Raw genomic sequence first — 288,358 nt, forward strand, 5'->3', positions numbered from 1 at the left:
GGCACCCTCGGCTGAGTCGCCGGGATCTCTGCTAAAACCAGGTGGTGGTTCCCCCTTCTAAAGCTGCGGGGGTCCCCGCTCTGTCCAGGCCTCGTGGTTCTCCCTCTCAGGGCTGCGGGAAGGGGAGAGTCCCCACTCTGCCAAAGCCGCGTGGTTCTCTCTCCTAAAGCAGCACGGTTCTCTTTGGGATGCAGGAGTCTCCACTCCGTCAAAGCCGCATGGTTCTCTTTTTTCAGGGATGCGGGAGTCTCCACTCTGCTGAAGACGCATGGTTCTCCCTCCTAATGGCCGCCAAGTCTGGGTTTTAAATCCCCGCGGCCAATCTTCCTCTGCAGCCTCATTTCCGACTCCTCCCACACTCGGCTTCACATGCCAGAACTCGTATCCTTCCAGCTTTACTGGGCTGCCATCTTGAGTCTGGGCAGGTGTGGCCCCCATGTCCTGGAGCCAATCTCCTCTGAGCGCAGGCGCTGTAGCTTGGGGGGATCTGCCCCCAGTCACGTCTTGGTGGGGAAGTTACTTCCATTCCCCTGGCTCAGAGATGATCACAGCTATTTAACATATCTAAGCGACCAGCCAAAGGCTATAGATATGTTAAATGACCACGCCAGAGGGTAGCTGCAAGGCTGTTGCTATGCAAAACAGATCTCAATGGCCTTGCTCCATTTGTCCCTTCCCCCAACCCACACCCTGGGTGGGGGTATGGAGACATCTTAAAATCTCCTGGACACCTTAAGTTCTGGACCCCATTTCAAATGCCCATTTGGGGTCCCCCCTCTTGGCTGCACCCTGTAACAACCAGGCTGGGATAAGATTATACCATGAAGACACAGGAGGAGGAAGTGTAACAAAAACTGTCAGACTTGTAGTAGAGCAGGTTAAAATGTTGACAGGTTGCTAAACCACTCAACATTGTGTTAAAATGCCTATTACATGCAGTTCCAGTTTTTAAAAATTGCTGAGTGATTAAGAAACTCACACAAACACATTTTCAAGGTGCAGTGGAACTTACTGAAGCATTGCCTCCTGGAGATTTAGCTATAATTGAAACACACTCATTCACTGTCATTCTACTGTGGACCAGCTACATTTTCACCACAAATGATTGAACTGGATTCTTAGAGGATGTGGCGGGCAAGTTGATAATGTGGGTGGATATTTGAAGTTCAAATATGACAAAAGTGCTGGTTCTTATCTGAAATAGGAAGCAAAAACTTAATAGAGGAGTAGCATGGAAGTTTTGAAGACCATGTACAATTTATGGGGAAGTTGGACACTCTGACATCTTTGTAAATGATACATATGGATTCGCAAAGTGTGGAGCAAGCAGGGAGCAGCTTATCTACAAAGGGCAATCTTCTGGAGAGGGCTCCTCAGGGCTGGGGAGCTGAGAGAAGATAGAGTCAGCAATGCTTTGGGGGCTCAGGGAAGCAACTAAGGGCCATGAATGTTAGTACTTACAACATGACCCATGAGATCTGCAGTGCTCTGAAGGGAGGCTGTGGAGAACCGTAGTTTGAACAGGGCTTTGCAGCTGAAGGGGCTCAGGCTCCAAACCTGGCTTCACCACTCACTAGTTGAGTGACCTGAAGCAAAATGGCTCTCACACCACCTAAGACTCAGCTAACTGACTGCCGAATGGAGATAACAAAACCCACCTCATGCTGTTACCATAAGAGTTAGAGGAAAATCTGTGTCAGGTGTTTGCCATACTCCCTGGCATGTTGTGAGACTAAAAAGGCATGAGCTATTTTTTTTCTTATAAATTATAAAGGAGGCAATAAATTCAGTGAGATGATGCAACCTTATGAATGCATTCAATCCTGTTGAAATTTTTTTTTCACATAGAAAAAGGAACTAAGCAGTCAGACTTGTGCCCTAACGTGGGATATGGACTGGGGTGGGGAGCCACACATAAGGCATAAGGTATGGCTTATCTGGAGGAAGGTGTACAAGGCATGCTACACCTATCCAAAGCTTTTGTGGTCCATTATACTTTACTCAGGCTGAGGGAATATATTATGATTTCCCTCCTTTCAGATATCTAAACCTTTTCTGTTCAAGCCACTAAGACAGAAAAGGGAAAATCAGTTTTAAAGTGAAGTCCACAGATCGCCCAAACTGCTTACTAACCCAACCACTTAGTTTAGCCAAACCATTGAGCTCCAGGGGGTGACGATGAAAATGGGCTCCTTAAGTGAGGCCTATATTGCAACCAATCAATCAGGCAGTGAAGTCATAGGCATACGTCCTATGAAAACAGAACACACAGGTTAATTTACACAATAGTCCCAAACCAGTCTCTGTGCCTATGAGACTGTCTTTGGGAAGGCGTTCAGTTGCAAGGTCTTTCCTGCTATGACACTCAGCAATGGTAATTTGACAGGTCCTTTACACCTGTAAATTGTACATTTTGATGATATTACAAAACCGGTTTTAATCTGCAAATGAAAACAAACTTTTAAGACAGTTAGCTGCGTTATTCTGATGTTTAATACTGAGCACAGTGATTTTCCTTGAACCATAATTTTTCTCCTTAAGATCACCCTGTTATTAAAGGGACTACTTTGAGTTCTCTTTTTTATTTTGACTGTTCATTTGCATAAACACACCAAGAGCAGCCTGAATTACTTATGATTCTTGATTCTGCTTTGCTGGAACTCACACAGGGAACCTTCAGATTGACTTCTCGGTCCACCCCTCAGGGCACAGAAGCAGAGCCACACATCCGCCATCTGGCTTTGCCTGTACCAGTTGTTTCACTCAGATCCTTGAGGTTTTCATTGTGCTTACAGGTTCCTTTTTAGCCATCTTTCATGAAAGCAACCTTCGTTCCTTCCCTGGAAAGACTGCCACAAACTGCACAACCAACCAAAGTACCAGGCTTTTCTCGTGGGCTTATGCTAGCTTCACAAGTCAATCCCAGTTCCTCAGGGCTTTCTGGTGACGACCAGAACCCATACATGCCTCCTTCAGACGTGATGTTCCAAAGTCTTGGTTAACAAAACTACTATTAACTACTGGTCTTATTGGTCTTATGCAAAGAAACTTTATGTTTTCACTTACTCCTTCAGAATGCCAAATTCTGGAGGGATCAGGTAGGGAGAAAAATACAAAGCCTGAAGGAGAAACGTTTCCCTTCTGATATTTACCAGGCTTCTTAAAGCCTTTACTGCTACAGACTTATGCAACATTTACAACCCTTTTAGTTTTCATATATTTTCTGATATCCACCAAGAGTGTATTTCCATGCCTTATACCTTTTATTATTAACTAACATCACATAATTCCAAAACTCTTACTTTTCCATTTATCTTTAGTTTCCTACAGACCTTCTTCATTTATATATATATATATATATATATATATATATATATATATATATATATATATGTAAATTATTTACTTTTCTACAGAGTGTGAAGTTTGAACCTAACCTGGAATCCTTCATTTCCTCTTCACAGCAGATGCAGAGCAAAACCCAAAACACAGAGTTTCCAGAACAGTACACAGGTTGGGGCATTCTCTCGCACAGAGACATGCTCCTTCAGGCCTGGTCTTTTGGCAGAGACATGCTGCTTTGCCTCTGACTGAAGCAATTATCAGCCCCAAATGACCTTTCCTGGGTCCCGAGTGGCAAAGGCATCCTCCCCAACCGGTTACAGGCAACCTTAAACAGATTTTAAGTACAGAGGGTTTTTGATCAGAAACAACACTGCTCTTTTCCCACAAAACCAGAAAACAAATAGTTGAGGTTTCCTTTACTCCAGGTTTAAAACTTTACATTCTTTATACATAATTTTACTCATTCAGATTTGACCATTATTCTTTTTAATCCTGGTTCCTTTCCCACTCTGGGAAGGACAGCCGAAAGTCCCTGACACTGCAGGCTGCAGTTTTCTGAAGCTCAGACCCTGCAAACACCCTACAGGCCAGATGTTTTCCTTAACTTCAGTACAGGTCCTTCAGAGCCATCCTTATCAGAACCAATTACACAAAGAACCAGACGGATGCAGTCTGGAGAGAGCCCTTAGCCTGGCACCTTGCCCAGTTCCAAGATGGAGGGGCTCTCACGTGACTCATTATCCAAGATGACGACAACCATGCACCTCCACCCCGGGGTGGGGGGGTACTCACGTGGCTCGTCCTCCATTTTACCCAAAATGGCGGTGCACCCACATACATGCAATATAGTACTGGGGCAGAAACCCCCCCAACCCATGATGAATTCTCCCAACTGACGCAGACAAACAAAGGAAAAAGGGGATCTTTCACACGCCCGCCAAAGGTAGGGGGCCCAATCAGACTCTGTAAGCCTGGCCGGCCCGTAGAGTCACACACACATTCACACAGTCAGTCACCAGTTCTCCCTCGAGTAGGAGTCCGATGGTCTGGGTCTTGGCCCAGACTCCTAAATTTTCCGGTTGGGGGTGATCAACACCCCCTGATACTCGAATCCGGTCCCCGGGGCTCCCCGAAACGTGATTGGTGCCTCCGACAGTTCGTGGTTCCTCTCTCCTCTCCGCCTGGGTGTTGGAGCGGTCGGGGATGTGGCACGGGGAGTCTCTGCCGGGGAAGCCTGGAATCACCAGGGCACATGCTCCTCCCCTGCAGCAGGGCTCCCCCGCCGACTCCCTGGGTCGCCTTCACCGGAGGCAAAATACCTGCTCGCGTGAGGGATTTCCCGGCCAATGCACCAAAATGTTGTGGAAAATCCACTCACACACGCGGAGATATTGCAGCACAAACTTTATTACCCGGGGACCCAGAGGGGGTGGTTAACATCCAAATCCTCTGAGCACCGATCCTCACTCTCCCAGGGTTTAAATAGTCCCGGGCTTCCTACCTACGTGGCAAAGCAAGGTTACAGAAGCTGAATGTGGAAGTTAGGTCTAGCTACCTTATGTGGGAGACAAAGAGAAAATGCAGGAGGAATTTGCAGAAGCTACAGAGCACAGGAGCTTATCATGGGAGTCAGTGTACGACCTTGAGTAACTGGCTGTTGCTTTGGTTACGACTGGTCAGCTTCTACAGTCCTGTGTGAAATTTTGCAAGGGTGCAGCCAAGAGGGGGGACCCCAAATGGGCATTTGAAATGGGGTCCAGAACTTAAGGTGTCCAGGAGATTTTAAGATGTCTCCATCCCCCAACCCAGGGTGTGGGTTGGGGGAAGGGACAAATGGAGCAACGCCATTGAGAGCTGTTTTGCATAGCAACAGCCTTGCAGCTACCCTCTGGCGTGGTCATTTAACATATCTATAGCCTTTGGCTGGTCGCTTAGATATGTTAAATAGCCGTGATCATCTCTGAGCCAGGGGAATGGAAGTAACTTCCCCACCAAGACGTGACTGGGGGCAGATCCCCCAAGCTACAGCGCCTGCGTGGGAGCTCAGAGAAGATTGGCTCCAGGACAGGGGGCCACACCTGCCCAGACTCATGATGGCAGCCCAGTAAAGCTGGAAGGATAAGAGTTCTGGCATGTGAAGCCGAGTGTGGGAGGAGTCGGAAATGAGGCTGCAGAGGAAGATTGGCCGCGGGGATTTAACTTGGCGGCCATGAGAGAGAGAACCGTGGTGCTTTAGGAAGGAGAACCATGCTGCCTTGAGAAGGAGAGCCATGCGCAGCCCTGAGGAGGAGAGAACCATGCGGCTTTAGCAGAATAGGGAGGACTTCAGCCATTGAGGGAGGGAACCATGCGCATCCCAGAGAGAGAGAACCATGCGTCTTTAGCAGAGTGGAGACTCCCGCAGCCCTGAGAGAGAGAACCGTGCTGCTTTAGGAGAGAGAACCACACAGCTTTGACGGAGTGGAGACTCCTGCATCCCAGAGAGAACCGTGCTGCTTTAGGAGAGAGAACCACATGGCTTTGGCAGAGTGGGGACTCTCCCCTTCCCGCAGCCCTGAGAGGGAGAACCACGAGGCCTGGACAGAGTGGGGACCCCCGCAGCTTTAGAAGGGGGAACCACCACCTGGTTTTAGCAGAGATCCCGGCGACTCAGCCGAGGGTGCCGGGAACCCAGGGAGGTCTCCCAGTCGAGATGGAGGACTAACTAAGAACCAGAGGACTGTCTGAGCCATGGACTTCTATTTTCTTTCCTGAGATACGGTACTCTGGACTGGGCAAAGGGGGAAGGAAGGAAGGACTGTGTCTGTTTGTGGGTGTTTTAAGGGACTTTGGGATTTTTGATGAAGACATTAGGTCACTACTTGAAGTTGTATAGCATTAAATAAACATTTCCTTTCCTTTTCACAAATCTCTGGCATTGAGAGACGTCTTTCCTCTGGCGGCGGACATAACGGACCCGGGGCCTTCTTTCAGTAATAGTATATTGTCCCAGGCCCCCCTTGTCTGTTCTGTAACATTACAGTTACAGAGCATAAGAAACTTTTAGAGTTTTCTTTTCCTGCCACACTTTTAATTCTGCCTTTTCCCTCTGCCTGCCTGTAAACAAAAAAGCAGATAGTAAATGAGTGTTTTGGTTTCAACTGGACTCCGAAGATTGCTTTGAGAACTCTGTTAGTTACACAGTTATTTATAAGTGTCTCAGCTTCTTGCTGAAGCACCTAAGAGGCATTCCTTCCTCCGGCTTGAGATCTCAGGCCTTCCTACGTGAGTAGGGGCCTTGTGGAGGTGTCTGAGGTCAATCCCTGAGACATACAGTGGCCTCACAGGGAATTCCAATCACAGTAATTTAACTCTTGGCTAGGTCAGGGATCACAATACAAAGGTTGGTCACCTGGCACTTCGAGCTCCCCCTCACAGTCTTAAACATGTGGGAAAAATCTGAAACCCATAAGCAGGGTTAGGGTACCCTGGATAACAGGCAGCCCTTCTCAACTGTCTCCCACCAGCAGTACATTTTGACCTACTACATTCTTTTCACTAGGAACAAGTAGGATTTAAAGGTGGAGATGGGATGAAAGGGAAACTGGTTTTGTAATCACTGCACTTGCGGTGGGAGGAATTTTAGAAAATGGTTCTTTTATTTGTTAAAATTTTTTTTTAAGTTTCTGAGAATCCTCAACCATGGGGAATGGCTCTCTAAAGAACAAGAGCAATGTTTTATGTTAATTCAGCAGCTTTTTAAGGCTGCTAGATGTTTCCCTGATAAGGGATCTTTAGACTTAGTTATTTAGGAAAAAGTTGGGCAGAAGTTAAAACAGCACCAAGTAGTATGAGATAAAGGCTAGTGTCTCACTCCCTTCTCCTTTAGAGGATTTAATTTGAAAATACTGGTGTGCTTGAATTTTATTTTTATTTCTGTTTTAAAAGTAATGTCTCAGTCTCAAAATGTTTTGGTAAATTGAATGAGATCTCTAATGTTGTTACATCATAAGGATTCTACTCAGAAAAAATTTAAATGAATTATTTAAAAAAAATCTCAGTTCCTTCAGACAGTAAAAAGCACAGGAAGAAAAGCAATGAGAAAATGTGTCTTTTAACCACTCTGAATCCTCTTTCTGAAGGCCCAAGGACTTCTTTGGTCCTGGGAACAAGCTATGCTGAGCTTAGCATCCTCCTTCCCTTCTCTCCAGCCTCCCTAAAGTTGTCAAGGGCACTAGATAATGATACGGCTCACTTTTAAGCACATTCTGGGAATGTAGTAATCACCAAGAATAGAAAAAAAAACAAAACAAAGTAAATGCATTTGCCAGTAGAGAAAAAATATTTCTAAAAAGTATGAATGTGTTCATAAATTTGTCAATCTAAAGTTGGGGGTGTGATGTGTTAAAGAAATATTAAGAATCATTTTTGTTTATGCTGGAGCTGTGATCTTTTATTGTAAACATAAAATATAGGTATACTGTCTCCCAGAAATAACTAGCCCTTCTCCACAGAAGAATAAGTATCATTTTTTAACTCAATACAAGTAAACACTGATCATTTCCTTGGGGAAGAACTGGCTATTCTGTCAGAGGGAACGGGTTAGTCAATCGAGTCACAAAAGGCCCTTGGTGTGTAACCTCTTTTGTCTAAAACATATTTGAGCAGACTCCCCGCAACCTCCTCATTTTTCTTACAAATTCTGAACCTAAAAACTACCAGGTCCTGAGAACAACAAGGCAGTTAATTTGCTGCTCAAACTCATTGCAGCTTTCAAAAACAGCAGGGGGTCTGTCTTTCCAAGGCCACCCTCCCCTCCAAAAATAATAGCTCTTTTAAAACTGAGACTGTTTTTCAGTCACCACTTGGAACCAAATCTCATTCACACTGCTCCCTACCTGTTGCAAACTGGAAAACCAAGGGTTAAGGGCTTAGAGGAGCCCTCCCAGGAGGGCAAGAATCAGACCCCTGGAGCTAAACAAGCAAAGTAATAGAAAAAAGTTAAAGGACTGTTTATCATTCCCAAGCTAAGCAAATTATTAAAGAACACCCTGACTGTCAAGCCCTTACTAAGGCACCTCCATCCACAGGAATTAACCCTCAAGGACTAAGTTCTCAAATGATTTGGCAAACAGATATCACTCATTACTCTCTCTTTGGGAAATTCAAATATATTCATATTTCTATTGATACTTATTCTGGTGCCCTACATGCATCTGCTTTAACAAGAGAATTTGCTAAAAATATACAAGCCCATTGGCTTGAGGCCTTTAGTCATTTAAGATGGCCTCAGCAAATTAAATAACTAATAATGGCCCAGGATATCTTGTCCATTCTACTCAAGCCTTCCCTCAGCGTTGCAATATCCAACATAAAACAGGAATACCTTATAATTCAACTAGTCAGGCAATTGTTGAATGGGTGCATCATACCTTTATAAATATTCTTAAAAAACAAAAAAGGGGAAGTCAAGAGGGCAACCCCCCAAAATTAGATTATGTTAGCTTTGTTCACCTATAATTTTCTAAATTGTAATAAATCAATCTGTACTCTAATTGAGAAACATTTTCAGAAAAAAAGAGCAAAAGTCATCTTATCCTCAGGTTTTATATAGAGATCCACTGGAAGATAACTCTTGAAAAGGCCCTGTAGGACTCTTAACATAAGGAAGAGGGTATGCTTTCCATCCCTACAGGTCCTGTTTGGCTTCCAGCTAAAAGGGCAAAGCCTTATCATGAACAAAACAGATATCAAGCTCTGCTACCTGGAAATGAAAACTAATCAGACAGATAACAGACCAGATACCCCATTCGAAGAAAACAAGCACTGGATGCTGGTGCCAAAAAAATACAGTTTATGTTGCTAAGTATTTACTAATTTGATTTTCTGTTTTTACTGACACTTTGTGCTTTCCTTTAAAGGAGCAACTTTACGCTGCAAGCAAAGAGCAACACAGTGATTACTATCAGCTTTCCATGGTAACTATAGTCAACCTGTGAACCCACAAGGGATTTATCATACTCTCAATCCCCTCCAATTCCTCCTTGTACTTTAGACAGTAGCTGTAAAGACTCAGTCTTTTAGTCTTTGTGCAGAAGTCCGAATGCCACTGTTGCTTTTCTCCCCAAAAGTCCTCTTGTAGTGAAAAACTGGGGAGCTAAGTGGAAGGTACTGGCTAAACTTGGCACAACAATAGTTTTGGCTCTGCCTCAATTCCCATATACTAATATATGGTGGGAAGGGCCTGGTACCAGGGCACCTATTATCAGAATTGTTTCTCCCAACCACACTAGCCCTTGGCATTACAATTCTTGGAAAATGGGCTTGCCTTTTATTGCTAGAAAATGCCTGTATAATTTTTTTTAAATGTCTCTACCAGGATGGCCCTCCAAAACAGGATTGGGTCACAGTTTGTACCTCTCACCCCTACTTGTTTTTGGCAACTCCAGGGACAGCTCAAGTCTTTTATAATGCATCAGCAAAAATGTATTCTCTGCCTATCCCTGCAGGCACCATATATGCCAGCTCTCTTACTCATCTCAATATTATTCAGTTAAGCCTCACTACAGTTTATAGTTAGAAGACAAACTCAAGTATGGGTTCCAGTTAATGTAACCAGAGAATGGGAAGATCCCAATGGCACAGTAGCACTTAACAGTAGCACTGGCCTCCTTAAGAGTCTGACAGTTTGTCAGCACCTTAATTGCATTTATTGTCTCTGCTATAGTTGTCACAGCTACTGCTGCCGTGGCAATCACTGCCCTCATTGAATCAGTTCAAACTGCTCATACTATTGATGTTCTTTTAACCAATTCCACTTTAGAAATGTTTCAACAGGCCCAGATTGATCAAGAAATCCTGACTTGGCTTTCTGCAATTGAATCAGAACCCTCAGCTGGATCAGTGAACACCAGGACATGCTAGTGACTCATTAGCAGCTGACCTGTGATCCTGGTTTCTCCAAACTGTGTGTCACTCCACTATAATGGAACTCCAGCCAATACTCCTGGAGTGATATTCAACATCACCTAAAAGGAGCCTTTTCTACTAATTTAAATGGGCAAATTAATAAATTACAACTGGGGTTACACCAGCAATTGCAAGACATTCAATGCTTAAAACTAAACAGGAGCTTTTTCAAACACTTAATGATAATCTTGGTTGCTAAACCCAAAAAGTTGGTTTGAGGGACTCAACCTGAGATTGTGGGTCACTGGAGCTGCTGGTTGTTTACTGATTTTAATAATGCTTTGTACGTTATGATGCATTTACAAATTATTTGCCCAGGGTCGCAAAAGAGACCAGCAAGTAGCAAGTCTTGTGGGATGCGTCACCACAACAGCTTTAACAAAAAGAAAAAAAAAGGGGGGGAATTGTACAGGATGGGTTTGTTTGGGTCTGACAAATCTGACACAGCTCCGTATAGAAAACCGACAGAAGTGAGGTGATGGGCAGGAGCCAGACCTTCAAACCAAGTTTTCCCATGGGAATCAGGCCTAGAGAATGCATACAGACTGTTATGGCTTGCTCTTGCTAAAATTGCCTCACCCTGGTCTGAAACAGTAAATGTATATCGTCTATCTTCAAGGTAATTTCCAAAGCCTGTGTGAACTTTCTTAAGGACAGAGCTAATCAGCTTGCCGCCTTTCCCTTCTGCATGTGTTATTTTCATTTCCTCAATTGTACCTAAAATGTAGACAATAATATTCTATGTAATAGATAATAAATTCTTCTTTGATATAAGACCCCAGAAAAACAATAAAAGCTTATCTAGGCAAGAGTCAGGGTGCCCTCCTCTTGAGAGAGTGGCTGAGCCCTCCCCTTTTTCTCCACAGAATTGCTGTAGCCTGTGCATTTATTCTCATCTTCAGTCACAACAGGTATACTCTGCTGTCTGGATTCTGCCACAAACTCTTCAAAAATTTTCTCAGCTTTCCCATCCTCTCTACCTGCCATAAATATTTATTAAGTGCAAGCATACCATTTGTACAAAGTTGCTCAAATATATATATATCCACCACTAAATTTTAAAACAAATGTGGGCTTTCCAACTGAATACAGTAAAGATATCAATTTTCTCCAAAGTGATTTAGAGGTCTAATGCAATTCCTATCAAATTCCCAGCAAGGGATTTTATAAACATAGACAAGCTTATTCTGTAATTCATTTTATATGATTTTTTTATATTTTAATATTATTTACATAATCAAAATAAAACAGTATGTTCTGAAATTTATAAGAAAAGGCACAGGGCCTAGAATACTAAAATATCTTAAAAAAGTAGAATAAAGTGAGGGAATCACTGTACCCAATATTAATGCTTACTGTATAACTATCACAATCAAGACATGTAGTACAGGCAAAAGGATACACACATAGATCAATGGACTAGAATGAAAAGCCCAGAAATTGACCTACACAAAGATCCCTGCCAGTCTTGGACAAAGGTGTAGAAGGAATTTAATGGAAAAAAAAATGTCTCTGAAGAAATAGTGTTGGAATGGTTGGATATCTATAGACAAAAAAGAAAGAACATTGACATAAACTTCACACCTTGTACAAAGATAAACTCAAAATGGGATATTGATTTAAAAGTAAATGTAAAATTATAAGACTTTAAAAAAATAGAAAAGCTTTGGGGATTTAGGGTTCCCCAAAGTGTTCTTAGGCTCGACATCAAAACCATGAAACACAACAGGAAAACTTGATAAATTTGTCTTTCTCTCATATCCAACAAAATAACTGTACCTGGAATAGGTAAAGAACTCTCAGAACTAAATAGTTAATAACCAAAATCCACTTACAAAGCAAGCAAAAGCCATTTCACTGAGGATGATATAAGCAGATGGCAAATAAGCACATGAAAGGGTGTTCAATCTCACTAACTATTAGAGAACTGCAAACTAAAACCTTAATTAGATATCTCTTAATATGTATCAAAAGAGTAAAAATAAAAAAGTAGTGACAATACCAAAGGCTGGTGAGGATGTAGCAGTATGAATACAGACATTCTGGAAAACAGTTTGGCAGTTATCAAAAGATCCAGAAGTTGCATATTAGACATTTATTTCAGAGAATTGGAAATACGTTTACACAAAAGCTTGTACATGAAAGTTTATAGCAGCTTTATTTGTAAAAACCAGAAATTGGAAACAATCCAGATGCCCTTCAAAAAGTTGAAGGGTTAAATGAACTATGGTACATCTATACGAAAAGGAATGAACTATTGATACATACTTGGTGGATATATAGAGAATGATGCTGCAAAAAGTCCAGTTCCAAAGGTTTGGACAGTATGATTCCATTTATATCACATTCTTGTTTTTAAAGATTTTATTTATTTATTTTCAGAGAGAGGAGATAGGACAGAGAAACAGAGGGAGAGAAACACCAATGTATTTGCCTCTCATGTGCTCCTTACTGGGTACCTGGCTCACAACCCAGGCATGTGCCCTGACTGGGAATCAAACCAGCAACTCTTTGGTTCACAGGTCCATACTCAATCCACTAAACTACACCAGCCAGGGCTACATCACATTCTTATAAAGACAAAGTTATAAAAATGGAGAGCAGATTTGTGGTTACAAGGTTAAGGACAGAGTAGGAGAGCAGGAAGAGAAATGAATGTGCTTATACAAGGGTGATAGAAGGGATCCTGATAGTGATGCAACTGTTCCATGTCTTGACAGTGATGGTGGACATATGAACCTATCCATACATAAAATTGTATACAACTTAATACACACACACTCAAACACAAATAAGTATAAGCAAGTAAAAACAATATCTGAAAAAGACAGATGGATTATCTCAATGTCAATATACTGTTTATTATAATGTACTATAGTTTTGTTAAATGTTACCATTGGGGAAAACTGGGTAAAGGGTAGGGGAACCATGATATTATTTCTTATAATTGTGTGAGTGTAATTATTTTTAAAAAATTATGATTTAAAAAGTGGTGGAGAGAGGGAAGATGGCAGAGGAGTGAATGGAAGTCATACTGACCTCTTCCAAGGACCAGCCTGGAATTACAGCTTAATTGTGCAGAAACCATCTGGAACAAACAACTGAGCAATAGCCAGAGAGAAGCATATAACTTTGGACAGACAGAAGAACCAGCTTTGGCACAACCTGTCTATAAGGAATGAGGTAGAGAATTGAGAAGGCTGGTTAGGCACCCACAGGCAGCAGCACCTGTGGGAAAATTAAGTGGCAGTTGGATGCCCCAGACAAGATTGGGGTCTAAACCTAAAGCTAGGATTCCCAGACTAGAACACCAGAGCCCAAAAAGTACACAGATAAAAACCAGCGGTGAAAAGAGGCAAGGTTGCTCTCTATCAGAGTCAGATGGATAGAGATGCAAGGGCCATGTAAAGAGCCAACAAACAAATTTTTATTTGCAGCCATTTACCTTGGGCTCTGGCAAAGGTGGGGCCAGAATTGGCTGGAGATGCCTGGGGAGAGATGGGAGACAGAGGCCTTGGGGGAGAAAACTGAGAGAGTAGCCACCTGGATCTCAGTGCTGAGTCATCCCCCCAGACCACAACAGTCTTTGTGCTTAGGCAGACCACACCCCTTCCACAGCTGTAGCCTGAGGGGAAACAATAACCCCAATGCCAGGAGTGTTACTGCCCTGGCCCTTTGGTACTTAAGCCTGACTGATGAGTCCTAGTGACCAGAAAAGCAACCAAAGGAGATAGTCAGAGACAGTAGATAACTGTCAAAGGAGGGGCAGATTAGACTGGAGAGACTTGAGGAGAGACTGGGGATGGAGGCTTTGGGGAGAGAACTGACAAAGTAGCTGCTGGGATCCAGTGCTGAGCCAACCCCCCCTATGCAGCAGCCATTCTGCTCAGGAAGACTACTCCCTTCTGAGCAGCAGCAGCCTGAGGGGAAATAATAGCCCCCACCCAAGAGGGATTCAGCCCCACCTACAGTGCCTAAACCTGAGTGCTGAGTGCGGAGTGAACAGATTAACAATTGAAGGAGACAGCCAGTGACAGCAGATCACTGGGAGTACGGAACAGGCTGCCTAAGGTCTGACAGGGTCAACGTCTGACATTCCCAGAGGCAGATCCGGAAAGAAAAAAAAACAGTGGTAAATACAAGAGGCTACTGAGATGAAATCCTTCTTCATGATTTGCCATATTTTCTTTCCTGCACAGCTTTAAAACATTCATTTCTTGTCCAGCAAATTTGTACATAATATCACTAGATTTTATACTACAGTGTATTTCAACTCACATATTTTGCCCCTCTTTTCACTTAGCACATTTTACCTTCCTCTTTATTTGCAATATTTTCATTTCAAATTTGGTTTTCTCTCTAGCTACAACTCGTTTCCATTTCACATTCTTACTATTTCTACCCCATCCAGACACTCAAAACATATTTTCTTGTGAAGGGTCATTTCACATCCTTTTACCCAGCTATGAAAATACCCATGTTCTCTCTACACCTTTAGCACACTTTGCTAGTTGGGTGTGGGTAGGGTAGTTGTTGCATTATTTTTATTCAAAGTTATCTCTATAGCTTCACTAATTCTGTATTTCAAATAAATTTTATTGGATCCTTCTCCTACTTTTCTTTTCGTCTCAAATTTTAATTTTACCATCTCAGCCTGTTTTTTTTCTCCTTTTTTCTTTGTCTTTTTTGCATTTTTTCTTTCATCCTGCCATTTTATTCTTTTTTATTCTCCTTTTTTCTTTTGCTTTACATCCCAAATTTTAATTTTTCCCTCACTTACTCTGGTTTTTGTTCCTCACTCTTAGTATTCCCTCTCCCTCTATCATTACAAAATCACATCTCATTCCTCTAAACATCTTAGACTTTTCTTTGTTTCTTTTTTCCTCTTATTCCCATACCACCTATATTAATTTTAGCTCATTTCTTGTTGATAGTACTCTGGGGGATCTTTCTCTCCAATTTGGCTCCTATATTTTTATTAATTATTTAATATTTTTTTCCCTTTCTTTCTTTCTTTCTTTCTTTCTTTCTTTCTTTCTTTCTTTCTTTAACTTTATTTTATGTTACTTTAACTTATGTTTAAACCTTATATTATATGTTTCCCTTCTCATACTCATTCCACATTCCTCATTCCCTTTTTTTACTTATGAGATAAGCTTTACGTTCTCTCTTTTCATTGCTCCAACTCCCAACTCTTTTTAGTGCTTTGCACCCTACCGTCTCAAAATCATTTCTCTTTCAGTAATTCATCTCATATCCATCTCCTTTTTATAATAGTCCTAATCTCATTACACCTTTATTAGTAGGAGTCCATTTGCTATTGATAGTGGGATTGTGGGGGGGAATTATAGTTGTGGGTGTGGGTGTGTTGCTTGGGCTCTGTGGTATTGTTCAGGCTGCACCTGCACAATAGCGCACAAGATGAGGTGGACAGTGACCTTCAGTCAACCAGCAGCAGGCATGGACCCATAAAAGAACAACCTGATAACAATCAAAACCCAATTAGGTACAGGATACCAGCAAAAGGCATAAAGGACATGCCAAGAACATCAAGTTAAGGTGATCAAGGACACTACACCATTGATTCTCACAGGCCTCCCACCATAGAAGTTCACACCACAAAGTCAGAAAGTCAAAACAGATCAATTTAAGAAGCAGAAGCAAATAATAAGAGACTCACAAATAATGGGAAGACAAAGAAACAACCCCTAATCAAAAGGAAAGGAGGAATACTCAGAAAAAATGCTAAATGAAATAGAGGCAAGTCAACTATCAGATACTGAGTTCAAAACAATGGTGATAAGGAAGCTTAATGAACTCAGTGTGAATTACCAACATCTAAAGGGAAACTATAAGGAATTTTCTGCCAACTATATTAGCATAAAAACTGACAGAAACAATAAACAGGGGCCAAGAAGAAAGGAAGAATACAATTTCTGTATTAAAGAACATACTAGAAAGAATCAAAAGCAGGCTTTCTGTTGTGTAGTATTCCATTGTGCAGAAAGAAAGAAAGAAAGAAGGAGCTTCTGCTCTTTGCAACAGCTTGGATGGAACTGGAGAGCATTATGCTGAGTGAAATAAGCCAGGTGGTGAAAGACAAATACCGTATGATCTCACCTTTAAGTGGAACCTAGTCAACAAAAGAAACAAGCAAGCAAAATATAACCAGAGACACTGAAATTAAGAACAATCTGACAGTAACCAGAGGAAAGATGGGAGGGAATAATGGGGACAAAAGGGGGAAGTGTTTTCAAAACAACAATAAAGGACTTATGGACAAAACCAAGGGGGGTGGAATCGGGAGGGGAGGCTGGGGTAGGAGGGGTGGTGGGAGTAAATGGGGACAACTGTATTCAAACAACAATAAAACAATTTTAAAAATCATTGAAATTAAACATGAAACAAAAACAAACAAAAAAGCACATTCAATGAAGCACAGGATTGAATCACTGAGCTGGAAGACAAAGTAGAAAAAAACTCCCAGAAAGAGTAAGAAGAGAAAAAAAGACTGAAAAAGAAAGAAGAGGGGTTAAGAGAAAAGCAGGAAAACATGAAATGGAATAATATCCATATAATAGGGATACCAGAAGAAGAAGAAGTAGAGGAGCAAGGGGTAGAGAACCTGTTTGAAAAAGTAATGATGGAAAGCTTTCCTAATTTAATTAGGAAAAACACACAAGTCCAGGAAGCACGGAGGGTCTCAATCAAGTAAAACCCAAAGAGGCCCATTGCAAGAAACATCATAACTAAAATGGAAAAAAAAGTAAAGGTAGAGAAATAATCTTAAAGGCAGCAAGGAAAAATAGTAAGTAACATATAAGGAAGCCCTGATAATGCTAGCAGCTGACTTCTCAACAGAAAAGCTCTAAGCCAGAAGGGAATGGCAAGAAATATTCCAAGTAATGAAAAACAAAGACCTGCAACCAAGACTACTCTACTCAGTGAGGATCTTAATTAAAATGGAGGGCCAAATAGGGAGCTTCATGGACAAAGAAGGCTAAAATATTAAACCTCCACCAAACCAGCATTGCAAGATATACTAAAGGGACTGTTTTAAGAAGAGGAAGAAAAACAGTGAGAGAGAAAGGAACAAATGCACAAAGGGAGTAAAATGGCAATAAATAAATACATATCAATAATGACCTTAAATGTAAATGCATTAAATGCTGCAATCAAAAGACATAGGGTAGGTGAATGGATAACAAAACATGACCCATGCATATGATGCCTATAAAAGTTCCACCTCAGAGCTAAAGACCTACACAGACGAAAGCGAAGGGTTGGAAAAAAATATCCCATGGAAACAGACTGGAAAAAAAAAAGGCAGGATAACAATACTTATATGAGACAAAACAAACTCCAAAACAAAGACCATAAAAAGAGACCCAGAAGGACACTTCATAACACTCAAGGGAAGAATCCTTCAAGAAGACATAAATATCATAGACATATATGCAGCCAACATAAGAGCACCCAAATATATAATCTTGAAAAATCATGGAGGACTTCAAGAAAGGCATAGACAGTAAGACACTTATACTAGGGGATTTTAACACCCCACTGTCAAAAATGGATAGATCTTCCAAACAAAATATCAACAAAGATATTGAAATACTGAGAAATGCCTTAGATCAAATGGACTTAACTGATTATATAACCTTTCATCCCAAAGAAGCAAAATACATATTCTTTTCAAATGCACATGGAACATTTTCAAAGATACAACACATGATAAGACATAAAACAAGACTCAACAAATTCAAGAAAACCAAAATCATATCAAGCATCTTCTCAGACCACAAGGGCCTGAAACTAGAAACCAACTCCAAAGAAAAAATTCAAAAACACACAAATTCATGGAGATTGAATAGCATGCTATTAAACAATGAATGGGTCAAGAATAAGATCAAGGAAGAAATAAAAAAGTTTCTGGAAATGAATGAAAGTCAACTCACAACAATCCAAAACTTATAGGACAGAGCAAAGGCAATTCTGAGAGGGAAGTTCATAGTGATACAGGCCTACCTAAAAATGATAGAAACATTTAAAAAAAAAACAACCTAACCCTACACCTACAAGAACAGGTGGAACAATGCAAAGACAGCCCAGAGCAAGTAGAAGGAAAGAAATAACCAAGATCAGAGCAGAATTAAATGATAGAGACTAAAGAAACAATTCTAAGGGTCAATAAATACAGGAGTTTGTTCTTCGAAAAGATAAACAAAACTGATAAGTCCTTAAGCAGACTCATCAAGAAAAATGATAGAGTACCCAAATAAACACAATCAGATATTAAAGAGGAGAGATTACAACCAATACCACAGAAATACAAAGGATTGTAAGAAATTATTATGAAGAACTATATGCAAGAAATTTGAAAACCTAGGTGAAATGGACAATTTTCTAGAAAAATATAATCTTCCAAAACTGAATGAAGAAGCAGAAAGCCTGAACAGATCAATAACAGCTGATGAAATCAAAGCATTAATCAAAAAGCTCCCAGCCCAAAGAAGCCCTTGACCAGACAGCTTCACAGGAGAATTTTACAAAGCATTTAAGGAAGAGTTAACTCCTATCCTTCACAGACTATTCCAAAAAATTCAAGAAGAGGGAAGACTCCCAAACTCTCTTCATGAAGCCAGCATCATTTTAATCTCAAAAGCAGATGAAGACAGAACAAAGAAAGAAAAGGCCAATATTGCTGATGAACACAGCAATATTGGTTGGAAATTAGGCCAATATTGCTGATGAACACAGACACTAAAGTCCTCAACAAAATATTGGCAAACTGCACCCAACAATACGTTAAAGAGATCATCCACCATGACCAAGTGGGATTCATCCCAGAGATGCAAGGATGGTACAATATTTGCAAATCAATAAACATAATACATTGCATAAACAAAAACAAAGTAAAAAATCACATGTTCATAAACAGATGTGGAAAAGCATTTTTAAATATATTTTATTGATTATGCTATTACAGTTGTCTCATTCCCCTACCTTTATTCCCCTTTACCCTGCACACCCCCTCCCACCCACATTGCCCCTCTTTAGTTCATGTCTATGGATCATAAACATAAGTTCATTGGCTTCTACATTTCCTATACTATTCTTAACTCCCATGTCTATTTTCTATCTACCATTTATGCTACTTTTTCTCTGTACCTCCCTCCCCCGCTCCCCTATTGATAACTATCCATGTGATCTCCATTTCTGTGGTTCTGTTCCTGTTCTAGCTGTTTGCTTAGTTTGCTTTTGTTTTTGCTTTAGGCATGGTTGTTAATAACTGTGAGTTGCTGTCATTTTACTATACAGCAACAAATTGAAAACTTATTTGTTTTTTATCTTCTTTTTCTTAGATAAGTCCTTTCAACATTTCATATAAGGGCTTGGTGATGATGAATTCCTTTAACTTGACCTTATCTGGGAAACACTTTATATGACCTTATCTGGGAAACTCTTTATCTTCCATTCTAAATGATAGCTTTGCTGGATAGAGCGATCTTGGATGTAGGTCCTTGCCTTTCATGACTTGGAATACTTCTTTCCAGCCCCTTCTTGCCTGTAAGGTCTCTTTTGAGAAATCAGCTGACAGTCTTATGGGAACTCCTTTGTAGGTAACTGTCTTCTTTTCTCTTGCTGCTTCTAGGATTTTCTCCTTATCTTTAATCTTGGGTAATGTAATTATGATGTGTCTTGGTGTATTCCTCCTTGGGTCTAACTTCTTTTGGACTCTCTGAGCTTCCTGGACTTCCTAGAAGTCTATTTCCTTTGCCAGATTGGGGAAGTTCTCCTTCATTATTTGTTCAAATAAATTTTCAATTTGTTGCTCTTCCTCTTCTCCTTCTGGCACCCCTATAATTCAGATATTGGAATGTTTAAAGATGTCTTGGAGGTTCCTAAGACTCCCTTCACTTTTCTGAATTCTTGTTTCTTCATTCTTTTCTGGTTGAATGGTTCTTTTTTCCTTCTGGTCCACACCATTTATTGGAGTTCTAGATTCCTTCCCATCACTATTGGTTCCCTGTACATTTTCCTTTATTTTACTTAGCATTGCCTTCATTTTTTTCATCTAATTTCCAACCAAATTCAACCAGTCCTATGAGCATTCTGATTACCAGTGTTTTGAACTGTGCTTTTGATAGGTTGTCTATCTCTTTGTCACTTAGTTGTATTTTTTCTGGAGCTTTGATCTGTTCTTTCATTTGGGCTATTTTTTTTTTGTCTCAGCACACCTGCTATGTATAAGGGGTGGAGCCTTAGGTGTTCACCAGGGTGGGGCAACCCACGTCACTGCTTTGTGACACTGTATGTGGGGAAGGGGTCAAGAGGGACAAATGGCCCTTGCTCCTCACTTTGCCAGCTTTCAGTCATTTCTCCCACTAACCCCCCAAAAAGTGGGCCCTTCTGGTGCTGATTTCTGGGTGGGTTGGCTTGTGGACATTCTGGGACTCTGTAGGTCTCTCCAACAAGCTCTTCTGTGAGGCTGGGAGTTTATTTCACTACCACCTCAACCCCCACAGGCATTTTCAATCAGTGGTTTGAGGCTTTATTGCCCAGCAATGGGACCCCAAGTATGGAGGACTGTCTTGCTCTCCAGGTGTTCCTCCTGGTTTATACACACATGAGTATGGGACTGCCTGCTCCACCAGCTGCTGCCTTGCTGGCCTGCCAGCTGCAGCCTTGCTGGCCAGCTGCAGCCTTGTCTGCCCCACTCTACAATCCATGACTTCACTGAGTCTGCCAGCCACCACCTTGCCCACCTTGGTCCTCCACCGCTGCTTTGCCATGAGTCCTCGCCAACCAGCTGCCTGTCTCCACCCCTCCTACTCATCTGGATGGATGTTTCTTCTTTAACTCCTTGGTTGTTGGTATTCCATACAGTTCGATTTTCTGTCAGTTGTGGTTGTTTTTTGTTTTTAAATTATTGTTGTCCTTCTTTTGGTGGTGTGAGGAGGTACAGTGTATCTACCTACACCTCCATCTTGGCTAGAAGTCCCGGAAAAAGCATTTGATAATGTATAGCACCCATTTATGATAAAAACACTCAGCAAAGTAGGAATAGAGGGAGCATTCCTAATATAATAAAGGCCCTATATGAGAAACCGACAGCCAAAATCATACTCAATGGGCAAAAACTTAGAGCTTTCCTTCATTGTTTGACCCATTCATTGTTCCGAAAGTAATTACAGAAGACACAAACAAATGGAAGTATGTACCATGTTCACAGATCAGAAGAATTATCATCATCAAAATGTCCATACTACCCAAAGTAATTTAATAGGGATTTGATGCAATCCCTATTAAAATACCAATGACATATTTCACAGATATAGAACAAACATTTCAAAAACTTATGTGGAATCATAAACAAGCCTGACTAGGTGTAGCAATTTTGAGAAAGAAGAACAAAGTAGGTGGGATCACCATACCTGACATTACAAGGCCACTCTATTCAAAATGGCCTGGTACTGGCATAAAAACAGGCACATAGACCAATGGAACATAACAGAGAGCCCAGAAATAAACCCAAGTCTCTATGATCAATTAATATTTGACAAAGGGGGCAGAAATATAAAATGGAGTAAAAATAACCTCTTCAACAAATGATGTTGGGAGAGCTGGACAGCTACGTGTAAAAAAAATGAGACTGGACTATCAATGTACATCATATACAAACATAAATTCAGGGTGGATAATGTAGGAGGCCGTTCTGCATGGTGGGGGCCCAGCTCCCACTTGGAGATGCACAGGACCCACGCCCATGGATAGGTTCTCCTGTGGGGAATCAGGCCTGCAATGTTCCTAGGCCGCTATGAGTCTTGCTTTTTGCTAAAAATCGCTCACCCTGAATTGAAGACTTTTACTGCAAAGTAACTTCCTAAAATCCATGTTAAACCTTCCAAGGATGAGTGTAACCAGTTCAACCAGTTTTGCCTTTTCATTTGCAAATATCCCTGTTCTGTGATGTGATTAGCAGCATTGACTCCTTTGTTTTCTGTAAAAGGTAAGCACCTAAAGCGAACCTGTGCGTAGTAAATGAGGATGGTCATGTACATGTAAAGTGATGAGAGATAGAAAAAAAGGCCCATCATGGCGGAGACCACAGCTTTTGCTCCCCTTGAGAGAAAAGCCATGCTGTCCCTTTCCTCCACTAGACTCGGTAGTCCATGTGAATGTCTCATTTCATCCATAATGATGTGGACACTGTAGGCCAGTGTCTGCATCAGAGAAAAGACTTAAATATAAGTCATGATACCTTAAAAGTCCTGCAGGAGAAGATAGGCAAGAAAATCTGAGATACTCCATGCAACAATGTTTTCACCAATATGTTCCCTAGATCAAGGGACATAAAGTTAAGACTAAACGTATCGTCTTCATCATAATAAAATGCTTCTGCATCGCTAAATAAACCATCATCAAAATGAAAAGGGAACAGAATGTATGGGTGAACATATTTGCCAATGATACATTGACAAGGGTTTAATCTCCAAAATACATAAAGAACTCACATAACTCCACTCCAGGAAGACAATAAACCCAATTAAAAATGGGAAAAAGACTTAACCAGACACTTCTCCAAGGAGGACATACAGAAGGTCCAGTGACATATGAAATTGTAACAGGGTGCAGCCAAGAGGGGGGGCCCCAAATAGGGATTTGAATGGGGTCCAGAACTCAAGGTGTTCAGGAAATATTAGGATGTCCTCACTCCTTCCCCTACAGGTGTGGGTTGGGGGAAGGGACACATGGAGCAGGGCCACTGAGAGCTGTTTCGCATAGCAACAGCCTTTCAGCTAACCTCTGATGTGGACATTTAACATATCTATAACCTTTAACTGGTTGCATAGATATGTTAAATAGCTGTGGCCATGTTCAGCCAGGGGAATGGAATTAACTTCCCCACCAAGATGTAACTGGGGGGCAGGTCCCCTGAGTTACAGGGCATGGGTGCTTGGAGAAGATTGGCTCCATGACATGGGGCCACTCTTATGCAGACTCACGATGGCAGCCCAGTAAAGCTGGAAGGATATGAGAGGGCTAGCAAGTGTGGCCCTGTGAGAGAGAATCACCATGCGGCTTTAGCAGAGAACCGCCACTTGGCTTTGGCAGAGTGGCGATTCCCCTCCTTGCAGCCATTGAGGAGGGAAAACCATGAGGTTTTGGCTGAGTGAGGACTCCCATAGCCCTGGGAGAGAGAACTACAAGGCTTTGCTAGAGTGGGGACTCCCGACGCCCTTGTACATAGAGGACCACATGGCTGGGGCAGTGGAGAGAGAACCTCACGGCTTTGCCAGAGTGGGGACCCCCAAAGCTTTAGAAGGGGGAACCACCACCTGGCTTCAGCAGCCAAAGTTCCCATCAGTAAATGAGTGGATCAAAAAACTGGTACATTTATACAATGGAATACTATGCAGAAGAGATAAAGGAGCTCGTATCCTTCATGACAACATGGATGGAACTGGAGGGCATGATGGTAAGTGAGGTAAGCCAGGTAGTGAAAGACAAATACCTTATGATCTCACATATAAGTGGAACCTAATTAACAAAACAACCAAGCAAAATATAACCAGAGACCTTGAAATAAAGAAGAAACTGACAGTAACCAGAGTGGAGGGGGGACGTAAATAATGCAGGGAAGAAAGGAAAGGGTTTTAAATGTACATGTATAAAGGACCCATGGACAAAGCCAAAGAGGGGTAGGATTAAGAGTGGGAGATGGGAGTGGGTAGGGCAGGGGAAAGTGGTGGTAGAAAAATGGAGACACGTGTATTTGAACATCAATTTAAAAAAAAGTGGCCTTCCCAACACTGATGTAAACATGCCATGGCTGTTTCTACATACTGGCAGGGCAGTTTCTACAGAAAGTTACAGATCAAGAGTGAGACCAGAGCAAGAGTGAGAGTGCTCAGCATATACTGTGTGTGAAGTGCACATGGTTCCCCAACTGCCCATGTATATAGTCAGTGACATCATCATGACACTTGTACTATTTTTTAACGATTCTTTTATTTACTTATTTTTAGAGAGGGTAAGGGAGGAAGAAAGAGAGGGAGAGAAACATCAATCTGTGGTTGGCTGTCATGTGGCCCCTACTGGGGAGCTTGCCCACAACCCAGTCATGTGCTCTACACTGGTAATTGAACCAGTGACACTTTGGTTCGCAGGCCAGCACTCAATCCACTGAGTGACACTAGGGTCACTTGTAGTATTTTTTAAAATAAATTATATTTCTTTCCTTCAGCTGCCTGAATCTGTTGCAGAATAAAGAACTCAGCTTTAGAGTCAAGCAGTCCTGGAGAAAAATAAACCAGAAGACTACTGGAACAGCTTTACATGTCTCTGTCCCATTTTTAATTTGACACATTCATTGAGCACTTACTATATGGCAGATTCTAGGCAAGGCTAGGGGTTGGACATGAACATGGATGGTGATTAGCCCCCCACAAGAGCTTGTGTTCTGTGAAGGAGGTAAAATACAAATGCATTACTATAATCAATAGAAAGAATGCTGTAATGATGGTGTAGAAATAAATGTTGTATAGGAAACAGGTAGTTTTTCCCAGAAGAAAGTGTGACTCTTGCCTGAGAGTAGGACCTTGAATAAACAACAACGCATTATTTGAGAGGAGTGGTATAAGCATTGATAGGCTTGGGAGGAGGCAACAAAGATGCAGCATATAGACAGAGGGAGCAGGGCACTGAGAGACAGGAAAGAGCAAAGAGATTGGGTTGGGGACAGTGGTGAACTAAGCTTGGCCTTTCAGCAGGTATTTGCTATAATCAGAACTCTAATCACAAAAATTAGTTTGGTTTGTGGGATGGAGGGAGGATTGGTGTGAGGGAGATGAGAAGTCATTTGACCAGTTGGGAGACCATTGCTGATTTCAGAGTAAAAGGAATGGTGGGTACATCAACTGAAACGGGGACTATCAAGGAATTTGAATTTCCAGTATCTCTGGATACGAGGCATCCCAGAGGGATATTTTCATTAAGGTGGGATCATCTTGAAATCCATTGCAAAGGGTGCAGTTACTGAGGCCTGAAAGCAATGCTATACTGTGGCTTCATCTACAAGAGATTCTGTAGAACAGACCCTAAAATGCCTGTGTTATGAACTCTAACACAGAAAGTGTGCAGCTGAAGGAAAGTTAACAGATGAGTATGAATGGACACATCTCATGGCTGAGAAACAAGGGAGGGATGCAGAGTCCCCTCTGCTTCTCCATTAGACTCTGTTAGCTGATAGGCATGCCGTACCAAGTCATCCCATCTTATGATAAAACCCTGCTAAAGATCAGCAGTTGAAACCTATCTGAATCATTTGCTAAAACCAGGCCTGCTTATTTTCAAGGGTACAGAGTAGATTACTAGTTGTCTATTCAGCATCCTTTCCTTTTTCCTGCTTGTGACTCCTTTTGCTAGTGATGGAACCAGTGATTTAATTTAAGCCAGTGAAATATAAGGAGATATTTTGCAGGGACTGTTAGAGACAGGGACCCCATACATCTTTAGAGAAGGTTTCCAGAAAGTAATTATTTCTCTACCCCAGCAGATAACTTCTGACAAGCTTTCCATGAACTCAAGACAAAGTAGTCTTAAGGTGTACCAGATGAAATCAACATGGTGAATGAAAGTGTAAAAAGATAGAAAGAATCTTGGTACTTCTTGACATAATTGAGCTGCTGAATCAACCAACCTGGAACTCTGCCCTGCAGTGGGACTCGGATTTTTCATGGCAATAAATGTGCTCATGGTTAAGCTAGTCTGACTTGAAGTCAAAATCCTTCCAAATTACACAAGGGATACTCAACTGCCTTTCCCCAAATTCTGTCTTGAAGAGCCCTCTTTGTCTACAACTTGAAGATAGGGACATTTGCCAATCATTAGTATCATGATCATCATCATTACTATTATTATTATTATTTCTGTTCCTCAGCCAGGATTTCCTTCACTGGAATTTTAAAATTTTCTTTCATCATTTTGAAATAGAAGGTTGGATGTTTACCTGTGCAATTGAAAATACAATACTCTTGCTAACATACTTAGTGAGAAGCTGGAAGTCTTCACTACAGCTGTGGGTGAGGCTGCTCTTTATAGAAAAGCTTTGTCAGAACCTGCTTGGTTACTAGCTCTGTATCAAGCACTTTGTGTTTTTAACCACATTTAACTCCCACTATAGCCTTGTGGGGGAGGTATTTTTGGTATCACACAGGGTGCCTTGGTGGTGGAGTGGGGTCATATTACTTGTTCTGACCAAAGACTTGTGAACAAAAGTAATGAATGACACACCCAGTCTGTAACATACAGTGTGTGACCCTCCAGAGCTCTCTTTCCATGAGCCACAGTGATCACAATGTGTGATGATGAGTATTTTATCTGCCTGTGGGTTGAAGTCACAGAGCATGGAACAGTTTCTAGCTGACCTACATTGGATGTATATTGAGAAGAAGACATGTGTCAAACTTCTATTGCTATATGTGGCTAAGGTTTGGAGTTTGTTTATTATAGCAGCATAGTCTGTTGGGTTGGCCAAAAAGTCCATTTAAGTTTTTTCCATTAAATAAAAGACACATTTTTCATTTTCACCAATAACTTTAATGATTTAGATATTTTGAGTATGTCATCTATCTCCCACTATTGCCTTCTTGTGGGCTGAGGCCAGGGGTGCTGCTAAACATCTTCCAATGCATAAGATAGCCCCACAGTAAAGAATTATTTGGGAAAAATGTCAATTGTACCAAGAAACTTCACAAACCACTTTTGACACATTTGACCAGTCACAGCACCTTCTTCATACACTTCACAAACTTTTTGTGTGTTTCAGTTGTGTTTTTACCTTTCTTGAAATAATAAAGCATAATAAGCTAACAATGTCATGCATTTCTACCATCTTTAATATTAAAATGGCTTCACAAAAATTTACCAATTTTGATAAGTTTTTTAAAATGCATGCTAATATAACAGTGTGACGATACAATCTAACAAAATTGTTTTGAATGAAATTGAAGACAACTGAACACTACTAGAGCCACTGTATGGAAAAAACTAAATGAACTTTTTCGTCAACCCAATAGTTTATTCGGAATCATAAATTCTTAGTGTAGTTTCTACATATAAGGAAATTGGGATCTAGAGAGGTTCCATATTTGTCTGAGATCACCAGCAATTAGTGGTCCCAAAATAAAACCCAGGTCACTCTGGAATAAAGCCCATGCCTTTCTCTCTCAATCATGATGCCTTCCTAAGAACTTGGCAAACCAAGGAGATTGAATGGCTTTCAAGACTATTAAAAGACTTCAATAAATAAGAAAAAAGTCATAAATTCTTTTACTCCAATTGAAAGATTCTCTGAATATTGCTTATTAATGTTCTTAGCTCATGTAAAAAAAAGTCTCCACTTTCACCATAACTTTCCATACTGCATTTAAAGAAAGCATGCAAAGAGGAAAGTAAAAACATGTGCTATCTTTTTAAATATCCTTTGATGGTTAATCCTATAGGATAGTATTCAAATTTCTTAGTACAATATGCAAAACACTCCAGGAATCTGGTACAACTCAGTTCTCTATATTTCAGTTACATCTCTTTGGCTAGCCCTGAAACTCTTTCTTGTGCGATCACATGGAGCTCCAAGAGCATGCCATGCTCTCTCATGTCATGTAGCACACTCTCCCTCTTCATTCAGTCAACATCTACTCATGTTTTAAGAGTCACTTCCTCCAGCAAACCAGCAGCACTGGTGATCATCCATTCATAGCCTATGAGGCTTTAGAGAGCTAGGAAGTCAGGAATGAACAATTGCTCTGAAAAGTTGTTGGAACACTATGCCATTTCCCATTTCTCACCTGTTTCTGAGGTAGACTGGTGCTTCTCCTTCATCTCTGCCTTTCTGAGAGGGAATATAAGAGAATAATTTATAAGGCTTAATATGTGTCTCCTGAAATTTGAGGGGACACAAGGGCTTAGTGTCTGACCCATGCCTGAGCAATCCAAAGGTGAAAGGTGATGGCTCAAACAACATGCCCTGTGGGAGAGCAAAGAGAAAGAGGACAGGGCCCAGGAGTGAACTGGCAACATCTTTGGTGGGGGGAGAGTGACATGCAAGCCCTTATTATAACCAAGTGGACCTATAGGCAAGGCACAGCCTGGAGCTGCTGCAAAATGAGCAGGAGTGATATGGTCCCAAACAGAGAGAGAGCCAGACCCTCAGCTCATACAGAGGGCACACTGGTGAGAATCATGAAAAAAGCACCTCTTATGGCTGATGAACTACATGAAGATGGCCTTTACTGCCTTTGAGAATCCCCTCATTTGGAACACAAAACCAAGTCTACATTGGCCTCTACTTACCCATTTGTCCAGCACCTTTATTTATGGCACAAACCATATAAAACACATTCATGCCCCGAGTGAGCCCACAGAAGGCAAGAGTAGAGGGAGGGCATTATACACAGCTGGACAGAGGCAAGATTACCCAGGTAGTGGAGTTGTACTTGGACACATCTTGCAGGGGAATTCTTAGGAATCCACAAGATTAACTCCTAGGACAACTGCCAACACAAAATATCTGCTGAGCCCAAAGGCCTTATCAGTGAATTCTAACTGCAGAGGTATCAGATGCTGCATCTGGAGTGTGTAAAGCTGTGTTAAAAGTGATAGAAACCTTTAATTTCACAAGCCTGTTTCCAACCCAAAGCAGTCCTGGCCTTGGTGGAGAGAGAACCTATCACCTAGATAAGAAGTCAGAGTGAATCTTGCAGTGAAATGAGACTATTCTGGGTGTTCAAAGTTATGGGCCTGTCCAAGATTTTATACACAAGGGCCCAGGGGGTGGGGAATGCATCTGGGCAATGAGTTTGACTGGCATTGGAAAAAAGAAAAGAAGTTGTCTTCTGCATGCACCCTATTCAATCTGGCTAATAAGATGCAATAAGGTGGTGATATTTATATTCTTGCTGTAAAGCACAGGGCTTGGCACAGACCAAATGGTAATGCATGAGAATGGAAAGGCATGTATCCAGCTCTTGTCTTAGAATTTGGCAGTATTTGCAGTTCCCTTTATGCCACATCATTATTTTACTGTCAGTAAGTAGAGTTCAAAGTGAAACACAAGGACATTTATTAGAAGAGTTTGTGGCAGGCTCTCCTGCCAACTTAGCAACTCTCCTATCCAAGCCTAAATATTCTCTCTCCTTGTGGTGTATGCATGCAGAGCTATGGACTGGTTGAAGCTCTGCAAATAGGTGAGAAGCCAACTAATGTGTCACTCAGTTCTTATTTATTGGGTATCTACCATGTGCCAAACTCAGGGACTAGACAGCAGGAATCCATGCCAAAGTAAGTGCATGTCCTGCGCTTTATATAAATTAGTTTTTAGCCTCCACTGGAATTTTTATTGACATTGTAATTTTCATGATTTATGTTTATAGAGTCTTTTATGTGAAGTCTCTCAAAGCTGAGCAGAAAGAAACACGCAGAAAAAGGCTCCACAGCTTCTTCTAAGCTCACAGTCTTCATCAAATGACACTTGGTGGTGTTGGGTGTGAAAAATACCATCTAAAAATAAACTGGCTACAAAGCTGAGGTCTGTACCCTGGTGAATCCTATGAAAGTACAGTGTTGCTGAAATGTTATTTTTTTTCTGTCACTGTTTCTTATCCTTAGTTATCTGCCTTTCTCTGGCCCCAAGCCAGGTTTAGAAAACCCTAAACTTGAACATGGGTCTTAGAGACTGTGAAGAAATGACTTTGGGTCCTGAGGTTCTGGGTGTGAGCTGTCTGAGGTCTGGGAGCCCTTATTGCATGGGTACTCCCTGATTGTGTCTGGATGTCCACAACTTGAGATGAGGGGTCATTTTGGCAGTAAATTCTTATGCTTGAAGGGAACATATGGGCCCCACCTCAGCAGAAAGCAGATATTTGCCTGGTCTTCAGAGTCCATCTCAGAGTGTGTCTAGAAGCCCAGACCAGGGATAGAGATGTAGATAGTGAGAGACCACAATCAGTATTAGCTGTCTGTGCTGGTCACTGTTGCTACACTATTTGAGCTTCCCCAAGAAAGTTCAGTGAGCCTGGGGCCAAGCAAGATGTGTGAGCTCATGAGAGCTATATCTGGGGGCAGCAGAGAGGGGACAACCAAGAGACTCTTTAGCTAGAAAAGGGACCTGGAGGGTTGGACTAGGAGAGGCAGAACTGAGGCCTGGGCTGGAGGACCAGAATGGGACCAGGACTGCACTGTGGATTGTGCAGTAGAAAGTGTTGTGAGATTGAGTCCTAGAGTCAAGAGGAAAGGAAACATTAGCAACCTGATCTTCTGGATTCTGCTTAGGAGCAACTGTCTGATGTGTGAATACATCTGGCCTGATTTGTCAAGGGTATCCAGCCTTACCCACAACAGAACAGAGACCACGACTGTGGCCAGATCCTCCGCTGGGAAACGGACAGTGAAAAATAGGAACAGTGAGCACAGAAACTCTGGGAGAGTCACATCCTTAGGGAAATTTGTGGTTTTAACCTCCTGGGAAAGGGAAGCAGCATTTAAGGCCAGGCATAGTGCTGGATTCTTCCATCGTTTGCCTCATCTTTTGACTCATAACCTCATGTCCTCTTTGAAAAAAAAGAGAGAGGGAGAAACTAAGGCAAAATTTGGGAAGAAACTTGCCCAAGATCAACAGCTATTCAGTAGCAGAGCAGGGACTAAGGCCAGGCTTGCAAGACTCTTGCACTATCAGTAATTATCAAGACACAAGGATTTGAAATGCTCTCCAGAGTAGTAGAAACCAGCAACAAATTCACAACTATCAACAGCTGAATCTAAAAAACAAATTAAGCAAACAGGCAGAACAGGAACAGAATAATAGGTATGGAGATCATTTGGAGGGTTATCAGCTGGGACAGAGAAGTAGGAGAATGGGGTAAAGGTATAGGCATTAAGAAGTACAAATTGGTAGGTACAAAATAGACAGGAGGATGTTAAGAACAGTATAGGAAATGGAATAGCCAAAGAACTTATATGCATGACCCATGGACATGAACTAGGGGTGGGGGGATTGTTGGAGGGAAAGGGGTGCCAGGAGGAGGGAGGCAAAGGGGGGAAATTGGGACAACTGTAAGAGCATAATCAATAAAATATATATTATTTTAAAAGTAGTAGACACCTTAAGAAAGCGTTTAACTTTATAGCTCTTTGAAGATTTCACTAGTAAAAAAAGAAGCAGCCAAAAAAGAATCTTCTGGGTCAGTGGTTTCTGGGAGTATTGTGTGGTTAAGCTGGAAGTTAGGAGGGGTGGGATAAGACTTCAGGGTCCACTCCCAGAAAGTGTTTCATCTCCATTCAGGGATTTCCTGATGCTTTAGTTGGGAAATCTTCCCTCTGTCTGTCCTCAGGACAGCCATCTATGTAGGCATACAGTAATATATATAATGTTTGGATTAAGTCATGCTGCTCATGTTTGTGAAATGGTGACCATGTGCAGTTCTGACATCAGACATTATGAGAAACAAAAGACACATCTAACATGGGGTCCACCTTTATAAGGAATCCTACCCTGGCACTTGTATCACTCACCTGGAGGGTACCTTGACTGCCAGGGAAAGTGAGGCCTCTGATAAAGAGAAAGCATCCACCTTCGATGACTCTTAGAGCAGGAAGCTGATCCCTACAGGTCTGGACAGAGGTGAACTGTTTTCTCTCAGATTCAGTTATTCTCAAGGATATGGTTCTGTCTTTGGACCAACACTGAGGGCTGTGGGCTAAGTAAGGCAAATCTGGTTATGCCTTCAAGGGTAATGGATCTGTCAGAGTGGCTGTGGTCAGGACCAAATGAAGACAGGTGTGCTTACCAAGATAAAAAGATTCTGGCTTCATGTCTTGAGGTATGTTTGCACTCTGAAGTCCCCCTACACTAATCACCCTAGTTGAAACACTCAACTGGCCTAGTAGCCAACTGACCTCACATTCTTGCACAAGTTAGGGACTCTTTCTGACATAATCTATTTTGTCCACAATGTGCACTCTTCATATGCCCCTCTGTGACACTATAAACTGACCCCAAACCCAGCCCCTCTGTGACTCAATATTGGCCTTAGGGCAGTGATGGGACCACCCCTAGAGAACACAATGTTCAGTGGTTCAGGATATAGGCATGGGTCAGAAGAAGTTGCTGGCATTAGGAGCCTGGCTTAGGAGGGGGAGATGTACAGAGTGGTGGACTCCCCGGCCCCTCCCCGCACGCAAAGAATACTGCTGCTCCTCGGCAATCATTGCAGTGCCTGCCGGGGGCAGCAGGGGGCAGCGCTGTAGGCTCTGGCCCAGCCAGCAGAAGGTAAGGTGTCTGTACAGGGCGAGGCTCTTGTGCGCAGGCTCGTGGGCGCTGCCAGGATTGGACTGCACTTATCCCGCGGGCTGGTGGCCTTCTGAGAGAACTCAACTGGCCAGGGCATCTGGGGCAGGTGGGGCGGTTGAGGCCAGGCCTGTCAGTGCAGAGCCTGGTGAGGAAAGTTGACTGGGGGCTAGGTGGGCCGCTGGATAGAGGACGAAGAACGCTGCTCTGCCTCATGAGAGGACCGAGTTGGGCCCATCCAGTGGTCCTGAGACGAAGCTACCACTGATGTGTAGGGGCTGAAGGAGTGAATTGTGCCGCCCCGCCCCCCCCAGACACCAGGAGGCCTTCGTGGGCTGGATTTGAATGGGCTCTGAGCAGAGTAAGGCCAGAGCCCTCCAAAGCCTCAACCTAGGCAGTGTGATGCCTGGCTCTACTGTGATATCTGCTGTGGTCCTGTGTGTGACAAGTGTGGGACAGGAAACACTTTGACTCTGTGGTAAAGGAAGGTACTAAGCCATGGTCTGCTCTGCCTGCGCCAGGGTTTTTGGGATTCAGAAAACTCCATTCTTACCCAGGGCTTGTGAGGGTTGAGGGGCACAGAAATAGAACGTTGATTCATCAACTAATTCAACAGTTATTTTTGAGCACCTGTGTGCCAGGTACTGTTCTTGAAGTTGGGAATATTGATGAACAAGATAGGTAAGGATCCTATTTTTTTTGGAACAGGTAGAATCAAGAATTATGTTTTGAATATGGTAGGTTTCAGATGCCTAGTAGATTTTTTCCCCCAACATATAATATATGAACAGTATGGTTGGGAAGAATTTTCCAGTGAACTGTGTACACCCATCACTTAGATTCCACCATTAACATTTAGCTACACTTGTTTTTCACATGTCAATCACCTGGTAGATTTAGTTTTTATTGTGGTAAAATATATACAAAACATAAATCATCTAATAAATACTTAAGAAGTCAAATTAGAAATTGGAAATTGGCCATTGGAAATTTGAAGTCCTGGGGGTATCTTGGCTAGAGTTGATATTTGGAAACATCACCATATACATGGTATTTAAACTAGAGGACTGGATGAAACCATCTAAGTTGAGAGTGTACACAAAGAAGAGGAGAGGGAGCCAAAAAAGGGAAAGGTGGCAGTCAGCTGGTGAATCCTATTGTGCATGGTGGGCTTGGCAATGAGGAAGATTTTAATTATTATAATTTTTAATTCTCACCTGAGGATATGTTTATTGATTTTGAGAGAGAGACAAAGAAGCAGAAACATCAGTGTGGGTATGAAAGAAACATCAATCAGTTGTCTCCAGTAATGTGCCCTAACTGGGGACTGAACCCACAACCTAGGTATGTGCCCTGACCAGGAGTTAAACCTGCACCCTTTTGGCATAGATGATGATGCTCCAACCAACCGATCCACCCAGCCAAGGCTAGGAGGATTTTAATTATTTTTAACAAGAAAAACATTAGTGGAATAAAGGGCCTTAAGATCAAAGGGAATTTTTTTTAGATAGACATTTTTTTAGAATAAAATAGTATTTTTTAACATACTATTAAGAAAACAGCATGATTTTTTAGATAGACTTTTTTAAAAGAAGAAAATAGTATGTTTATACACCAGTGGGATCAAACCCTTTTTGGGTACATTGCAGGAGGAAGTCCTGAATACCTGAGAAACCATAGAGCAGGTGGATAGTTGGCTTTGAAATGAGCATGAACACATATTTTATGGTAACTGGAGGAGACACTGGCAATGGGTACAGATATAGGTACTGGTAGAGGCAATGTCTGTGAAGGTAGTCATTGGCTGAGAGTAAGGGCAGCAAAGGAGAAGAGAAGACATGTTAGAACTTGGAGGTGAGATATGTGACATAGCCTTTCTGGAGAATGGGAAATTGAACTACATAACTAGGGAAATGAGATTGGATTGTCAGACTGTGTTGAGTATCTGTTTGAGATGTGTAGTCATGAATTTAAAGTGAGGTCAACCACTGGGGATTGTGTGGTTTCCTGTGGGAATGTTCAACCTTGGAAGGGTGTCATAAGGGTTAAATGAAATAATGCCTGGATATCATTTAATACAATGAGAAGTATATTATGAATATTACCTACTTTTGTTTTTCTCATTTTGTTCTTCTTTTTCTTCTATAAATGTGACTGAGGAGCACAAACATTTACCACCTGATGGGATCTTCTCCTGTAGTATGTTCTGCAGTCAAACAACTACAGTTTGCAACTATTTGGAGTCTGACTCCTTGTGTATTTGGATTTATACAGCTTGAAAATTGAAGATGTTTACTAAAAATAAACTATAGTAAATAGAGCTCTCCATTGTCAGACTCCATTGTCAAGACTAATTCATAGTCTTGGACTGGATGGGCTATGCATTTGTCACAGTGACAGCTTATAAATTTTTGTGAAAATCTTTTATTCACTGTATTTCATATTGGATCTGATGTACTGGGAGTATACAGAATCCCCAGCTTTAGATCACCAGGGAAATATTCAGTTTAATAGGTTGTCATTTCTCCCTGACCGCTTGGGCTGTATTATAATACAAATAATAATGACTGACATTGACAGCTCTTAAAAGTGCTACTTTTATAAGCATTTCATATACATAATTCTTGTTTAAACCACACTATGTGAGGCAATTGCTATTATTATATCTATATTTCAGATGCAAAAGTGGGCTCAGAGAAGTTAAAGAACTTCCCCAAGGTACATTTAATTTGACCTCCAGTTTCTACTGCAGACTTTAACTATTTTTTTTGTAGGCTGCTTGGCCATTACTTACCTATATATTAGTGGGGCAAAGGTAATGGAGTGATGCAGATTTTCTAGCTTCAAAAGCTGCCACTTACTAGCTGTGGGCCTTGGAGCAAATCATTTAACCTCTGTGTACCTTTGTCTTTATATCTATGAAATGGGAATAATATTAGTCATCCTTTATGATAGGTTTATTGTGAGGATCACATGAGTTAATACATTTAATAAGCAGTGGCTGGTTATTTAAATACTGCTGTTATTCTCCACCTGGCCCTGCAACCAGCATGGCCTGTGTACTGATCAAAATTCTTATAATCATCCTCTGTTACTGTGTCCAGGTAGAATTTAAATTCACAGGCTTTCTGCTAATGCTCCTAACTCAGGCACTGCCTCTGTTTCCTTTGATTTTATCATCTCTTTGAGGGATGCGAACATAACAAGTTGCTTCTTGGTGCAGAAAACAACTCAGACTTCTTTCAGACATATCTGACCAATGAGGTTCATTTCATTAGTCTTGATATTTGCATGCCACTTACAAATAAGGCTTAATGTGATTCCATTTTGCCTTTCCCAAATGGGAGGGATTTGGTTGAAAAGGCCAATATGCTAAACAGCTATTGCTGAGCATAACATACAGTAAATGTTGTGCTCTAAGGACTGCACACAAAAGTGTTCTGAAAATGTTTGTAAAATTTAGACTTATTTTGATGTGTTGTATCAGTTACTGATTAAAGGAAACTAGACAGGCTTGATATAGGAGACCAGTGTAAGTTTACACACACAAAAAGAGTAATGAATAATATAAAACAGTGGTCCCCAGTGGGTTTACATCAGAATCTTTGCAAAATACAGATTCCATGTGCACAAACTCTAAATTAGTAAATCATGATGTTGTAGATGGAAGTGGGGTCTAAGCTTTTTGTGGTCATGAGCAAAGAACTGAACTGTCCACATGGATATTGTAAAACAAAGCAAGCAGGAAATTCACTAAGGAAGGAATAAATTCCCAAGAAATAGGAGAGTGCCATCTCTGGCCAGGGTATGGCTGTCTTGTATTGAAAGGTTACAGGGTGTATAGGGTTTTTATTTAAGCTTATACACATGTGATTTCCCACAATCCTCCGTGATTGCCCACTCTGAAAAGAAACCACGATGCTAATTATTATTAGGTGTTACAAGGCGATTCTCTGAAATCAGGATGCTGACTGATGACAGCTGCAGTGTCTCAGGGTTTCCTATTCTATCTCCTGCCTCAGCTTCTGCCTGAGAGACATGGTTCTCAAAAATTCTTTTTTGGGGTTACTGAGGAAGGATGGTCAATCTTCTGTATCTACTTCTTGCTGGAATAGGACAATAGACCCTGTCTGCTGAGAATCATGAAACTCTTGCCCTATCTTACCTCATGGTTGTGGAGGAATTCCTGAGACAGGCATGGACACTGGGTGTTGTAAGATGTTGGCATCAGATTCCTTAAGGATGGTTGAAAACCTTAGAGCATCATTATCCTGACGTGGTGAGTCTGGAAGATATAAATTTAACCAACAGGTTAAAGATGCAAGGGCCAAAGATGAACAAGACCCAACAGAGGTAGAAACCAAGTTACTGAGGGAATGTATCCCTTTACTAGTATCCCAGATAGTTTCACTTATCTCAGATACAATCCTTTTAGCCATGTTGCTTGCTGTAATATTTTATCAGCATTCATTTCTATTTGCCCTGATGAGTTTATCAAGAAATATTAGCTAGTCTGCTAGAGCACAAATCCCACCCTCCTAGGCCAATAGGTAATCTACTTAAAAGTCCACTCAGATTTCTGGGAGGGCAAGAGAATTTTGAGACTCGGATTGTGTGTTAGTTCATTTGGCCCAAAGTACTGTTAGGGATATTCCTCATAACACTGCTCAGATTCTGTGTTTTGGCCTGGGTCTGAGTGCTGAAGTTGTCATGACTGACTTGTTTCTCTATCAGTTTGCCCACTGTATTGTGGTTTATGATGGCAATCCCAGCAATTATTAAAAGTACTTCCCCAGAGCAAATCCTGGGTGATTTAGAAAAGAGTTATTGACCCAAGAAGGAGTAGCAAGAGTGCAGATTGTTAGCCATAAGAGGTTTCATATTGACTTATCTTTAAGTTTTCTTCTTTTTGAACAGAAATTTGGGGGTCTTCTAAGGGTTCATAGGCATAAGTAGAGTCCAGTTCTTCTGCTGGCCTGGGGGAAAATCTACTGGTATTATCCTGGAAATGTGAACTCAACTATCTACTCCTAGCAGGTTCATGGACATGGGGGTACTTATATAATCTGGTAGGGTCCCTTCCATTTAGGGATAAGTTGAACTGTTGGCGCACCCTCTTTCCAAGTTTTGAGAAGTACCCAATGCCCTGGAGATACAGTGGTCTGGAATTTTCCCTTGGGAGTGGGTAAGACCTTATTTCCATATTCCTGTAGTGGTTTTTGTACCTGCCCTAAATTTATTATATGTTTAACTGCTCAATGGGTTTCTGAATCAAACATCAGATCTAGAATTAAGATAGGCCTGCCATTTAGCATCTCAAATGAACTGTGTTTAGTGTTGACCTTAGGGGAATCCCTGATTCTCATGAGTGCTACAGCTAGTAATTTACCCCAGTTTTAAGAAGTTTTTGATGGGGCTTTTCCAATGCCCTTTTCAAGGTCTGATTTGCCTGTTCTACTTTCTCAGAGGACTGAGGTCTTCAAGCAGAGTGAAGATAATATTTTATGCCTAGAGACTCATAGATGTAAAGGATGGCCCTTATCACTTTGTAGGTGAGTGTGGGAGACTAATTGGGTTATTATTTCCTTTAGGGGTTTTTTTGCTATTTCTGTGGCTTTCTCCATCCTTGTCAGAAAAGCCTCAGTCTATCCAGTAAGGGTATCTATCAGGATTAATAAGTATCCTCATATGTCCTCTACAGTGAGGTATTTTGAAAAAATCAATTTGCCAATCTTCTCCTGAATAGGTTCCTCTTCACTGAATAGGCTCTGACAATGAGGGAAGGGTTCCCCCGCCCCCCGGGATGTGGTAGGCACAAAGAGTACAGGCTTGACAAATATCCTTTATGGTAGTTGCTAGCTCTTTGCCTACAACTAATTTGTTAACCATTGTTGTTGTGGCATTCCTTCCTATGTGGAAAGTGTCCTGTAAAGCCTTTAAAAATTTCCACCAGGAGGCCTGGGCAAGGAAGAGTTTTGGGCCAATGTTTATCCAAGATCCTTCTTGGATGCCCCCTTGCTCCAAAGTCCAAGATACCTCCCTAGATGTATAGTTGGGCTTGATATCTTAGCCATTCACAGAGAGGAATAAAACCAGTTGTTTGATAGTCCCTAGTACTGCTTTTGTTGTCTCTTGGTCTGCCCTTCTATTTCTCTAGGAGATAGAGGACATATCCTTTTGGTGACCTGTGCAATGCATGACTTCCACTTAGGGAGCTTAACTGCTTTTAATAGATTTAGGATTTATGGTCCTTTTGTAATAGGGGAATTCCTGAAAGTAAGGAGTCCCCTTTCTTTCTACATAGCATCATGAGCATGCAGAAGAGGAATCTGCATAAATATTAATCCATTTTCCTTATCCTAGAGTAAGAGCTGGGTAAGGGCCATAATTTCAGCCTTTTGGGCAAAGGTCGAGAGTGGAAGAGGTTGTGCTTCAATGATATGATATAAACTAACGACTGCATATCCTGCCCCTTGCTGCCCATTCTCTACAAAGCTGCTTCCATCAGTGGAACCAGTCTTCATCAGGGTTTTCTAAGGATTGGTCTAGCAAGTCAGTTCTACTGGAATAGGTGATATTAAAAATCTCTGAGCAGGAATGGGTCAAATCTTGAGATGATTCTATAAGAATTAAGGAGACTGGGTTTAATGTATTATGGGTTTTTACAGTTACTTCAGGATTGTCCAGAAGAAGGGCCTGATACCTGGTCAGTCTGTTTCCTGTTAGCCAGAGGTTCCCTTTCATTTCTAATATTCCTTTTACCTGATGTGGAGTTAAGATCTCTAACTTCTGCCCAAGAGTTCACTTAGCTTTTTCTGTTAGCATGGCTGTGGCTGCAACTGCCCTTAGACATGGAGGCACCTGGTTGCTACATTGTCTAGCTTTTTAGAGAAATACACAACTGGTCAAGATTTGTTTCCTAGTCTTTGGACTTACACCCCTAAGGCTATTCCATGCTTTTCTGATAGGTATAGAGAGAAAGATTTGTTTAAGTTAGGGATGCATAGGGCTAGGGCCTCAACTAGGGCCTACTAGATTTTATTAAAAGCTCAGTCATGTTCCTTTCTCCATATAATGGGTTTGGTGTCTGGCCATGTAGTAGCTTCATATAAAGGTTTTGCAATTAGTCCAAAGCTTGGCATACAAATTCTACAATATCCAGCCAATGCCATTTCTAAGGAAGAAAGAGAGGAGTTGTTATTCAGTATTAGGTGGTATTAAGTCAATGATTGCTTTTATTCTTTCTTGTGACAGTTGTCTAGATCCTGGGGTTAGGATATATCCTAAATAGTTTACTTTCTGTCTGGTAATTTGGACCTTTTTTTCCTTAGGGACTTAATATTTCAGAGGAATATTCAGAGTTTGGATAGTATTATGATCTGAGGCTTCCTTCAAGGGCTGCAGACTAGGGTATCATCTACATAGTATAAGATGTTTCCTTCTTATGATTGTAATTCCCTTAGATCTTTTTCTAATGCTATTGCAAACAGATAAGGGCTATCTCTAAGCTTGTGTGGTAGTACCAACCAGGTATATTGCTGATGGGTTATTGTTTTTGGGTCTGTCCACTCAAATAAAAATAAGTCTTGGGAATCTGGGTGGGCAGGGATGCCAAAGAAGGCATCTTTTAGTCTAAAACTGTATATACCACTGAGTATAGTCTGATACTTGAATGAGTATGGTGTAAGCATTGGTTATAAGAGGATGGAGGAGAACTACAGCCTTGTTAACTAGTCTTAAATCCTGGACCAATCTACACTCCCCTTTTGAGTTAAGAATGGGGAGGATTGGAGAATTGCAGGGGGACTGACAGGGTACTAGCAGCCTGTGTGTTACATATTTCTCTATGATGGGCTGCAGACCCTCTAGGACAGGAGTGTTAAACTCATTTTCACGGGGGGGCACATCAGCCCCATTGTTGCCTTCAAAGGGCCAAATGTAATTTTAGGACTATATAAATGTAACTACTCCTTAACAATTAAGTGAGATCTAGGCACTGCTGCCAGGTAGAAACAAGGTGCTGGGTGAGGCAAAACAAAGTGGAGGGCTGGATTCGGCCTGGGGCCTTGTGTTTGTCACCTGTGCTCTAGGGCCTCCTATTTGACAGGATACTGTTTCCTGTGATAATCAGCTGTCCCAAGGTCTTTAGGCAAATTTGAACAGGTTGGGCAGCCTTGACTTTCAAATTGACAGATGACAGGGGTATGTAAAAACAAGTTTGAGACATTCCTTCAACACCCATAATATTAATTGAACTAGGAGAGAGAGGTCCAGCATAAGAATTGAGGACAGAATAAGTGGCCCAGTATCAACAAGAAAGTTAATTTTCTTATCTGCCACATCAAGGGTTATCCAGGGTTCCTCAGAGATCAAAATGCTGATGTAGACTGGGAACAGTCTGATCCTTGGGCATCCTCAGTCCTCAAGTGCTCCCATGGCCTTAGGTGATGACCCCTTTCCACTCTGAGAATGGGGGGCAGTCTACCTTCCAGTACCAGGGATCAGGGTTTGCACCTTTGCACATGGTGCACGGCCTTGGGGGTGGTCTAGTGCAATCTCTTGCTCTGTGCCAAGGGCATTTACACTTAAAGCATGTTTGATCTTTTTGCCCTTGGCATTTCTGTGGCTTTCCTGGGTTACCTTGAGGTGGCTCTGCATTGCCAATGGTGCTGCTAACAGCAAACACTATTTACTTGGCCTGCCTTTCCACTCCCTTTTTCCTATGCTGGATCTGTTCCTCCCTTTCCTCAAGGTCTCAGTTGTTTAAAACCAAGGCGGCTATATCAATTAGTTGGGCCATTGGAGTTTGTGGACCCATTTGCAATTTCTGAAGCTTTCTACAGATATCTGGTGCTGACTGGCTAATGAAATGCTGCTTCATTAATACTTGACCTTCTGGAGAATATGGGTCTAGGTTAGTATATTTCCTGAATGCCTCAACAATCCTGTTATGGAAGAGAGCAGGCTTCTCTTCATTTCTTTGTGTTATTTTTAATGCTACTTGCCAAAAAGAATATTCTTGTTTTTCATTAAATTGGCACTGCTCCTTTGTCAAAGATGGTGGACTGAATCTGTGTGGGTCTATGTCTGGGCACTTTATTCTGTTCCATTGATCTATTTGTTTATTCTTTCACAAGTACCATGCTGTCTTAATTACTGTAGCTTATAGTACACCTTGACATTCTTTGTGTTAATGTTCTGACTTTGTTTTTCAGTAGTGTGTTGGATTTTCTGGACTTTTTGCTTTTCCAGATATACTTTAGAATAAATTTGTTGATAACTATGAATACAAAATAACTTTCTGGGATTTTGAAAGGGATCGTATTGACTGTAAGTCACATCAGGAAAAATTGAGATCTTAACAGTATTGAATTTTTCTATCCAGGTACATGGAATACTTCTACATTTACTTAGATTTTTGCTTTCTGTCTTCAGTTTTGTAGAGTTCCTCATATAGATTCTGTACATATTTTGTTAGACTTATGACTATGCATTTATTTTGGGAGATAATTAATGATAATGTGATTTTTATTTCCAATTCTAATTATTCATTGCTGATATATTGAAAAGGTATTTGTATATCAACTTTGTATCCTGTAACCTTACTATAATTAATTATTAGTTCCAGGAGTTCTTTGTAGTTACTGATTCTTTGGGATTTTCCTCATAGGCAATCATGTCATCTAAGGAGAAATATCAGTTTTATTTCTTTCTTCTTATTTGTATACTCTTTACTTCCTTTTCTTGTCTTATTGCATTAGCTATGACTTCTAATATGATCTTGAATAGGAGTGGTGAGAGACAATATTGTTGACTTGTTCCCTATCATGGAGGTATCTAGATTCTCACCACTGAGTTACCTCTAGTTTTTTTTTTATAGGTGTTCTTTATCAAGTTGACAAAGAAGTTATCCTTTAGTCATAGTTTTCTGAGTTTTTATTATTATTTTTTAAGATTTTATTTATTTATTTTTAGAGAGAGGGAAAGGAAGGGAGAAAGAGAGGGAGAGAAACATCAATGTGAGGTTGACTCTCATATGGCCCCTTCTGGGGACCTGGCCCCCAACCCAGACATGTGCCCTGACTGGGAATTGAACCTGCAACTCTTTGGTTTGCAGCCTGCACTCAATCCACTGAGCTACACCAGCCAGGGAAATTTTCTGAGTTTTTAAAAATCATAAATGGAATTTGGATTTTGTCAAAATTTTTGCATATGTTGATATGATTGTATGATTTTTCTTCTTTAGCCTGTTTTGTTGCATTACATTAATTGAATTCCAAATGTTGAACCAATTTTGCCTACCTGTAATAAATTCTGCTGGTCATAGTATATAATTCTTTTTATACATTCATTATTGGATTCAATTAGCTAATATTTTTGTTGAGGAGTTTTATATCTATGTTCATGAATGACGTTGGCCTATAGTTTTTCTTTCTTCTAATGTTTGTATTTGGATTTTGATGTTAGGGCAATGCTGGCTTCATAGAATGAATGAGGAAGCGTTTCCTCTGGTTCTATATTTCAGAAGAGATTTGAGAGAATTGATGTAGTTTTTATTTTTTTCTTACATGTTAGATAAAATTCACTGGTGAAAACATCTGAGTCTGGTACTTTTCACATTAGAATGTCATTAGTTATTGATTCAATTTATTTTTAAGTGTTTTTTATTGATTATGCTATTACAGTTGTCCCAATTTTTTCTCCCTTCTATTCTCCTCCACCCTGCACATCCCCACCCTCTAGCATGCTCCCCAACCTTAGTTCATGTCCATGGGCTGTACATATAAGTTCTTTGGCTTCTCCATAGACAGGAGGAAGTTGAGAATAGTATAGGAAATTATTCAATTTCTTTAATAGCCAATGATGATCTATTTTTCCTTCTGTGAGTATTGGTCAGTTTTCATTTTACAAGGGACTGGTTTCTTTAAGTTGCCAAATTTGGGGGCATTATAAAATTCATTTTTTATCCTTTTAATACCCATATAATAAGTAGTGATGACCCCCCTTTCATTTTTGTTATTAATGATTTGTAACCTCTCACTTTTTTCTTGGTTACCCTGGCTATATGTTTATCAATTTTATTTATTTTTTTACAAAGAACCAGCTTTTGGTTTTATTGATTTTCCCTATTGGTTTTCTATTATCAATTTCATTTATTTCTTTTTTTAATTTTTTTTTATTGTTGTTGAAGTACATTATGCTAAGTGAAACAAGCCAGGTGGTGAAAGAGAAATACCATATGATTTCACCAGTTTCATTTATTTCTGCTCTAATTTTTATTATTGATTTATTTTTTGCTTGTTTTATGTTTACTTTGTTCTTTTTTCTTTAATTTCCTGAGGTAGAAACTTAGTTGTTAATTTTATCTTTTTTCTTAATATTTGCATTCAATGCTACAAATTTCTTCCTAAGTACTGCTTTTGCTGTCTCTCATGAATTTTGATAAGCTGCACTTTCACTTTTATTTAGTTTAAAATATTTAAGAATGTCTCTTGAGGCTTTCTTGACCTATGCGTTATTTAATCACATGTTTAATATCCAGCTCTCCATCTCTTATTTATTTCTAGTTTAATTTCACTGTGGTCTGAGAACACACTTTGTATGTGTTCTACTCTTTTAGATTTGTTAAAGTTTCCTTAAAGGGCAAAAATGTAGCCTCAAAACTCTTCTAGCCACTATGCACTACCCAGTTACTTCTGCATTAAGTATTTTTTACAGCAGCACCCCTATTTCTCAGTACTAATTTCTGCCTTAGTCATTTTGGGTTGCTATAACAAAATACCATAAACTGGGTAGCTTAAACAATAAACATTTATATCCTACTGTTTGGAGGTTGGAAGTCTGAGATCAGGGTGCATGGTTTGGTTTTGGTGAGGGCTCCCTTCTAGGTTGTGTACTGCTACCTCATTATATCCTCACATGGTGAAAAAAGAGCTAGCTAGCTCTCTAGTCTCTTCTTACAAGGACAATAGCCCCATTCATGAGGGTTCCACCCTCATGACCTAATTACTTCCCAAATACTCCACCTACAAATACCATCAGTTTGGAATTAGGGTTTTAATACATGAATTATGGAAGGACACAAACATTCAGTTCTTTGCAGGAGGAAAGCAGATGCAAGCTTCATCTCTTAGTGTAGTCACACAGGAAGCACTTAATTCTCCCCAGAAACAAGTTGTGACAGCTTGTGGGAAGTGCATACCAGGGAAGCTCACTAGAAATTTAAGGTCTTTTTCAGGGGTCGGTCATGGAGGTGTACAGTGTCTGTGTGACTGATGAAAGTTCTGAATTTCCAGACACCCAGAAGGAAAACAGGTGTTAGCATACATGACATCATTTGTACAGTTGAGGCACAATGAATCACTTATCATTTAGGAGTATCATTAAGTTTTACCAGGAAAATTTCTAGATGCCAGTTAAGGCCTAGCCTTGCAAATAGGCCTTTTCAAGCATAACAGGCTTAGGACTGTTTGGGTAACTCTTGTCTTTACACAAATGTAATGTGCTTATGCTCTTGACTGATATCTCAGTTATGGAAATGGTTCAACTGTACCTTATAAATAGTAGTTCTTTAGGTAATGCAAGCCAAAGTCTACTAATTCAAGGTACAGGAACTATATGTTTTGGAGTAAGCACTATCATGTTTACTGGTTTATTTCTGAAAGAGAGAGAGGAAGATAGGAGGGAAAGAAACAAGGAAGAACAAACAGATGGATAGTCAGAAGGACCTGAGGTTCAGGAGAATTGAGGGAATATGCCAAAGCAATTTATGCCACCAATAATACAAACCAGAGAAGATTGTAACAAAAAATATTACATTAGTTTCAGATGTACAACATAGCAATTAGACATTTACATAAATTACCCTAATTACTCTAGTACCCATCGACCCCATAAATAATTATTACAATATTATTGGCTAAATTCCCTATGCTGTATTTTATATCACTGTGACTGTTTTTTATAACTGGTAATTTATACTTTATAATCCCTTCCTCTTTTTCATCCAGCTCCCCAACACTCTTCCTCTCTGGCAACCATCAGTTTATTCTCTGTATTTATGAATCTGTTTCTGTTTTATTTACTTTGTGTTTTTAGATCCTACATATAAGCAAAATAATATGGTCTTTTTCTATTTGACTTCACTTAGCATAATATCATCCAGGTCCATCCATGTTGTTGCAAATGGCAAGAGTTCCTTCCTTTTTATGGCTGAATAACATTCCATTGTATATATGTACCACAACTTTTTTATCCATTTGTCTAATGACAGATAATTGGGTTGCTTCCATTTTGGCCATTGTAAATAATTCTGCAATGAACATAGGGGTGTATATATCTTTTAGAATTAGTGTTTTATGTTTTCTTGTATAAATATCCAGAAGTAGAACTGCTGGATCTAAGTAGTTCTATTAATAGTGTTTTGAGGAACCTCCATACTATTTTCTATAGCAGCTGTACCGATTTTCAGTCCCACCAACAATGCACAAGTCTTCCGTTTTCTCCACATCCTTACCAACACGTGTTTGTTGATTTATTGATGATAGACATTCTGACATGTGTAAAGGTGATATCTCATTGTGGCTTTAGTTTACATTTCTCTAATGATTAGTGAGTTTGATCTTCTTTTCATATGTTTATTGACTATCTGTATGTCTGCTTTGGAGAAATGTCTATTTGGGACCTCAGCCCATTTTTTAATTGGATTGTTTGTTTTCTTGGTGTTAAATTGTATGCATTCCTTACAAATTTTCAATATTAACCCTTTATAGGATGTATCACTGATGAGTAGCTTCTCCCAATGTGTAACTTGTCTTTTCATTTTGTTGATGTTTTCCTTTCTGTGCAAAATTTTGTTTATTTCGATGTAGTCCCATTTGTTTATTCTTACATATGTTTCCCTTGCCTGAGGAAATATATTAAAAAATATTACTAAGGGAAATGTCAGAGAGTTCAGTGTCTAAGTTTTCTTCTAGGAGTTTTATGGCTTTAAGCCTTATATTAGGTGTTTAATACACTTTGAGTTTATAGTGTAAAAAGGTGGCCTAGTTTCACTTTTTTTGCATGCATCTGTCTAGTTTTCCCAACACCATTTATTGATTAGACTATCTAGCTCATTATATATTCTTGCCTTCTTTTTCCTAGATTAATTGATCATGTAGGTATGGATTTATTTCTGGGCTGTCTATTCTCTTCCATTCATCTATGTGTTTGTTTTTATGTCAGTGCCATGCCATGTTGGTTACTGTAGGCTTGTAGTATTGTGTGGTAATAAGTAGCAATATACCTCTAACTTTTTTCTGTTCTGGGTATTTGTTGTTCCATATAAGTATTAGAATTATTTGTTCAAGTTCTATGAAAAATGGCATAGTATTTTGGTAGGGATTGTGTTGAAACTATATGTTGCTTTGGGTAGTATGAACATTTTAACAATGTTAATTCTTTTTTTCAAAGACCCAAACTTATATTTGATGTTTCAAAACAACTCTTTTTAAAAACTTTTTCTTTACCATTGTTCAAGTATATTTGTCTTCATTTTCCAAACACCACTTTCCCCCCACCCACCTGCCACTGTCAATCCTACCCTCCTTTGGCTTTGTCCATGAGTCCTTTATACATGTTCCTTGATGACCCTTCTCCTTCTTTCCCCCATTGTCACACTCTCCCTCCTCCCATCTTGTTACTGTCAGTTTGTTCTTTATTTCAGTGCCTATCTATGAGCATGATATATACTTCTATTTATTTGTATCTTTTTCAATATCTTATAATTTTCTTGAATACAGGCCTTTGTACTCAAAGAACCATTGGCTAAATTCAAGGCTTTTAATTTTTTTGATGCTATTGTAAATGGGATTATTTTCTTAATTTGTCTTTCTGATAGTTCATTATTGATGTATAAAAATACAGCCAATTTCTGAATATTAATTTTTATCCTGCTTTACTGAATTCATTTATCAATTCTAATAGTTTTTTTGTGGAATTTTTAGGGTTCTCTGTGTATAGTATCACTCCATCTGTGTGTAATGAATTACTTCTCCTTTTTCAATTTGGATGCATTTATTTCCTTATTTTTTTATCTGATTGCTGTAGCTAGGACTTCCAATACTGTGGTGAAGGTGGACAAACATGTCTTACTTGTGATTTTAAAGAAAAAAAGCTTTTGGCTTCTTACTGTTGAGTAATATGTTAGCTGTCTGTTTCTTGTATATATGGCTTTTACTATGTTGAGGTACATTTCCTTTATTCTCACTTTGCTGATGTTATTTTTATTTTTATCACAAATTGGTGGTATATTTTGCCAAATGTTTATTCTGTACCTATTAATATGATCACATGATTATATGTATTTTGTCTTTTATTTTGTTTAATTGATTTATGGATGTAGAACCGACTTTGCTCCCCAAGAATATATCCCACTTTGATCATGGTATGTGACCTTTATAATGTATTGCTTCATTGGTTTGTTAATATTTCGTTGAAGATTTTTGCATCTATGTTCATCAGGGATATTGGCCAATAACTGTTGTTTTGTAATGTCTTAGTTTTGGTATCAGGGTACTGCTAGTCTCACAAAAATAAGTTTGGGAGCCTTCCCTCCTCTTCAGTTTTTTTTTTTAATAGTTTGAGAAGGTAGGTGTTAATTCTTTGACTAGTTTGTAAAATTTACCTGTGATGTCATTTGGTTTGTGTCTTTTGTTGGTTGGGAGTTTGTTTATCTGTTTATTTATTTATTTAATTGTATTGTATTTATCAGGGTGACATTGGTTAATAAAATTATATAGGTTTCATGTGTACAAGTCTATAATACTTCATCTGTATACTGAATGTGTGTTTCCCACCCCAAGTCAAGCCTCTTTCCATCACCATTTAATCCCCCTTTACCCTCTTCTACCTTCCACATGCCCCATTTTTTCTGGTAATCACCATACTTTTGTCTGTGTCTATGAGGCTTTTTTTCTTTCTTTTGCTTAACCCCTTCACCTTATTCACTCAAGCTCCCAACACCTTCCCTTCTGGCAGCTCTTAGTCTGTTCTCAGTATCTATGAGTGTGTTTCTAATTTGTTTGTAAGTATATTTTATTAACTAGATTCCACATGAGTGAAATCATATGGTACTTATCTTTCTCTGATTGGTTTATTTCACTTAGATAACACTTTCTACGTCCATCCATGCTGTCACAAAAGGTAAGATTTCCTTCATTTTTATGGCAGAGTAGTATTCCACTTTGTAAATGTACCACAAGTTTTTTTATCCACTCATCTACTGATGGTGGATTTGGGCTGCTTCCATAGTTTGGCTATTGTTAATAAGGATGCAGTGAGCATAGGGGTTCATATATCCTTTCAAATTAGTATTTTGGTTTTCATCAGATAAATTCCTAGAACTGGGATCACTGGGTCATAAGATAGTTCCATTATCAATTTTTGAGGAAACACCATACTGCTTTCCACAGTGGCTGCACCAATCTGCATCCCCAGCAACAGTGTATGAGGGTTCTCTTGGTGTTTGTTGATTTATTGATTATAGCCTTTCTGACAGGTGTGAGGTGACATCTCATTGTGGTTTTAATTTGTGTTTCTCTGATGATTAGTGCCATTCAGCATCTTTTCATATGTCTATTGGCCATCTATATGTACTCTTTGCAGATGGTCCTTTGCCCATTTTTAAATTGTATTGTTTGGGGGGTTTTTTTTGGTGTTAGGTTTTATATGTGTTTATATAAATTTTGGATATTAACCCCTTTAAGATGTATCATCAATAAATATGTTCCCCCGTTCACTGTGTTGTCTTTTTATTTTGTTAATGAGTTCCATTGCTGTGTAAAAAACTTTTTTTTTTAAAGATTTTATTTATTTATTTTTAGGGAGGGAAGGGGGGGGAGAGAGAGAGAGAGAGAGAGAGAGAGAGAGAGAGAGAGAGAGACATCAATGTGTGGTTGCTGGGGGTTATGGCCTGCAACCCAGGAATGTACCCTGGCTGGGAATCGAACCTGGGACACTTTGGTTCCCAGCCCGCGCTCAATCCACTGAGCTACGCCAGCCAGGGCTGTAAAAAACTTTTTTAGTTTGATGTAATCCCATTTATTTTTTCTTTCACTTACTTTGCTTGAGGCAATATTTCAGAAAAAATATTGCTATGAGAAATGTCTGAGATTTTACTGCCTATGTTTTTCACTAGAATTTTATGGTTTAGAGTATAATGTTTAGATTTTTTTAGATTGTTATATTTTTTTTATTTTTAAAATATATTTTATTGATTATGCTATTACAGTTGTCCCATTTCCCCCCTTTCACTCCCCTCTGCCCTGTTCACCCCCTCCCACCCACATTCCCCCCCTTTAGTTCATGTCCATGGGTTGTACATATAAGTTCTTTGGCTTCTACATGTCCTATACTGTTTTTAACTTCTCCCTGTCTATTTTCTACCTACCATCTATGCTACTTATTCTCTGTACCTTTTCCCCCTCTTCCCCCCTCCCACTCACTATTGATAACCCTCCATGTGATCTCCATTTCTGTGGTTCTGTTCCTGTTCTAGTTGTTTGCTTAATTTGCTTTTGTTTTTGTTTTAGGTGTGGTTGTTAATAATTGTGAGTTTGCTGTCATTTTACTGTACAAATTTTTATCTTCTTTTTCTTAGATAAATGCCTTTAACATTTTATATAATAAGGGCTTGGTGATGATGAACTCCTTTAACTTGACCTTATGTGGGAAGCACTTTATCTGCCCTTCCATTCTAAATGAAAGCTTTGCTGGATAAAGCAATCTTGGATGTAGGTCCTTGCCTTTCATGACTTGGAATACTTCTTTCCATCCCTTTCTGCCTGCAAGGTTTCTTTTGAGAAATCAGCTGACAGTCTGATGGGAACCCCTTTGTAAGTAACTGTCTCCTTTTCTCTTGCTGCTTCTAGGATTCTCTCCTTATTTTTAATCTTGGGTAATGTAATTGTGATGTGCCTTGGTGTGTTCCTCCATGGGTCTAACTTCTTTGGGACTCTCTTAGCTTCTTGGACTTCCTGGAAGTCTATTTCCTTTGCCAGAATGGGGAAGTTCTCCTTTATTATTTGTTCAGATAACTTTTCCTCTTGTTGCTCTTCCTCTTCTCCTACTGGTACCCCTATGATTCGGATGTTGGAGTGTTTAAAGATATCCTGGATGTTCCTAAGCCTCTCCTCATTTTTTTGAATTCTTGTTTCTTCATTCTTTTCTGGTTGGATTTTTCTATCTTCCTTCTGGTCCTCACCATTGATTTGAGTCCCAGTTTCCTTCCCATCACTATTGGTTCCACGTACATTTTCCTTTATTTCACTTAGCATAGCCTTCATTTTTTCATCTAATTTGTGACCAAATACAACCAATTCTGTGAGCATCCTGATTACCAGTGTTTTGAACTGTGCATCTGATAGGTTGGCTATCTCTTCATTGTTTAGTTGTATTTTTTATGGTGCTTTGATTTGTTCTTTCATTTGGGACATTTTTTTTTGTCTTGACACACCCATTCTGTAGTGAAGGGCAGAGCCTTAGGTGTTCACCTGGGAGGGCTAACCCATGTCACTGCGTTGTGATGCTGTATGTGGGGGAGGGGTCGAGAGGGAACAATGGCACTTGCTCCACTGTCTGCCAGCTTTCAGTCACTTCCCCTGCTTCCCACATGCAAATTGGGCCCTTTTGGTGCTGATTCTTGGGTGGGTTGGCCTGTGTACATTCTGGAACCCTGTGTGTCTTTCCAACTAGCTCTCCTGTGAGGCTGGGAGTTTCTCCTGCTGCCACCTCAATCCCCACATGTGTTTTCAATCAGTGGTTTGAGGCTTTATTTCCCCTCACTGGAGCTCTGAGTTGCATGTTCTGTCTTGCTCCCTAATTGTCCCTCCCAGTTTATCTGTGAGGGAATGCGGGACTGCTCCACCAGCCTCCCATGCAGTCTTGCCATCCAGCTGCAGCTTTGCACACCCTGCTCCACTATCTGGCGCTGGGTCTGACAGCCACTGTCTTGCCTGCCCTAGTCCTCCAGCCACTGCCTAGCTGCAAGTCCTCTACGAGCACCCATCTCCACCCCTCCTACTGGTCTGAATGGGTGTGTCTTCTTTAACTCCTTAGTTGTTGGTCTTCCATACAGTTCAATTTTCTGTCAGTTCTAGTTGTTTTTTTTTTTTTCAAATTGTTGTCCTTCTTTTGGTTGTGCAAGCAGGCACAGCGTGTCTACCTACGCCTCCATCTTGGCCAGAAGTCCTAATGTTTAGATCTTTAATTCATTTTGAGTTTGTTCTTATGTATGGTAAAAGAAAGTGGTCTACTTTTTTATTTTGCACTTATATGTTCAATTTTCCCAACACTATTTATTGAGTAGACCATCTTTATCCTATTTTGTTAATATGTTTTTGCCTCCTTTGTCAACTGTTAATTGACTATAAAGGTGTGGGTTTATTTCTTATTTCTGGGATCTCTTTTCTGTCCCATTGATCTACGCATCTGTTTTTATGCCATTACCATCCTGTTTTGATTACTATGGTCTTGTAGTATAGTTTGATATCAGGTAGCATGATTTCTCCAACTGTATTCTTTTTTCTCAAGGTCTGTGGCTATTTGGGGTATTTTGTGGTTTTATATAAATTTTTAGAATATTTGTTCTAGTTCTCTGAAATATATCATTGGTATCTTGATACAAATTTCATTGACTCTATTGATTGCTTTGGGTAGTATAGACATTTTAATGAAGTTAATTCTTCCTATCCATGAACACAGTATATGCTTCCATTTATTTGTATCTTCTTCAACTTCTTTCTTTAGTTCTTATAATTTTTTGAGTACAGGTTTTAATCCTTGGATAGATTTATTTATAGGTATTTTTTTTGATGCAATTGTAAATGAAATTGTTTTCTTAGTTTCACTTTCTGATAGTTCATTATTGGTATATAAAAATGTCACTGATATTTAGATATATATTTTGTATGCTGCTCATCTACTGAAATCATTTATCATCTCTAGTAGTATTTTGGTGGAATCTTTAGTGTTTTGTATATACAGTACCATGCCATCTGCAAATAATGACAGTTTTACTTCTTGCTTTTCCATTTGTATGCTTTTTATTTCTTTTTCTTGTTTGATGGGAGTGGCTAGGACTTCTAGTTCCACATTGAATGAGAGTGGTAAAAGCCAGGCTGGCCACAGATCTTTAGCTTGTAAACAATCCAATTATCTTCAAGGTGCAGTAAAACAAAGTGTAATAAAATGAGGTATGCCTGTCCCATGTAAAATGTGTATATATCACCAAGCAATCTCCATAATCATGTCAAGAACTCTGGAAAGTTATGGAAGTCAGATTCCTAAATTAAATGTTTCCCTTCAAATCCTAGGGCATGTATAGAAAATCAGTAAATTAACCCTGAGAAGGGGAACCTGAAAAAAAAGTATTATTTGTTTTAGGATACAGCATTAAAGGACTGAGGAATAAAATCTCCAATATGGTGTAAAGTGGTCTCATCTGATCATAGAGGAAGAAAACACTCATGTTTGGTTTGCTCAGTCAACAAAGGCATGACACTTTGCTTCAGGACTTAGAATGAGATAGAAAAAGAGTCAGTGAATTCTGGTCATATTCTCATCTGGGGCGCTATTTTCAGTTTATCTCAAACTCAATTGAAACTAAAGCAGATGCTGGCAAAGATAGTTTTCTCATAATTGACTTTGTGTTGGATACAAGATGCCAACATACATAATTTTAATCTGAGGCCACTGCCAGTTCTTTTTAAAATTCTGTCACATCCCACTCTCAGAGACCTAGGACTGGCCTGGAGAGAAGGGAATAAAAGAAGCCCTAATGCCCAATACTGAGTAATCTTCCTGAATTACTTTTAGTTTAGTTGTTGTTATTGTTTTTTAACAAATAGTGTTGTTTTTTCTAATTATGAAGAAAGCCAGTATTTATGCAGAAAGTAATCATTAGGATGGTTAATATCTTACAGGAAAATAAATTACAATCTTTGAGGTTTTTTCTTAGAAGTTATTTGTATTGCTACTGGACAAAAATCTATAGGGTAAGATATAATTGACAAAGTCTAGGACTTTGAATCAATGGTAAATAATGATTTGAATAAAGTACAATAATACATAAGTTCTTATGTATTATCCATATAATTATATAATTCTTGAGAGAACCTGTTAAACATCATCCTTGTATAACATTGAAAGGACCTGCTGCCTATCTTTTTGCCTTACTTCTATGTTTTAAATAATCTTTTTTAACATCCTATATCTAAAAATGTTAAAATGTATGTTTTAAAACATTAACTTTTAGATTCAGATTATAGTAATCCCATTTCATTTGGAAGAAACTAATTGAAAGGTTGCCAGAGAAAAAAATACTTTAGGTTTTAACCAATGCAGGCAATATAACATGATTTCACAGGCCTCTATGGAAAAGATTAGAAAAGAAAAAATATTTATCCTATGTGAGGATGTTTTATAGATTAAACATGAACTCCTTGAAGAGGTACTTTGTAGTTAATTCTTACCTCCATTCATTGCATTCCTAGCACCTATTTCAGCATAAGTATGGCATTAAAAGTATCAAGTCATTGAGTGACAGTGACTGAATAAATAAGCAATGTATCAAGCTGTGAAAACTTCAATTGTCTAATAGAAAATCCTTTGCATTGTGTGTTTGACCAGGTGAACATCAATTGTGTGCTTGCTCCAGGATACTAGTTAGATCTTCTGCTTGAGTCTCTGGACACAAGAAGCTTTTTACCCATCTCATCTGCACATGGGGAAATGTCTTCACCCAGAAAGGCTGCAGCAGAATCTGGTAGGTTTTCATCCAGCACACACTTTGAGGTGTGCAGGGACCAAAAAGAACTAGAGTAGTATTTCTCAGACTGTAAATATGCATGGAAATCCCATGTAGATTTTTTAACCTGCAGATTCTGATTCACTGTGTCTGTGGTGGGCCACAGGATTCTACTTTCATAAAAAGGTTATATACAGCACTTAGAGTAGCAAGGATTAGACTCTTATGTTTTATTTTCTCTCTACAAGTAACATTTTTTTTCTGATTATAAATATAACATAGTTATTGTGGAGAATATGGGAATGACAAATAAGCACAAAAACACAAAAACGAAAGCTCTTGGTATATAATAATCAATGCGGTGATTTAATAAGATGCCAACTCTTTCCCAGCTGACTCATATTGCCATTACCTTGCCTCAGACATTAGTACCTTGCTTTAATTTTTCAGCCTTTCTTATTGTATCAATATGTATCTTTCCTCATTCTTTGTATATTCACCTCAGTACCTGTTCCATCTTCTACCCTGCTCAATCTATTATCAGTGTTGCTCACTGCAGGTTTAAGCTAGAGTTGCACAGGGCAGTCTATGTGAGGCTGTTTTTCTGGCCTTGCTGTTCTAAGGCCAGAAAATATATGTAAAGATCCAGAAGTCCTTCTGGTCCCATTCACACTCTGAGAAACCCAGAGGCAGCTTTCTTTCTAATTGTGATATTATTTATCCATAGCATGTATATTGTTTCCAGCTTATCCTTCTGATGTTGACATCACTTTTGACAATTAATTAATATAATATTTACAGATTTTATTCTTTTGTTGAATTTTTTAGGATAAATTCTCAGAATTTGGATTCTTGAGCTAGTGAGTCTGAGCTTTGTATTACTTTTACTACTGCTATATTATTTTCCAGAAGAGGTTAATCATGTTATCATTAGTTTACCAGTTATATTGTAACCTCACCACATTTGGTGTTATCACAGCAAGAAGAATTTACTTGTTATGAAATGATGCTTTGAGTTGTTATATTTCTCTGATTACTATCCAGGATTATTTATTTTCTTTTGTGTAACCTGATTTTTTACAAAAATCTGTTTGATACTTTTTGCTTTTTGAACTTACTTGTGATTAACAGTTCTTAGTTAATTATCTTCTGATCATCTGATCTACTCAAGAGTCTAAAGATATTACAAACTTTACTGGAGTCTTTTTAAATGTAATTTTGATTCAACTTCTTTTCTAGTTTACATTCTAAACACTATTCCTTTATTTTAGCTTCTGTTAAAAAGGACAAATGTAGTTGAAGCACCCATTTACTTAAGACATTTGCAAATCAGTAGGCAAGTGGCCACAATGGGTGGGTTTCCTTAAAAGAAATTACAGTGAAAGTAGCAATTCCTGTACTTTATTGGCAAGACATAAGATTCTAAGTACATTTTTCTGTCACAGGTGAGCACAGGTAACCAGGTTCTTGGTGATCAGGACAAAGAATTGAACTCAAAACCCAGAGTTTATAGCAGAGAACATGGGAGCAGGCCAACTCCAAGCAGAGATTGACCTGATGAGCTGGAGGGACTCTATTATTATAGAGCAGATCCTTCCTGGCTAGTTTTGGCAGGATTTTACTGCTCATGTACAAGTAGTTGTATTACTTTAAAGCTACTGCACATGTGGTCTTCCATGATTTTCCCTGATTGGCCACCAAGGAAGAGGGTCCCACAATGTTACCGAATTGACCCCCCTTTTTTCTGGGGTCCCCCCATACTGGGTTCACCTTTCCGTTTGCCAGAGAATTATAGCTCTCCATGTAAGAGATTGGTGAAAAGGAAAGGCATTATTTATTCAAGTTATATAGACTTAAGAGTAATGACTTAATGTCTTCATCAAAATCCCAAAGTCCCTTAAAACACCCACAAACACACACAGTCCTTCCTTCCCCACTTTTCCCAGTCTGGGGTACCGTATCTCAGGAAAAGAAATAGAAGTCCATGGCTCAGGCAGCCCCCAGTTCTTCCCAGTAATCCGTGCTCAGCTGGTAAGCCTCCTGCGGTTCCCAGAACCATTGGCTGTGTCACCAGGATCTCCAACTAAAGCCAAGTGGTGGTTCTCTGCTAAAGCCGTGTGGTGATTCCTCTCATGGCTGCAGGGGGCAGGGAGCAGTCCCCATCCTGGACAAAGCCATGTGGTTCTCCCTCACCAAGGCTGCAGGGGTCCCCATTCTGCCAAAAGTGCGTGGGTCTCCTCTCAATGGCTACCACATCTAGGTTTAAATCCCAATGCTAGTCTTCCTCTGCAGCCCCATTTCCAACTTCTCCCACAGTCGACTACACTTGCCAGCACTCCCGTATCCTTCCCACTTTACTGGGCTGCCATAGTGGGTCTGGGCAGGCATGGTCCCATGGTGTGGAGCCAATCATCTCCAAGTTCTCATGCAGGCTCTGTAACCAGGGGAAGTTGCCTCCCAGTACATCCTGGGTGGAAGTCACTCCCTTCTCCCTGGCTCAAAGCGTGGTCACAGCTATTTAACATATCTATGAAACCAGTTAAATGTTATAGATATGTTAAATGACCACACTAGAGGTTCACTGCAAAGCCTTTGCTATGCAAAACAGATCTCAGTGGCCCTACTCCATGTGTCCCTTCCCCCAACTCGTACCTGTGGGGGTGGGGGTGAGGACATCCTGTATATCTTTCTCATATTTCCTGGACACCTTGAGTTCTGGACCCCATTACAAATCCTTCTTTTGGGGGCCCCCTGGCTGCACCCTCCTACAAATCTATATTCAAAAAGTGTTTTGTATGTTATGATAATTTATAGTTTTGGTCTTTATTGCCACCTAGTGAATGGTTTCTTTTCTCAAGAAAAGATAATACCTTGTAAAATTGAAAAGTTAACATTCAGATGAATTTAAAGTCTAAAATAAGAAAGAAAGAAACAAAAACAGAGAGATAGAAAGTACCAAATTACTTTAAGTGAATTAAAAATCTTCAGTCACAGACACAGTCCCAAAATCACTTATTAAAAGTATTTACAGTTTTCATAGAATTCCAGCTGAAATTGAATTCTCTTTTCTGGGCTCTCTTAAGACTTTATTTATATCTTTATTGGAGTGCTTATTCATTGTCTCATAGAGTTATTTTTATATTTTCTTTTTGAAGTGCAAACTCCTTGAGGATTAAGCTTGTCTTTCTCTTTTTTGCTTAAGCAAGCTCAGTACTTTGTATATTGTAGATGTTTAATAAATGTTTATTGAGTTGAACATTATCTCAGAGCTGTTCTTGGTGGTGGAAGAAAGTAGGGAGCAGAAAGGGAACTACTAATCTGTAGTTTCTACAATGTATTGTCCTTTAGGAAAGGACAGATTAGTAATTTTGATTTATGACAAATTTTTAATTACCAAACAGATGGTTTGTGAACTCTTGGTAAAAAAATGAAGTGATCTTTAAGAAGTGACCAAGTTTCACTCAGAACAAGACAGGTTAAACCACCCTCTAACTAGGTAGTCTAGAGCAGCCCTGGACCTAGGTTCTATAGGAAGCACCTCATTCTGATGGGCAAGCAATTCTTCCTGGCCACCCTAAGATCAGGATGACCCAAATCACCAAACTCCCAAGAAGTTTTTGCTTGGAGCACTAGTGGCCCTAAAATCTTCCTGGAACCCAATTGCAAGGACAAACAAATAGGTATTTGCTGAAATCAGAAACTATCTTTTTTTTATTCTGAAAATGGTAGAATACATGGGAAATTCATTTACTAGGGTAACTAGTTTACTAATCGCTTAGATGTCTTATTAACAAAGTCTATGTGAAAATCTCAGCCTTCTTTATGTTTCAAGCTCCTTTAAAACTTAACCATGATGAACTGAAATTTCTGATGATCTTATTGCATCAGGTCTGATATTCAGATTTATACAGAACCACCTAAGACCTGAGCTAGCTAGCCCAGTATTTATGCTACATGGTTAATTCTCATTATAGTAAACATTAATGCTAAAACAGATTACTTGGTTCTGATTCCTTCTGCTGGTTCATCTTTAGTTTCTCCAGTCAACCCCACTTTTTCTTAAGAGACACACTTCTTTCTGACCTTCCCACCCATGTGTCTGAGAGAGGGCTACCTTTGTGTCTTGTACTTTTTAAGGCTGTCTAAGTTCATGGCCACCTATTAATAAACCAGATGGGGTATTTAAAGGAGTCACTGAAAAGTACTTTTGATATTGTGCATTTATGGGTAAGGTGACAGGCTACATAGTGCCCAAATGCTGTACTAACACACAACAGGTAGTTAAATCAGTCCACACATCTGTCATAATACATCCATCTTCCACTTCTAGTGCTATACTTTATTTATGGCCATCCTAACTCTGGCTTTGGTCAGGAGTCTCAATCCACATGAACGATTTATAGGATCATCAGGGGCTTCAACTAGGACTCAACTGATACACTATTGCTCAATAGTTGAAAGCATTCCATAGGCAACCCAGATTCACTCAACCTCTGTGAAATCTCTAACGCTTAACCTTTCAAGAAACTTGAAGATTGCATTCTGGTTCTTTCTGAGTCACTGCAGTTATAAAGGTTACCATCTTTCTACTACCATCACTTCATCCATTCATAGTCTCCTTGTCTTTCGCCACTCCTTACCATCTTTTTGTGACCATACCCAGCCCATGGGTATTGTCTTGCAGCCAGGACTTGCAGGCTATGCTCCACAAACAACTTCCACCAAAGGCCTGCTCCAGTGCCTGAGCCAAGGAGGAAGGCTGGACATCAGAGGAGCTCATTAGGAACCTGAGGCTCAGAAAGACTTTCTTAGGGAGAGGATTTCAGACTGGGCAAAGAAGAGACATCCTTGCCTTATTTCAAGGCTAGGAATCCAGGAATGAGTAGAATGGGAGAAGCAGGTGTTTAAAAACATGGTGCTTTTAAACTTTCATATCTGTAGCCCCTAAACCACACATGAGCACACATAAAATGAGTATCTAGTGTTATTCATTTGTCATGGACCCAATTATGGCCTTATTCCTTTTGTATGACTTATTCATAATCTAGCCTTCCACTTTATATTTCATTCCTCAAACTGATGCTTAGCGCCCCTTCTCCAGCTTTGACCTCTTACATTCCTCCTTGATTCTGATTTGGACTCTTCTAGCCAAGTAATTATTATGATTTTGAGAAAATATCTTGTTCCTTCTAGTCTACCAATCTAGAATCTATGATGGAATGGCATATACCCACCACAACAGAAAAACTTCCATTACCGAGTACTTAACATTTGTTCAAACCTGGGAAAAGTACTCTTATAGCTAGAGAAACATATAATAAAGTGGATCATACAATGACAATTGATAACAAAATTCATTATGCTATAGACATTTGTCTAGTGAATGTTCTGGCCTGGGCACTGTATTCTGGGTTAGAAATAGAGAATTAGACAGAATATGGTCTCTCTAAGAAGGTTATAATATACTGTGGAAGTCTGTATGCAGGTAAATTGTAATACAAACAGTGATCCTATAATATTAATCATATTGGGGAAATTGCTATAGTAAAGTAATCTCAGCAGGTCTGGAAAAGGAACTAAGCAATGTGAAATATAGTAGGGATAACATTAAAGGTTGTTTGTTTGGTAGAAGGACATGACCAGGATAAATTGTGCTTTAAATACATTCAGGAAATAAGCACCTAAGAGATTCTTGCACTGAAACATAGCAGATTAAGCTTTAGTGCATGCTCCCTCTAGAAGAAATCTCACTGAAGAAATAGTGAAGAGATGAAAAGATGTAACCACAAGAACATCTTATAAGAAGCAATAATAGCAGATGAAAAAGGTTTACCATTTGGGAATATGGAAAGCAGATGGACAAATAAATGCCTTTAGCAGAGCAGAGAAGAAACCCAACTACAAGAATGGTATGGGGGATGGGAAGTTGCCAATAATAAACTACCAGATTTTTGCATTACAACTAGAAACAATCAGAAGTTAAAGGGAATAGAAGCTAAAAACAGGATAACTGGTTTAAAGTCTATATTAGAGTTTTTTTAGACTCTTAAATCACTTCTCTCAGCCTGTGCAGCAAGACAACTGTTTTAACTTCATCTTAACAGTAGGCAGTAGGCTTGCTCTCTTGAGAGGTGAAGGTGAAGGACTTCTTTTGGATTGGAGATTGGCCAAGCTGGGAGTGAGGGTAAGATGCTAAACTGAAAACAGGAGAAATAGTTGAAAGTCTGTATTTAACACAATTTTATGACCCCTCCATCATTTTTCCCCTCAGCTGTCCTGCTTCTTCCACTCATCTCTCAGATTTATACTCATTAGGTAGGAATTCTCCCTAGAGAGATTGGCTTGTCCAAGAGAAAAGATGTACGGATTTTGGGAAGTTCCCAATTAAGGAACAATCTCTCTCTCTGTCTCTGTCTCTCTCTCAATTACTACACTATAAGATTGTAAGGGCTCATATTAGTTAAGGAACCACATACACACAGCTCCTATTCAACTTCTTAATATCTCAATGTGATCCAAATAAATGGGAAAATGAATTTAGAAGGCAGATAAAAACAAACAAATAAATAAATGTAATTAATATTCTCAGAGAACTAAGAAACTATACTGCATCAAGAAGCACAGAATGTGACTGTTGGCCAAGATGGAGGCATAGGTAAATACACTTTGTCTCCTTGAAGAACCAAAAAGTAACCAGAACAGAAAGAAAATCAAACTGTAGAGAAGTCTGACAAACAAGAAGTTAAAGAAGAAACATTCACTCAGATTGGTGGGAAGGGCGGAGGAAGGCAGCTGGGACAGAAAGGATGCATGGCAAGGCAGCAGCTGGAGGACTGGGTAGGCAAGGTAGCAGCTGGAAGACAAGGCTGTCTCACATTTGCCTGCAGGTAAACTGGGAGGAACAACTGGGGAGTGAGACAGATTGCACAACCCAGGGTTCTAGCACAAGGAAAAAAGCCTTAAAACCCTTGGCCATTAAAAACCTATGGGAGTTGCAGCTGTTGGAGAAACTCCCACCCTCACAGGAGAATTTGTTGGAGAGACCCACAGGGTCCTAGAATGTACACAAACTTATGCAGGAATTAGCACCAAAAGGGCCCAAATTGCTTGTGGGTAGCAGGGAAAGTGACTGACAGCTGGAGAGCCGAGCAAGTGGCATTGTTCCCTCTTGGACCCCTTCCCCACATATGGTGCCACAATGCAGGAAGGTTGATTGCCCTGCCCTGGCAAATACCTAAGGCTCTACCTCTTACAACATAACAAGAGAACCAAGACAAAGAAATATGGCCCAAATGAAAGAACAGATCAAAGGTCCAAAAATAGAGCTAAGCAATGAAGAAAGGGATAGCCAACCTATGAAATGCAGAGTTCAAAACACTGGTAATCAGGATGCTCACAGAAATGTTTGAGTATGGTTGCAAAATGGAGGACAAAGTTAAGGCTGTGCAAAGTCAAATAAAGAAAAGTATACAGTGAACCAACAGTGAAGGGAAGGAAACTGGGATTCACATCAACATTTTGGAGCAGAAGGAAGAAAATAAACATCTAACTAGAACAAAATGAAGAAACATAATTCAGAAGAGTGAGGAGAGGTGTGGGAACCTCCAGAACAACTTAAAACATTCAAGCATCCAAATCATAGGGGTGCCAGAAGGAGAAGTGGAAGAGCAAGAAATTGAAAACTTATTTGAAAAAAATGGTGAAGGAAAACTTTTTTGATCTAGTGAAGGAAATGGTCATGCAAGTCCAGGAAGCTCAGAGAGTCCCAAAGAAGCTGGATCCAAGGAAGCACAAACCAAGGCACATCACTATTATATTACCCCAAATTATAGATAAGGAGAGAATCTTAAAAGCAACAAGAGAAAAGGAGACAGTTACCTACAAAGGAGTTCTCAAAAGACTGTCAGCCGATTTCTCATAAGAAACCTTGCAGGCAATTAACTGTTGGAAAGAAGTATTCAGAGTCATGAAAGGCAAACACCTACACCCAAGATTACTCTATCCAGCAAAGCTATCATTTAGCTTCTACCATATAGAGTAGAAGGGCAGGTAAAGTGCTTCCTAGATAAGGTAAAGTTAAAGGAGTTCATCATCACCAAGACCTTATCATATGAAATGTTAAAGGGGCTTGTCTAAGAAAAAGATCAAAACTATGAACAGTGAAATGGCAACAAACTCACAACTATTAACAACTGAATCTAAAACAAAAACAAACTAACCAAACAGAACAGGAACAGAATCACAGAAATGGAGATCACATGGAGAATTATCATTGGGGATGTAGAGGGGATAGAATGGGGGAAAAGGTACAGGGAATAAGAAGCATAAATGGTAGGTACAAAATAGATAGGGGGAGGTTAAGAATAGTATAGGAAATGGTAAAGCCAAAGAACTTATATGTACAACCCATGGACATGAACTAAGAGGGAGGAATGCTGGTTGGGGGAGGGGTGCAAAGAAGAGGGGAATAAAGGGGAGAAAAAAATGGGACAACTATAATAGCATAATCAGTAAAATATACTTAAAAATAAAAAAATAAAGGAAAGGCTACAAAAAAAGAGAAACAATGTTTAAAACAAGATCCATTCAATAAACCAAAAAATGCTCCTATGAATTTTTTAAAAATTCAGAATTGAAAGTAAAGTTGGAGATACTTCTCAGAAAATATAATAAAAAGATAGAGACAGTACATAGAAAAAAGATAGGATTAGGGGATGAGTACAAGACAGTCTGGATTTAACTAATAGGAATTTAGAAAAAAATGAAGTTTGAGGAGCTATTAAAGATGAAAGAATATTAAAGAAGAATTTCCAGACTGAAGAACATGAGTTTTTAGATGGAGATTGAGTTCGAGTACCCAGCAAAAAGGAAGAAAAAAATGGTACTACACGAAATACAGGAGGAAGATCCTAAAAAGCTTCCAATGAGGGAGAATAGAACAGGGTTAATAATGAAATGTGCTCTAGAGTCAGAATGGCATTGGATTATCAGTTTGTCAAATTATCTCACTGGAAGCTAGAATAAAGGGTTTCTCAGAATGCAGTGTCATCACATGTATTTTCAATGTAGATCAAGTAAGGAATCTGAGGAGTTGAATAAGGAACTAGGAATGTTTATTCAAAGAAGAGAGCCTAACAATAGATATTATACCTCTTAGCTCCTCAGAAGAGTTATCATGAAATGATTCATTTTGTGGTGTTCCAGAGTGCAGAAGTAGGATCAAGGATTACAGATTGAGACTCTGGTTTAATTTGTTAGTTATCTGTGCTATTCAATGATGAAAATATGATTGTCTAATACAAACCAATACAACTTTAAGTAGAATTATATGAGACTCTTTGAGGGTGGCCAGACTATTTAATGTAAAATCTATACAGTAAGATGCCATTACAAAAATAAATACCATTTTATTCTTTAAAATAGTAGAGAGAAAGCTGTTTGGCATAGGCAAAGATAAAAATTTGGTGAGGTTAAAATGGAGAAAATTGTACTTGAACAATAATAAAAAAGAGTGTGAGTAGATCTGGCAGGTTTATGTTTTAATTAAAATTTTTTTCTTTTAAATTTATTTTATTTTATTTTATTATTTTATTTTATTTTTATTGTTGTTCAAGTACAATTGTCTCCATTTTCACACTAACACCCACCCCTGCCCCACCCACTCCTGCCTCCCACACCCTTTGGCTTTGCCCATGTGTCCTTCACACATGTTCCTCCATGCCCCCAATTATCTCGTATTATCCCTCTCCCCCCTCCTCTCTAGTTACTGTCAGTGTTATTTATTTCAATGTCTTTGGTTGAAAGAAGGAAAATTAAAAATACACTACAAAAGAGAGAACAAGGAAAACTAGTCAAACAATACAATTAAACAAACAAATAAAATGAAGAAAACTAAACAGAAATAAATACTGATAAAATAAAAAGAATAAAAATTAAAAAATAATAATACAAATAAACAATAACTTGCAAGTTCTCTGGAATAGCAAAGTGAAATTTGTCTCAGTTTCTCAGTTGTTGGGATGACCCCTCTTTGGGTCTAACTCTGGTCCTTTCACAGCTCTGGGTTTTATTGTCTCACTTGTAGGAAAACAAAAAGAGGAAGAGAAAAGAAAGGAAGAAAGAAAGGGAGAAAGAGAAAGAAAGGGAAGGGAAGGGAAGGGAAGGGAAGGGAAGGGAAGGGAAGGGAAGGGAAGGGAAGGGAAGGGAAGGGAAGGGAAGGGAAGGGAAGGGAAGGGAAGGGAAGGGAAGGGAAGGGAAGGGAAGGGAAGGGAAGGGAAGGGAAGGGAAGGGAAGGGAAGGGAAGGGAAGGGAAGGGAAGGAAGGGAAGGGAAGGGAAGGGAAGGGAAGGGAAGGGAAGGGAAGGGAAGGGAAGGGAAGGGAAGGGAAGGGAAGGGAAGGGAAGGAAGGGAAGGGAAGGGAAGGGAAGGGAAGGGAAGGGAAGGGAAGGGAAGGGAAGGGAAGGGAAGGGAAGGGAAGGGAAGGGAAGGGAAGGGAAGGGAAGGGAAGGGAAGGGAAGGGAAGGGAAGGGAAGGGAAGGGAAGGGAAGGGAAGGGAAGGGAAGGGAAGGGAAGGGAAGGGAAGGGAAGGGAAGGGAAGGGAGAAAGAGCCTTCTGCTGGCTTTAAACTGGCCAAGCCACTTTTGCTGGTCTTCGTGGCTGCAGCAGGCTGAGGGGGGTTGGGTTTCACTTTTCTCCCTTCCTGTGGTTTTGTGAGGATGGGGGCCAGGTCTGAGCCACATTCTTCACAGTTGCCCAGCCTCCAGCCCAGTTCCTCAGTTTGCTGCTGGGCCCCCAGTGCCCTTCTGCACAAGGCCTATGCCTTCAGTGCACCAGTTAGGGGCAACTCACACACCGCCTTCTTACTCTTTGCTCTCCTAGGTGCTACAGACTCACAAAGTCTCTTCAGGGCAGTTTGGCTCCCCGACTGAGTTAAGCCTTTCTGGGGACTGCTGACTCCCTGAGCCCTGCTGCTCTCCTCTGGGAAGGAGCGGGGGGGGATGCCTCCATCTTCCTTTTAGCTAGTCAGTCCTGCTAGCAGGGATGTGAGGATATACCTCTGGGGCTGCAGGGTCAAAGGGATGCCACTGGGGCTGCCCAATTTGTACTTCTTAATCCCTTCACTTTTTCACCCAGCCCCTCACCTTCCCTCCTATCTGGCAATCGTAAGTTTGTTCTCTGTATCTATGCGTCTGTTTCTGTTTTGTTTTTAAGATTCCACATATAAGTGAAATCATATATTTGTCTTTCTATGTCTAATTTACTTCACTTAGTATAATATTATCTAGGTCCATTCATGTTGTCACAAATTAAGATTTCACTCTTTTTAAAGGCCAAATAAATGTCCATTGTATTTATGTACCACATTTTTATCCAATTGTCCATTGATGGGCACTTAGGTTGTTCCCTATTTTGGTTACTGTAAATAATGGTGCAGTGAACATAAGAGTGTGGGTATCTTTTTGAATTAGTGTTTTGGGTTTCTTCAGATAAATACCCAGAAGTAGAATTCCTGTGTCATAAGGTAGTTCTATTATTCCTTTTTTGAGGAACCTCCCAATTTTTTTCTTTTGTGGCTGCACCAATTTTCAGTCCTACCAACAATGCACTAGAGTTCCCTTTTCTCCACTTCCTTGCCAATCCTTGATGTTTGTTGATTTAAGGATGATAGCCATTCTTACAGGTGAAAGGTTTTTTCTAATTATGATTTTAATTTGCATTTCTCTAATGATTAGTGACATTGAACATCTTTTCATATGTCTATTGGCCATCTGTATGTCAGCTTTGAAGAAATGTTTATTTGGATCATCTGCCCATTTTAAAATTAGATTTTTTTTGGTGTTAAATTGTATGAGTTCTTTACACATTTTAATATTAACCCCATGTTCAATATATTATTGATTAATACATTCTCCCTGTGGGTAGAATTTTTTGTTGTTTTGTTGATGGTTTTCTTTGCTGTGCAAAATTGTTTTTTAATGTAATCCCATTTGTTTATTCTTATTAAAGAGTTTTAAAATATATTTTTAGCCCTGGCTGGTGTGGCTCAGTGGATTAAGCACTGGCCTGTGAATGAAAGGGTCACAGGTTTAATTTCCAGCCAGGGCACATGCCTGGGTTGCAGGCCAGGTCCCCAGTTGGGGGTGCATGAAACACAACCACACATTGATGTTTCTTCCCCTCTTTCACCCTTCCTCTCTGTCTAAAAATAAATAAATAAAATCTTTAAAATATATATATACTTAGAGACAGGGAAAGGGAAGGAGAAAGAGAGGGAGAGAAATATTGGTGTGAGAGAGAAACATCAATTGGTTGCTTTTCATACACACCAGGACTGGGGACTGAACCTGCAATCTGGGCATGTGCTCTGACTAGGAGTCAAACTGGTGACCTTTCAGTTTACAGGATGATGCCCAACTGACTGAGCCACATGGGTCAAGGCCGTATATTCTTTCTTTTCTTTCCCTTTCCCAAGGATATACATCAGAAAAAATATTACTAAAAGCAATGTCAGAGAGTTTAGGCCCCTGGTTTTTAGGAGTTTTATGGTTTTAGGTCTTACATTTCTTTTAAATATCACTGAGTCTAACATTTAAGTGTTTAATCTATTTTGAGTTTATTCTTGTATATGGTGTAAAAAGATAGTCTAGTTCTTTTTACATGTATCTGTCTAGTTTTTCCAACACCACTTATTGACTAGGTTGTCTTTAACTCATTGTATACTTTTGCCTCCTTTCTCATATATTAATTGACCATATAGGAGTGGGTTTATTTCTGAGCTCTCTATTCTGTTCTCATTGATCTACATGTTTATTTTTATGTCAGTACCATGATGTTTTGATTACTATAGACTTGTAGTACTGTGTGATATCAGGTAGCATTATACCTCCAACTTTGTTCTCTTTTTTTTTTTTCAAGATTGTTTTGGGTAGTCTGGGTTTTGGGGGGGTTCTATATAAATATTAGATGTATTTGTATGTATTTCTCATTCTGTGAAAAATGCCATAGTATTTTGAAAGGGATTGTGTTGACTCTATAGATGCTTTGGGTAGTATAAACATTTTAACAATGTTAACTTTTTCTATCAATGAGCATTGTATATGCTTCCATTTATTTGTATCTTTTTAAATTTCTTTTTTCACTGTCTTATAATTTTGAATACAGGTCTATTACCTTGATTAAATTTATGGTTAAATTTATTTCATGATTATTTTTTTTTATTTTAATCATTGTTCAAGTACAGTTTTCTGTCCTTTATTCCCATCCCAGCCCACCCACTCCTCCCTCCCCACTTCCCTCCCATTTCCACCCTCTCTAGTTTTTGTCCATTTGTCCTTTGTATTTGTTCCTGTAAACCCTTCCCATTCCCCCCGGAAATTCCCCTGAAATTCCACCCACTCTCCCCTATGGTCAAGATTAAATTTTTTGACACCATTGTGAATGGTATTTTTTAAAATTTCCCTTTCTGGTACTTTGTTATTAGTGTGTAAAAATAAAACTTATTTCTGAAAATTAATTTGTATCCTGCTATTTTATAGAATTAATTTATAAGTTCTAATAGAATTTTTAGTGGTATCCTCAAGTTTCTCTATATACATACAGTCTTTTGTCTTTATATATGACAGTTTTACTTCATGTTTTACAATTTGGATGCATTTATTTCTTTTTCTCATCTGATTGCTGGGGTTAGGACTTCCCTAAGTGGTGAAAGTGGCCATTTCTGTCTTGTTTCTGATCTTAAGGAAAATGCTATTTAGCTTTTCTCTGTTGAGTATGATATTAGCTATATCTTTATAATATCTGACCATTACTATGTTGAGGTGTGTTCTCTCTATTCCCACTTTGTTGACAGTTTTTTAATAATAATAAACAGATGCTGGATGTTGTCAAATGCTTTCTCTGAATCTATTGATATAATCATATGATTTTTTTTTGTAGGGTATCACGTTAATTGATTTGCAAGTATTGAACCCATCTTGCTTCCTAGGAATAAACCCCACTTGATCATGGTGTATGCTTTTTTAAAATTATTTTTTTATTTTTTTAATTGTTGTTCAAGTACAGTTGTCTCCATTTTCCCAGCACCACTCCCACCACCCCACCCACCCCCACCTCCCACCCCTAATCCCTTGGTTTTGTCCATGTATCCTTTATATATGCTCCTGAAAACCCTTCCCCCCCTTTTCCCCTATTATCCTTTCTCACCTCCCCTCTGGGTACCATCAGTTTGTTCTTAATTTCAATGTCTCTGGTTATGTTGTGCTTGCTTGTTTGTTTTGTTGAATAGGTTCCACTTAGAGGTGAGATTATGTGGTATTTGTACTTTCACTACCTGGCTTATTTCACTTAGCATAATGCTCTCCAGTTCCATCCATGCTCTCACAAAGGGTAGGAGCCCCTTCTTCCTTTCTGCTGCATAGTATTCCATCATGTAGATGTACCATTGTACTATAGTGGCCTTGTAATATAGTTTGATGTCAGGTATGGTGATTCCTTCTACTTTGTTCTTCTTTCTCAAAATTGCTGCAGCTATTTGGGGTCATTTATAGTTCCATGTAAATTTTTGAAATGTTTGTTCTATATCTGTGAAATACATCATTGGTACTTTAATAGGGATTGCGTTGAATCTATAAATTGCTTTGGGTAGTATGGACATTTATTTTTATTTTTATTTTTTTATTTTTTAACATTTTTTAAAAATTTAATTGTTCAAGTACAGTTGGGCATCTTGATAATCTTAATTCTTCCAAGATTGGAAGAATTTGTGTTTGTGTCTTCCTTAATTTCTTTCTTCAGTGTTGTACAGTTTTCTGAGTACAGGTCTTTTACTTCTTTGCTTAGGTTTATTCCCAGGTATTTAATTTTTCTTGTTGTCATATCTTCTGAAGGATATCTTAGTTACTTCGAAATTTTTGACAATTATGAATAAAACTGCCATAAACATCTGTGTACAGGTTTTTGTGTAGACATGAGTTTTCAATGCCCTTGGATAAATACCAAGGAGTGTTATTGCTTAATTGTATGGTAAGAGTATATTCAGTTTTAAAAGACACTAAAAAACTGTTTTCCAAAGTGGCTATAACCATTTTGCTTTCTCACCAATAATGAATGAGAGTTCCTTTTATTCCACATCCACACCAGCATTTGGTGTCAGTGTTCTGGATTTTGGCTGTTGTAATAAGTGTGTAGTGCTAGTTCATTCTTTTAAAAAATTTTTCTTTTTAATAATTTTTATTAATGTTCAAATACAGTTGTCTCCATTTTCCCACCACCACCCCATCCACCTCCATCTCCCACCCTCAATCCTAGCCCCCTTTGGCTTTGTCCATGGGTTATTTATATATGTTCCTTGATAACCCTTTCCCTTCTTTCCCCATTAATTTCTTCCCCTGTCCCCTCTGGTTACAGTCAGTTTGTTCTTAATTTAAGTGTCTCTGGTTATATTTTGTTTGTTTTGTTGATTAGCTTCCACTTAAAGTTTAGATCATATGGTATTTAACTTTCACTGCCTGGCTTACTTCACTTAACATAATGTTCTCCAGTTCCATCCATGTTGTCGCAAGGGGTAGGAGCTCCTTCTTTCTTTCTGCTGCATAGCATTCCATTGTGTAAATGGACCATAGTTTTTTGATCCACTCAGTTACTGATGGGCACTGAGGTTGCTTCCAGTACTTGGCTATTGTAAATTGTGCTGCTATGAACTTTGGGGGGCATAGGTCCTTTTGAATTAGTGTTTCAGGATTCTTAGAGTATAATCCCAATAGTGGAACTGCTGGATCAAAAGGCAATTCCATTTCTAGTTTGAAATGTCCTTATTTGCCTTTTATTATAGCCTTTGTTTTAAAATCTATTTTGTTTGATATAAATATTGCAACCGTAGCTTTTTTTCCATTTCTATTTCCATGATAGAACTTTTTTTCATTCCTTTACTTTTAGTCTCTGCATGTCTTTTGATCTGATGTTGGTGTCTTGTACACTACATGTGTATGAGATTTGTTTTCTTATCTATTCATCAACCCAATGTTTTTTGATTAGATTATTTGTTTATATTTACAGAGATTATTGATAGGTACATAGTTATTGCCATTTTATTGTTCATATTTATGTTCTTTTTTCTCCCTATTCTTCTTAAAATATCCCTTTGACATTTCTTATAATACTGGTTGGGTGGTCAATAATGAACTAAGTTTCTTTCTTTCTTTCTTTCTTTCTTTCTTTCTTTCTTTCTTTCTTCTTTCCTTCTCTCTTTATTTATTTATTTTGTCTGGAAAGCTTTTTATCTCTCCTTAAATCATAAATAATAGCCTAGTTGGGTTGAATACTCTTGGTTGTAGGTCTTCACCTTCAATCACTTTGAATATTTTTTGCCAATTCCTTTTGTTCTGTAAAGTCTGTTGAGAAATCAGCTGACAGTTTTATGGGAGCTCTCTGTAGATAATTAACTGCCCTTGTCTTCCTGCCTTGAAGATTCTCTTTTTTTTTTTTTAACCTTTACCACTTTAATTATGGTGTGTCTTGGTGTGGGCCCCTTTGGGTTCAATTTGTATCTTCTTTTTTTAAGATTTTTTTTTAATTTTTAGAAAGAGAAAGAGAGGGAGAGAAACTTTGATGTATGGTTGCCACTCACATACCCCCTACTGGGGATCTGGCCTCTGCAACCCATGTGGCCTGACTGTGATCAAACTAACAACCCTCTCTCTGGTTTCCAGGCAGACACTCAACTGGGTTCATTTTGTTTTGACTCTGTGCTTCCTGGATAGGTATGTCTATTTTCTACCCCAGGTTAGGGAACCTTTCACTCCCCTCTTTTTTTTTTTTTTTTACACAAAAACAGGTTCTCAAATCCCTTGTTCTTTTTTTTTTTTTAATTTCTTCTTTTGGTACTCCTATGTGGCAAATGTTGTTACACTTATGTTGTCCCAGAGGCCCCTTAAACTGTCCTCAGTTTTTAATTTAATTTTAGTTTTGCTGTTTTGGAAGGGGATTTTCTGCTACCTTGTCTCCCAAATTGCTGATTTGATCTTCTACTTCAGCTAATTTGCTCTTGATTTGTTTTAGTGTATTCTTCATTTTAGTTATGGTACTCTTCAATTCCGACTTGTTTTTCTATGGTTTCAATTTTATTTATGTTTACTACTTCTTTGTTGAAGTTCTCACTGAGACTGTGTAGTCTTTTTATATTATTAAATTTAAAAATTTTAATTTTAGGTTGTTCCTTTCTAACATGTGGAAATACAATTAAGAGTTTTATACTTCTTCTTTAGCAACCATTTTTTCTTGTTCTTGTTTCACATAATTGACTAAAACTATCTTAGAAAAATGTTGAAAAGGTGTGGTAAGAACAGACATTTTTCACTTGTTCCATATCATTGGGGGAAATAATTTAGTCTTTTACTCTTACATTTGTTAGTCATTGGTTTCATGTAGATGTCCTTTATCTACATGAGAGGATTCCCTTTAATTCACAGCTTGTTGAGTTTTTTTTATTAGATAGGAATTATATTTTGTCAGTTTTTTTGCATCTATTAAAATGATTATATATATGTGTGATTTTAAGTATATTCATATAGTAAATAACACCAATTAGTCTTCAAGTGTTAACTAATTTTACATTCTTGAATGAACCCCACTTGGTCATGATGCACTGTCATTTTTATCTATTTCTGGGTTAGCCAAAAAATTTTTAGTGATTTTTGCATATTTGTTCATGAAAGGTTGTTGATCTGTAGTATCCTAATAATATCTTTGATATTGGTATCAAGATAGTTGTTATGAACTGAAGTATGTTCCCCCAAAATTCATGTGTTTAAGTCCTAATCTCCAATGTGACTATATTTAAAGAGGTTTTTCAGGGTAAATAATATTATAACAGTGGGCCCTAATGCAATAGGACTACTGTCCTTATAAGAAGAAGAAAAGACACCAGAGATACGCACACACAGAGAAAAGGCCATTTGAGAACACAATAAGAAGCAGCTATATAAAAGCCAAGGAGAAATTCCTTAGGAGAAACCTGAACTCCCAGCACCTTGATCTTGGACTTTCAACCTTCAGAACTGTGAGAAAATAAATTGCTGTATTTAAGCCACCCAATCTGTTGTATTTTGTTATGACAGCCATAGCAGACTAATATACTAGTGTTTACCTCATTAAAATAAGCTAGGAAGTGTTTCCTTCCCTTCAGGTTTATAAAAAGTTGGTGTAGAATTGATATTTTTCCTTCAATGTTTTGTAGGATTTGCCAGTGAAGTTACTTGGGCCTGGTATTTTATATGTGGGAAAATTTTACATTTTAAATTCAATTTATTTAATAGATATAGGACTATTCAGACTATGTATTTCTTCTTGGGTGAGTCATGGTAGATTCCATCTTTCAGATATTAATTTCATTTAAGTTGTCAAATTTACTGACAGTTATTTGTAATATTTCTTTAATATACTTTAACTTTCTAGAGAAAATATAGTGAAGTATTTCCTTTCATCCCTGAGGTTGTTCATTTCTTCCCTTTTTTACTTCTCGGTTCATTTGTCAAAGTATTTACCAATTTTATTGGTAAGCCAGGTGTTAGTCCTATTATTATTTATTATTATTATTATTTTCTCCTTATTTTATTAATTTATGTTCTTACCACCATTTTCATTCATTTGCTTCTTTGAATTTAATTTTCTCTCATTTTTAAAATTTCATAAGGTAGAAGTCAAAATTATTGGATTTTAGGCCTTTTTATTTTTCTCATAGATGTATTCAGTGCTATACATTTTCACAAAACTTTACTGTGGCTTCATCCTTAACATTTCAATGTGCTCTCTTATTCAACTTCATGTAGTTTAAGATATTCCCTGGATATCCTTGTGACTTCATTGATTCATTTTTTAAATAAAAATTTGTTGTTTAGTTTCCAGATATTTGTGAATTTCTTATACATCTTATTATTATTGATTTGTAACATAATTTCCATTATGATCTGAGAATATTTATGTCATATACCTATAACTTATATGTATATCTATGTGATTTCATGCCTTGTAAACATACTGAAAATTGTTTTATGGCTCAGTATAACTTTCAGAATGATTAGGGACACTTGAATGGGTATTCTTTTATTTTTGGAGAAGCATTCTATAGTTTAAAAATTTACTTTTTCTGGTAGGTAAGCCACTTATTACAACTCTGTTCATTTTAGTACTTTCCCCAATGATATGCAATTCCTCCATTATGAAATTGTAGAAGGTCTTGTTGACTTTAGTCTTTTTTAAATCCCTATTGTTTTTTATTGATCTATTTTTCTATCCCTTTACCAATTCACACAGTTTTTAATGACTTAAGCTTATAATAAGTACTGATAGTTGATAGGGAAAATACCTCAAATTTGTTCTTTCTAACTGAAATGTCATTCATTTCTTTTCTTTTTTTTGATGATCAAATTGGATTTTATATACTTTTAAAATTTTTAATTGCTGTTCAAATACAGTTTTCTGTCTCTTACTCTCATCCCAGCCCACCCTCCACTCCTCCCCACCTCCCTCCATTTCCATGCCTCCCATAGTTGTTTTCCATGTGTCTTTTATACTTGTTCCTGTAAACCCTTCCCCTTTACCCTTGAAATTCCCTCCCCTCTCCCCTCTGGTCACTGTCAGCCTGATCTCTATTTCAGTGTCTTTGGTTATATTTTGCTTGTTTGTTTGTTTTGTTGTTTAGGTTCCTATTAAAGGTGAGATCATATGGTATTTGTCTTTCACTGCCTGGCTTATTTCATTTAGCATAATGCTTTCCAGTTCCATCCATGCTGTTGCAAAGGGTAGGAGCTCCTTCTTTCTTTCTGCTGCATAGAATTCCACTGTGGAAATGGACCATAGTTTTTTGATCCATTCACCTACTGATGGGCACCTAGGTTGCTTCCAACACTTGGCTATTGTAAATTGTGCTGCTATGAACATTGGGGTGCATAGGTTCTTTGGATTGGTATTTCAGGGTTCTTAGGATATAATCCTAGCAGTGGAATTGCTGGGTCAAAAGGCAGATCCATTTTTAGTTTTCTGAGAAAATTCCATACTGTTTTCCATAGTGGTTGCACCAGTCTGCAGTCCCACCAACAGTGCATAGGGTCCCCTTTTCTCCACAACCACTCCGACACTTGTTGTTCGTTGCTTTGTTTCTGATGGCCATTCTGACTGGTGTGAAGTGGTAGCTCATTGTGGTTTTAATTTGTGTCTCTCTGATAGCTAGCAATACTGAGCATCTTTTCATGTGTCTCTGGATCCTCTGTATGTCCTCCTTGGAGAAGTATCTGTTCAAGTCCTTTGCCCATTTCTTAAATTGGGTTGCTTGTCTTCTTAGAGTGGAGTCGTGTGAGTTCTTTATATATTTTGGAGATTAAACCCTTGTCTGAGGTATCATTGACAAATATGTTTTCCCATACAGTGGGTTCCCTTTTTATTTTAATACTGTTTTCTTTAGCTGTGCAGAGGCTTTTTATTTTGATGAGATCCCATTTGTTTATTCTTTCCTTTATGTCCCTTGCTCTAGGGGACATGTCAGTAAAAATGTTGCTGCGTGAAATAATTGAGATTTTCCTGCCTATGTTCTCCTCTAGAACTTTAATGGTGTCATAGCTTATACTTAAATCTTTTCTCCACCTTGAATTTATTTTTTGTGTATGGTGTAAGTTGATGCTTGAGTTTCACTTTTTTGCACGTAGCTGTCCAGTTCTCCCAACACCATTTGTTGAAGAGGCTACTTTTACTCCATTTTATGTTGCTGCCCCCTTTGTCAAATATTAATTGACCATAGAGACTTGGGTTTATTTGTAGGCTCTCTGTTCTGTTCCACTGGTCCATATGCCTGTTTTTATGCCAGTACCAGGCTGTTTCAATTACAGTGACCTTGTAGTACAGTTTGGTATCAGGTATTGTGGTCCCTCCTACTTTGCTCTTCTTTCTCAAAATTGCAGCAGCTATTCGAGGTCGTTTATGGTTCCATATAAATTTTTTGAAGTGTTTGTTCTATGTCTGTGAAATATGCCATTGGTACTTTAATAGGTTTTGCATTGAATCTGTAAATTGCTTTGGGTAGTATGGACATTTTGATGATGTTAATTCTTCCAATCCATGAACACGGTGTATGTTTCCATTTGTTTTTGTCTTCCTTGATTTCTTTCTTCAGTGTTGTGTAGTTTTCTGCATACAGGTCTCTTACCTCCTTGGTTAGGTTTATTCCTACATACTTTATTTTTCTTGCTGCTATATTGAATGGGATTTTTTTTCTTGGTTTCTGCTTCTGCTGTTTCATTGTTGGTATGCAAAAATGCCTTTGATTTCTGGATATGGACTTTGTATCCTACTGTTTTGTCAAATTCATTTATTAGGGTGAGCATTTTTTTGGTGGAGTCTGTGGGATTTTCTATGTACACTATTATGTCTTCTACAAACAATGACAGTTTTGTTTCCTCCTTTCAGATTTGGATGTCTTTTATTTCTTTTTTTTGTCTAATTGCTGTGGCTAAAAATTCCAGTACTATATTGAATAGAAGTGGTGAAAGTGGACAGTCTTGTCTTCCTCCTGATCTTTGTGTGAAGGTTTTAGTTTTTGACCATTGAGTATGATGCTGTCTGTAGGTCTCTCATATATGGCCTTTATTATGTTGAGGAATGCTCCCTCTAGTCCCACTGTACTGAGTATTTTTATCATAAATGGGTGCTGTACCTTATCAAATGCTTTTTCTTCATCTATTGATATAATCATGTAATTTTTGTCCTTGCTTTTGTATATGGAATGTATTACATTTAGTGACTTGTGAATATTGAGCAATCCTGGCATCCCTGGGATGAATCCCACATGGTCATGGTGTATGATCTTTTTAATGTATTGTTGGTTGTGGTTTGCCAGTATTTTGTTGAGTATCTTAGCATCTATGTTCATCAGCCATATTGCTTTGATGTTTTCTTTCTTTGTTGTTTCTTTATCTGGTTTCGGGATTAGGATGATGCTAGCTTCATAGAAAAAGTTTGGGAATCTTCCATCATTTTGGATTTTTGAAATAGTCTGTGAAGGATAGGGGTTAGCTCTTGCTGAAATGCTTTGTAGAATTCTCCTGTGAAACCATCTGTTCCAGGACTTTTGCGTGTGAGGACTTTTTTTTATTACTGCTTCAATTTCATCTGCTCTTATTGGTCTGTTCAGGCTTTGATTCATCTTCATTGAGTTTTGGAAGATTATATTTTCCTAGAAATTTGTCCATTTCACCTAGATTTTCAAATTTCTTGGTATACAGTTCTTCATAGTAATTTCTTACAATCCTTTGTATTTCTGTGGTATCAGTTCTAATCTCTCCTATTTCATTTCTGATTGTGTTTATGGTGGTCCTCTCTCTTATTTTCTTGATGAACCTGCTTAAAGGTTTGGAATTTTTAGCCACAGCAATTAGACAAAAAAAGAAATAAAAGGCATCCAAATCTGAAAGGAGGAAACAAAACTGTCATTGTTTGTAGAAGACATAATAGTGTACATAGAAAATCCCACAGACTCCACCCAAAAAAATGCTCACCCTAATAAATGAATTTGACAAAACAGTAGGATACAAAGTCCATATCCAGAAATCAAAGGCATTTTTGCATACCAACAATGAAACAGCAGAAGCAGAAACCAAGAAAAAAAAAATCCCATTCAATATAGCAGCAAGAAAAACAAAGTATGTAGGAATAAACCTAACCAAGGAGGTAAGAGACCTGTATGCAGAAAACTACACAACACTGAAGAAAGAAATCAAGGAAGACAAAAAACAAATGGAAACATACACCGTGTTCATGGATTGGAAGAATTAACATCATCAAAATGTCCATACTACCCAAAGCAATTTACAGATTCAATGCAAAACCTATTAAAGTACCAATGGCATATTTCACAGACATAGAACAAACACTTCAAAAATTTATATGGAACCATAAACGACCTCGAATAGCTGCTGCAATTTTGAGAAAGAAGAGCAAAGTAGGAGGGACCACAATACCTGATACCAAACTGTACTACAAGGTCACTGTAATTGAAACAGCCTGGTACTGGCATAAAAACAGGCATATGGACCAGTGGAACAGAACAGAGAGCCTACAAATAAACCCAAGTCTCTATGGTCAATTAATATTTGACAAAGGGGGCAGCAACATAAAATGGAGTAAAAGTAGCCTCTTCAACAAATGGTGTTGGGAGAACTGGACAGCTACGTGCAAAAAAGTGAAACTCAAGCATCAACTTACACCATACACAAAAATAAATTCAAGGTGGAGAAAAGATTTAAGTATAAGCTATGACACCATTAAAGTTCTAGAGGAGAACATAGGCAGGAAAATCTCAATTATTTCACGCAGCAACATTTTTACTGACATGTCCCCTAGAGCAAGGGACATAAAGGAAAGAATAAACAAATGGGATCTCATCAAAATAAAAAGCCTCTGCACAGCTAAAGAAAACAGTATTAAAATAAAAAGGGAACCCACTGTATGGGAAAACATATTTGTCAATGATACCTCAGACAAGGGTTTAATCTCCAAAATATATAAAGAACTCACACGACTCCACTCTAAGAAGACAAGCAACCCAATTTAAGAAATGGGCAAAGGACTTGAACAGATACTTCTCCAAGGAGGACATACAGAGGATCCAGAGACACATGAAAAGATGCTCAGTATTGCTAGCTATCAGAGAGACACAAATTAAAACCACAATGAGCTACCACTTCACACCAGTCAGAATGGCCATCAGAAACAAAGCAACGAACAACAAGTGTCGGAGTGGTTGTGGAGAAAAGGGGACCCTATGCACTGTTGGTGGGACTGCAGACTGGTGCAACCACTATGGAAAACAGTATGGAATTTTCTCAGAAAACTAAAAATGGATCTGCCTTTTGACCCAGCAATTCCACTGCTAGGATTATATCCTAAGAACCCTGAAATACCAATCCAAAGAACCTATGCACCCCAATGTTCATAGCAGCACAATTTACAATAGCCAAGTGTTGGAAGCAACCTAGGTGCCCATCAGTAGGTGAATGGATCAAAAAACTATGGTCCATTTCCACAGTGGAATTCTATGCAGCAGAAAGAAAGAAGGAGCTCCTACCCTTTGCAACAGCATGGATGGAACTGGAAAGCATTATGCTAAATGAAATAAGCCAGGCAGTGAAAGACAAATACCATATGATCTCACCTTTAATAGGAACCTAAACAACAAAACAAACAAACAAGCAAAATATAACCAAAGACACTGAAATAGAGATCAGGCTGACAGTGACCAGAGGGGAGAGGGGAGGGAATTTCAAGGGTAAAGGGGAAGGGTTTACAGGAACAAGTATAAAAGACACATGGAAAATAACTATGGGAGGCATGGTAATGGGAGGGAAGAGGGGAGGGCTGGGGGCTGGCCTTTTTGTTTTTTAATGTTGTTAATTGTGTAGTTAGAGAGGTTTGTATTTTTAAGTCATTTTCGAATACGTTTTTATTTTTCATTATTCTAGTTTTAGCTTATTTCCTATTTTCTGTTTTTATTGTATATTGTATTGATTATGCTATTACAGTTGTTCCATCTTTTTCTCCCCTTACACCCTCTCCTGCTTGTACCCTCCCACCTTCCACCATTCCCCTCTTTCAGTTCATGTCCATGTATTGTACATACAAGTTCTTTGGCTTCTCCATTTCCTGTACTTTCTAAATCTCCTCCTATCTATTTTGTACCTAATTATTATGCTTCCTATTCTCTGTATCTTTTCCTCCCATTGTTCCCTCCCCTTTCCCACTGATAATCCTCCATGTGATCTCCATTTCTGTGATTCTGTTTGTGTTGTAGTTGTTTGCTTAGTTTTTGTTTCTTAAGTTCAATTGTTGATAGTTGTGAGTTTGTTGACATTTTACTGTTCATGGTTTTTTATCTTTTCCAATTTTTGGATAAGTCCCTTAAACATTTCATATAATAAGGGCTTTGTGATGATGAACTCTTTTAACTTGACCTTATCTGGGAAACACTTTATCTGCCCTTCCATTCTAAATGATAGCTTTGCTGGATAGAGTCACCTTGGATGTAGGTCCTTGCCTTTCATGACTTTAAGTACTTCTTTCCAGCCCCTTCTTGCTTGCAAGGTTTCTTTTGAGAAATCAGCTGATAGTTTTATGGGAACTCCTTTGTAGGTAACTGTCTTTTTTTCTTTTGCTGTTTTTGAGATTCTCTCCTTATCTTAAATTTGGGTACCTTAATGGTCACGTGTCTTGGTGTGTTCCTTCTAGGGCCCAGCTTCTTTGGTACTCTGAGCTTCGTAGACTTCCTGGAGGTCTATTTCTTTTGCCAGATGGCAAAGTTTTCCTTCATTATTTGTTCAGTGAATTTTCAATTTCTTGCTCTTCCTCTTTTCCTGGAGCTGCTATGATTCAGTACTTGGAGCATTTAAAGTTGTCCTAGGGGTTCCTCCACCTCTCCTTATTTTTTTGAATTCTTGTTTTTTCATTCTGTTCTGGTTGGCTATTTATTTCTTCCTTTTGTTCCAAATTGTTGATTCGAGTCCCAGTTTTCTTCACTTCACCAGTGGTTCCCTGTATATTTTCCTTTATTTCACTCTGTATAGCCTCTATTTCTTCTTTCATTTTGTGACCAAACTCAGTAAATTCTTTAAGCATTCTGATTACCAGTGTTTTGAACTGTGCATCAGATAGGTTGACTATCTCCTTGCTGCTTAGATTTTTTCTGGGGTTTTAATCTTCTTTCATTTGGGCCATAGATCTTTTTCTCTGTGCACCTGTTATGTTTTAAGGGGAAGAGCCTTAGGTATTTGCCAGGGTGGAGCAACCTTCTTTGCTGTGCTGTGGCGCTGTCTGTGAGGAGGGGTCAGAGAGGGAACAATGCTACTTTCTAGGCTCTCGCCCTCTTTCCCTCACTTCCCCCATTATTCACAAGCAGATTGTGCCCTTTCAGGTGCTGATTCGGAGGTGAGTGGGTTTGTGTATGTTCTAGGACCACATGGACATCTCCAACAGACTCTCCTGTGATACTGGGAGTTTGTCCCACCTCAGCCTCCACAGATTTTTCCAGCCAAAGGTTTTGAGTCTTTAGTTTTTCATGCTGGAACCCAGGGTTGCCTGCTCTGTCTCACTCCCAATTTGTTTCTCCCAGCTTATCCCCATGCAAATGTGGGATGTCCCGGTCAGCTAGCTCCCACCTTGCCACTCTGTCCACCATCTTGCCACTTGTCCACTCTTCCCCACTTTCCCTCTTCACTTCTCCTAGCAGTTTGGGTGAATGTTTCTTTAATTCCTTGGTTGTTGGACTCGCATGCACTTTGCTATTCTGGCATTTCTGGTTGTTTTTTGTATTTAAATTGGTTGTTTTCCTTGTTTTGGTTATGCAAGGAAGCAAAACTTTTCTACTTATGCCTTCATCTTGGCCACTACTCTATTTGCTACTTTTTATTGTTATCTCCCTTTCTACAGATTTGGTCATTTCCTCAGTTATTCTTGGCCTTTGGAATTGAATACAAAACTTGGTTTTGTAACCTTTTTCTTTTTTTATCAATCTATTTAAAAACTATACTTTTCCTCCTTAACACTGCTTTAGCTAATTCATACTAGTTTTGATATGTGGCCCTTTCATTGATATTTTGTACTATATGTTTATAAAAATTTGCTATAATAGTCCATAATTTCTATTTGGTTTCCTTTTTATCACACTCAGCAATGCACTAGTGTTCAGAGTATTTGTTTACTACATATTTATTATGTAGTAATAAGCGGATTGTGCCCTTTCAGGTGCTGATTTGGAGGTGAGTGATATTTATTATGTAGTAAACAAGAAGATTGATTTTGTAACATGCTGTGTCACAAAATTTCTAAATTATAATATGTAAGACTGCCATGATATAGGAAACAGTATTCCAAGTGCTCAATTCTAAGATCAGAGTAAAATATCTCTCTTGGCTTCTGGAAGATTCTGTGCAGTAGAATTAACAGAGTAAGCAACAATCTTGTAATAAAGCCAGCAACATTTTTGTAGGGATTATTTATATTACATTCTTCAATAAAGCCTAAAAGAGCTTTTTATGTGTCTTTACATATTGATAATTTGTTTCTTAGTAATAATATGAGACTTATGTCACATTTTTTTATCTAAGAAGTAGACTCTGAAACACAGAAAATTTTATTCTGTAGATTCCAGTGCATAGCTTCTGTGGGTCATATATTTAGGATTTACCTGAAGAATACTTCCTTGAATAATATAGAAGTAGGAGCAAAGGGACTGCTTGACAATCAGTTTCCTGAGGATACTCACAGAAGAAGAATCATGTTCACTATGTTAGTTTTTCAAAGCAAGGAGAAAAGCAAATGTAACATATGAGATAAAGATGAAATGACTAAAATAGGAAGAGTAGGTGAAAAGTCCCTTCACACAGCTTGACTTTTCTCATTCAGATTCAGTCATTCCTTCTGTGTAACACTTTGTATTTGATTAATTCTTTCTTTTGTTCAGGAAAAGATCAGAAGGGAGATGACTCTAATATGGAAGACCTGAATTTCTGGAAGACTTTGCCTTCATCAAGTCAGAGAAAGACACCTAGATCAGTGACTAATGAGGTAAACCTAGAAAAAGTGGGATCTCTACTGATGATATGCGACTAATACTCAAATCACTGACTAAGCTCTCAAAGAAATAGGTGTCCATTTTGTTTTCCTTACCACATTGATATTTTCATTTCTGTGTTACTCTGATATTGAAGGTGACCAAAAACAGGGATTTGAAAGTGTGGAACTTTATGCAGCTTTAAATAAAACCACTTTTGATGCTATTCTGGAAATCTTACTCATGTTGTCACCTACTTCATTATATGATACTAACAAATACAAAATAAATTTCACATAAACACTGAAGAAATTTTAAATATATTGATAGAATTTTTACTTGATGGAGACAGCTTGGTGCAGTGTCTCCAAACTATGGGAAAGTAGAGGGTTGTAAAAAAATTGGGGGCAAAAATCTCTCACCTTGATACAGTACTTTCCATTTGGAGATACTGATAGGTTTAGTGCACCAAAGGGGCAATGCATTTTCATCTTCTGAGTGCCTTGCATTTTTTTCCTCTTATCTAATCTCCTGGAACTTTGGGACACCCATGATTTTGCTGTCTTCCTGCTTACTTCCTATAAGTTCTAGCTTTAATAGAGATAAAAATCATTATCAAGAATAACCCTGCTTCCCTCACTGTCCAGTTTGACCACCACCCTCACTCAGGGATGACAGTTGTGCTGCTGATTTGAAAAACAACTTTGAAGATTGGTAGATGTGTGTGTGTGTGTGTGTGTGTGTGTGTGTGTGAGTGATATGTAAGCTGGTCTTATCAAGGTCACCACTGCATCTCTGGCTACCAGTCTCTCTTCTGGACTCTCAGACCCACTCTTGATAAGAACGATTTTCTTCTTGAAGGAGAGATGATTTAAAAGTGAACTACTTCATAGAATGTCCTGAGTAGATCCTTTATATAACTCTACTTGACTTTCTTTTAGAATTGAGTACATTTTATGGTTTGTTTTCCTTATATCTTATGGCTTGACATATTTGAATGAATTTTGATATTTTTTAAAGTTTTCTTTTTGAAAAAATTATATTAGTATATTTCTGGATGTTTTTTAAAGTATGTTGGGAAAATCAGCTCTTTTATCAGAATTTGCTTTTCTTATATTTCATGAAGCAATTAAATTGATGTTATAGACACCAGATGCTTTTTCAGGTATGATGCTGTTCCTAGGAATTGTCTAGACTCATAGACTTGTAGATGATTAAATTTGAAAAATAGATCAAGAAACTTTTGTTCATTTTATTTATTTAGAGGTGAAGAAACTAAGGTCCTAGAAAAAGCTGAAATGATTTATCTATGATCATACAGCTCTTCAGTCACAGAGAAAAGGCTAGAAACCAGGGTCCTATCTTCTAGTATTACTTTGTTTTCATAAAATGCTTAGAATATGCAGTGTAGTAAAGCTAATTTAGCCTTGTCAGAAAAATTTACCCATCCTTTTCTTTAATTTGAAATTAATTTGATTCAGTGAGAAATCAACAAAAAGACCTGAAATCTTGATAATTTAGTATATTTCTCCTTGTGCCTTCTTGACATTGTTAGCCAAATCACATTTCATTCAATCAAAGACATATTTAGTCCTAAGTGATACTTTAGCTTGAACTGCAGCCATCTAGAACAGTTTGCTTCTTTGATAAATGTAATCAAGTTGATTGTGAAGCATGATTTGAAATATGTCTCAGGTGAAAATTATGCTAGGACTTCTCACTCAGGTGGTTTAACCTTTTCTTAGTAAATGAGTTGTATGCAAATGGCTTTTACACTGTGTTGTGCTGGAGATTGGAGGGATAGTGTTGATGTAATAGCACCACATCACTTCTTCTCTATCTCATTGCACTCACAATCTCCTCACTTCTATTTTAATTATTCTGAAATTAATTTTTAGGAATTTATTTTACTGATTAATATCAATAAACTAGTTTTCAGGACTAGGTTAACTCTATAGAACTCATTTTATTTAATTTATTGGTAATTTATATAGTTTAATGAGGAGAAATCCTTGGGGAATATTTTTCCTTGATATTTTATTTGTTTTTCTTTAAGATTTTACTTATTTATTTTTAGAGAGAGGGGAAGGGAGGGAGGAAGAGGGGGAGTGAAACATCACTGTGTGGTTGTCTCTTTAGCTCACCCTCTACTGGGGACCTGGCCTGCAACCCAGGCATGTGCCCTGACTGGGAATCAAACCAGTGACACTTTGGTTTGCAGGCCCATGCTCAGTCCACTGAGCCACACTAGCCAGGGCTCCCTTGATATTTTAAAATAAAATAGTTAAAATGCACAAGTTAACACCAAAAAAAGAGAGCCATTGTAGCTATAGTAATATCAGACAAAGAGACAAAAGCAAAAAGCATTAGGTATTAAGAGGTCACTATATAACACTGAAAGGTTTAGTTCACAAGGAAGGTTTAGTTCGCAAGATGCTTAATTTATAAGCATCTAATAGTTTCAGAATATATAAATTAATATTTGACAGGATTATAAGGAGGAATTTATAAGTTCACTATGATAGTACAACATTTAAAACTATCTCCTAAAAATAGATTAGACAGTTAAGAGTATAGATACTACCCCCCCAAAAACAATCAGCAAGCTTGGTATAATAAACATAAATAGAACTTGCATCCAAAAATTAGAGACCACATTCTTTTCAAGCATACATGGATCATTTGCAAAAATTCACCATGTTCCAAATCAAACTACATCTCAAATAATCTTACAGACTGACTGTGGTCTCTGACATAAAGAAATATGGTAGAAGTCAATCACAAAAGGATGAAACATACATTTGGAATGTAAAGATATGTCCTTCCAAACTCATGGGTCATAGAAGACATCGTAAGAAATATAAAGTATTTAGAATAGAATAAATACAAAATTATTATATATGAAAATCCGTGGTTTGTTCAATATGCAGCAGTTAGCAAATATAATGATATAGATTATATCTATATATAGCAGTTAGCAAATATATATATATCTATATGTAGCAGTTAGCAAATATAGTGATATAATTATCATTATATTATTATGATATAATGATATATCATGTATCATTATGATGGATATATAATCTATATCATTATATTTACAATGATACCAGCTAGTAAATATATAGGAGTAAATCTAAGAAAAGGTGTGAATTGCCTTTATTGAGAATATCATAGAATGTTATAATAGCTATATCATATTAATGAATAATAAGATAATATAATAAAGATAACAGTTATCCTTAATGTAAATTACAAAATTAATTTAACTGAATTTCATAGCTCTTGTGCCTGTGTGTTTATGTGTGATTTGATCAGCTGATTCAAAAACTTGGGAAAACAGAAGGCCACAAATAGGCAAGAAAGTATTAGGTAGGGAAGGAAGAGTGTATATGTGGTAGAGGAGGTGACTGGAACTGCAGGTTGTCAAGACTTATTACAAGGCTATAGGAATTAAGTAAATATGTAATCAAGCAAGTGGCAAATAAGGCCAATGAAACTGCATAGAAATTACAGAAAAATATCCATTGATGCATATACAGGAACTGTTCATGTGATAGGTAGCATTGCAGATAGAATGGTCTGCTCAATTAATGGTGCTGGTATAGTTGGTTATTCCCACAGGAACAATAAAACTGCATTTTTACCTATGAGTAAAGGTCATGAGAACCTTTTCTTCTTCGCAGTGAGAAAATAATCTTTTGTTAGCCTTCTGGTATCCTGTTTCTCTGGAAACCTAATAAAGGTGGACTATCATCTGAGTTATCAAGCAGCACATTGATTATGGTAAAAAATGGCTCCTGGATTGGAAGGTTTATGACTAAGACAATACATACCTTATTGATAGTGCAAATGGGGTGAATGTGGGAAGCCCTTTTCTGTGATCTCCAGAAGCCAGGTTCATGGAGTGTTATAAGAGACACTGGTTCCTGTTCTGCTTGAGGCTTCTAAGCCAGGATGACATGGGTGAGACCACCCATGTGGTCTTGCTACCTTCACCTGAGTTGACATGAGAAAGCTGTTAGGACTCCTGATGTGGGCAAATGTAAGATTGTACTGCTGATGTGTTGTGGCTGTTCTTCTATATTCTTTGGCACCAGGTGTGGCCTATTGGGTCTTGTCAATGTCCAGTTGAATGCAAGATCATTGTTGGTGGTTGAGCAGAGAGACAAAAGTACACTTTGTACTGAAATTGATTGTTGGTGAATTAAATCCGTAAATATTAAAAGCAAAGCTTAAAATATTTTAGAAAAATATTGGATAATTAATATTTTTTTTACTTGCATAGGGATTTTTTTAAATTTATGTGTTATATATTATTCAAAACAGCAATTAGCTAATCTACCAGAAGTTAATATGTTCTTTTTTTAAATTTTTTAATTTTTTTAACTTTCATTTATTTATTTTTAGAGAGGGAAGGGAGGGAGAAAGAGAGAGAGAGAGAAACATCAGTGTGTGGTTGCTGGGGGCCATGGCCTGCAACCCAGGCATGTGCCCTGACTGGGAATCGAACCTGTGATGCTTTGGTTCGCAGCCCGCACTCAATCCACTGAGCTACACCAGCCAGGGCAGTATGTTCTAAAATGATAAAGTTATTGCTAAAATATATTAACTTTATATTTCAAGCAATGTTTATTAATGTTATATTAAAAACTCAATAAGCTATATGTTTTAAATTGTTCAGCAAAATGAATATGCTTGATAGGAGTTCTGGGTAGTTTTTTATATCTTTCCACTAATGCGCTTGGTTTTAAAATTGTGTTTGGGTTCATGTTCTGGAATGATGTCTGTATGTATGCCCACAAGAGGTATTTCAGGTCTAGGAAGTTTTATGGAATCAAGCAAAACACATACAACTAGCAAGAGGGGAAAAGATTAATAAGCTTTACAAAATTAAAGTAATCAAAGAACACTTCAAAAAAGACAAAAATGCTGGACATAGGCTGTGCCTGGAGATGCTGCATGAGAAATAGGCAAGAAATAAGGGTGGGAAATTAGGCAGCAGCTAGACCATAAAAGGCTGCCTGGATTGTGGACCTGATCTTTTTGCTCAAGATGCTTCCTTTGCTTAGTCCTTTTTGTTTTTAAGGTACATGGCTATTATGCATCACTATATTCTGTTACTACATTAACACTTATCACCACTGTAATTTTTATATGCTTGCTGTGTATTTCTTCTTTCCCTATGAAACTATGTATGCTCTACAAGGGCAGAACACAAACCTCTTTTGTTCAGTGTTTTATCTGCAGTATTTAGAAGAGTATCTACACATAATAGGCCCCCAGGCCAAAACTGTGAGTGAATAGATTAATTGAAGCAGAAATAAGGGCTAAAATACTGATTACTGAATCTGTATTTTAATGTGTCTTTCCCCCTCTAATTATGTTCAATTTTGTTTACTGGTAGGCTACATACTGTACCAGAGGCTCCAAATGCAACAAAGTAGACTAAAGTCAATTGGGCAGTACTAAATCTCATGGCAGAGAAAAGCTCTAAAAGAAAGATAAATACAATGTTGGGAATGTTCTTTTTTAATTTTTTAATTTGAATTATTTAAGTACAGTTTTCTGTCTTTTACACTCATCCCAGCCCACCCCTCCAGTCCTCCCCACCTTCCTCCCATTTCCACACCCCCCTAGTTTTTGTCCATGTATCCTTTATACCTGTTCCTGTATACTCTTTCCCTTTTCCCCTGAAATTCCCTCCCCTCTCCCCTCTGGTCACCGTCAGCCTGTTCTCTATTTCAGTGTCTTTGGTTATGTTTTGCTTGTTTGTTTGTTTTGTTGTTTAGGTTCCTATTAAAGGTGAGATCATATGGTATTTGTCTTTTAGCACCTGGCTTATTTTGCTTAGCATAATGCTTCAACTTAATAAAGGCCATATATGAGAGACCTGCAGCCAACATCATACTCAATGGGCAAAAATTAAAATCTTTTCCACAAGATCAGGAACAAGTTTGTCCACTTTCACCACTTCTATTCAATATAGTATTGGAAGTTTTAGACACAGTGATCAGACAAGAAAAGGAAATGAAAGGCATTCAAATCAGAAAGGAGGAAACAAAATAGTCATTGTTTGCAGATGACATGATAGTGTGTATAGAAAATCCTATAGACTCCGCCAAAAAACTGCTCGACCTAATAAATGAATTTTTGGCAAAACAGCAGGATACAAAACCAATATCCAGAAATCAAAGGCTTTTTTGTATACCAACAATGAAACAGCAGAAGCAGAAATCAAGAAAAAAATCCCATTTGATATAGCAACAAGAAAAATAAAATACCTAGGAATAAATCTAATCAAGGACATAAAACTACAGAACACTAAAGAAAAAAATTAAGGAAGACACAAACAAATAGAAATATATACTGTGTTCATGGATCGGAAGAATTAACATCATCAAAATGTCCATACTACCCAAAGCAATTTACAGATTCAATGGGAATGTTCTATTTACAATAAACTCAACACTCATGATAAGAATCTTTGTGTTGAAGTCATAATCTTTTTTCTAAGAAAAATGAAACTTATTTTTTAAAATCAACTTTTGGAAAATAATTTGAGTGATTCAATAAAAATCACTTGTATATGAATAGTACTCTAGTCTGTTATGGCAGATTAGAAAATATTTGATAGGGAGATACACATTTCAAGTGATTTTCTAGGAGTAAAAGTCACACTGTGATTATAGTTTTAATTGTTATGGATAACTTATTGTTTATTGAATACCTTATTGTTTTTAATATTATAATTGACATATAATATTATATTAGTTTCAGGTGTGCAACATAATGATTAGATATGTACATGCCTTACAAAGTAATCACCCTGGTAAATCTAGTACCCATCTGACACCATACATAATTATTATAATATTATTGACTGTATTCCCTATGATGACTTTACACTCCTGTGACTGGTTTTATAACTGTCCATTTTTACTTATTGTTTTTTCAGGAAGCTATAGAAATCATGCTTTTAATTTATATATTTATGAAATCTGAGCCATAATGTTCTATTCTTATGCCTGTAGGTTTTTGCAAATGAGGTTAACTCAGAGAAGGGAAAATTCTCTCTTCAGGATCTCCAACATAGTGACTATGAAGATTTTTTTAAAGAGCCTACAAAAAGGTATAACTAACATGCTTATTTAGTTTTCTATTTAGTCATTTTAATAGCTAGCTAGCCTTCTGAGTGGAGACAAATGTTTGATATATCTTTTTAAAAATATAGCTCCTTGTAAGTACAACTTGGTTTGGCTAGAAGTAAGATGTATTTATGATCTCATAAATATGGCATTAACACAAGAAACAGATATTATTTAAAGAATTTAATTTCTTTGCCATCTCATTAATTCCATAGTTCCCAAGCCTTTGTAAATGTGTCCAGAGCTCCTGAGGAGCCACTATACTTAAGGTAAGGTGAAGCTCAATATGCAGTGAGACTTTATTAGAAATTATGTCTGTTTCTAGAAATAAAATAATGTACTAGAAACAAAAGGACTGCTATCATGGTGAATTCCTGGAACTTTGTATGAAAAAAAAATTAAAGAATCAGGAACAAAGTAAATTTCCATGAGAAAAACCAAAGAAACAGGAGGTTTCTTGTTCATAAAATGTTCAGATTTAGGTGTTATATGCAAAAACATATCAAATAAGGAAACATTTTATTAAGTCATATTTTCTTAGATGTTTCTATGTTATATTACCTATAGAGACTGGGATAGTACTGCACAATAGTGTATATAGTATAAATCTTGTATGTACAACTTTCAGAAGTACATTAAATGAACAAACTATATGCTAATAGTATATAATAATTAGCAGATACTAATTTTATACTGAGCACTATTTATAAATGCAAAACACTGCATAGTTCTTGCTCTTTAGTTTGTAGTTTAACTAGGGGAAAATATGAAAGAGACAAATTTAAATGCAATATAGTAACTATTATAAAGTTAAAGTCCAAGGACTTTTGAGCACAGAAGACAGAAAAGTATGGAAGAGGAGCATTATTTACCATTTGCTTGGAGAAAAGATATTTTGGTTGGAATTTAGGGTCAAAATAAATAGAAATCTAGCAGGTGAAAAGAGAGGGAAGAAAATTTCAATCATGCGGCAGAAGTTTGAGCAAAGGTAGCGAGTTGTGAAAATACCTTATTAATGGTGGGAAATGTTATGTGTTAAGAATTGTAGGGTGTGAATTGTGAATTGGAATGCCAGAAAGCTTCAGAAGATGAGAGATGGAGCCAAAAATATAGCATAAGTCAAAGTGTGAAGGAACTAGATATGTGTGAAACCAAGGAGTATACAATTTATTCTATCTGTTAGAATGAAAATAAAGCATAGATACACCCTTGTTTTATTAATCTATCTATCATCTATCTACCTATCTATCTATATGGAGGATTTTTGGTAGCAAGGTAGAAGGTAGCTGGCAGGAAACAAAGAAGGAGAAAGAAAAGAAACCTGAAATTATCCACATAAATAAAAGAAAAAAGCCTTTATTTTGTTAAGGTTAAAGCTTGAAGTGCATGTGGAGATGACAATGAAAAAGTAGGCAAAGACCACATTGCCAAAATCCTAAACTTATGTGTCCACTAGGAGCCTTGGTTTATCCTGAAGTTGGTGCACAGATATAATAACATTTGGATTTTAAGGAGAAATTTCTCTGGACATTAAAGATTAGACCCAGAAGCCAAAGTAAGAGGTTTTTGTTAGGTGGAGTTATAAATGTAAGTGCAACAAGAGCCAAGCAGATTACACAAGTGAGTAACCTGAGTGGTGAGAAACTGGAAAGAAAACAAATTCGTGTGGATTAGCATTTGAAAAATCATTAGAAATAGAGCAGTAGTTAGATGATGATAGAAAGTTTAAAGAGTCTTCTATGTTTAAAGTGAGAGAGAATTGAGTATCTTTATAATGTGGAAGAATCTGCTGATAGGGAGTGATTATATAAAGAAATTTTTGAAAAATGTCTCAGAGGATACAGCATTCATGGTAGTTGAGAACGTGGAAGGATTAATTCTGAACAGGAAGTAAGGAATAATGAAGACCATTGATGCATCTAGGTATACATTTAAAAAGTAAGTTGAAAGAGCTCTTGTTTTCTGGGCTGCATTTTCTAGCAGGGGTTGCATTTTTACTATAACAGAGCATTAAGGTCTGGACTCCATGAAGGTGGTAGTTAGCTGTAGGAGGAATAGTCGAGGAAATGGAACAGAGATATACCAATGTTTTCCAAATGACTGTCTGATGATACAAGAAAGCCCAGCAACCCTAGTACTGTTTTCCCACAACCTAGATAAAAGAAGAAAGTGAATAGGTGGATAGGTCGAAGGTAGCTAGTTTGCAAGCCAGGTAAAAGTGGAAGGAAATGGAGTTGGTGATCAGACATTGGGATTTTAGAATTATCTCTTTGGAAGTGGGTCAGTTCCAGGTGCAGAAAATGAAAGTGTGTGGCTGAATTGAAATGGAAGTTAACGTCAATTTAATAATTACTGTGGATTATCAGATATTTTTTAATGTGCATGTTCTTTGACATGAACACTATATAAATTTATTTTCTAGTGAGAGTGAACGTAGTATATGGACAGCCAGTGGATCCTTCCTAAGAGACAAGTGGAGCAGTGAGGATGAGCTGGCAGGGCCATCCCAGACTGTTTCTCCTCATCTGCATGGTATGACTTCATCCTATTTCTAATAGCAAATTCTTCAAGAGGCTATGTTTCAGAGGTATGCACAAAGAAATTTCTAATATAATGCAGGAAAGAGCTAGGAAAAATTTTTAAAATGAGGGAAAACATGGTTGTCTAGGTTTTTCTTTTAAAAATGAGGAAAATGCCGCACATTCCACATTCAAATGGGCAAATTTCTATTCTTTAAATATTTTAATATATCAAATGTGACATATTGAAGTGAGCTACTTTATATTTTCTTAAACTAGGGATTATAGATTTGTATAGACTTGAATATGACCTCCCTCATTTACCTAATTTTAATTTGTTGCACAGTATGTATTTTGTAAGTAAAATAATAATTTTTTTTGGATTACACATAATCACATATTGTGGGGGGGAGAAGGAAACACAAGTGTGTATAATATAATAAATCATAATACTGAAGAATATTCCAATTATTTTCTGTGCATATATATTTACATTTGTATATAATACAAACATAAATATAACCATAAATGATTATATTCACACAGGTACTTACATAAAAATTTTGTGGATGAGATTGGAGAGAGTCACATACATATCTCAAAAACTATGGTGTTTTAGAGGACTTTAGAGATCACCCATTTCAACCTCCCATCAAGTGCCAGAATATCTTCTCTAATGCTTTCTAAAGCTTTTTTAATTTAAAAAATGTCAAATATTATTAAGGTATTATCACACTATGCAATTATAAAATACAAGTATCACACAAAAGTAGTGTATAAGAAAATACTTTTCAAATATTGAAGTATAATTTACATATGGTAAAATTCACCCTTTTAGCATATAGGTCTATGAGGTTTTGTTTTCTTTCTCTTTTTCTTCTTAAAGCAAGCCCTTTAACATTTGTTGCAGTACTGGTTTGGTGTTAACAAACTCCTTTAGCTTTTTCTTATCTGGGAAGCTCCTTATTTCTCTTTGATTTTACATGATAGCTTTGCTGAGTAAAGTAGCCTTGGTTGTAGCTCTTTGCTTTTCATCACCTTGAATATTTCGCACTACTTCCTTCTGTCCTGAAATGTTTCTGATGAGTAATCAGATGTCAGTCTAATTGGTGCTCCCTTGTAGGTAACTACCTGCTATTCTTTTGTGGCTTTCAGAATTCCCTTCTTGTCTTTAAGCTTTGTCATTTTAATTATGATATGTCTCAATGTAGGTCTCTTTGGGTCCAAATTGTTTGGGACTCGCTGCACACTCTGGACTTGTGTGTCTTTTTTCTTCACCAGATTAGGGAAGTTTGCAGTTATAATTTCTTTTTTAAAAGAATATTTTATTTATTTATTTTTAGAGGGAAGGGAAGGAGAAAGAAAGAGAGAGAAACATCAATGTGTGATTGTCTCTTACACAACCCCTACTGTGGGCCGGATCTGGCCCGCAACCCAGTCATGTGCCCTGAATGAGAATTGAACTGGCGACCCTTTGGTTCGCAGACCAGCATTCAATCCACTGAGCCACACCAGCCAGGGATCAGTCACAGTTTCTTTAAATAGGTTCTCTTGATCACTTGCTTGCTCTCTTCTCATTCCCATGGCACAGGTGTTGTTATGCTTCATGTTTTCCAAAATGTTTCTCAAGCTCTCCTCATTTTTTAAAATTATTTTTTCTTTTTGCTTCTCTGCTTGGGTGTTTTTTTTCAACCTTGTCTTCCAAAACACTGATTCAACCCTCTATTTCATCTAACCTACTGTTTATTCCTTCCAGTGTATTATTTATTTCAGATATTGCATTCTTTATTTCTGACTATTCTTTTTTTATGGTTTCTATGTTTCTTTTTATGCTGTTGAGTATCCTTATAATTATTACTCTAAACTCTTTGTCTGATAAATTGCTTGTCTCCATTTCATCTAGTTCTGGAGAATTCTCTTGTTCTTTCATTTGGGGTTTCTTTATTTCCCATTTTGGCTGCTCCCCTGTATTTTCAACTTTAGTTATTAAGTTAATCAATCATTAAATGGATCAGTTGCTATCTAATGAAGCTGTAATCAGAAACTAGACTTAAGCACCACAGGCAGAGTAATTCCTATGTGCAGGGCTATTGTTTCCCCTCAGGCTGATGCCACTTGGAGAGGAGTGTTTTTCCTGAGAAAGACGGATTCTGCAGTATGGGGAATGATTCAGCATAGGGATCCTGGTAGCTGTTCCTTTAGTTCTCCCTTCAGAGCCACCATTGCCTGGTTCTCCTCAAGTGTCTCTAGTCCATTCTGCCTTCCCTCTGCCAGAGCCCAGGGTAAGTGGCTGCATATGAAATTTTGTCCATTGGCCCTTTAAGGGGCTCTCTGCATCTTCAGCTATCTCTCCCTGGCAGAGAGAAACCCTGCTGCTTTTCACATCTGGAAGTTATCTGGATTTCTTTCTGGCTCTTGTGCTGTATGTTGAGGATCCCAGTTTGGGGTTTTGACCCACACTTCTCAGGGGGAACTCCAAGGCCACTGAAATATTCCTCCAGAACTTCAGTTGCCATCCATGGGAGCACAGCCATCCCTCTTGCACCTCCTATTCACTGCCTACCAGTCTTGTAGTGAAGTAGTTTCTCATGTCTGTCCTTGGTTATAAGGCTTCTCTCTGGCCAGTGTTCATTTGGTTATTCTGGATGATTTCTCTGCAATTTAGTTGTAATTCCAGATTGGTCCTGGGAAGAAGTTAGTGTAGCTTCCACTTCTCCACCATCTTGGATCTGAAAGTCCCTGCTTTCCATGACTTTGAATATTCCTTGCCAATCCCTTCTAGCCTGCAAAGTTTCTTTTGAGAAATTAGCTGACAGTCTTAGGGGCACTCCCTTATAGGTAACTAACTTCTTTTTTCTTGCTGCTTTTAAGATTCTGTCTTTATCTTTAAACCTTGGCATATTAATTACGATGTGCCTTGGAGTAGGCCTCTTTGCATCCATCTTGTTTGGGACTCTCCATGCTTCCTGGACTTGTGTGCCTATTTCCATCATCAAATTAGGGAAGTTTTCTTTCATTTTTTTTCAAATAGATTTCAAATTTCTTGCTCTTTCTCTTCTTTTTCTGGCACCCCTATGATGTTAGTGTTGCACCACTGAAAGTTGTTCCAGCTGCTGCCTACACTGTCTACATCTTTTTTTTTTTATTCTTCTTTCCCCTTGTTCTGATTGGTTATTTTTTGATTGTTTATCTTACAAATCAATTTGACTCTCAGCTTCATTCACTCTACTATTGTTTCCCTATAAATTGTTCTTTATTTCAATTAGTGTATCCTTCATTTCTGACTGGACCTGTTTTATGATGCTGAGGTCCTCACTAAGCTTCTTGAGCATCTTTATTTATTTTTTTAAGAATTTTAAATTTTTATGTTTTTTAAGAATTTTTTTATTGATTATGCTATTACAGTTTTTCCAATTTTCCCTCTTTTATCCCCTCTCCTTCCTCCAGCACCCCCCCTCAGTTCATGTCCATGGGTTGTATATGTAAGTTCTTTGAGTTCTCTGTTTCCTATACCATTTTTTACCTCTCCCCGTCTATTTCATGTCTACTAATTATGCTTCTTTTTCCCTGTACCTTTTCCCCCCATTCCTCCTTCCCCTTCCCCACTGAAATCTCTCCATGTTATGTCCATTTCTCTGATTCTGTTCTTGTTCTAGTTGTTTGCTTAGTTTTTGTTTTCATTGTTTGTCTTTTCTTTTAGGTTCATTTGTTGATAGTTGTGAGTTTGTTGTCATTTTATTGTTCATATTCTTTATCCTCTTTTTCTTAGATAAGTCCCTTCAACATTTCATGTAATAAGGGCTTGGTGATGATGAACTCCTTTAACTTGACTTTATCTGGGAAGCACTTTAACTGACCTTCCATTCTAAATGAAAGCTGGGCTGGATAGAGTAAGCTTGGGTGTAGGTCCTTGCCTTTCATGACTTGGAATACTTCTTTCCAGTCCCTTTCTGCCTGCAAAGTTTCTTTTGAGAAATCAGCTGATAGTCTAATGGGAACTCCTTCATAGGTAATCTTTCCTTTCCTCTTGCTGCTATTAAGATTCTCTCTTTATCTTTAATCTTGGGTAACTTAATGATGATGTGCCTTGATGTGTTCCTTTTTGGGTCCAGCTTCTTTGAGACTCTCTGGGCTTCTTGGACTTCCTGGAAGTTTATTTTCTTTGCTGTATTGGGACATTTTCCTTCATTATTTGTTCAAATCAGTTTTCAATTTCTTGCTGTTGTTGTTCTTCTTCTGGCACCCCTATAATGTGGACATTGGAACATTTCCAGTTGTCCCAGAGGTTCATAAGTCTCTCTTCACTTTTTTGAATTCTTGTTTCTTCATTCTGTTGTGGTTGGATGTTTATTTTTCCCTTTTGTTCCAAATCATTGATTTGAGTCCTGGTTTTCTTCCTGTCACTGTTGGTTCTCTGAATATCTTGCTTTATTTCACTTTGGGTATCTTTCATTTATTTTTTCATTTTTTGACCAAGCTCAGTCAGTTCTGTGAGCAATTTGATTACCAGGGATTTAAATTCTCTATCAGAGAATTCACTCTCTCTTCATTACTTAGCTCTTTTTCTGAAGTTTTGCTCTGTTCTTTTATTTGGCCATATTTCTTTGTCTTGATGTACCTGTTAAGTTGTAAGGGGGCAGAGCTTTAGGTATTCACCAGGGCAGGGCAACCCTCTTTGCTGTGCTGTGGTGCTGCCTGTGGGGCATGGGCCAGAAAGGGAACAATGCAACTTGCCTGCTCATCTCTAGCCCACTTTCTAATGAACCCTGGTGTGACTTTGGGAGTTTCTCCCACCACAGCAACCGCTGTAGTCCACAGTCAACTCTGAGGCTCAGTTTCACCTTCAACCATCCCTACCTGTGCGGTCCATCGTCTTACTGTGGTTTTTCTCAGCTGGTCCTGGTCCATGCAGTCCACCACCTTGCCGTGGGTTCTTATTGGTCTGGTTGTTCTGGTTGCCTTTTTCTTTAATTTCTTGGTTGTTGGAGTTCAATGCAGTTTGATTTTCTGGCACCTCTGGTTGTTTATTGATTTTAGATTTGTTGTTATCCTCCTTTTGGTTGCATGAGGAAGCAAAGGGTTTCTAACCTATATCTCCATCTTGGCCAGATGAGCTTGAACATCTTTATAATCAGTGTTTTGAGCTCTACATATGACAGATTGCTTATCTTCATTTTGTTTTGTTCTTTTCCTGGAGTTTTGATCTGTTCTTTCATTTAGGCCATGTTTCTTTGTCTCCTCATTTTGTTAGCTTCCCTGTGTTTGTTTTTATGAATTAGGTAGAGCTGCTATTACTCTCTGTCTTGGTAGTGTGAACTAATGTAATAGGTGTCCTGTACAGTCCAGTGGCACAGCCTCCCTTATCACCCAACCTGTGTACTTGAAATGCATCCTCCATGTGAGCTGAATATATCCTCCTCTTGTAGTTGAGGCTTGACTGCTGTTGGAAGGTCAATGGGAGGGATTTACCCAGGACAGTCAGCTTCAAGGACTGGCTGTGACCACTTATCACCAACCTCCACCCTCTGTGGAGAATCAGCTATACAGGGGCAGGGTGTTGGTGCTCCAACATGGTCTGTAGTGCTCCACTGGAAATGCAGGCTCTGGAGTTTGTTGTGGGCCAAGGTCATATCCCACTTGTGTTCTGCCCATGGCCACCCTGCTTGAGGTAGAAAACAATCTGAGACGGCTGCTACTTGTGCTGGGCTTGGAGATTCCAAGGTGAAGCCAAGTTGAGAATCTAGGCTGGCTGCTGGTAGTACTGGGCCTGAGGCCACTTAGTAACTGGTATAGGACTGGATACTGAAGACAGCTGTCACTTGTTTGATAGGATTTAGGAAGTTGTGAAGTATGAGCCCAGACTAACCATTTATATGCAAAAGTCATGGTTAACATTTTGAGTGGACCCATAAATTGGGTGGGATAAGATCTTGGGGATCTACAGGGTGGGGCAAACAGTGTTAGCCAAGTTGGTCGAGTCTTAGATATGTCACCTGCCTACTGGCTCTGTGGCTTTGTTGGGAGAGTACTTAGAAAAGGGAAAGTGGCCTCTGCCCACCTTCCTGTGTGGAAGAAAGTTGTCCCACAGCTCCTGCCTTGATGTCAAACACTTGTTCCTCTCTGCATGTCACTGGTGCTTTCCAAGCTGCTACCTCGGTGCTGGAGCTCAGAGGGAGTGAATCTGAGTTAGTACACGTATGTGTTCTTTACGGGGAACTGCTTGGGACCCCAGATGTTTCCTCTACTGGCTAATCCCCACTATGTTTTATAGACAGAAGTTATGGAGACTTATCTTCCTGGCACTGGAACCCTGGGGTGGGGAGCCTCATGTGAGACTGGGACTCTTGCTCTGGAGATATCCTTCCTAAATTTTTATCCACCACATGTGGATATGGGGCCAGCCCATTCCACATGTGAGGAAATTACTCAGGAAATTGTTGAATCATCTGCTTGCATCCTGCCATCTGTTTATAGTAAAATGTGAGAAGAGAGAAATGAATTGAAGATAGAATTGCTAAGCAAAATTGAACCAGAACTTAAATATTTGGAAAACTCATAGCCTATCCATATTAAAAAAAAAGAGAGAGAGAAAGTTTGACAGGGAAAGTAATAAGGGTGTGAATCAGGGACCAAATAAGCCATCTCAACAGGAAGCCAGGCCTTATTTTCAGAGCAAGAAAACAATAACCTTTCAGAAATCATTAGGGCTGCCACTCCCACTACACACCCAGAGTGTGTTAAAAGGGTTGGGAGTGGGGATAGCGAGGAGAGAGCAGATGAAGGAGATAGAATGGTCTTTCTATGTGAGAATGCAGGAAGAAAGCAGCCCTTTGTAAACCAGGAAGAGACTATTCACTAAGAACTCAACCATGCTGGCACCCTGACTTTAGAAGTCTAATATCCAGTACTATGAGAAATGTTTGTTGTCTAAGCTACCCAGTCTAGATAATTTGTTATGGCAGCTGAAGCTGACCAAGACAGAACTGACATCAATGGGCACTTCACTAAAGATGAAATATGAAAAGGTGTTCAACCTAATTTTAAAGCAGGGAAGTGAAAATTAAACCATAGTGAAATAACAATTTATACTGACTCAATAGTTAAAAATTAAAAATTTATGACAGTAGTCAATATTCATGAATATTGGCAAAATAAAAAAAATAGCATTTTTAATGTGCATATATGCTATCCCCTAGCATTTCCTTTCCTAATTATTTTTAACAGCCTATTATCTTTTTATCTTTTAAAATTTTATTTTAATTGTTGCAGTACAATTTTCTATCTTTTACTACCATCCCAGCCCACCCACCCAACCCTCCTCTCCTCCCTCACATTTCCACCCACCCCTAGTTTTAATCCATGTGTCCTTTATACTTGTTCCTGTAAACCCTTAGCCGTTTCCCCTGAAATTCCCTCTCCTCTCCCCTCTGAACACTGTCAGTCTGTTCTCTATATCGGTTTCTTTGGTGATATTTTGTTTGTTTCTTTGTTCTGTTCTTTAGGTTCCTGTTAAAGGTGAGATCATATGGTATTTGTCTTTCACTGCCTGGCTTATTACGTTTAGCATAATGCTTTCCAGTGGCATCCATGCTGTTGCAAAGGGTAGGAGCTCCTTTCTTTCTGCTGCATGGAATTCCATTATGTAAATGTACCGTAGTTTTTTGATCCATTCATTTACTGATGGGCATCTAGGTTGCTTCCAGCACTTGGCTATTGTAAATTGTGCTGCTATGAACATTGCAGTGCATAGGTTCTTTTGGATTGGTGTTTCAGGGTTCTTAGGATATAATCCTAGCAGTGGAATTGCTGGGTCAAAAGGCAGATCCATTTTTAGTTTTCTGAGAAAATTCCATACTGTTTTCCATAGTGGTTGCACCAGTCTGCAGTCCCACCAACAGTGCATAGGGTCCCCTTTTCTCCACAACCACTCCAACACTTGTTGTTCGTTGCTTTTTTTATAATGGCCATTCTGACTGGTGTGAAGTCGCATCACATTGTGGTTTTAATTTGCATCTCTCTGATAGCTAGTGATACTGAGCATCTTTTCATGTGTGTCTCTGGATCCTCTGTGTGTCTTCCTTGGAGAAGTGTCTGTTCAAGTCCTTTCCCAATTTTTAATTGGGTTGTTTGTCTTCCTGGAGTGGAGCCATGTTAGTTCTTTATATATTTTGGAGATCCAATTCTTGTCTGACGTGTCATTGGCAAATATGTTTTCCCATATGGTTGGTTCTTTTTTCATTTTAATGCTGTTTGCTTTAGCCATGCAGAATTACAATTTGATGAAGTCCCATTTGTTTATTCTTTCCTATATGTCTCTTGCTTTAGGGGACACATCAATGAAACTACTGCTGCATGGAATATCTGAGATTTTCCTGCAAATGTTTTCCTCTAGGATTTTTATGGTATTATAACTTATATTTGAGTCTTTTATCCACCTTGAATTTATTTTTGTGTATGGTGTAAGTTGGTAATCGAGTTTCTTTCTTTCTTTCTTTTTTCTTTTTTTTTTTTTTTGGCATGTAGCTGTCCAGGTCTCCCAACATCATTTGTTGAAGAGACTATTTTTACTCCATTTTATGTTGATGCCCCCTTTGTCAAATATTAATTGACCATAGAGACTTGGGTTTATTTGTAGGCTCTCTGTTCTGTTCCACTGGTCCATATGCCTGTTTTTATGCCAGTACCAGGCTGTTTCAATTACAGTGGCCTTGTAGTACAGTTTGGTATCAGGTATTGTGGTCCCTCCTACTTTGCTCTTCTTTCTCAAAAATTGCAGCAGCTATTCGAGGTCGTTTATGGTTCCATATAAATTTTTGAAGTGTTTGTTCTATGTCTGTGAAATATGCCATTGGTACTTTAATAGGTTTTGCATTGAATCTGTAAATTGCTTTGGGTAGTATGGACATTTTGATGATGTTAATTCTTCCAATCCATGAACACGGTGTATGTTTCCATTTGTTTTTGTCTTCCTTGATTTCTTTCTTCAGTGTTGTGTAGTTTTCTGCATACAGGTCTCTTACCTCCTTGGTTAGGTTTATTCCTACATACTTCATTTTTCTTGCTGCTATATTGAATGAGATTTTTTTCTTGATTTCTGCTTCTGCTGTTTCATTGTTGGTATACAAAAAATGCCTTTGATTTCTGGATATTGACTTTGTATCCTGCTGTTTTGTGAAATTCATTTATTAAGTCAAGCAGTTTTTTGGTGGAGTCTATATAATTTTTTTTTAATATTAACACTGGTGGTCTCCAAGTAGAGTGAAATCATGGGTGACATGCTTTTTAAAAAAGATTGTATTTATTTATTTTTTAGAGAGGGAAGGGGGGGAGAAAGAGAGAGAGAGAGAAATATCAATGTGTGGTTGCTGGGGGTCATGGCCTGCAACCCAGGCATGTACCCTGACTGGGAATTGAACCTGCAACACTTTATCTTGCAGCCCACACTCAATACACTGACCTATGCCAGCCAGGTGAGTCTATAGGATTTTATATGTACACTATCATGTCTTCTGCAAACAATGACAGTTTTGTTTCCTCCTTTCAGGTTTGGATGCGTTTTCTTTTCTTTTGTTTTCTTTTCTTTTTTTTTCTTTTCTGTCTGATCACTGTGGCTAAAACTCCCTATACTATATATTGAATAGAAGTGGTGAAAGTGGACAACCTTGTCTTGTTCCTGAACTTAGTGGAAAAGATTTTAGTTTTTGCCCATTGAGTATGATGTTGGCTGTAGGTCTCATATATAGCTTTTATTATCTTGAGGAATGTTCCCTCTATTTCCCTTTGCTGAGTGTTTTTATCATAAATGGGTGCTGTACCTTATCAAATGCTTTTTCCACATGTATTGATATGATCATGTCATTTTTGTCTTTGCTTTTGTATATGGAATGAATTACATTTATTGATTTGCAAATATTTAGCCATTTTTTCATCCCTGGGGTAAATCCCACTTGGTCATGGTGTATGACCTTTTTAATGTATAGTTGGATGCGGTTTGCCAATATATTGTTGAGGATTTTAGCGTCTATGTTCATCAGCAATATTGGCCTGAAGTTTTCTTTCTTTGTTGTATCTTTATTTGGTTTGGGGTTTAGGATGATGCCGGCTTCATAAAGAGTTTGGGAGTCTTCCATCGTTCTGGATTTTTTGGAATAGTCTGTGAAGGGGTTAGCTCTTCCTCAATGCTTTGTAGAATTCCCCTGTGAAATCATCAGGATGCAGACTTTGTGCATGGTGAGTTTTTTAATTAGTGCTTCAATTTCATCTGCTGTTATTGGTCTGTTCAAGCTTTCTGCTTCGTCTTCATTAAGTTTGGAAGATTATACTTTTTATGAAATTTGTCCATTTCACCTAGGTTTTCAAATTTCTTGGCATATACTTCTTAATAGTAATTTCTTACAATCCTTTATATTTCTGTGGTGTCAGTTGTAATCTCATTTCTGATTGTGTTTATTTGGATCCTTTCTCTTTTTCTCTTCATGAGCCTGCTTAAAGGCTTGTCGATTTTATTTATCTTTTTCAAAGAACCAGCTCCTGGATTTATTGATCCTTAGAATTGTTCTTTTAGTCTCTATGTCATTTAATTCTGCTTTGATCTTGGTTATTTCCTTCCTTCTACTTGCTCTGGGCTGTCTTTGTTGTTGTTCCTCGAGTTCTTGTAGATGTGGGGTTAGGTTGTTTGTTCGAAATGTTTCTAGCTGTTTTAGGTAGGCCTGTATCTCTATGAACTTCCCTCTCAGGACTGCCTTGTCTATGTCCCATAAATTTTGGGTTGTTGTGAGTACATTTTCATTTGTTTCCAGAAAGTTTTTGATTTCTTCCCTTATTTCATTCTTGACCCATTCATGGTTTAATAGCATGCTATTTAATCTCCATGATTTTGAGTGTTTTGGGTTTCTTCCCTTGGGGTTGGTTCCTAGTTTCAGTCCCTTGTGGTAAGAGAAAATGCTTCATACAATTTCAATTTTCTTGAATTGAGGCTTGCTTTGTGTCCTATCATGTGATCTATCTTAGAAAATGTTCCATGTGTGTTTTAAAAGAATGTGTATTTTGCTTCTTGGGGATGAAGGGCTCTATATAAATCATGTAAGTCCATTTCATTTAAGGTATTGTTCAATGCCACAATATCTTTGTTGATATTTTGTTTGGAAGATCTGTCCATTTTTGACAGTGGGGTGTTAAAATACCCTACTATAATTCTGTTTCTGTCAATATCTTTCTTGAAGTCCTCTAAGATTTTCTTTATGTATTTGAGTGCTCCTATGTTGGGTGCATATATATTTACAATGTTTATGTCTTCTTGGTGGATTCTTCCCTTGAGTATTATGAAGTGACCTTCTGGGTCTCTTTTTATGGCCCTTTTTTGGAAGTCTATTTTCTCTGATATGAGTATTGCTACCCTGGCTTTTTTTCCTGTTCATTTGCTTGGAAAATTTGTTTCCAGCCCTTCACTTTTAGTCTGGGTAGATCTTTTGTCCTGAGGTGGGTCTCTTGTAGGCAGCATATGTGTGGGTCATGCTGTCTTATCCATTCAGCTATTCTGTGTCTTTAGATTGGAGCATTTAATCCATTTACGTTTAAGGTTATTACTGATAGGTACTTATTCATTCCCATTTTTGTACCTGTGTTTCTCTCTCTCTCTCTCTCTCTCTCTCTCTCTCTCTCCCTTCTTTTTCTTAAAGTAGGCCCTTTAACATCTCTTGCAGCACTGGTTCAGTGGAGGTGTATTTTTTTAGACTTCTTTTGTCTGGGAAGCTTCTTATTTGACCTCCTATCTTGATTGAGAGCCTTGCTGGGTAAAGTAGCCTTGGTTGCAGACCTCTGGTCTTCATTACTTGGAATATTTCTTGCCAATCTCTTCTGGCTTGGAGTGTTTCCATTGAGAAATCAGCTGCTAACCTTACTGGGGCTCCCTTGTATGTTAATTCCTCTTTCTCCCTTGTTGCTTTTAAGATTCTCTCTTTGTCATGGTATTTTGCCATTTTAATTATGATATGTCTTGAAGTGACCCTCTTTGGGTTCCTCTTGATTGGAACTCTCTGTGTTTGCTGGATTTGTGTGACTTTTTCTCTCATCAAATTAGGGAAGTTTTCCTTCATTACTTTTTCAAATAGGTGTTCTATCCCTTGCTCTTCTCCTTCTGGTATCCCTATTATACAGATATTATTACATTTCATATTGTCTTGCATTTCTCTTAATCCTTTTTTATTTTTTCTGAGCCTCTTTTCCTTTTCTTTCTCTTTCTGGGAGTTTTCATCTACTTTGTCCTCTAGCTTGCTGATCTGATCTTCTGCTTCATCAATCCTGCTTTTCATTCCTTCTACTGTGTTCTTCAGTTCAGAAATTGTATTCTTCATTTCTTCTTGACCCTTGTTCATAGTTTCTATTTCGTTTTTCATGTTGATGTAATTTTCAGTGAGTTCATTGTAGCTTCCCTGTAGTTACTGGTAGCTCATTGTGAGCTCATTGAGCTTCCTGGTAATCATTGCTTTTAACTCAATATCTGATAGTTGAGTTGCCTCTATTTAATTTAGCATTCTTTCTGAGGCTTCCTCCTTTCCTTTCACTTGGGGATTGTTCCTTTGTCTTAGCATTGTTTGTGAGACTCTTCTTTTTAGCCTCAACTTCTTAAGTTGATCTGTTCTGGCTCCCTGGGTTTATGGTATGAACTTCTGTAGTAGAATAGTAGTGAGTTTCAGTGGTGCAGTTTCTTTGATCTCCCAAGCTCACTGACCTTGGGCTGTCATTTAAATTGGCTCTGTGTTTGCCTTTGGGTTTTGATTGTTGTTGGGTCTTTCTTTGGTGGTTCCTTCCCACCAGCTGGTTAACTGAGGGTCAGTCTGTCCACCACCTCTTGTATTTTGTTGTGCTAGTGAGGGCAGGTTGTATTGAATCTTGTTCCTCCGTGTGTATAAGGCTTTGAGGATTATCTCTTGTCTTGTTAAGTTGTTTGTACTGGATTCTGTCTCTACTGTTTAGTTGTATTTCCAGATAGGTCCTGGATTGAGGTTTGTGTGTTTTCCACTCCCTCCTTCACCTTCTTCTGTTGTTATCTGTTGCTGGTTCCTTTGTTGTTGGCTTTCCTCTTCCAGTGGGTATCCTGGTGTTCACCACTTCCACCCTACTGTTTTTTTGTGAACCGGTGGAGGGGGAAGGCAAAATGGTTTAAGACAGCAAGAGTGTATTCTATGATATTTACAGCAGCAGCCAGTAGAGAAGAGATAGGAGATCCTTTGGCTATGTGTAATGTTAACTGTGATCTTCCACCCAGCTAGCTGATTTTTAGAAAGGGTGGAAATATGATAAGACTCTTGTTGGGGAAGAAAGGATTGTAAGTTGGAGCTAGAAATCAGTGAGGATGTGGGAGGTCATATTCTGAGGTAAGGTGAGAGTAAAGGATAGTAAATAGATATAGTGTGTGAGGAAATAGAGCTAACCACCACAGTAATAATGTTCAGGAAACTGAAGTGGACTAAAATCTGGGAGGGGTGTTGTGAAGTATTTACAATTGAATGGAACAGCTATTATTTACAATAATATTAGAGCAACAATCATATTGCAGAACCTATGAGATCTAGATAACAAGAATAGGGAGTATAGAACCTTGAGTAGTGTGCTAACAGGACACAGGTGAAGTGAACGACAGTAAATTAGCAATACAGTATGAAAGAGAACAGGGGAAACCTGTCAAGTGTTACAATATAGCCAGCCAAGCAAAGCAGACTATACAGAAAGAAGAGGAATACAAAAATACTATTAAGAAAAAGATGTAAGAATAATGAAAAAATAATAATAATACAAATATGCAATAACTTGCAGGTTCTGTGTAATAGCAGAGTCAAATTTATCTCACTGTCACAGCTGTTGTGATGCCCCTTCTTTGGGTTCAACTCTGGTCTTTTCACAGTTCCAGGTTTTTGTCTTACTTGTAGGTATTAAAAAAAAAGGCAAATGAAGGAAGGAAGAAGAGATAAAATTGGAGGAAAGAAAGGAGGAAGGAATAAAACAAGAAAGCAGAAAAGAGAGGAAAAAGAAATTGAAAGAGAATAAAAATGATAAAAATTAAAAAATTAAGAATTGTTAAAAAATAGAATAAAATTAAAAAACCTCTTGGTTTCAAAGTGGCCAAACCAGTTTTTCTGGTCTTGTTGGCTATGGCAGGCTCAGGGGTGATTGATATGGTTTTTCTTCGTTACCGATTTGCCCTCAGTGTGCCGTGCACACTGTCTGGGGAGCTATTGTGGAACTTCTCACCTGTGCCCTGGGTGTGGGATCCAGGACTTTCCTGAGGGTTAACACTGTGGGCTGGGGTGCAGGATTGCACTCCCGGGCACATGCCCTTGGTCAGACTGCCTCACCCTTCCCAATGCTATGAGGGTGAGTAGGTTCCTCTGCACAAGCACAACCTTTTGTGCAACCACGGGATCCCTACCCAGCTGGGTAGCAGGGAGGCCAGAGTAATACAGAAAGAAGAGGAATACAAAATCTGGCCTGTAGTTAAGTAAAATACCATTAAGGTATAAAACATTAACAATCTATTACCCAATTTAAAATATTAACAATATACTGCTGCATAGGAGGATTCCCCAAACAGTGTCTGTCTTTTCACTCCTTCCTCTTGAGAAATCCTCCTACTCAATCCTGCTGCTCCATACAATGGCCTGGCTTCTCCTGCAGCCCAAGTCGCCAGCCAGACTGGTAACTGTGGGGATCAGGGCCCGTGGCATGACCTAACCCTGCCGGTGTCCACAAACTCCAAGGGTGCTCACAGCCCTTGTGTGTTTGCTAGCAACTGGTTTCCTCCCAGAGCCACTCAGACCTTGTTTGTCTGGGGATCGAGCAGTTGCCCCTGCTCTCTCCCAAGGACTCTGTGGCAAACCCTGCAGTGTGCTGGGCTTAGGGCTGCAGCTCCCCTAGACCCCACACTGGTCCCTGGGACCCTACTGTCTTGCAGTGCTCCTCTCACCATCTGGTTTTCGCTTCCGCCACAATTCTTGGTCCCTTATTTTCATATATGTTGAGGTATGTTGGTTGCCTGCTCTTTTACTTTGTAGATCGGCCAGGATTTTCTCCTGTGTGTAGAGGGAAGTGGAATCTGCTGCCTTCCACCCCAATGCCATCTTCCCTTTCCTAATTATTTAGCTTCGAGAAATTCTTTCCCTTTTGCGCCAGAAGACATATGCATGAGTGTTCATACTGTCCTCATTTGTAGTAACCATAAACATAAAAAAACTCACATGTCCTTCAACATTTAGAATACATGAATTAGTTGTGGTATATTTGAAAATGAACAAACTTATCCAGATGTAGCCTCAGCATAAAAGTCCAGATTTAAAAGAATATATGATTCCATATGTATAAATTTGCAAAATATTCAAAACAGCATATGTGGTAAACAAAACAAACAAAATCAAAGGAATGATGGCATAATCCAGAACAGTGGTTATCCCTGAGGGAGGAGGAAGGTTCATGGGGACATAAGGCAATGATAATGTTCTTTTTTCTTTAAAGATTTTATTTATCTATTTTTAGGAAGTGGGAAAGGGAAAAAGAGAGAGAGATAAACAGCAATGTGTGGTTGCCTCTCATGCTCCCCCTACTGCCTACTGGGAACCTGCCCTGATTGGAAATTGAACTGGCGTTCCTTTGGTTCACAGGACAGCACTCAATCCACTGAGCCACACCAGCCAGGGCGCTAATGTTCTTTTTTAAATTGAGTAGTATATTGTTAATATTTTATACCTTAATTGTATTTTACTTAACTATTAATTTTGCAAATACTCAATACTTTTTAAAATTATTTTATTGATTATGCTATTACAGTTGTCCCATTTCCCCCCTTCACTGCCCTCCACCCTGCACACCCTTTCCCATCCACATTCCTCCCCTTTAGTTCATGACCATGTGTCGTAAGTTCTTTAGCTTCTACATTTCCCATACTATTCTTGCCCTCCCCCTGTCTATTTTCTACCTACCACCTATGCTACTTATTCTCCATAACTTTTCCCCCTCTCTCCTCCTCCCACTCCCCTGTTGCTAACCCTCCATGTGATCTCCCTTTCTGTGGTTCTGTTCCTGTTGTAGTTGTTTGCTTAGTTACTTTTGGTTTTGTTTTAGGTGTGGTTGTTAATAATTGTGAGTTTGCTGTCATTTTACTATACATATTTTTTAATCTTCTTTTTCTTAGATAAGTCCCTTAAACATTTCATATAATAAGGGCTTGGTGATGATGAACTCCTTTAACCTGACCTTATCTGAGAAGCACTTTATCTGCCCTTCCATTCTAAATGAAAGCTTTGCTGGGTTGAGCAATCTCGGATGTAGGTCCTTTCCTGTCATGACTTGGATTACTTATTTCTAGCTCCTTCTTGCCTGTAAGGTCTCTTTTGAGAAATTAGCTGACAGTCTGATGGGAACTCCTTTGTAGGTTACTGTCTCCTTACCTCTTGCTGCTTCTAGGATTCTCTCCTTCATTTTTACCTTGGCTAATGTAATTATGAGGTGCCTTGGTGTGTTCCTTCTTGGGTCCAACTTTTTTGGGACTCTCTGAGCTTCTCGGACTTCCTGGAAGTCCATTTCCTTTCCCAGAATGGGGGAGTTCTCATTTATTGTTTGTTCAAATAATTTTTCCACTGGTTGCTCTTCCTCTTCTCCTTCTGGTACCCCTATAATTTGGATGTTGGAACGTTTCAAGATGTCCCGGAGGTTCCTAAACTTCTTCTCATTTTTTTGAATTCTTATTTCTTCATTCTTTTCTGTTTGGTTGTTTCTTTTTTCCTTCTGGTCCGCTCCAGTAATGTGAGACCCAGCTTTGTTTCCATCACTATTGGTTCCCTGTGTATTTTCTTCATTTCACTAATTGTAGCCTTCATTTTTTCATCTAATTTGTGACCAAAACCAACCAATTCTGTGAGCTTCCTGATCACCAGTGTTTTGAACTGTGCATCTGATAGGTTGGCTATCTCGCGGTCGCTTAAAAGGATGGGTTCTGGGGCTTTCATTTGGTCTTCTGTTTGAGCCTTCTCTCTCTCTCTCTCTCTCTCTCTCTCTCTCTCTCTCTCTCTCTCTCTCTCTCTCTCTTTGGTCTGGTCACACCTGTTGTGGTGAGGGGTGGAGCCTTAGGTGTTCATCAGGGTGGGGCACCCCAGTCTCTGGGTTGTGACATTGTATGTGGGGGTGGGGTCAGAGAGGGAACAATGGTGCTTGCTCAGTTCTCTGTGGGACTTCATTTCCTTCTGCTGCTTCCCCTGAGCAAACTGGGCCCCTCTGGTGCCAATTACCGTGTGGGTGGGCTTGTGCACACCATGGGACCCTCCAAGGACCTCTCCTGGGAGGCTGGGTGTCTCTCCGTGCACCTCAACTCCCACAGGTGTCCTCAATCAGTGTCTCCAGGCTCTCTTTCCCAGCACTAGGATCCTGGGTTGTGCGCACTGCCTTGCTTTACAATCGCTGCCTCACTGGGTCTTCCGGTAGACACCCCTTAGCTGGGGTCTTCCAGCTGCCGCTTGAGCACTCAGGGTCCACCTGCTGTGGTCTTGAGTGTCTGGGATGGCTTATGCACCCCTGGATGCCTTTCATGCCTGGTCCCAACTCTCTGCTCTCCATGCTGCGACTCGTGCCTGGCTGCCCGACTCTGCCTTTCCTACCGGTCTGGATGAATGGATCTATTTCTACTTCTTGGTTGTCCGACTTCCATCCAGATTAGATCAATTTTCAGATCAATTTTTCTGTCAGTTCTGGTTGTTATTCTGTTTCTAAATTTTTGTTGTCCCTATCTTGATTGTGTGAGGAGGCATAGGTGGACAAAGTATAAATAATTTCTTTTCTTCATCTGAAATCCTGACTCAGTGATAACAAATATTAATAGTTTCTCTATAAACACAAATACATAGGCTTTTTGTTTACAGTTTAAATAAATATTGTGCTATAAATTACTCTATAATGTTTTTAAACAAACTGCCCTGACTATATCAATGTATATTCTAAGATGTTAATAGCCACCTAATAGTCCATTATATAGGAATACTATAATTCAACTACTCTCCTTCTGACTTTTTTATTACTAATCTGTAATACATATTTTATACATATTTCCTATGTATTGGTGCATTTATTTTGGTTAGAAGGTTGCTAAGCCAAAGTATATGTTTATTTTATATTTTAGTGAACAATACTAGACTCCTTTCCAAAAGGCTAGAGCAATTTATTCTTGCTTTGTTTGGAAGGGTCCTATTTCCCACATTCTTATCATCCCTAGGTAACACTTTGTTTAACTTTTGCCAGTCTGATGGATGAAAAATAGCACTTCTTTATTCCTGTAATTTACAATGTGCTGATTCCTAGTGAGAAAAAGTATCTTGTTTATGTTTATTAGACTGTCTTTCATTTGCATGTTTACATTCTTTGTCCATTTTTTTCTTATTACAATATTTTGGCATGAATAATACATACTTTTTTGTCCAAATTTTTGAGGGAAAAATAAGGATGTGTATTATACATGGGTCTTATGATTACATACTATGGGTATAAATAGTGGCTATAATAATCCCATGTATAATGCACACAAAAACCTGGGTATGCATTACACATTGAGGCACATTATATATGGCAAAATATGGGGTAATTTGTAGGCCCTCTTCACCTGTAGGAAGTCTTAATGCCTTGTCTGTTTGAGAAATGTATTATAAATTCTTTTCCTACTCCATACTTTAAGAAGTGAGACCTTTATAAGGAGACCTTATGAGACTTTATGAGACTCCATAAACATTTTGGGTTTCTAAAATGTTTAAAAGGTTCTTCTTTACAGGAAGAATATACAAATACTCTCCTAAATTTTTCCCAGAATTTATTCTTCTCTCCTTCCTTCCTTGCCTTGACCTGCATGGCTAGATCAGTCATGTCCTGAGGGAAGGTGAGGCAGGAATTGAGAAATCAAGAAACAGAGTCAAAGAGTCAGGTGGAGTCCCTTCTCTGGGATACAGAAGAGGGAACTGTTTATTGGTGAAGTCAGGCTGTATATATTGAGTAAGCTTTGAAGCAGCATGAAAAAGACAAACCATGAGGCTAGGTACATTTTATTTTCTAAGAACATTTGCTGCTCCTTCTTGGTATAGTGATATAGCAAGCAGCCAAGTCATTCTTTCCTTACAACAATCTGTCAGGCAGTCTTCTGTGGCCTAGGGCAGCTGTGCTGAACCTGAGGCCTGCTTCCAACTCCCTTGGCATGCAATATCTTGCTTGGATCTCCACATTTCCCTTTTTTCTTTTTTCTAATTGCACCTGATGCATCTTTACTCATGTATAGAATAATTGGGTTCACAGTTTTGGGCAGACTAGGGAAAAAGCACAGAACATAATTAGCAAAAACCTACCTAAGCCAATGAGATAGCATAAGGAATGCTTTAACAAATTAAAGGGGTTAAATCCCTGCAATTTTTGTAGCAGTTTATGGGCTATTTGAGCAAGGTCAATTATAGAAAGATACGCATTCTGTATTTGCAGTATTTCAGAATGTAATTGCTTTATATCTAAACTTATGTTTTCATGACTATAAATTCCCATTAGATGGTTTTTCACTTTGTCCCAGTCCCATACAGAAGTATCACAAGGAATGGGAGTTATATAGACATATGTGTATTGAGGGTGGCATTGAAGCTTGGAATGGAGAGTCAAGGCTTCTACCCTATTTTGCCTAAGCCAATGACTACAGCCTCTAAGGCATTAAGTTTGGCCTCTAACTTTAAATCTATATTTTCTTGATCTCCTAATGCTATTGACACATTATGAGCTAAATTATTAACAAAATCAGCATTATGAATACTTTGTGTTAATGCAACCATGGCAGTGCTAGCAGTGTCTATGAGTGTTATTAGAGCAATGATTCCTGTAATGATGAGCCCAATGGCTCATCACATGTGGGTTAAAGCCTTTTGCACTTCTTCTAGGACTTGAAGCCATATATCAGCATACCAAGGGCCAGTCAGATTTACAGGAAGCATAACGAAAGTAGGTTGATACAGAATCAATAAAGCCTTATTTTGATTGTAATGAGATACACAATTAGAAAGATTAAAGCTATGACACTGGACTAAGAAAGTTTAGTCCTGCAAAGTAATATTTAAATTCCCTACTACAATAACATAAAGCAGTTGAACACAGGCCCACAACCCATGTGCCCAATGGATCCCCAAGTCAGATATACTTCCTGCAGACATGTTAATGAACTGTAGGGTCATTCCAAGATGCCAAATGTTCTTTTGGAAAAATTCCTTTGCTGTGGTCAGGATATTGGAGATGAAACTGTCAGGGGTCCAGTACCGAATGTTAGGGTGAACTGGATCCAAGGGGTGGCTCCAATCATAGAGTATGAGTCCAGTTCCAGAAACATTACTCATCATAGGCAGGATGCCAGCACAATCAGTCCATGGAGGGAATCTACTCCATGTAACATGAGAGCCATTAGGGCAATAAGGAAATGGTGGATGAGAAACACTCACAGTTCTAGTTGTGTTAGGAAAACCCCATTTTGACACAGTCATAATATATTTGGCAACATTCCATGGACCTGTTACATTAGCAATGTCTATCCACCTATAAGCCATTTTACATTCCTGTTGTAGGTAAACATACCCTGGTTGTACCTTAGGAGACAAGCAAAGACGGGGCTTGCTAGCTCATCCCTCATATGAATAATTCCCACAGGACTGTGGCACAATATGTTTAGAGTTAGAACCCCCCATGAGACGCATGTCATTTACAAACACCGGGATTGAGGGTCCTTCCCAGGGCTGGGAACAGCAATGGAGGCTCTAGAAGGTAAGCGCAAAAAGGATCAGCAACTCCCATACCCACCTGGGTAGCAATGATAGCTAACATGGCTACAAGGAGGGTAGAAGCATCACAGGGAGCAGATAGCTGGTTGACTAAGCCTTGTGCTTGCTCAGTCAGTTTCTCTAGTTGTTCCTGTGTCGGAGGTTCAGCCAGACCCATGCTATGGGTCAGCAGCCTTGACACCCTCTCCCTGGGTTGTCTGGGGCTTATCCTGAGCTGTTTCACCTTTCTCTCCAGGGTATCCAGGAGTGGAGGCTCATAGGGTTCCATCACAGATGCGGACCAGTCTCGCTGGGACCCAAACAAGTCGGGATTCAGGTAGGGAATACACACACATATCCCTGTCCCCTTGTTAATATAGGGTCAGGATCCTGCCATTGGCCTGTGGCAAGATCCTTTCACTTGGCGGAAACTAGATCCTTGGTAACTGTAAATGACTGGTGTTTTTCGGCAGGAGTAATCCCTTGCTCATCAAAATTTAAAAAATTAAGAGTATAGAAGGCTAGTCCTAGCTGTCTTTGTGGGGTATTAGTATTGTCTCCCCCTTTTTGTTTTTCAATATAGGTTTTAAGGGATTTGTTAACTCGCTCTACAATGGCTTGTCTCTGAGAATTTTAAGGGATGCCTATGACATGAGTGATTTGAAAGTATGTACAAAACTGTTGAAATGCCCTTCTGCAATATGCAGGTGCATTATCAATTTTGAGCTGTGTAGGGCATCCCATAACAGAGAACATCTGGAGACAGTGAGAGATAACATTTTTAATGCTTTCTCCAGTGTGATAGGAAGCCCATGTGAAATGAGAAAAGGTATCAATGGTTATGTGAACGCATGCCAATTGGCCAAATGCAGGGATTCATGTAACATCCATTTGTCATAGATGGTTGGGTCAAAGTCCATGAGGATTGACCCTGACGACAGGTGAGAGGAAGTGCACAATGCAGTGAAGGCACTTTTTGATAATTTGTCAAGCCTGTTCCCTAGTAATAGGGAACAAAGCATTGTGGCATTGACATGAAATTGGGAGTGCATGTCTGTGGCTTGCTGCAAAGGTGTGTATGCACAAGAGCAGAGACTAGCAGATCAGCATTATGATTGCCCTCCACTAATGGTCCAGGTAATTGACTATGAGAGTGAATATGTTCAATAAAAAAATGGAAAGGCTCTCTTGTGGACTAAAGATTGTAATTTAGTAAAGAGGTGGAACAATTCCTCAGAGGACATGTGTCCAAAAATTGCTGACTCAATATGTCATACAGTATGGATGACACAGTGACTGTCACTATAAATATTGACAGGTTCTGCAACAAAATGAGTTAAGGCCATACAGACAACATAGAGTTCAACACTCTGAGCAGATGAATAGGGGGTGGTTTCAACCAAAGTTTGCTGAGGGGTATAAACCCCAGGTTTTCCAGAACTTGACTCATCGGTGAATACTACCGCTGCCCCTGAAATGGGAGTCAAAGTTACAATCCTTGGAAAGATAAAGGGATGTCTCTGAGAAAACCAAAGGAGTTTATCAGCAGGGTAATGATTGTCTATTTGACCAGGATAAGCAGCTAGGGCTATTTGCCAATAATTTGCATTTTCCCACAGCTGTAGTTGTTAGGCAGCAGAATAGGGGCCTACAATTTTATTTGGCTCCAGCCCTAACAATTGTTTGAATCATTGTCCTTTACTGATTAACCAGCAGACAACTTCTGGGTAAGGGAGTAAAGATTTCGTGGGGAGATGGGAGGCATGGAGCCATTCTAGAATGCCCTGGGTTTGCCAAATAGCCCCAGTGGGAAGATAAGGTGTGGGTAAGATAAGGACCCAAACTTCTTGAGTCAGGTCAATCTGGGTGACCTGAGAGTCTTGAATAGCTTGCTCTACTAATTGTAGAGCCTGTAGGGCAGTTTTGTCAAGTTGTAGTAGGGAGGAAGGGTCAGGGCTTTTTTTTTAAGAATATTAAACAGTGGATTGAGTTGTCCTGTAGTTAATTTTAAGGTTGGTCAGATCCAATTAATATCACCTAGTAATTTTTGGAAATTGTTGAAGCTTTTGAGAGAATCTCATCTGATTTGTAGGTTTTGGGGATGAATGTGTCGTCCTTCAATAATATAACCTAAATAGGAAAATGGGTGTTGTTTCTGCACATTTTCCAGGGCTATTTTTAGGCCCCACTTTTCTAGTTGTGGAACTACTTCTTGGAACAAGGAGAGAAGTAACTCCTCACTTTGATGAGATAGTAAAATATCATCCATATAGTGGATAATATAAGCCTTGGGGTATTTGTCACAAATAGGTTGAAGGGCTTGTGCTACAAACTTTTGACAAAGAGGTGGACTGTTGGCCATGCCGTGGGGTAGTACCCTCTGACAGTAATGCTGCACAGGTACCTGCCAATTGGTGGAAGGAATGGAAAAGGCAAACCACTGACAGTCTTCAGGTGAAAGTGGGATAGTAAAAACCATATCCTGCAAATCAATGATTATAAGATGATAGTCCCAAGGGATTGCTGTAGGAGTGGGCAAACCAGGCTGTAAAGGGCCTATAATTTGCATGGTCTCATTGATCTTGCACAAATCCTGCAACAATTACGACTTTCCTGATTTCTTTTTTATGACAAATATAGGAGTATTCCAAAGACTCATAGTAGGCTGAATATGGTGGGCTTTTAGTTGTGCTTCTACTAATTGTTGAGCTGCTATTAATTTCTCCCCTGTGAGGGGCCACTGGTCCACCCACATGGGGGTGTCTGACAAGCAGGCAATAGGGTCAGCTGTGGTTGCCAGAGGGGGAGCTTTTACTAGGGTCCCTACCCTAAATTTGAATGTTGAGTTTGCATCCCTAGTCAGATGTTTTGTGCGAGGGGCTGTCTCAGAAGGCATTGTCCTACCTTGGTTGTTAACTCCAAGCTCTTGATGAGGCATCAATCTTTGATTAAACATGATTTGAGTTACAGTTTTAGAAGGGCTGTATAGAGATATACACCCATTTCAGATAATACATCTTTTCCCCATAAATTCACAGAGATTGAAGGAAGGAAATAGTGTTGGAACCATCTTGAATGCCCTTCAGCATCGTGCCACTTGAGAAATTTTGTGCTTTGCAGAGGGGTCTGAATTTGTCCTACACCCTGTAATTTAGTAGATACCTCTTGAAGAGACCATGCCTGTGGCCAGGGAATTTGAACAATAATGGAAACATCAGCTCTGGTATCTAGGAGACCTTTAAATGACTTTCTTTCTATGGTAAGGTTCATTTGAGGCCCCATCTTTTTAACCACTTGTATCCAAAAGACAGCATCAGAGGAACCAAAGCCTTTGTTCCATCTAGGTTCATCCGTAATAACCTTTCCCATGGCCTTAATAAGGGAGGAGTAGCAATTGTGCTATCCTTGTCTCTGGCAATGTTTGAATAATGACAGAGGCCTGTGCTATTACTTTCAACTCTCCTGTATAGTCTTCATCTACTATTCCAGGAAAAACTTGAAAATCTTTAGCAGTGAGACTGCTTCACCCTAAAATGATTCCTACGGTGCCGGAAGGCAATGGCCCAAAAACCCCTGTGGGGATGACTTGAAGACCCATCTCAGGCATTAGTACTTGTTGGGCAGTGGGATGGAGGTCCAATCTGGCACTCCCTGAGGTGGCTCTGGACAGTTGGGAGATTGAAATTCCTGCATCATGGCCCCTATTCTTTGCCAGGGCCAGGCCAGGTCCTGTGAGGAGTTTCCCAACGGTCCCCTGATGGGCTCATCATTAGTGTCAGTTTTAGAGCAGCACTCGTTAGCCCAATGCTTACCCTGGCAGTAGCAAGGGCAAAGGGCCGGGGCAACAGGGGTTTTACCCTTTTGCCCTGCATTTGCAGTGCTTTTTCCCATTTTTTGAGGACAGTTATGGGCGAAGTGTGTACTCTACTTGCAGTTAAAGCAAGCACTTTTTGTCCCCAAAGTTCCTTTGAGAGTGGCTGCAAGAGTGACTCCTTGGATATAGGAGGGGCCAATATCTGCAGATTCTAATAAAATAGTAAGATTCCCCTTCTTATATGGCCTTAAGGCAGCTTGGCAGACCTTATTTGCATTTTCAAAAGCTAGCTGTTTGACTAATCTATTACCAACCTTGGGATCCCCTATCAATTGTCCAGTAGCCTGGAGGAGATGGGAAACAAAATCCTGATAAGGTTCTTCTGGCCTCTATTGGATTTTGGTGAGGTCTTGAGATTTTTCTCCTTTGGAAGGAAGGCGGCACCAAGCTTTGGTGGTGTATGCTGTAATTTGTTGGTAAGCTTATAAAGTATACCCTAGCTGATTCTGCAAATTCTCATATAATCCAGACCCAGAAAGCATTTCAAATGTAATAGGTATGTTATGATTTTGATTTCTGTCTGCCTGTTGTGAGCTCTTTTCATACTAATCAGACTTCCACATCAGGGAATCCAACCCCCCCACCCCCCCGCCCACCGCGCCACCCATAAGCATGCTTTGGCTAGTACAATCCAGTCTTTTGGTGCCATGACTTCAGAGCCAATGGTATCAAGAAGAGCCAGGGAAAAAGGGGATGTTGGCCCATACATACTGCAAGAAGCTTTTAAGTCTTTTAAAGTTTTAAAGGAGAGGACCTTGTGATATCTTTGTCTGTTGTTAGGATTTTGTGGATCAGGCCTCTTAAACACAGGGAATAGCATAAATCCTTGTATGTCCTCTCCCAGATCCACAGCTTTTAGTAAAGCCCTTTCTTTGTAAGGGAATAGTTTCTGACAGTCCTACTGGACTATGATAAGGAGGAGGAGCTTTGGAACATGAGGGGTTAGTGGGAGAAAGTACTTCAGTGAGCTTAGCTTGGTCTGGAGAGGATAATTGAGACATTTGCTTTACTAATCCTACTACGGAGTCCTCGTCATCAGAATTATTAGGGGGCTCATCCTCTTGCATTCTCTGCTGCTGATCCCCAGCAGCTTCCTGTTCCACTTCTTGTTCAAACTCTAGCGGCAGCGGCTCGCCACTGGGCTGTAGCCGGGGAGCAGTTGCCTTCAAAGTAGTAGATCCCTCTACAGTATTAGCGAGGGTTTCAGCTGCTGGTTTTAGCACCCTACATTCTTCCTTTTCAGGATCTAGAGCTTTTCTAATCAGGGTCCACTAAGTGAAAGCAAAGATTGGAATCTGCTTGGTCCCTTCTGCTGTATATCTTTCTCTATTTTTTAGGCCTACCCGAGCCCACATATATTCATTTACTGTGCTGTCTTCAGGAAACCAAGGCCAAGTTTGCTGTACATAGGTTAAGAATTACTCCAGCTGTGTGGTGGGGACTTACTAGTGGCCTGTGCAGGTAACATGGAGCACAGCATTTGTGTATACAGCCGCTGCTTGGCCAACCCAGAATTCCAATTTTACACCTGCTTGCTATAAATCCTTTTCACTCCCCACTTACTGTACCATGGCCACTCAGGAGTGTCCCCTCGTCTTCTGGCTGGGGAGTTCCCTCATACTTGGGTCCCTGTTCCAGGCACCACCTGCCACAACCCGTGGGGCTAGATTCGTCAGGTCCCGAGGGAAGGCGAGGGGGGATTGAGAAGAGACAGAATCAAAGGGGAGTCAGGTGGAATCCCTTCTCTGGGATGCAGAGAGGGGAACTGTTTATTGATGAAGTCAGGCTGTATATACTGAGTACTCTTTGAAGCGGCATGAGAAAGACAAACCATGAGGCTAGGTACATTTTATTTTTTAAGAACATTTGCTGCTCCTTCTTGGTATAGTGATATAGCAAGCAGCCAAGTCATTCTTTTCTTACAACAATCTATCAGGCACTCTTCCATGGCCCAGGGCAGCTAACTAAACCTGAGGCCTGCTTCCAACTCCCTTGGCATGCATTATCTTGCTTGGATCTCCACATTCCTTCCTTCCTTTCATTCATTCATTCATTCTGCTTAGGTCACTAATCTGCAGTTAATTACTAACTGTGGTAAAGGTATAGAAAACTGACTAGACAATTATACTAGCACCATTCACTAAATAAACAACCTTACCCAACTGAATTTAAATATTAAGTTCCCCAAACTGTTTCCTGTTCTCCAGCCTTTTTTCCACCAGATTAACTAGTTTGTTCCTGTGGACATGATATTTTATTTTGTTTTGTTTTATATTTATTTATTTATAAAATTATTTCACTATTGTTCAATTACAGTTGTATGCATTTATCTCCTACCATTCTCCCCTACCCCACCATCCCCCCTCCCTCCCTTGCTTCCACCCTCCCCCTTGGTTTTGTCCATGTGTCCTTTATAGTTGTTCCTGAAAACCCCTCATTCTAAGTAATATCTAGAAAGGCACATCCTACCCTTAATCTTTTAAAACAAATTTTTGTAACTTATTTGCATGTTTTTGCTACATATGGAATTTAAAATTATTTTGTTCATTCTCTCTAAATCCCTTTGAAATTCATATTAGAGTGACATGTGAAGGATAGAAATTTTTATGATATTAAGTTCTTCCCTCTATTTAAAGAATGAGGTGAGCCAGGAGATTAGCTACAGTGTGTGACTTACAAAATGGCCATTGTTTCAGGTTTGCCTTTCAAATCTCACTCAAGAACTTCCCTTAACCATCTTAACTGGAAACATTCAGGGATTGGAATTCTGGGAAAACTAATTTGGCCTAGCCATATTAACATATTGTGAAGCAGTCCATGCCTTATCAACTTGTCATCTACACACATCTCTTAATCTCCAAGTAAAAACAGAATTATCAAGGGCACAAGATGGCAGAGGAGTGAATGAAAGCCACACTAACCTCCTCACAGGACCAATCTGGAACTACAACTAAATTGTGGAGAAATCACCCAGAATAAACAACTAAATAATAGTGAGAGAAAAGACTTACAACCTTGGATAGACAGAAGAATCAGCTTCAGCAAAACCTGACTGGTAAGGGATGTGATGGAGACTCAAGAAGGCTGGCTAGGCACCCACAGGCAGCAGTGCTGGAGGGATAATTAAGCAACTGGTTGGATCCCCCTGAGAAGTGTGGGGTCTAAACCCTAGGTTGGGACCTGAGCCTAAAGCACCAGAGCCCAAAATGTACACAGACAACAACCAGTGGTGAAAAGCAGCAGGGTTGCTCCCTGCCAGAGTTAGAAGGCTAGAGATGCAAGAGCCATTTAAAGGGCCAACAAAACAAATTTTCATTTGCATCTACTTACCTTGGGCTCTGGCAAAGGTGGGGACAGAGTGGACTGGATATATATGAGGAGAGGCTGGGGACAGAAGCTTTGGGGAGAGAGCAGAAAGAGTAGGTGCCAGGACCCTGGTGATGAGTCATACTCTGCTCAGCAGCAGCCATCCTGCTCAGGCAGACCACTCCCCTATGAGCATGAATAGCCTGAGGGGAAACACTAGCCCTGACCCCAGGAGGGATTATGCGTTGCCCTACTGTGCTTAAATCTGACTGCCAAGTGCAGAGTGACTAGATTAACAATTGAAGGAGAAAGCCGTGAACAGTAGATCCCCAGCCATCTCGGAGCAGGCTGCCTAAGGTCAGACAGGGTCAACATCTGACATCACCAGAGCAGATCCAGAAAGAAAAAACAGTGGTAAATACTAGAGACTATCAAGACAAAATCCACTGTGGTCTTCTCCATGATTTGAGATATTTTGTTTCCTGCATAGCTTTTTAGCATTCATTTATTGCCCATCAAGTTTGTACATATTAAGTCATTAGATTTTATACTATAGTTTATTTCCCTCCTTTCTTATAATAGTCTTAATTTCTTTATACCCTTATTAATACTGGTTCATTTACTGTTGATAGTGAGATTGTGGGTGTAGGGAGTTATTTTTGCAGATGTGGGTTTGTGTCCTGGGCTTTGTGGTTTTGTTCTCACAGCATCTGCAGAACAGCATACAAGACAAGGTGGGCAGAGTGATCTCAGTCAACCAGCTAGATAGAAGGACCCACCAAAGAACTTCCCCACAATAATCAAAATCCAATTATATCCAGAGAACCAACATAAATGGCATAAAGCTCATCCCAAGAGAATCAAGGTCAGGAGATCAAGGAGACTGCACCACTCAGTCTCACAGCTCTTCTACCACAGAGTTCATACCACAAACTCAGGGAGTCAAGACAGTTCAATTTAAGAAGCAAAAGCAAACAAATAAGAGACTCACAAATAATGGGAAGATAAGGAAACAACCCCTAATCAAAAGGGAAAGAGGAATACTCAGAAAGAATGCTAAATGAAATAGAGAAACTCAACTATCAGATATTGAGTTCAACACAATGGTTATGAGGAAGCTCAATGAGCTCAGTGAGAATTATCAAAAACTACAGGGAAACTACAAGGAACTTACTGCAAACTATATCAACATGAAAAAGGACATAGAGACTATCAATGAGAGCCAAGAGGAAATGAAGAATACAGTTTCTGAAATAAGTAACACATAGAAAAAATCAAAACCAGTTTAGATCAGAGAATCAAACTCATTTTCACTGGGGGCCACATAAACCTCATGGTTGCCTTGATAGGGATGAATGTAACTTTAGGATAGTGTAAATATAACTACTCCTTAAAAGTTAAGTGAGCCCTGGCTGGCGTAGCTCAGTGGATTGAGCGTGGGCTGGGAACCAAAGTGTCCCAGGTTCGATTCCCAGCCAGGGTACATTCCTGGGTTGCAGGCCATAATCCCCAGCAATCGCACATTGATGTTTCTCTCTCTCTCTCTCTCTCTCTATCTCCCTCCCTTCCCTTTCTAAAAAAATTAATAAATAAAATATTTAAAAAAAAGTTAAGTGAGAGTTTGGCTCTGCCACTGAAGAGAAACAAGGTACCAAGATAAATAAAACAAGGTGCAAGTCTGGATTTGGCCCACAGAACTTGTGTTCCCCACCTGTGATCTAGATGAAGCAGAGGATCAAATGAGTGGGCTGAAGTACAAGGTAGAAAAAAAAAACATGTGGAAAGAGCAAGAAAAGGAAAAAGGAATCAGAAAGAACAAAGAGGTGTTAAGGGAACTGCAGAACAACATGAAATGGAATAACATCCATATAACATGGATATCAGAAGAAGAAGAAGAGGCTCAATAGATAGAAAACCTGTTTCAAAAGGTAATGATGGAAAACTTCCCTAATTTGAAGAGAGAAAAAGCCATGGAAATCCAGGAAGCATAGAGGGTCCCAATTAGGAGGAACCCAAAGGCCCACTCCAAGACACACCATAATTAAAATGGCAAAATTCTAAGACAAAAAGAGAATCTTAAAGGCAGCAAGGGAGAAATAGGAAGTAATATACAAGGGAGCCCCAATAAGGTTAACAGCTGACTTCTCATTGAAAACACTACAAGACAGAAGGAAATGGCCAGAAATATTCCAAGTAATGAAAACTAGAGGCCTGCAACCAACATTACTCTATCCAGCTAGGCTCTCAATTAAAATGAAAGGCCAAATAAGAAGCTTCCCAGACAAAAAAAATCTAAAAGAATATACCTCCACCAAATCAGCTTTGTAAGAGATGCTAAAAGGTCTTCTTTAAAAAAAAAGGGAAGGAAAAGAGTGAGGAAGAGAAGAACATAGGTATGAAAAAATGGCAATGAATAAATACCTATCAATAATATTAAATGTAAATGTTTTAAATGCTCCAATAAAAAGACATAAGATAGCTGAATGGATAAGAATTCATGACCCACAGATATGCTGTCCACAAGAGACCCACCTCAGAACAAAAGACATAAACAGACTGAAAGTGAAGGGTTGGAAATAATATTCAAAACAAATCACCAGGAAAAAAAATTGGGGTAGTAATACTTATATCAGACAAAATAGACTTCAAAACAAAGGCCATAAGAAGAAACAGAGAAAGTCACTTTATAATACTCAAGGGAAGAATCCATCAAGAAGACATAAACATTATAATCATATATGCACCCAGCATAGAAGCACCCAAATACATAAGAAAGATCTTGGAGGACTTCAAGAAAGATATTGACAGCAATACAATTATAGTATGGAAATTTAATACCCCACCATAAAAAATGGACAGATCTTCCAAACAAAATATCAATAAGAATATTGTGGCATTGAACAATGCCCTAGATCAAACAGACCTAAGTGATATACATAGAACCTTTCATCCAAAAAGAGCAAAATACATATTCTTTTCAAATGCACATGGAACATTTTCAAAGATAGAACACATGACAGGATATAAAACAAGCCTCAACAAATTCAAGAAAATTGAAATCATATCAAACTTTCCCTGATCACAGGGTCCTGCAACTAGAAACCAGCCTCAAGGAAAAAACACAAAAATACTCAAACTCATGGAGATTGAATAGCATGCTATTAAATGATGGATAGGTTAAAAATGCAGTCAGGGAAGAAATAAAAAAGTTTCTGGAAACAAAGGGAAATGAACATACAACAGTCCAAAATGATGGGATGCAGAAAAGGCAATCCTGAGAGGGAAGTCCATAGCAATATAGGCCTACTTTAAAAAGGTAGAAACATTTAGAATAAACAACCTAACTCTACATCTACAAGAACTGGCAGAACGACAACAAAGACAGCCCAGAGCAAGTAGAAAAAAAGAAATAACCAAGATCACAGCAGAATTAAATGACATAGAGACTAAAAGAACAATTCCAAGGACCAATAAATCCAGGAGCTTGTTCTTTGAAAACATAAACAAAATGGACAAGCCTTTAAGCAGATTCAAGAAAAATAGAGCAGCACCAACATAAACACAATCATAGATGAAGAAGGAGAGATTACAACTGATACCATAGAAATACAAAGGATTGTAACACATCACTATGAACAACTATATGCCAAGAAATTTGAAAACCTGGGTGAAATAGACAATTTATTAGAAAAATAGAGTTTCCCATAACTGATTGAAGAAGAAGCAGAAAACTTGAACACAATGATAACAGCTGGTTATTTGAAGGAGTAATAAAAAAAATCCCAACACACAAAGCTCTGGAGCAGATGGTTTCATAGAATTTTACAAAATATTTAAGGAAGAGCTAACCCCTATCCTTCACACACTATTCCAAAAAATTGGAGAAGGGGGGAGACTCCCAAACTCTTTTTTATGAAGTTATCATCCTAACCCCAAAACCAGATAAAGATACAGCAAAAAAAGAAAACAACAGGCCAATATCGCAGATACACATAGATGCTAAAATCTTTAACACAATATTGGTAAACTACATCCAGCCATACATTGAAAAGATCATGCACCATGATCAAATGGGTTTTATTTTGGGGATGCAAGGATAGTACAATATTTGCAAATAAATAAACATAATACATCACATAAACAAAATGAAAGAAAAAAATCACATGATCATGTCAATAGATGAGTAAAGAGCATTTAATAAGGTACAGCATCCATTTATGATAAAAACACTCAGGAAAGTGGGAGTAGGGGGAGCATTCCTCAACATGGTAAAGGTTATATACAAGAAACCTACAGCCAGCATCATACTCAATGAGCAAAAACTAAAAGCTTTCCCATTAACATCAGGAACAAAACAAGAATGTCCACTTTCACCATTTATTTTCAATATAGTATTAGAAGTCCTAGCCACAGTGATCAGACAAGAAAGATAAATAAAAGGCATACAAATTGGAAATGAGTAAGTAAAACTGTCATGGTTTGCAGATGGCATGATAGTGTACATAGAAAACCCTATAGACTCCACCAATTAAGTACTTGACATAATAAGTCAATTTGGCAAAACAGCAGGATACAAAGTCAATATTCAGGAATTGAATGCATTTTTGTACATCAACAATGATATACCAGAAACAGAAATAAGGAAAAAATATCATTTGATATAGCAACAAGACAAATAAAGTACCTAGGAATAAACCTAACCAAGGAGGTAAAAGACCTGTACTCAGAAAACTGCACAACACTGAAGAAAGAAATCAAGGAAGACACAAACAAATGGAAACATATACTGTGTTCATGGATCAGAAAAATTAACATCATCAAAATGTCCATACTATCCAAAACAACTTACAGATTCAATGCAATACCTATTACAGTACCAATGGCATATTTCACAGAATAGAACAAACATTTCAAGAATATACGTGGAACCATAAACAACCCCAAATAGCTGCAGAAATTTTGAGAAAGAACAAAGTAGGAGGGATCACAATACCTGATATCAAACAAGGCCTATATTACAAGGCCACTGTAATCAAAACAGCCCGGTACTGGCATAAGAACAGACACACAAACCAATGGAACAAAATAGAGAGTGAAGAAATAAGCCCAAGTCTCTGTGCTCAATTAATATTTCACAAAGGAGGCAGAAGCATAAAATGGAGCAAAAATAGCCTCTTCAACAAATGGTATTGGGAGAGCTGGACAGCTACATGCAAAAAAATTAAATTCAATCACCAATTTACACCATACAAAAAAAATAAATTCAAGGTGGATAAAAGACTTAAGTATAAGTCATTACACCATAAAAGTCCTAGAGGACAATATAGGCAGGAAAACCTCAGATATTCCACACAGCAATATTTTCACTGATATGTCCCCTAGAGCAAGGGATATAAAGGAAAGAATAAACAAATGGGACCACATCAAACTAAAAAGCTTTTGCATGGCTAAAGAAAATAGCATTAAAATGAAAAGAGAACCAACTGTATGGGAAAATATATTAGCCAATGATACCTTGGACAAGGGTTTGATCTCAAAATATATAAAGAACTCACACGACGCCACTCCAGGAAGACAAACAACCCATTTAAAAAATGGGCAAAAGATCTGAATAGAAACTTCTCCAAGGAGGACATATAGAGGGCCCAGAGACATATGAAAAGGTATTCAGCATCACTAGCCAACAGAGAGATTCAAATGAAAACCACAATGAGATACCACTTCACACCAGTCAGAATGGCCATCAGAAACAAAGCAACAAACAAGTGCTGGAGAGGTTGTGGAGAAAAAGGAGCCCCAGTGCACTGTTGGTGGGATTGCAGACTGGTACAACCACTGTGGAAAATATATGGAATTTCCTCAGAAAACTAAAAATGGAACTGCCTTTTGACCCAGCAATTCCACTGCTTAGATTGTATCCTAAGAACCCTGAAACACCAATTCAAAAGCACCCTTGCACCCCAATGTTCATGGCAGCACAACTTACAATAGCCAAGTGTTGGAAGCAACCTAGGTGCCCATCAGTAAATGAATGGATCCAAAAAGTATGGTACATTTACACAATGGAATACTGCAGAAAGATAGAAGGAGCTTCTACTCTTCAAGATAGTATGGATGGAATGGGGAACATTATGCTAAGTGAAATAATCTGGGCAGTGAAAGACAAATATCATATGATCACCTATAAGTGGAACCTAATCTACAAAACGAGCAAGCAAAATATTTCCAGAGACATTGAAATAAACAACAAACTGAAAGTAACCAGAGCAGAGAAGGAAGAAGATAATGGGCGGGGGGGGACGGTGGAGAGGAAGGGTCATCAAGGCACATGTATAGAGGACACATGGAGAAAGTTAAAGGAGAGTAGGATTGAGGGTGGGAGGTGGGGATAGGTAGATGTGGCAGTGGTGGTGGGAAAATGGATACAACTTACTTCAACAATAAAAAAAATAGAAAAAGAAGGGCAGAGTGAAGGAAAGAAGTAAATAAGAATTACCAATGAGTAACAGATGAACAGTATGATATTTATTTTAAATCTTGCACTGTAAGGTATCTCCATTAATAGGAGTCTTTAAAATATTGTATTTAGATGATTTTAAAAATCCATTTTTAAAAGATTTCATTTATTTATTTTTAGAGAGGGAATGGAGGGAGATAGAGAAAGAGAGAGAAACATCAATGTGCAGTTGCTGGGGGTCATAGTCTGCAACCCAGGCATGTACTCTGACTGGGAATTGAACCTGCGACATTTTGGTTCGCAGCCTGCGCTCAATCCACTGAGCTAAGCCACCCAGGACAAAAATTCCATTTTTCAAAAGAAGACAAAACATAAATAAATGAAGTGCAGGGACTTTCATGGCTTGGGAATACAGTGAAAACAGGAATTTACTCATTGTAAGATCTCCAACATTTAAATATCTGGAAATCATAGGTAACTATTAGATAGGACCACATACATAATTTTTAAATTTGCCATTAAAAATAAATGACTTGTGTCTTTCCAAAAAACCCCCAGAATTATACTGCAATCAATGATGATACACTATCTTGTGTGCAACTAAAAACACACTCTTACCCCCATCTCCAAAATAGGTCACAAAGTCTCTTTCTCTTTTTTTATTTATTGATTTTTTTAGAGAGAGAAACAGATTGATTTGTTGTTCTACTTACTTATGCACTCACTATTTGATTCATGTATGTGCCTTGACCAGGGATTGAACCCATAACCTTGACATATTGAGACAATGCTCTATCTAACTGAGCTAGCCAGGCAGGGACAAAATCCCTTTTTAAATGTTTTAGGGATGTTCTCTTTTCTTCAGCCAATTGACACTCCCCCTTAATGTCCTATAAAAGAAAACAAAAATATATGGTGTATGTGTGTATATATGAATGTATATGAAAACTGAAAAAGGAAGAAATGCTCATAACTAGTATTCCTTGTTTGTGCAGCTGGTCACATGGTTGTATCTGGTGTCTATAACTGCCTCCTTTCCTACCCATTCTATGTTCTCTTTCCTCTCATTAGGCACCTCGGTTGGTTGTAGTTCCTTGTCTGGTAAGTAACATAAACCTTCATTCCTGACAGGTCTGAGTTAGAAGCAGTCATGCCTGAATTACATTTTTGTAGTTTTCCATTGACTTTAATCACTTTAGTGGAACTCTAGAAAATCACCTGCATTCTAGACATACTCCTTCTTACCCTTATTGTTTAGGAAGAGTGCAATTTCCCCTTGATAATTACAGTTAGTCAAATCAAACATAGTAAACTGTCAATTCAGTAGCATGAAGAGCCCAAAATGGCCTGGTGGCAACCTTAGCTTCCAGCTCAATGGGATCATTATGATGTCCCCTGATGGAAGCATTTCTCATTCTGTTTAGGTTTGCATTGATTTCTTTCATCACTAGTAGTGTTTTGTAGTTATAAATATATAGATCTTATACAAATCATTAGATTTTTTGTTTAAGTATTTCATAAGTTTTGGTGCTATTGTGAGATTTTGAAAAAATAATTTCTATTGTTCATTGCTGATATAGAGAACTATGATTGATTTTGGATATTGGGTATGTATTCTTTTACCTTATTAGGTTCACTGTACTTAATATTAATATTGGTTTATTAATTATAACAAATGTACTATCCTAACGTAAGATATTAATAATAGGGAAAACAATAGCATGGGGTACATAGGAACTCTGTACTCTCTACTAATTTTTAAATAAATATAAATCTATTCTACAAAAAAGTATATTTAAAAGACATTTTCTAATTTCTCTTATGACCTTTCCTTTAATCCATGGGTTATTTAGAAGTATGCTTTTTACTTTCCAAGCATTAGAGGATTTTCCAGATGTGTTATTAATTTTCCAGATATGTTATTGAAAATATTGATTTCCAAATATTTGGAAAGTTTAATCTCATTATGGTCCAAGAACATACTTTATATTAATTCCTTTTCATTTATTAAGTTTTGATTTTTGGCCTAGAATATGGTCTATGCAGTGAAGATTCCATGCATAATAGAGAATAATTTTTATTTTGTTTTTGGAAGGAGTGTTTTATAAAGGTCAGTTAGGTCAAGTCCAGTTTTTTAGCTCATTCCATTGATTCCTGACTGAAGAGCACTGAAGTCTTCAATTACAATTGTGAATTTTCCTGCGTATGTTTTCAACACTATCAGTCTTTATGTATTTTGAAATTCTGTTAGGTGTATACACATTTAGCATTGTTGTCTTCTCTGTAAATTGATCATTTATCATTAGTAATGAACTTTTTTAAATATGAATTTTATTTTTAAAGCAGTTTTACATTCAGAGCAAAATTGAGCAGAAGGTACAGAGATTTTCCATATACTCCCTGTCTGCACACATGCACATTCTCCACCGCTATCAATATCCCTTACCAGAGTGGTACATTTGTGATAGTTGATGAACCTGTACTCAGGCACTTCCACCCAGAGCCCACAGTTTACACTAGGGTTCACTCTTGGTGTTGTTCATTCTATGAATTTGGACAAAATCTATAATGACATATATCCACTATTACAGTTGCAAATAGAATAGTTTCACTGCCCTAAAAATACTCTTTGCTCCACTATTCATCCTTTCTGTCTCCCAGTATTGACTTTTTATCGCTGTAATGTTTTTCTTCTGAAGTGTGCTTTGTTGTTAATATATTCTCTGATATTAATATAACCACTCCACATTCACTTTATTGGTGATCCTATCAACATATTTTCCATCTTTTTACTTTTAACTTGCCTATGTTTTTGTATTTAAAGTGTTTTTTTGTAGGCATTGTATGGTTGGGTCTATTTTTTCACCCACTGTCCCAATATCTGTCTTTTAATTGGTGTATTTATTTTTTTAATTTTAATTGTTGTACAAGTACAGTTTTCTACCCTTTACCGCCATCCCAGCCCACCTGCCAGTCCTCTTTTTCTCTCTCCCATCTCCATCACCCTTTATTATTGTCCATGTGTCCTTTATACTAGTTTCTTCAAACCCTTCCTCCCTTCCCATGAAATTCCCTCCCATCTCCCCTCTGGTCACTGTCAGCCTGTCCTCTATTTCAATGTCTTTGGTTTTATTTTAGCTTGTTTGTTTGTTTTGTTTATTAGATTCCTGTTAAAAGTGAAATCATGTGGTATTTGTCTTTCACTGCCTGGCTTATTTCACTTAGCAATCTGCTTTCCAGTTCCATCCATGCTGTTGCAAAGGGTGGGAGCTCCTTCTTTCTTTCTGCTGCATAGAATTCCACTGTGTATATGTACAATAGTTTTTTGATCCATTCATTTACTGATGGGCATCTAGGTTGCTTCCAACATTTGGCTATTGTAAATTGTGCTGCTATGAACATTGCAGTGCATAGATTCTTTTGGATTGGTATTTCAGGGTTCTTAGGATATAATCCTAGCAGTGGAATTACTGGGTCAAAAGGCAGATCCATTTTTAGTTTTCTGAGAAAATTCCATACTGTTTTCCATAGTAGTTGCACCAGTCTGCAATTTCACCAACAATGCATAGGGTCCCCTTTTCTCCACAACCTCTCAGACACTTGTTGTTCATTGCTTTTTTTATAATGGCCATTCTGACTGGTGTGAAGTCGCATCACATTGTGGTTTTAATTTGCATCTCTCTGATAGCTAGCGATACTGAGCATCTTTTCATGTGTCTCTGGATCCTCCGTATATCCTTGGAGAAGTGTCTGTTCTCAATGCCTTTATATATACCTTCTTAGATTTAACTTTATCATTTGCTAATTATTATCAATTTACTACCTTTATTTTTAAATCTTTTTTCCTATTTTTCTGCCTTAGATGATTCTGTGATTTCATTTTATCTTCCTAGTTGTCTTATTTACACTTCTTTTAAATACATTTTCTTGCTTACTCTAGAATTTACAATATACATTTAAAATTTTTCACAATCTATTTTTTCTGTTCTTCAAATAACAGTATATCACTTCAAATGATGTACTGTCTTCCTAATTACAATACTGTCCTAATTTCTCCCTTTCATCTTTTGTGCATTTGTCACAAAATATTTCAATTTCACATAACAATAATCCTAAAATACATATTTAATATTTTTGTGTTAAATAGTCTGTTATTCTCCAGAGAGGTAAAGATTTTTAAAAAATTGCATTTATGGAAGGTTTGGAACTATTCATTTCTTTGTATTCATTTATTTTCCTGTTCTGTAAGATATCCCTTCTGCCTGAAGTTCTTCGCTGAGCATTTCTTACAGTGCAAGTTTGCTGCTAATGACTTCTGTCACTTTTTGTTTGTCTATAAAAGTGTTTGTTTCTCCTTCATTTGTTCAGAAAGATACTTTTGTTGGCTATAGGATTCTGGTTTGTCTTCTGACTTATATTTTTTTTTATTTGAGCTTTGGGATTTGAGACTTGGTATCTTTCATTCATTTTGGAAAATCCCCAACCATTATCATTTCAAATACTCTCTCTCTCTCTTTCTCTGTTTCACTCTCTTGCTTTCCCCCCTCCACCTCCAATTCTCCCAATTTTGGGATTCCAATTACAGAAATATTAGTCTGTTTGATATATACCTGTAGCTCTTGGGTGATCTCTCTGTGCCTTCCCCTCCCACACTCTTTTTCTCTTTCACTTTGGGTAATACCTATTGACCTATTTTTCAGTTTCCTGATTCTTTTCTTTCTGCCATCAAGCCTATTGATGAGCCCATTGGTAGAATTCTTTACTTCTATTACAGTGTTTTTCACTTTTAGCATTTTCCCATATCTCTGATACAATTCCCCATTTGTTCATACATGTAGTCCACTTTTTCCACTAAAGCCTTTAATCATTGATCATATTTTAAATTAAATGTCTGATAATTTTAACACTTATATCATACCTCTTCTGGTTCTGCTGATTGCTTTGTTTCCTACGAGTTTTATTTTGTTTTTTATTGCTTCTTTGTGTTCCATATAATTTTTGTTCTTGTTGTTGAAACCCAGATCTTATGTTCTAGAGACTGAGGTAAATAGGAATGAGTAGGCCTTCAGTGTAAGGAGTTGAATCAAGTTAGTTAGGAGTTGAGCAGGGTTTGGGTTTTTATGGTGCTTTCATAACTCTCAGTGCACCACCATTTTCAGATTCTGGTACTGTTACCTTGTGCTTAGAATGGAATATGGCATGCCAGATGGTTTACTTCAATGTTTTTTCTACCCTTTACTTTAGGTCTCCCCATTGTACCTGCACCTAAGATAAAATTTCTATTCATGGTCTGGTCCTTTCCTTAATAATATAATGCTCTTACTTGTAATTCTGTTGCTTGCTGATTTGGTTGTAGATAGGAGTAGCATGCTCTGTTGTCCTTGATCAACCTTATTTGTGTACATGTCCCTGGGATGGTGCCTCCTCAGTTATTCTGCCCTTTCTTCAAGGGTAGAAGATATGTTATGGTCAGAGCCCAGTATGCTTTTCTACCTTCTCTATCCCCAATGTTGAAGGTCTTAACCTATATTTTGAGGGTAATAGGGTTTGGAAAAAAGGGTAGTTTTCCAACTTATTATGCTTTTGATTCCTAAGGAAGATAGGAGGAAAGCAATTGGCTGGGGCTTCATGCCTTTCCTGCAGAAGCTGCTGTTCCCCTGTTCAAGTTTGCACCACGAAGGAGGGTTTCCTGAGTTCCACACCTTGTCTCTAGTTTTTCTTCTGAGCTTCTGATGAGGTCTTTATATGCATTATCTTTAGTTTTCCCCCCTTTTCTTTTTTTCATTAATTTATACACACATCTTTGTCCTATAAATAAGTTAATTTTTGTCTACTTTATTGATTACAGTATTTAATTTAATTATTAGTTCTATAATCATGTACTTTTGACCTTTAATTTATTTTATTACATGTATAAAATTTTCACCTTATTCTGTTGTTTTTATCTCATTTTGTCTTATTATTCTAAATAATTCATATTCTTATTACTTATTTCTAAGGTGGTGTAGCTACAATTTATGTTTCATTCAGAATGGCTTAAATATGTTGCATGCTGTATTGCATTTCTCATTATTTTCCACACCTCATGTTTTATTTCCATCTTGTTCAGTAACATGTTTAGTTCTACATCTGTTTGATTTTGCTAATTAAGCATGAATGAATTCTTCTTGACTCTCATTCCATTTAACTTGAATTTAAAATCTTTCTTTATGTGAATGACATTTTAACAGCTGGATTTTGCCCAAGGACAATGACATGTGCCAAAGGATGAAGGACAAGGAGCAGAAAACTGAAAGGATGTGGTTGAATTGCTTTGTCACACATGTTGTAGATCAGCTTACTCAGGATTCAATATACCCTCTACCTCATGTACCTGCCTGTATGACTCAGGCAGGAAAACAAAAAAATTGCATTTCTGACATCCTGATAGATATGGTTTGACCAATCATATGCACTTAGCCAAGACTTAAATGTGTAGAGAAGCATCTATGTTGCTGGTGCACACTATAGCAGGCACAGCATTTCTGGTGCTTCATTGCAGCTAAGGTGGCACATTACTAGAGCCAATGGCTGTGGTGGTAAATTTTTAAGTTCTCCATAGTTGCTAAGGTAGTGTCATCCAGGAAACAGGAGTTAGAGCTGTAGTGTCCAGCTTCCTCAGATTCCTCCTCCTGGCAAAGGTAGCACTTTTCATGTCAGACTATTCTATAGTGTTATTTTTGGGTCATAATAGGGGAAACACATGATCTTTAAACCCACCCAGTGATGTTGTCAGCACTAGCTAGCTAGATAACATCTCTCTGTAATGGTTTACATTACCTACAGTGAAGCCTGACCTATACAGATTGTTGGAATACTTCAACCAGGCTGCAATAAAAAGAAAACAAATTCAAAATGATGTTAACAATAAAGAAATATATTTTTTTCTATAATGGAGATCAGAGGTAGGAGCTGTGCCAGGTTCACTATGATTAGTTGCTCAGTGATCTTATCAAGAACATAAATTCTTTATTTTTTTCATATTTGCTATACTCAGCTCATTCTTTTTATGGCCACAATAGGGCTGCCTATGATAATCAGGGCCGTATGTTTCTGTGCTTAAGTCTAGGCAGGGGATGGAAGTGGGACAGAGGCTAGATTCTCTTGCCCATTAGCCCTGAATAAACTTCTCCTTGCTTCTGACTGGCCCGAATCACCTACCTATTCCTGAATTGTTCACTGGCAAATAAATTGTTGTGGAATGATCACAAAAGGCTTTAACTAACCATCAGGGTAGAATCAGTGTTGAGGAGTCAACAACAGTGTCCATTGCAATCATTCTACCTTGTCTTTTCTTTCCTTTCTGCCTTTGCTCAACGTTTTCTTTTCCCCCAGCAAGGCTAGAATACAATGAAAAGCTCTAAGTGTTTTTCTGTTGGGCGTCAAAGATGACAAAGTGGCTTCTGCTCTTGTGGGTATTTTATCTCTCCTTCTGAGCTTCCTAGACCTCATCTCATACTACAGTTAGAGATATCTGTGAAAAATTTTAAGATTTCTGTGAATGTCTCTCTCAATCCAAAATCCCTCACTCCCAACCTTACAGAAAGCTTTTAGGTGTAGTAGTATTCCAAGAAAAGATGAGTTTACCAATACTGTGCAGGTTTTCAGAAATTTCCATATTTTTAAATGCCCATTATTCTGCTTAATTGCTTCTAATATACTTTTTGCTGGTATTAACTTGATTTTATTAGGGTTGGATGAAAAGTTTGTTTAGTTTTTTTCCATAAGATGCTGTAGGAGTACTTAGTTGTCTTTAAATTCATTCAAACAAAAAAAATTTTGTTAGATTTTACTGTGACAGCTGTCAGTGTGCATTAAAAAAACATCAAAATTGGTAAATTTTTTGCAACCATTTTAATATTGAAGATGGGAGAAAATACATAACATTTTGGCATATTATGCTTTATTATTTCAAGAAAGGTTAAAAACACAACTGAAATGCAAAGAAAAAGATTTGTGCAGGAGTAGGTGCTATGATGATCAAGCATGTCAAAAGTGATTTGTGAAGTAAATCTATAAAATCTATAAAATTTCATATATGTGGAATCTAGACTGTCAACATGATCTAAAAGATCGTCATTTAAAAAAGAAATTTCTATGTGTACTATTAAATAGAAACTATTGTATTCTAAGTGTGTAACTATATAATATATATGTAATTATAATATTATATATCTATTTTTAGCTTTATTGATCACATCATATAGATCCTCTTTATTCATTTGTGTTGTACATGTGTACATGTATGTGCACATGTATATATGTGTGCTTGATTTGTTGTAGAAGGAAGAGTGTGTTAGACTCTCCACATCCTTTAACCTCAGACTTGCAAACACTTGGTTCCAGGAAGGAAAAGGTTCTCTCTTTTCCTGTACAGATCTTGTGCATGCTTGCTTTGATGTAATTGTCAGTACATAGGCCCAATTCACATTGCACAACAGAGCACTTACAGTGCAGGTCTAGTGCATCTGTTATGCTTACAGCACTTATAGTTTTCTCCAAGAACCATGGGTTTTATGTAATTGCAAGGTACATAGTTACAATTTTTCCAAAACAAGGATACTTTCTTTCAAAGTAATAGACGCTTCACCCCTGAAAAAATAAACTTCCATTAATCCTTAAGTGACTGTGCCTTTATTTAGGAGAAAACAGCAACAACAACAATAAAATCTCCCTTTACATACATACAAATAAGTTACAAATGTGAATTTTTCTCTCTCTTAGGTATACAAATTGTTTCTGAAAGGGAGTTAGCTCAGTTGGCTCAGGTTCAGCCATTAATATTCAGTTTTCATGAGAAATCAGCTATCAAGGATTGTTTTAAAATGCTTCAGAAAAAAGTAGAAGAACATGAAATCATCCAGGAATTTATGGTAAATATTTTAGTCTTAACAAAAGTCTATATGTTATTTCTTTTTCCACATCTGTATCAGAGGGTTTCTTTTCTTTTTTTTTTAAGATTGAGTACATACATTTTTTTTTAAATTACATTCATTTTATTTTTAAATTTTTTGTTGTTGTTCAATTACAGTTGTCCCCATTTCCCCCATATCTCTCCCCTGCCCTACCTATCCCCCTTCTTCCACATTCAATCTTCTCTGCCCATTGTCCTTGTCCATGGGTTCTTATACATTTTCCTTGATTTGACCCTTCCCCATCTTTCCCCCATTAAATTACATTTATTTTTAAATATTAAGTTTGTTTTAGAATTTATAGGTGTACCTGGTAAAAAAAAAGTCAAATAGCATAAAAGATTATAAAATGGATAAAATCTCCTTCTTCTCCCTTGACTTGTTTTAGGCCCCCTTTCCACTAGTAAGTTTCTCATATAGACTAATAGGAAAATTGTTAGCATATACTTTACTTACTTTTCTACCCTTCCTTTCCTTTTAAAACATTTTCCACATAAGAAATAATTCCCAAATATATTATCAGCACATATAGTTCTAGCTCATTCTTTTTGTGCTGCATGGTTGTTATCTGAATAAAGATCTTTAAATAGTCACCTATGATGGATATTTAGATTATTCTTGTTTTGACTATTCTGAACAACATTCACCCTTCTTCATATGCCTGTGCATATGTGTACATATTCTTTAGAACAAATTCCTAGAAAGAAAGGCAAACAATATTTTGTGTTATCAAATTTTTAGATATTTGCTCATTTCTTAAATGACAAATGATTCCTTATTGACGATATAATTGGCAGTTCTTTATTTGAGAACAAAGGAATAGCTTTCCATGTGCTTTTCATTAAGCCTTTCATGTTTATTTTTAGTGCACTGCTAGTTCCAATTCTCTGCCCAATATTTTACTTATTCTTTTACTCATCCATTAATAAGTCTTTACATGAGTAAATTATCCCTTTTGTATGTGTTATATATGGTAAACTTTTCCAATTTGATGTTTGCATTATACACATGTGTGTGCACATATTTACTAAGAAAAAATAACTAATTTTTAATTGTCACATATGGCAAGGTTTTCTTTCTGGGCTTCAGGGTTTTCTGTGTCTTTTATGAATTCCACTTTCACTTTAGGGTTGTAATAATTTCATGTTTTTTCCTAATATTTTGATGATTTTTAAAATGTAAATCTTTGATCTAGCTAGAATTTAATTCATTATAAGGTATTTGGTAGGGATCCAGCATTATATAGCTACCTAATAGTCCAAGGATTCTCTGGAAACTTCTCTTCAGTGATGTAAAATGCCAGTTTTATCATCTACTGAAGTCCTACATACATTTTAATTTGTTCTCGGTCTTTTTCCATTCATTTGTTTATTCATAGACTGGTACCAAATTGTTTTAATTAGCATAGCTTTATATTATTTTTTACCATCTGTTAATTCTGGTCTTTCCTGATTAATCTTATTTTACAAAATTCTTCCCATCTTCCTACAAATTTTTTTCCTCATTCCCCATTGCAGGAGTTGCCAGTACCTATTTATAGACCAGTGGTGCCAAGTTGGCAGCTAAGAGTTACTGAAGAACTTTTAAAACATGAAGGCTTTAAGGCTTTATCCATCAATATTCTATAGAGTAGGACTAGATATATCACAATTTCTTTTGAAGGCCTTTATGAAACAAGGCCTTCCAGGTAGTTATAGTTTCCTTTGGGCTAGGTCGCGTGCTTGGTGCTCTTGTTACATATTTTTCACTGTTTCCCTGAGAGAACACCTATGCCTCCATGCCTTTATTCCTGTCTTTTAACCTGGAATGATAGCCAGTCACTTCGCTCTTCTTTCCTTACATACACACGCACGTGCAAGCGTGCATGCACGTGCACACACACACACACACACACACACACACACACACACACAGACTTTCTAGGAACTTTCCCATACCTTCAGGTACAATCTGGTGGTGTCATTTATACTGGTATCTTTGTACATTGTTCACATGTCCATCTCTCTAGCTTCTCTTTAACTCCTTTAGGGTGAAGCCATTTTTAGATTGAGATTCATTTCTGTACGTTAATATCTAGAAGACTGCTAAGTACATACTGAACATTCAATAAATGTTTATTGAATTTACATTTGGCAGATAATTTTTTTGAAAGGAAGAATTCTTTAATTGGTGTCCTAGCTGTAATTTCTTTATGGGGTAAGGAATAAACTTTGAGATTATTTATATGTTTTGTTTAAATGTTTATATATTTTTGTTGCTGTTATTCTATTTTTTTTGTCTATAAAATGGTAGATTTATGGAGAGGTCTTAAGAAATAAATATTCTGTATTGGCTATTCTTTTAAGGAAAATTGAAGAGTAATGAAGTTCAAGCAAGAAAAGAATCTATAAGAGTTTAACATTTCTTCATCAAGGAACTAGTTGATTGACATATCAAATTTGAGATCTTTATATAGTACTTTTTAAATGGGGTTTGATTTCTCCACTTATCATACAACATTTAACATAAGGTCATGTCACATAGAGTGTTAAGGATCATGAACACTAAACAAAGGCAGGTGTTTTTTGTTATATTAAATATATGACTTATATTTCTTACCTTTAAAGGCTTTAGAATATAAGAATCTGCCTTGTGAATACAACTCTGGCAATGAACGATGCAACAGAGACAAAAACAGATATCAAGATATTCTTCCATGTAAGCTAAAAATGGTTTTGATTATTTTCTTGTTTACATTTGGGAAAAGGTAAGAAGTGGGTTGTATGGCTTTTAATGTTAGGCATTTTGACCTGTGATCCTGGTGAGGCGCTTTAGTAGTCAGCAACTGGGGCATATTTTTTGGACATGCTACAGGGGTGTCCAACCTGTGGCCTGCAGGCCATATACAATCCAGAATGGCTATGAATGTGGTCCAATACAAATAATAAATTTATTTAAAACATTATGAGGATTCTTTTGTGATTACATGTTACAATGTATTTAATGTGTGGCCCAAGACAACTCTTTATCTTCTGGTGTGGCCCAGAGATGACAAAAGGTTGGACACCCCTGGCAGCTAAAAGGTCAAGTCTCCTATTCTAGGTACTTCTTCCAGAAACTGGCACAGGATTATTTACAGAAGTCCTTCAACTTTGTTTTTATTCATTTGTTGTTACTTCTATGGCCATGGACCATCTAAAATATAGTCTAATACTTTAAGACATCTGTCACTTTTGGTTCAACAAGCCCTGACCACCTTCCCTAGCCATTTCATTCAGACACATGATTAGAATGGGGCTATTTATATTCTTTGTCCTAGACAATAAAACTGTCAATATATTATCCAACAGGAGGCTACACTTTGATTGTCTCCATAGAGTCCTGCACATTGCTTCCCTGTGCTGAGTGATACTAATGCCATTGCCCTCCCCACCTGGTTGATTGCTTACAAGATTTAACTGCCGCAGGCCATCCAAAGGGCAGAAACAAAACACAGCACAGTTCTAATCTTAGGCAATCTCATTCTAGGCCTTACATTCCTTTCAAAGTCAAAAAATTTCCAAATTAATTATAATTTTTCTCTCCAATTTGACCTTCCTCCTTTATTATATATCTTATTTAATGCAACCACCCAGTTGTCCAAACTAGGAAACTGAGTCACCTGGAATATCCAAAAGTAGTCACAATGCTCTTTGATTCTATTTCCTTAATCCCTCTAGAATCCTCTCAAATCTCTCAATTCCCACTGCTGATAACTTAAACATTGAGCCTGTTTCATGTCTCAGCTGGTCTCTGTCTTCTTCACTGCCTCTATCTCATCTACTAACAGCAGCTACTGAAATGATTTTCTTAAAATGCAAATCACAACATTTTACTCTTATGTAAAAAGTTCTTTGCTTCTCTGTTTCTATCATGGTAAAGGTCTTTAGTGTGGCTTAGATTTTACCTCTCCAGCTTCAGCTCTCCCATTAGAAGTCCCATAGGACTTCTTCTGGTTTCTCGAATACATCATTCTTTTTTTTATAGCATTCTTTTTTAAAAATTTAATTTATTTGTTTTTAGAGAGGGAAGGGAGGGGAAAAGAGAGAGAGAGAGAAACATCAATGTGTGGTTGGCTGGGGGTCATGGCCTGCAACCCAGGCATGTGCCCTGACTGGGAATTGAACCTGCGATACTTTGGTTTGCAGTCTGCACTCAATCCACTGAGCTACACCAGCCAGGGCTACATCATTCTTTTTATCTTGTCTCTAAGTCTTTGAACCTGAGGTTCTTGCAAGAACCATCCATCCTCCCTTCTTTGCTAAGGTAATTCCTGCAGTCTCTCAGAAGTAGCTCTGCCAGACCTTCCTTATTTTCCTCAAAGCTAGGTTTGGTGTTTCTCTAATAGTCTGCACCATTTTGTGACTACCCTCTGCCACTTACCAACCTATATTTGAATTATATATTTATGTTCCTGTTTCTTCCACTAGACTTGAAGTGGTTATTATAAAAATCAAAGTAGAACATAGTTATCGCCATCACTGAATAAATATGTCAAAAAACTCTATGATTGTAAAAGTAATGAGTACCTTCACAAGATTATTCTGCTATCTTTGATATAGAGACTGCAGAAATGAATATTTCTGAAATTAGATGAACCATTATTAGACATTTTAAGAGATAATGCCAAAAAGAGGTTAGAGGTCCAGTTGTATAATTTGTATCCCTACATTTGTCATTATCCCTCCAGGAGACTAAATGCAAGCAGGCCTTTAAAATGAGCCTCTTGGGAGTAGAAGAAACTCATCTTAGGATATTGGGTATACTTAACATTTGATCTGGCTTTTTTATTCTGAGTATAAGAAAAGCAACAACTAAAAATATGCAAAGATATGAAAAAGTAAAGTTAAATGATTAAAACTATGGAGAATTATATAAAACTTTGATTTTATCTTAAAAGAATATCAAATATTACTCAACCAAGTTCTATTCTGAAATTCACTGATTTATCTACCTGCCACAGGGTAATTTAATTTAAAATAAGCCTACGTAAGTGGCAATCAAAGAATATTTCTTTGATTTCTTCATCACAGTTATTGGAATTAATAGAGGAGGTTTCTGAAGAAACCAAGAAAGCCAAAGAATTAACTAATTTTCCTTCCTCTTCCAATGCTAAGTACACTAAATGGGAATTTTACGCATTTTGGGACACTGCAAGTACAGGCAGTCCTCACTTTGCATGGCTCCAGTATGCACAAATTTCAGTTACTGTGTTTAGTTAAATATCAACCACCCCTCAACAACGCAATTGAAATTTCAGTAATCATGACATATTAACTACGAGTAATTACATAAAGCATAAATTCATTCCTAACTTTCTGTCCACAAAGCACTATGTAACAGATGTGCATCATGATCAGTAATTAATCATGTCACTTCTTTTCAAATATGTCAGCAGTTGTCACTCTGTGCTGATAATTCAGCTCACATACAGACAGCAAAGTATGCAGCTGTTGTTGCCTCCTTATCTTTCAATGATAAAATGATATAACATTTTACTGGATATGGATAATCAAAAGAAGGAGCCCTGGCTGGTGTAGCTCAGTGGATTGAGTGCAGGCTGCAAACAAAAGGGCCACCAGTTTGATTCTCAGTCAGGGCACATGCCTGGGTTTGGCCAGGTCCCCAGTAAAGGGCATGCAAGAAGCAACAACACATTGATGTTTCTCTCCCTCTCCTTCTCCCTCCCTTCCCCTCTCTCTAAAAATAAATACATAAAATCTTAAAAATAAGTAAATAAAATGTTTTAAAGAATCAAAAGAAGGAATTCACAAAAAAGATGAAATTGCATCAAAAAAGGGAAAAGTGATAACAGTGGAAGTAAAATTCTAAGAGAATGTAAATAGAGTTATAGAAGAAATAGCTGACCAGGAAAATGTTAGCATAGCCACCACTGAAGATACTCCATATATGAAGCCAGAACTTGTTAAAGGGGAATTTATTGGCATAAATGAGGAAAATATTTGTGACAGAAAGGATAAATGTGTCCTAAAGGAAGTAGGGGTGGCAAAACCTTCACAATAAAAGAACTCAAGGTGCTGTTCCACAACAGTGAAAGTGCAAAGGATAAAATGGTGGGAACTGATCCAAACTAGGAAGGAAGTATGATAGTTCAAGACATGGAAATGCTCAGCCTGTGTTGTTAGTCATGTGATGAAAAGAAAAGGCAGACACTGTTCAGACTACTCTTGATAAGTTTTTTTTTTTAACAAAATAATTGCTTTGGTTTCCAATGTTTTAAATTCCAGTGTGCTAAATTAATATTATTCTGCTATATTTACACTTTTCTTAGATTAGCAAACAACAGAGGTTTCTGATGTTTTGAAAACATTTTTTGAAAACATTTTTAAGGATTATGAAGTAATCATAACTTGTACCCTTGTTTAAAAACATTTTTTTGCATCGCTGCAGCTTGCACAGTCATATTTATGGTCCTGTACTATCATGAAAAACATGAATGGGCCCCACTGTGACATCCAGGGATTTTAAGGTGTAAAGAAGTATCGTGCATTTCTTTTCTTTTTTTTCAAGAATCTGCTGCATGATTCAATTTATTTTTTAAAAATTTTATTTAAATTGTTGTTGCAGTACAATTTTCTATCTTTTACTCCCATCGCAACCCACGCACCCAACCCTCCCTTCCTCCCTCCCATTTCCAACCGCCCCTAGTTTTTATCCATGTGTCCTTATACTCATTCCTGTAAACCCTTCCCCCTTTCCCCTGAAATTCCCCTGAAATTCACTCCCCTCTACCGTCTGAACTCTGTCAGACTGTTCTTTATTTCAGTGTCTTTGGTTACATTTTGATTGTCCCTTTGTTTTGTTTAGGTTTGTGTCAAAGGTGCCATCATATGGTATTTGTCTTTCACTGCCTGGCTTATTTCATTTAGCATAATACTTTCCGGTTGCATCCATGCTGTTGAAAAGGGTAGGAGCTCCTTTCTTTCTGCCGCATAGAATTCCACTGTGTAAATGTACCATGGTTTTTGGATCCATTCATTTACTGATGAGCATCTAGGTTTCTTCCAACATTTGGCTATTGTAAATTGTGCTGTTATGAACATTGGGGTGCATAGGTTCTTTTGGATTGGTGGTTCAGGGTTCTTAGGATATAATCCTAGCAGTGGAATTGCTGGGTCAAAAGGCAGATCCATTTTGTTTTCTGAGAAAATTCCATATTGTTTTCCATAGTGGCTGTACCAGTCTGTAATCCCACCAACAGTGTAAGGGTCCCCTTTTCACCACAACCTCTCCAAAACTTGTTTGTTGCTTTGTTTATGATGGCCATTCTGACTGCTGTAAAGTGGTATCTCATTGTAGTTTTAATTTGCATCTCTCTGATAGCTAGTGATATTGAGCATCTTTTCATGTGTTTCTGGATCCTCTGTATGTCCTCCTTGGAGAAGTATCTGTTCAAGTCCTTTGCCCATTTTTCAATTGGGTTGCTTGTCTTCTTAGAGTGGAGTTATGTAAGTTCTTTGTATATTTTGGAGATTAAACCCTTGTCCTAGGTCTCATTGGCAAATATGTTTTCCCATACAGTTCATTCTCTTTTTATTTTAATACTGTTTTTTTTTGGCCGTGCAGAAGCTTTTTATTTTGATGAGATTCCATTAGTTTATTCTTTCCTTTATGTCCCTTGCTCTGGGGGACGTATCAGTAAAAATGTTGCTGCATGAAATATCTGAGATTTTCCTGCCTATGTTTTCCTCTAGGACTTTAATGGTGGCATGGCTTATATTTAAGTCTTTTATCCACCTTGAATTTATTTTTGTGTATGGTATAAGTTGATGCTCGAGTTTCATTTTTTTGTATGTAGCTGTCCAGTTTTCCCAACACCATTTATTGAAGAGACTGTTTTTACTCCGTTTTATGTTGATGCCCCCTTTGTCAAATATTAACTGATCATAGAGACTTGGGCTTATTTCTGGACACTCTGTTATGTTCCATTCGTCAATGTGCCTGCTTTTATGCCAGTACCAGGCTATTTTGATTACAGCACCTTGTAATACAGTTTGGTATCAGGTATTGTGATCCCTCCTACTTTGCTTTTCTTTCTCAAAATTGCAGCAGCTATTTGGGGTAGTTTATGGTTCCATATAAATTTTTGAAGTGTTTATTCTATGTCTGTGAAATATGCCATTGGCACTTTAATAGGTATTGCATTGAATCTGTAAATTGCTTTGGGTAGTATAGACATTTTGATGATATTAATTCTTCCAATCCATGAACATGGTATATGTTTCCATTTGTTTGTGTCTTCCATAATTTCTTTCTTCAGTGTTGTGTAGTTTTCTTTATACAGGTCTTTTACTTCCTTGGTTAGATTTATTCCTAGGTATTTTACATTTCTATTTGCTATGTCAAATGGGATTTTTTTTCCTGATTTCTGTTTCTACTGTTTCATTGTTGGTGTACAAAAATGCCTTTGATTTTTGAATATTGACTTTGTATCCTGCTGTTTTGTGAAGTTCATTTATTAGGTCAAGCAGTTTTTTAGCAGAGTCTATAGAATTTTCTAGGTACACTATCATGTCATCTGCAAACAGTGACAGTTTTGTTTCCTTCTTTCCAATTTGGATGCTTTCATTTCCTTTTCTTGTGCGATCGCTGTGGCTAAAACTTTCAATAGTATATTGAATAGAAGTGGTGAAAGTGGACAACCTTGTCTTGTTCCTGATTTTAGTGGAAAATATTTTAGTTTTTGCCCATTGCTGTTGGCTGTGGGTCTCTCATATACGGTCTTTATTTTCTTGAGGAATGGTCCCTCTATTCCCACTTTGCTGAGTGTTTTTATAAAAAATGCCTTATCAAATGCTTTTTTGCATCTATTGATATGATCATGTGATTTTTGTCTTTGCTTTTGTTTATATGATATATTACATTTACTGATTTCCGAATATTGAACCATCCTTGCATCCCTGGGATGAATCCCACTTGGTCATGGTGTATGATCTTTTTAATGTATTGTTGGATGTGGTTTTCCAATATTTTGTTGAGGATTTTAGCGTCTATGTTCATTAGTGATATTGGCCTGAAGTCTTCTTTCTTTCTTGTGTCTTTATCTCATTTTGGGATGAGGATTATGCTGGCTTCATAAAAAGAGTTTGGGAGTCTTCCATCATTCTGGATTTTTTGGAATAGTCTGTGAGGATAGGGATTAGCTCTTCCTTAAATGCTTTGTAGAATTTACAGGTGAAACCATCTGGACCTGGACTTTTGTGTGTCGGGAATTTTTTTTTTTGGCAGGGGGCAATTTTTTGATTACGGCTTCAATTTCATCTGCTGTTATTGGTCTGTTCAGGCTTTCTGCTTCTTCTTCATTCAGTTTTGGGAGATTATATTTTTCTAAAAATTTGTCCATTTCATCTAGGTTTTCAAATTTTTTGGCATACAGTTCTTCATAGTAATTTCTTACAATCCTTTGTATTTCTGTGGTGTCAGTTGTAATCTCTCCTCTTTCATTTTAGATTGTGTTTATTTGGATTCCTTCTCTTTTTTTCTTGATGAGCCTGTTTAAAGGCTTGTCGATTTTGTTTATGTTGTCAAAGAACCAGCTCCTGGATTCATTGATCCTTAGAATTGTTCTTTTAGTCTCTATGTCATTTAATTCTGGTTTGATCTTGGTTATTTCCTTCCTTCTACTTGCTCTGGGATGTCTTTATTGTTGTTCCTTAAGTTCTTGTAGACGTGGGGTTAGGTTGTTTGTTCTAAATGTTTCTATCTGTTTTAGGTAGGCCTGTATTGCTATGAACTTCCCTCTCAGGACTGCCTTGGCTGTGTCCCATAAATTTTGGGTTGTTGTGAGTTCATTTTCCTTTGTTTCCAGAAAGTTTTTGATTTCTTCCCTTATTTCATTCTTGACCCATTCATTGTTTAATAGCATGCTATTCAATCTCCATGATTTTGAGTGTTTGGGGATTCTCCCCTTGGGGTTGGTTTCTAGTTTCAGTCCCTTGTGGTCAGAGAAAATGCTTGGTATAATTTCAATTTTCTTAAATTTGTTGAGGCTTGCTTTGTGTCCTATCATGTGGTCTATCTTAGAATATATCCCATGTGTGTTTGAAAAAAAATGTGTATTTTGCTTCTTTGGGATGAAGGGCTCTATATAAACCACGTAAGTCCATTTCATTTAAGGTATTGTTCAATGCCACAATATCTTTGTTGATATTTTGTTTGGAAGATCTGTCCATTTTTGACATGGGGTGTTAAAATATACCCTACTATAATTGTGTTTCTGTCAATATCCTTCTTATAGTCCTCTAAGATTTTCTTTATGTGTTTGGGTGCCCCTATGTTGGGTGCGTATATATTTACAATGTTTATGTCTTCTTGGTGGATTCTTCCCTTGAGTATTATGAAGTGACCTTCTGGGTCTCTTTTTATGGCCCTTTTTTGGAAGTCTATTTTCTCTGATATGAGTATTGCTACCCCAGCTTTTTTTCCCTGTCCATTTGCTTGGAAAATTTGTTTCCAGCCCTTCACTTTTAGTCTGAGTAGATCTTTTGTCCTGAGGTGGGTCTCTTGTAGGCAGCATATGTGTGGGTCATGCTGTCTTATCCATTCAGCTATTCTATGTCTTTTGATTGGAGCCTTTAATCCATTTACGTTTAAGGCTATTACTGATAGGTACTTATTCATTCCCATTTTTGTACCTCTCTCTCTCTCTCTCTTTCTCTCTCTGTCTCTTTCTTCCTTCTTTTCCTTAAAGTAGGCCCTTTAACATCTCTTGCAGCACTGGTTCAGTGGAGGTGTATTTTTTTAGACTTCTTTTGTCTGGGAAGCTTCTTATTTGACCTCCTATCTTGATTGAGAGCCTTGCTGGGTAAAGTAGCCTTGGTTGCAGACCTCTGGTCTTCATTACTTGGAATATTTCTTGCCAATCTCTTCTGGCTTGGAGTGTTTCCATTGAGAAATCAGCTGCTAACCTTACTGGGGCTCCCTTGTATGTTAATTCCTCTTTCTCCCTTGTTGCTTTTAAGATTCTCTCTTTGTCATGGTATTTTGCCATTTTAATTATGATATGTCTTGAAGTGACCCTCTTTGGGTTCCTCTTGATTGGAACTCTCTGTGTTTCCTGAATTTGTGTGACTTTTTCTCTCATCAAATTGGGGGAGTTTTCCATCATTACTTTTTCAAATAGGTGTTCTATCCCTTGCTCTTCTCCTTCTGGTATCCCTATTATACAGATATTATTACATTTCATATTGTCTTGCATTTCTCTTAATCCCTTTTTTATTTTTTTCTGAGCCTCTTTTCCTTTTCTTTCTCTTTCTGGGAGTTTTCATCTACTTTGTCCTCTAGCTTGCTGATCTGATCTTCTGCTTCATCAATCCTGCTTTTCATTCCTTCTACTGTGTTCTTCAGTTCAGAAATTGTATTCTTCATTTCTTCTTGACCCTTGTTCATAGTTTCTATTTCGTTTTTCATGTTGATGTAATTTTCAGTGAGTTCATTGTAGCTTCCCTGTAGTTACTGGTAGCTCATTGTGAGCTCATTGAGCTTCCTGGTAATCATTGCTTTTAACTCAATATCTGATAGTTGAGTTGCCTCTATTTAATTTAGCATTCTTTCTGAGGCTTCCTCCTTTCCTTTCACTTGGGGATTGTTCCTTTGTCTTAGCATTGTTTGTGAGACTCTTCTTGTTAGCCTCAACTTCTTAAATTCATCTGTTCTGGCTCCCTGGGTTGTGGTGTGAACCTCTGTAGTAGAATAGTAGTGAGTTTCAGTGGTGCAGTTTCTTTGATCTCCTGAGCTCACTGTTCTTGGGCTGTCATTTAAGTTGGCTCTGTGTTTGCCTTTGGGTTTTGATTGTTGTTGGGTCTTTCTTTGGTGGTTCCTTCCCACCAGCTGGTTAACTGAGGGTCAGTTTGTCCACCACCTCTTGTATTTTGTTGTGCTGTTGTGGGCAGGTTGTGTTGGAGCTGGTTCTTCTGTGTGTATAAGGTTTTAAGAATTCTCTTTAGCTCTTGTTCAGTTGTTTGTATTGGGTACTGTCTCTACTGTTTAGTTGTATTTCCAGATGGGTCCTGAATTGAGGTTTGTGTGGCTACTACTCCCTCCTTCACCTTCTTTTGTTGTTATCTGTTAGTGGTTCCTTTGTTGTTAGGTTTCCTCTTTCAGTGGGTATCCTGGTGTTCACCACTTCCACCCTACTGTTTTTTGTGATCAGTTGGATGGGGAAGGCAAAATAATTTAAGACAGCAAGAGAGTATTCTATGATATTTACAGTAGCAGCAAGTAGAGAAGAGATACAAGATCCTTTGACTTTGTACAGTGTTAACCATGATCTTCCACCCAGCCAGCTGATTTTTAGAAAGGATGGAAAGAAGATAAGACTCTTGTTGGGGAATGAAGGATTGTGAGTTAGATCTATAAAGCAGTGAGGCTGTGGGAGGTGAGATTCTGAGGTAAGGTGAGAGTAAAGGATAATAAATAGGTGTAGTGTGTGAGAGAATATAATTAACTACTACAGTAATAATGTTCAGGAAACTTTGAAATGGGCTAAGATCTGGTAAGGGTGTTGTGAAGTAATTACAATTGCATGGAACAGCTATTATTTACAATAATATTAGGGCAACAATCATATGACAGAATTAATGAGATTTAGGTAACAAGAATAGGGAGTACAGAACCTCAAGTAGTGTGCTAATGGGACACATTTGGGTTAAAAGACAGTATATTAGCAATACACTATGAAAGAGATATCAGGGGAAAGCTGTCAGGTCATAGAATATAGCCAGCCTAGCAAAGCAGACTATACAAAAAGAAGAGGGATACAAAAATATTATTTAAAAAAAGATGTACGAATACTGGAAAAGTAATAATAATACAAATATGCAATAACTTTCAGGTTGTCTGTAATAGCGGAGTGAAATTTGTTTCACTGTCACAGCTGTTGTGATGCCCTGTCTTTGGGTTCAACTTTGGTCTTTTCACAGATCCAGGATTTTACCTCACGTGCAGGTATTTAGAAAAAAAATTAAAAAAATAAAAAAGGCAGTGAAGGAAGGAAGAAGAGATAAAATTGGAGAAAAGGAAGTAGGAAGGAATAAAACAAGAAAGCAGGAAAGAGAGGAAAAAGAAATCAAAGGAGAATAAAAACAATAAAAATTAAAAAATTAAGAATTGTTAAAAAATATAATAAAATTAAAAAGTCTCTTGGTTTCAAAGTGGCCAAACCGGTTTTTGCTGCTCTTGCTGGCTGTGGCAGGCTGAGGGGTGATTGATGTGGCTTTTCTTCCCAGGTCAGTGGCCTGCACACTGGTTCCTGCACTGTCTGGGAAGCTAATATGGCTCCTCAGCCTTGTGCCCTGGGTGTGGGAATCAGGCCTTTCCCCAGGGTTACTGCTGTGGACTGGGGTGCGGGGATGCTCTTCCCGTGTGCCCTAGGCTGGGTGGCAGGGAGGCTGGAGGGATTGATCACTTTAGGAGAATTCCCCAAACAGTGTCTGCCTTTTCACTTCTTTCTTGAGAGATTCCTCCTGTTCGAGCCTGCCACTCCACACAATGGCCTGGCTTCTCCTGCAGCCAAACTCTCCAGCCAGGCCGGTGTCTGTGGGGATCAGGGCCACACTGCTCGACCCAGCCCCTCTGGTGTCCATAGCCTCCAAAGGTGCTCACAGCCCTTGTGTGGTTGCTAGCACCTGGATTCCTCCCAGTGCTGGTCAGACCTTGTTTGGCTGGGGAGGGAGCAGTTGTCCGGCTCTCTCCCAAGGACTCTGTGGCAAACCCAGCAGCGGGCACTGGGCCTGGGACTGAAGCCCCCAGACCCTGCGCTGGTCCCTGGGACCCTACCTTCTTGCAGCACTCTTCTTAGGGTCTGGTTTTTGGTTCTGCCACAATCCTTGGTCCCCTATTTTCATATATGCTGAAGTATGTTGGTTGCTTGCTTCTCTACTCCGTAGATCAGCCAGGACTTTCTTCCCTGAGCAGGGAGAAGCCGAATCTGCTCCTTCCTACTCCGACGCCATCTTGGATAGAGCCATATCTTGCATTTCTATAGCACTTTATAATTTATGAAGCACTTTTAAATGCATAATCCTTACCAACTTCCTCTGAAGTAGACCAGTCAGATATTGCTATTCTTGTTTTACAGATAAAGAAATAAGCTCTGAGATTAAAATATATTTAAGGCTAATAAAAGGGCGCCTGACATACCCTGAACTAATAATAATAGTGCCATATTTCTATGAATTTTCCACTTTTCAGAGCAGGATGGCATATTTTTTTTAAATTATTTTATTGTTGCTCAAATACAGTTGTCTGCATTTATCCCCCAGCACTCCACACCCCAACCCAGCCATCCCCACCTTTCTCTCCTGATTATATCCCCCTTGGTTTTGTCTGTATGTCCTTTATGGTTGTTCCTGAAAATCATTCCCACCTTTTCCCCCAATAGCCCCTCCCACTTCCCCAAGATTACTGTCAGATTATTCTTAATTTCAATGGTTCTGGTTATATTTTACTTGCTTGTTTGTTTTGTTGATTAGGTTCCGCTTAAAGGTGAAATCACATAGTATTTGTCTCCTGCCACCTGGCTTATTTCACTTAGCATAATGCTCTCTTGTGGGGGTGCTTTGTCCACAGAGCCGCCCCACTTGTCACAGATGAGAATAAGTCTACCAAGAAATGATCTGCTTGGGAAGGAAAAGTGGCCAATCTCTCAAAGGATGAGGGCCTATAGCCTGCTCCTCAATGGGGTTTTATTGGGTTTAATTTGCACAGGAATACAGAACTTATATGTAAAGCTCATCAACCATTGTCAGGCAGTAATGATCAAACAATAGATAACATTCAAAGAACTATCAGGGCTTATTAAGAGTCAGGGTCAGATAGCCAAAGGGCCATAAAACTTTGGGAAACAAACTCATTTTATGCTGAGACCCTTATCATTTAACTTGAAGGCATTCTTAACAAAGCAGGTTTCACAGGATTTTATGCATTCTCTTCTTAGGCCTGATTGCCAAAGAACCCGCCCTTTCTAGCACAGCACCACACCCCACATTGTTTCAGGCTTAAGTCAGGCAGGGGAAGTAAGGCAGCCAAGAGATCAGGAGACTTCTTGCAGATAGAATGAGGACTTAGGCTATATCAAAGCTGAGGGGTGAGGGTCCATTACCCCCTTTTTCTATAGCCCCCCCAAGTCCTTCCCCGATGGCCACATCATGCCCATGCCTGTCTTAGGTCATCCCTCCCTTGAGGAATCTTACCATTGGGTAACCTGTCATCCACCAGGGGCCAAGCAGGGTGAAGTAAAGAAGACAGAGGCAGTGCACCTGCCAGGAATATAAGCTTTGTCTTCTTAGTGGCTTATGGTCCCAAGGTCTTTTACTCAGCCTTAGCTATGGCATGTTACAACTTCTGAAACAAGGCAGGGCAGTTCCCAACACTCTGCAGTTCCATCTATGCTGTTGCAAAGGGTATGAGCTCCTTGTTTCTTTCTGCTGCATAGTATTCCATTGTGTAAATGTACCATAGTTTTGGGATCCATTCATTTACTGATGGGCACTTAAGTTGCTTCCAGCACTTGGCTATTGTAAATTGTGCTGCTGTGAACATTGGGGTGTATAGGTTCTTATGAATTGGTGTTTCAAGGTTCCTAGGATATAATGCCAGCAGTGGAATTGCTGGATCAAAAGGCAGTTTCATTTTGAGTTTTCTGAGGAAACTACATATGTTTTCCATAGTGGCTGCACCAGTCTGCATTCCCACCAATAGTGCACTAGGGCTCCCTTTTCTCCACATCCTCTCCAACAGTAGTTGTTTGTTGATTTCTTTATGATGGTCATCCTGACTGGTGTGAAGTGGTATCTCATTGTGGTTTTCATTTGAATCTCTCTGTTGGCTGGTGATGTTGAGTACCTTTTCATATGTCTCTGGGCCCTCTGTCCTCCTTGGAGAAGTTTCTATTCAGGTCTTTTGCCCATTTTTTAAGTGGGTTGTTTGTCTTCCTGGGGTGGAGTCATGTGAGTTCTTTATATATTTTGGAGATCAAACCCTTGTTCAAGGTATCATTGGCTAATATGTTTTCCCATACAGTTGGTTCTCTTTTCATTTTAATGGTATTTTATTTAGCTATGCAGAAGATTTTTAGTTTGATGTGGTCCCATTTGTTATTCTTTCCTTTATGTCCCTTTCTCTAGGGGACATATCAATGAAAATATTGCTGTGTGGAATATCTGAGGTTTTCCTGCCTATATTTTCCTCTAGGACTTTTATGGTATCATCACTTATAGTTAAGTCTTTATCCACCTTGAATTTATTTTTCTGTATGGTGTATGTTGGTGCTCAAATTTATTATTATTATTATTATTATTTTTTGCATGTAGCTGTCCAGCTCCCCCAACACCATTTTTTGAAGAGGCTATTTTTACTCCATATTATGCTTCTGTCCCCTTTGTCAAACATCTGTTGACCATAAAGACTTGGGCTTATTTCTTCACCCTCTATTTTGTTCCATTGTTTTGTGTCAGTACCAGGCTGTTTTGATTACAGTGGCCTTGTAATGTGGTCTGATATCAAGTATTGTGATTCCTCCTACTTTGTTCTTCTTTCTCAAAATTGCTGCAGCTATTCAGGGTCATTTATGGTTCCATATATATTCTTAAAGTATGTTCTATGTTTGTGAAATATGTCATTGATACTGTAATAGGGAATGTGTTGAATCTATAACTTGTTTTGGGTTGTATGGACATTTTGATGATGTTAATTCTTCCAATCCACGAACATGGTACATGCTTCCATTTGTTTGTGTCTTCCTTGATTTCTTTCTCCAGTGTTGTATAGTTTTCTGAGTACCAGTCTTTTACCTCTTTGGTTGGTTTACACATTTTTCATCAAATGTTTTCTACAATCACATAAGGAGAAAAGGATAGATGATTATATCAGATTTTAAAGATGCAAGTCAGAAAGCAAATGATAATCTTTCAATAAATGGTTCTGGACAATTGCATATTCTTATACCAGAAAGAAACTATGACCCTTACTCTCTACAAAGATTCAAAATAGATTATAAGCCTGAATGTAAGCATTAAAGCCATAATACTTCTAAAGAAAACCTAACATAAAAATTTAGTGTCTTTGGGTTTGGCAAAGTTTTCTAAATGGGATTTCTAAATATAGTTTCTGAATAGGGTCTCTAAATAGAGTTTCTAACAGAAACCCTGAAGTATAAAAGGAAAAACAAATGGGACTTCATCAAATTAAAAAAATATATATTGCCCTTCAAACTACACTGTTATAAAATAAGAAGGCATGCAACAGATTTGGAGAAAAATACATTCTAAACATTTATTTGACAAAGGACTTATATTTAGAATACATAAAGAATTCCTACAACTTGATAAGAGGACAAATAAGCCAAGAATAAGTGAGCAAAATATTTGATCAATCACTTCTTTGAAGAAGGTATGCAGGTGACAAATATGGGAAAAGATGTTCAACATCATTATTCATTAAGAAAATGAAAGTGAAAAGTATTGTAATATATTTTTCCCACCCATTACAATGAAGAGCTTAACAATTTCTTGTAAAGTTAGCCATCTACCTACCCTATTGCTCAACAGTTCTACTCTTATATATTTTTTAAGAGAAATAGAATCATATGTCTTTATAAAGATGAACACAAATGCTCATATCAATTTTATTTTCTATAACCAAAACTGACAACAAGCAGAGGTTCATTAATAGAGTACATAAACAAATGTGATATGCTCATACAATGGAATATTGCCCAGCCAAAAAAAAAAAGAAGCAAACTAATGATACATTCAACAACATTAAATAATGTTGTATATAGTCAAAATAATTATGTGGAGTGAAAAAAGCCAATCAAAGGAGTATATACTGCACATTATAGGCTGAATTGAGTTCCTCTAAATTTGTATGTTGAAGTCCTAGCCCCCAGGACCTCAGAATGTGACTGTACTTACAGGGGTGACTAAGTTAAAGTAAGCCACTAGGGTAGACCCTACTCCAACCCAATTGGTGTCCTTATAAGAAAAGGAGATTAGGATACTCAAAAGACTTCAGGGATGCATGAGCACAGAGGAAATAAGAGGATATGAGGGACATGAGAAGATTGTAGTAGTGATGGAAATGTTAAATTACCTTTACTGTAGTGATGCTTTCATGTAGGCCAATTATACCTCAGTAGTTTGTTTAAAAGTGTGGTTTGTGACTGAGTGCAAAAATATACCTTTTATAGTTAGTACAATTTATCATTATAATATGATAGCTGGGAAAATACCAGTTCTCTAAGGGAGAGGCTCAACAAGGATTCATACTGTAGTGATTGTTTAATGTTTGTTTCCATTAATATCACCACCAATAATAGTAGCAATAGTAATAGTGATAATAATATGTCTATATGTGCTCAGCACTGATCTAAGTCCCACATAGGTGGTAACTCATTTAATCCTCACCGCAACTCTATGATATTGGTACTCTCAGTATCTTTGTTTTACAAAATGGCTAAAACAGGCTAATTACTTTCCCTACAGTCATACTGCAAACAGAAGATAGAAATGGAATTTAAACCTACATTTAACCGTTGAGCAATAGTGCTTCCCTATATTAATTATTTTTTAGACTATTAATAAGTTTTCCTGTTTTATGCTTTCAAGAAATCATTTTTAGCACTTAAATTCTCATCCAAAAACTGTTTTGCAAGTCTTGTTTTCTGCCATTTCCCCTTCTTTCCATGTTCCCTTCATTTGAGGTCTTTGTCCTGATTCATTAGTTGTTTGGTTAGAGATGGGCTAAATAGTTGATACAGTCTCAAACTCTCTATGCAGCTCTCTCTAGTTTTTTTTTTTTATCTTTCACTCACTCCTCTACCATTTTGAGTCTCTAAATCAGTATACTTTGAATAAAGCAGATTACCCTTCATATATGGATGAACTTTCTTCAATCAGTTAAAGGCATTGAGAGAAAAAGATTGACACCTCTTAGAGGAAAAAGTCGTTCTGCCTACGAATTGCCTTCCAGACTCAAGGCTGCAACAACTCTTCTCTGAATCTTCAGCCTGACAGCCTGCCCTGCAGATTTCAGACTCGCTAGCCCCACAGTTGTGTGAGCTGATTTCTTAAAATAAATTTTTCACTGTAGACATACAGCCTGTTGATTCTCTGTAGAACACTAGCAAATACAATTTTGGTATCAAGAGTGGTTCTAGAGGATCAGTATCTTAAAGATAAGTTTTATTAATTTATCCCCTAATCTGAAAATATATAAAGGCATTAATGACTATTTTCAGTTTGTGAAGAGAGCACTGGTAATCCATAGTGTGAAATGGCACAAAATCTCACTGCTTTATATTCCTACTCAAATATGTATAAGAAGCAAGGTTCTGTATGACTGTGTATTTGATAAATTAGAACATTTTTGTCAGACTAACAAGTATAATGGGATTAGCTATTTGGTCCTAATTGTGCTAAACAAAGTAGGGAAAGAAAAAATTATTTCAGGGATTTGAATTTCCAGCTCAAGTATCACATAAGTGACCTAAAAGTTTTTATGTCTTCCCTGAAAGAAACCCTTATGTCTTGTAGCCATGGAGGTGGGACTGCTGAAAATCACACCCAGAGACTCATCTTGCAAATAGCTGAATTACAATGCAAAGGGAATTTGTAATCTTATAGGGTGTTTCCTGTTAAAATTATGGTACCAATGGAGAAGGTATGAGATCCTGAAGTTTGGAATAGAAACATATGGGAAGATCCCGATGAAGATGAGCACAGCAAACCTTAAACTCTGGAGAGTCTTCTTTGTCAATGCTGCTGACACTGGCACTAATCTGACACTAATTCCAGGAGACCAAAAACATCACTGTGTCCTACCAATTAGAGTGGTGCTAATGGAGGTCAGAGTATCAATGAAATTTTATCTTAGGTCCATTTTACAGTGGATCCAGTAAGTGCTGGACCATTATAGTTATTTCCCCAGTGGGGAATGGATAATTGGAATAGAAATACTTAGCAGTTTTAAGGATCCCCACTTTAGTTCCTTAACCTGCAGAATGAGGGATATTATAGTGGAAAAGACCAACTGGAAGCTACTATATATGCTTCCAGCAAGGAAAATAGTAAGCTAAAAGAAATACTGCATTCCTAAGAAGAGTGCAGAAAGGTTAGTAACACCATCAAGGACTTAAAGATGCAGGGGTAGTGGTTCCCATGACATTTCTATTCAACTCACCTATTTGACCTGTTTAGAAACCAGGTGGATCTTGGAGAATGATGGCAGATTATTTTAAGCTTAAGCAGACAGCAATTCTAATCACAGCTACTGTACCAGACGTGATTGCATACACATTCCTTGGTACTTGGTATGTACCTATGGACTGGGCAAATGCTTTTTCTCCATCCCAGTTAGTAAATACTACCAGAAGCCTACCTTGGGTATATCAACTTTTCAACTCTATGTCATAGTTCAGAGGAATTTTGATTACCTTTCTCTTACTTAAGACATCACATTGGTCTATTATATTGATGACATTATGCTGACTGAACCTAGAGAGCAAGAATAGCAAGTAACTACAGTCATGTGTTGCTTAATGACAGGGATATGTTCTTAGAAATGTGTTACTAGGAAATTTCATTACTGTGCAAACATCTCAGAGTACACTTACACAATAAATGAGATGATATAGCCTACTACATACCTAGGCTATATGGTATAGCCTATTGCTTCCAGGCTACCAACCTATACTGAATACTGTAGGCAATTGTAACACAATGGTAAATGATAGTGTACCTAAACATTGTAAAGGTACAGTAAAAATATGGTGTGTGGTATTTTATATGTATGGCAGCACAGTAGGTTGGTTAACACCAGCATCATCACAAACATGAGTAACGTGTTATGCTGCAATGTTACCAGGGACTGCTATGATGTTACTGGGTAATAGGAATTTTTTGGCTTCATTATAATCTTATGAGATCTTTGTCAAATATGTGGTTCATTGTTGACTGAAATGTCTTTATGTAGCACATGCATGTACTTTTAGACTAACTGGTAAGACCTTTGTATATCAGAGAGTGGGAAATGAATCCAACAAAAATTCAGTGGCCTTGTACTTTGGTGAAATATCTAGAGATACAAAGGTATGAGGGGCATGCCAAAATAATCTCTTCTAAGGTGAAGGATAAGAAGTTGTCTCTGACCCCTCCTATAGCCAAAAGAGGCACAATTTCTGGTGGACCTCTTTGGACTTTGGAGGCAACATATTCCTCATTTGGGTGTGATATACTGGCTCATATACTAACAGACTCTAAGAGCTACTGTTCTGAGGGGAGCTCAGAATAACAGAAGGCCCTGCAACAGGTCCATGTGCAAGCTTCTCTGCCACATGAGCCATATAATCCAGCAGATGCAATGTGAGTGGAAGGTAGGGATAATGTTTGGAGCCTTTGCCAGCTTCTATATGCAGCCCCTGCAGCTCAGACCCAAGGGATTTTGGAGCAAAGCCCTACCAATATCTGCTTAGAACTACTTTTCTTTTGAAAAACAGCTTTTTACTTACTACTGGGTCTTAGTAAGTACTGAACACTTACCCATGGGCCATCATGCCAGAAAGGTATGCTTGCATAGCAGTAATCCATCCTCTAGTGGAAGTGGTATATAGAAGGTTGGGCTTGAGCAAGCCATGAAGGTACATGGAAGTTACAAAAAGCAGCTGAATGCCCATGGTCCCTCTCTTGCTATATCACCTTCTTTGGCCTAGCCTCTATCTATGGCCTCATGAGGCATTCCTAATGATCATTTAACTGGAGAGAAAACTGGGTCTTCATTCACAGATGATTCTACATGTTATGGAGGCATCACCTGGAAGTAGACAGTAGCGCACAATGGCCCCTTTTGTGGGACATCCCTGAAGGACAGTGATGAAGGGAAATCCTCCAAGTTGGTAGGACTTTAAGCAGTGTACTTGGTATTCTTTTTACTTTGAATAAAGGAGAGATGACCAGAGGTTAAATCTGTAGCAATTCATGGACTCCAGCCAATGGCTTAGCTGGATGGTTAGGGATTTGGAAGGAACGTAATTGAAAAATTGGTTACAAGGAGGTCTGGGGAAGAGGTATGTGGCTAGACCTCTCTGGGCATAAAACAAACAAACAACAAAAAATAACCCAAAACATAAAGATATTTATGTACCATGAGAATATTCACTGAAGGGTGCTTTATATAAAGGATTGTAGTAAGTGATCATAGCCTATTCTGTGGATATCAGTCAGCCTCGTTCCTGGCCATTCCTGCCAGTGCCCAGGGACCCAGGAAAAAAATAGACATGCTAGCAGGAATAGAGGTTATGCATGGGATCAGCAGCATTGACTTTCGCTCACCAAGACTGACCTTGCTGTGGCCGCTGCTGAGTACCCAATCTGCCAGCAGCAAAGACCTACACCGAGGCCCCAGTAGGGCAGCATTTTCTGAGGTCACAGCCAGCATTCTGATGGCAGCTTGGTTACAATGGACTGTTTCTGTCATAGAAGGAACAGTGATTTATTCATACTAGAATACATACTGAATATAGATTTGCCTTCCTTGGATATAATGCTTCCACCAAATCTATCATCCATGGACCTACAGAAGCAGGAACGTAATTGAAAAATTGGTTACAAGGAGGTCTGGGGAAGAGGTACGTGGCTAGACCTCTCTGAATGGGCAAAACAACAACAACAACAACCCCCAAACAACCCCAAAGAATGCTTTATCCACTGTTATGGTATCCCACACAGCACAGGAAACTCACTTTGAGGCAAATGATTTGTGGCAATGGGCTCATGCTCATACAATTCACTAGGATTACCATATTCCTCATCATCCTGAAGCAGCTGGCCTGATATAATGGTTGAATGGCCTTTTGAAGACTCAGTTATAGTGCCAGCTAGGTGGCTGTGCCTCACAGGCCTGAGGAAATGTTCTCTAGGAAGTTGTATATGAGTATACTTCAAATTGGTGTCCAAGATATGGTACAATTTCTGCCACAGCCAGGTTTCAGGAATCCAAGACTGGAAATGTGAGTAGCATAACTCTATTTTACCTCCAGTGATCCACTAGCACAGTTTTTGCTTTCTTTCTCTAACTTTATGCTCTGCTAGTCTCAAGGTTTTAGTGGCTCTCTTCATTAATGTCATCTGACGTTAGGTAAGGCCTTTCCATCTGCAAGTTTGAGTCTTACTTGAAGGGAAGCAAATCATGGAATTATCTGTGGACTGTGGAATCTAGGAGAATTATTGTGTAATATGAAACAAATTACTTAGCCACTTTGAGTGAAAGGCTCCTCATCTGAAAAGCATGAATAATAATATGCCTTCTTCAAAGGATTATATTGAAGTTTTTATTTATGTATTTATTTTAAAGGATTGTATTGAAGTTCATGCGGAGTATATACCATGCTGCTTGGACCTGGTGTGAATTCCTTCTTTTACTATCTATATTACTATTCCTTCTTTTCTCCTATGATCACTTGAGTTACTTCTTTCCTGCTGTGTGTTTTATACTTTTCTTCTGAAATTAATTTTACATATTTCCTTTATATGTTCTGCCTCCTTGCATTTTAGGCATTATTGTTATTTTTTTAATAATTTTATCCAAGTTATGGGAAAATTCCTTATGCTAGTTTTCTAAATCACTAATTTGTTTTTCTGTTCACTTCTCACTTTAAGGGTTTTAACTGAGTTAGACTGTTTTTTAAATTTTATTTTTATTAAATTTATTAGGGTAACATTGATTAATAACATTATATAAATTTCAGTTATACAACTTCATAATATGACATCTGTGTACTCTATGTGTGTTCATTACTGGATGTGTAGTCTTGTTTCATCACCATATATCTGACCCACTTTACACTATTTGCCCTCCTCCCACCACTCTTTCCATCTGCTAACCAACAAATCTCTTCTTTACACCTGAGTTTGCTTTGTTTATTCATTTATTGCTTTTTGTTTTATATCCCACACTAGTGATATTACATGGTTCTTGTCCTTTTACATCTGACTTATTTCACTTAGCATAATACTCTCAAGATTTGTCCATATTGTTGAATATGGTAATATTTCATCCTTTTATGACTGAGTATATACCATTGTATACGAGGTCTGTCCAGAAGGTATCCAGCCATGTACTATGATAGAGACATTTATTGAAGAAGATACAAGACACAAGAAACATTGTGCAAGCAAGGCAAATCACCAGTTGCCTATAGCTGCAGCCTTCTGTATCATCTGAATAGTTCCCGTGGAGGAATGTTCATGCTCAGTGCCAAACTTGATACAGATTTGATGTTCTACTCATTCAGTCATTTTGAATGCCACAGCCACACAGTAAACATGCTCACTCAATGGCATCAACCACCCCCACAGACTAGCACAGTGAAGTGATCATTGCTCATGCATGCACATTCCAGTCCACTGACCTTAGCTGACACTTTGCATTGATGTTGTGCATATCATTCTCATTATATTAACATTAAATTATATAATATTAAAAGCCCAACATTATATTATGGTTGGGCTTTTCCTGGGCAGACCTCATATATGTACCACATCCAGTCATCCGTTGAAAGATACTTCGGTTTTTCCATGTCTTGGCTATTATGAGTAATGCTGCAATGAACATAAGGATATATATATACGCCTTTATAAATAAGTGTTTTCAAAATTTTCAGGTAGTACCCAGAAGAGGGATTGTTGGGTCTTATGATAGTTCTATCATTAATTTTTTTTTAGGAATTTCCATACTGTTTTCTATAGTAGTTGCACCAATTTACATTTACATTCCAACTAGCAGCATGCAAGCGTTCTCTTTTTTCCACATCCTCTCCAACACTTGTTATTCCTTGTCTTAATGGTAATAGACATTCTAATAGGTGCGAGGTGGTATCTCATTACAGTTTTGATGTGCATCTCCCTTATAACTAATGATATTGAGCATCTGTTCCTATGTTTGTTGGCTATCTGTATTTATTCCTGGGAAAAGTAAGTATTCATATCCTCTGCCCATTTTTTAATCAGATTGTTTGCTCTTTTATTGTAGAGTTGTATGAGTTCTTTATGTATTTTCAATATTAGCCCCTTATCAGCTATATCATTTGCAAATATCTCCTCCCATTTGGTTGATTGCCTTTTTGTTTTGATGATGGTTTCTTTTGCTGTGCAGAAGCTTTTTAGTTTAATGTAGTCTCATTCATTTTTCTTTTAATTTCCCTTCCCTTTGGGGTCAAGTTCACAAAAAACCCTCTGAATCCCAGGTGGATAAGTTTAGTGCCTATGTTTTCTTCTATGTATTCTATTGTTTTAGCTCTTTAATCCATTTTGAGTTAATTTTTGTGTGTGGTATCAGATAGCAGTCTAGTTTCATTCTTTTACATGTGGCTTTCCAGTTTTCCCCACATCATTTATTGAAAAGACTTTCCCTATTGTATATTGAAAGTCTGTATATTGTTTTCAGTAATATAGCCATTTAAAAATATTAATTCTTGTAATTCATGGGCATACCTTGTATTTTCCTCATTTTTAAACAATATCTTCTTGTTTTCAGTGTACAGGTTCTTCACCTCCTTTATTAAGTTTATTACTAGGTATTTTATCTTTTGTATTGCAGTTGTAAATGGGATTGTTTTATTTGTTTCTTTTTCTGATATTTTGTTGTTACTATATAGGAATGCAATAGATTTTGTATATTGATTTTGTATCCTACAACTTTACTATATTTTTTTAGTTTCTAATAGTATTTTGGTTTTGTGTTTACCATTAGTCTTATGTAAAAAATGTTTCATACATAAAATAGTCCTTTTTATTTTGATTGCATTTCATTTGTATTCACCTGTGCAAGTTCAGTTATTTTTCTCCTCCCCATTTATAATTTTGTTGTCACAAATTAGCCTTTTCATTGTTGTGTGTTTGTTTCCAAATTTCAAAAATTATAGTTTTTTAAAAAACTTCTTTTTTCCCCTTTAACCTCCATGCTATAGTTAATACCCTATTATGAAAAAAGTTGCATTTTTCTGCTTTGGTCTCTCTGTCATATGAAAGTTTTGTATACTTTTATCTTTTTCTTCTAGAATTTCTTATAATGCAGGTCTTGTAGTGGTAAAATCCCTCACCTCTTATTTTTTAGGGAAAGTCTATTTCTCCTTCATGTCTAAAGGATAATATTACTGGATATATTCTATTTGGCTGGTAGTTTCCCTCTTTCAATTGTTTAAATATTCAGTTCCACTGTCTATTAGCTTGTAAGGTTTTTCCTGAAAAAGCTAATGATAATCTAAGGGGGTTTCCTTTGTAGGTTAAAGTCTTGTTCCCTGCTCCTTGCTGCCTTGAACATTCTTTTTCACTAACTTTTGATAGTTTTAATATAATGTGTCTTGGAGAAGGTCTTTTGCATTGAGATAAGTAGGTTTCCTGTTAGCTTATTGGATTCCAGGATCCAGCTCTTTTCATAGGTTTGGGAAGTTCTCATTGACTTGCATAGCTATTTGCTCTTGTTTCCTACTCCCTCTCTTCTTCTGCTATATCTATTACGTTTATGTTGCTCTTTGTAATGGAGTCAGATAGTCATGGGTCATATAAGTTTCTACCTTTGAGCTAATTCTTTTTTACCTGGTTTGCTGTTTCAAACCAGGTAAAAAAGAATGCATGCTTTCTGATGCATTCCTCATCTTATTTATTGAGTTATTTAGCCCCAGATTTTTTAATTTATTTTCAGTCTCTTTGGTAAAGCACTGCATTTGTTTATTAATTTTCTTCCAGAAATCATTGAACTTTTTTCCTAAGTACTCTTTTATCTCATTGAATGTCTTCATAATTGCAGTCTTAAATTTTGTCATTTAAGTGACAGTCTTCCATAACTTTGAGTCTGGTTTCTGGAGAATTCATTTTCTTTCTGTGCTTCCATGTTAACTTGGTTATTCATGGTATTTGATGGATTGTTTCTCTGCCTGGGCACTTGAGGTAGCAACCTCTTTTTTCTTCTTTCAATACTGTTTTGCTCTCAACAATTCAGCAGGTTAAGATATAGGTTACTTTTTTCTTTTGTTTTTCAGTAGATGGTGTTAGCACAAGTTTGGTTTTCTCTTACCCACACTATTTGCATCTCTGGGACTGAGGTGGAGCTATATCACTTTGGTTAAGAAAAATGCTGTGTATCCACTGAGATGCTGGATGTTCTTTGTGTAACCAGCTCACCTTGTTTATGGGACACTACCACTGTGGTGGAGGTATGTGGTAGGTGGCAGAAAACTGGTTGTATGAGCTCTCAGCACTACGTCCATTTTACTAATGGTCTACCCCTGCTGTGTTTCTGAAAGCATCTCCACTGCCTATACTTGTGGCAGATACCAGACAGCAGTATCCACCTCTGCTGCAGATGCTCATTGAAAACATGAAAATACCATACACAGAGACAACCAGGTCCTGTGGGGAAATAGGGACAGAATGGCCACTCTCTCTAGTGGAGAGTACCCCATATCCATTCCCAAGCAGATTTTTATTGAGAATACAGACTTAGTTTGTGGATTCACAGTCTGGCAGAAAAGATAAAAAGAAGTAGGTGACTTACAAAGGTGCAGACAGAATCCCCGCTGTGATTCTGGGCAGAGGTTTGGGGTTTTAACATATGGCTCAAAGGGCTATTTTTGGTTTCCTGCTTCTGCCTCCCTATTCTAATTTAATAACAGCCTCCAGCAAACAGATCTCACAGGATCTTGCATGTTTTATGTCCCAGGCCTGATTACCCTGGGGGTCCGCTGTTTCTGGTCTTGGCTGTACTGACCCTGCTATTTCCACAGGCCTGAGTCAACAGAGGCAAAGGCAGCCAGGAGACTTGGATTTCTTACTTCTAAGAACAAGGACTCAGGCTTTGACAAAGTCGAGGGGGCAGGGGTTGATGGCCATCACCCCTTCATTTCCACAGCCCTGAGTCTCTTCTTAGAGGCCTCCTCATGATCATGCCTGTCTTAGACAATTCCCTCCATGGGAAATCTTACCTGTCACTGGCTAACTGATCAAGCTTGGGAGGTTAGGCACAGAACAGGCAGCGTTCATGCCAGGGAAATAAGTTTTTGTCTCCTTAGTGGCTCCTGGTCTGGAGGTCTCTCACTCAGCCTAAGTCACGGGGGAGTTACAGCTTCCTGAGACCAGGCAGGGTGGTCCCCAACATCTACTGATCTCTGCCAGGATGAGGAGGGTGGAGGGATGGGGGTAAGTTCATGATTTCACAGCCTCAATGTACAATTTAAGGCATCTCAGTAATCTCTACCTGGCTCTTTTAGGGAAGCAAAGTGAAATTCAGGCAGCCCCACCCTACTGCCAGTAACAGCTGTGGGCACCAGTGCCCTGTAGAAGGCTTCTCAGCTTTATTTACTGGGATCTGTCAGGATGGGTAAAGCTATGGAGGCAAGTGTGTCTCTACCTCTCTTGCATTAATGGCTGTCAGAGTTGCTCTATTGTTTTAAGCTTCCCAGCCATCTCTGGGGTGGGGGTAGGGTGGGGGTTCTGCTGCAATGAGGAGAGGGGAAAGGAGATGCCTTTTCTCAGGAACCACTGTCTTTGCCTCTCTTTCTTTCCAGGCTCAAATGCGAGTACTGCAGCCAGATTCCTCCACTGCTGCCCTCACTGGAGCCTTGGTGAACTGCATCTGCAGTGACTGTCCTAATCCTTCTGCCTGTCAACCTCTGCTGCTCATTTCAATCTGTCCACCTTCAGATATTCTTTTTTTCTTTTTAAAATTGTTTTATTGTTGTTCAAGTACAGTTTTCTACATTTACCCCCCACTCCCTGTCCCCCACTCCAGCCATCCTCACCTCCCTTTCCTGATTCTCCCCCTTGGTTTCATCCATGAGTCCTTTATAGTTGTTCCAGAAAACCCTTCCCACCTTTCCCTCTGGTTACTGTCAGATTGTTCTTAATTTCAATGTCTCTGGTTATATTTTGCTTGCTTGTTTGTTTTGTTGATTAGGTTCCACTTAAAGGTGAGACCATATAGTATTTGTCTTTCACTGCATGGCTTATTTCATGTACCATAAGGCTCTCCAGTTCCATTCTGATGGGTGGATCTTTCAGACATCTTTGTGTATTGAGCAGGGGATCCTTTGTTGAGTTGTAATTGTCTTAGTTGTCATTTTAAGAGGAGAAACAATGGAGTCTTCTTACTCCACCATGATGCTGACATCTCCCACTGAGTAATTGTGCTTTTTATCTGAAAACAAGCTTTTATTATTTTGGATTATTTAATTTTCCCAGATTTAATCTCCATTTTGAAAATTAAAAAATGCTTTTCTATCATGAAGTAGTTCATATTTACTATAAAAAATTAGATAATGAAATAGACACTATTAGCATTTTGATGAATGCTTCTAGGTTTTTGGTTTATTATATTTTTATATTTGATGCATGTGTGTATATGTATATATTTGTGTATATATATCATTTATATATATAATGAAAGGTCTCACTAGAATTCTCTTATTACCTCCTTTACAATTTAATAGTGTAGCATATTTATATAAATAAACAGATATCCTTTTAAATGATAACATAATAGTCTCTTGGATTTCATTTAAAATACAAATAGGAGTTCTTATTTATTTTCACTGAGTTTATTGGGATGACATTGGTTCACAAAACCATATAGATTTTAAGCATAAAACTTTACAAAACATCATCTGCATACTGCATGGTGTACCTATCACCCAAATCAAAGTCTCTTTTCATCCACATTCTTGGTTTGCATGATATCAATGCAATCTGGCAGCCAACAAGAGCAGACTGAAATATGTATGCATGAACAATGATGACTTCACTATACTATTCACTTGGGTTGGTAGACAATGTTGAGTGAGCATGTGTACTGCGTGGCTGTCACATTCAAAATGACTGAACAAGTAGAGCAACCAATCTGCATCAAATTTTGCGTTGAGCTTGAACATTCCTCCATGGAAACTATTTGGATGATTCAGAGGTCTGCAGCTATGGGCAACTGGTGATTGGCAGCTTCATTACAACATCGCACTTGCTCATGCATCACATATTCTGCAGAGTTTTTTGGTAAAACATCAAATCACCCAGTTGACCCAGCCCCACTACAGACCAGATTTGGTGCCCTGAGACTTCTGATTTTTCCCAAAACTAAAATCACCTTTGAAAGGGAAGAGATTTCAGACTTTCAGTGAGATTCAGGATAATACAAAGCAGCAGCTGATGGTGATTAGGAGAGTTGTGTGAGGTCCCAAGGTGCCTACTTTGAAGGGGACTGAGGCATCCTTGTCCTTTCTACAATGTGTTTTTATCTTGTATCTTCTTCAGTAAATGTCTCTATTTTTCATATTACATGGCTGTAAACTTTCTGGAAAAACCTCACTGTATGTTTTGTTTTGTTTTGTTTTTGCTTAATCCCTTCACCTTCTTTCTTCAAGTCCCCCAACTCCCACCCCTCTGACAGCTGTTAGTCTGTTCCATGCCTCTGTTTCTATTTTTTCCATCAGTTTATGTTGTTCATTATTTTCCACATATAAGTGAGATCATGTGGTATTTTTCTTTCTCTGACATGTTTATTTCACTTGGACTCACAATCTTTAGGTCCATCAGTGCTATCATAAAAGGTAAGGTTTTCTTTTTTATGGCAGAGCAGTGTTCCATTGAGTAAATGCATCATAGTTTTTTTATCCACTCATCTACTGATGGGCACTTGGGCTGCTTCCAGATCTTGATTATTGTAAATAATGTGGCATGAACATAGGGGTGCATATATTCTTTTAAATTAGTGTTTTGGGTTTCTTAGGTTATATTTCCAGAAGTGGGATCACTGGGTCAAAAGCTAGTTCCATTAAAAAAAATTCAGAAAACTTCATACTGTTCCCCATGTGGCTCCACAAATCTGCATTTTTACCAACAGTACACTATGGTTCCCTTTTCTTCACATCTTTACCAACACTTGTTTGTTGATTTATTGATGGTAGCCATTCTGACAGGTGTGAGGTGGCATGTCATTGTAATTTTAATTTGTATTTCTCTGATGATTAGTGACATTGAGCACTTTTTCATATACCTCTGGGTCCTCTCTATATCTTCTTTGGAGAAGTGTCTATGCAGGTCCTTTGCCCATTTTTCAATTGAGTTGTTTGGGTTTTTTTGTTGTTGTTTTTCTTTATTTAGTGTTGAATTGTATAAGTTCTTTATATATGAAATATAAATAGGAGTTTTTAAAGCATTATTTCCTTTTATAGAAAGGAAGACATTTGCTATGATTCTGCAGAATGATCTTCTTTTGTGAAGTACCGTATATCTTTATATGTATCTAGTGGTTGTTCTTCCTATTTATTCATATTTACAACAGATGGTTTGTGTTTGCTATGTTGGAATTTGAGAAGGGTTCTGTCATATATTGTGTAAACTCCTTTTCAATTATCTTGGTCATAGCATATTTGATAGGTAAGTGGTCCATGTGTAGTAAGGACAGGCTACTGGTGTGACAGCTACATGGCAGGAAGGTCTCTCTTTTTCTGAGGTCATTTGCTCTCTCTGTGTGGGAACAGTGGTAGACCCAGAGCTCCAGATGTTGCTGTGCTGTGAAGAAAGAGCACCCAGGCCAGTGGAGTTTATTAGTGAGTCAAGTGGGCCAATGGAGTTTATTAGTGAGTCAGGTAACTGGATTTTCCCCCTCTCATATTTGTTGTAACACTTTATGTTTGGTGTGTCTCCTGTTACTTGGAGCAAATCCTCTTTATAGCACCCTTTCCCCATATCTTTGCTTTGGTTAATATGCCACTTCACCAGGTGGAGGCTGAGGATCAACATAACAGATGGCTGCCTTGTATGTGTGTGGCATTGATAGAATTCTGTTAATCCTAGTATATGTATTTGATCGGCTGTCTCAGTTCTTGGTTGTTGGTATTTTTCCTCCCGTCCTCCCAAGGCTTTGGCCTTGATACTCCAGATTTGTAGGAGAATGTTACTCATTTGCTCCTTCAGAGGGCTCCTTCTTTGCTGTGCTTAGCTGCAAACTAGTAGGTGCCTCCTTTGACATAATCCTCCCTGTGCCATTTCTAACAGAAGTCTCTCAAAGTGTTTGGATACTGGTGGAATCCTTCTCTGTTTAGTACAAATTGATTAGAATGAAAACTCTCCTAATTGTTTATTTCTTAGATCATGCCAATAGGTTTTGGTGAGGGAGGAATTTAAATTCATGGACTCAAATAATGCTTTTAGAAAGAAACTCCAATGCCATCCTCTATTGGCCAAAGACACAAATGGATTTATATATAGGAAATGCTTTCAGGAAATCTGGAAGTATGTTTCTGTTTTTGTAACAGATGATTCAACACGTGTTCCTCTTGGAGAAAACAAGGACTACATTAATGCCAGTTATATTAAAATAACCAATTCTGGAGAAGAATATTTTTATATCGCTACCCAAGGACCACTGCCAGATACCACAGATGACTTTTGGCAAATGGTTTTGGAAAATAACTCTAATGTTATTGTCATGATAACCAGAGAGATAGAAGATGGAATTACCAAATGCCACCGTTACTGGCCCATTTCCAATAAGAAGCCTTTGGAATTGAAAAACTGTCAAATCTTCCTGGAGAACTACCAGATACTTCAATATTTCATCATTCGAATACTTAAAGTTGTGAGGAAGTCTGTAAGTTTTGTAAAAGCAGTATGAGATACATATTTCATTATATGAGCACATGTGTCAGGATGATAAATTAGGAGTACGATAAGATATAGATTGGGAATACTTTTTAAATAACTTATTTTTAATTCTCTCTGGTACCAGAAACAAAGACACCACCACTTATACTTGTGCTTAACCAAACTCTGTCTGGAGAGAGGAAAAAATGAAAAGGGGAGATGGGGCAAGGAGGGCAAGTATTGGAAGTTACCTAATCCTAGGGGGTACTTTGGCTGCTTCTGCCTAGTGAGACAGATAGTTTTGAATTCTTAAGTTGTGCTAATCAGTGTGCCAGGCACTGTTACTGCTTACTGAGTGGAGAGTTTGGTATGTTCACCGATCATTCCTTCTAAGGAACTGTGCTTAGTAGTAATATTGAGATCTGTATGGAAGGTTTGGGGGCTTGGAAGGGAAGTACTTAGCATTATTTGGAGTTTTGGGGAAGGTTCGCTGGAGGAGGTAACATCTGAATTAAGAATTTTCCAAATAATAAAGATGGAAAGGGTAAGTAGATGAAGCTAAGAGGTATAAAACTCAGAAGGAAGAGGGAGTTTATTTAAGGAGAAGAAATAGTGCACTGGAAACAGGAGTGGACAGCAAGCAGTAGATAACCCAATCTCTGTGCTCTGTGGTACTTGGGCAAAGGAGAACAGGTAACCTTGATCAAAGAGGCCCTCAGAGAGTAAAGTGCCTATGAGAGACAAGGCAAGGAACTGGAAGAAATATTTAGGGAGGTGACTAGGGTTTCCAAGAGATTACTGTGGGATGGGGAACTTGAGTGCAAAAGGAGAAGTTGAAGAGCTAGAGTAGAAAAGGATGGGAAAAGATAAACTTGAGGAGTATGAGGGGGTCAGAGTCCAGACTGAGGAGCATGTGAGTCAAGAATAATAATGGCTGACATAGATACAGAACTTACTGGCTATGTGCTAGGCACTGTGCTTGCTCTGTGTACCTGGGGATTTGCCTCATTCCACATTTTCCTAATACCTGATGATTCCTTCCTATTAACCAGGTATTATGTCAGGTGCTGAAGATATGAAACAGACACAGTCTCAGCTCTTAGAGTGCCTACAGTCTAGTGTGGAAGGAAGACACCAAGCACATCAATTCCAAATGCCATGTGATACATGCTATGGCAGCAGGACAGTATGCTTGGAGAATATAGGCCAGGTGGGAGGAACAGATGAATGATCTCTCTGCAAAGACCCAAATTCTGGGGTCCATTTATGGAGTATTGGCAAAGGGGTGTAGGACAGCAGCCTTCAGGCTGAGGCCCACAAGTTTCAGAACCATGTGACTCAGGTTTGGAGAATCTGCATCAGGGGTTCTGTCTTCATGGCATAGGGTCAGGAAAGTGGTGAAGTGAGGCCCACCTTTTTGCAGACTCTTAATGTCAACAGTAGCAGGAGAGATTTAATCCCTGAAATATGTGATAGGGTGAGAGTTATCCTAAACTTCATGCCTTCACAGGATTTTCAAGTATTGTTTTCATCACTAAGTTTAATGTACTAATGATTCAGACTTGAGTTTTCTATTTCAAACTTAGGGAAAAAAGATGCATTGAGGGGAGCAGAAGAGTGATAAATCCATCCTCAGTTTTTCCAGAAGGGTCCTCAGTGAAATAAAATAAGGACTTCAAGTGGGAAAAGTGTGATCCCTTTGGAAGGAATGATGGGTAAACTCCAAATGTTTTATCTGTCAACCTTGAGAAGAGTTTTATGACTCTACTTCCAGGGGGCTCAGCATGAGATTGGTGGCCACAGTCCACTCACATGGCCATGAACCACCCTATCCTCATTGCCAGAGAAGATTGGTGCCCCCAGTCAAGCAACTTGATAGAACTTACCTGTTTTAATTATATTTAGCATTATAATACTTAAGCTAAGATAGATGGATTCTTGTTTTTTTTTCTGAAGCCTCATGGTGCAGAAGGAAGATAGTCAATTTGGGTTCAGGAGGCCTGAATGACAATCCCAGCTCTAAACATGTGAGCCTCCTGACCTAGCATACATTTCTCAATCACTCTAATCCTTACCTTTTTAGCTGTAAAATGAGAATGAAATGCACAAAGTGCCACCTCCTAGGATTGACGTGAGAATTAGGAGATAATACATGTGAAGTTCCTAGCACAATACTGAGAACATAAATGTTCGTGTTACCTGTTAGTGTTCATATTTTTTATTGTGTTACCATATAGCCATTATTATCATTATTACTGGTATATTAGAAATTGAAATGAGATTCTAATATAAAAGGTTGATAAATCTCTCTTCTCTCTCCCCCACTTCCTTCTCTCTCACTCTCTTTCCCTCTGTCTTCCTTACTAAACAGACAGGAACGAGTCACTTTGTAAAACAGTTGCAGTTCACCAACTGGCCAGACCATGGCACTCCTGCCTCAGTAGATGGTTTTATCAAATATGTTCGTTTTGTGAGGAAGAGTCACCTTACAGGACCCATCATTGTTCACTGCAGTGCTGGTGTGGGCCGGACGGGGGTGTTCCTATGTGTGGATGTTGTGTTCTGTGCCATTGAAAAGAACTTTTCAGTAAGTGTGTGAATTAAGCAGATAAACCCACGTTAGTAAACACTCTACTTTTAACAGAATTCTTATAGCTGAAGACCAATATTTTTGGCCTTCAAGAGCAACTTAGTATATAGATGTGAGCTTTGGGTACCTGCTTCCTATTTAACTGCTGCAAGTTCCTGGAGATGGATGTGAGGGTTAAGTACATAATGTGAATGAATGGCTTAGTACACAGTAAATGTGAGTTCATTTTCCTTTTTCTGCCCTCCACTCCACAGATATGGTTTTTATAATCCTGTTAGAGAATGTCAATGAAGTGTACATACTTTTAATGAACAGAAATACATGGATGTGAACACACTGAAAAAATGTAGACTTCAGAGTTAATAAGAGGTTCTCTGGGTTGGACTGCCAGTTTTACCACATACTGTAGATTTTTAGTGACTTTGCAAATTGTTCATCCTCTCTGAAACCAAGTTTTCTCATATGTAAAATAAGGATATTAATGTTGTGTTTGAATCCATTTTTAGCAATTCTTTGCTCTCCTCTTAATTTAGAACCAGCTAAGAGATAGACATAAGAATTAGACATATGGTGATTATACTAATACCTTTATTATTGGTTAAACTGAGTAAGGAATATGAATTTAGATCTGTGGTCAAAAAATTGTTTCCTGTGCTGCAGAATAAGGAGGTACTGGGGAAAAAGTGGGTCATGTCATAAATAACTACAAGGAATATGAAAATGCCCAGCTCAGCCATGAGAAAACAGGGGCTATGTGGCATTTTCCCTGGTAGACAAATTCTGCAGACTTCTGTTGTCAGAACAAATGTCAGACTCTCCTAACTGAGACTTTATGTAGTTACACCCACACAGTAACAGGATCTCCCTGTGGCAGCAAATGGCTGCATGGGTTCTATGGAACTCACCATCCTCAGGCCATATTATGTGGGATGGTAGCCAAATGACCTCTCCCAGTAACTTCTGAAGGATAGAGGGAATTTCCTTCTTTTCAGAATCTTGAGCCCAGTGTTTCCTAACATTTCACTGTATTCCACTCAGTTATAGTCCTTCACTGAACTAGTCACTGTGAGAGATTCTGGTCAATGTAGGCCAATGAGGACTACTCCAGGCCATATGGCAAAGAAAATGAGAGAGAATGGTTTTCCAGAGCAAATTTAGGGCTCTATGACAAAGAATAAATATAAAATGTCTGGCCCAAAATAAAGACAAATACTATCAAAAATGCTAAACATTTGAGTCTGATGTTATCTATTCCTATAACAAATTTCATTAGTATAATTTTTATATGTTGTTCATCATAATTTCTTAAGTAGTTTGTTTATATTAATATTTACCTTTATTTTATATCCCTTGTAGGAACTGTATTCATGACCCTAAGGAGCACTGTTTTTTTCCCATGTTATGCTTTCTTTAAACTCTAATGTGTTTTATAGCAAGTCATCTGAGAGTTTGACAGTGGTTTTTTTGGGAGGTGCATAAAAGTATGCATTTTATAATCAAGGATTCTTAGTTTTATGAAATATAGTGGTTCAAAAATAGGCAGCACATCCATCATTTCCTTATTGGCTTTCCAATAGAGTCTTAAACTGTCAAATATTCTTACTAATGTCCCTCTCTAGAAATTTTGTAGAGCTACTAGAGCTACTCAAAATGTGGTCTCAGATCAGCATCAGTCTGTGGATGTTTGTTATCTGCGGCAACATAAGTTTATAGAAATTGAGAGTAAGCATTTGGAAACACTCAAGGCAGTTTGATGCATTGCCATACCATCCAAGAGCAAGCCCAGTGTTTTGGTGGTGTCGAGCAGCCATAGACCAGTGTGCATGATGTTGAACTCACATGGGGAAGTCTCACATGCTGTAAGCTACTCACCAGCCTAATTATGATTCTAAAGGATATGAAAATCTGAAAATATGTAACCACCTATTTCTTTTCATTGTTATTTTTATAGCCATTTTCATTTTTTAACCAAGGCTGCTTAAAAATCCCTGAACCTTTGGAAATGTTAAGATTTCTCATTCTACACAGAACTTTCCCTTCTCACCATCTGCAGCTTACAGTAACAGTTGTTAACTGTCAATTACCATATGATCACATCATGAATTGACTGATCCAAATTCTTACTATACCACTCACTAAGCACACCATTTAGTTTATCAAGCAGGTATGTTTACTTTTTTTAAGTCTCTGTAACTACCTGCAACTGTTTTCCAGTCTTTGAAGCTCTACTACCAGTACATAATTGTACACAAAATTAAAACTTCAAATGACATTTGTTGACAATGCATAGTTAGTGCTTTGCATTTTATACTGTTTAGAATTAGTAGTGTCTGTCAGTAATCAAACTGCAAAAAGGAATTATTCCTTTGTATTTCATCATGTTCAAATCACATATATACTGAAAGAATCACTATGTAAGCAATACCTATGGTTCATTAAGTTTCAATAGTAAATAAATTGCTACTTTTGTTTCATAAATTAGTACCACTCCATTCCATTAAACAGTCCCTGAATTCATCAAGCTGGGGTGTCATTAGAAAATGGTATTTTAGTGCTAGACTTCTGGTCAAGATGGAGGCATAGGTATATACCCATTGCTTCCTCACACAACCAAAAGAAGGACAACAATAAATTTAGAAACAAAATATAACCAGAGCTGCCAGAAAATTGAACTGTATGGCAGTCTGACAAGCAAGGAGTTAAAGAAGAAATATTTATCCAAACTGGTAGGAGGGGCAGAGATGGGCAGCAGGGGTGGGAGAAGATGAACAGCAAGGCACAGCTGGAGGATCCAGGTGGGTGAGGCAGTGGCTGGTGGACTGGGTAGTCCCACATTTGTGTGTGGATAGACTGGGAGGAACAACTGGGGAGTGAGACAGACTGTGCAACCTGGGGTTTCAGTACAGGAAAAGAAAATCTCAAAACCTCTGGCTATAAAAATCTTTCAGGGTTGAAAATTCAGGAGACACTTCCAGCCTCACAGGAGAGTTCATTGGAGAGACCACAGGGTCCTAGAACATACACACACCCACCCACCCAGGAATCAGCACCAGAACAGCCTGATTTGCTTGTGGGTGGTGTGGAAAGTGACTGAAAGTGAGGCAAGAACCAAATAAGTAGCATTGTTCCCTCTGTGAATCCCTTCCCCAAATATAGCACCACAACACAGCAATGTGGGTTGCCCTGCCCTGGTGAATACCTAAGGCTCCACCCGTTATGACAGGAGCTCCAAAGCAAAGAACTATGGCCCAAATGAGAGAACAGATCAAAACTCCTGAAAAACATCTAAGTAATGAAGAGCTAGCCAACATCTCAGATGCAGATTTCAAAGCACTGGTAATCAGGGTGCTCACAGAAATGGTTGAGTATGGTCACAAAGTAGAGGAAAAAGTGAAGGCTATGCAAAGTGAAATAAAAGAAAATGTACAGGGACCCAACAATGAAGGGTAGGAAACAAAGACTCACATAATGATTTGGAGCAGAAGGAAGAAATAAATATTCAATCAGAACAGAATGAAGAAACAAGAATTCAAAAAATTGACAGGCTTAGGAACCTCAGGAAAAACTTTAAATGTTCCAACATCCAAATTATAGGGGTGCCAGGAAGAGAAGAGGAAAAGCAAGAAATTGAAAACTTATTTCAAAAAACAATGAAAGAGAAATTTCCCAATCTGGCAAAGGAAATAGACCTCCAGGAAGTCCACAAAGATCAGGGTCTTAAAGAAGCTGGACTCTAAGAGAAACACACCAAGACACATCATCATGAAGTTACCCAAGATTAAAGATAAGGAGAGAATCCTAAAAGCAGCTAGAGAAAAGGAGACAGTTACCTGTAAAGGAGTTCCCATAAGACTATAAGCTGATTTCTCCAAAGAAACCTTACAGGCAAGAAGGGGCTAGAAAGAAGTATTCAAAGTCATGGAAGGCAAGGACCTACATCCAAGATTGCTCTATCCAGCAAAGCTATCATTTAGAATGAAAGGGCAGATAAAGTGCTCCCCAGATAAGATCAAGTTAAAGTAGTTTATCATTGCCAAGCCCTTATTATGTGAAATGTTAAAGAGACTTACCTAAGAAAAATAAAATGATCAAAACTATGAACAGTAAAATGATAACAAACTCACAACTATTAACAACCAAACCTAAAAAACAAAAACAAAAAAAAAACAGAAATAAGCTAAACAAACAACTAGAACAGGAACAGAATCACAGAAATGGAGATCACATGGAGGGTTGTCAGTGGGGAGGAAGAGGAGCTATAGTGGGACAAAAGGTATAGGGAATAGGAAGCATAAATGGTAGGTACAAAATAGACAGAGGGAGGTTAAGAATAGTATAGGTAATGGAGAAGCAAAAGAACTTGTATGTATGACCCATGGAAATGAACTAAGGGTTGCAGTGGCATGGGGCGTGTGCTGGTGGGAGGGAAGGTTGCAGGGCATAGAGGAATAAAGGAGAGAAAAAAATGGGACAACTGCAATAGCATAATCAATAAATTTACTTTAAAAAAAGAAAATGGTACTTGAACTCTTTTTAGCCACATACAGTGGTGGGAAAAATAAGTTAATAATAATAATACAGTAATCAATAAATAATAATACAGGAACAACTCTATTTTTTAGACTCACAACTGTGAACCTACTTTGCTCATCCCTGTATTTACTCAGCATTTTCAAGAAAACAATACAGTGTTCTACCATTGTCTTGGCAATTGTACATGGGTTTTTAGTCTTAGCAATTCAAAGTGATGTTTTGTAAGTCTCTAGTAGATTAATGCTATTTGAAATATTGAACATCAGTTTCTGTTGGGTTTTTAATTTAGCATTCTTTAAAATAATCCTTTGGTCTTTGAAATTATTTTTTACGTACATGACAAGTAACATTAATGGTTGGTTTCCTTTGTTAGCTAGTACATCTTTGCAGTTCACACAGGTGTGGTTTTAGCAATTCACAGTCAATAATGGCTATACGCTTCAAAAAATGGTATTGGGAGATCTGGACAGCTACATGCAAAAAAATTAAACTCAGCCACCAACTTACACCATACACAAAAATAAATTCAAGGTGGATAAAAGACTTAAATATAAGTCATGACACCATAAAAGTCCTAAAGGAAAATATAGGCAGGAAAATCTCAGATATTCAATGCAGCAATAATTTCACTGATATGTCCCCTAGAGCAAGGGACAAAGAGGAAAGAATAAACAAATGGGACTTCATCAAAATAAAAAGCTTCTGCAAGGCTAAAGCAAACAGCATTAGAATGAAAAGAGAACCAACTGTATGAGAAAACATATTAGCCAATGATACCTTGGACAAGGGTTTAATCTCCAAAATATATAAAAAACTTACAGGACTCCACTCTAAGAAGATAAGCAACCCAATTAAAAAATGGGCAAAGGACTTGAACAGACACTTCTCCAAGGAGGATATACAGAAGATCCAAAGACACATGAAATGATGTTTAATATCGCTAGCTATCAGAGAGATGCAAATTAAAGCCACAATGAGATACCACTTCACACCAGTCAGAATGGCCATAAACAAACAACAAGTTTGGAGAGGTTGTGGAGAAAAGGGGACCCTAGAACACTGTTGGTGGGACTGCAGACTGGTACAACCACTATGGAAAGCAGTATGGAACTTCCTGAGAAAACTAAAAATGGATCTGCCTTTTGACCCTGCAATTCCACTGCTGGGATTATATCCTAAGAACACTAAAACACCAATACAAAATAACCTTTGCACCCTGATGTTCATAGCAGCACAGTTTACAATAGCCAAGTGCTGGAAGCAACCTAGATGCCCATCAGTAAATGAATGGATCAAAAAACTATGGTACATTTACACAGTGGAATGCTATGCAGCAGAAAGAAAGAAGGAGCTCCTACCCTTTGCAACAGGTTGGATGGAGCTGGAAAGCATTATGCTAAGCAAAATAAGCCAGGCAGTGAAAGACAAATACCATATGATCTCACCTTTAACAGGAACCTAAACAACAAAACAAAAAAGCAAGCAAAATATAACAAAGACACTGAAATAGAGGACAGACTGACAGTGACCAGAGGGGAGAGAAGAGGGAATTTCAGGGGAGAATGGGTAGGGTTTACAGGAACAAATTTAAAGGACACATGGACAAAAACTAGGGGGAGGGTGGTAATGGGAGGGAAGTGGGGAGGGTTGGGTGGGTGGGCTGGAATGGGAGTAAAAGGGAGGAAACTGTATTTGAACAATGATTAAAATAAAAAAAATAGAAAAAGAAGAACTCACACGACTCCACTGCAGGAAGACAAACAACTCAATTAAAAAATGGGCAAAGGACTTGAACAGACACTTCTCCAAGGAAGACATACAGAGGATCCAGAGATACATGAAGATGCTCAGTATCACTAGCCAACAGAAAGATGCAAATTAAAATCACAATGAGATACCACTTTATACCAGTCAGAATGCCCACCATAAACAAATCAGCAAACAAGTGTTGGAGAGGATGTGGAGAAAAGGGAGCCCTAGTGCACTGTTGGTGGGAATGCAGACTGGTGCAGCCACTGTGGAAAGCAGTATAGAATTTCCTCAGAAAACTAAAAATGGAACTGCCTTTTGACCCAGCAATTCCACTGCTAGGATTATATCCTAAGAACCCTGAGACACCAATCCATAAGAACCTATGCACCCCAATGTTCATAGCAGTACAATTTGCAATAGCCAAGTGCTGGAAGCAACCTAAGTGCTCATCAGTAAATGAATGGGTTAAAAAATTATGCTACATTTACACAATGGAATACTGTGCAGCAGAAAGAAAGAAGGAGTTGCTACCCTTTGCGAGAGCATGGATGGAAATGGAGAGCATTGTGCAAAGTGAAATAAGCTAGGTGGTGAGGGACAAATACTATATGATCTCACCTTTAAGTGGAACCTAATCAACAAAACAAAGAAGCAAGCAAAATATAACCAGAGACATTGAAATTAAGAACAATCTGACAGTAACCAGAGGGGAAGTGGGAGGGGATAACTGGGGGAAAGATTGGAATGATTTTCAGGAACAACTATAAAGGACACACGGACAAAACCAAGGCTGGGTGGAAGCAGGGGAGGGAGGTGAGGATAGCTGGGTTGGGGGGGCGAATGTTGGGGGGTAAATGCAGACAACTGTACTTGAATAACAAAATAATTTTTTAAAGTTATTTGTTATTTATTTTTCCACTCTGTAGTTTAATTATTCCAATTTTATTTCAAATAATCATAATGAAAGTGGACATTCTTCATTTGTTTTTGATTTTAAAAAGAAAGTTTTCATTGTTTCACAATTGAGTATATAGCTAGTGGCGAGGTTGTCATATATACTCTTTGTCAAGCTGAGATTGTTTCCTTCTATAAGCCTTCTTTGAAATGTTTTTATCAGTAACGCATATAGTATTCTATTTCTTTTCCTGTATCTCTTGAATTCTTGAATATGCATATTTTTATTGATGAATCACATCAATTGTTTCCTGGATGTCGAGCCATTCTTGCATCACTGGTATATTCACACTTGATCAGGGTGTAGAATCATTTTAATATATTATTCAATTTGTTTTGGTACTATTTTGTTGAGAATTTCAGTGTGTACATTTATCAAGAATATCGGCCTATAAGTCTCTCTCTCTCTCTCTCTCTCTCTCTCTCTCTGCAGTCTCTTACATTAGTTTGGGTATCAAAGTAATGCTGGCCTCATAAAATAAATTCATAAGTGAACTTCAATTTATAGATTAGTTGAGATGGATATGTACTAGTCATTTTTAAAATATTTGTTAGAATTCCCCTGTAAATCTATCCAGGCCTAGGCTTTTTATGGAGGTGTTTTAATTACTGATTCAAATGTATTGCTAGTAATTGGTTTGTTCAGATAATGTGATTTGTCATAATCTAACCTTCAAATGGAATATGATTAAAAAGTTTTCCATTTCATTAAATGGTCAAATTTGTTGTAAAAAAATAATGGCTATAAAACTCAATATGTGAGGAATCATAACACCAGGTAAAATTAACATGAACTTTTTGGGTCTTCATTTCTCTTCAGGTACATCTATAATCATCATTTTGTAACAAGATAGTCCAATGAAGCTTGTTTTGCCAATAATAGTAAATTGAGGTTAAATAAATACTAATTTATTTCCATAATTTTTCTAATCTTAAATTATAAATTAAAAAAAACAGGCTTTCAAAGAAGCAATGGTTTTAAAATTCAGTGAGGTTTTATTTTATCAATACTTCCTTTGGTGGACCTTACTTTTGGTGTAAAGTGTCAGTATTCATCAGCCAAAATCTCAAAGAATTTTTCCTCTGCTATTTTCTGAAAGTTCTGTAGTTTTATGTTTTACATTTAAGTCCATAATTTATTTTGGGTTAATTTTTGTAAAAAGTGTGAGGTTTAGGTCAAGGTTGACCTATCTACCTCTCTCCCTCCCTCCCTCCCTTCCTTCCTTCCTTCCTTCCGATGTTCAATTGCTCCAGCACCATTTATTGAAAAGGCTGTTGTTCCTTCATTGAAATGCTTTTGCACATTTGTCAGAAATCATTAGACATGTCTGTATGGGACTAGTTATGGTTCTGTAATCTATTCAATTAATCTGTATGTGTGTTCTTTTGCCAATACTACACTTTGCATTATTGTAATTACATAGTAAGTCCTTATATCAGGTAGAGTGATTCCTCACACATTCTTCTTCTTTTTTTTGAAATTGTTTTAATGATTATAGGGTCTGTGCCTTCCCACATAAATTTTAGAATTAGCTTGTCTCTGTCTACAAAAAGCCTTGCCAAGATTTTTATAGGAATTTATTAAAATCTAGATCAATTTGGTGAGAATTGACATCTTGACTATTTTGAATCTTTTAATCCAGGAATATGGTATGTCTGTCCATTTATTTAGGTCTTTGATTTCTCTCATTAGCATTTTATAATTTTCAGCATATAGATATTATACATGCTTTGTTAAACATTTAATTGTCTTTTTAAAAATTTTTTAGATTTTATTTATTTATTTTTAGAGAGAGGTGAAGGGAGGGAGAAAGAGAGGGAGAGAAACATCAATGTGTGGTTGCTTCTTGCATGCCCTCTACTGGGGACCTGGCCCACAACCCAGGCATGTACCTTGACTGGGAATCAAACCTGCAACCCTTTGTTTTGCAGGCTGGTAGTAAATCCACTGAGCCACACCAGCCAGGGCAAGTTATTTCATTTTCTTCAGAGTGATTGTAAATGGTATTGTGTTTTTACTATCAGTTTCCATATTTCATTGTTACTATGTAGAAGTGCAGTTTTTATGTGCAGATCTTATATCCTTTGATCTTGTTAAACTCAGTTCTAGGAAGATTGTCTGTGCTGTTTTGTTTTTAGATTTCTTGGCATTTTCTACATAGACAATCATTCAATCCAAAAAATAAGGACAGACTTGTGGCTTCCTTTCCAGCCTGTATGCCTCTTATTTCTTTTTCTGACCTTACTGTGCTACCTAGAACTTCAAGTGCTGTGTTGAATACAGGCGGTGAGAGAACACATTTTGCCATCACTGATATTAGGGGGAAAGAAAATGAAAATTATTTGTTCTGTAAAAGACCCTATGAAGAGGATTGAAAATACAAGCTGCAGACTTGGAGAAACTGAAAGCTGTATATCCACAAAGGTCTTACATCTAGAATATGTGAAGAGCCTTTGAAACACAAATCCAAAAAAAAAAAACAATCCAGTTATAAAGTGGGTAAAAGACATGAAGAGAAATTTCAGCATAAAGGATATATAGATGACAAGTAAGCACATGAAAAGATGCTCAGCTTCTTTAGCCTTTAGGAAAATTAAATTAGAACCATGATGAAATGTCACTGGACATCTATCAGAAAGGCTAATATGAAAATAGTGATATAAAAATCTTCAACAAATTCTGGTGAAGATTAAATAAACTGGATTAATCATACATCACTTGTGGGAATGTAAAATGGTATACCCACTCTGGAAAATAGTGCTACAATTTCTTTTAAAAAGATAAGCTAAACTTAACAGTATAAACACAGCAACAGCACTTTTGGGTATTTATCCCAGAGGAACAAAAACTTATATTAACACAAAACCTGTACACAAATGTTCACAGCAAATCTATTCATAACAGCCAAAAACTAGAAACAACCTAGATGTCTTTCAACAAGTTGATGGTTAAAAAATTGGTACATATCCAGACCATAGAGTACTATCTGGCAATATGAAGAAAAGGACTATTAATATATACAACAGTTTTGATATGTCTCAAGCAATTATGCTGAATGAAAAAAGTCAGTTTCAGAAGGTTAGACAGTACCTTATTCCAGCCATGTAATCTTGAAATAAACTATAGAGACAGAGAACATATTACTGTTGCCAAGGGTTAGGGGTTGTGGTGGTTGGGTGCCCTAACAGATAGCATAGGAAGTTTTATGGTATAATAGTTAGGTACCTTCATTATGGTTGCAGTTACATAAATTTTTACATATGATAATATTGCACAGAACCACACAGCCATACAAGTGCACACACTCACAAATGATTGCATATAAAACAGGCAAAATCTGAATAAGCTTTGTGGATTGTACTAGTGTCAATTTCCTGGTTGGGATATTATACTATACTATCCTGGATGGTATAATATGGGGAAACAGGAGAAATACACACAGAATTTCTCTTTAAATTTTATGTTTGCAATTTACTGTGAATAATTCAATATAAAAATTTTAAAACCTAAATTAAAATTTTAAATTATTATAAAATGATAACTTACAAAAATAAAGGAATGCTTACATTTTCTCTGATTTTTTATATACTTTGGGGTTATGGTTGACAAACCTCAAAATTTTCAGATGTCAGCATGGTCTTGTTGGATGTAACTGGTCTTCAGCTTGCACTACATATGACCCTCCAGGCCAGTTCAGCAACACCCTAGCTGGTCTGTGTACTGTTCCACTGATGACACCTCTTGATGCTGCACCAGTGTCAGATTGTAATGAGAGTTTCTAAAACTTACTAGAAACTCTCTTACTGGGCTTACTGCATTGTGGACCAGCAACAGCCTTTTGCAGACCTGCTCAAGCTCAGTGACTACACTGAGTAGAGTAGATCTCTGCAAATGCGCAGAATCTAGTATTGAGCCAAATGTTGTTCAGGGTCTCCATTTGGGTTAAGAGGACTCTTTTTATGAGAAACAGCTGTGTTACTATTATAGCCAGAAAAAGTCTTCCATGCTTCCAGACTTTTCCAGAATTACAATGCTACTTTAAGTTCGCCCTTTGGAGAACAGAAAAGTAAAAAGTATACACAGGGGAAAATTTGTTGTTATTTCTTTTGGAGAACATTTCTTGTTATAAATTATTGCTTCCTGCTTTTTCCTGGAAACCCATTTAAACAAGTCTTCCTCATCCATTACACTAGGTTAAAAATAGTGCATTGTCTTATAACTGAAAATGAGAACTTTCTGATTAAATCTTGACATCTCTTTTACTGGAGAGCAGTATGGAATACTCATTTGGCAATCTGTACATTTGTGTTTTTCCCCTATATGGACAATATAAAATTACTATCATCCTGTTGCAGTTCAACATCAGAAATATAGTGGCCCAAATGAGAGAACAGCGTTATGGCATGATTCAAACAAAGGTAAGCTCTCACCTCATAAATTCTAATTTGAAGAATAATGAATATAAAAGTTAACACTATATATAGCACATTACAATTTATAAATATTTTACCTACATAATTTCACTGATTTTTACCTTTTGCAGTAGACATTGATTTTGCTTTGATATTACTGATGTAGAATTTTAAGTTCAGAGCAATGCAATCTGTTCATAAGTTTATTCAGATAGCAAGTGGAGGAGCCAAAACTAAGACTGAAGTCTCCTGATGTTCAAACACAAGCTTTGCACATAATGCTGTGTTATTTAAGTAATATAATTTATTTTTCATAAATTTTTGAATATAAATTTTGGAATATTTATCTTCCACTGAATTATTAATGTCATTGACATTTCAAAAAATGATATCATTTGTCACAGGTGAACTATTAATCATTTGGGGGTTAAGAGAAAATGGATAATGAAAACAAATAGGTACCCTTAAATCTTTAGCTTGGGTTGTTTTTAGGCCAATGGCAAATAATGTAAAGCATTTTATTTGAACTAGTGGTGTAAAAGACCTGAGGCTATTTCTAAAAAATAAGTTTAAAATTAAATTTGTCCAGGCACAATATAAGAAGATTGAGAGTGAGAGCCAGTTTTCTCTCTATTCAGTTTATCCTTTAGTTCTAGAGCAAGAACTATATTGTGATCATTTATTTTCCTGATATTTAAAAATATATTTATGTAAATAAATTATTAGTTAAATGTTTGCTCTTTTAGGAACTTTCCTTTGTAAAAATTACAAATGTGTTCTCTGAGAGTGGATATGGGTATTCAGTTACTTAATATTCTGTTGTTTTTCATATACATGTATGTAGGAGCAGTATTACTTTTGTTATAAAACTGTACTTGAAGTTCTTCAGAAGCTTGTGACTTTCCATTAAGAAAAACTTCTGTTGACTCACACTTGAAATCACCAAGTGGCTTGGAGCTTCCTCGTAAAGAACATGTTCAAGCTGTGCTGACTGGCCTTGCTTATGCCTATAACGTGCTTTCTTGGTGTATCATTTAATTTTTTTTCTGACAGCTTCCTGAAGGCAGCATCATTTGGTTGGTGGTGAACAGAATTTACCCACTGATTTTACTTAGATAATATCAAAATAACCTCCCACATTTTCCAGCAAAATAAAAAGTTACTTAAAACAACTGCTTGAAGGGATTACAGAGCCCAATAAAGGACTTAAACTATATTCATTAAGATTTTATTTGGAAAGACAGCTAAAGGGGCTGAGGATTTCCAGGACCTTCTAAAGCCTGATTCTGGCAGTATATGGGGCCAATAAACTGCAAGATCATTATGACTTCTTACAGACATTTTCTAGACAGATACTTGTTTATGTGTGCATGTGTTTTTAGCTAGAATCTGTATTTTTAGATGGCTTTTGAGTAACTCAGCTCCATAAAGAGCCCTATTAGGATACTTTATCTTGTTATGCAACTTGAATTTCATTTTTCTATTCTTCCATACTCCCATGGGAGACCTCAGAGGATGAATTGTTTTTATAGAGCCACAGGACAAGGACCTGCTGGTCTGGGAAGCATTTTATGGGTGGGTAGATCTCCTTCTCACCATCACATGAGCACACTGGTGAACAGTCCAAAACTAAAATAGATGTTTATGTAGAAGGTCCAAGGGGAAATTTTTGCTTGGCCCAATTTCTTTCTTATCCCACCCTAACACTGGAACATATTACTCAGTCTGCTTTGTTGAAAGCAAGTATTACATTCTACTTGCCTCTTATTTTTTTTTCCCTTTAGCTAACTGATAAACTTTGATGTAAGCATTATCATGTAACTCTGAATATCTTTTATGCAAGATATATTTTTCAAACTAAGATCTATGATAGTTATTTTTTCCTTCAGAGTTACATTAAATAATTTACTTTCATTACGTCCCACCTCTGTTGTAACATTTAGAAGTTGGCTTTTGGGAACCAAATTTTGGAAAACCAAATTCATAGTTTAGAAAACAAAAAATTCTACATTCTGTTTTTTGAAAAGATTGTGGCCATCACTACATTCATCTTATTTTAGAACTTTGCTTCATACAATTGCAGTGATATTTTTACTAAAGAATTTTTGTGACCAGTTAGACTTGATTATAAGCTATAAAGTAATTGATTCAGGTAATTGCACAGTGTGATTCAGTGCAGATCAGAATATTCTATGTATTATATTGAGAGAATTTCTAATATTAAGCTGTAAATCTTTAATTTTTAAGAGGCGTATATTGTTCCTACGGCTGAATTGGATGAATTAAAATGGATAATTTTCATTTAAAAAATAATTATATGCCAAAAATGTATTTTATGTTAAATAAAATTAATGATTCTACCTATTTACATTGTTCATATAAACAATGGTCTCTGCTAAACATTAATTTAATTTTGGTGACTGGGCTTTAATATTTATATTCTTAATTTCTTCTCTTATGTAAAATAGGTATAATGTACAACAGTGTTCCTGAGGATTTCATGTTATTATTTAAATGAAAATATTTACTACGTATTGCCTGTTTTATTTTTATTATCTAGCCCTTAAAATACTCTTGTAGTGAAAAATTCCACAATTTTTGATGGTAAATATGTCTCTTCTTAATGTGTGCCTCATATTTTTTATAGCTGAACTAATTTTTAGTTGTTTTAGGGAAATTAAGTAAGTAAATATGGAAATAGTGATTGAATTTTTTAAAATGTATTTTTCGAAAGTGAATTTCAAATTGAAAACTTCTGAGTAACTGAAATACAAAGTTCCATACCAACAATAAATCAATTTTTGCCTAGGATATGAATATTAAACTTCCATGACACCTTTGTGAGTATATAAATTATTATTTAAGGGAAAATTTAAAAATATTTAAATATAATTGTATATGCATTTATTAACTTTGAACTTTAAATTCATATTTTAAAAATTGTATGTGCTTATGGATTCACAGGTTGGATCAAAGCTTTTCAGAAATAAACATTGTAAGTTTTATTCTCATTTAAGTCTTAGTAATTTTTTTACTTTTAACCTTCAATTTGTCTAGTACATTATTAAATTTTCAATTAAGTTTACATTTATATTCAAAGGTCATTTCATTGATTTATTTTTATTGAAAAATCTCAAATGAAAGCAACTCTAAAACAAAAATGTTTAATTTCCTACTTAATTTTTCTTAGTCTCTTGGAAGAATTAATTTTCTTCTGTGGTGTCTAGAGGTTCAAGTAATTGAATCAGAAGAGCTGGAAGGTATCCATTAGGTAAAAATAGGTTAATAGTTTTCAGTGGGCTGTGTTGAATTGCTCAGTGGAATACTGAGTACTTAATTTGTTTACAGTTATAACCAAAAATCAGTATGACTTTATAGTGAAACAATTGCAATTAGAAGGGATCTTAGAAGAGATCTAAAGCAGCTATATCTGAAACTTGAATGTGATAAAGAACATTTTTTTAGAAACTCATAGCAACATCATATTTGGAGGGGAAAAATAGTGTTCCAATTAAAAAAAAAAACAGCAATACCTCCTGTGAGCAATTGAGTATTGCTTAGAGTTATGTAGCCAATGCAATGAGACAAATAAAGGAATTGTTGGTATAAATATTGAAAAGTTAGAAAAAATGGTCTTTTGTTTATATATTTGCCTACATAGAAATAATAGACTCAACTAAAATATTGTATTGGGTTGGACAATGAGCCATCTTATGGAAAAAACAAACAAACTTTCTGGCCAACATGATATTAGTAAATTCATTACAAAGTCCAGACATGAGATAACTATGTAAAAATTAATTTTTCTCTATGTAAGGGGTCAGTTAACTATGGCCCATGGGCCAAACCTGATCTGTTGTCTATTTTTGTATATAAATTTTTGTACTCATTTGGTTATGTATTTTCTATGGCTGCTCTTGTGCTACAATGGCAATGACCAAGTTAGCAGTGGTGAAGATCATATGGCCTGTACAGCCTAAAATATTTATCACCTGACCCTTTGAAGAAAAAGTCTGTCAATCCTTGTTCTTTATCTTGAATAGGAAAAATATCTCTGAGCAACAAATAAATATAAAGTATATATTTTATAAAATACAAAAATACCTAAGATGAATCTCAGCAAGAACTTGACCAGTTGATGTTCACATTTTAAATGACAGAAAATGCATGAAAAGAACCAACATATTTTTGAAAAAGAAAAGTTGTGGGGAAGGGAGAGGATTTATCTTAATGATAATCAAAGTATTTTCTAAAGTCTTAGTAATTAAAATAATATGGGGGTATGTAAACAGAGCAATGGAGCAAAATAGTCAAGAAATAGACAACAGATTCATATATATTTGTGAACTTATTACATGTTAAAGCCAGCATTTCAAATCTAGAGCTTCAAAATAAATGAAGCACAAACTGATAGAACTGATAAAACTGGAAAAACAGATCACCATTCCTTTCTTAGTAATCAATAGCACAAGTAGAGAGAAAAATGAACTAGCTTGACCTATTTGACATTTTAGAACACTGTACCCAACTACAGAAGAACACATTCTTTTCAAATGCACATGGAACATTCTTCAAGAAAGTATATATTGGGTCAAAAAATAAATCTCAATGTATTTCCAAGGAAAAGAACTGTATATGTGCTTTTATGGATTAACTACAAACCAATAGCAAAGATAAATTTCAAAAATTCTAAAATACTTGGAAATTAAACAAGGTACTTCCTAATAACCTATGAGTCAAAGAAAGTAATCACAAGAAATCAGAAAATATTTTTAAATAAATGAAAGTGAAAATATACCATATAACTTATGGGATGCAGTGACAAAGTGTAAGGGTAAAATTATTCACTTTGTTTGGGTCATGCTGTATTTGAGTTTGTTATGCTTGCAGGACCTCCAAGTGCTTCAGCATCTTATGTTAAAAAGAATTAGCTGTTCCATGAAGCCTCCTAACACTCATCTTACCTTTCTTTCATTATTGTTCCTCCAACTCTTGTGAAGGACCCATTTTATTTACAAACAGAGGATCTGAAAACAACCAAAATAGCCTATAGGAAGGTTCAGTGAGCTAATTTGAGGACAGCAGTTGAAACTGGAGGAGTAAGTGCCATTGTCCAAAAGTGAATAGATGGAAGGAGCACTATGTAAGGCCTAAAGGGGTTAGAGCAGTCTTGTTCTTAACCCCTCTAAAAGCTGACCCACCAAGACTCCTTCCAGAACAAAATCCCACACTGAAAAGAAACTAGAATGGGAATTCAGCAGAAGACAGTTAGTAGGGGTGAAGAAAAGAGAAGGTCAATATAAAAGTGAGTGAGGGGAACAGAGCCAGGAAACCTCAGAAGGCAAGCTCAGTAAAGTTACAAGAGCCATCTGAAAAAGCCTCTCAAAAATTCAGGAAAACTAAATTTACATAAAAATGAACAATAGAAAAGTATCATGATAAAATCTCTATTACTATAAAGAAGAACTAAAGAACATATAATCTCTACAGACAATAAAGATACACCAGAAAGACATATTCAGAACAGATAAAAACTATAACTTAATAATTCAAAATAAGCTTAAAGACATTAAGAAAATTACATAAGACAAAGGAGAGCAATAAAAACCATAATATAAAAAATTCAAAATTATTTGACAAATCAAGAATTAGACACAAAAAATTTAAGAAATGAAGACTAAACTATTAGAAATACAAATAAATAAACACAATAATGAAAGTGAATAAAGACTATTTCAGACACAGCAAAAACAGTTTGCCTCCAGCAGAGGACCCTTAAGAAAATTCAAAAAGTGAAAATGGCAGAAAATGATCTCAAATGAGTTAAAGATAGAATTAAAAGCAGAGAATAGATTAAATATTTTAGGGGATTTAAAATTCATGTACTGAATTAAAATACATTATATCACTAGCATATTGGTCAGGGGGAATACAGATGGGTTTAAAATGTTCCCTATTAAAATACCAGTGCCATATTTCACAGATATGGAACAAATATTTCAAAAATGTATATGGATTGTAAATGACCTTGAATATCCTTAGCAATTTTGAGAAAGAAGAACAAATTAGGAGGGATCATAATACCTGATATCAAACTATATTGCAACGCCACGATAATCAAAACAGCCTGGTGCTGGCACGAGAATAGACACATAGATCAGTGGAATAGAATAGACAGCCCAGAAATAAACCCAATTCTCTACAGTCAATTAATATTTGACAAAGGGGGCAGAAGCTTAAAATGGAGTAAAAATAGCCTCATCTACAAATCACGTTGGGAGATCTGGATAGCTCCATGCAAAAATGAAACTCAATCACCAACTTACACCATACACAAAAATAAACTCAAAATGGATAAAAGACTTAAATATAAGTCATGAGACCACAAAAATCCTAGAGGAGAACATAGGTAGGAAAATTTCAGATATCCCATGCAGCAATATTTTAACTGATATGTCCCCTAGAGCAAGGGATATACAGGAAAGAAACTAGTGGGACTACATCAAATTAAAAAGCTACTGCACAGCTAAAGAAAACATCAGCAAAATGGAAAGGGAACTGACTGAATGGGAGAACATATTTGCCAATGATACCACAGACAGGGATTTTATCTCCAAAATATGTAAAGAACTCATATGACTCAACACCAGGAAGACAAACAATCCAATTAAAGAATGGGCAAAGGACCTGAACAGACACTCCTCGAAGGAGTACATATACAGAGCCCAGAGACATATGAAAGGATGTTCAGCATCACTAGCCATCAGAGAGGTGCAAATTGAAACCACAATGAGATGATATTTCACACCAGTGAGAGTGGTCATCATAAACAAATCAATAAACAACCAGTGCTGGTGAGGTTGTGGAGAAAAGGGAACACAGCTGCACTGTTGGTGGGAATGCACTGTGGAAAACAGTATGGAATTTCTTCAGAAAACTAAAAATGGAACTACCTTTTGACCCAGAAATTCCACTGCTGGGATTATATTCTAAGAACCCTGAAACACCAATCCAGAAACACCTATGCACCCCAATGTTCATAGCAGCACAACTTACAATAGCCAAGTGCTGGAAGCACCTAGGTGCCCATCAGTAAATGAATGGATAAAAAAAACTATGCTACATTTACACAATGGAATACTACACAGCAGAAAGAAAGAGGGAGCTCCTGCCTTTTGCAACAGCATGGATGGAACTGGAGAGTATTATGCTAAGTGAGATAAGCCAGGCAGTGAAAGACAAATACCATATGATCTCACCTATAAGGGGAGCATAATCAACAAAACAAACTAGAGAGCAAAACAGAACCAGAGACATGAAAATAAAGAACTGACAGTGACCATAAGGGAGAGGGGAGGCAGATAACATGGGGAATGGTCAAGGAACTTGAATAAAAGACACATGGACAAAGACAAGAGGGGGAAGAGGGAGGATTGAATGTGGGAGGTGGGTGTAGGTAGGGCAGGGGAGAGTAATGGGGGGAAAATGGGAACAACTGTAACTGAAAAACAATAAAAAAGAAAAGAAAAAAATTTTCTAAGTGTTACTGAATAAAAGTGGGGTTCAGGCCAGCCACCACCCATACAGGCAAATTCCAGAGGCAGAGATTTGGTGAAAAAAGGAAAGGGGTCTTTTATCCAAAAGCTGAATAATTTGGGAGGATGGCAGGTTCCTGCCTCAAAGCCATTCTCTCTGGAAAACCCAGCCACCCTGTGCCAGACTAATCCAAGGCTACATCAAGAGTTCCTTTTCCCACTTATAAAGACAGTCCTTTGGGAACCACAGATGGCTGCTGCACCATCATCCAAGTGGCTTGGCTTGTTTTAGGTTGCAATTCAACTTTAGGCTCCTTCCTGGGGACCCATGTGTGGGGTTGGCACTGCCACTGGCCACATGGCTTCCAGGCCCCTTTCCCTTCCCTTGGTTTATATAAGCTACTCCTGTGGGCTGGATGCAGTGCCCAAACTTACACTCTCTTTAGGAGGGTCCACCTCCCACCTCCACTAATCCCATCTTTTCCCAGACTAGACTGACAGGTCTTCATCCAACTTGAAAGGATTAGGAGGTCTTTTCCCTTAGCCAACCTCCCTCTCTAGCCTTTCCCATCCTCAGCACAATGACTTCCTCCTGTCACATCTTTTTGGGGACTGGGGATCTGTCCTTGTGCTCCACACCGCACCAGCCTGGTTACCCAGACAATGTGGTGCTGCCCCTGCAGCCCCTTCCCTCTGCTCTGGCTTGCACTCCAGTAACTGACCCAGCTAACAGTATCATAAGGTCCTTGAATTATTTAAGAAAATTAATTATGTTAATTAAGAAAATCAATATTATGTTTTAATAACTTTAAAATACTTTCGAGTTTTTATTATAGCTACTAAAAGCATAGGAAAAAAGTATGTTTTTTCCACACTAAGAGAAGGTAACTATGGGCAAGACAGGAAAGAAGAAAAAGCCGAAGAAAGTGGTACAAATAAAAGCACATAATAGGAGAGAAGACTAAAGCCCCAAAATAATAAATTACAATAAGTGGTAAGTGGATCAAATGCTCAAGGTAGATGATGAAGACTATCCAGAAATGTAAAATAAGGATACCAAAAAGGTTGAAAACGAAAGAGTCTAAATAAGAATGAAACATTAGCCACAAGAAAACAGGCATGATATATTACTTTTAGACAAAATAGAATTCAGGTTAAAAGCATTACTAGAGAGGTTCTCTACAAATATATGACCATTTTAAATTTGTGTATACCTAGTAGGGCCTTCAAATATATAAAGAATATATACAAAGTAAATGAAGCATGTATATGTAAATTGAAAATTATAAAGAGACAGACAAGTACAAAATAATATTTGGGGTTTAACCTATCTTTGTTAGTCATCAACAGAAAACACAGAAAAAAATCAGTGAGACTACAGGGAGAAGACAGCTATCTACAAATCAAGAAGAGACCTCTCAGACTTTTGCCCTCTGGAATTGTGACAAAATAAATGTTTGTTGTTTAAGCACACCCTCAAATTAGTGTGACTGCAGAAGAACATCATGTGCGCAATTGACCAAAGAACATGTATAGAACACTGCAAACAACTATTGCAGATTATAAATATTTTCAAGTTTTCTTGATACATATAACACCCTGCACACACGCACACACACACACACACACAAAATGACCATACTCTGGGCCATAAAGAAAATTTCAAATTATTTCAAAATATCAAAAGCTTAGGCAGTGTGGTTTCCAAATCAAATGCAATTACACTAGAAATTTGTAACAGAGTGATAACTGGAAAAGCCCATATATTTGAAACTTAAAAATGTATTCTAAATAAATAATGGGACAAAGGAAAAATATTGGGTTGGCCAAAAACCTCATTTATTTTTTTTCCCTTAAGATGTGCTAAGTTTGTAATTTCATTCAAAACAATTTTGTTGCCCTGGCTGGCATAGCTCAGTGGATTGAGTGCGGGCTGCGAACCAAAGCATTGCAGGTTTGATTCCCAGTCAGGGCACAGGCCTGGGTTGCAGGCCACGGCCCCCAGCAACCACATGCTGATGTTTCTCTCTCTCTCTCTTTCTCCCTCCCTTCCCTCTCTAAAAATAAATAAATAAAATCTTAAAAAACCAATTTTGTTAGATTTTATTGTGACAGCTGTCATATCAGCGTGCATTTAAAAAAAATCAAAATCAGTGAATTTTTGGTAGTCATTTTAATATTGAAGAGGGAAGAAAATATGCAACATTTTCAGCATATTATGCTTTATTATTTCAAGAAAGGTAAAAATGTACCTGAAATGCAAAAGAAGGTTTGTGCAGTGTGAGGAGAAGTTGCTGTGACTGATCACTTTGTTAAAAGTGGTTTGCAAAGTTTTGTGCTGGAGATTTCTCACTGGACAATGCTTCACAGCAGGGTAGACCAGATGAAGTTGATAGCCATCAAATTGAGATATTAACTGAGAACAGTAATTAATCAACAGTATACCATGTGGGAAATAGCCAACAAACTTAAATATTCAAATCAATTAAAGTTATTAGTGAAAATGAAAAATGTATTTTTTATTTTATGGAAAAAACCATACAGACATCTTGGCCAACCCAAAACAATCAAAATTAAAATGTTTTAAGTTGAAAATGACAGTAGTACATTTAAAACCTTTTTGAAACAGAAAAATCATAGAGAGGGAGGAATTTATAGCCATAAATACATATACTAGGAAAGAAAAGACAAAATTAGTCATCTAAAGAAGCATCAGTCTCAAGAAGTTAAAGAACAGTGAAATTAAACCAAAGTAAAGTAGATGAAGGACATGGTAGAGTTCAGACTACAAATTAATAACATAGACAACAAATATACAATAGGGAGAATCAACATAGCTTGATCAATGCTGGTTCTAATAAGACTGATTCAGATAAAGAGAGCAGTCACAGATAAATAGCAGAAGGAGAAAAAAAGATTATTTGATTACAGAATAAGAAAAATTTAAAAAGGAAAATACAAAAATTGTATAAATAAGTTTATACCTCTAAATTTGAAATGGACTGATTCCTAGAAAAATACTAAAAACTACGCAATAAAAATAACTATAATAGGTCTAAAAGTTCAAAGAAACTGATTCATAATTAACACCATTCCACAATAAACACTTCAAGTTCAGGTGGTTTCATGGGCAAATTCTAAAAAAAATTATTAAATGGAACTACAGCTTTATGTTATTCTTTGAAAGAAATGAAAAGGTTTAGCATAACATTCATACCAAAACCCCAAAAGGAAATTATGAACATGGTGGGTCAGTTTTACTCTTGAACATGTATGTATATTTCCTAAACAAGATATAGCAAATTGAATCCAGAAATAAACTGCTAGAAGATAACTTTTAAAGAAAGTATCATTTATGATTCGTAATATTAAACACAGACACATCAAATGTTTTATTTAATTATCAGTTAATGAGGAAAACAATAGCTGGTTCACAGGAAAACTTTTGAAACCACATGTAAATGCTAAAATTTACAAATAGATGATAAACTATCTTTTAATGTAGGGTGTAGGAATAATTAATTGTCCCTTTACTGGGCAGAATTAACTTGCAAATCTGCAGATAAGAATCATTTGCATGGTTACCAGTTATTTACAGTTTACAGTAGTCGTAAAATAGCTCAAAGACTATGAAAGGCAGAATTTCCATAGAATTAGAAAATCTGGAATTAGAAAATTCCTTGTTTTCCATTAAGAACACCTAGTTAGACTCCCCATCAAAATGGAGGTATAGATAAACACAGCTCACTTCCTCACATGACCACAGCAAAAATTACAAATATCACCCAGAGTCATCAGAAAATTGAGCTGTATGGAAGTCCAACAACTAAGGAATTAAAGAAGCTGCATTCATCCAGATGGGTGGAAGGGGATGAGATGCAGAGAGGGGCAGACAGGTGAGAAGAGGTGCTGAGAGGCATAGAGATCTGAACAGGTAATCCCACACTCACATATGGTGGATAAAAATTTGGAGGGATGCCTTGGGAGTGAGGGACCCCAGCCCCACAGCAGATCACCTAGCGCAGGGTTCTAGTGCCAGGAAAATAATTCCCCATAACTTGTAGCTGTAAAAACCAGTGGGGGTTGTGGTGGTGGAAGAAAGCAGGATTCTCAGGAGTCTCTAAGAGTCTGAAAAGGACTTACACAGACTCACTGGACTTTAGCACCAGGGCAACAGCTGGTAGGGCACCAGTGGCATGTGGGGATAAATTAAAGTGACTGGCATCAGAGCAAGTGCTGGGATACGACTTACTCCTGGACAAAATACCAGAGGCCAGGCAGCAGCATTGGACTCTCTCTGAGCCTTCTCCTACATAGAGCCACAGAGTGGCAACTGGGGTTGCCCCACCCTGGCAATTACCTAAGGCTCCACCCCATCCAACTTACCGGTGCATTTCTCTATAATAAGCCACATTACTAAGGCAGGGAGTCAAGGAAGTTCTACCTAATACATAGAAACAAACACAGGAAGGCTACCAAAATGAGGAGACAAAGAAATATGGCCCAAATGAAAACATAGAACTCCAGAAAAAAAAATAAAGGAAATGGAGAGAGGCAATCTATCAAATGCAGAGTTCAAAACACTGGTTACTAGGATGCTGAAAGAACTCATTGGGTACTTCAATAGCATAAAAAAGACCCAGGCAGAAATGAAGTTTACATTAAGTGAAATAAAGAAAAATTTACAGAGAATCAGCAGTGGAGAAAGTGAAGCTGAGAATCAAATCAATGATTTGGAACATAGGAAAAAAATTCAACCATAACAGGAAGAAGAAAAAAGAGTCCAACAAAATAAGGATAGTCTAAGAAGCCTCTGGGACATCTTCAAAGTACCAACATTCAAATAACAGGGGTATCATAAAGGAAAAATGAGAGCAAGAAATTGAAAACTTATTTGAAAAAATAATGAAAGAAAGCTTCCCTAATTTGGTGAAGGAAATAGACATACAAGTTCAGGAAAATCAGAGTCCCAAACAAGATGGACCCAAAGACGACCACACCAAGACACATCATAATTAAAATGCTAAAGGATAAACATAAAGAGAAAATCTTAAAAGCAGCAAGAGAAAAGCAGATAGTTACTTACAAAGGAGTTCCCATAAGACTGTCAGCTGATTTCTCAAAAGAAATTTGCAGGCTAGGAGGGACTGGCAAGAAGTATTCAAAGTGATGAAAAGCAAGGGTCTACATCCAAAATTACTCTATCCAGCAAAGCTGTCATTTAGAATTCAAGAGCAGGTAAAGTGGTTTGCAGACAAGGTAAAGCTAAAGAAGTTCATCATCACCAAGCCATTATTATATAAAATATGTTAAAGAGATTTAATTAAGAAAAAGAAGATCAAAACTATGGACATTAAAATGGCAATAAATTCACAATTATCAACAACTGAATCTAAAAAATAAACTGAGCAAACAAACAGAATAGAAATGGAACCATAGATGTGGAGATCATTTGCAGAGTTATCAGCTGGGAGGGGGAAAGGGGATAATGGAGGAAAAGGTGCAGGGATTAAGAAGTGTAAATTGGTAGGTACAAAATAGACAGGTGGATGTTAAGAACAGTATAGGAAATGGAGAAGCCAAAGAACTTATACATACATGACACATGGACATAAACTAAAGAGGGGGGTTTCTGGAGGAAATGGGGGAAACTGGTTGAGGAGGGCAAGAGGTAAAATTTGGGACAATTGTGATAACATAATCAATAAAATGTATTTTAAAAAGAATACAAAGTTATCCTTTTGGTCCCTTCAAAGCTTTACACATTTTTTTCTGTTATTTAAGATAATTATGTATCATGATCCAGTTGGCTTTAGTCTAGAAATGTCAAATCAGTTTGCAATTCAATGAATGTATTCATCACACTAATGGATTAAAGAAGAAAAACATGTGGACAACTCAATAGATGCAAAAAAAAGTTCTGGTAAAATTTAATATCCTCTTGTTATAATAGGGAATATTCCCTAGGGAATAGGGAATAGAGGATATTCCCAGTAAACCTGGCTTGGGGGAGGGAGAAGCAGGAGACAGTGATTGAGAGTTACTTTGTATAACTATGGCAACTTGGCTAGCTTCATAGTAATGCTAAAAATCTGTGTCTTGCACACTTGGAGCCAGGGAAATGGGCTTAGAAAGGAAAAGGAGGATTTCTGCCATGTAGGTTGTGCTAAGGACTTAGGCCACGACCTGCTGCTGTAATCATTCCTGCTCTAGCTGACTCCAGAACTGCAAAGGACTTCCTTGCAAGATCCTGATTGGCTGCACTTGTATTTTACCTGGACTTTAAGACTTGTGCCTTTCTTGAGTTTCACCATGACTCAGTGTGTTACAGAACAGACCCAAGGGGGGGGTATGATATAATATTACTGAATGGACCCCCTTTTTTCTCCCGGGGTCCCACCACCTACTAGGTTTGCTATGCCCACTGCCAGAGGAAAGACATCTCTCAATGCCAGAGATTTGTGAAAAGGAAAGGAATGATTTATTTAAAAGCTATACAGACTTAGAGTAGTGACTTAATGTCTTCATTAAAATACTGAAGTCCTTTAGAATACCCACAGATGCACACAGACCTTCCTTCTCCCTCTGCCCTAGTCTGGGGTACCATATCTCAGGAAAAGAAGTAGAAGTCCGTGATTCAGGCTTCCAGCACCATCAGTTGTGTCACCACCATGATCTCCAGTTAATCCAGAAACATGTGACACCTTCTCATGGCCTACCAGCAAGAGTCCTTTTACCCCTTTTCTTCCAGGCAAAGTATCTCCTGTTTCCTAAGCCATGTAGCAAGAGGGAGCATCCCAAAACTGTGTGGTTCTCCCCAGCATGGCTGCCACACCTGGGTTTAAATCCCCATGCCAGTCTTCCTCTATGGCACCATTTCTGACTCCTCCTACAATTGGTTACACCTGCCAGCATTCTTGTATTCTTCCAGCTTTTCTGGGCTGCCCTAGTGAGTCTGGGCAGGTGTGGCCCTGTGGCATGGAGCCAATCATCTCCATGTTCTCACACATGCGCTGTAACCAGGGGGAGTTGCTTCCGTTACATCTTGGGTGGAAGTCACTTCCATCCCCCTGGCTCAAAGCATGGCCACAGCTATTTAACATATCCATGAAACCAGTTAAAGGTTATAGATATGTCAAATGACCATGATAGAGGTTAGCTGCAAAGTTGTTGCTGTACAAAACAACTCTCAATGGCCCTACTCCATGTGTCCCATCCCCCAGCTCAGACTTGTGGGGGTGAGGACATCCTATATATATTTTTCTAATATTTCCTGGACACCTTGAGTTCTGGATACCATTACAAATCCCTATTTGGGGACCCCCTCTTGGCTGCACCCTGTTACAAGAGTAATGTGGAACATGCTTTTCTCAACTATTAAATGGAGGCTGATGAACATGTATCCTGGATCCTGAAGGAGAGAGCTGCTGTGTGAGGATGATGACTTTGGGACTTTCCAGAGGGACCAGAGAACTGTTTACACGGCTAGTTTAAATTAAGAACATGGGAAACTTTGGGGGATGTTTCTGGCTTATAGCCTGGTGGGGAGGGTGGTAAGTGCTGGGTCTCATGGGAAAACTGGGCTCAGAGAAAGAGTGCTCTAGGCTCCCCCGGGGTTGGAATGTTGTAAATAAAGATCTGCTTCTTCTAGCATTAATTGTTGGGTCTTACACCAAGGCAACACATGGACAGGCCCTGCTCTGCCCTATAATATCATGATCTAAAAAAGAAAAGAGAGTTCTTAGCAAACTCGAAATAGAAGGGAATTGCCTTGATCTGCTATCAGATAGGTACAGCAAACTTACATTGGACATCCATTTAATAGTGAAACATTGCTCCCCTTCTACAAATTGTTTTGTCTTCTGAAAATCAGGTGGGAGTGGAACAGGGAAAATGCGTCCATCACACAGCCTGACTTGGATAATAGCTCCAAGGAGATGACTAAGTGTTCCTTTGTGCAAGAGATCACTTCTTTCTCACTGGTGCTGATTCTTGTTTTCTCAGAGGTGGACAGAATGGATTTGGTTCATTATACCCAATAGAGCACATTGAAAATTTTCTGCCGTTATCCTTTCTGCTCAGGAACACCCATTCTCTCTCATGCCATTTTTCAAGAGAAACTAACTAATAATAATGAATGTAAGTTCACCATTTTAACTCCTGTTGCTGTTCATATAAGGTGTTTAGGGAAAGCTCTGTTAAGCTAATCTTTCTTAAATTTGGAATTTCTGTTTGACTTAGCAGTTTCTGCCTATAACAGATAAACCAAATATACTAGTTAAAATAAGTCATAGTGTATGTCAACCCCATAATTCTGCTCTCCATGTGTGTAATTGCTCAAATATTTAAACCTTCACTGTGGACCTAGGGAGCCAGAGATGGGGCTGATGATAAAAGGTGAGTGTGGGACTCAGAGCTTGTTCATCCAGAAACCTGGCCAAGGGACAACTCACTCACTGAGAACCTGAAACAAGGACCAAGGGAACCAGAAGAACAAAGAGAAAAAGTGATAATCTCTGAGTCAAAGTAAGGGCTCACTAGGCCCCCTTCACAGCACCTCTGTTGGGCATGACCCACTGTTCACATTTGCCAACTTGTTTGTCCTAGTCTTGTGCTAGTCCTGTCACATGGTCCTCATCCATGGGTGCAGTTTGCAGCAAACATGTCTCCTCCTCTGATAGAAAGTGGGATCCCAGGCATTCCTTTCAGTGGAAGCAGCTAACATCCTTTCACAGATAGTAAGAATCTGAGACTTACTCAGCACAGTGACTTTCCTGGGGCCAGAGATATTTTAGTGCTTCTCTCTCTCTCTCTTTTTTTTAATCCTCACATGAGGACATTTTTTCATTGCTTTTAGAGAGGAAGAGAGAGAGAGAGAAACATCGATGTGAGAGAGAAACATTGATCAGTTACCTCTCCGAGGTGCCATGACCAGAATCAAACCTATAACCCTCCCATGCGCAGGACAACACTCCAACCAACTGAACCACATTGGCCAGGGCAATTTTAGTACATCTTGTCTACACACCATCCTTGTGTTCCTGGCTGTCGAGAAGGATGGGTGTGGGCACCACACTGGGACCTAACTGCTGGGATTAACTTTTGGTCATCTTGTCTCTTTCTTGGTCATATAATAACTTCTTTCTAACTCACAGTCCCTTTAGAAAAAAGGTCAGTGCCAGGAAAAGCTTAGAACAAGCATACCTCCTCTCAGAACTGTTACTCTCTAATTATCAGGTGAATTTCCTCTTTAAAAAATACACCCCCTCACCTAAGGAAAAAAAATACCACAATTTTAAAAGTTTATTGTTGTGGCAATAACTTCACTATAGGCATACCTCATTTTATTGCACTTCACTGGACTTTTTAGGAATTGAAGCTTTATGCCAACCCTACATGGAGAAAGTCTATTGGCTCCATTTTTCCCATAAGCTCAAGTAATGGTTAGCATTTTTTAGCAATGAAGAAGATTTTTTTCAATGGTGAATTTAATTTATTCAAAAACATTCGGGTATGACACATTAGAAAAATTTTTCATTGAGTTCCAGAATGGAGAAATGATTAATGGAAAACTGATTTTGATATAAAAACAGGTCTTTATAGAGATCATCAAACAATGAATGTAATCAAAGGATAACCCTAGGTAGTGTATGAAAGAGGAATGTTTTTGCTGTATGTTCTGGTTCTATGTTCTTTTTGATATTATACTAGTTATTTCACATTTTTGTTCTGTTCTTCCCAACTCCTATAGACTACATCCAAACAGCTCACTGGCAAACTCAACACTCAGTGTCACTGTGACTGGATTATTAGACCTTGAAATTGTTTGTTTAGACCTTAACTTCCTTTTATTGTGAGTTTTTAAAATTTTTATTTTAATAGTTGTTCAAGTGTAATTTTCTACCCTTTACCCCATCTCATCCCAGCCACCATCCCTCTCCAACTCCCTCCCATTTCCACACTCACCCTTGTTATTATCCATGTGTCCCCTATACTAGTTCCTTCAAACCCTTCCCCAGAAATGTCCTCCCTTCTCTCCTATGGTCACTGTCAGCCTGTTCTCAATTTCAGTGACTTTGGTTATGTTTTGCTTGTTTCTTTGTTTTCTTGATTAGATTCCTGTTAAAGATGAGATAATATGGTTTTGTCTTTCACTGCCTGGCTTATTTCATTTAGTATAATGCTTTCCAGTTCCATCCATGCTGTTGCAAAGGGTGGGAGCTCCTTCTTTCTTTCTGCTGCATAGAATTCCATTGTGTAAATGTATCATAGTTTTTTGATCCATTCATTTACTGATGGGCACCTAGGTTGCTTCCAGCACTTGGCTATTGTAGATTGTGCTGCTATGAACATTGCAGTGCATAGGTTCTTTTGGGTTGGTGTTTCAGGGTTCTTAGGATATAATCCCAGCAGTGGAATTGCTGGGTCAAAAGGTAGTTCCATTTTTAGTTTTCTGAGAAAATTCCATACTGTTTTCCAAAGTGGCTGCACCAGTCTGCAATCCCACCAACAGTGCACTAAGATTCCCTTTTCTCCACAACCTCTCCAAAACTTGTTCTTTGATGGTTTGTTTATGATGGCCATTCTGACTGGTGTGAAGTGGTATCTCATGGTGGTTGTAATTTGCATCTCTCTGATGGCTAGTGATGCTGAGTATCTTTGCATGTCTCTGGGCCTTCTGTATGTCCTCCTTGGAGAAGTGTCTGTTCAAGTCCTTTGCTCATTTATTAATTGGGTTGCTTGTCTTCTTAGAGTGGAGTGGTATGAGTTCTTTATATATTTTGGAGATTAAACCCTTGTCTGAGGTATCATTGACAAATATGTTTTCCCATACGTTGGTTCTCTTTTCATTTTAATGCGTTTTCTTTAGCCATGGAGAGGTTTTTTATTTTGATGAGATCCCATTTGTTTCTTCTTTCCTTTATGTCTCTTGCTCTAGGGGACACATCAGTAAAAATGTTGCTGTGTGAAATATCTGAGATTTTCCTGCCTATGTTCCCCTCTAGAACTTTAATGGTGTCATAGCTTATACTTAAATCTTTTCTCCACCTTGAATTTATTTCTGTGTATTATGGAGCTCCAGTTTCATTTTTTTGCATGTAGCTGTCCATCTCTCCCAACACCATTTGTTGAAGAGGCTAGTTTTACTCCATTTTATGTTGCTGCCCCCTTTGTCAAATATTAATTGACCATATAAACTTGGATTTATTCTGGGCTCTCTGTTCTCTTCCATTGGTCTATGTGCCCGTTTATATGCCAGTACCAGGGTGTTTTGATTTCAGTGGCCTTGTAATACAGTTTGGTATCAAGTATTGTGATCCCTCCTACTTTGCTCTTCTTTCTCAAAATTGTAGCAGCTATTGGAGGTTGTTTATGGTTCCATATAACTTTTTGAAGTGTTTGTTCTATTTCTGTGAAATAGGCCATTGGTACTTTCATAGGTATTGTGTTGAATCTTTAAATTGCTTTGGGTAGTATGGACATTTTGATGATGTTACTTCTTCTCATCCATGAACATGGTGTATGTTTCCATTTGTGTCTTCCTTAATTTCTTTCTTCAGTGTTGTGTAGTTTCCTGCATACAGGTCTTTTACCTCCTTAGGTTTATTACTAGGTATTTCATTTTTCTTGTTGTTATATCAAAGGGGATTTTTCCTTGATTTTTGCTTCTGATGTCTTATTGTTGATATACAAAAATGCCTTTGATTTCTTGATATTGACTTTGTAACCTGCTGTTGTAAAATTCACTTACTAGGTTAGGTAGTTTTTTGGTGGAGTCTATAGGATTTTCTGTATACACTATCATGGCATCTTCATACAATGACAGTTTTGTTTCCTCCTTTCAGATTTGGATGCCTTTTATTTCCTTTTCTTGTCTGATCACTGTGGCTAAAACTTCCAATACTATGTTGAATAGAAGTGGTGAAAGAGGACAATCTTGTCTTGTTCCTGATCTTAATGGAAACAATTTTAGCTTTTGCCCATTGAGTATGATGTTGGCTGTAGGTCTCTCATATATGGCCTTTATTATGTTGAGGAATGCTCCCTCTTTTCACACATTCCTGAGTGTTTTTATGATAAATAGGTGTGGTACCTTATCAAATGCTTTTTCCACATCTATTGATATGGTCATGTCATTTTTGTCTTTGCTTTTGTTTATGTGATGTATTGCATTTATTGATTTGCAAATATCATACCATCCTTGCATCCCTGGGAGGAATCCCATTTGGTCATGGTGTATGATCTTTTTAATGTTTTGCTGGATGTGGTTTGCCAATATTTTTTTGAGGATTTTAGCATCTATGTTCATCAGCGATATTGGCCTGAAGTTTTCTTTCTTTATTGTGTCTTCATCTGGTTTTGGGATTAGGATAATGCCGGCTTCATAAAAAGAGTTTTGGAGTCTCCCATAAGTTTGGATTTTTTGGAATGATCTGTGAAGGATAGGGGTTTTCTCTTCCTTAAATACTTTGTAGATTTCCCCTGTGAAACCATCTGGTCCAGGGCATTTGTGTGTTGTGAGTTTTTTGTTTACTGCTTCAATTTCATTAGCTGCTATTGGTCTGTTCAGGCTTTCTGCTTCTTCTTCATTAAGTTTAGAAGATTATGTTTTTTCTAGAAATTTGTCCATTTCACCTAGGTTTTCAAATTTCTTGGCATGCAGTTCTTTGTAGTAATTTCTTACAATCCTTTGTATTTCTGTGGTCAGTTGCAATCTCTCCTCTTTCATTTCTAATTGTGTTTATTTGGGTCCTCACTCCTTTTTTCTTAATGAGCTTGCTTAAAGGCTTGTTGATTTTGTTTATTTTTTCAAAGAACCAGCTTCTGGATTCTCTGATCCTTAGAATTCTGTTTTTAGCCTCTGTGTTATTTAATTCTACTCTGATCTTGGTTATTTTGTTCCTTCTACTTTCTCTGGTCTGTCTTTGTTGGTATTCCTTCAATTCTTGTAGGGATAGGGTTAGGTTGTTTATTTGAACTGTTTCTATCTTTTTTAGGTAGTCCTGTATCTCTATGAACTTCCTTAATGGGACTGCCTTTGCTGTGTCCCACAAGTTTTGGGTTGTTCTGTGTTTATTTTCCTCTGTTTCCAGAAACTTTTGACTTCTTCCCTAATTTCATTCTTGACCCATTCATTGGTTTATAGCATGCTATTCAATCTCCATGATTTTGAGTGTTTTGAGGTTTTTTTCTTGGGGTTGTTTCTAGTTTCAGTCCCTTGTGGTTGGATAAAATTCTTAATATGATTTGAATTTTCTCGAATTTGCTGAGGCTTGTTTTTTGTTCTACCATGTGGTCTATCTTTGAAAATGTTTCATGTGCATTTGAAAAAAATATGTATTTAGCTTTTTTGGAATGAAAGACTCTGCATATATCAGTTAAGTCCATTTCATCTAGGGCATTGTTCAATGCCACAATATCTTTGTTGATATTTTGTTTGGAAGATCTGTCCATTTTGATAGTGGGGTGTTAAACTCCCATACTATAATTGCATTGCTGTCAATATCTTTATTGAAGTCCTCCAAGATTTTCTTTATGTATTTGGGTACTGCTATGTTGGGTGCATATATATTTACAATGTTTATGTTTTCTTGGTGGATTCTTCCCTTGAGTATTATGAAGTTACTTTCTGGGTCTCTTTTTATGGCCTCTTTTTGGAAGTCTATTTTGTCTGATATGAGTATTGCTACCCTGGCTTTTATTTCCTGTCTGTTTCCTTGGAAAATTTGTTTCCAGCCCTTCACATTCAGTCTGTTTATATCTTTTGTCCTGAGGTGGGTCTCTTGTAGGCAACATATGTGTGGGTCATGCTTTCTTATCCATTCAGCTATTCTATGTCTTTTGATTGGAGCATTTAATCCATTTACATTTAAGGTTATTATTGATAGGCGGTTATTCATTGCCATTTTCATACGTGTGTTCCTCTCTCTCTCGCGCGCGTTTCCTTCCTTTCCTTAAAGCAGTGTGTTTAGCATCTCTTGCAGAGCTGGTTGGTGGAGGTGTATTTTTTTAGACTTCTTTTGTCTGGGAAGCTTCTTATTTGGCCTTCTATTTTGACTGAGAGCCTTGCTGGGTAAAGTAGCCTTGTTTGCAGGCCTTGGGTTCTCATTACTTGGAATATTTCTTGGCATTCTTTTCTGTTGGGGACCACCCTGCCTGGTCTCAGGAAGCTGTAACCCCCCGTGACTTAGGCTGAGTGAAAGACCTCCAGACCAGGAGCCACTAAGGAGACAAATCTTATTTCCCTGGCATGAACGTTGCCTGCTCTAATGCCTGGCTTCCCTTTTGCATGGTCGGCAGTCAATGACAGGTAACAATTCTCTAAGAAAGAGAATGAATTTAAGACAGATGTGATCATGTGGGAATGCCCTAAAGGGAGAGACTCAAGGGGCTGTGGAAATGAAGGGGTTATTGACATCAACCCCTGCACCCTCAGCTTTGTCAAAGCCTGAGTCTTTTTTCTTAAATGTGAGAAATCCAAGTCTTCTGCCTGCCTCTGTCTCCTGCCCTTCTCAGGCCTGCAGGGGCGGTATAGCCCAGACCAGAAACAGTGGGCCCCCAGAGTAATCAGGCCTGAGACATAGAATATGCAAGATCCTGTTAGATCTGTTTACTGGAGGATGTTATTAACTCGGAATTTAAAGTCACAGACAGGAAACCTTTGGAACCTGTAGTCCTTTCATATGATAAAACCTCAAACTTTGCCTAGAATCACAGCAGGAGTTCTGTCTGCACCTTTGTAAGTCACCTACATCTTTTGGTCTTTTCTACCAGACTGTGAATCCACAAATTAAGTCTGTATTCTCAATAAAAATCTGCTTGGGAATAGATACCGGGTGCCTTCTAGGAGAGAGGGTGGCCAATGGCACTCTCCACGAAAGAGAGTGGTCCTTCTGTCCCTATTCCCCAGCAGGAGCTGGTTGTCTCTGTGTATGTCTTTCTCGTGTTTCCATGAGCCATCCACAGCGTTCCACACTCACTGCAGGCAGGTGAGCATGCGTCACTTTTCTGGCTTGGAGCATTTCCATTGAGAAGTCAGCTGCTAACCTTATTGCGGCTCCCTTGTATGTTACTTCCTGTTTCTCCCTTGATGCTTTTAAGATTCTCTCTTTGTCTTGGTATTTTGCCGTTTTAATTATGATATGTCTTGAAGTGGCCCTCTTTGGGTTCCTCTTGATTGGAACTCTCTGTGTTTCCTGGATTTGTGTGACTTTTTCTCTCATCAAATTGGGGGAGTTTTCCATCATTACTTTTTCAAATAGGTTTTCTATCCCTTGCTCTTCTTCTGGTATCCCTATTATACAGATATTATTATATTTCATATTTTCTTGAATTTCTTTTAATTCCTCTTGATTTTTTTTCTGAGCCTCTTTTCCTTTTCTTGCTCTTTCTGTGTGTTTTCTTCTACTTTTTCCTCTAGCTTGATCTGATCTTCTGCTTCATCAATCCTGCTTTTGATTCCTTCTACTGTGTTCTTCAGTTCAGAAATTGTATTCTTCATTTTCTCTTGGCCCTTGTTGATAGTTTCTATTTCCTTTTACATGTTGATATAGTTTTCAGTGAGTTCAATGTAGTTTCCCTGTAGTTTACTGGTAGTTCATTGTGAGCTGGCTGAGCTTCCTGATAACCATTGCTGTGAACTCAATATCCAGTAGTTGAGTTGCCTCTATTTCATCTAGTATTCTTTCTGAGGCTTCCTCCTTTTCTTTCATTTGGGGATTGTTCCTTTGTCTTAGCATCATTTGTGAGACTCTTCTTATTAGCCTCAGCTTCTTAAATTTATATCTTCTGACTCCCTAAGTTTCTGGCATGAACTTCTATGGTAGGAGACTTGTGAGATTTGGTGATGCAGTCTCCTTGATCTCCCAAGCTCACTGGATTTGGGCTGTCATTTAAGTTGGCCATGTGTTTGTCTTTTGGTTTTGATTGTTGTTGGGTCTTTCTTTGGTGGATCCTTCCCACAAGCTGGTTAACTGAGGGTCACTCTGTCCACCAGCTCTTGTACTTTGTAGTGCTGGTGAGGACAGGTTGTGTTGAAGCTGGTTCTTCCATGTGTACAAGGGTTTGAGGATTCTCTCTTGCTCTTGTTCAATTGTTTGTTCTGGATATTTTCTCCACTATTTAGTTGTATTTCCAGATCGGCCCTGGATTGAGGTTAGTGTGGTTTCCTCTCCCTCCTTCACCTTCTTCTGTTGTTATCTGTTGCTGGTTCCTTTGTTGTTGGGTTTCCTCTCCCAACAGGTATCTTGGTGTTCACAGATTCCACCTACTCTTTTCTGTGATCATTTGGAGGGGGAAGGCAAAATGGTTTAAGATAGCAAGAGTGTATTCTATGTTACTTACAGTAGCAGCCAGTAGAGAAGAGATAGGAGATCCTTTGGATATGTATGGTGTTAACTGTGATATTCCACTCAACTAGCCACTTTTTAGAAAGGGTGGAAAGAAGATAAGCCTCTTGCTGGGGAGAGAAGGATTGTCAGTTGGATGTAGAAAGCAGTGAGTGTGTTGGAGGTCAGATTCTGAGGTAAGGTGAGAGTAAAGGATAGTAAAGAGATGTAGTGTGTCATAGAATAAAGTTAACCCCTACAGCAATAGAGTTCAGGAAACCATGAAGTGGGCTAAGATCTAGAAGAAGTGTGTATAGTATTTACAATTGTATGGAACAGCTATTATTTACAATAATAATGGAGCAACTATCATATGTAAATAACAGCTATTATTTGTTGGGAACCGCCCAGCCTGGTATCAGAAGCTGTAACCCCCACCAAGGCCAAGGCTGAGGGAGTGACCTTGGACCATAAGCCACCAAGGAGACAAAAGCTTATCTCCCTGGCAGGATCACCACTTTGCTCCTTTTACTTCACCCTGTCTGGCCCCCAATGCTTGGTCAGTTAGCCAATGACGGGTAAGATTCCCCAAGGGGGGAATGATCTAGGACAGGCACGATCACGTGGGAGGCCCCCAAGGAAGGACTTTGGGGGCTACGGCAAAAGGGGTTGATGGACCCTCGCCCCTTGGCTTTGAATAGCCCGAGTCCTCATTGTCTGTGAGAAAATCTCCTAATCTCTTGACTGCCTTACTTCCTTTGCTCCACCTAAGCCTGAAACAATGACAGAGGGTGGTGCAGCCCTGTGATGGAAAGGGCAGGTTCCCTGGGTGATCAGGTCTAAGAAAGGATATGTAAAATCCTGTGAAACCTGCTTTGTTTAGAATGCTTGCAATTGAATGATAAGAGTCCAAGGAAGAAGTAAGTTTGCTCCTTAAAGTTTTTTACAGCTCTTTAGCTATCTGACCCTAACTCAAAATAGGCCCTCAGAGTTCCTTGTTATTTGATCCTTACTTCCTGGGAATGATTAATGTGCTTTACCTGAATTCCTGTATAAATGAACCCAATAAAAGCCATTGAGGAAAAGGCTCTTGGTCCTTCTCCTGTGAGAGATCGGCCACCTGTCCTCCCCAAGCAGATTATGTCTTGGTAGACTTATTCTCATCCGTGGCAGACAGGGGGCTCTGCAGGCAAAGCTCCCCCACAATTATTTACAATAATAATGGAGCAACTATGTGATCTGGATAACAAGAATAGAAAGTATAGGACCTTGAGTAGTATGCTAATGGAACACAAGTGAAGTGAAGGACAGTAAATTAACAATACACTATGAAAGAGAGAACAAGGGAAACCTGTCAAACAGTACAATTTAACCAGCCAAGCAAAGAAGGCTAAACAGAAAGAAGAGGAATGCAAAAATACTAATAAAATAAAAGATGTAAGAATAATGAAAAAAATAATAATACAAATGTGCAATAATTTGCTGGTTTCGGTAGTAATAAAGTGTAATATGTCTAACTGTCTCAGCTGTTGGGATGACCCCTCTTTGGGTCCAACTCTGGTCTTTTCACAGTTCCAGGTTTTTTTGTCTCAGCTGTGAAAATTAAACAAAAGAAGAAGAAGAAGGAAGGAAGAAGAGCTAAAATTGGAAAGAAAGGAAGAAGAAATAAAGCAAGAAAGAAGGAAAGAGAAGAAAAAGGAGTTGAAAGATAAAAACATAATAATAAAAGTAAAAATAAATAAAGAATTACTTTAAAAAAAAAGCTTCTTGCTGACTTCTATCTGGCCAATCTGGTTTTGCTGGTCTTCCTGGCTGCAGCAGGCTGAGGGGAGATTGGTTTCTCTTTTCTCCCTTCCTGATCCTCAGTCAGCCTCCAGCCTAGGTCTCCACAACCCTGAGGTTCCAAAGTTCGGATGCACACTTTCCTCAGGGCTAGCCAAGTACCTCTCCCTGGGGCCTTGGTGTGGGCTTGGGGCCTTCCACAGAGCATAATCTCCCCAGGTTGTGGGTGTGTGCACTTGGGCAGACTTCTTGCGGTCCCTCAGGTTCAGGTGCGCACCCTTCCCAGGGCTATAGGGGTGCACAGGGCCTCCCTCACCACCTAAGGAGTGCTGCAGGGCTGGGTGGGGAGGAGGCTGGAGCAGCTGCTGCAGGAGAATTCCCCAAACAGTGTCTTTTTTTTTTCTCTTTTTTTTTTTGAGAAATTCCTCCTACTCAAGCCTACCATTTCATATAGAGGCCTGGACTTTCACACAGCCCAACTCTCCAACCAAGTCGGGACTATTGGGGTCAGGGCCCATCAAGGCCCAACTCTCAACTCTCCAGCCAGCATCCACAGACTCCGTGGGTGTTCAAAGCCCCTGTGTGTTTGCCACTTAGTCCTTATTCCCATCTCTGTGACTTCAAGCAACCAGGTCTCTCCCGGTGCTGTTCAAACCTTGTTTGGCTGGGGAGGGAGTCGTTGACTTGGTTCTCTCCCAAGAACCCTGTGGCATATCTGGCAGGCGCTGGGTCTGGGGCTGCTGCTGCCCTGGTCCAAGAACAGGTGTCAGGGACCTTATTGTCCTGTAGCCCTCTCCTTACCATCTGGTTTTGCAAAGTCCTCTATAATTTTTGGCCTCCTATCTTCATATATGCTGGGGTACTGTTGGCTGTTTGCTCTGTTTCTCCATAGATCAACTAGGCTTTTTTCCCATGTGTAGGGAGAAGTGGAATCTGCCCCCTTCTACCTCGCCACCATCTTCTCCCTCTTATTGTCGAAATAAAGAATTTTTTAAAATTAAGTTTTGTACATTATTTTTTTTAGAGATAATGTAACTGGGTACAGAGCATGTTCCCCCACAGCTCATGGTTGAGGATAGGGGAGATTGGGTGACATGACTAAGATACTTTTCATAACAAAGTTTAGTTTAATAGCTGTGCTGCCACTAGAGCCAGGGAGATGTGCTTGACTTTGATTCTCAATGTAGCCAGGGGGCTCACAGTAACTGCATGAAAAGCAGGGAGGCAGTTCTTCTGTGTCATGGAGGCACACCTGCCCTGATGAAGGATGGAAGCCAAGAGAATGTAAGCTGTATTGAGGACTGGAAGAATGTAGCCTACTGTGGGAGGAGTCAGAAATGGGGTCACATACGAGGCTCTGGGTCAGGATTTAAATGAAGATGGGCAGCCATGGGTGGGAATTCGACCATGCAGCTTGGAAGGGAGTAGGAGAGCCATGAGAAAGGCATGAGGTAGCAGCCATGTGAGAGGGAGAAGTAAGCAAGCAACTATGTAGTTTGTAGTCAGGGTCTGGCCATGCAGCCTGGTGTAGTAAGGAAGGAGACATGTTGCTGCTTTGATTGTGCCTGCTTTAGCTGACTCAGAAGCTGCCAAGGACCCTTCTTTGCAAGATTCCTTGCAAACCCTAACTTTATCTGGACTTTTGTGAATTGTGTCTTCCCTGGATTTCTCCATAATCCAATATAATATGGCACATGCTTTCCTGGACTATTATATAGAGGCTGATGACAATGTACCCCAGATCCTGAAGGAGAGAGCTGCTGCATGAGGATGGCAACTTTGGTACCTTCCAGAGGGACTGGAGAACTATTGCACAGCTGGCTTAAGATAATATGGGGAACTATTGGGTTTGCTTTTGGTTTATAGCTTTCTGGGGAACAAAGGAAGTACTGGTTTTCATGGAAAGGAAAGGCTCTGAGTAAAGTGCACTGAGTCCCCCCAAGGTTGGAATATTGTAAATAAAGACCTGTTCTTTCCACCATTAATTGTTAAGTCACTAGCCAAGGCATCGTGTGGATGGACCACTGTCTGTTTGGTTACAATAACTTTATTACACACTTTATAGACTAAGTATAGTATAAATATAACTTTTATATGCACTTAGGAAAAATTAATGTGACTCAGTTTAGTGAGATATTTACTTTATTGTGGTGATCTAGAACCTAACTGCAATTTCTCTGAGGTCTGCTTGTACTTACCTCTGGATTAATCTTGGTAAAACATATTTCCAACTCTGCCACATTCATTTTGCATTGTCAGTGCTTACTATATTGTCTGGCATCCAGAAAAATTGGTTAAATAAGTGAATAAATAAATGTTATAAAAATGGTCAGCAGAGCAAGTTAATCCTGACACTAAATACTTCTTGGATGTCTGTGCTTTTTATGATCTGTCAGAGAGTGATGCCATCCACATGGGTATAATGTCTGGCTTCCCATCAGAACAAGATCACTGCAGAACACAGACATTCTGGCCCATCACCTCACCTGAAGCTCACAGTAACCCCAGAGAATGAGAGCACCTTATTAGTTCTTGTTTGGAGATGAAAACTCTAAGTTATGCTCAATCACAGTCAGGTCCAGTGCTGTGGTTCTCTTCCCTCCACCTGATGCTCAGCCCTTGGCTCCCCTGGTGGGGCTCAGTGTTCCCTTGTGGACAAGGGTGGGAAAGGGTGAGGGCAATGTGTGTGGTGTGCATGGGAATTCAAGTTTTCCTATTGAATTATTTTCTGCTTGCATTTGGAGATGAAAGTGAGCCTTCCATTGAGCAGAAACAGGCTATTGCTGCATCTCCTGAGTGCACATGTTCACAGTGCTGGCCCCACAAATCACCACTGAGGCCAGTACCTACCATTTGGCTCAGGTGGCTTCTATGGCCCTATCAGAGGAAGTGGGACTGCAAGCCCCAGTTCTCACCCCTTTAGGCTGTTCACCCTGTCTCCAGTCAAGACTCACCCACAGCTACAGGAAGCTTCTAAGGAAAAAGGAATATGCAGTTGAGCTTGGAAAGGGTGGAACATGCACTAGCAAAACAGGGAAGGTGGAAGACCATTGGATCAGGTCTGGCATAGATCCTTTAAAACCACTTATAAATGCTTTCTTTCCAGTAAGCCCTGCCCCAGCCTCCCACTGCATCCTACTCACATGTAAGTCTGGAACAGGCAGGCCCTTCGCACGCTAGGCCCAGGCCTAAGATGGGTAAATTGACAGGGGTCTGGGGCCAGGAAAACCTTCCCACAGAGCTTCCTGCTTGGGAGGCCATGGCTCAAGCCAAAGAATGTCCAGGCAATGAGGCCATGCTCTGGGGCATTCTAATGACCATTAACCTCTCATGGTGACTGCAGCAGCAGACCAATAGCTTAAAGGACTTGAAGGCAGACCCAGCCCATAGGAGCCATGAACCCACAAGGGAGGCACCTTGCCTTAGAGGGTGTTGATGATGTGGGGTGCAGTGCCCTGGGCCTTCCCTCCACAGGCCTTTCCTGCAGCTGAGAATGCCATTGTCACTCAGCAAATGATAAATCACCATTGCAGTCTGTCAGCTGGGATAACTCCATAGCTGTAGGAATTTTCTTTTTCATTTCAAACATAACACATCATAAAACACAGCCTCTTAGGGAAAGAGAACAACCAGGAGGTACCTGCACCTCCAAGGCTCTGTTCTGGGAGCTTGGAAGGTGAGGTTTAGAGTCTAGTATGTCCTCATACCCAGTCAACCTCACCAGCATGCTCCAAAACCTACCATTTCTGAAGGTCCCCAGGCTCTACCTGTGGCCCAATGCTAGCCAGACCTAGAGCATAAAAGAGCCACAGTTTCTTCTCCAGGGCACTTTGGATCTATGGCATGTGGACAGGCTGTAAGCAAGTATAAGTTTGTCTTGGAGTTCAGTACTGAATCTTCTTATCCCTTTCAGAGTGTTTCAGCATCTGTACATGGCTCAGGTACATAGTATAATGCATTTCCTGTACATGATTGCATGGGTATCTGATACCTGTTTCTAGATTTAGTGAGAGGAACACTTACTATGAAGAGCTCCTTTCCAAGGCAGAACTTCCAGACTCAGAGTGAACAATAAGTGGTCTCTGAAGACAGTAACCATCTACTCCTCTCCTCCCTCTATACTGCTCCTACTTTCAGAGTATTGTCAACCCTCAGAACCTTGACTCAGGGATGGATCTTTGACTTGCCTTGACCAATAAAATATAGGTAAAGTGACAGTTCTATGCCAGTTCCGTGTCTGGTCCTTAAAAAGACAGGCAGTGTCTGCTTCTTCTGGGGAAGCCAATGTAGGGTCTGAAGGAGCTTGGGTTGGACAAATTAGTGCTAAGAGGCCATGTGGAGAGAGTGACCACATGAATGAGCATCCAGCTATGAAACAGTGATAACACATAAGTCAGGGTTGAAGAGTGCTTAGCGTAGAGCCAGGCACTTCCAGTAGTGGCTGTGCCAGTGGTCACTCCCTTCTCCCCAGTTCCCTTGCCTGTCCAATTTTAGAGAAGACAACTTTGATTCTGGTACCCCAAGGGCCAAGAGGATGAATTCAGATTAGTAAGACTTGGCTGCTGCAGGCTGTGTGGGCCCAGCCAGTTCCTGTGTCATTCACATGGAAAGAGACAGCATTCATTCACACAGAAGTGCTGATATACTACTTTAAATCTGGGTGACTTGGCTGGCATGCATCTCCGATGCGGACCCTGGCCTATGAGGTCCATGTGTTGTGGCTGCAAATAACAAATTCACATGGACTGCAGAAGTCCTGTGGAGAAAAATGGATGGCATGGCCACTCTCTGTGTGAGACAGAGGGCCCCAACCCCTGCCTGGACAGGCTTTTATTGCTTTTCTGGGCACATTACATTGGAGATGGTTCTCATTTACTATGCACAGGTTCATTTTAGGTGGTTACCTTTTACAGAAAACAAAGGAAAGGATGTTGCTAATTATATCAAAGAAGAAGGATGTTTTCAAATGCAAAGGGAAAAGTGGTTGAACTGGTTGCACTCATCCTTGGGAGGTTTAGCATAGATTTTAGGAAGTTACTTTAAAGATATGCAGTAAACATTTGCTGCCTCAATCAGCGTGAGGAAATTTTATCAAAAAGCAAGCCTCAAAGCAGCCTAGGTACAATGCAGGCCTGATTCCCCACAGGAAAACCTCTCAGTGGGCATGGATCCTGTGTGCTGACCTCACTCCCCATCAGTTTTCCAAATCAGGTGCTGGGCTATATTCCCCATGTCATGAGAAATGGTTCCCCGGTACATCTCATTGTGGCAGTCACCTTCTGACCCTTCATGGAAACCCTTGCTTGAATATCTGAGTGAATAGCATGTCCACTTTACAAATATGAAGATGATAACCTGGAATGCTTACAACTTGTCCCAAGGCAGCTAAGGGAAACCCATAGGATTTAGGTGTGCTTACTTCCAGCCTGTCAAAAAGAAATTGCACTGACGTTTGTTCAAAACAGCTAGCCAGATTTTATTTGAGTGACTCAGTCAGGGAGAGACTTCATTATAGAATTGATCTCAACTCCCAACAGAACACAGACACTTGGTGATTTATACTTAAAGGGCACCATGAAGAGTCAGTGGACAGAAAATTAGTGAGGAAAACTTTTTTAGATATTGGGGAATAAAGATGGGAACTTGACTAAATATAAGTTTCAGGGGGAGGAAGAGTCTCATTAAAGTTGGCTCATCAAGCCAAAGGCAAAGCCTAGTCAAGAAGAGAGCTCAGGACTTCTGGCCAAGATGGAGGTGTAGGTAGACACACTTTGTCTCCTTGCACAACCAAAATAAGGACAATAAAAATTTAGAAATAAAAAAAAACAACCAGTACTGACCAAAAATTGGAACTATATGGAAGTCTGACAACCAAGGAGTTAAAGAAGAAATATTCATCCAGATCGGTAGGGTGGCCGAGTGGAGAGGACTTGTGGCAAAGTGGCAGCTGGTGGACCCAGTGAGACGGTACATTGTGGAGGGCCTTGGCACACAAGGCAGCTGGTGGACTGGGTGGTCCCACATTCATGTACAGATAAACCAGGCAAAACTGGGGGGCAAGACAGATTGCACAACTCAGGGTCACAGTGTGAGGAAATAAAGCCTCAAAATACTGATTGAAAACATGTGTGGGGGTTGAGGTGCTTGGAGATACTCCCAGTCTCACAGGAGGGTTCATTGAGAGACCCACAGAGTCCTAGAATGTACACAAACCCACCCACCCAGGAATCAACATGAGAAGGGCCCAGTTTGCTTGGGGGAAGTGGCAGTTGTGACTGAAATCCAGCAGAGAGTGGAGCAAGAACCACTATTTCCCCTGGGACCCCTGCCCCATATACAACATCAGAGCCCAGTGACTGGGTTGCCCCGCCCTGCAGAACACCTAAGGCTCTGCCCCTTCACTATGTAATGGGCAAGTCAAGAAAAAAAAAATGGCCCAAATGAAAGAACAGATCAAAGCTCCAGAAATAATACAGCTAAGTGATGAAGAGATAGACAACCTATGAGATGCACAGTTCAAAACACTGGTGATCAGGATGCTCACAGAATTGGTTGAATTTGGTCACAAATTAAATGAAAAAAATGAAGCCTACGCTAAGTGAAATAAAGGAAAATGTACAGGGAACCAATAGTGATGGGAAGGAAAATGGGACTCAGATCAACAGTGTGGACCAGAAGGAAGATAGAAACAACCAAACAGAAAAGAAGGAAGAAGTAAGAATTCAAAAAAAAAAATGAGGAGGGGCTTAGGAACCTCCGGGACATCTTTAAATGTTCCAACATCTGAATTATAAGGATGCCAGAAGAAGAGGAAGAGCAACAAGTGGAAAAGTTATTTGAACAAATAATAAAGAAGAACTTCTTCAATCTGGCAAAGGAAATAGATTTCCAGGAAGTCCAGGAAGCCCAAAGAGTTCCAAAGAAGTTGGACCCAAGAAGGAACACACCAAGGCACATCATAATTACATTAGCCAAGATAAAAATGAAGGAGATAATCCTAAAAGCAGCAAGAGATAAGGAGACAGTAACCTCCAAAGGAGTTCCCATCAGACTGTCAGCTGATTTCTCAAAAGAGACCTTACAGGCAAGAAGGGGCTGGAAAGAAGTATTCCAAGTCATGACAGGCAAGGACCTACATCCAAGATTGCTTTATCCAGCAAAGCTTTCATTTCGAATGGAAGGGCAGATAAAGTGCTTCCCACATAAGCTCAAGTTAAAGTAGTTTATCATCATAAAGCCCTTATTATATGAAATGTTAAAGGGACTTACATAAGAAAAAGAAGATAAAAACATGTACAGTAAAATGACAGCAAACTCACAATTATTAACAAACCCACCTAAAACAAAAACAAAAGAAACTAAGCAAACAACTAGAACAGGAACAGAACCACAGCAATGGAGATTACATGGAGGCTTAGAAACAGAAGAGTGGGAGGAGGGGAGAGGGGGAAAAGATAAAGAGAATAAGTAGCATAGATGGTAGGTAGAAAATAGACAGTGGGAGGGTAAGAATAGTATGGGAAATGTAGGAGCTAAAGAACTTATAAGTATAACACATGGCCATGAACTAAGGGGGGGGGGGATGTGGGTGGGAGAGGATGTGCAGGATCAAGTTAATGGGACAAATATAATAGCTTAATCAATAAACTATATTAAAAATAATAATATAACAAAAGAAGAGAGCTCAGAGGAGCCTGTTAATGTTTGATCAGGGAGGGATTCTTTGTCAAGCCCTAACTCCTATTTCTTGTCAATCAAGTTTTCCCAATATGAGATTTATAAACTTTACTTTCATCCATCCACCCATTCATTCATTCACTTTCCCTTTCCCCTTTTTTCCTTTCATTTAGTAAATATTATTGAACATTTCCTAAATATCAAGGGTAATCTAACAAGTAGAAGTAGATATGGTGCTTGTTCACATGGTGCTTCGAACTCATCAAGAAGATTAAAATGTACACCAATATACCTAAAAGTCTCATAATGACTATTTAAAAAGATGAGAGCTATGCAAGGCAGAGGGTGCCAGGAGAACATATGGTAGAGGGGCTGGACCTATTCTCAGGGTTCAGGATGCTATGAGTGCAGTGATGTTGGAGCTGACATTTGCAGAGTTGAAGCCCTAACACTGCTGAGGGTGAAGCCAGGCTGCCAAACAAAAGAGACTGAGCAGCCTGAAGCAGGCTGGTGCATGGGGGGCATGCTGTATCTGAGGACTGGAAAGGAGGCTAGGTGGCTGGATGAGTGAAGGTGGATGGCAAGGACTGGGGTTGAGCAAGACTGAGCTCATGGGTTTGAGCAAAGACTTTATACAATGATGACAGTTCCTCCTGGAAAATAAGGGCAAGGTCATCTGCTTGAAGTGAAGATAATGGGAGATTTTAGGAGACTGGAGGTTAGAAATAGTCATTTTGGAGAGCAAGAGAGCAAGATGACAGGACAAAGCTTGTACGTTTGGAAGGTAGGACATCCGAGATATTGGAAAATAGATTCATAGTGAAATTCATATACCCTGTTATGTCTACTTTGTTCACTTTGTAACTCTGTTCTATATATCTCTTAATACACATGGATTTCAAACTTCATATATATGATTATATGCATATATAAGGTCTGTCCAGAAGGTATCCAGCCACATATTTTTTGGGAACCGCCCTGACTGGTATCAGAGGCTGAAACTCCCGCCTAGCTAAGGCTAAGGGAACGCCCTTGGAACCGTAAGCCGGCAAGGAGATAAAAGCTTATCTCCCTGGCAGGAATGCTGCTTCTGCTGCTGAACCCCAAAAAGCTTGGTCGGTTAGCCAAAGACGGGTAAGATTCCCCACGGGGGGAACGACCTAAGCCAGGCACGATCACTTTGGGAGGCCCCCCAAAAGAAGGACTTGAGGGGCTGCAGCAAAAGGGGGTGATGGACCCTCGCTCCTTGGCTTTGACATAGCCTGAGTTCTCAGCGTCTGGAAGAAAATCTCCTTATCTCTCGGTTGCCTTAGTTCCCTTGCTCCACCTAAGCCTGAAACAATGACAGGGTGGTGCAGCTCGGTACTGACAAGTGCGGATTCCTCAGGGTGATCAGGCCTAAGAAAGAATATGTAAATTACTGTGAAACCTTCTTTGTTTAGAATGCTCTCAGTTGAATGAGAAGGGTCTTAGGAGGAAGTTAGTTTGTTCCTCAGTCTTACAGCTCTTTGACCCCAACTCAATAGACCGGCAGAGTTCTTTGTTTTCTAGAGTTCCTTACTTCCCCCTAATGAGTACTGTACTTTACCTGAATTATTATGCAAAATGAGCCTAATAAAAGCAGGTATGGACGGTAAATCAGCGCGCTCCCCACTAGGGGGGGTGGCCATTTCGTCCCTACTTTCCCCACAGAAACTAGTTTGTCTCTGTGCATGTTGTTATTTCTTGCGTGTTTATGGTCGAGCCATCCACAGCGTTCCGTGGTCACTGCTGGCCGGTGACCCACGCGCAACACATATTATGAAAAATAGTGACATTTATTAAGGAATATACAAGATACAAGAAACATTGTACAAAGGACAATGACGCCTCAGTCCCCTTCAAAGTAGGCACCTTGGGACCTCACACAGTTCTCCCAGTTGCTATCATCTGTCCCATTGTATTTTCCTGAATCTCATTAAAGGTCTAAAATCTCTTCCCTTTCAAAGGTGATTTTAGTTTTGGAAAAATCCAAAAGTCACAGGGAACCAAATCTGGGCTGTAGGGAGGTTGAGTCACCTGGGTGATTTGATGTTTTGCCAAAAAACTCTGCAGGAAATGTGGCGCATGAGCGACATGTTGTTGTGATGAAGCTGCCAATCACCAGTTGCCCATAGCCACAGACTTCTGAATCATCCAAAGAGTTTCTGCAGAGGAATGTTCAAGCATATAACACAAAATTTGATGCATATTCATTGCTCTGCTCACTCAGTCATTTTGAATGTGATGGCCATACAGTACACATGCTCACTCAATGTCATCTACCACTTCCCCTGACTAATACAGTGAAGCCATCATTATTCACAAATGTGCAGTCCAGTCCACTCTTCTTGGCTGCCAGATTATTGATCTTGCACAAACTGTTCTCATTCTATTAACAATAGCTGGACTTTTTCTGGACAGGCCTTGTATGTTTGTGTGTGTACACACACACACACAAACACACACACACGGTTATATATATTAGGTATTATGATATATTTGTTATGTTTTATATATTTAAGTATATATATTTCTTTCAGATATATATATACTTAAGTATATATATATTTCTTTCAAATGAAGCAAGTAGTGTAAGAAAAGGAACCAAGGCAAGAAACAGCATGTTGCATTCAGGAAGCTGCAAGCTGTTTAGCTTGACTGGAGGGAGGGTGAGGTGGAGGACTGGCTGAACTTATGTCCCTGAGGATGAGAGAGGAGCAGATGGGATACATTAGCTTCTTTGGACATAGGTTACCTGATTGCATGATGCAATATGCAGGACACTGAGTGGCCTACCCTCTTATGCATGGCTCCACACCCTCCTGACAGCATTTCTCTTAGACTAAAGTAGTGTCCTTTTTAAAGTAGTTTAAAACCACCAGACCCAAGAGTATGAGGGGAAAAAAAGGCCAAACAAGCTGAAAGCAAAACAAAAACCAGCCCTCCAAACTCTTTTCTCCCAGAAGCTTGTCTTTATTAAAGTTTCCTTAGTACCTAAAGCTGTGAGAAGTGTTGAAGTTTGGCAAAACTGTAACTTTATTTAATCCAGAGTCACCTTGTCTCTTCTGCATGAAGTTTATGACTGCCCCAGTAAGCCTGTGTTCCCTGTAATACATTGTGGGAAACACTAGCTAAGACATCATGTTTCCCAAAGCCTTCTGTTCTCATTTAAATATGTTTGCCAGGGAGTACCACACTGGCACACTGAAATACATACATTACTCTGAGGGGATGCAGCAAAATTTGATCAAAGAACATCTGTGTTCTGCAGAGTCTCTGCTCCCACTCTTCCCTCTCCCAAGATGAACCAGATAGGAAGCTCACATAGTAACAGGAGAGGTGTATTTGGCTGAAGGCTGGCTAAAGACGTATTGGGAGAGGCTGTTAATTGCTGCCAGGCACAGTCTGGGAGAGAAAGAGTGAGATGAGGTCCCAAGAAACAGCATTTTAACAGCACCTTGGATAAGCTGGGTCTTTGGTGGGTGGAATTGTCAGAGAAATGCTTCCAGGTAAAGGAAAGGATAAGAGTAAATGCAGTAACAGTGAGAGGGTAAACTCCAGTTTGGGACTACAGGGAAGACCGAAGTAAGGGATACAGAATAGAAGTATGCCACCATAAGCAGTGGGGGTCAGGGCCGATTGCATGCAAAGCACTGGTTCTCACACACTGAGGGTTAGGGCATCTGCATTAGCAGCTCTGGCTCACTACAGCAGCCATTCTTACCTGGGAGGTAAGAGGAGGGCTGAGAGTGGAGCATTTAGTTTTTAGAAAAGTCTCTTAAGTGACTTTGATAGACCCCTGTATTATGTCTTTTATCTTCTGTGTTTTGATGCTTTGACATCTTGGGGCCTTGCTGCCTCTATCAGGACTAGTCAATTCCTGAAGATCATAAACAATTCACCAAAGAGTGTGCTTTTCAAGTGAAAACCAACCACTCCAGGGCCCACACCTCAACCACCTCCTTTATGGGCTGTTACAATTTGAGTCACTATTCACCTGCCTTAATTATGCCAAGGCCAAGTACTAGACAATTAGGGATCTCCCTGTGCTCCAGAGCCTGTTAAAATTATTCAAACTGGTCAGTCCTAAGCTTGCCCACCCTTCATCACCCAGTATTTCCCATGGAAACCACAATAAAGGCTCTTGCCCACATTTTTCCCTCTCCCTCTACCTCCTGACTGAGCCTAGTGCTTCCCCATGTGACCCTGTGTGGTGGGCTGTGCCTTCTGTTTCTAGGGATCTGTGAGTATAACAATCTTCTTCCTTCGTGATAGCCATTTTCATGTCTTACATTAAAACAAATCCCAGGTACTTACAATAGCCCCTGTGGGTAGGATGACCAGGACACTCATGCTTGACACCTATTGCCCTATCTGGTAATTAATGGCACTTCTTTCACTCTCAAAATTGCCCCAGTTGTAAAGGGTTGTTCCTCCCCATTGAGAATTACAGGTGAAATGTAGCAAGTGAGGTGGGGCAAGGGCAGAATTCTAGAGATCTCTAGGAGGAAAACTGAGGACTTATATGAGGAGGCAGGAGAGCATGCACTGTCACATCAGAGAAAATGAGATGTGGGAAGTCATCGCATAACACGTTGTGGAGAAGGTGAAAATAATGAGAACATGAAGGAGCCATCACACCTACTCTTCAATGGGTGCGGAGGCCTGGGACACAGCACCTGTGTCTGAGGGTGGATGGAAGGTGAGATGGGAAACAGTGATCACATAGGTCACTACTCAGCTTTATAGTCATGAAGGGAAGCAGAGAAGGAGATGGGACAGGCATCTGAAAGGCAACAAGGCAGAGGACAGGTTTTAAGTAGGTAAACTCAATTTTCATGAGTTTTGAGGAAGAAGAGACATTACAAGACATAACACACATGGCCACTAGGCATGTAAAAAGATTCTCAGCATTACCAATCATCAGGGTTATGCAGATTAAACTGTAATGAGAGAACACCTCCTACCTGTTAGAATGACTATTGTTAAAAAACAAAGAATAACAAGTGTTGGAGGTGACGTAGATAAATTGTAACCCTTATACACCATTGGCGGGAATATACAATGGTGCAGTCACTATGGAAAACAGTATGGTGGTCTCTCAAAAAATCTATAAGTAGAGTTATATGATCCAACAATCCTACTTCTGGATATATATACAAAGAGATTGAAATCAGGATCTTGAAGAGGTGTTTGCAACCCTAGTTCCGTTACAGCATCAGTCACAATTGTCAAAACATGACAAAAACTCAAATGCCCCAACAAGATAAATGAATAAAGAAATGTGATAAAAATTATTTGGCCTTAGAAAAGGAAAAAAATCCTGCAATTTACAACAATAGAGATGAACCTAGGACATTATGCTGAGTGAAATAAGCCAGACACAGAAGGACAGGTACTGCATGATCCCATGTATGTGAACTATCTAAAATAGTGAAACTCATAGAAGAAGAGAATAGAATGGTGGTTGCCAGGGGTTGGATGCAGGGAAAATGGGGAATTTTTACCCATAATTTACCCATAATTAAAAATTATACCCATAATTTTAATGGGTGCAGTCTCTGTTATGTTGGTAAGTGCTAGAAATCTGTTATACCACATAATGCCTATAGTTAACATAGATATTAGATTCTTTAAAATATGTTAAAAAGATCTCATGTTAAGTGTTCTCACAAAAGAAAAAGAAAGAAAATGCAAGAAAATATTTTTGGAAGTGATATATATTTTTAATGCCTTGGTGTCTTGGTATCACAGGTGTACACATATATCCAATATTTTCAAGATGTATAATTTTTTAAGGTAAAGTTTTTTTCTTTTTTAAAAGATTTCATTTATTTATTTATTTATTTATTTTTAGAGAGAAGGGAAGGGAGGGAGGGAGGGAGGGAGAGAGGGAGAGAAACATCAGTGTGTGGTTGACTCTCACGTGGCCCCCACTGGAGACCTGGCTGACAACCCAGGCATGTGCCCTGACTGGGAATCTAACTGGCAAGCCTTTGATTCACAGCCTGTGCTGACTGAGCTACACCAGCCAGGGCATATAAAGATGTATAAATTAAATGTGTGGACGTTTTTATATTAATTATACCTCAATAAAGCTAAAAAATAGAAGATGTTATAAGGCAGGAAAATGAAAAGAGGTAAAGAAGGAATCAGGAAGGTGAGGGATCCTGAGTCCAGGGGGAACAGTTCACTTGAAAAGAGGAAGAATATTTCTCAATAAAGACCAATTGTGGGGAGATAGATACATTATGAGGAAAGGGTGAGAGAAGGTGAGAATGCCATTACTGAGTGAAATTCTCAATAAATTATTAAGTGTATTCATCTGCAATGAGTTCAGGAAGTGGGGGTGGGTTTGCAAACTTGGAGAGAGGAGCAAGATTGGGAACAGCTGCTGTAGGAATTTCCTGACATGCCAATGAAGGATGAAAAAGTGGGTCATGTAACAGTCTTAAGGGGCCAGGAGAGTTTAGCAAGGACTAGCTTGTCAAAGAGCCAAGGCACACAATTACACAGCTTCCCACCTCTGGGCTGCATGGACCAGGAGGAGTGAGAAGAAGCCAGGTGGTGGCTCATTCAGTGTTTGTGCCTGACAGACACACGTGGAAAATGTCAGGAGGGCCAGGGACTTGTAGCTGTACTTGTTATAGAGTTCAAAATGATTTTAGGATGGACTTGCAGGATGAAAAGATGGGTAATCTTTATGGAGACAGAAAGACTGGGGAGAGGGCAGGCAGATTATGGTCAACAAGGACAACATAACCTTGGAGTTAGGGTGATTCTTGAGGGATGAAAAGGCCCAAAAAGTGAAAAAGCATCTCTGTGTTTAAATGAAAAGAGTGAAATCAGAGGTAACCAGAGGTTCTGGGAAGTAGTGCTCCAGAACAGTCACCAGCATGGAGGTTGATGTCCTATCCTCACCCTAGAAGAAGGCAGAGTCAAGAGGAGTGCTAGGGGTCTGAGGCTCCCATCCCCTGAGAAGTCAGAGAGCTTCAGGAGAGTGATGGATGATAGGAAGACAGGTAGGGAAATTGTGCTGCTTGGGGTGGCATTATTTTTCAATGATATGGTGACACCACCATGGACATAGATAACATGGTGGGGCTGTAGCAAGAGAGAGAGGTTTTTGGCTATTGTAAATTGTGCTGCTATGAACATTGGGGTGCATAGGTTTTTTTTTTTTTCCTTTGGTGTTTCCAGGCTCTTAGGGTATAATCCCAGCAGTGGAATTTCTGGGTCAAAAGGCAGTTCCATTTTAGTTTCCTGAGGAAATTCCATGCTGTTTTCCACAGTGGCTGCACAAGTCTGCATTCCCACTAACAGTGCATTAGGGTTCCCTTTTCTCTGCATCCTCTCCAACACTTGTTTGTTGATTTATTTATGATGGCCATTCTGATTGGTGTGAAGTGGTATCTCATTGTGGTTTTAATTTGCATCTCTCTGATGGTTAGTGATGGTGAAGCAACCTAAGTGCCCATCAGTAAATGAGTGGATCAAAAAAACAATGGTATATTTACACAATGGAATTCTAAGCAGCAGAGAGAAAGAAGGAACTCCCACCCTTTGCAACAGCATGGATGGAACTGGAAAGCATTATGCTTAGTGAAATAAACCAGTCAGTGCGGCACAAATACCATATGATCTCACCTTTAACTGGAACACAATCAACAAAAGAAAAAAACAAGAAAAATATAACCAGAGACACTGAAATTAAGAACAATCTAACAATAGCAGAGGGGAGGGCACAGAAAGAGGGAGGGTTTTCAGGAACTACTATAAAGGACACATGGACAAAACCAAGGGAGAGGGTGGAAGCAAGGGAGGGAGGGAGGTGGATTTGGCTGGGGTGGGGGCAGTGTTGGGAGGAAAATGCAGACAACTGTAATTGAACAACAATAAAGTAATTTTAAAAAGAGAGAGAGAGGTTTTCTGAAATTGGAGGTAAACTCTGTTTTCTTTATGAGTGTTTCAAGTGTTAATGCCAATTTACAAAATAATGTGGTTGATGGGATAAGATAAATATGAGTAATAGGGTAAGTTATTGATAAAGTAGTCTTGAGATGGGGAGATGGAAAGGTGGTAGGATTTAGGAATGTTAAGTTCCAATGTGATGGGCAAAAGATGTTGAGAGTTCAGAGTGGTTGTTAAAGTCACTAAGAGTTGTGACTAGAGTAGGGATGGAAAGGAGACTCGGAGCTACAGCTTTAAGACGGGGGTAGAAGAGCAAGGTTGATGAATGACCATGCAGTTGTCATTTAAGTGGAGATGTTGAGAAGACAGTGATGAGTCTGGAGCTTGGAGAGAAATCAGGTTGCATATATAAGTTTAGGCATTGCTGACATCAAGGAAATAGAAAAAGGCATGAGACTATACCTGAGAAAGTGAAAATAGAACAAAAGAAGAGTTAAAGATTAAGAACTTATAATGTAACAGTTGGTAAGATGAGAAATCTCTAGCAAAGAAGACAAAGGCAGAGTTGCCCATGATGTGGCAGGAAAACCAGGAGAGGTGTCATCAGGGGAAAGAGCTTCCAGAATGAGGGGGAGGACAGTGATGTTAGATGCTTCTGAGAAACACAAGAAGATGAAAACTAGGAACTAACCATTAGAATGAAAAATAGATTGGAAAAAAAAGGTGTCCTCAAGAAACTTAGAAGTTCTACTTAGAAGGTTAAAAGGTAGACATTTGTCCCATCATATCCCAAAGAAGAGAGAAAAAAAAGTAGGACTGAGAAAGTATCCCAAGAAATAATGGCCAAAAAATTCCCAAATATGGAAAATTATATAAACATGCAATTAAAAAGCTGATCAAGCCCCAAACTAAGTAAACCTAAATAAATCCATGAGATGTATACTATTGTGAAAAACAGAACTAAAAGAAAAACCTTGAAAGTAGTGAGAAATGGCACATGGCATATAGGGAAAAACAGTATGGCAGCAGATTTCTTATCTGAAACAATGTGGACCAGAAGAAGTGGAATAAAACACTTTAAGTGCTGAAAGAAAAGAATCCAGAATCCCAATTCCAGTGAAAATATACTTCCAAAATGAGGGGAAATAAAAATGTGTAAGCCACCTTTCTGACTGAGGACTCATTCATCTTGGATGTACATAGAACTTTCAGAATCCACTGTAAAAAAGTAAACTAGTCAGAAAATGGGCCAACGACATGAAGGCATATTTCACTGAAGAGGATATATAAATGTCAGATAAGCACTGAACAGATGTTCAACATCACTCCCACAAGGGAAATGAGCATTAATACCCTAAATGAGCATTACAATTAGTGAAAAATGTCAATATCAAAAGGTTACAGACAAGATGATTTTATTTATAAAACATTCTCTAAATGACTCTATTTTAGAGAGAGAAAGAACAGGTTAATGGTTGCTAGGAGTTAGTGATGGAGTAGGTGTGTGGGTGTGACTGTGACTAGCTCAGTATCTGGGTTGTCATAGTGGTTAAAATGGCGAACAGCTATTGCACACACACTGTGTCAATATCAAATTCCTAATTTTGATATTGTACTAGAGTTAGGTAAGATGAAATGATTGAGGAGACAGATGAAGGGGATATTAGACCTTTCTGTACTATTTGCAATTGTGTGCAGATATATAGCTATTTCAAAATAAAAAGTAAAATCACTCATTCATTCAATAAATAAATAAAATAAAAGTACAAGAGAGAAAAAAAAACTACCTTTGAAGGAATGACAGCATGACAATAGACTTTCCACCAGCAGCAAGAGATTCTAGGAGCAATACTTTCAAAGTGCTGATGGAAAGTAATTATTACGTGACCTTTGTATTATGTTAAACTGAAAAATGAAGAAAGCATACAAAAATATACAAACAAAGACTACGAAACTTAAATCCACCAAATACTCAATAAAAGGGCTATTACTAAAACATGTTCAGTTCTTGCTTTGCATAGCAAAGACAATTAATATCAGAATAAAAACCTACAGTCCCTGCTTTGATCTGATATGAATATATAGTTTTTGGCAATCATCAGAGCAGTTTTCTTAGTAACCTACTGCAAGTCCAGACTGGAACCTCTTTCAGATGGGGATAGCTTCAGTGGTAATAGAAGAAAAAAAATCCTCTTCCTTGAAAACCTAACAAGTAATCACAATGATGTGAAGTGATTAGAAACCCCTCTGAGATGGTGTCCTAAATGCCACATTGGGCATTAGGGCACTAAGCCTCAGAACACCCATCTGGAAAATGGGCATAGGATGTGCTGTATTGTCTGCTTCCAAGAAGTGTAGCCAGGCCTGAGGAGGAGGGTGGAGGTGAAGGGGTTTTGAGCACATGAAGCACCATCTATATTCCAATGGGAGAGTTTGCTATTCTGGCCTTGTCCTTGTGGATTCGGACAAGAATGCCACTGGGTTCAGAGAAGGTAAAAGACAAGTGGAGTCTGAGCTTAGACAGGGAGAAGATTGAATCGGCTGTATAAAGAGTTTAGGACTAGTCCTTAGGGAGGAAAGTCTGGCCTGAACTGGGAGCTATTATTATCCTGGAAATGGGGGAATTTGGACTGTCCAGATTATCAGAATCCAACTAATTAAGGCTGGGTTTAGTCATCTTAATGGGAAGTCTGGGAGCCTGATTGGTGGAGGCCAGCAGGCTTGATGCTACCATCCCCTGGACCCTGGAACCTGGAGGCACAGCCTGCCTTTGATGGCTCCGTCAGGCCACAGGAGCCCTGATCCAGGCTGTAGACCCCACCCCAGCCATTGCTTGAGGTCTGACGCATCACCATGCTTACAATGAAGAAAGGAGGGATACTTCCAGGAAAGGAAGAAACTGGAAGCAAGAGGAATGGGGTTGTATTTATTTTCCATTGTTTTATAACAAGTTATAAATTTAGCAACTTAAAACACCACCCAATTGTCGTTTCACAGTTCTGTAGGTCAGAGGTCTAAGGGGGGGCTCCACTGGGCTAGCTACCTAGGGTCCCACAAGACTAAAATCACTGGGCCAAGATCTTATTAGCTGGAGGCTCTGAGAGAAACCTGCTATCAAGCTCTCTTGGGTTGTTGGCAGAATTCAGGTCCTTGTGGTTGGGGCCTGAGGTTTTCTTGCTGGCTGATATCTGAGGACTGCTCTCATTTCCAATTCACCACCCTCAGGTCCTGGCTCCTGCTGCTCCAACTCAGCAAAGGAGACCCTCCTTGGTGCACGAGGCCCCTCACCCTTCAAATCTCTCTGACTTCCTCATCTCCAACCAGCCGGAGAAAACTTCTTGCTGTTATCAGTTACTCACAGTCACTCCCTAACCTACTGGCATAAAGACCAACACTTATTTAGCTTAGGAAACTGCCAACTGAGTCAGGGTAGGATTCAGCAAGGAAGGCTTGTTTGCTCCACCTGCATCAGCCAGGTAGCCTGACTAAAGGCTGAGGGTCTGCTTCTGAGGTGTCCAAACCCCTCGTGGTCAAGCTGTAGGCAGGGAGCTGGGCCAGAGCTGAGGGTCAGGGCCTTCATTTCCATGTGGGCCCCTCTGTGGGCTTCCTCTTAGAATGATGATCGACACAGAAACTGCCAGCTTCCTACAGCCTACCTCCAATGGGCACAGCATCATTTCTGCTATTTTCTCTTGGCCAAGCAGCCCCAAGTCCAGATTCAAAGAGAAAGGACATAAACCCCACCTCTCAGTGGAAGGAGGGTCAAAGAATTTGGGGATCAAATAATGTTTTGCAGTGTGAACTTGCTGAAGACTCTGAACCTTGAGTCTTCTAGAAAGTAAAACCAACAACACTTTTCCTCCCCAGTTGCTGTGAAGGAAGATAAAGCAGGTGGAAACTCAGTCTTGGAGCCTGGCATGCATGGGGATCTCAGGGTGAGTTCTCGGCACTTTGTGGGAGTGACAGCCAGCACAACTGACCTGAGGGACAGTAGAAGAAGAGGGGCTTGGCCAACCTCACTGAAGGGGGGACCCAACAGTCCACTTTGAACACTGTTCCTGGGTCCACTCTGTAGAGTCAGGTCCTAGGATCTCCCCAGTGAGACTGCAGATTGGGAGGCACATGGGCTGGCCTGAGCAGCAGCAGGGGAGAGAGCTAGGGGCTGCCTCCCACTGTTTTCAGGAGGATAGACAGAGGAACTTAAATGTGTCTGGGTATAGTAGGAGCATCAGGGAAGGTGCACTCCCCATAGCTGTAGGTGGTGGCTGGGTGTCTCCCTGGGTTCACCATGAGGAAGGCAAAGTCAGGTTGCCCTTGAGACTGTCTGCACCTGGTCCAAAGAACATTCAGCAGACCATCCAAGTGTTGAGGCCCTGGCCTCTCCTGGTCCTGGAAAGCCTGGATTTAGTATGAAAAGGAGATTGGAAATTTCTGTTGAGTTTCTCTTTAGGGCCAGGTGCTATGTTAAGCATGTCTTATGATCCTATCCCTATTTTACAGCGGGGAAAGGCAAAACTGGGGGTCAGAAGGGCAAAGTAAAGGTCTAGTATATTAATTATTTATCTCTGCAAATTTACTGGCTTGATACATTTGCCACCTTCCATTTTCTGTGGGTCAGGAATCTGGGCCTGGCTTAGCGGGGTCTCCTGGCCCAAGGTCTTGCATAGTCTGCCTACAGGTGTTTTCTGGGGCTGCAGTCTTATCTTGAGGCTTTCACACTCACTCAATGATTTTTGGCATTATTCGGTCACCTCCTACTTATTGGCTGAAGCCTGTGTCATGCAGTTCCTTGCAATGGGAGACTTGCCATAGGGTACTCACAACATGGTGGCTGGCTTCCATTAAAACAAGTGAGAGGGAAAACAAGGCAGGGCACATAGGACAGAATCAAGTCTTTTTGTCACCTGATTTTGGAATGACAGCACACCACTTTTGCCATATTCTGTTCATTAAAAGTTACTAGGCAAGCCCATGTTCAAGGTGTGAGGTTACATAACAGTGTGAACACAGTGAGGTGGGGGCACACTCAAGATTCCAGGGGCCAAAACTGGGATTTGACCCCATCTCACTCTGACTGGATCATCTGTGTGGCAACCACCACACACACACTCACCACAACTGCGCACATACACACTCGTACACCACTACATACACTCACACAGACCACCACCACACACATACATAAACACCAAAACACACAATATTGCACATGAGCTCACACACACCACCACCACACACATACTCACCACCACCACATACATGTATACTCACACACACACTCACACATACCACCATGGCACACATGCACACTCATATACCAAAACACACACCACTAAACATGCGCACACTCACACACATACAACATCATACCCATATATACACATACAGACACACAGACCATGTACACACTCCATTGCTGGGCGGAGGCTGAGGAAAGGGTAGGTATGACAACAACTATTGAGAATTGGGGCCCTGGTATCATTTAGCAAATAACCTTAGGACCCAAAATAGATTTATGGCACAAAATGATTCTGTTTCAAATATAATCCTAGTTCAAGAAGGCAGTTACAAAATCCATGGCAACCATTTTAAGAAGTGAAATAATTTATGAAGCTTAGAGGGATGAAGGCATCAGCTGTGCAGTGTGGGGTTTAGAGTCACTTGCTGGCTGGGTGGGCTTGAATAAGTTAACCTCCCTGTGTGATGGTGGCACCTTCCTCCCAATTGAAACCTGGCATATACAAAGCCCTTGAAATGTGAGCACACCCTGTTTCTTTCCAGACAATTTGGCTATTCTCACAGTCACCAGGTCAGCTCTGGGAAAGAGAAAGGAAGCATTATTTTATGGCTACTGATAACCAGTTCAAAGATGGAACCCAGAAGGGAGGAGGATAGAAATGTTTGTGTATGGGTCAGGTGTGGGTAGGGGCCTGTGGTATGAGTTCATGGGTGTGTGTGTGTGTGTGAGAGAGAGAGAGAGAGAGAGAGACAGAGAGAGACAGAGATAGACAGAGAGACAGAGAGACAGAGACAGAGACAGAGGCAAAGACAGACAGAATGAGGGAAAAGGGAAGGAGAGAACACCCACCCCATCAACCACCATCCTGATTCATGGTGCTAACTTAATCCACTAGGTGGCGCTGCCTACTTGTTTAGCTGCTGCATCAGTGTCCCATGGATGGTTCTGGGAGGCATACTCCCCCAACTCCTACTCACCGACTCTCAGTTGCAGAACCTGTGTCCTCTGCTGTATCTGGGCAGTCATTTGTGGCCAACAGGTGGGCCTCAGTGGGAAACCACTGCCATCAGACCCAAATCCTACTTGAGCATCAGCTTAATATTACCCTTCTCAGTGATGCACTCAGTAATTTCAGAGAGGAAGGGAAGTCTTCATTTACCCCATGTAGAGCCCTTTACACACATTACTGCTTTGGGTCTTCATAACCACCTGTCAAGTGAGGAAGCTGAGGTCCAGAGAGGTTTAGCAACTGCCCAAGAGGAGGAGGAAGATCAGGCCTGCCTCCAGAGCCTACTCTTCTCATGTGCCCTGGAGGGACTTCTGCTATGGGAGTGGAGAAGCTTTGCTCCTCCCCTGTCCAATGGGGAGGCTGGTGGCTGCTTGCTCCCATCTGCTCTTGTTTCTCATCTCTAGGCCCAGCCCCTCAGACCCACTTCTCCCCTCAAGGCCCTTGTGCCTTTATCATCTAGACACGTGTCAGATGTGTCAGATGTGGGGCTGGGCACCAGGCAGACGAGACCCTGAGTCCTCTAATCCTTGCTCCACCCACTGAAGTGAGCACTAATGACTGCTTTCTCTAAGGAGAAGGGGTATGTGGCTATGAGCACTCATGGGGCATGTCTGGGGCTTCCAGGTTGCCCCTATCAGCTTCCCCCACAATCCCTGCATTGGGAAATCCAGCTCTCCCTGTGTTCCCTGAGGTAAACCAAGGTTTCCTGATGGCATAGGGTGGGGAGGGAAGGGAACATCTGCTCACAACTACATCTGAGACACAACTACAGGTGCTTCAGGTGCTTAGCCAGTGGCCTGGCCAAATTCTTTGAGAAATATTCTGACGGAGCTGTCTTTTTCTCCCAAGGAGAAACAGCATGGGCAGAGCAGTTAAGGTGCCTCCCAGGGCCAAGGAGTGACAGGGCTCCCAGCCCAGATATTCTGCCCAGGGAGAGGGAGAGAACAGGGCAGTGGCTCAGAGACTGGTGAGAGGGTCCATTATCCATGTCTGTTCCTGTGGAAATTCCCATGTCCTCATGTGACAGGACATAACTGAGCAGTAGTCATTTTCAGATAGCAGTTATCTCAGGGTCGCACGCTAACCCCCTCATTCTGCTTCTGTAAGCCCGCTTCCCACCAGTGACTGTGCTCCTCCCTTCTCCTGCTTACACCTTTGCAGCAAGAATATAAGCCAGCCCCACCTGAGCTCAGGGCCCAGAATTTGAAGACTGCCTCTTCTGGGTCTGCATGCATGAATAAAACTCCACTTTGCAAACCCCGATGCTGTCTGAGTCTCTTTCCCATAACATTTTGGTTCCCTGACTGGGAAACAACTCATGTGAGCAGGCTGTTGCCTCTGGTGAAGATGGCCGTGGGGCAACTGGTGGGGCCTGGTGGTGAAAAGGAGGCGTGTGCTCCGGTGATTTTGGGTCCTGAACATCCCAGCCCCACAGGCTCGGCCCCTGGACTGCTCTTTGACCTGGACTGGCAGGGTGAGAACTGGTGAAATCTGAGAAGGCAAGCCTACCCAGTAAGTGCCCCGGGGACCAGTGCCCAAGACCAGGCCCACCCTTGTGGTGGGAGGAGAAACTGATCACTTCTCAGGCCGGAAGGCCCAGGTAGGGTTCCCACTGTTCGGGTGGGTGGGAACGTGATAATCTCTGTGTGTTTGTGTGGATGATTGTGTCTGTTGCTCCACTGGCAGAAACCTACAGAGCATGAGTGAGCCCTAACCTACGGTTCCTCGGTTTGCTATATGGCATAATGGCTGGGAGTTTAGCCCGAATTCTACCTGGACAGCCTTAGCCAAGGAAGACCTAAGTCCCTCACAAGAGGAAGGGCCAGATGGGCGACCTGAGAATCCCTTCCCTTGTCTGTCAGCGTTGATCGGGAGGATTCATCATGGGTGCGGGGGTTTTTCCACAGTGCTGGACTGTATGTTACAGAATTTTGATTGGTTCAGGGGCCAGGACCCGAGCATGGATGCGGGTCAATTAGAGAGCTTTTGCTCATCCAAGTGGCCAGCATTTGGGGTAGTCTGGCCCCCTGAAGGCACCCTGAATGTAGGCACCATATGGGCGGTCCATCTCATAGTCACAGGCAGGCCAGGTCACCCCGACCAGTTTGTTTATATCGACCGCTGGCAAGAATTAGCACAGGACATGCCAGGATGGTTGCAGTACTGTGTGAAGCATTCAGTCAGGGCATCTGGCAATGCGGGATGCCCACAAAAGACAGGCTGGACATGCTGTACCCAACACTCTTGAAGCACGACCCAGGCCCAAGTGCTTGTAACCCAGGCACGCTGACCTCCTATTTTTAAGGGAGACCCAGAGGAGGAGGTCCCGGTGACTCTTCCACCCCCGTATGCTCTCGGAGCATGGGAACCCACTCCAGCATTAGACACCCTGCCTCCTTCAGTGCCTCTGGCAGAACCAGGTGCTCCCCCAGCCTCTCCGGTCACCGCCGGAGAGGGGCTGCAACTATCACACAGGGAGACTCAGGCTCCACTGTACATGGGCTCGGATGGTATGGGGCAACCCGGTCAAACCATGGTTTATTATCAGCCATTTACCACAACTGACCTCCTCAATGATGGAAACATCATTAAAGATGGGGAACCTAGACCCTATCCAGTGGGCCCGACTAGCAGCCCCTGAGACACAGCCAGCCTGGGACCACAACACAGAGGAAGGACAAGCGGTCCTGGCCCATTACCGTGATGCATTACTCCATGGAATCCATGCCGGGGCAAGGAGACCCACCAACATGTCCAAGGTGGCGAATGTCACTCAAAGGCCAGACTAGTGTCCAGGTGATTTTCTTAAGCGGCTGTATGAAGCCTACTGCATCTACACGCCTTTTGATCCAGAGAGCCCCGACAACTAGCAGATGGTCAATAGGCCTACATGTCAGTCATCCTTGTACATCTGAAAGAAACTCCAGAAGCTTGAGGGTTTTGTGGGAATGAACATAAGTCAGTTAGTCGAGATTGCTAACAAGGTCTACAACAACCAGGAGAAAGCCACCGAGAGGGAGACAAGGAAGAGGATGGAAAAGAAAGTGGCCTTTCTGGCTATGGCCCTCGGGTGCCCTCCACCAAGCAAGAAAGGTGGTAGAAGAAGGAAGGGAGCAGGAAGGCACCTGAGTGTAGAGCGGGACCAGTGTGCTTATTGTAAGGAGAGAGGGCATTGGAAAAAGGAGTGCCTGAACCGGAAGAAGAGACTCCCCAAGCAGGAAGCCGAGGGAGCAGCTCCCTCTATCCTCAACCTGGCCAGGCTGGACTCAGACTGAGAAGGACCCAGGTCTCTGAATCTAGGCCCCCGCAGACCCATGGTCCAAATGAAAGTAGGGGGCCACAGCCTGCCGTTCATGGTAGACACCAGCTCAGAACACTCAGGTGTAACAACTCCAGTGGCCCCCCATCGGGGTGAGAGATCACCATTATAAGGGCCACCGGATGCCCCAGTAGCCCTAAAAGATTTTTCCAAGCCTGCACTGTAGAACTAGGGGGACATACCATTAAGCACAAGTTCCTCTACCTACCCGAGTGCCCCGTCCTGTTATTGGGATGTGACCTACTCATGAAGCTTGGAGCGTGGGTCATCTTCCAGCCTTCTGGGGAAACCTACCTGCAGGTACAAATTCTGAGCATCCTGGCTGTAGTCCTCCCGAGGGAGGAAGAATACTGGCTTCACTAGGAAGACGAAGGGAACCCAAGTGAGAAAGAACTGGAACTGGGACTGAAGGCCCAACTACATGAAGAGTACCCCGAGGTCTGGGCCGAAGGCAACTCGTGTGGACAAGCTAAAACCAAGACCCTTATAGTCATAGAACTCAAGCCTGGAACTAAGTCCTGCCACCTGCAGCAGTATCCCCTGTCCTGAGAAGCCCGCCTGGGGATTTCTGAGGTCATCTGCAGATACCTACGAGGTGGGATACTGGTCTCCTATCAGTCCCAGTGGAACATCCCTTTTCTGCCGGTCAAGAAGCTGGATGGGAGTGGGTACTGGCCCATGCAGGATCTGCTGGCCATCAACAAAGCAGCTGTCACCCTCCACCCGGTCCTCCCGAACCCATACACCCTCCTGAGCAGCTCCCTCCAACAGCGATGTAGTTTACCTGCCTTGATCTAAAGGATGCCTTTTTCTGCATTCCCGTGGCACCTTCCAGCCAACCCATTTTCACTTTGGAATGGGAAGACCCACACACTGCAGTCAAGACTCAATTGACCTGGACTAGATTGCCTCAGGGGTTTAAGAACTCCCCAACTTTATTTGAGGAAGCCCTAGCAAGAGACCTGAGTCCCCTTGCTGAGGAGGAGCCAGACTTGACAATTCTACAGTACGTGGAGGACCTCCTCCTGGCGGCCCCATCCCGGGAACGGTGCTGGGAGGGAACGCGCACACTGTTGAAGTGCCTGGCTGAATTAGGGTATCGGGTGTCCTGGAAGAAGGCACAGGTCTGCCAGAAACAAGTAAAATACTTAGCATTCCTCATCTCATGAGGAAAGAGGGCCCTGAGCACTGAGAGGAAGGCTGTCATAGCCTGATTCCCTGCCCCCCACCTCCGCACTCAATGGGAATTGCGGGAATTTCTTGGGGCGGCCGGATTTTGGTGGATATGGATACCAGGATTCATCTCCATGGCAAGGCCCCTCTACCAGGTCTTGAAGGGTCCAGATACCAAGCCCTTAGAATGGGAAGAAAATGAAGAGAAAGCCTTCCAAGATATCAAGGAGTGCCTCAGTGATGTTTCTGCTCTAGGACTGCCAGATCTGGGGCAGCTGTTTAATCTGTATACCCATGAGAGAGACAAGGTAGCCTTTGGGGTCTTGACCCAGCCTGTCGGACCATGGCAACACCTGGTGGCTTATGTCTAAGCAGTTGGACCATGTCGCTGCCAGCTGGCCACCTTGTCTGAGGGCAGTTGCTGCTGCCATGAGTCTCTTGCAAGAGGCAGACAAGTTAACTCTAGGTCAGGAAATCAGTCTCCACGTACCACATGCGGTGAACATTCTCCTTTCTGGGCAGGGGCATAAGTGGCTGTCAAACCCTCAATGGACTCAGTAGCAGGGCATTTCTCAGGGGAACCTGAGGGTACATGTTAAGACCGTGGAACGAGTCAATCCAGCCACCTACTTACCAGCAGAGCTTGGTGAGCCGGACCATGACTGTCTCGAAGTAACCAAAGAGGTCCACGCCAGCCAGCTGGACCTCTGGGACCAGCTCCTGGCCTTACCTGATGTCACCTACTACACAGATGGGAACAGCTATATGGTTGAGGGCAGGAGAGTCACCAGGTATGCAGTCGTGGAGGACTGCAGGACAATAGAGGCCAAAGCACTGCCAGCGGGATGGTCAGCACAGAGGGCCATGCTATGGGGGCTAATAAGGGCCTTAGAGTTGAGTCAAGGCAGAAAAGTCAACATTTACACAGACTCTAAATATGCCTTTGCCACCCTCCACATTCATGGTGCCATATACCGAGAGTGAGGGTTGTTGACAGCAGAAGGAAAAGAGATAAAGAATAAACAAGAGATACTCCGGCTACTAGAAGGGGTATGGGCACCCGCTGAGGTGGCCGTCATGCACTGCAAAGGCCACTCAAAGCCTGATACAGCAGTCGCCCTGGGAAATCAGAAAGCAAACCAGGCTGCCAAGGTGGCAGCACTCGGGGCAGATCAGGCAAAAATAACTGCTCCACTGCTAGGCCCCCTCCTGGACATTCAAGTCAGCCCAGAGGACTATGCTCCTGCAGAAGGAGTGGGAGCACCAGGCTGGGTGTCAGAAGACCTCTGAGGGAGAGTGGAGGCTGCCAGATGGAAAAATATACATACTGCAGGGGCAAGCTAGCAATCTAGTAAGACAGTGCCATGCCCTCATCCACATGGGCAAGACCTCCCTAGAAAATCTGCTGAAGAGGTATTTCTATTTCCCCAACCTGGCAGCACTTTGTGCTTCCACCTCAGCACAATGCATAACATGTGCTTGGAACAACACCGCCGGGCACCTGGCGATGAGGTCAGGGATACAACACACAAGTAGACAACCCTTTGAAGACCTACTAATAGATTTTACTGAAGTCAAGCCTAGCAGAGGGTGTAAATACCTCTTGGTAATCATGTGCACCTTCTGTGGATGGGTTGAGGCTTTCCCCACTAAGACGAAGAAAAGCCGGGAAGTCACCTGAGCACTCCTGAGGGAGGTCATCCCAAGGTATGGATTGCCCCTGACCATTGGAAGTGATAACAAGTCGGCCTTTGTCTCACAGGTAATCCAAGAAACAGCCATACTTCTGAACATCACGTGGAAGCTGCACACCGCCTAATGACCCCAGAGTTCTGGGAAAGTAGAGTGGATGAACTGGACTCTGAAAGAAACCTTAGCTAAATTTTACCAGGAAACTGGACTGCCCTGGATGAACTTGCTGCCGCTAGCATTGCTTAGGGTGAGAAATGCCCCTAAACCCTCAGGATATACTCCATATGAATTAGTTTTTGGGAGACCTCCCTCAATTCTCAGTGTATAAATGGGGGACTCCGGTTGCAAGGTGAATTAGGACAGACAAAATATCTCCAGAAGCTAGGGGAAACATTAGGAAAGATAAATGAAGCCAGTTTGGGCCAGGGACCCTAACCCTGAGGGGGGCCAGTGCAATCCTTTAAACCAAGAAGTTATGTATGTGTAAAGGATTGGAAAAAAGAACCACTCCATCCTGTGGGGACTGGGCCACACTTGGTGTTACTAACCACCCTGACTGCCCTTAAAGTTACAGGAATCACCCCTTGGGTCCACTATAGTCGGGCCAAAGCAGCAGCAGATCCTGAGGACCCGAAGACTAAGCCTGCACCTAGACTACCCATGCTGAGGCTCTGGAGGACACCAACCAGTGGAGAAGACACCGAGGAATGGACCATTGTTCTGTGGGGTACCTGACTATAATTGGCACCTTCGCAGGAGTATTGGGAATTGGACTAGTGACTGTGGCCCTGGCAGAATGGAGTCCCGTGGAGCGGATCGCCCTAGGAGTAGTTTATCTCTGTTTAATCTCTGTATTTGGATATATTGTATGCTTCGCTTGACAAATGCAGGGTCTATCTCAGCCCCAGTCTGTAAATGTAGTGCCCCCATGCATAGGATTAGTCTTGGCAGTGGAGTGATGACCTACCCTCTCCCAACTGTAGCTTTCACCTCCTCCACCACCATGCCATCAGGCTGCGTTTGGCCATAGCCCCAATTCCTCTGTACTTGGGGAAGGAAATTATACTGGAGTGGAATAATGGAAGGAACTGTAGGATACCAGTCCCAGAAGTGTCAGGGACATGGGTACCCAGGCCAACAAGTATGTTGGAATTATTACTGCCAGCTAAGTGGAATGAGCCAGACAGAGTTTGAACAGACTAAGAAAAAAGCTGTAAAAGAAATAGCAAACCTGTTGGCCCAAGAAGCAGTCATCTACAAAGGGGCTAACTTCATGGCCTTTCAGACGACCCAGCAGTCCAAGTTCAGCACATGGTCCATGCCATGTATGCAGCATACCAGAATGTTACTAACTCCACAAAAGAATGATGGGTATGTTTTCCTATAGACGAAAAAGGGCTTCTAGGTGTTCCAGTGCCCCTGAGCTGGAATAGGACTCATAAGTCCATAGACACAGGTCCTACCGTGATCCAAGGACCCGTAGCTACCATTGTCTTCCTGGATGCTAAGGGAATGAACTTAACCTGTTTGGTGGCAAACCAGACCACAGAGCCGAGGAACCAGGTGGGAACGCTCAACCCCCCAACTCTGCTCTGGTCAACGTAATATCCCCAACAACAGCAGCCTCTGTACTGAACCTGGAATCTTCCTTCTCTGTGGGAAGGCAGCTTACAAGTGCCTGCCGCAGAATTGGACCAGGATCTGTACTGAAGTCTTCCTAGCCCCTAGCATCAGCATCCAGACCCCTAAGGAGATAAGAAAGCTATTGTGGCCTAAAGTCAAGGAAGCCTCCTGGAGTAAGAGAGGAGCGGGGGCCACCATAACCATAGGGGCAAGCCTTGCAGTGGGGGTTGGGGCAGGAGTGGGGGCAATGGGATTGTCTGCATCCACTTACTACAAGCTGTCAGCTCAACTGAACGAAGATATGGACAACGTAGCCGACTCCCTGACCACCTTGCAGCAGCAGATAAACTCCTTGGCCGAGGTCACCCTTCAAAATTGGAGAGCTTTAGACCTCATTACTGCAGACAAAGGTGGAACATGTATGTTCCTAGGAAAAGAATGTTGTTATTTTGTCAACCAAACTGGTATAGTAGCAAGAAAGGTAAAAGAGTTAAAAGAAAGCATTAAAAATTGGGCCCAAGAGCTAGAGGATTGGAATTTTGGATTCAATCCACAAAAGTGGCTAAGATAGATATTACCTGTCCTGGGGCCCATCCTCATAATTCTCCTAGGCATAACTCTGGGACCCTGCATCCTCCGGACCTTGGTCCAACACCTGGAGGCCACGGTGACTCTTAGGGCAGCTGCCAAAGTGTTAGCCCTCCAGTGGTACCAACACTAGTACCAGCAGTTGCAACCTTCCCCAGTACCTCAGCCACATAGCCAGGCATATGGTGATGCTAAAGGGGTAAAAGCACCTTTATAGCATCAAAAGGGGGGACTGTGGCAGGACATAACTGAGCAGTAGCCATTTTCAGATAACAGCTGAGCAGTAGCCATTATCAGATAGCGGTTATCTCAAGGTTGCACACTAACCCCCACATTCTGCTTCTGTAAGCCCACTTTCCGCAGCTGCACTCCTTCCCCCTCCTGCTTCCACCTTTGTAACAAGAATATAAGCAAGCCCCAGCCTAAGCTCGGGGTCCAGAATTTGGAAACTGCCTCCTCTGGGTCTGCATGCATGAATAAAATCCCACTTCGCAAACCTCGACACTATCTGAGTCACTTTCCTGTAACACTCATACTCAGCCTATCCATGATGCAGCTGCCACTGCCACCCTCTCCTTGCTCTGAACCCCTGTGTTCCAAAGGCTGTTCACACAACCCCACATGGAAAGCCTGAAGAGCCCTCATCCTCCCACCCCAGTCAGGCGGTCACCCAGCTACATCTGGTTTTATGTCTGAAAAACATGGAACGTGGAGTCCCTGCCCTTCACTCCTCACTGCTATGCTTGAATGGGGGTGAAGTCTCCCTACAGTTGGTCTCTTGCCTCCAGGATCACATACTCCAGGCCCCACCAACCTGATTCCACTCCAGGAATATTCAGTGATAACCTTTCCCAAAGGTGTACACTGTATTCCTACAGGGAATGATTCCCATGTGTACAGCAAAACAGCCTTTCTTCATGGGTGCCACCTCTGCTTCCAGGGCTCCCATTACTTATAAGGGAGAGTGGTGATGTCTAACCAGGTCTCACCAGGCCCAGAGTCTCAGGCTTCCTGAATCTGGGCAGCAAGCACAGTGGGGCTCCCTGTCTGCATCAGGACAGTCCTTGGCAGTGGGAGAGAGAGGTAACACAATCCCCCAGAACCCTAGAAGGGTCACACTGGAAGAGAAGAAAGCTTCCCCCATATTTCTCTTAGGGGCCTTGGTGTATAATAAAACATGTATTTGATTTTTTGGCACAAAGCTCCTAAAACCCTTGGAATTTCCTGAGAGATTGAGTATCTTTTTTATTATTCATGGGGAACCCCTTTGACCATACTTGAGTTTGTTGTCTCACAAACCCAAGCCTACTATGGTGGGCCTTCAGAGGGTTTTAAGGGTGTGGGTGGCCACCAGAAAGACCAAGGAGATTAGAGAGCTGAAATTTCTAGCTTCACCTATTCCTGACCTCCTGGGAGAGGAGGGGACTGGAGACTGAATTCAATTGTGCGTCCAATGATTTAAACACTCCTTCTATGTAATGAAACCTCATGAAAAACCCTGAGACAAGGCAGCTTGATGAGTTTCACATGGTTGTGCTAGCCAGGGCTTTGGCAGCTCAATGCCCACTCCAGACTTTGTCCTAAGTTCCTCTTTATCTGACTATTCCTTTGTGTCCTTAATAATAAACTATGTTTATAAATACAGCCTTTTCCTGAATTCTGTGAGTTGTTCTAGCAAGTTATCAAACCTTGTGGTTGCTGGGAACCCTGAATGAGCGGTCAGTTGGGCAAAAGTGTGGGAGACCTAAGGACAGCTGATTGAGGCTGGTGGCTGGCATCTGAAATGGAGGCATCCTATGAGACTGACCCTCAACCTGTGGCTCTGCCCTAACTCTGGGCAGTTAGTGTCAGAATCAAACTGAAGTGCAGGGCATGCAGTCGGCATTGAGGAGCTGGTGTTGGAATGGCAGACATGCAGCCTCCTTTTCCAGCCTTACCTCCTGCAATCTCCCCTTCACGATCGTGTTCCAGACACACGGCTTGTGGTCCCAGAGGCCATCCTGAGGCAAGCTGAACTCCTTAAGCCTGGTAAAGAAGCAAGAACCTCTAGGACAGCTCATACCTCTGAGGGCCAAAGGGCTTCAAAGGTCTAGAATCATCTTGGGGGGCAGGGAGTGGCCTGATGTAGTCCCCTTGGGGAGTCTTCCTTGCCCAAACACTTGGCACTTGTGCTTACTAGGAGAGGGCTATCACAGTGATTGTGAGTAGCACCCCAGGGGGCCTTCAGCTATGGGTACAGCAGCCATCCCCTGTACATCCTCTGCTAAGTCCCAGGGGAGCCAGCAGTGCCTGAGGTGGTCAGACAGGGCCACAACTTGAACATTTGGGGTTCAGGACAAGAGTGTTGCCCAGAAGACCTGGCTCAAACCCACATGTTCTTTTCTTAATGAATAATTGGAATTTCAAAAAGGTCACCAGCTGTGGGGAATTAGTTCTGCACTGAATAATGTTCAGAAATGTTTAGAGGGACCAGAGTTTGGGGGTCTTCCATAGTGGGAGAACAGTGTACACATTGGCACAAGCCTCAGGAGCCCAGTACCCCTGGACCTCTTGCCCAAAGCCCTTCATAATGCATCCTCAGTGGTACTCTTCACCCACTGGCCATGCACTTGAGCATCTGTATTCATTTCCGAGGGTGCCCTACCAAAGTATTCAAGACTGGGAAGCTTGAACAACAGACACTTATTTTCTCACAGTCCTGGTGGCTGCACCAAGATGAAGGTGTGTACAAGGTTGGTTTCTTCTGAGGTCTCTCTCCTTGGCTTGTGTTTGGCCGTTTTCTTCCTGTGTTCCCACATGGTCTTTTTCATTCATGTGTTCACATGTCTGTGCCCAAATTTCTTCTTCTAAGAACACCAGTCATATTTGACCAGGACCCACCCTGAGGATCTTGTTTTAACTCAATTACTTTTTCAAAGATCTTATTTCCAAATATAGTCACATTCTGAAGTACTGGAGTTTAAGACTTCAACTTTAAGAGTTCAGGTGAATTTGGGGATAGGGAGGCTGATGCATTCAGCCCATAAAAACATCCCAAGACAGAAATGGATCTCAGGGATTCAGGGAGCATTCTCTTTTAAAGGAGTGTAGAAATTCCCCCTTTCAGCCTGGTGGGTCTAGAGTGGAGGGTCATGTGACCACAGGGTGACAACCAGCTCTCCCCTGGATCAGTATCTGATCAACACAGAAGGGCCATAGTTAACATAAACTGAGGAATGGAATAATGGATGCCACTCCAGTTAGTTCTATTTCAAAGACCAGAGTGGACAAGCCTGGGACTCAGGCTTCACATTGGCTACAGCAGGGAGACCACGGGGGCCAACATGGCTGTGCTGGGCACTGGGGTCTTATTTATACTGATCATGACACTGGAGTGTGTGAAGTCTCCACAATTACTACTTTGTTAGTATGAGCTGGCCCCACAGTTACACCTTCTCTAGCATCTGCTAGGTCTTTCACATTTTTTTTCCATTCTCTAATCTCCCTTCAGGAAAAAGGACATGCTGTGTGCAACTGAGAACTCTGATGCTTCCTGGCTTTTGTCCTCTGAGCTTGACAATGGCCTGAGAACAGGACATGGTAGTAGAAATCAGAGTTATTGGAAAATCACAGAAACATGTGTTTTGATGATATTGTAAGCTCTCCAGTCTATAAAGAAATCCAAATGATGTCACAGGAATGCAGTCTGAGATCTCAGGCCCAAACCCTCCAATTACCACCTCTGCACCTGGAAAAGATCCAGATTCCTCCAGGCACGCAGTGAGTCCTGATCATGGAGAGAAACTCAGATGGGTCCACTGGACTGTGGTAAGGAACAATAAACTTAAACTTAATAAAAAATTCCACTCAAGATTATTCAGACATGTGAGATCTGGTCAACAGTTTTCATGATTGGAGAAAAAATGTTGGTTGGTCAGAGTGTGTGCCACTAATTTATTCATTCATTCATTCAGTTGACATTTACTGAGGCCTGTAGGGGTGGTCCTTAAAGTGTGGCCACAAGGCCAGCAGCATCAGCATCATTAAGAATCTAGGGTTGGGAATGCCCCATCCCAGACTCACTGGGTGGGAGTCCCAGAACTCCGTGTTTTAACAAGCCCCTTGAGGTGATTCTGATGCACTCTTTAGTATGAGATTCACTGCCTAGAAGTATGCTCAGTTTTGTGGGATTGAGGACAAAGAAGTTCACATAGAAGGGCCATGGGGAAATAAAACAAGTATTGAGAGTACAGCAGAGATGTGAGAAGCAGGCATAAGCCAGATTAGAAAGTATGTTTTCCTTGAAGTTTATAAGGAACCATTGATTTGTTTAAAGCTGGAATCATATTGGATATTTATAAAGTGCATTTTGAGAACTGTGTTGAGGGTGGATTGGAAGGAATTGAGGTTAAAATTAGAAGGACCAGTCAGGGGCCACTGAAATAGTAGACCAGGACAAAGATCATGAGAGTGAATTAGAGAAAGGATGGTGAAAAGACAGGGATGGCTGGATTTGAGCAATATTAGGCAAATGCAACCCACAATGCTGACTAATTGGTGGGTAGACATCTCAAATGACTTCCAGGTTTTTGGTGTGGGGATTGGGGGTGGTGATGTCATTATTTGGAGCAGGAAATAGGGTGAGTGAGTTTGGAGGAATCAATGAGTTCAGTTTGGGACATGATGAGTTTGAACTTGTAGATTGGAATACAGATCTGGTGCCAGAGGAGATGGAGCTAGAGAGGCAGAGGGAGGTGGAAGGGCTCCCTGAGGAGTATTAGGAGAAGCAGACTGGGGTGCCCAGCTGGGCTTTATACAAGCACAGCTCCTAAGATCATTGCACTTCACTGAATCAATGCTGGCTTGAGCACAATGATGTGAAAGGATGAGAGACATCGAGTGCTGGGGTCAGGGAGTGAAACTCCACCACTGTAATGGGCGGGGCTGAGGGGCAGGCACAGCTCCATATGAGTCAGGGTAGTGTAGCTGCCAGAAGAGCACACCCCATGCTCCCTGCATCCACTGAGGTGGACCCTCTTGAACCAGGCTGCTCAGAACCCAGGAAGGTGGTGTCTCTAGAAAAGTCTGAGAGGGAAAGACAGGGGCCTGGAACCCAGCCTGTGGTAGTGGGTGAAGGGATTGTCCTACTTGCTGAGCAGGGTGAAGGGAGTAGGCAGATTTTTTCCTGGCAGCCTGTCCTCACTGGACATCATGTCACTGAGAGGACACCTTGAGACAACCTTCCCTGAATTGTGCCTGGTGGGGGTTTCAAACTTGATTCTATTTTCCTTTCATTCATCTGCATTTTTGTTATGGTTCTGGTTTTCGTAGGGCTCTCATTATGTTAAAAGGAAATCTCAAGCTAGGTGGCAGGACATCTTGTGACTATTTTAAAGATGAAGAGGGTTGGGCACAGACAATGCCAAAGCCACTCATCCAGTTGGGATGTAAATGTGCCAAGGATGTCCCAGGACAAGCCAAACATGTTTCAGGGACCTTGGGTGGGGGTAGTACTATGCAGGTAAGCAGACCTGCATGTGTCACAGTTCCTGACTTGAAACCTGTAGCCTGGGGCTGAAGAGAGACAGGTGCACACTTGAAGCAGCAAGTGGAAAGCAGTGTTGGGGTTGGTGTTATGGACTGATTGGGATGGGCACAGAAAGTAGGTACAGGGCCCAGAATAGCTCTCTGGGTGCTGTCTGGTAATTGGTGGATAAAAGGAGGAGGGGAGACACTTATAGTCTGGGGACCAGATGTTGTTAGGAAGTAGAGGTGGTGGGGCCCTTGGGCAGGCTTGAGGAGTTTCCAGTGGTTCATTATGACTAGGCTAGCAAAAGGGATGCCAGGAGTGGTGTGAGGCAAGCCTGGGGCTATGCAAGGGCCAAGTCATGGGGACCTACACAGGTCCCTGAGGGATTTCACTGTACCCAAAAGGAGCCAAGAACCCTTAAACAACTTTATTCAGGGAAGTGGCATCATATATATTTTAGTAAGATTTCTCCCACAGCAGTGGCCTGAATGATGTGTGATGAGGTTACAACTTGTCCAGTGGGAATAGATTGGGGGAGGGAAGGGTGGTCAGAGAGTTAGGATGGAGGACCAGCAGCACTCTGGAGCTGACTGGGGAAAGTGTCTCTTCATGTGAATGCACTGGCTTGTAAGTTTAGGAACCTTTGCTCTGTCAGTAGTAAAGGTGAGTCCTGGGGCTCCATCCCAGGGGTATGACTCTGAAGCTGTCTTTATTCAGTGAATGACTTGTCCCAGGTCACAGAGTTGAAAGTAGAGATGTGAGTCTAACCTAGTTCTTGCTGAACCCATGAATAGTGATTTTTTTTCTATTTTACACTCTTCCTCATGTTCCAGTTCTAAAATTCAGCTTCACACACACACACACACACACACACACACACACACACACACACACACACACACATATGCATGCCCAGGTACATTTAATACATTCAACAATCAATCCTATTTGAATGAAGAGGCCCATCAGTGATGACCTTGTTGAGGTGATAGCTCATGACCACAGGGTCATCCAGCACAGTGGGCACAGGAAGCCAGCCCCAATGAACTAGGGACTATCTCTTGATGGGGAAAAGAGGGGAGTGGATCATTTTCTCAAGCATTTGAGGAGGTGGTTCTTGAGGCAGAAGGACCTGGCTGGGTTTTTCTGGGTGAGTGATCAGGAGGAGCCAATCTCCATTTCCTCAGCTACAAAGTGGATTGAGAATACCAACCTTGTAGAGGTATTGTGGGTGTGACACGGGAAGGGTTAGGTTGCCACATAGTTGGCACGATACCTGGACATAGCATGTGCTCCCAAAGTGGCAGTGTTCATCAGCAGCAGCAGCCACAACCACAGCCTTATCTCATCGTCAGTCATGGGCATCATTGCTGTCATTAACTTCCCTGCTTTCTTGGTGTCACCTCCCAGCCAGCCAGTCATACCTGCCTGCTAGCAGCCTGTGTCACCTGGGAAAGTGATTGGGGAGAAAAGTAATGAATACAAATCGCTCCCTGGGCACTACAGAGCCAGCCATGAGCATTTCAGCCCCTCAGCACTAACCACCCCATTACCTCTCAAGCAGCCTGTCAGTCCTTGGAGGATGGCCTTGATGAAGACAGATTATGGCCTGTGAGTTGTGCCTTCACCTGGGGTGAAGCTAAAGTAGAGCTAAGCATTTAATCAGAACTCTGCTCTCTGCCACAGCTGAGTAATTGGAGGCAGGTGCTAAGTGCAATTTAAATAAAATGTTGAGTTAGTAAGGACAGTCCACAAGGATGCTACAAGTCCCCTGTCCAAGTTTTCTACAGGAATTAAAGGGCAATTTAGAGGCCTGAGAAAATGTGACTTAATTTCTTAAGTTTCTCTTCAAAAACAAGTAAAATTAATTATTTTTAAAGCTTATTTATTTTTACTTTTGTGACTTGAAATAAGACAGAAGTCCAACAAACATGTTTCTGATATTCATGACAGCCCATGTCACTTCTGGATATGAAGCACTGAGCAGGGGTGTCATGGTGCAAATTTGAACACCTCAGAATCAAATCCTTTGCCCTACATCAAATGCTTCCATGAAGCAGGTGAGAGCAGCTCACCTCCTGAGGGAGAACTCCTGAGTAAATACAGTTAAAAGCCAAGGGACATAGCCCACCCATAATGTGTCAGTTGTGGATCTGACCAGCCACCTGGAGAAAGATGCCAAATATGATGACATCAAGAAGGTAGTGAAGCCAGCATCAGAGGGCCTCCTCAAGGGCATCCTGGGCTATACCGAAGACCATGTTGTCTCCTGCAACTTTAACAGTGACACCCACTCCTTTACCTTCGATGCCAGGGCTGGCATTGGCTTCAATGACCACTTTGTCAAACCCATTTCCTGGTATGACAATGAATCTGGCTATAGCAACAGGGTGGTGGATCTTAAGGTCCTCATGGCCTCCAAGGAGAAAGAGCCCCCTGGACCACCAGCCCCAGTGAAAGCAAGAGAGACTCTCAGCTGCTGGGGAGTCCTTGCCCCAGATTGATCCCCCAACACACAGAGAATCTCCTGACCTCCAATTTCCATCCTAGACCCCCTGAAGAGGGGAGGGTCTTAGGAAGCCCTGCCTTGTCATGCACCATCAGTAAAATTCATTGTATCCCCTCCCTCCCCCAAAAGCCAAGGGACATAGATGCTGGCCTTGACCCATGGGTCCTAAATTTAGGAGGCCGACCTTTCCCCATTAAGTGTCTGCCCATCATCCAGGCCATGTCTGGAGGAGGTGACACAGGATCAAGAGGACGGAGGTAAGGTCCACACTTGTCCTGTCCATGAATTCCTAGGCTCAGAGAGTTATACTTCAGGCATTAAAAAAAATCTTTGAGACCCCAAAATCCCTGTTGGATTGGCAAGAATCTGGAGCCCTGCTGGGGTGTCTGCTCTTGGCACTAGGCCACTGCCCCAGTTGGCCCTCTGCCAAGGCTGCTCTCAGCCCCCCCATTTGCATGACACCAACCTGGTGGCCACATCCTGCTAGTCCTCCTCTGGGAAAAAGGCAAGTCATCACAGGCCCACTTTCTCTGTTGTTGACCTAGCCCCAGGCCCTCCAATACCTGGGACCCCATCTCTTCCCAGCAAGTGCTTATGGGTAAGGCTGCCCATCTATGGGTTGACTGTCACCTTCCCAGTCCACCCCTTTCTTCCTTACTGTTCCACATATGACTAAAAACTTTACTTTCATTTTTGGAACTCACTCTATATTCTGGGGATTTGAATATTTTCCCCCAAAAGACAGGAATTAGTTTAAGAGGATGTCCTGGGGCCTGAGAAAATTCATTAGGATTGACCTGGCTGGAGAGTCAAGCGAGGGGAGAGTCAACACAGTTCTATAGTGCATCTGGGTGGTGGCTTATTCCTGAGATTCTAGAACAAGTGGTATCACTCATGAGAGGCAGTATAGACTAGTGGTAAAGGCATGTCTGCTAGGCCCAGAGGAGCTGGGTGGAGTCCCAGGTCTGCCTTTTACTATTTGTGTTACTTTGGATGAAACACCTAATCTCTCCAAGCTTCCTTTTTGCAAAGACCTGGGTTCACTTCAGTAGAAATAGAATTTACTAAAAGAGATCAGGTAACTGACAGAGAAGCAACATAGCCTGGTACATAGCCTTGGAGAACTGGAAGAAATCAAGGCAGGAGTGGTCAGCTGGGAGGATGGGACCTAGACTGCTGCTCCTGGCACACTGGCACCACTCCCTGGACTGCCTCCTTAGCCCTTGAACTCTGGGAGAGTTCACTGCTGGATGATAGAGTTTAGGGAGCATGGCCATGTGGGCATAGACAGCAGGAAGATGAATGAGCCTCACCTACTCTGCTCAGTTTCTGGAGTTGGAGCTGAATCCTGGGTCCCCCAAGATTTATGCTGAGTCCATTTCTCTAAGCTTGGAAGGGCATTCAGAGCCTCAGCATCCACAGAGACAACAAGAAGCAGCCCAGTGACAACTCTGCTTTCTGGTGAATGCTCAGGATTAATGATCTCATCTGTTGAGTTCCTATCACCCTTGGCTGAGTGATTACAGATCTTGCTTCCAGCAGCTTCTCTGTGACCACAGTCAACTTCACCATTTGAAGTCTTACTGCCCAGGAAGGAGGTTTCTAATAGTCCCAGAAAGGATCTCCTGGACATTTGGTTTAACCTTACCCACTCAGCTAGGGGCCCCCAAATGCCTAATGCCTGGATCAGACGGAGGAGGCAAAAGCCAATTGATTGACCTTTATGCCACAAACACAGGGGGAAAAAAAGGAGGGAGTTAGCTGTCTGTATGATTAATATTGGGGATCTTGGAAAATAATAAGGAGGCCATTTGTCTCTCACTTTAACCTGGATTTCCACAGGGAAAAGTTAAAGTCTGTTACTAGACATCCTGCTTGTTCGGGAGCCATAGTTCTAGCTGCCCTAGCAACAGGATCAAGGTGACAGTTCACCTTCAGCTTGTTCTACCAAAGATGTAAAAGAAATGACGAGTGCCAAGAATATGGTCTTCAGAGTCAGATAGACATGGGTGTGCGTTCCACCACCCGACTTTGCCAGCTGTGAGTTCTATTTGACTTTGCCTGACCTGAATGGTTTCTCTTCAAGTGGAAATCAGAGATTATGAGGACATAAAAAAGTTTTTTGCAAACCTCCCGGTATAAGGGTTGGTGAACATTTGTGAAGGACAATGAACTATAAGGTGTCTGTTGCAAATACTCAGCTCTGCTGCTGTAGCCTGTAAGCAGTCACAGATACTGTGTAAATGAATGGACACAGTTGTGTTCCAATAAAACTTTACTGATTAACATAAACAGCTGGCTGGCTTTGGCCTTCAAGCCTTAATTGACAAAACCTGTCTTAGAGAACAGTATGTGCTCAAAAAATTTTAGTCCTTTCTGTCAAAAGAAGCTGGATTGAGTGGTGAAGAAATTGAAGAACTTGTTCAACAAAAGTGGGCATGGAGAATGGGCAGAAGGAAGAGCAAGGGGCTCAGAAGTTCTTCTCAGAGAATAATTGGATTATACCATAAAGCATCTGCTTTGGCACACCCCACCAGCTATGGGCATACCTGGATTGAACACCCTGTCTCCTACAGGGATCCAGAGGGAGATTGGAGGGTGTCCTAGATGAGGCTGGCATATGAGTGCACAGAGTGGGGCCCCATAGTCTTGGGTCATGACTGATCATCACTCCAGGTGGCACCATTGGGAGTCCTGATAGTGGGTGGGGCAGGAGTTCTGAGCTGGACTCCTGTATCACTACCTGGGCCTGGCAGTGGCCATGCTTGCTCAGGTTGGGCTGTGCCCATGTGGCTCCTTTCCTGATCCATAGGAAGCTTTTAAGATAGGCTGATCATATGAACACTCTCCATGCAGGGGTTTATTTCAAGCCCTCTCAACAAGGCTGAAATAATCAGATCTTGACCTTAGTGGTCTCATATTTACGGCCTTTGCTTTGGACTCAGTAGTAGTAGGAGTCTTTGGTCCATCTCTCTGGGGTTGGGAGCTGGGGAAAGGCTAGAGGAGAGGGCTAGGAGCTTCTTACAAGGGCTGGGAGATGAGTGAGGACTAGGAGCTGGAGTGAGGCTGGGGGAGAAGGCTGGGAGCTTGGGCAAGGCTGGGGCAAGACCCTGGTGGAGATGCCCCACCTTGAGTGAAGACCTAGAGTGAGAGTGGGAGGCAGAAGGAAATATGATTGAGACCTAGGGATGTTATCTCACTCCGTGTGCAAGAGTGTGATCTCAATCACTCAGATGTCCCCAGGCTTCCACCTCACATCTGCTTTGTTAGGGACAGGAGCAGAGAAGGTTTGTGCTGACAGAGACAGTGCCTTCTAGGAGCTCACAGTCTAGTGGGTCAAGAGCCTGGGAAACAGAACAATAGCAAAAATTATTATATTTTGACTTTATTCTGTATGTTTGGTTCTTTTTCATTATTCAGAATCACCCTTGAGTTTTAATCTTTTTTTTTAAATGACAGAGATATAGACACTCAGAACTGTCCTAAACAACCTACTAGGTCATAAATGTGTTTCAGTAAATATGAGAATATTTCCCCGGTTCCCATCCTCCCTCCTGCACTGAAGGCAGATGGCCATTGAAGATGGATGACTGCTGGGTGTTCACAGCACATGGCCAGGCTCTGACAGCCACACCCTCTGTGACGTGAACACTGGGCCCAGATAGGAGCATCACTCTGTATTTGGTTAAGCAAGACCTGTCATCTTCCCTAAGGCACAGCAGACCATGTCACCCTTTTATCATTCTCTCACAGGCCTTGGCAATGTGAGCTTCCCCAGCCTGAAGCCTGGGTTGTGCTTTCTTACATCCCATTAGCAGAGGGACTGAGAAGGGAGGAAGTCTAGTACTCTCCCAGATGCTTGACCCCAATGTCTTTAATTAGCGTGTGACACCAGTGGTCCATAATTTCCGCCCAAGCCCTGCTCTAATTTTCCCAGCACAAACATCACTTGGGGATCACTGATAAGGAGCTGAGGGGGCAGAGCACAGAACCCAGTAGTTCTGCAACCATAGCCGAGGCATTGCAGGGCCAACATTGCTAATCCCTTAATGAGGATCTGGTGGGGGCCAAGGGCAGGGGGCTAGGGAAGCAAGGGATGGAGGAGCACAGGCCAAGCTGCACAGAAGCCCCAAGAATGCATTACACTAACAAGCCTAGCCCACCAGGCTGCTCTACCCACCTCTTAGAGATGCTCATGGAAACTTGCACTAATTATAGACAGAGCAACATGGCTCTGGAAAAGAAGCTCTTTTTAAAATCTCACAGCATCCAGTGATAATATGTTAGAGCTACAACATTAATATAAACAGTCTATGGTAGGTGGGCAGGATGAGAATGTGTGGCCCAGCACAGCACCACACCCACACCTGCTAGGTGGGTGCTAGCAGAGGATCCAGCTGTCCACCACAGCTTGCTAGTAATATGACCACTTGCTAGGGTAGGAGATTTAAATTTCACCATTTCATCAGTTCTCAAGACAGCCCTACAAGGTACCTGTCACTGCTTCCATTTCACTGATAAAAAAAGCCTTCTCTTGGGCCCAGAAAAAAATGTGCCAAATGTCACACAGCTGATAGGACAAGGTGAATTTGAACCTAAGGTAGATGGGTTCCAAAAATGCACTGAAGGAGCACTTTGATGAGTTGGGCTCACATTAGTTGATGAACCAGGCTGTCTAGGCCAACTTTGGGTCCTCATTGTTCCCATCTACTCTGCTACTCCCCAACCCTGCCCTACTGTATATTGATGCTGGGGCAGCCCTGATCAGGCCAGTGTTGTTGGACAAACCCCATCCTGATCAGCAGGTGGGCACCATCCTCAGCCCTCCACAGGCATAACTTCTTTGACCAGGCCTGTGCTCTGGCACTGGAATGGTCACACTATTAGGTTGCAGTGTGAGCCTTTCCAAGGCCATGTAAAACTATACACATCCTTCCTGGAAGCTGGGTCCATTCTCCCAGTTCTGCTTCACAGGTATGCTGAGCACCTGCCTACACTCATATAGGGGCACGAGTGGAACTGTCCTGACCCTCCCTTCTAATGCACCTTCCTTTCTGCCACTCTGAGCTCCCCGGGGGCAGTGCTGCTCAGATGAGCCCACTTTTACTATCTGGACTCTGGATGTAGGCCATGACCACTCTCCCTGAGCCCAGGTTCCTCCCTCAGCTGAAGCTGGAAGGCTGGCAAGATGCTGAGTCAACACTTGGAATTCCCCCCTGAGCTCTCTGAATGTCCTACCTGGGCTGATGAAAAGGGAGGAAGGCCAGTGGGTATGGTCAGCACCACTGCTGGGACTCCATGGGGCTGGGAGAGGACAGAATCATGCAGAAGGCATTCTTTTAAGAAGAAAGACAGAAAAGACTCAGGACTCAACTGTTTCCCAACCCTGCTTTTATTGTTTTAATTAAACCTTCTTTGTGAGTGTGTATGTTTAATATCTTTCTCCTTATTCTAGATCATAACATGTAGGAACAAGTACTCTGTTTCCTGTGATATCACCACATCTTAGAGAAGTGTCCCTACTGGGCACACTCTAGGTGCTCAACACAGGGCTGCTGAGTAACAGGAGAGAGATCTATTCTCAAAGGTAGAGCACCAGTGTGTTGTCTTTTAGATTGTGATGTAAGGACTCACAGACCTGTCTTAGGGACACAGACACTTGCTGTCGGGAGTTCACTCAGATTGTGGAGGCTCTGACAAATGTTTGTTGAATGAATAAATGAACAACCCTGAGAGACAGGTGTTACTATCCCCAATTTGAAGAGCAAGAAACTAAGGTTGCCAGGTGGCTTCCGCAAAATCACAGGCCTACCTAGTAAATAGCTGCAAATTTCCCATGCATGGACTGTTATTTATGCCAACCTTTCCTAAGCTTATGTTTTGAATTTTACTTGGCTTTTAAGAAATTAACTCATTTTTTGTTACCAAATTAAACTATGTTTAGAAATCTAAGCTCACTTGTGAACCCAACACTTATTCATGTTGAGTTCACTGGTACCCAGAGGACACATAACTTGAAGTTCTTTTTGCATAAAATTACCACCAAACTTGAAACAGATGATACAACTGTGTGTTTTTTTCCAAGCAGATTTTCAAAAGCATGGTTGTTTGCTGAAAAATATTTCCAATTATAAAAAGACTTTAGTTTCCCGAAGTGAAGGGGATATCATGTCCCCAGCACCAGTTTCCTTAGAAAAACCAATGTCAGAAGAAGTTCTTTTTGTTGTTGTTGTTTTTGTTTCATTGAGACAGCATCTAGATCTGAAATCCTTTATCAAGAGGAAATTTGCCCCTGCTGGTCAAGTCCAGAAGTCCTCTGAGCACCTGCTGTGAATTTTCAAAAGAGATTCATATCAACCTCTTCAAGATAGAAATGAATTTTTATGTTGGAAAACATCTTCAGATTGGGGTCCATATGTATAATATCTTGACATAAGAAAACTACTGATAAAGGTGTCCCTAAACTTAAGAAGTCTGGTAAGATTTTAGAAACTGAAGTTAGACAAAGACCCTTCTGTAGCCAGCCTTGAGCTTTACAAAAAGAGAGTTCTGAGGCCTGCAGGGAACCACAGACAGGTGCTAGATGATAGAAAGCAGGAGGGCTTTGGATGTAGAGACCATCCAGGGAAACAGAGGCTGAAATTTCCTACAGGCAAAAATAGGCCCAGAATACAGTCCTAGATAATATGACCACCTATGTGTATGTCATGGTGTTAGAAAAACACTTCTCAGGCAGAAACCTGGAAGAGCAGACAGACCCAGAGCCTGGTCCTGTATATCCAGACGTACTTGGCTCAGAGTGGTTGGAACAAGTAGCCCAAGATCACACAGCTTCTAAGTGGGGAGGTGGGATCCCACTCCAGTTCTAACCATTTTTATTCCCTCCACTGCCCCAAAGTCTCTAGTAACAAACTATTATCTCCTCAGTGAAGACTGTAACCTGTAGGGTATGCAGAGAAGTGGAGAGAGCTATGTGCAGGGAGGACAGAATGAGCAGCAAGGGCCTCCAGCCTGAGGCTTCACTTTGCTGCTTGACCCACTGACCTTGCTCTCAATGTAGCCATTGCCCCATGCTGTCGCATCCTGACCTTCACTTGACAGTGTGGGAGCCTTGCCTTCACAGGCCTAAGGGGCTTCTGACACAGCCAGTAGGGACCACTCACAGATGAACTCCAGGATGTGTTCAGTGATTCCTGGAGGTGTGTTGGGGGGTTATAAACCAATGTCAGAAGGTTAGGGAGATGATGTAAATTCAATCATTTGACCAATATTTATGAAGCCCTTATGTTGTTTTAGATCTGAGAATATGCCAGTGTAGACAACAGACCAGCGCCCTAGACCTTAGATAACTTGTGTTTGGAGACACGTTGGCCCAAATGTTAATTGCACCAACCCTAGGCCAGACAGGGTGGATTGACTAACTGGTCACTTAAGGCAAGCTGCTTACCATTTCTGGACCTATATCTCCCCACCTATAAAATAGTAATCTTAGTAGTATCTGCCTCACAGGATGTACAGACCCATAGAAGCACAGTATGTTACCAGTGAGAGGACCAACAACAAGCAACACAAAGGAGCAAACAAATAACATACTGTTGGTGAGAAGTGCCCTGGAGGAAATGGTAGAGAGCAAGGAAGAGTAAGTAATATGTGTGTGTGTGTGGGGGGGTGGGCACATAGTGGGTAGGGAAGGGGATAGTGGTCAAAGAAGTCCTCAACACTAGAGAGAAGCATTGATTAGTTGTTTCCTGGGTCCCTGGATGGAGGATAGTATGTGCCTGAGGATCAAACCTGCAACCTAGGTATGTGCCCTGATTGGAAATTGAACTCACAACCTTTTGGTTACCAGATGATGCTCCAACCAAGTGAACCACACCAACCAAGGCAAGACTATGCCAACCCATTTTGATCTGTAAAGCTGAGCTATGTCATTTTATTTCTTCTTTTTAGATTAAAAAAGTAACAGAAACTCACACCTGTCCTGCACCCCACAATCATTTTATGCCCCTTCCAGGGAAACCTCTGTGTGAAAGGAATGGTTTTCCCTCCTTGTATCACCCAGTGAGTCTCAGCTGGGGAGCCTCCTCTTAGGGGGCTCTCCCTACCCCAGTCTGGGTTGAGGGGTCCTTCACCAATGATATGGCCAGTGAGTGGTCACTGTCTCTAGACATGGAGCCCCTTGTGGGCAGACCCAGGTGGTGATTCTTACTTTGTGCTCCAGTGCATTAAGGAGACTCTCATGGTAGCTCTTGTGTGATTTTACCCTGAAAGACACCTTGAAAGGCCTTCAAAGGATTCTTGCAGAGCCAGCAAACTGAAGATTCACCTAGGCCAGCATAAATCAGGCCATGGAAGCAGCCTTCCTGGGACCACTTTTCAACTTACTCTTCTTTCTGGGACACCTGCAGCCAGTTCAGGTTGTTCTCAGAAGCTCAGCCACTGTGGGTGTGCCCACTGGGGGCAACCCTCTCCCCCTCACACTAATAGAACTCTTGGGAGTACAGGACTGTGGGCCCTCACCCTCCTGGCTGAGTTGAGATCAGTTCCTCCCATCCTGTTATTGCCATGTGCACTGTGGTCTTCACCTTGTGTGACATTCAGAGCACTATTAACATCACAGTATTTCCTGCAAGATGTTGCCTCTAGACTTTAGAGAACCCAAGTGGCATTTTTTTCTTTTTAACTGCAAAACTTGTGGCAGTGGTAGTTTGCATTGTCTCCACTCAGGCCCGGGAGTTAGCAACAGGTGGCTTGAGCAGTTCCCCTGGAGACCATCACCAAGCATCCCATGGAAAAGAAGAAAAATAATTTGTTCCATCTTCAAAAAAATGTGTGTAGAGAAAATAAACTAGTCTTAGATGTGAGCCAAGTCTCTTTAATATGATGTTTCTCTAAAGAAGTGAGAAAGAGCAGGGGTTTTCCCCCCTGGGTAGCAGTGGAGCATGACAAGGGCCTGGAAACTTGGCAGAGATGTCCTGGACCACAGCTCTGGCACCAGGCCCACTTGGCAGAGGTCCTGAGAGAAGCTTCCAATTGTCCCACTGCTATCCCTTTGGTGCAGATGAGGCAGGTGTACATGTGGACACAGCACAGATGGGAGTCAAGGAGGCTGCATTCCCCCAACTGACCTCAAGTCAATGGACACATTTTTGGCATTTTCTGAGTGCCACAGCATGCTAGGTACTCACAGGCGGCACTTATTATGGTGACAGGCAACCATGGAGGAGCATAGGAGGCTTTCAGTTTCCCAAACCCTCCTAGGATCCCCCGATTCTGCCTGGTCAATCCCATGTCATGGAAATGGGTCTAGATATGCACACTTACCTGCTAATGGTGGCCATCAGTCAGATGACCACCAGAGCCCTTCCTGGTTCAAAATCCAAAGTCATCATAGGGAAGTTTGAGTTCCCTGGTGCCCAACATCTAGATATTAGGGGCAAACCAAACAACTTGAGGCATTTTTACTGTTGGACTCAGATGTTTGGTGCCAGGAAAATGCCCCATGCAAGTCACTTCATCTTGTTTGAAGAAAAGTAAGCTGCCTTGTTAAATGCTTTTCATATCCCTGAGGAAATTGGAATAGATATACTGGGCTCCATGTCTAGTACCTGGAGCTCCCTGTGCTTTGTAAGAAAAGGGATGAAGATGGGGCGCCCTGGGGCCCAGAGCCTCCAGCAGGCTGCCTTATGTCCAAGGCCCCTGGAAAACCTGACATTTGCCCTTTGATCTGGTTATGGGGCTTAGTGAGAGTGAGGCATTGGTCTCAAACCTGCCTGGTGGAGAGCAGACCCAGAAAGCAGGGCAGAGAGCAGCCTCATATGCTGGGCGGTGCTGGGTATGGATCCTGGGGTCCTGCTACATGGGAAGAAACCCTGGCTTAAATGCACCTCTGCCATGATCCCCATGGGGTCTGGACATCCCTGGTACAGTAGCTGCCCCTGAGTATCCCCTCTGATGAGAATGTGTCTTTAGATGAACCTCTCCTCTAGTTTGGAGAGAAGAGTGTTGTCAGGGCTTTGCAGCCCCATGTCATAGGTTCAAACTGAAGCAGCAGATCCAGGAGAAAACATTCGATGAGCAGAACCAGGCAGACATTTGGGGCTACCAGCACCCCTCTTCACCTGAGCTTCTCACTGAGATATGGAGCAATGTGCCTGTGGAAAAATGGTCCAAGCAGAGGTATAGGAGATGGTGAATGTTTTTTGGAACCACAGTTTAGAAAACACTCTGATATCCTGCAGCATATCCAAACAAGGGCCTCATAGGAACATGGCGAGAGGTGGGGCAGGGGGCGGGCAGGTGCATGGAAGGAACATGAGGATCCTGAGACGAGGAGGTCTGGGAGACTGGGAGGATGCGGGAATAACATGGACTACCTGATAAGGTAGAGTCCTGTCTCTCCAAGTGAACTTGCATACTCCATTCACAATGCCCCTGCCACTGACTGATCATATTTCCCTTGAAGCAGACAAGACTTTCCCTTCTGGATTTAGCCTGTCAGCCATCCCTAGGAAGTCACAGAGCATTCCAAGAGAGCAGGCATCCATGGAAGCATCTCCCTGGGAGCCATCATACATTGCCTTTCAAGTCATGCTTTATTGCCATGGTTGTGCTGGCCTGTGGAGTTTTGCTCCACTTTCTGGGGAATGGCAAACACTAGAAATGGCCACAGCATGGCACAGGACTCTTTAAAACCTGCTCAATTCTTCATCTCATGTTGGCCCTCTTTTTCCTCTTATTCCCACTGATGCTTTTCTGTATTGATTAGACTAGCCTTCCATCCCCACTGCTTCCTCCCAGGACCTTTCTGCCTAGCCCTCTATTACAAACCTGCTTATCAGATGAAGGGTGTGAGAGCAGTTCCTCCATGACAGCCTGATCTTCTTAAGAATATGCCTCATGGCCATGTGGGATGAGAGCTCCACCTCCCTCTGCCAGGTCCCCTCACCTCTGTGGAGGATGGGTACTGGAAGTCCCACAGGGGTTCAGAGGGAAGAAATCCAGTTCCAGGCCCTGCCAAGGGCCAGGCAACAGGCTTAGCATTCTGCCACTCCAGGCACTGAGTCATGCATGTTTCACCTTCCATTATCTTCTAAAACATTTCACTGTCCAGAGAGCAGACTACCAAAGGAAATGGATACTAAGAGCCCTGAATTGACTCTGAGCAGCCCACCTGAACATGTACTAGGTAGAAAAGACCAAAGAGCCAAGTCCAAGGCATAGTACCAGTTGAGTTGAAGGTCAAGGCCCTATCTTCAAATCGCAGGACTCAGTCCAGTGTGGGGGGAGGGCTGGCTGGAAGGAGGAAGAATCAAAGGTCAGAAGACATTAGGACAGATCTTAGCAGGGTGGTCTGGGAGTGAGAAGGAGAGGGTGTGGGCTCTGTGGGTGGGTGGGGAGCTTGGAGGTCCTGAGAACTGGCCTCTACCCATGTATGCATGTGTACACCCACCTGTATGTCCAGGCTTGACAGTAGGGACTGTAGCAGGTGACATCAAGTTCTTGGCACCTTTGTCCTCAGGTGTCAAGAACTATTGCAGGTATGAGCTACAAGTGGTAGGGTCTTCATTTGAACACATGTTCAGGGAGCATGAGGAGGCAGTTGGGTGGCTAGATTATAGAATGAATATGGAGCAGGCCAGGGGAATCTCTACAAAGGGGTCTGGAAGACAAGAAGCCAGAATGCTAGTGGGGTTTCTGTGTTTTCTCCCAAAGAGGGCACCTACATGTTCAACACTACCCCTGTGCCCTCCGCTACACCCCTGCTGAGTCACCTTGGTCCTTCCAAAGAGCTGGGTATGAGGAAGTAAGACCCTGGGGCTCTCAGCAGAACCTGCCAGAGGAACAGATAGGGCAGAATGTCCTGGGTGGTCCAGTAAAGTGTAGGGTGGAGTGGAATAAAGAGGTAGGACTCTGAGGGTGGGGACACTCAGTTCAGCAGATGTAGTGCCAGAACTAGGCCTTCAGGCCAAGGGGAAGGTGGGCATCAGGCTGAGCAGAGAACACACCCCACTGAGCCCAGTGCAGCTAGAATGGGGCTTCTCTGGGAAGAGAAGGGATCAGACCACCCCATTTGGGGCATGCTTGAGTCCTGAGGAAGGTCTCAAATTTGGGGCAAATTTGGGGGGAAGGCAGTGTAGGGGAATATGTTGGAAGTGTCAACTGATGGTTATCAGCATCAATTCAACAACAACAGGAATCCCCAATTTGGGGTGAATTGAAGATAGAAATTTTGTTTTGTGCAAACAGCTCCATTGTGATACAGCACAGCTGTGAGAACAGCATGGCTGTGAACAGCCCAAAAGTGTTATAGCTCAACAATGAAGCAGCCCAGCATGGCTCTCAGGAGACTCTAAGGCAAGGGTATCAAACTCATTTTCATTAGGGGCCACATCAGCCTCACGGTTGCCTTCAAAGCACTGAATGTAATTTTAAGACTGTATTAATGCTACTACTCTTTAACTAGGGGCAAGAAGCTTGGCACTGCCACCAGGTAGAAACAAGGTGCCAGCTGGATAAAACAAGATGGAGAGCTGGATTTGGCCTATGGGCCTTGTGTTTGCCACCTGTGCTCTAAGGTGAGATGGCCCTGGGGCCAGGCCCCTCTCTGACTAGACAGCTATACTCTGCTCTACTCTGCTCCACTCTGCCCTACAGAACTTTTGTTATTTGGTGGAAAGGGTTAAGTTTGCCCTCAGAGGGGAGCTGACTTATATTGACAAAAGTCCCCATCCCTGGTCCCTGATTGGTCTGTCCTCTTGCAAATGAAGACTCCAAATCCTTGCAGTTTGATTGGCCCAAAAGGCATTGTCCTGATTGGTCAGAATGGAGCTGGTCTGATTGATTGGTAAAGATGTTGATGGGGATGTGTTGTGGACACCGGCCTGCAGTGTCCACAGCATTGTGCCTGAGATGAGACAAATTCACACAGACTATCGAGTTCTGTGGAGGAAAAGGGACAGCATGGCCACCCTCTCAAGGGGAGAGCACACTGACCCATGCCTTGACAAGCTTTTGTTGCTTTTCTGGGCATATTACATTAAGGATGGTTCTCATTTACTATGCACAGGTTCACTTTAGGTGAGTTATCTTTTACAGAAAACAAAGGAGAGGATGTTGCTAATTTCATCATAGAAGAAGGATATTTGCAAATGTAAAGGGAAAAGTGGTTGAACTGGTTACACTCGTCCTTGGAAAGTTTAGCATAGAGTGTTAGGAAGTTACTTTAAAGATATATAGTAAATGTTTGCTGCCTCAATTCAGGGTGAGGTAATTTTAGCAAAAAACAAGCCTCAAAGCAGTCTAGGTACAATGCAGGCCTGATTCCCCATGGGAGAACCTGTCCATGGGCGTGGGTCATGTGTACCAGACCTCACTTTCTACTGGCCTTTCTGAGTGGGAGCTGGGCCTACACCATGCAGAACGGTCTCCTATAGGGATATAGCTGTGAAGCTCAGGTTAAATCAAGAAAGCCTGAGTCCTGTTGGTTGAAATAGGACTCCAGGAAGCTGTTTATAAGGGCTGGCTCTGATGGAAGAAACACAATTCAGGCAGGCAGTTCAATGCAGGCACCAGACAGCTTAGTGCAGGCTTCTCAGTGAAGTGTAGTTTGTGTGAGAGGCCCTTGTGTAGAAATTGCTGCTAGGTCTGTTTGTTTTTTTTTAATTTGACCCCAGTTAGCTACCAGAAGCCCTTCTTAGTAGGTATTTTTTCTCTAAGGGTTCACAAAAGGGACTCACTGGTACTAGGCACAGCTCTTTGGCCTGTAGACACATTTTCTCTAACCTCCAGGTGACTTCTCCAAGCTTGTTTTTGAGAAAAAGGAATGAGGAAACAATGCAGGGGAAGGTATTGTTACTTGCCTGGGGCTACACAGCTGCTTGGAAGGAGTCAGTAATGTGGTCTTAGCTTGGTGGGTCCCCAAACCCCATGCAGGCCATGCTGTCTCAGGGTGGTAGAAATAAATGGTCTGAGGGCTGGAGGGATTTTCATAAAAAGGTCCACCATCATCTAAGATCTTAGCCAGCCTGAATGACTGCCCCCTCCTGGCCCTCCCTGCAGCCTTCTGCTGTGCTCTGGGCCCAGACACAGTGCCAAGCAAGGCTGCTGTTGCTGTGGAGCCAGAAAGTTTGGGTGCAATGTCCTTGGCTAGAAGGTGACATGGGAACTTCTGCTTGGGGAGAGCTGCTGAAATGGACCAATTGGCCCCTGGATACAAGGCCTTGTTTTCCTACTGCCTTCTTAAATAGGGAAGGGGCTCTAAGTTAGAGCCTGCCTTGCCCCAGCTGTGAGGCATAAACAATGGTCCAGACCTCCCTGTGAATGTAATGCCTTTCAGAGGTTCCTCCTAGGAACCTGGGTGTTGAGTCCTGTGAGCTCCTTTCCCTGCAAACACTTGAACTCAGAGGCCAGGGTGAGTATGATAATGTATCTGGAAGTGGGTGTCACTAGGTGGGGGTCTCTTGTGGAGGCAAATGGCATAGGTGTGGAGAAGAGAAACAGGGTGTGAGTCTGTCCCTAGATATGAGGGACAAGGGCCATGTGTGAGGGAGTACCTGTCAGATGTGGGTGAGCTGTGGAGGTATCTGTGAGGCTGGAAGGGCAAGGTGATTTCATAAAACAGTGCTGCAGTGCTGTGGTTTGCATGGAGAGCAGATGTGTGAGGGCATAGGAAGACTGTCTAGGTTGGTCTTAGTACCTAAAGCTTTAATTGCCATTGTAAGGAGTCGGGTCTTTCTCGAGGAGGCTGTGGGCAGGCAGTGGAAGCATGTGGACTGTATGGTGGTGTGCAGGCTGGGCTGGGAGGTGCAGGATGGTGCAGAGGCACCTAGTTGGGCTATTGATCACTTGTCCTAGTAGGGGCATGAGGATCTGGAGCCGGGGACCTGAAATAGGGGAAAGGAGCAAAGGCCAGTTCCATGAAGTGAGGGACCATGGAGGTGAGACAGTAGAACTCTGAGGAAAATTGAAGATAGGAAGTGAAAACCCTAGGGGGTGAGTAACCTAAATGAGATGAGTGTGGGGCAGTGTCTACATACAGAAGGTGCTTATGAATTTATTGACTATGACAAGTTTGTCAGTGGTTCAAGTGGGCAGAGGAGGTTCTCAAGAGAGGTGCAGTGTGTGTGAGACAGAGAGAGAAGTGATGCATGCAGCTGTATTCTAGTTCTATATTCACTGCTTCCCCTCACTCCCGGTAGCCCGCATTCTGTCCCTGCTGCAGAGAATGCCTGAGTGAGGCTGTATACCAGTGTGACCTGCAGGGGGCATTCTGCCACCAAGTGACCTCCCTCCTGGAGCCCTTTCCAGAGCTGCAATACATATTTTTACATTTTTGAGTTCATCCCCCTCTGGCATTGCTTAGATGGTATCCTAGCCATGGTTCTTGCTTAAAAAACTGTCTTCACATTATCACTTTCTATGCTTATAATAGCACAGGATGTCACAACTGCAGCAGCCTGGGGCTCCTGGACCCCTCAGTCCCACTCAGCCCTGAGAAAGGCACAACAGACCCTGATGAGAAGGCATCAGAAGCCAGGCATGAATATAAAGCTATAAAAAGAAAAGATGTCCCATTCCACATAGGAAGATCCAAGTGGAAGGTGGAGGCCAGGGGGCTTCTTCCAGGACCCAGGGCTAGACACCCAGCACAAACTGTGGACTCCATTATTACAAGGTCTGTGGCCCAAGGAGGATGTGGCTTGCTTGGGAGTAAGGAACCATGGTCTGGGGTAGCATTAGAGGCAGAGAACAGGGGTCCTGGAATAGCTGCTGGGACCCTTAGGCCAAAGCAAGGGCTCCAGAGTGGGCTGCCTTGCCTCTGCTTAGCTATGTCATTCACTGTGTAGTGAACTAATACCACACAAAGAGCACTCTCTCGAGTCAGAAATGGGTGTCGCCCAATGGAGGGGTTCATTCCAGCCTGGGTATAGCTAGGGGGTACTGGGCACAACTTCCAGCAAAAGGCATATCTGAATTGGGTTTTGGAGGCTGAGTAGAAGTTGGTTGGGCCAAGTGGGTAGTGTTACATACTCAGGGAGTGGGGTGGGTGGGGGCAGGTTGTAGAAGGTCCACAGTTCCATGTCAAAAATTGAGGCAGACCAGCCTCTGTGGGGTAGTCAGGGAGCTATACCCACACGTATTGGAGTCCAGGGCCAATGGCATACTCTGGAGACAGTGGTTAATTCCAGGTCAAGAAAGCTGAAGGGGCTGGAGGCTAGTCATTGCAGCCAGGTGGTGTTTCTAGACTCTACATTTAGACAAATTAAACCCTTAAATCTATGTTCTTTCAGGGACAAGTGGCCCCACCTGTCTGGAGCTGGGCATTCCATTTATAAAGTAGAAATACCAGGCAGTTGGGAAAGTCAGATGAGAAGGTATTTGTCAGCCCTTATCAAAATGCATAGCTCACTTTAGGGTTCAATAAACATTAGCCATTAATATTATTCCAGGGTATCTGCAGGTGGAAAGCTGGCAGAATTAAAGTAAGTTATCCAATTCTGTCCCTCTTTATATACCATGAGGTAGTGTTCCTACTTCATGGATGAAGAATCAGAGGTCAGTTGAACTCTCAAGCAGGTTAAGCAAGATCCTCCTTGGGGGCAAAGGGGCTTGGCCCTGGCTGAGTGCTCTGACCTGGTTGCCTGAGTGGAGGCAGAAAGTAGCTGTGTTTAAACATTATCTTCAGCAAAGAAGAGGAAGAAACCCAGGTAAGCCTGTCATGGCAGCCTGGCCTTCCTGGGACTCTCTGAGGCTTGGACCATCCTACTGCCTCAGCTTTGTTTATGATCAGCCTTGAAGAGTGAGAGGCAGGAAGGGCAGGGTCTGCAGGCCAAAGGCAGGAGTGCTGGCCTGGAGACTGGAGATTGCAGTGGTCCCTGCATGAGGATCATCTGACTGCCCCTGTGGTTCTGGGTCAGGAAGAGCGTGTGACCCTGGCAGGCATAAGGGAAGTGTGGGTCCTGGGAGGAGCCACCCTGCCAGCTCTCAGGCGGTGGTGACAGGAGCTTAGGGAGCAGATGCTAGAGGACACCAAACAGAGGTCATAAAGGTGATATGCAGGACACATTTGTCCTTTCAATCTATTGTATTTGGCTTACAGAGTGCTTCTCAAAAAAGGTTTAATTATGTCCTGACATTTTCATATAAAAGTCCATATTTGTAATTTCTCTTGAAAAATTGAAGGATCAGGTCACACTTTGTGAAAGGAGAGCAACTGGCAAGTCTAGCTGATGAAAGAGCTACTACAGACCCCATCACTCTCTCTAATGCTCCCCTTCACTGCTCATGTTCCCTGCCTGGACCCCTCTAGACCACTCTGTTAATAGCCCCCACCATTGATGAGGATGCCCTCTGTGAACCCTTGATCCCTGCCCATGACCCTTAATATGGATATGGTCCTAGTTGCCTAAAGATGAACTTGACAGACACCCAAGGTAATGACTAGAAGCAGAGTGAGACCTAAGTGTGCAGAACAGTAAGGGAGGGTGCCCCAACCCCAGGGTCAGAGATTCAGAGATTTGGGCCAGGAATCTGGTGGGTGCAGCCACCACAGCACCCAGGGGGCTGTGGGTTGTATGGCCTCTGACTTCTCTTAGGCTGGGAGAGAGAAGACCAGAGCTAATTTTCCTGGGCCACATCACAGACACAGGAAATTACATCCACCCTAAAGGAGACAAAGAGAAAGGGTGAAAAGAGGCTCTTGAGTTTTCTAGAAGCTTCCAGACAGACCAAAAACTTCCAAGATAGATGATAGACATCTGAGCAACTGTTCTCTTCCTGCCTCTCCCTTAGGAGAGACAGGAAGGTTGGAGGGAAGTCTCTGTAGCTCCCAGGGGCAAGGCACACACTCTGGGAGAAGCAGGACGCAGCCTGGAGGTGGAGCAGGAGGAGGGGCAAGGGGATAGGCTCTCCAGGAGGGGGTCTGGCAGGCTCCCACAGAGCAACCACTGCCAGGGGAAAATGAGCCTGGAGGTGATGGGGATGGAGAGGAGTAAGAGAGACTAAGACTGACACATAGACAGAGATGAACAGAGAAACAGACCAAGAGAAGGAGAAGAAGGAAAAGGAAGAAGGATACAGAGACAGAGACAGACAGAGAGACAGAAACTGATGAAAATAGAAACAAAGATAGACAGAGAGAAGGAGAGAGAGACAGAAAGAGAAAGAGATGGAGCCAAAGCCACATGGAGGTAGAGGGAGACAGAGAGACCAAGAGAGGGCAGCTAGTCAGCCATGTGCATGCAGGCACCTGGGTTCTAGTCTGACTTGGGACCAGCTGGGAGGACTCCTGCTACCCCTGCACACCTGACCACTCTCACCACCTCTTCCCTTGTGGGGCCTGCCCCTCCTGACCTGCTGGGAAGTACACTGTGCTAGCAATGCTGGCACATGCCTGTTGCTCACACATTCTTATAATGGCTTCTGCTCTGTCTCCTGTCAGAGAATGCCAGCAGGAAAGCCTCAGCCAGCTTGGGTAGGTGCTGGGAGAGGACCACCATGGTTGAGTGGGCTTCTGCCACTGGCCAATGGAAAGGGTAAGGCCAGCGCTTTTCTTAGGACCCCTCTCTGAGTCCAGCCTTGGGCCTCAGGCCCTATTCGTGATGAGGGAACTGTCCTCCTCCAGGACCTGTCAACTGGGGCTTTGGAATACATCAACAATAAAATCACAACCTTATTTTCCATGTTGGAAGACTAAGTCATAATAAATTAAGAAAGTAATAAAAATCAGAGATTTGCAGACCACTCTCCAGCCTCTCACAGCAGACTGGCTTCATGAATCCAATGTAGCATCCCCCTAAGTGTCCAAGGTCTGGACTGAGGGGCTGGTGGGCAAAGGTAAAGACATGGTTTGGAAAGCTGGGCACATTTCATTAAAGGCTGGTGATGAGGAGCATTGGGTGGAGGGCTTGGAAGGCCATGAGCAGGCGATGCAAGTTGTGACTGAAGCCAAACCATGGTCATTCAGAGTGTTGTTTTCCAGCTGCTTCCAGGTCTGCCATTGCCAGGTGGGACCCTGTGTGAGCTGTGCCTCTCCCCACAGATCTCAGTCTTCCCAGTTTCTCTAAGACATGGGCCATCTTTTCTGAATCAGATATTGTTCCTAGCAAGCTCAAAGGCTGCACCCAGTGCTTCATGGAGATAAAACCTGTGTCAGATGGTCCCTCCACATCATGACCTAGCCTGAGCAACACACAGCATCAAAGACATAACAGACCTTGTGCAGGGTCTCTTCCATATCATTTCCATGCCTGTCAAGGGCCCTTGCTGGCTGGTAAACACATAGAAATACCTTCTGTGTAAAACTCCAGATAAGGAATATCAGAGTATGTGAATGCAGAGCCTCTGGGAAGGAAGGCGGGATCTGTGAGCCACATTGTGTTCAAGCACCCAGCTGAGGGGGCTATCTCCATGGCTGGTGGCCTCTGAAGTGTCCTGTGCCCACTCTGTGCTCCTGACTTTTGGGCTTTCCTCTGCATTTTGTACAGGACTGTCCTTCCTCTTGCACCTTGCACCTTGACCTCTCCTGGCCCTCCCTTTTGTTTTTCTGGGACTCTCTCTTTTGGGGATTTGGACTCATGGCTCCTTCAGCCAATGGGAGACTACTATGGCACTGAGTCTCAGGAAGAGGTCCCTGTGGGAAGATCATGCACAGAGACTTCTGTTACAGTAACCCTAGCTGTCCTGGGTGGTGACACAAGCCTCATTCCTGTGCTGCAGGCCCAGTCTGCTCACCTGTTCCCGAAGCTCAGAGATGATGACCCAGCTCCAGGCTTGTTCCACACATAGATAATGCAATGTATAAACCAGGTGCATTGTTGTATGTAATATTTTTGGTTCCTTTTCACTTCCTCATCTCTGTTTAAAAAGTTATGCCTTCACATTATGTTTAGTTTATAGAGTGTCATAATCCCACCTTATTTCAAAAGAGATTCCAGGAAAATACAGTCCTAGTCTCTAGTTTTCAGGGTGACTTCAGGATGAGTAGTATTGACAATCGCACTGGAGAGTGGACTCCCTGTCTTCCTCCTACAGCTCTCATGATGCACCACTCCAGCAGAAATGCTCCAGGGCAGAACCAGAGCTCCTGGGGATCGCTCAGTCCTGTGTCTTCACTTTATAGAGCAGTGAGCTGAGTTTCTTGCTTAGGCAAAGAGTTCCCCTTCTAGAAGAGGGCATTTCCAGGTTACTCCCTCTTAGACATCCTGGACCATGCATTTTCATGGCTCTTGCCAATGTGATATACAAGGGGAAAGCCTGACTGCCCAAAGGAGCTTTGAATAACAACCTACCCACTCAGGTTAAGTGCTGCCCCCACATTAGAATGCAAGGATCAGGGGCGTGGCCAGGGTGGTGGGGTGGGAAAGCGGCCACTGCCGGAGAGTTCCATAAACAGGGACCCAGAGCCTTTTCTTGAACAAAATTCTCCTGTTCAAGCCTGCTGCTCATAACAAGCTCCCTGCCTCTAATACAGCCCAACTTTCCAACCAGATGGGAGACTATTTGGGTCAGGGTTCATCAGGGCCCAACTTTTCTCCCTATTCCAGGCACCACCTGGCTCCCGAATTTCTCTGATAATGACCCGTTAGCATCCACAGTCTCAACAATGAACACTGCCCTGGCATCTCCCACTTAGTCTTTATTCCCCCCAGCAACTTCAAGCATCCAGGTCCATCCTGATGACGCACTATCCTCCCTGTTTGGCAGGGGGGGAGCTGTTGATTTGGCTCTCATCCAAGGATCCTGTGGCAGGCTTGTTAGACCAAATAAGCATGGGGTCTGCAACAGTCCTGGTCCCTGCACTGGTCCCAGGGAACTTACCATCCCAAAGCAATCTCCTTAATATCTGTTTTTCAATGTCTTCTACAATTTTGGCTTTCAACCTTCATATATAATGGGATTCCATTGGTTCTCCACTGGTTCCTCAGAAGATTGGCTAGGTGTTCCACCTGTGCATAGGGGGAAGCGAGCTCCACTCCCACCTACTTCGCTGCCATCGTCATAAACAAGCCCGAATAGCTGCAGCAATTTTGAGAAAGAACAAAGTAGGAGGGATCACAATACCTGATACCAAACTGTATTACAAGGCCACTGTAGTCAAAACAGCCTAGTACTGGCATAAGAACAGGCACATAAACTAATGGAACAGAATAGAAGGCCCAGAAATTAATTGAAGTCTCTGGGCAATTAGTATTCAACAAAGAGGGAAGAAGCATAGAATAGAGTAAAAATAGCCTCTTTAACAAATGGTGTTGGAGGTATGGACAGGTACATGCAAAAAAGTGAAACTCGAGCACCAGATTAGACCATACACAAAAATAAATTCAAGGTGGATAAAAGACTTAAATATAAGGTGTGACACCATAGAAGTCCTAGAGGAAAACATAGGAAGGAAAATCTCACATATTCTATGCAGCATATTTTCACTGACATGTCTCCTAGAGTAAGGCACATAAAGGAAAGAATAAACAAATGAGATCTCATCAAAATAAAAAGCTTCTGCATGGCTAAAGAAAACAGCATTACAGCAGAAAAGGGAGATGGGGATTGCTGGGGTAGGGAAAGTGCTGGGAATAAATGCAGACAACTGTACTTGAACAACAATAAAATAATTGTTTAAAGTAGAAAACAACATGAAGATAAAAAGAGAACCAACTGTATGTGAAAACATATTTTGCCAATGACACCTTAGACAAGGGTTTGATCTTCCACATATATAAAGAACTCACATGTCTCCATTCCAGGAAGACAAACAACCCAACTAAAAAATGGGCAACAGATCTGAACAGACACTTCTCCAAGAAGGACACACAGAAGGCCCAGAGACATATGAAAAAATGCTCAACATCACTAGCCAACAGAGAGATTCAAATGAAAACCACAATGAGATACCACTTCACACCAGTCAGAATGGCCATCATAAACAAATGAACAAACAATAACTGTTGGAGAGGTTCTGGAGAAAAGGGAACCCTAGTACACTCTTAGTGGGAATGCAGACTGGTGCAGCCACTGTGGAAAACAATATGGAATTTCCTCAGAAAACTAAAAATGGATGTGTCTGTGACCCAGAAATTCCACTGCTGGGATTATACCCTAGGAACCCTGAAACACTAATCCAAAAGAACCTATGCACCCCAATGTTCATAGCAGCACAATTTACAATAGCCAAGTGCTGGAAGCAACCTAAGTGCCCATCAGTAAGTGAATGGATAAAAAAAACTATGGTACATTTACATGATAGAATACTACACAGCAGAAAGAAAGAAGGAGCTGCTACCCTTTGCGAGAGCATGGGTGGAAATGGAGAGCATTATGCAAAGTGAAATAAGCCAGGTGGTGAGGGACAAACACCACATGATCTCACCTTTAAGTGGAACCTAATCAACAAAACAAACAAGCAAGCAAAGTATAACCAGAAACATTGAAATTCAGAACAATCTGACAGTAACCAGAGGGGAGGTGGGAGGGGACAATGGAAGGAAAAGGGGGAATGTTTTTCAGGAACATCTATAAAGGACAGATTCACAAAACCAAAGGTAGGTAGGATCAAGGTTGAAAAGTGGGGTTGGCTGTGGTGGAGGGGAATGGTGGGGGGCGGGGGGGAAATGGAGACAACCATACTTGAACAACAATAAAAAAATTTAAAAAGTAAAAAATAAAAAAAAATTAAATAAAGATTAAAAAAGAATAATAACCATGCAGAAAACTTGAAATGCACTAAAATCTTACAGCTCAGATATGACAAAATTATGATACAGCCCTTGCTGGTGAGGCTCAGTCGACTGACTTTGGCCTGTGAACCAAAAGTTTTCCAGTTTGATTCCCAGTTAGGGCACATGCCTGGGTTAGGGCCAGATCCCCAGTTGGGGGTGTGCAAGGGACAACCAATCAGTGTGTCTTTCATACACTGGTGTTTCTCTCCCTGTCTTGCTCCCTCCCTTCCTTGCTCTCTAAAAATCAATAAATAAAATCTTTTAAAAAATGACACGTTTCCAAATTTGGTAATACTTTAATTTACATGTTATCACCAATGAGTTTTAAAGGTGAAAGCATTTTTTTAAACGATGAAAAGGTTATTTAAATATTTTTGATTAGCCATGTCCTGAAGAAAGACTAAATTATCTTTTTATGATGACTGTAGAAAATTTTTGTCATATGAAGAGGAGAACAAAGAATACTCAGCCAAAAATGTAAGGAAAATATTAGAAAAATATGTCTAGAAGTTAGTAAAAAGGATCCATTTGCAGGGTTCTGTGATGTTGTCAGCTTTTTTTAAAAAAAAATCTTATTTATTTTGATTTTATCTCACTTTAAATAAATCTTCACTTTTATACCTAATTTTTCATTCATACATTTGTGTTCTTTCCTTAAGAAATCCCTCAAACTGAGTAAGAAAAATCTAGAACCTAGGTCTGCCTTGACTGACATGGGTGACAGAAGGATGGGCTCGGAGCCAGCCCCCACTATGCAAACCCTCCACTGCCTCAGACGTGACTGGGATACATCAAACACATCTAAGTCCACATGACAACCTGCAGAATTAGACCCTTCCCTGAAAAGGGGCCCTGTCAGAGACCTCCTTCCTCAAATATATATTGGACTGGCATCCAGTTGCTGGATATCTAGGCATCAGGTTAACTTCTGAGTCACTTTCAGTCCTCATTCTTTTTTAAAGACTAATGGTGCACACTATTATGTTTCTGGAGAGCAAATATGGTGACTCAACTTTCTGGAAGATAAGTTTGCAATAAATATTCAATGCATTCACACCTTTCAGCCCAGTGTTTCCATTTCCAGGAATCTATGAATACAGATGGTTAGATATGCAAACAAATAGGTAAAGAAAATAACGTTCCCATGGCATTGCAAGGCATCATGATGATAAAAATAGCAATAGTGTTTTAAAAATTCTTGTTACCTGTCTTGCACCTCAGTGTCCATAACCCAAAGAAATTTACCGGAACATTTGCTAACGTGCTTCTGAGTACTGTAGTTTGGGGTGATTGTTATTTTCTTCCTTATGTATTCATGTGTGAGGAATACAGATGACTTTGATCATCAGAAAAAAATGCCTTTTGTAAATGAACCAGTCATGGAAGGGACCCAATCAGACACCTACAGTAGGTGACTGACACACCCGCTTCCACAGGAATGTCTTAGTAATTATTGATCTTTCTTTAAAATAAATGGCTTTAGCAGACAAAGAAATGGGCCCCACCTATCACCTTTCTCCAGGATCTCTGGAACCTTTGCTAAGAAACTTTGATTTAATAATGCTCTCAAAAACTTGGAGCAGACTTTTGCAAGACCCTTGCATTCCTTTTTTAAATTATTTTAAATTGTTGTTCAAGTACAGTTGTCTCCATTTCCCCCCCACCATTCCCCTCCACCACAGCCAACCCCACTTTTCAACCTTGATCCTACCTACCTTTGGTTTTGTGAATCTGTCCTTTATAGATGTTCCTGAAAAACATTCCCCCTTTTCCTTCCATTGTCCCCTCCCACCTCCCCTCTGGTTACTGTCAGATTGTTCTGAATTTCAATGTTTCTGGTTATACTTTGCTTGCTTGTTTGTTTTGTTGATTAGGTTCCACTTAAAGGTGAGATCATGTGGTGTTTGTCCCTCACCACCTGGCTTATTTCACTTTGCATAATGCTCTCCATTTCCACCCATGCTCTCGCAAAGGGTAGCAGCTCCTTCTTTCTTTCTGCTGTGTAGTATTCTATCATGTAAATGTACCATAGTTTTTTTATCCATTCACTTACTGATGGGCACTTAGGTTGCTTCCAGCACTTGGCTATTGTAAATTGTGCTGCTATGAACATTGGGGTGCATAGGTTCTTTTGGATTAGTGTTTCAGGGTTCCTAGGGTATAATCCCAGCAGTGGAATTTCTGGGTCACAGACACATCCATTTTTAGTTTTCTGAGGAAATTCCATATTGTTTTCCACAGTGGCTGCACCAGTCTGCATTCCCACTAAGAGTGTACTAGGGTTCCCTTTTCTCCAGAACCTCTCCAACAGTTATTGTTTGTTCATTTGTTTATGATGGCCATTCTGACTGGTGTGAAGTGGTATCTCATTGTGGTTTTCATTTGAATCTCTCTGTTGGCTAGTGATGTTGAGCATTTTTTCATATGTCTCTGGGCCTTCTGTGTGTCCTTCTTGGAGAAGTGTCTGTTCAGATCTGTTGCCCATTTTTTAGTTGGGTTGTTTGTCTTCCTGGAATGGAGACATGTGAGTTCTTTATATATGTGGAAGATCAAACCCTTGTCTAAGGTGTCATTGGCAAAATATGTTTTCACATACAGTTGGTTCTCTTTTCATCTTCATGCTGTTTTCTTTAGCCATGCAGAAGCTTTTTATTTTGATGAGATCCCATTTGTTTTTTCTTTCCTTTATGTCCCTTGCTCTAGGAGACATATCAGTGAAAATATTGTTGTGTGGAATATCTGAGATTTTTCTTTCTATGTTTTCCTCTAGGACTCTTATAGTGTCACTACTTACATTTAAATCTTTTATCCACCTTGAATTTATTTTTGTGTATGGTGTAATCTGGTGCTCGAGTTTCATTTTTCTGCATGTAGCTGTCCAGCTCTTCCAACACCATTTGTTGAAGAGGCTATTTTTACCCCATTTTATGCTTCTTCCCCCTTTGTCAAATACTAATTGCCCAGAGACTTCAATTAATTTCTGGGCTCTCTGTTCTGTTCCATTAATCTATGTGCGTATTCTTATGCCAGTACCACACTCTTTTGACTGTAGTGGCCTTGTAATACAGTTTGGTATCAGGTATTGTGACCCCTCCTACTTTGTTCTTCTTTCTCAAAATTGTTGTCACTATGAAGGGTCATTTATGGTCCATTATAAATTTTTGAAATGTTTGTTCTATGTGAAATATGTCATTGTTACTTTAAAAGGTATTGCATTGTATCTATAATATGTTATGTGTAGGATGGACTTTTTTTTAATTTAAAATTCAGGTTTTTTTATTTTAATTTTTTATTTTAATTGTTGTTTAATTACAGTTTTCTGTCCTTACCCGCATCACAGCCCACGCCCCCATCCCTCTTACCTTCCTTCTGTCTCTTTCCCTTCCTTGTTACTGTCCATGCGTCCCCTATACTAGTTCCTTCAAACCCTTCCCCTGAAATTCCGTCCCCTCTCCCCTCTGGTCACTGTCAGCCTGTTCTCTATTTCAGTGTCTTTGGTAATATTTTGCTTGTTTGTTTGTTTTGTTGATTAGATTCCTGTCAAAGGTGAGAACATATGGTATTTGTGTTTTACTGCCTGGCTTATTTAGCTTAGCATAATGCTTTCCAGTTCTATCCATGGTGTCGCAAAGGGTAGGAGCTCCTTCTTTCTTTCTGCTGCATAGAATTCCATTGTGTAAATGTACCATAGCTTTTCGATCAGTTCATTTACTGATGGGCACTTAGGTTGCTTCCAGCACTTGGCTATTGTAAATTGTGCTGCTATGAACATTGCAGTGCATAGGTTCTTTTGTATTGGTGTTTTAGGGTTCTTAGAATATAATCCCAGCAGTGGAATTGCTGGGTCAAAAGGAAGTTCCATTTTCAGTTTTCTGAGAAAATTCCATACTGTTTTCCGTAGTGGTTGTACCAGTCTGCAATCCCACCGACAGTACACTAGGGTTCCTTTTTCTCTACAACCTCTACAAAACATGTTATTTGTTGCTTTGTTTCTGATGGCCATTCTGACTGGTGTAAAGTTGTATCTCATTGTGTTTTTAATTTGCATATCTCTGATAGCTAGTGATACTGAGCATCTTTTCATGTGTCTCTGGATCCTCTGTATGTTCTCCTTGGAGAAGTGTCTGTTCAAGTCCTTTGTCCATTTTTAAATTGGCTTGCTTGTCTTCTTACAGTGGAGTTGTGTGAGTTCGTCACATATTTTGGAGATTAAACCCTCGTCTGAAGTATTATTGGGAAATATGTTTTCCCATACAGTTGGTTCTCTTTTCATTTTACTGGTTTTTTTTACCTGTACAGAAGCTTTTTATTTTTATGAGGTCCTATTTGTTTATTCTTTCCTTTATGTGCCTTGCTCTAGGGGGCACACCAGTGAAAATATTGCTGTGTGAAATATCTGAGATTTTCCCGCCTGTGTTCTCCCCTAGGACTTTAATGGTGTCATGACTTTTATCTAAATCTTTTATCCACCTTGAATTTATTTTTATGTATGGTGTAAGTTGGTGCTCCAGTTTCATTTTTGTGTGTGTATCTGTCCAGCTCTTCCAACACCATTTGTTGAAGAGGCTATTTTTACTCCATTTTATATTGCTGCCCCCTTTGTCAAATATTAATTGATCTTAGAGACTTGAATTTATTTCTGAGCTCTCTGTTTTCTTCCATTGATCTATGTGCCTGTTTTTATGCCAGTACCAGTCTGTTTTGATTACAGCACCTTGTAATACAGTGTGGTATCAGGTATTGTGATCCCTCCTACTTTGCTTTTCTTTCTCAAAATTACAGCAGCTATTCAGGGTTGTTTATGGTTCCATATAAATTTTTGAAGTGTTTGTTCTATGTCTATGAAATATGCCATTGGTACGTTAATAGGTATTGTGTTGAATCTCTAATTTGCTTTGGGAAGTATGGACATTTTGATGATATTAATTTTCCCAATCCATGAACACGGTATATGTTTCCATTTGTTTGTGTCTTCCTTAATTTCTTTCTTCAGTGTTGTGTAATTTTCTGAGTACAGGTCTTTTACCTCCTTAGTTAGGTTTATTCCTATGTATTTTATTTTTCTTGTTGCTATATCAAAAGCAATTTTTTTTTATTGATTTGTGCTTCTGATGTTTTATTGTTGGTATACAAAAATGCCTTTGATTTCTGGATATTGAGTTTGTATCCCGATGTTTCCCCCAATTTATTTATTAGGTTGAGCAGGTTTTTGGTGGAGTCTATAGGATTTTCTGTATACACTATCATGGCATCTGCAAACAATGACAGTTTTGTTTCCTCCTTTCAGATTTGGATGCTTTTTATTTCTTTTTCTTGTCTGATTGCTGTGGCTAAAACTTCCAATACTATGTTGAAGAGAAGTGGTTAAAGTGGACAACCTTGTCTTGTTCCTGATCTTAATGAAAAAGATTTTAGTTTTTGCCCTTTGAGTATGATGTTGGCTGTAGGTTTCAATATATGGCCTTTATTATGTTGAGAAAGGCTCCTCCTATTCCCATAGAAGGGGAATAGAAGGAGCCTTTTGCTGAGCGCTTTTATCATAAACAGGTGCTCTACCTTATCAGATGCTTTTTCTGTATCTATTAATATGATCATGTCATTTTTGTCTTTGCTTTTGTTTTTTTTTGTGATGTGTTACATTTATTGATTTGCAAATATTGTACCATCCTTTCATCCCTGGGATGAATCCCACTTGGTCATGGTGTATCCTTTTAATGTATTGTTGGATGTGGTTTGCCAACATTTTGTTGAGGATTTTAGCATCTATGTTCATCAGCAATATTGGCCGGAAGTTTTCTTTCTTTGTTGTGTCTTTATCTGGTTGTGGGGTTAGGATGGTGCTGGTTTCATAAAAAGAGATTGTGAATCTTTCATCATTTTGGATTTTTTGGAATAGTCTGTGAAAGATATGGGTTAGCTCTTTCTTAAATGTTTTGTAAAATTCTTCTGTGAAACTGTCTGGTCCAGGGCTTTAGTGTGTTTGGAGGTTTTTGATTACTGCTTCAGTTTCATCTTCTGTTATTGGTCTGTTCAGGCTTTCTGCTTTTTCTTCATTGAGTTTAGGAAGATTACATTTTTTAGAAATTTGTCCATTTCACCTAGGTTTTCAAATTTCTTTGCATATAGTTCTTCATAGTAATTTCTTAAAAGCCTTTGTATATCTGTGATGTCAGTTGTAATTTCTCCTCTTCCATTTCTGATTGTGTTTATTTGGGTTCTCTGTCTTTTTTTCTAGATGAGTCTTCTTAAAGGCTTCTCAATTTTGTTTATGTTTTCAAAGAACCAGCTCCTCGATTCATTGATCCTTAGAATTGTGCTTTTAGTCTCTATGTCATTGAATTCTGCTCTGATCTTGGTTATTTCCTTCCTTCTACTTTCTCTGGACTATCTTTGTTGTTGTTCCTCAAATTCTTGTAGATGTAGGATTTGGTTGTTTATTTGAAATGTTTCTATCTTTTTTTAGGTAGGCCTGTATGTCTATGAACGTCAGTGTCAGAGCTACCTTCACTGTGTCTCATAGTTTTGGATTGTTGTGAGTTCATTTAATTTGTTTCCAGAAACTTTTTTATTGTTTCCATGCTGTAATTCTTAACCCTCTCATTGTTTAATAGAATGCTATTTAATTTCCACAAATTTGAGTTTTTTGAGTTATTTTTCTTGAGGTTGATTTCTAGTTTTAGTCCCTTGTGGTTAGAGAAAATGTTTGTTATGAATTTAATTTTCTTGAATTTGTAGAGGCTTGTTTTGTGTCCTGTCATATGTTCTACCTTTGAAAATGTCTCATGTGCAATTGAAAATAATGTATATTTTGCTTCTGGGGGATGAAAGGTTCCATATATATATCAGTTAAGTTCATTTTATCTAGAACATTGTTCAGTGCCACAATATTTTTGTTGATATTTTGTTTAGAAGATCTATCCATTTTTGACAGTGGTTTTTGATATCCTTTACCTTCTGTGATTGTACTGCTGTCAATATTTTTCTTGAAGTCCTCTAAGATTTTCCATGTATATTTGGGTGTTCCTATGTTGGGTGCATATATATTTATAATGTTTATGTCCTCTTGATGGATTCTCCTTTGAGTATCATGAAGTGTCCTTCTGGGTCTCTTTTTCTGGCTCTTGTGTTGAATTATATTTTGTTTGATATGGGTATTTCTACCTCAACTTTTTTTGCTGTTCATTTGCTTGAAATTATTTTTTTCCAACCTTTCACTTTTAGTCTGTGTAGGTGTTTTGTTGTGAGGTGAGTCTCTTGCAGGCAGCATATATGTGGGTCATGATTTCTTATCCATTCAGCTACTCTGTGTCTTTTGATTGGAGCATTTAATCCATTGCCATTTAAGGTTATTTTTGGTTGGGACTTAATTGATTTTCATTTTCCTTCATTCATAGTTGTGTTCTTCCCTCTCTCACTGTTTTTCTTCCTTTTCTTACAGCATCTCTTGCAGAGCTGCTTGGGAGGAGAAATATTCTTTGAGGCTTCTTTTGTCTGGAAAACTTCTTATTTGTCCTTCCAATTTAAATGAGGGCCTTTACTGGATAGAGTAGTCTTGGTCTTGGGGATGGCAGCCCTTGTTTTTGTTGCTATTCCCTTCTGTCTTGGAGCATTTCCATTGAGATGTCAGCTGCTAGCCTTATTGGGGCTCCCTTATATGTTACTTCCTGTTTGTCCCTTGCTGCCTTTAAGGTTCTCTCTTTGTCTTGCAATTTTGCCATTTTAATTATGTGTCTTGAAGTGGACCTCTTTGGGTTCCTCTTGATTGGAAAATTCTGTGCTTCCTGGATTTACATGTCTTTTTCTACTATCAAATTAGGGAAAGCTTTCGATCAAGTCTTTTTCAAACAGGATTTCTATCCCTTGGTCTTCTTCTTCTAGTATCTTCTTCTTCTGGTATCCCTGTTAGTTATGCAGATATTATTATGTTTCATGTTTCCTGCAATTAATTAACACCTCTTCTTTCTTTTTAGATCTTTTTTCTTTTTCTTGCTCTTCCTGGAAGTTTTTTTCTACCTTGTCAGTCCACTCACTGATTTGATCCTCTGCTTTATCAAGCCTGCTTCTGATTCTTTCCATTGCAGTCTTCAATCCAGAAATTGTATTCTTCATTTCCTTGTGTCTCTTGTTGATAGTTTCTATGTCTTTTTTCATGTTGATATAGTTTGCAGTGAGTTATTCACAGTTTCCCTGTAGTTTTTCATAATTCTCAGTGAGCTCATTAAGCTTCCTTATAACCATAGTGTTGAACTTAATATCTGACAATTGACTTGCCTCTATTTCATTTAGCATTCTTTTTGAGGCTTCCTTTTTTCCTATCATTTGGGGCTTGTTTCTTTGTCTTCCCATTGTTTGTGAAACTCTTCTTGTTAGCCCCTGCTTCTTAAATTGATGTGTTCTGACTCCCTAAGTTTGTGGCATGAACTTATATGGTAGGAAACTTATGAGATTCAATGATGCAGTCTCCTTGATCTCCTGAACCTGCTGCTCTTGGGTCGCTGTTTATGTTGGCTCTCTAGTGTATTTGTGTTTTGATTGCTGTTGGGTTTTTTATTGGTGGGTCCTTCCCTCCAGCTGGTTGACTGAGGGCTACTCTGCTCACCACGTGTTGTATGCTGGTGTGTATGTGCTGCCAGAAGAAAACCATAAAGCCCAGGGAGCAAATTCATATCCACAGAAAAATCTTTCCCCTGCAATCTCAGTATCAACAGCAAATGAACCAGTATTAATAAGGGTGTGAAGAGATTAATACTACTATAAGAAAGGAGAGAAAGAAATTATAGTATAAATGCTAGTGACTTAATATGCACAAACTTGCTGGACAAGAAATGAATGTTAAAAAGCTATGCAGGACACATGGACAATAACAAAGGGAGGAGTGGAAATGGGAGGGAGGTGGGGAAGGGTGAGGGGTGGCCTGGGATGTGGGTTAAAGCCAGAAAACTGTACTTGAACAAAAATAAAAATAATTAAAAAATAAATAAAAGAGCTATGCAGGAAACAAAATATCACAAATCATGGAGAAGACCACAGTGGATTTTGTCTCAGTAGACTCTAGTATTTACCACTGTATTTTTTCTTTCTGGATCTGCCTCTGGTGATGTCAGATATCGACCCCATCTGATCTTAGGCAGACTGCTCTGAGACTGCCAGGGACCTACAGTAGCCTTCTTCTTCAGTTGTTAATCTAGTCACTGTGCACTCAGCAGTCAGGCTTAAGCCCCATAGGGCATGGCAGAATTCCTCCTGGGGTTGGGGCTATTGTTTCCCCTTAGCTTCTGCTGCTCAGATAGGAGTGGTCTGCCTGAGCAGGGTGGCTGTTGCAGTATGGGTGAGGACTTGGCACTGGGATCCTAGTGCCCGCTCTCTCAGTTCTTTCCCCCAAGCTTCCATCCCCAGTCTCTTCTCAAGCATCTCTAGTCCACTCTGGCCCCCCTTTGCCAGGGGTTTACATCTGTGGCTATCTCCTTGGTTGTTAATCTGGTTACTCTGTACTCAGCAGTCAAGCTTGAGCCCCACAGAGCAAGAGCAGTCTCTCTTGGGGGTGTAGCTGTGGTTTCACCTCAGGCTGCTGCTCCTCGAAGGGGAGTGGTCTGCCTGAGCAGGATGGCTGCCACCATTTGGGGTATGACTCAGCACTGGGATCCCTGAAGCTACTCTCTCTGCACTCTCTCCAAAGTTTCCATCCCCAGTCTCTCCTCAGGCATCTCCAGCCCACTCTCCCCCATCTTTGCCAGAACTCTGGGTAAGTGACAGCAAATTAAAATTTGTGCATTAGCCCTTTAAATTTCTCTTTGCATCCCCAGCCATCCATCTCTGGCAGAGAACAACCCTGGCTGTTCACCACTGGTTGATTTTGTGTACTTTTTGGGCTCTGGTGTTCTAGGCTGGGGATCTCAGCTTAGGATTTAGACCCCATTCTTCTCAGGGGGATCCAAATGGTTGCTTAATTATCCTTCTGGTTCTCCCACCTGTGGGCACCCAGACAGTCCTCTTGAGTCTCCACAGCACTCTCTACCAGTTAGGTTGTGCTGAAGGTGATTCTTCTGTGTGTGCAAGGTTATAAGGCTTTTCTCTTGCTACTGTTCAGTTGTTTTTTCTGGGTGATTCTCCACAATTTAGTTGTAATTCCAGATTGGTCCTGGGAGGAGGTCCTTAGTGTGGTTTCCACTCACTCCTCTGCCATCTTGCTGACCTTGTCCTGGTTATTATTCTTAAATAATCTCTGAGTGATGACATTCACATCTAAGTCCATGTTGTAATGGCATTTATGATTTTTGTGTTTCCATTATTGTCAGTTTTAGTCAATTCAACAAGAAATGTAAATACTTTCCCAATATCTTCATAAGACTCACTCTTACTGTTGTCAATATTTACTAATGGTGCTATATACTAGACCTGTGCAAGACCCTGGGGACATAGTCAAGAAACAAACTGGGGTGATTTCTACATTCATGGTCATCATCCTGTGGTAAAGATAGTCATTTGAAGTACAAATAAACTAAGAGCATAATTTCAGTAAGCATTTTCCAGTCATCCAGTATTTGTTTCATAGGAGCAATGAGTCAGGGAACTCAAGCCAGTCTGGAGGGCAAGCATTAGAGACCTGAAAGGTGGTTGCCCTTTCAGGGCCTCTGAGGTACTGAAAGAAGTCTGTAGCTGGAGCTAAAGTTGAAAAGGGACAACTGTCCAGAGTACACTGCAGGATTGCAGGGCCAGCTCTGCAGATCCTGGATACACCTGAATTTCATTCCAAATATATCAGAAAGATTTAAAAGGCTATAAGTGAAGAAGTGAAATAATCTGATTTGTGTTTTAAAAATATACTAGTTAGTCCACAGGATAGATTTGATGAGAACAAAAGTGTAAATGGGTCAAGGGGCCTTGGCAGTAACCCAGGCAGGAAGGTACACTGGCCTGTGTAGATGGAGACAAGTAGCCAGAGCCAGTACAACTTCTCAGACCCAGAGACAGGTGATGGTGTCAGGGGGATATGGTGTTAGGGACTTAGCTAAAGAACACTGAAGGAGAAACAGACCTGGTAAAGAAGATGAAGTTGTTACTGTGGGCCTGCCGAGTGAGATGTGCCTGGAGCATCCAACTGGAGCCCCTCACACAGTCTGGGCCCATTCATACATCCAGCAGATAGATGGTAATTGGAATCATGAGACAGATGAAATCATCTAAAGGGAACGTGTGGGCTGAGAGCAGGCAGCAGGGTTTGGATCACCACCTAATCTGTAGTCTTGGGAGACAGAGCCAAGAGAATCCACTGGGCTTATCAGCAATGATGTAATGGACAACAAAATCTAGACCACATGATTTTCTCAATGCTCTTCAGGTGACAAAGGCCTCCCACCAAATAATATCCCTTTGATTCCTCACCAAACTGTGAGACAGGAGTATGCCGATACCCACCTGGAGGCTGTAGCACAGAGAAAGGAAAGTGGAACTGGGAACCAGAGTAGCAATTCCCACTCCTGATGGTTGTGAGGATCAAGTGACATGGTGCATTTACAGAACATCAGGCACATAGCCTGTCACATGCCTATGGAGGTTTTAAGGGACTCATAAATAATACCCTATTATCCCCGACACCTGCTCACATTTAACTGGGAGATGAGATGCAGAAGACACATCACTGGAAGATGAGTAACAGCATTGCTGATGGACAGCAGGTCCTGGCTTTGTGGTCCACATGGGTTGCTCACCACCTGGCATCCTGCTGCCATCCTTCCTGCCACACCTGGGGCAACCCACTTGAGATACCCTTTTGGCTAGCAGAGAAGTCAAGCTTAACCAGAACAGAGAGAAGACAAGGAGGGAATGAGTATTGGGGCAGGGGTACTCCTTCTTATGGCTCCACTCTCCCCAAAACTAGAACTGGGGACAAACCACAAGGGGTAGGGGAGGAAGGCAAGGAGTGTCGCTCTGGTGAGGTCCCCCCACATGGCATCATAAAGCCTGGGGAGAAGGGGTTTTCCCTCCACCATACATCCAACAACAAGCAATTGTAAATCTTGAGACTCTTTCCCTCAATGGGTAAAGATATAGAAGTCTCGAGAAGGAGGGAGATAACTAATAAATAATCAGTGGAGCAAGAATTTGCACGTGGGTGTCCTTGCTCAAGGCCAGCTAGCAGGCATGTATGGTGTTCATAACTGAAGGCTGGGCTTGGTGTCTCTGCTCCCCTGGCCTCCTGGAGTTGTGGGTGGGTCCAGGGTATATGTGTGTGTGTGTGTGTGTGTACACACACACACATGTATATATGTGTGTATATATGTATATGTGTATATATACATATATGTATGTGTGTGTGTGTGTGTGTGTATACGCATGCAGTGGGGGCCTATGGAGGGTTTTATCATCTTTACCCAGGAAGCTAGCTTTTCTCTGACCTCTGCTGCAAGTCCACAGATGTGGCTTCTGGGAGCAGCCCTTGGCTGCCTCCCAACTCTCTTAAGTATTGTTTTCAGAGCCATGAGGTATGGCTTTTTCTACCCAGCATGTTATGTCTGTCACATCTCTGCTCTGAATTCTGGGTCATAGCTATCAGAACCTGGAGACCACCTCCCTTGCATGTGGTGTTTGGGCTCCATGGACATGGCCACAGTGTGGGTGGGGTTGACCTGGCATCCTCAGCTGGCCTTGCCCAGGGGTAAATCCTGGCCCCAGTATAGAACTTTCCCACATGGGTCTGTTTATGGCTCAGCTTTCCAGGCATAAGAGCCCCTGACACACTCACCATGTCTGTCTCCAAAACCTCTTCTCTCCTCAATTCTCCTTTGTATCCAAGAAACTCTTGCTTTTGCCAATCCTCCCCAGAGCCACACATCTATACTGTAAGTACCATTTATGACAGCTGGCTCTGGAATCCGATACTAGAACAGAGATGTGACATCCCAAAAGCACCTGTGTACTTGTCAGGATGGGGAACGGAGAGTGGGGCTTCACTTGGAATTCCCTGTCCCAGTCTAAACACGGGTGAGGCATTCTCATCTGCCTTTGATGCTAGGCCTGTCAGCAGTATTCACAGTAATAATGAGAATAACTTGTATGATAGGCACACAGCTTATTTTATTAATTTGGGTAATTCTGCTAGCCAGGAAGAAGTTCAATCCTAGTAATGTTGGAGACTCCCTCTGCAGTCTGAGTTTATGAAGGTCTCAGAGGTCCTCTAGAGAGCAGGATACTTGGACCAGCCCACCTGTTATGGGATGCATGCTGAGGAGCTAGCCTGCACAGTCTCTTCAAACCCAGCGGCCTGCATGCTCTGCACCACAGGGTCACAGAAGCCTGCACCTGAGCAGAAAACCCCTGCCTGAGAGGGGCCTCCTCACATAGCGACTGCCCTCAGAGGTCCTCTACTTCCTTCTGGTGTTGATATCAAGCTAGGCAGGACCTTTTCTCCTCTAGAGATCATGACTTTTGGCCCCTCCTAGTCAGGCAATCTCTCCTCTTTCCCTCTCAGCTTTGGCAGATAATTCCTTTCCTCCTACTATTATACCTTTAGGCTTTTGAAGAACCCAGGCCAGAAATGGGGATCCTTTCTAGATCTGCTTCTTATCCTGTTTCAACCCTCCCAGGAAGGAGGGAGTACAAAGGCCAACTTCAAGTCTAGAACAGGAGAGGGAACATAGACCCACCACAAGTCCCATCTCAATTATCTGCCAACCCAGCTTTTATGTCCTGCCTTGATTTCATTGCTTTCCTATTTGTGATCTCCATGCTGCTCTGTCAGACAAAACTGGCATGCTAGGTCTTTGGGAAAACTTAGGGGGCACTGAGCCTCAGGATAAACTTTGTATGTCAATTAACAGCAAAGGTAACTAATTGAAAACATGATTTATTTTTCAAAACCCCTATTGTGTACAGAGGAACCTGGAATGAGATTTCTGCTATGAGTTATATTGCACTGATTGCAGAATTCACAAGGGGATATGGGAATGGGATGGGCTTCTCCACTCTGTTCTGCAAAATTTGCTTTCCCAGTTTCTGTCACTGCTATGGAGCTTGAGTTTTAGACCTGTAGGGTATCCTGGTCTCCCCAATGCTAAGACCCAAATGTCTTCCTCTTCCCTGCTCTCTTCCTCCCCACATTATTCCCTGTCTCCCTCTGCCCTTTTTCTGGATGGTACTACCTCAGCCTCATGCTGGTGGTCAGTCTTAGGTCAGTCTCAGTAGCTCCCTACTGAGAGGTACCAGTCCTGGGCCTTAGGGTGGAGCAAACAGGACAGGGTGTCTTGACAGCATTTGCCCTGAGCACAAAATGATGATCAGACATCTGACCCCCTCAATCAACCATTCTGCAGACACCTACTGGACCTTGTTATATCAAGAGATGGTCCTTCTCAATTATCTTACCCTGGTGTGTGTCTGGCCCAGGAGGCAGAAGGAAAAAAAAAAAGAAAGTAAAAACCTGCCACACGCTATAAAAACAAACAGCAATGTGTTAAGAGGGAGGATAAAAACTTGTGCATGAATTTTAAAGACAATAAGCAAAACTTCAAAGAATTTTCTGGAAGGCAGCCCCTTTTGGTCTGTATGTGCCCCAAATACCCAAAGTTGCTTATTCATACATTGAAGATATGTTAGTTAAAAAGTTTGAAATGTGCTGAATTCACCCATTGAATCATTTCCTTGTTTCTTTGGTAGTTTTTTTTTAAACTTATATTTATCAAAGTCATACATGTACATAGTTTTAAAAGTTAAATGGCTCTGCAAACCTTATAATGAAAAACAGCACTTCCCTCCCCTATCCTGATTTTCACTCCCCAGAGGCCATCACTTTGAATTCTTGCTGATTCTTCTGGTGCTTTCCTCCTTGCTTTAAAACAACAAGTTTAGGCTGACATTTCTTGATTTTCCAGTTTAAATGTTTAATGAATTATTACTATGGAAGAGGAGGACCTAACTTTCTAAGCCACCCTCCCCTCTGCATGCATGCTTTTCTCCTCACCCCTTCACAGTAGTTAGACTGTAACTTTGGCCAAATCAGCATTCAGTATTTACAGAGTTATGACCATGTTCCTATCATTCACGGCAAACCATGTAGTGCACATTTCCTATTTTGTACAGCTTTTTGTTTTGCTTGGAATAAAGGGTTTCCAAGTCTTTCCTTGTTTGGTATTCACTCACTATTCATCCCTAGACTTGGGTGAACAGGCTGTCCTTACAGTTTGTGTAGATACATCCACTGAGGGCTCACCTCTCTTCCCTGTTGACACCCATCCCAGGGTGTCTGCTCTGATGGGGCCTGGCTGTTCTCTGAACTCTGCCCGCTGTGATCTTGGGGTCCTGGGGATCCTCTTGACTTCCCTGTGTTGGGTCTCTGTTTGCTGACTCCAATGTCCTGTGTTGGTTTTCTCTCTAGTTTAGTAAAACACCCCCTCCAATGGTGTCCTGAGAAATGTTCAGTGTTAGAAAATCAGAAAAGTGTTTTGAAAGCCTGTACATGGAACAATGAGCTACTCCACCTTCATGTTTGATTGGCAGCTTGGTTAGAGATTCGTGGTTGTCAGACTTTGTAGCTGAGGCCCACTCTTTCTGGGTCACAGAGCTGCTGTTGACAAGTCAGGTGCCAATCTCTTTTCTTTTTCTTCATGTGAGACCATTTTCCTCTCTGAAATCTTCCAGAAATCCCTTTAATCTTTGGTATGCTCTGGTGTGGGTTTCATTTTACATGGGTACTCAGTGGGTCCTTTCCAACCGAAGGCTCAAGATTGTTACTCTCAACCTGGTAACTTTTCTATTATTTTCTACCTACCCCCACCAATGTATTTATTTCCTCTGCTCTCTGTCTTAAACATTTCTTTTTTTTCAATTATGAACCTCTTGGGCTGTTTCTCTAATGTTTATAGTTTTTCTCTCTTTTTCTCTCTTTTCTATTTCTTTGTGTTCTATCTTTTAGAAGATGTCTCAACCTTTTTATTAAAGTTTCTTTTATGCTACTATTTTGAATGTCTACCATTTTAATTTCCAAGAATACTTTTAAAATTCTGAATATTTTAAAAAATTTACTTTGTTATCATTTTTTAAGCAACCACTTCTCATTTCATGATTGGAATATCTTAATTTCTGGAGATAACACTTGTATTAAATATATATACATTTCTCCCCTGTTCCTTGAATTGTCTGTTTCCTATAAGTTCTTCTAAGGTCTTTTTTTATTCTTTGATAGTTCCTGCCTCTGACTTTATGCAAAGAGTGAGGCTCTAAAACATACATGGAAGCTCTGTGTATCTGGGTTGAGCTTTGTTGGGACATTTTATTGGGGGACTGCCAGTGTCTATATAAATTCTTTTTGGCTGATGAGTAGCACCAGAAAAAAAACATGCAAAATCTTGTTTAAGGGTTATGCATGATTTTGCATAAGGGTTATGCCCTCTTGTTTCAGGGCCTGGCTTCTGGTTCTCAGGGTGAGGGAGGGGTATATGTGGGTTTCCAGCATTCAGTAAGTTGACTTTCACTTTGTCCCTGTTGTCAGTCTCCTGCCCTTACCTCCATCTGGGCCCTGGTTCCTGAGTCCAAAGACACCTAGTTCCCTCTTGCTAGATTGTAGAGCTCTGTCTTCATCTGTACAGACCTGGGTAAGGAACCTGGGTCCAAATATTCTCACAGTAATATTTATCTAATCCTTTACTTTCAGATTCACCCACACTGTTACTCACAGAAATACTTGTTGCTTCCAATCCCAGTCCCTCTCCCTCTCTGTGGCCCTAGAATACTTCCAGGCTTCCAGGCTTACTCCACCACCTGCTTAGACTTTACTTTCTCAAATCTGCTACATCATGACCACACATACTGCTGCTTCCCCACTTCCAAGATGTTGTTACTGTTGTTTCCTTTCTATTTCCTTTGTCCACCAAAGACTCTGCTTGATTTCCCCTCTTTTAATGTCATTTTAGTGGACTTTGAGGAAAGGCTAGAGATAAAAAGTGCTGGGAGCCCACTTGCCTTTCTTTACTTGTTCCCCTGACACTGCCAAGCCTGGGACCAGCCTCTTTGTCTCAAGCCTGGGACCTGCCTCACACACCATACAGAGTGGAGATGAATGATTAGATATTCTTTCAGCAGGTGCCAAATTAGGGGTCTAGCATTTAGACTCTTGGGACTAGTTGGCATCTTCTGTATTGTCCTTGACTTTGGGGATTTTGGCCCAAACTAACACTAGGAAAGTACCACATTAGCCTCAACATTTATTGTCCTTCTTTTAGTGGTCTGTTTAAATTCCTTACCCACTTTTCTATTGGATGGTTTGTGTGTGTGTGTGTGTGTGTGTGTGTGTGTGTGATTTTTAAGAGTTATTTGTTACTAGTCCTTTATTAAAAAATTCCTCATGCTATTTATGTTTTAATTTTATTATGTGTTTTGATCTACTGAAGTTTTTAATTTTTTTGAGATTAATCTGTCATTTGTTTCCTTAATTGCTTCTGGGTGTTGAATCTTCCTTCCTGGGGGAGTGAACCCACACACTAAGGCGATAAAAATAATTTATTTTCCCCCAAATTTTATTATTTTGTTTTTTCACTTAGCTTCTTTATTCTTACCCAGTTTTATTGAGATATAATTGGCATACATTGGGAGCTATGGCTCAGGGGTAGAACATTTGACTACATTTAGCTCTTTTAAACATTTATTTTTTTATTACAAAAGCACACCTTAATGTAGCAATACAGAGATATACAATAGAACAGGTTGACTCTCTTTCTTTTCACTTCCAGATTGCATCCTTCGGTGACCAGCATCCGCACTTTGAAGTCTGTCACAACTGTCTGTATGCTCATCCAAATATGCATTCAAATATATGAAATTTGACTTTGTTTTGTTTTGCCATAATAGGAAGATGATATTTAAATACCACTGAAACTATTTTTTACTTTAATATAGATTTCATTGTAGTATTTTAGAATATTTTTTGTTCAAATATGGTTGTCAGCATTTACCCCTCACCATCCCCCTCCCCACCCCAGCCATCCCTGCCTTCCTCCCCTGATTCCACCCCCACTAGCTTTTGTCCATGTGTCCTTTATAGTTGTTCCTGAAAACCTTTCCCCCTATTGTCCCCTCCCACCTCCCCTCTGGTTACTGTCAGATTGTTCTAAATTTCAATGTTTCTGGTTATACTTTGCTTGCTTGTTTGTTTTGTTGATTAGGTTCCACTTAAAGGTGAGATCATGTGGTGTTTGTCCCTCACCACCTGGCTTATTTCACTTTGCATAATGCTCTCCATTTCCATCCATGCTCTCGCAAAGGGTAGCAGCTCCTTCTTTCTTTCTGCTGTGTAGTATTCTATCATGTAAATGTACCATAGTTTTTTTATCCATTCACTTACTGATGGGCACTTAGGTTGCTTCCAGCACTTGGCTATTGTAAATTGTGCTGCTATGAACATTGGGGTGCATAGGTTCTTTTGGATTAGTGTTTCAGGGTTCCTAGGGTATAATCCCAGCAGTGGAATTTCTGGGTCACAGACACATCCATTTTTAGTTTTCTGAGGAAATTCCATATTGTTTTCCACAGTGGCTGCACCAGTCTGCATTCCCACTAAGAGTGTACTAGGGTTCCCTTTTCTCCAGAACCTCTCCAACAGTTATTGTTTGTTCATTTGTTTATGATGGCCATTCTGACTGGTGTGAAGTGGTATCTCATTGTGGTTTTCATTTGAGTCTCTCTGTTGGCTAGTGATGTTGAGCATTTTTTCATATGTCTCTGGGCCTTCTGTGTGTCCTTCATGGAGAAGTGTCTGTTCAGATCTGTTGCCCATTTTTTAATTGGGTTGTTTGTCTTCCTGGAATGGAGACATGTGAGTTCTTTATATATGTGGGAGATCAAACCCTTGTCTAAGGTGTCATTGGCAAATATGTTTCCCCATGCAGTTGGTTCTCTTTTCATCTTCATGCTGTTTTCTTTACCCATGCAGAAGCTTTTTAATTTAATGAGGTCCTGGTTTTTTTTATTTTAGAACATTTTCAGTGAAAATTTTATTGAGATAACTACAGATTTATATGCAGTTGTAAACAATAATGCAGACATATCCTATGTGCCTTTTACCTAGTTTTCTCCAATAGTAACGTCTTCGCAAACTGTAGTCCAATATCACAGCCAGTATAGTGACATTGAGGCAACCCAGGGATCTGATCCTTAGCTTTATTTCTACTTGAGTGTGTGTGTACTATTTTATCACATGTACGCACCACCACAGTCAAGATATGATACACTTTCCTCTCAGTAAGGAGTCCTCCTGCAGCCCTTTTATAACCATGGCCACTCTCCTTTTACCATGCCAATATACACCTTCATCCACCTTTCTCCTAATTTTATTCCCCTCACCTCAAGTTGTTTTAGTTAGCTATTACTGCATGACAAGATACTCCCTAAATTTAGTGGCCAAAACCAATAAGTTACTATTATATCTTGTGAGTGTAGGATTAGGAATAGAGGATGGCAACAATGACATGTGTTTGGTCCATGATGCCTGGGAACTCAGCTAGAATGACTCAAACAGCTGGTGGTGGAAAGTCAAGGGCTTGTCTAGCATCTTCCTCCAGCTCTCTCTTTTCCCATAGCTTCTCCATATGGCAACCAAGGACTTCCTTACAGCATGGCGGCCTCAGAGTAGTCAAACTTCCCACATGGCACCTCAGGAGAGGATGTAGAATCTGTTGTTCCCTTAAAGTCTAAGACTGGAGCTAGCACAGGGTGACTTCCCCTAAACTCTATTGGTCAGAGCAGTTAAAATTCAT

The 288,358-nt window shown here is 40.1% G+C and overlaps 1 protein-coding gene across 1 annotated transcript; it reads left to right on the forward strand.

Annotated features, from left to right (window-relative positions):
- Positions 1–4,548: 4,548 nt before the first annotated feature.
- On the forward strand, positions 4,549–182,896 carry PTPN20 (protein tyrosine phosphatase non-receptor type 20). Its single transcript, XM_045842425.1, has 12 exons — positions 4,549–4,672; positions 81,927–82,018; positions 85,382–85,384; positions 89,054–89,151; positions 91,590–91,699; positions 113,256–113,258; positions 134,894–135,042; positions 137,688–137,778; positions 167,417–167,751; positions 170,116–170,331; positions 181,930–181,992; positions 182,831–182,896. The coding sequence occupies exons 1-12, from the start codon at positions 4,549–4,551 to the stop codon at positions 182,894–182,896; spliced, it is 1,350 nt and encodes a 449-aa protein (XP_045698381.1).
- The last annotated feature ends 105,462 nt before the right edge of the window (positions 182,897–288,358 follow it).

This window comes from Phyllostomus hastatus, unplaced genomic scaffold (assembly GCF_019186645.2).
Source record: "Phyllostomus hastatus isolate PE091 unplaced genomic scaffold, TTU_PhHast_1.1 phas_contig_38, whole genome shotgun sequence".
Classification (NCBI taxonomy): Eukaryota; Metazoa; Chordata; class Mammalia; order Chiroptera; family Phyllostomidae; genus Phyllostomus; species Phyllostomus hastatus.

Bases quoted from the DNA above. Each gene is read 5' to 3' on its own strand.
- PTPN20 (XM_045842425.1), top strand. From the start codon at position 4,549: ATGTGGCACGGGGAGTCTCTGCCGGGGAAGCCTGGAATCACCAGGGCA. The intron at 4,673-81,926 runs GTGAGGGATTTC...TCTTTTGTTCAG, and splicing joins GAGGCAAAATACCTGCTCGC to GAAAAGATCAGAAGGGAGAT. The intron at 170,332-181,929 runs GTAAGTGTGTGA...ATCCTGTTGCAG, and splicing joins CCATTGAAAAGAACTTTTCA to TTCAACATCAGAAATATAGT.